Source organism: Equus caballus, chromosome 2, assembly GCF_041296265.1.
Source record: "Equus caballus isolate H_3958 breed thoroughbred chromosome 2, TB-T2T, whole genome shotgun sequence".
In the NCBI taxonomy this organism is placed as follows: Eukaryota; Metazoa; Chordata; class Mammalia; order Perissodactyla; family Equidae; genus Equus; species Equus caballus.
Window position 1 is genome coordinate 17,300,637 of NC_091685.1, and position 221,241 is coordinate 17,521,877.

A 221,241-nucleotide genomic window follows, 5' to 3' on the forward strand; every position below is an offset into this window, starting at 1 on the left:
CCCATTTTGTGAGCATGCGTCCTGTGAAGAGGCACCGAGTCTGACTACGCTTGCGCACATCATCAGTTACCTCACCTCCAATCACCTGTCTCCACATTTCAGACTGCCTTGCCCCTCATCCCATAAATTTCCCTGAGTCCCTGTGTTCGGGGAAGTGGATTTGAGACTCACGCTCTTGCTTCCTCCCATGGCTGGGTTGTGATTAAACTCTCTCTCTGCTGCAATCTCATCATCTCAGTGTTTGACTTTCCGGGCGGCGGGCAAAAACGAACCTGGAACGGTAACACATCTAACATGAAATTAACCATTTTAAAGTGAACCTTTCAGTGGCATTTAATACGTTCAATGTTGTGCAACCACCAACTATCTAGTTTCAAAACGTTATCACCCCAAAAGGAACCCCCGTACCCATTGATCACTTGCTCCCCATTCTCCCCTCCCCCCAGCCCCTGGCAACAATCAATCTTCGTTTTGTCTCTGTGGATTTATCTATTCTGCATAATTCCATCCATTTAAAGTGCTTTCTGGGAAGCCCCACTGAACCTCTTCTGCTCACTTCTCATTGGCCAGGAAAGTGTCTGATTTTTGGCTGGGCGCCTTGCTGCCCCCCACAAAATCAGCATTCTGCCATTCTAGATTCTAACTTATTGAGCACCTAACCATATTTTATTGATTCTCAGACCCATGAATCCTTTTTTACATTTTAACTTTTCTGAAATAAGAATCGTCTTATAACTGATACTATCTCATTTTTAATGAAATACAGCATGTGTCAAGCACGGTTCTAGGTACTGGGGATAAATCAAAAAACGAAACAGACAAAGTTCCCTGCCCTCATGAAGCTGACATTCTAGTAGTGGGGAGATCAACAATTAAACATAATAAATAAGTGATTTATTTAATGTGTTAGAAAATAATAAATGCTGAGAAAAAATTAAAAGTAGAGCAAAGTAAGGTCCTTTTGGGGGATGGACTAAGGACTGGTTGCTGTATGAATGTATCAGTTAGCTATTGCTGTGTAACAAATTACCCCAAAACTTGGCAGCTTAAAAGAATGAACATTTATTATCTCAGTTTCTGTGGGTCAGGAATCCAAGGGTGGCTTGGCTAGGTCATTCTGGCTCAAGGTTTCTCACAATGTTGCAAACAAGATGTCAGGGGGGCTGTGCTTATCCGGAAGCTGAGCTAGGGCTGGAGGATCCACTTGGGAGATGGCTCACACGTATGGCTGTTGGCAAAAGCCCGGCTGTTGGCAGGAAGCCTCAGTCCCTTGTCATGTGGGCCTCACCATACGGCTGCTTGAGCATCTTCCCCATGTGTCAACTAACTTCCCCAGAGCAGGTGACTCAAGAGAGAGAGCAAGGAGAAACCCACAGGGTCTTTTATGAGCTATTCTTGGAAATCACTTCTGCTACATTCTATTCGTTAGAAGTGAGTCACTGTGTCCAGCCCACGTTCAAGGAGAGGGGAATTTAAGGAGGAGCATCAAAGAATTTGTGGACGTTTCTGGAAACCGCTACAACTACATAGGGTAGTCAAAATTAAAGAAAGGTAATATTTGAGCAAAGACGTGGAGGAGGTGAGGGACTCAGCCACGCCGCTCTGGGGGCAAGAGAGGGGAGTGTTCTGGGCAGAGGAAGCAGCCGTGCTGTTGGGGCAGAAGCTTGCCGCATGCTGGGAAAGAAGAAGGAACACTGGGAGGCAACTAAGGGGACTGCCACACTCCTTTCCTCCATTACTAGCTGAGTGACCTTGAGCAAGTCACTTCTCTCTCTGAGCCCCGTTTTCCTCCTCTGTGAAATGAGAATGATGGAAGTAACTACACACAGGTTTATTACGAGGATTAAATAAAATAATACAGATCTTCCCTGATTTATGATGGGGTTACATCCCCATAAACCCATTGTAAGTTGAAAATGCATTTAATACATGTAACCTACTGGCCATGTTAGCCTAGCTCAGCCCACCTTAAACACGCTCCGAACACTTCCATTAGTCTGCAGTTGGGCAAAATCATCTAATACAAAAAGTCTATTCATAATAAATTGTTGAATATCTCCTGTAATTTATTGAATACTGCACTGAAAGTGACAACAGAACTGTTGGATGCAGACAGAGTGATTATAAGCTGTCACTTGTTTACCCTTGTGATCATGGGTCCCACTGGGAGCCACGGCTCGCTGCCACTGCCCATCCTCAAGGGAGAGTGTCATACTTCATATCACTTCCCTGGGGAAAGACCAAAACTCAAAACCAGAAGTACTGTTTCTACTGAATGGTTATCGCTTTCACATGGTAAAGCTGAAAAGTCAAAAGTCGAACCACCACGAGCAGGAACCATCTGAAAGAGCAGAGCATCCAGCCCATGTCTGGTACATAGTAAATACTCAGTAAACATCCCTTAGTGTTATTCTTGTTACAATCAGGTGCAGTAGCCTCTTTTTTAACGTCTGAGCATCGGGTACAGTGGTGCAAATCATCAGCTGGGGGCTCTTGGAGGACATGGCCCCCAGGGCACCTGGTAGAAACGTCTTCCCTCCTCTGCGACCTGGAGGAAAAGCTGAAGAAGAGAGGAACTTTGTCTGCCAGTCAGAGCCTGGACCCCAGGTCTCAGAGCAGTCTCCAGGTTTGAGTGCCCAGCCTGCCAAGCTGCTGGCGTGGGGATGGGGGCTGCTCAGCCAGGGACTGAGGAGTCAGCTCAGAGGTTCTAGAGTGCGGTCTCCCCCAGGTACCTCTCTTGAGCCCTCCAGCCTCAGTCAATCCAAGGACAAGTATTTGCTGAGCCCTGCCTCAGCCTTGCTTTGCCTTGGCTAGTGGAAATGGGGCAGTCAGCAAGAGCAAAACCCCAGGGATTCTGCCAACCAGGACCTGGGGTCTTTGGAAAGGGCAGAAGCCACTTGGGGTCAATCCTTCTGTGTGTCCTCAAGAAGAGGAACTGGACACAATGAAGGAGAGGGAAGAACTGGGTCCTCACTTGGTGGCAAGATGGTTGCTAGGACCCACCAGTTCTTTCCATTGGTGAGCGCCCACCTGGGTCAAGGACCACTGTGGCCTCGTTAATTCATGCCAGGTGGACTCAAGGGCTCCTCCTGACCGCCCCCACCCCCCGATGGGCTCCTAAAGATGTGGTTCAGGGTGAAAGAAGCTTGGATCAGTGGGGAGGGCTCTGCTCTAAGGACTACAAACATCGCTTCCGACCCTGGCTCCACCACGCACACTGTGTGACCTTGGCCAGCTTCCTGAGTTATTTTCTGGGCCTCAGTTTCCTTCATTGTCAAAAAGGATAATAATTTCTGCTCTGCCTAACTTATTCAGTCAACAGATACTTAAGTCCTTAGTATGTGCCCAGAACTGTTCTGATGCCTTAGAAATACTGTGCAGAACAAACAAGACATTGAAGACCTCTGCTCTCAGGGAGCTGACCTGCTAGTGGGGAGACAGCCTGAAAAACTGCCAAGTGGTGGTAGACGCTAAGAAGAAAAGCAGAATAAGGTGAGTGGATAGAGAAGGATGGTCAGGGTAGTTCTCGATGAGGGGTGACTTTTTTAAATGGAGATCAGAACCAGTGAAGGAGTGGATCTTGCAGATGTCCAAGGGAAGAACATTCCAGGCCGAGGGAACAGCAGGCGCCCCAAGAAATGAAGGTGCCTGGGTGGTTCAAGGCAGAGCAAGGAAGCAGTTCATGGGAATGCTAGGAACAAGCAAGGTCCAACCAGAGCAATGCTTTCACAGCATGTGTCTGATCACATGTCGCTCCTCTGCCAAAGTCCTTATGGGGCCCTCCAAGGCCCCACGTGATCTTCTTCCCTCTTCCCTCTGTGACCTCCTTGCTCCCCACCCCCAAGCTCCCTCTGTGCCAGTCCCACTCCTCCTGGCTGTTGCTCACACCTGCCTTGAGGCTTGACCCTAACTCAGGGGCTCAGAATCATCTGCACGGCTTATTAAAATGCAGATGGCTGAGCCCCAGCCTAGTTACTGGTTCAGAAACTGGTTGAGTCTGGGTGACATAAGATGGTTGCTAGGACCCACCAGTTCTTTCCATTGGTGAGTGCCCACCAGGGTCAAGGACTACTGTGGTCCTGTTAATTCATGCCAGGGACCCCAGAATGTTGCATTTCTAACAAGGTGGCTGATACTACAGTTTTAGAAGCACACTCCAGTTGTTCCCTCTGCTGGGAGCCACTCTGGCCCAGGCACCACATGGCTAGCGCCTTCTCCTCCTTCAAGTCTCTGCTCAAACCTCATGGTCCTAATGAGGCCTACTCTGACCATCCTGTGCAGTACTGCGGTCTGCTCCCCTGGACCCCCAATCTCCTCCCTACTCCCTACTCTATTTTTCCTTTCCTCCGTAGTACCTACCACTTTCTAACATGTGAGTAATTTTACTTAGTTTATTGTTAACTATATGTCCCCAAGTACCTAAGAAGGTTTCTTAACCCAGATTCCATGAACCCCTGAGGACCCCATGGATCTCCCAGAAATCTGCTAACCCACCGAATTTATATCCAATCATTCGTGACCATGATGTCTGTAGCTTCTATTAGATTCTCAAAGAATTACTCAAGCCTGAAAGCTTAAAATCCACTAGTAGAGTGCTCAATAAATATTTGTTGGCTAAACTAGAGAACTTTTTAAGCACTATTCACACACACACACACTTCTCTCATTTTTTTTTTGAAGGAAAACTGTTTAGTGGCACAATGGCTCCCAAATGTTGGTGTCCATAGACTGACTATGTCAGAATGACAGTGGTGCTTGTTTTTTTTTGAGGAAGATTAGCCCTGAGCTAACATCTGCTGCCAATCCTCCACTTTTTGCTGAGAAAGACTGGCCCTGAGCTAACATCCGTGCCCATCTGCCTCTACTTTATATGTGGGATGCCTACCACAGCATGGCTTGCCAAGCGGTGCCATGTCCGCACCCGGGATTGGAACCCCCGACCCGCGGGCCAACGAAGCGGAACGTGTGCACTTAACTACTGCGTCACCGGGCCAGCCCCTCAGTGTTGCTTTTTAAAAATACAAATTCTTATGCTTCAAAATACCCTCAGAGCGTCTGAGTCAGGAGGTTTGGGTGGGGCCAGAGAGTCCATATTTTTCAGCTCCCCCCCCAACACACACACCTCCAGGTGAGTCTGAGGGGCAGCCAGGTTGAGGAATTTCTGGGTGAAGCCTTCACTGGAGAGGGATTCAGGGGAATCAATTCCAGTGTGCTGCTTTTACACTTTGAAAAAAATGTGATCACATCCATGGTCGCTGTGACCTTCCCCCTAGTTCTCAGGGTGACCAGGCAGGGATTACAATCTCCTTTTCACTGAGCAGAAAGCTGAGGCCCTGCGGAACCAGGTGACACCTCCCTCCCCACACTCGTCGGTCATACTGCCTGTGAGCGGTGGAGACGCGATTAGAACTCTCGCTCTAGGGTGCCCCCTCTGCACCAACTGGATAAACCCAAGTTCCAGGAAATCCCAAGGACACTACGGGGAAGGGGAGCCAGGGAAGGGAAGGGCAAGTGACAAACACGTGGAGGGCAAAGTTCAGGGAGGCTGTCTCCTGACCACCGGGAGAGACTCCAGCTGCTCTAAGGACACAGGCATTCACATGCTAACTTTGGCTGTGTGTCCTGCCAGGTCTGCCACTTTCCCTTTGTGTGCCTCAGTCTCCTTATCTGCATAGTAGGGCTGGTAATCCATACCCTGCCCCCAATAAGATGCTCGTAGAACGTAAGGCACTCTACACATCCAAGTTATTATAATTGTTATCAAGGGGAGGTGCAACATCCCCAACTCGCAAGATCTTTAGGGACAGAATTAAATCGAGCCTTTCATTCATTTCAGGTGCATTTTTGAGCACCTACCATGTGCCAGGCATTTAACCTTCACAACAACCCAGTGGGGTTGGTACTGCTGTTGTCCCCATTTCACAGATGAAGAAACTGAAGCTCAGGGGAATGAGTTGCAATTCGTTGGATCATCTGTTCATTCACTCAACTTTTTCTAAAAGCCTGTTCTGGGCCAGGCTCTGGGCCAAGCGCACCAAGATGAACAAGTCCTTCAGGAGACATGCCCACAAATTACTCTAGTAACAATTCAGTACATGCTTCCACAGACAAGTGAGTGGGAGCCGGAGCAACTGGCTCCCCTGGGGTTGTGGGAACGGGTAGCTGATATTCTGAGCGACCTTGCACCGCTAAGGTGCCTGGGTCCTCCGCAGAGGTGGCAATCACAAGGCCTGGCTGGGTTCGAGTCTCGCTTGTCAAGGATTTGCTGCGTATTCCCAGGAAACCCATTCTGCCACGGAGCCTCAGTCTCCATCTGGAAAAGTAAGAGATGGGGTTTGTGATGCTGCAGCTCTGGGGACCTAAACCTCTGGCCCTCCCACCCCACCTTCTGGTGAGTTCAAGCTTGGTCCCAGCCAGACCAAGCCCCTTGGAAAGCGCCAAACACCCCGCCCCAAAGCAGCATTCTAAAGCCCGCCTAACGGCTCGGGGTCCAGAGGGCGAAGCTCCGACAGAGGCGGGGCCTCCCGGGGGCGCGGCCCTGCCAGCCCCTCCTCATTCAGCCAATGAGCGCCCGGGGGCGGGGCAGCCCCGCCTCTGGATATAAGAAGCCGCGGCGTCTCAGGCGCGGCACGGAGATTGCCGAGTCCAGCCGGGCGTGTGCGCGGTGTCCTCGTTGCCCCAAGCCGGCGCCACGGGGCGCACAGGAGCCCTGAGTTCGGTGCCTCCTGGGCTGGGCAGGAGTACGGGTCCGGTTCGGTTTTCCTTTGCCTGCCTGGACTGCAGGGAGGGCACGGGACCCGGATCCCTCGCCGCAGAGGAACAGCCGGCCGCGACCAGGGGACGCCCGCGCTGACCCTCCGCTCGCCGCCTCCGCAGGCAGGCGGCCCGCGGTCATGGCAGACCACCTGATGCTCGCCGAGGGCTACCACCTGGTGCAGAGGCCGCCGCCCGCCGCGCCCGCCCATGGCCCTCACGCGCTCCGGACGCTGCAGCCGTACGCGGGCCCGGGCCCTGACAGCGGGTTGCGGCTGCGGGGGACTCCGCTGGGCCCGCCGCCGCCCCCACCCAGCGCCCTGGCGTACGGGGCTTTCGGGCCGCCGGCCGCCTTCCAGCCCTTTCCGGCTGTGCCTCCGCCGGCCGCCGGCAGCGCGCACCTGCAGCCCGTGGCGATGCTGTACCCGGGCCGCGCACCTGCGCCCCCCGGCGCCCCGGGAGGGCCCCCGGGCCTGCAGCCGCTGCCCGGCGCCCCGGCCCCGCCGCCGCCGACCCCCGCGCACGCCCTGGGCGGCATGGACGCCGAGCTCATCGACGAGGAGGCGCTGACGTCGCTGGAGCTGGAGCTCGGGCTGCACCGCGTGCGCGAGCTGCCCGAGCTCTTCCTGGGCCAGAGCGAGTTCGACTGCTTCTCGGACTTGGGGTCGGCGCCGCCCGCCGGCTCGGTGAGCTGCTGAGCGCGGCCGGGCCCCTGCCTGGCGTGCCCGAGAGGAAACGGGGGTCTGACTGCGCGCCAAGCGTCTGGACCCCGCGCGCACCCTCCGTGAGGGTGGAGGCAGCGGGTTAGTGCACCGAGCCCACCCCGGGCTGAGACGCCTGGCCTCACTCCAGGCTCCGCCTCCTGCAGGGTGACAGTTTGGCTTCACCTCTCTGACCCCGAGCCTCGGCGGTAAAGGGAAGGGGACTAGACCCCCTTCCGGACTCCCCGTTCTTGGATTGTGTCCTTTCCTCTCGGACTCTTCCCCACCCCACCCCCCAATCTGAGCCATTCCAGGCCTCTGCCTGATTCCCCTCTCTCCTTGTGCAACCCACTGCGGTCACTGGGTCCCTGGAGCCGCTAGACCTGGCCTCACTCCCGCTGCCTGGCCCTGAGGTCGCTGGGCCTCCCGCCTGAGGAGGGGAGGACTGCACAGCCGGAACCCCCCCCCCCCTGGCGTGGAGCAGCGGCCCATCTGGCCTCCAAAACCAAAATAAAACTGGGTCACTTTACTGGCTTGTGTTTTCATTTCCTTCTCACTCCAACCCTCCACTCTATGTGGCTTCTGGAGTCCTGAAGTTGTTGGGGACTCTGGGTGGGATGGAGGCCACAGCACATGGCAGTGCCCAGGAGAGGAAATTGACAGTTTCTTTCGAAAATATCTGTGGGTTGTGCAATTGTTATGTCATAATCTGTAAGGCAGAGGCTGCCACCGCCGGATGGCAGGGTAAGCCAAGGGCACCAACGTGGGGCTCCCCAGCTCCTGGGAGGGCTGGGGGCTGGGTGGGCTGCCCTCACCTGTTTGCTCAGGGCAGCATGGAGGCCGGAGGAGAGCTGGGTGGTACCTGCGTCAGACGGCCCTGGCTTTCAACTGTGGTTCTCCTTGTCCAGGACACCATCCACCTGGATTTCTGAGGCTATTTCCTCAGAGACAGATGGTCCCAGGCTCAGGTGGTTGTGGGGGTCAAATGCAATGGGAGGCCTTTAGCACAAGGGCCAGACACCTGGTGGCCCTCGATAAATGATAACGATGGTGATTCTATGAACTGGGGCTAGCTTTCTTCCAGCCGCTGTGCCAACCTGGTGCATGCCCTCAAGGAGTCACAGTCCAGTGGGAGTAGGGGGTGACAGACCTGGAAATCAACTCATTCTGGTACAAAGAAGAGTGAGATAAAGACTAGAAAACAGGTAGGGCTGCCCAGTGGGCAAATCCAGAGGAGGGTACGCTTTCAGCTGGTTGGGGGTCAGGTCAGTTCAGACTTCAGGGAGGCGGTGACATTTGATGTGGTGAGCAGAGCCTTGAATGATGAGGACATCTTTAGGACTTGGAGAAGGTGGCAAGACCCCTTCGAAGGCAAGGAGGCATATAAGTCCAGGGACAGGAAGGCACGGTGTCCAGAAGGGGCAACAATGGTCTAATGGCTTTACGGCAACTTTGTGAGGTGGGCACAGTCCCCATTCTGCAGATGAGGAACGTGGAGCTTGTCCAGGCCTGGAAGGATTTGGCCCGAGTCCTGATGAGCAGAGTGAGCTCCTGGCCACCCTCTGCTGTTGACTCTGGCAAGCTCCCTAGGTCTTCAGGGGTGTGGGAGAAAGGCAGGAAGAGAGAGACTGAAGGCAGGCAGGAGACGCTGAGGACGGGGTGAGGACAGGGCAGTGGAGCTGGAGAAGAGAGAATGAATTCCAGAGACTCCAGGAGAGGAGCACGGAGCTGCGACCTTCTGTCCCCAGTGGCTGGGCTTCACTCTCCTGCCAAGCTCATTTGTGGACGTGACTCCCCTCCGCCCTGAGTTCACCCAGGGCACACTGTGTCAGCACCAGCTCCAGAGCCACCAGGACAGGCATGGAGTGGGCAACAGGAGGTGTTTGGCAAACGAATAAAGGTCCCCTAAGATAATGGGGCCTCCTGGGACAGGATGGGGAGCAAGGGCACAGAAGCTTCTGGGAAGGGACTGGCCTGAATTCTGGGCTCAAAAAGGCCAGTGTTTGCCCTGGCTTTGCCCAAGCTCCAGACCAGAGATAGAAACCAAAGGACTGGCCTAGGATGGGGAGGGGGAGGGTCTGGCCCTGGCCTGGAGACTGCCCTGATGCCCTTCTCTCTGGGCCTCAGTTTCTCTACCAGTAAAATGGGGCTAATAATGCTGCCCTGCTATTTCACAAGGGAATAAGCCCGTGATGAGTGAGAGGAAATGCAGCAATGGGTGATAAGCATTTGGTAAACTCCACAAGTTCTCCATATGGAAGGCGTTACAATGGAAACCCAACACCTGTCTCTTTCTAGAGTTACGGGGGAGGGAGCACAGAAGAGGGAGTCCAGCTGCTGAGCTCTTTCCAGGCTCCCATCCCTCCCAGAGGGGCTACTGACAAGTTGGACACTAGACAAGGGGACAGAGGAGAAGGTAAGGCTGGGGCAGCCCACCACCTGGATCCCCAAATCCCTGACACTCTGTGGAGGATTCTGACCCTCCTGGCTGGAGGGGAGGATGGAGTATCCTTGCTGCCAGTACACAGAGGCTTGTAGTCTGACAGCCTCGGGGTGCATCTCCAGAAGTGGCTCCTACAGGCTGCCTTACCTCAAGATAGTCATCCTACCTTCTGAGTCTCCATTCTCCTAGGGTAGTCAAACCAGCTTCCTGTCCATCCACTAGGCATCTCTCACCTCTTCCTGGGGCCGCCTCCTGAGGCAACTTGTTGCCCCTCAGGCCTGTGGATATCCCTCTCATACCTGGGCTGGGTCTTTGGGGTTGGGAGTTGGGCTTCCTCAGGGTTGGGAACTGAGTCATGGCACAAACAAGATGTTTTTCCATCTTTTTTTTTTTTTTTTTTTGAGGAAGATTAGCTCTTAGCTAACGTCAGCTGCCAATCCTCCTCTTTTTGCTGAGGAAGACTGGCCCTGAGATAAAATCCTGCCCATCTTCCTCTACTTTATATGTGGAACACCTACCACAGCATGGCTTGCCAAGTGGTGCCATGTTCGCACCCGGGATCCGAACCAGCGAACCCCAGGCCACCGAAGCGGAACGTGCGAACTTAACCTCTGCGCCACCAGGCCAGCCCCTTCCATCTTTTTTTTCCCTTTTCATATGAAAGTCCTCCCCAGGCTGAAGTTCTTTATTTTGAAACATCTTTTGGTTGACCGGATTTCATCACCAAGCAGTTTTTTCCAAGAAAAGTATGACTTCTCTTGAACTCCGCTATAACATAAGGATGCCAGTATTACCTCTCTCATACAGCTGCCATGAAGAATGAATGTGTTAATCCACATCAGGCGTTTAGAACAATGTAGATGGTGGTTCATCATCCTTGAGTCCTGGCTCTTCAGGGAGACCTTTATATTACGTTAGAGTCTTTCGAAAGTCTGTGTGTTAACCATCTGGGAAGGGGTTACTCCACAGTCACACTGTTGCAGGCTGGAGTCCTCAGGAAGGAGACTCTGAGACAGTGTTTAGCTTGCAAGAGATTTCTTAGGGAGCGCCCTAGGGATCAGCACTTGTGGGAGGGAGGTTCGGAGCAGAAGCAAGCAGAGGAAGCTGCAAGGCTGACCCGACAAGAGCTCGGCAGCGAGGAGGCCCTCAGAGTCACCCCATTACACTCCTTTTTGCTCTTGCCCCGTCAGTCATCAGATGTGGCTGCCCAGGGAAGTGGCGTGTCTGTGGGCGAGGCAGCTCCCCGCTGCTGAGCAATCCCTGGGGAGCTGCCAGGGGAGGGCTGTCCGCCAGCAGCACCCCAATGGCTGGGGCAACAAGCTCATGGGAGGGGGTCTCAGCGGCACATCACAGGGCTCCCCACAAGCACTGGGGTGGGGACCAGCGTGAGGTGAGTGTCGTAAGAGTCCTAATGGCAAGTGCCTCCTTAAATTTGTGCTCTAGGTGTCTCATTGGCCTCTCGCTAGTTCCAGGCCTGACTAGAACCTTCTCTGTTAGAGGGAAAAAATTCTGTTTAAGGAATATCAACTTTCTAGGGTTGACGTGATGAGACTGTATATAAAGTAATTCTCAGTAACCGCCACTGCCGTCATCATCATCATCATCATTGTCGTCGTCATCATCATCATCATTCCAGCTAAGCTAAGTGTTCAACAGTCAGTTGAATAAATTAAATGAACAGTCTGATGCTAGTCCTTTCCCAGGCAGCTTAGGTCGTTTATCTGATTACCAAGTAATCCTCTTGAGTTCCTTAATCCATCCTTGCCTAGCTCTTTATGCCACCCACTGTTAGAAGTGCTGGATCAGGATTACTGACGACTGTAGGACTAAGTCAGAACTCGTGGAGGGCCTACTATGTGTAGGCATGATGGGAACTTATGGCACCCAGTAGGTGCTCTTTCTGTTCCAGCCTCTCCTTTAACTACCACCCGACCCTGTAAATAACTCTGCTAGGTAGTTTTATCCCCTTTCCAGGCATCAGGAAACTAGGGCTCAGAGAGTGAATTACTCCTCCACCCCAGTAAGTGGTGGGGCGAGCGTGCCCACTCCGGTCTGTCCGGGGCCCTTCCCCTCCCCAGGCTGGGGCTGGCCAGGGACCTGAGGCTGAGCGAAACAAGAGCAGAGTCCCAGACCTGGTTCTGCCACTTTGTGACCATGAGATACAGACGTCACTGAGCCTCTTTCGGCCTCAGTTTCTTCTTCTGTACAATGGGGAGAATAAGCTCAACCTCAGAGGTGTGTGTGCAAGCATTCAGATGAGACTGGGTTTCTGAGAGTACACCGCGAACAGTGTCGTGCTGCTTGGTGGGGGTGAGTAGGGGATGAACAGCCATGACCTCTGCCCTGAGCTGATCTGGAGAGAGACCTGCACACACTTTAGGACTTGAGATCTGGGTCAGCCTGGAGCGGGCAATGTAGAGACATATGTCAGGGGTTCTGGGCAGGTGCTGCCGAGCTCAGGGGCTGGGAAACCCTGAGAGCGGGTGGTGATGAAAGGGTAGAGTGTGGGTCAACTTGGGAGGATATCAGATAAAGGGCCAAGGTCCAAAGGGCACCCTGACTGACAGAGGAAGTAAAGGAAGGCACTCCGAGCTCAGTCTCCTCGTCTGTCACATGGTGACACCACAGGCTTCTCGTGAGGATGAACTGAGGTGATGCTAAGTGCCTGCCCCTGTGAGCTGCGCAGATGGGAGCTGTTGCTGGGAAATATGACCACGGGGATGAGGAGGAGGGAGCCTTGTCCCAGCCAGCCTCTGGTACCCTCCCACCCTCCATGCCAGCCACCCCAGGCTCCTGATACACACTTTCTCCTTCAGTTCTCACAACAACTCTATTGGTGTAGTTATTGCCCTCATTCTATTCTCCTGGCCTCATTCTAGGCAGCCAAGGCTCAGAGAGGTTAAGCAACTTACTCAACAACACACAGCCAGCGCAACGAACAGACAGACGCATGGTAAAGCAGGAAGGGCTCTTGGAAAGGGGTGGTTCTTATTTGTAGGAAGGGAGGAGGTTGGACATCAATGAGCACGAAGTCCAGTTATCCCCCAGGGATCAGAGCTGTGGCCAGGATGGGGCAGGGAGTCTTACACAGCTCATTAGAGGGCAGTCTCCAGAGGGACTCACTCCTTCGCCTCCTCCTAGTGAGCAGCTCAGACTGGGGGCTCTGCCATAAAACTGGCACATCCAAGCAGCAGGACCCTCCCCTTGGGCTCCCCCATCTATCCTGGCTGGGTAATCTGAGAATCTGAGCCAGTCGTTGTTAGTTTGTTTTTAAAACAAACACATATATGCCTGGAAGCAAAATACTTTCAAACAGCTTAAAAAGCTTAAGTGAAAAGTCCAAGATGCCCCCAAGTTTTTCCACACACATATATGTAATGTGTCTATTATGTTACATTGTTGTTAGTGCCATCAATGGATGACTGCCAGTGGAACCCTGCCTGGTCTTTTTGCGCCATCCTCTCACCTTCTCACACTATATCAGACAATGCTCTGCTGCTATTCACAGGGTTTTTACAGCCAATTATTTCGGAGGTGGGTGGCCAGCTCCTTCTTCCTAGTCTGTGTAGTCTGGAAGCTCCAGTGAAACCTGTGCACCACGGGTGACCCTGCTGGTGTTTGAAATACCGATGGTGTAGCTTTCAGCATTGTAGCAACACGCAGCTGCCACAGTGTGAAAACCCACAGACAGGTGGTGTGGTTCCCTGACCCGGAAACAAACCGGGGCAGCTGGGGGTGAGAGCGCTGAGTCTTAACCACTAGACCACCAGGGCTGGCCACGTGTTACATACATATATATAATATACATCTCTTTTTTACATAAATGGGATTATACTATTTTATATAATTGGATTTTTTCAGTTGATATATTTTGGAGATCTTCCCATGGCAGTCAATACGACTCTACCTCATTCTTTGTGGGACTGCATTGTGCATAATCTACTTACCCAGTCCCCTTTTGATGGAGATTCAGCTTGTTTACTAAATTTCACTATTCTAGATAATGCTACAAGGAGCATCCTTATATACTTACCCATGAACACTTGTGAGAACATCTCTGTAGAAGGGACTCCTAGAAGGGGAATTACTGGATCAGAAGACATGAGCAAATAAAATTGTGACAGCCACTGCCAAATTGTTCTCTGTCTGATCCCATTCACCTTCCTACCAGTGCCATGCGAGTGCCCGTTGGCTCACACCCTTCGCTACCGTGGACATCAGCAAGGTCTTTAATTTTTACCTCTCTAAATAGAAAAAAAGGTTATTTAATTTCTATTTCTTTGATTATCAATAAACATAATGTCTATTTGTATTTCTTCTCCTAAGAATGACCTGTTCATATCCTTGCCCATGTTTCCACTGGGTTGTTTGTCTTTTTGTTATTGATTTATAAGAGTTCATTATATATTATGAAAAGTAAACCTTGTCTTTTGTAAATGTTGCAAATATTCTCTCCCAATCAGTTGCTGGTCACTCGACTTTGTTTCCGGGATCTTTTGCCTTGCACAAGTTATTCATTTCTATGTCATCAAATCTCTCCTTTTTTTCCCTCCATCACTTCCGGGTTTCAATGAAGACAGGAATGGTCTGGCTCTCCTCAGAGACACCCGCGGAGCTGAGCTGCTGCCTGGGCTCTGTCCTCAGAGCAACATCAACAGCCTAGCAGCAGGGGCTGAGGGACGAGCCCAGGTCCTGGGGCCATACACACCTGGGTCTAAATTCTGGCCCTGAACCACATAAAAGACATTCGCAAAGCCACTTTACCCCTGTGAGTCTCTGTCTTTGTTTTTCTTTTTAATCTGAAATACGCACCAATACACACACACCGAAGTGGGCCGACTAAACGAGCTCAAGCTGGCGTGTGCTCTGCACAGTGCCCGCATAGGGTAACTTCCCCATAAGTGAGAGCTGTTCCCAATGTCAGGACAAGAAGTGCTGAGGAAGGAGTAGCTGTTAGCAGTGTCCAGAAAAGGAAGCCGGAGCGGGCAGGGTGACTTCAAGCCCTGAACCACACAAATGGCGGAAAGATGGGGCTCCTCAGCCTGCAGAGAGCGACCCAGAGGCGGAAGTGGACAAAAGCTGTTGATGCCTTGCGGGATCCAGCCACGCTTCTCCTCGTCAAAGGTTTCCCCACATTTCTTTTGGGGACCCACCTCTCCCTCATTTAGTTTGGGTAAGTTGGCCTGTTCCCCCTACATGTGATTCAAAATGAAATAATACTAAACTGTAAAGTTAATGTAAGGAATCTCCAAAAGTTGTCCAGTTTCCCCGGACTATTTTGAAATAGCAATGCTTTATCTCCTCCTCTTCTTTACATCAAAGTCTTTCAAATGTGCGGCTAGCGCCCTGCACACATGAGCTGTCTGCTTGTTGGGTCCTCCAGTAATGACTCATGATAGCTCACCTAGCTCTCTCAATACTTAATGTATTATTATTGCAGGTTACTCAGAGGCGAGGAAACCGAGGCTCACAGAGGTGAAGTGACTTGCCTACAACCACACAGCTAGTAATTTATTGAGCTAAAATATTTAATGTATTTAAGATAGTACACATGGCAAGAGATACTTAACAAAGAGAAGAGCTCTATAAAAAAGAGAAGATTTTTAAAGATTTCTTTCTAGTTCCACCCAGTCATTCAGATCCACATTGCTTCCTTCTTGTTGTTCCGCCATTCATGGGCCAAGATGGCTGCTCAAATTCCAAGTTGGCTTTTTTTTTTTGGTCTTTGTCTGTGAAGTGACAGCTGGGTCATGGACACCTCCAGGTCCAGCTCTCATGAAGAAGACAGTGAGGAGGTGAGCACAACCAATGTTTTAAGGCTCATATATACCATCACTTCCACTCAGATTCTCTTGACAAGAATTTACTCACATGACCACACTTAGCTGCAAAGGAAGCTGGGAAATATGGTTTCTAGCTGGCAGCCGTGTCTTCATCAACAACTCAGTTACTATGGAAGATGGGAAGGATGGATTTTGGTGGACAACCAGCAGGCTCTACCACAGTGAGTGGTAGTAATAAGCGGCTCAGTTGAGATTAGAACTCAAGTGTCCTTTGCCCCAGGGTATTTGGTGGGAGTGGGGAAGATGTCAGAGGCCTGAGTTCTATATAAAGGGAACTGTTGGAACTTAGAAGAGTTGGTATCAGTCAGTCATCATGTGAATGCACACCTTGGGTAATTCACTGCCCTTCTTTGAGTCTCAGTTTCCTTATCTGTAAAATGGGGACAATAATGGGACTTCCTCGTGGGTTGCTGCTGTGAAAGCACTTACTGAAGTTTGTGACACACACTAGGCACTCACATGGCAGAACGGATGGGGTAGAATTTGGACATGAGCACATGAAAGAAGGAAATTCCAGGGGAGGAGGCATGACTGAATAAGGCTTGACTGGAAAGGCGACACGTCCAGGGTGGTTAGCACATAGGGTGGATACTCAGAGGGGAAACGGATATACTTGAAGGAGAGAAGGGTCAAAGAAGGATGAGAGTTGAGTGGCGGGTTGAGGAGCATGAACTTGATCCTGTTGGTAATGGGGAGCCATGGAGTATATGAACAGGATGGAAAACAAGCTAGATTTCTGTTTTGGAAAGATCACTCTGGCTGCTGGATTTGTGAGGGGCACATTGGAGAAAAGGAGAACACTGAGAAGGTTGTCACACTGATTCAGGTAGAGATGAGGGACCTAAGACAAGGTGGGGTAGATGGGAGAGATGGTAAAGACGGAAGTAACAAGGTTTAAGAGAGATTTGTTTTGAAAAAGCATGGAACATGACATAGCATGGATGTCAACATCCAGCCTCCTCTGTCTTATTGCTTCGTGACTTGTGGGTTAGACCTCATGGTCCAAAAAGGCTGCTCCAGCCATGTATCAACATTCCAGCCAGAAAGCAGGATAAAAGAGAAGGAGAATGGCACTTTCTGGAAGTTGCCCACGCAACCACAAAAGAGGCTCAGAAATGTAGTCTTTGTTCTGGGTGACGTGTGTCTAAGCAGAACTTGGAGGTTCTGCTACCGAGGAAAAAGTGGGAATGGGTAGTAAGGACAACCTGCAGTCTTAAAAATGGCCTCTTGAAGTGGAGGCTACAGGAAAGGGAGGAGCCAAAAATGATTCCCAAGAGCGTGGCCTGGAGGACAGGGTGACTCTTCCTTGAGGGGGGACCTGGGAGGAGAAGCAGGTTGAGAAGAGCAGGATAAGATCAGAATGGACATATTGGGTCATCTCAGGTTGATGTCCAGGTGGAGGCAGGCCGGGGAAATGGGCCAAGCGCTCAGCAGTAAGGTCTGGACTGAGGATAAGCATGTTTTGGAGTTATTAGCATATCCCCGGTTACCATAGAAATGATGACGCAGATAATAGAAGAAAGTGGCCAAGGACAGAACCTTGGGAACACAGACATTTAAGAGAGAGGAGGGACGGAGGCTGAGAAGGAGCAGCTGGGGAGGTAGGAGGAGAACAAGCAGAGAAGATGCCGTGAAAGTCGAGGGCGGTGTCTCCCAAAGCAGGTGTGGTCAGCAGCGTCTAATGCTGCTGAGAAGCCAAGTAAAATGAGGGCTGGAAAGACGCTGTTCCATTTGGCAACCAGGAAGTGAAAACTGACTTTGCCAGAGCAGTTTCAGGGGAACGGGGGCGGGATTGAGGCTGCAGTGGGCCAGCAGGAGGTGGGAAAGACGAAGAGGGGTCTGCAAAGGCAGATGGCTTCTTGAAGTCATCTTTTGGGCCTCAGTGTTTTCATCGGGGGAGTGACCCATGTCTAGGGCTTCTTCCCCTGGGTTTGGCCCAGATAGTGTCAGCAGGAGATGGGAGTGCAACACCCCCCTTTGCTCAGGAGGTGGCAGCACTACACCAAGTGACAGCACCTGGACCGACACATTGCACATCAATATATTTTCAGGGAAATGAAACGTCATTCCTTGAACACCAACGCTTTGGGGCTTTTCAACATCTTGGATGACAGCCTTGAGCAGAGGAAACTGAATGGAACTTTGGGTTCAAATCCTGGCTCTGTCGTTTACTGGCTGTGTGACCTTGAGCAAGTCCTGCTTCCTGGTTGGCAAACTGGGAATGATAACAAGCCCAAACCTACCTCTCGGGTCACCGGAGTCTCTAAACGAGTGTGGTTGTGTCTGAGGGTCTTGTGGGTGGATTCAGGGCAGGGGTGGGCAGCCAGGACGGGCTCAGAAGCAGGGAGAGGCGATCCAGACCAGACGCGCTCTGGGGGCCGGGGAGGGTGCCTGTGGCCTTACAAGGACTGGACGGAGCAGTGGTTTTGGAGTCAGGAAAGCTGGCTTCAGCTTTTGCAGATGAGGTAGCCAAGGCTCACAGAGAGGGGAAAAGACTTTCCCAGGGTCACACTCCTCAAACAGGCAAAGGCATCAAAAACAAAATTTGGAAAAGAATTTGATGTTTAATATATATATTTTAAAAACATTGAAGTTGTATCACCGGAAAAACCTGTAGGATTTCTTTGCCACTACGGTGTGGTTTTGTGTTTTCTGCACTTAGGCCTTCTGAAGATGACCGTCCCCTCTAGTCCCTGTTTGACCCACATGTTCTGAGAGCGCCCTCCCACCTGCTCCTTCCCCTCCTTCCCCATGACATGGAGCAGGTTAAGGACCCGAGAGGAGGAAGGCCACCCAAGGACAAGCCAGGGGGTCAAGATCCCTCCACTCAGCTCTGGCTTACTGGGCCTCAGTTTCCCTATCTGCAAAGTGCGGCTGCTGGACCAGCCAGCTGCTGGGAGCCTTGGCAGCTCTGCCTTTTTATGAAGGTTTTTGCTTCCCCTTGAGCTTCCCTGACCCCACCCCCCACTAAAATTGCTCCCCCCCCATGCTGTCATTATCCCATTTCTGTTTTATTTTCTTCACAGCATTTATCACTCTCTGAAATTATCTTGTTTTTTGTTTACTTTCTGTCTAGACAGTAATCTACTGTCTACTCCATGTGAACAGAGACTTTGGGAGTTTGGGAGAACCATGACCTTGGCACCTAAAACAGAGCTCGGCACGTAGTAGAGATGTACAAAGAGTTGTAGGATAAATAAATGAAGGGCAAAGAACTCAGCCCCTTACTCTGCAAGCAGGGCCCAGAGTCCCTGTTTCTCAGCCCGTGAACCGCGCAGCTGGGCCACTTCCCGCTCTCCCTCTCTTCCAGACACACTGGCCTGAACCAATGGGCCTTCATGGTGAGGGCGCCTTCCTGGCTCCAGCCTGGCGCTGCGAGGTCTTTAGTGACGCCTTGTGGCCATGTGGACACATAACAGGGACCAGGAGGATTCCCAGGTGGGAGATGAGCAATCCCAGCTGGGCCTGCTTCCCTCCCTTCCTGCTGACCAGCATGTGTCAATCCCCTATGTGCCCAGCCTTGTGTGGCGGATGGCGATGACCGCAGACAAGAGGCACATGAGCTCCTTGTCTCCAGGAGCTGAAGCAACACTTGCGGAAGGGGACACGGGGGATGGGGAGGGTCATGAGGTCCAGGAGGAGAGCTGAGGGGAGTCTGGCGAGACTGAAAGCAAGAGGTAAGGACAGACCCCACCCCAGTTCTGAGCAGGCAGGGCAGCCTGGGTCTCAGGTCCCAGGATCCTCCACCCGGGGTATCTGCTTCCTGGCAGCTTTGCCTCCTCTTCCAGGAAATCCTCCATGTCTCCCACCCATTATGGAGGCTGCGTAGGAAAAAGAGGAAGTGTCTGGTGACCAGAGAAGCCATTTGGGACAAAAACAAAGATGTTTAAGGAAGGTTTTAAGAATGTTCTGCTTTGTGACGTGCGATTTAAACCTTTGATCTCACTGCTTCCAGTGAAATCTGCCTTACTAGCTGTATTAGTCAGGTCTTGCTGTGATAATGCTGTGAAACAAACCAACCCCTAATCTCAGTGGCTTGCAAAATCAAATATCATTTCACACTCCTAAGTCTCTAGGTCAACTGTAGTTCAGCTGATGCTGGTTGGCCCAGGCTGGACTCCTGACTTTGAGTCTGGCTCAGGTCTGCTCCAAGTGTCCTCATTCTGGACCCAGGATGAAGGAACGACAGCTATCTGAGTCTTTTCATGGTGGAGGCAGGAAGCACCAAGAGGTCTGGCAGAACATGTCAAGCCTCCTATGGCCTTACCTTAGAATAAGCACACTGACCTTTCCCCCAACATTCCACTGGCCAGAGCAAATTCCCTGGCCAAGCCCAAAGTCAGTGGGGTGGTGGAGTGGATGCTGTCGTGCCCAGATTCCCCCTTCAGTGTCTATGCACCCATTCCCCAGCTGCTGGGAATCTCAGCTGCTGACTCACAACTGTCACTCACTGGGAATTTCCCTTGGCCATAGGGAACTGCCTCACCCAAAGTCATGCCCCTCCCTGGGGGTGGCTCATGGCCAGTGATTGGCTGAGGCACAGAAACAAAGGCCTTCCTCCTTCTCAGAAGGGCTCTGTAAGCTCCAGAGCGCCTGAAGATCAGCAGATGCCTCAGCTGGAATCTCATCGCAGACCAACTTCTCCCTCTGCCCAGGCCTGCCTTCCTGACATCCTTACAGACGGGTCTCCTGAGAGCACTCCCCAATAAACCTGCACATCCCTCTCTGTCTCAGAACCTGTTTGTAGGAAATCCACTGTAAGACAGGTAGAGAAACAGACGCCACCCCAAGGTCACCATGGTAACGACGAGGAGAGAAGACTTTCCGACAAATGATACAATCTGCTACACTCACTAAAGAATGTCTCACGGAGTGTTCCCTTGTAGGGAGGCACAGTAAAACAGAAGAACGTGGTCCCCAGACCCAGACTGCCTGGGTTCAAGCCCGGGTTCTGCAATTTACACACATGCTCGTCACACGTGCAGGGTGAGAACTGAGGCCACCTTTGAGAGGTCCCCGTTTTTTAGCTGCATTGATTTTATCGTTTATAGTGGGATGCCAAAGAGGCTATGTTGTGGCAAAGGTTCTGGGGCTAAAAAAAAAAAGGTTTCCAAACCACTTGGTTCCATGATGTCTAGACACGTGTCTGCATCTGTCCAGCTGAGATGGGGCAAGCCCCAGAATGGATTCTCAGCCCTGTGCACTTACAGCTGAAAGGGGACTAGGTTGGAGGGTCAAACCCTGACTCCAGCTTTTATGGGCTGAATTATGAGCCCCCCACAAATTCCTATGTTGAAGCTCTAACCCCTAGTACCTCAAAATGTGACTGTACTTGGAGGTAGGGCCTTTAAAGAGGTGATTAGGTTAAAATGGGGTTGTTAGGGCGGGCCCTATCCAATGTGACTGGTGACCTTACGAGAAGAGGCGATTAGGACAGAGAGAGAGGCAGAGACAGAGAGAGGCCAGACATATGCATGAACAGCGAGACAATCATGGGAAGACACTAGAAGAAAACGGCCATCCACAAGCCGAGGAGAGAGGCCTCAGAATGAAACCAACCCTGCTCACTCCTAGATCTTGGCCTTCCAGCCTCCAGAACGGTGAGGCAATACATTTCTGTTGTTCAAGGCACCCAGTCAGTAGCATTTGTTATGGCAGCCCCAGCAAAGTAATATCCCAGGGGAGCAGCTGTCACAATCCTGTTGCACACGAGAGGCGGGTAGAAGGGGGAAATGTGCTGCTCGACCTCTCAGAGGAAAAACCAAGAAGTTGTTTTAACAACTAGAACTCTCCAAAGGTGAAATACATGAAGTACATAAAATAAGTTATCTAAATTGAGAAATAAGAGAATGGTCTTCTTTGATCTGCAAGAGCATAAAAATTGCAACAGATCCAGAGCATCCAAGTGAGATGAGCGCCTGCAGCATTGCATCCCAGGCTGCTTGGAGCAGCTCCTGAGCCTGGACCTCAAGAGGCCGTGTGTCTCCTGCTTTTGCCCTCTTGTCATGTGAAAAAGCCCCATCTAATCTCTTGGAGCATGGAAAGCCACATGGAGCAGAGGCAAGCTATCCCACCCGTGGACCAACCAGGGTGCTGACAGCCAGCACCAAACACCAGACATATGAGTGAGGCCATCTTAGACCATCCAGCCCCAGTCAAGATGCCAGAAGACTACAACCACCTGGCGATGCCAGGTGAGACCAGCAGAACTGCTCAGCTGCCCAGCCCCAATTGCTGACCCACAGAATCAAGAGTAAATAAAACGGTTGTTGTTTTAAGCTATTAAGTTTTAGAGTGAGTATTTACATAGCCATAGATAAATGACACACTAAGCTAAAATTATATCTGCTCTCAAGACCACATCTGATGGCAGTTTGGGGACTCCCATAGCCACCTGCAAACTCTCCTTGCTGAGCCAGACAAATTTAGAAGATACAGAGTGGCATGTGCATTGGGTAATTGTGCATCTGTTTCCTCCAGGGGCTGGATGACCTCAGGGCCGTAACCGGGTCTCCTGTGTCTGTTCAGCCTGTGTATTGTGCTGAGCCAGGTCTGACAGACAGCAGGTGCTCTGTAGACATTTACTCAATTAGTGAACTGCTGGGGCACTTGTCCAGGTTACCAACATCTCCGGCTCTCCCAACTTGTCTCCCTGTACCCAAACTTGCTCCCTCAAATCCATCTTCCATCCTAGGAAGAAAACTTTCTAAAATGCAAATCTATCCTGGTTTGATCCCTCATCAAAATCTTTAATTGGCCCCCCCACGGCCCTCACGGTTAAGTCCTCTGTCTTTGGAACGATTTATGAAATCCCGCAAACTTTGATCCCTGTCTGATTCTAAAGTCCCATCTTGTTCCACTCTCTCCCTTGCTCTCTGGGCCCAGTCACAGAGACTTCTTTCAGTTCCATTCATGTACCACACTCTTTGGTGCCTCTGGACCTTTACACATGCTATGCCCTCTAGCCGGAACATTCACCACCACCCAGTTCCCATGCCTGGCTAAATCCTACTCCCCTTCAATACATTTGGTTGTCCACTTTGCCTGGATTGAGAGGTGACAAGGAGTATGGATCTGTGATGGTTTCTGAGCAGCGGCCAATGGTTTGGCTGGATGTTCAGGAACTCAGAAAGCACCGAATTGGAGGATTGGTGATAAGGAAGACTTGGGAAGAGGTTTTCAGATGGACTTTCAGAAATAGGCACAGAGTGTGAAGGTACTTCCATCCCAAGTGAAATCTCATCAAAGGGCATCCACGGCGGAAGAGGCTCTCGATAATCCGATGGCTAAGACGGCACATCCCATGGATGTCCATCCGCCTCCTTCTGCAGTCCCTCCAGTGCTTGCTCAACATGCCCTTCTACGGCATGGTGATGGTGGCAAGAACGGCGACTATTTATGGGTTCAACAATATGGGTTTACCTCACCAAGGCTGATCTGGCTAATGCCACCACTGTACGTCCAACCTACCATCAGTAGACACAAATGTTGACCACCCAATATATTGCCATTCTGTAGGGATTCATCCAGCCACTGGTGCCAGGTTCATTCCACTGGATCCTTTCCATCCTGGAGGGGGCAGCCATTTATCCTCATTAACACAGCCAGAATATAGGGTTCAGGAACCAAAGGGAAGTCGTGAGAGCAGCTTCTCTCGCTATTACACCAAATAACCCACAGGATTAATTTCCTGTGGCTGCCGTAACAAATTACTATCAACTTGGCGACTTAAAACATCAGACTTTATTCTCTCACAGTTCTGGAGGACAGAAGTTCAACATCAGCTTCGCTGGGCCAAAATCAAGGTGTCAGCAGGGCCACACACCCTCCAGAGCTCCGGGAGAGAATCCGGTCCTTGCCTCTCTCGGCTTCTGCTGGCTGCCATCATTCCTTTGCGGTGGCCACGTTACTCCAGCCTCTGCTCCTGATTCATATTGTCTCCTCCTCTTTCGTGTGTGAGATCTTCACCTCTCTCTTAAAAGGCCACTTGCAATTGGATTTAGGGCCCACTGATAATCCAGGATGATCTCCCCATGTCAAGATCATTAACTTAATCATATCTACAAAGATCTCTTTTCCTTATAAGGAAACATTTGACTAATTCAAAGATTAGGACCTGGTATCTTTGGGTGGCTGTTATTCAGGCCACGACACCCACTGACAAAACTTTTGCTTCTTGTCCCCACAACGTTGGGCTCTGTTAGTTTGGAGGTCTTAGTTCTCAAGGGAAGGGAAGCAAGGTTTCACTGAATTAGAAGTTGAAATTCCTAACTGCTATTTTGGGCTCCTCATGCCACTAAACCAACAGGAAAAGAAAGAGTTAAGGTACTGGCTGCCTGACTGGTCTTCATTCCCAAGGGGAAATTGGGATGCTGCCACACAACAAGGGTGAGGAGGACCACGTCTAGAACCTGGGGGATTCTCTAGGGTCCCTCTTAGCACTTCCATGTACCATGGTAAAAGTCAATGAAAACCTATGGCACCCGAAACCGGGCAGGACCACTGAGGATTCAGATCTGTCAGGAATGATTCTTTGGGTCACTCCACCACGTAAAGAAGCCTAACCAGCTGAGGCCCTGGCTGAGGGTAAAGGGAACACAGAAGGGCAGTGGGAGAAAGAGAGAGACAGATATAGATATACAGAGATCAACAATGGAACTCTGACCAGTTACCAGAAGGTCCATTGCAGCTATGCATATTTTCTTCCTTGCCTGTTGTGTGTGTCTTATTACATAATTTTTTCTTCCTTCCTCCTTTCCCCCTATCATTTTATTATATAAAGATTGCAAGTGATCGCTAACTTTACAGTTTGGTATTTCGTTGCAGGCGGGATTATGACTGAATTAGAGAAGTAATTAACATCACCCAAATATGGATTCCACGACTAACTGCTGGAGATGGAGACATCTATTGGATGGCAGGACTTCGTGTTTTTCCCACTTTAGGGAAGAGGATTAGAGTGTCTTCATTTGTTTGCAAGATAGTTTCATCTTATTAAGTGGGAGCTACTGTTGCTATATGGAGGTTCAAATATGTGTGGATTGATGTGTGTGGATACTGAGCATCCAGAGGGGCAGATTGTGCTAGTTATTAAGCTATTATTGTCTTTCAGTTCCAAAGGCAGCCTTCTGTGCTCTGCTCTGTGATGCTGGGGCTGGGACTCTGGAAACCACATTACTCCCCTGTCAGCCGGCTTTCACAATAAGGGGCACTAGGGCAAGACTGAAGGGCAGCAGGAGAGGAGACCACCTTCTTCCTTTGCTTCCTAACCTTATCAGCAACAGTGTGGTAGCAACAGTGGATCCAAGCCATCAGCTTTCTTGCTGCACTCCCAGACAAGCTTCATAGTATCCCCTAGCCAGTGCTGGCACAGGCCAGACAGCACCCCTCTCCAGACCTCTGAGCCCCCGACTACAGGGCTCCCCCAATCAAGCTTGTAGGTTCTGCTAACCCCACCTCTTCCCTACATTCCTGCAGCTCTAGGAGTGGAAGCTGCTTCCCGCTGTGATGTTCTCTAGCTTCTCTCAAGGTTCTCTTTTGTTCTTTCAGCCCACGTACATCAGTATGACCCATCCCCTACAGCAAATTCTCCTTGCTGAAAAACCCAGTGTAGTTTCTGTTTTCCTGACTGAACTCTGAGTGATACAAACTATCAGGAAAGTGGCACTCACTTTCCACTGGGGCGCTACACCAAAAGGAAATGTATTTGCAAGTGCTGGGGGTCACCATGAGAGGTCAGCCTGCCTGAGAGGAAGGCTGAGATAGAAGACAGATCCCCAACACAGTTAAGCACCCAGATGTAGCAGTGCACGGAGCCAAATCTTTCCCCTGGACTTTTTAGTCATCTGGGCCAATAAGTTTCATTTTCTTGCTTAAGCCGTAAGGAGTTGAGTTTTTGTTGTGACAACCAAGAGTCCTGTCTAATTCAAATCTTCTCACCCCCAGACCAGCCCCAACACACAGCCCCTGAACAGCCAAGACCAACCACCTCCTACTGAAAACTTTAATGAAACCAATAAGTTAATAAGTTAACAAAGTGAGGTACTTGCATATCCGAGAACCGGGTTGGTAGGGAACCTTGATCGTGGAAGGAGGGCAGGCTTCTTGCCAAGTCTCCTTTGGTCATAGGGTAATCCCATTCTCCTGCCCCTCTCCACAGCTCTGTCTCTGAGTGGGCAGAGGGGTGGCTCTCTGAGGACAGCGTAGTGCGGGTGAAGTGAGCCAGGACAGGCTCTGTCCAGGGCATGATGGTCACATGCAGAGGGCTTGTTGGGGCAGAGGCTGGGCACCATGGGGCTGAGTAAGACCCAACCCCAGCCCTGGCGCTGGTGCATGCAGGTCCCCAGTCACAAGATGCAGGCAGCTGGGCCTGAGCCCCTGTTCGCTGGCACCCCAGAGATGGTCCCCCTTGGTCCACTACCCATCACCCCCCTGCCACCTGCATTGGCTTTGCAGAAGAGGGACAAAGGGGTAGGGATACCAAAGAGGTGCTGGGAGTCTGGAGTGGATGGGGGCTTATGCCAGTATGGGGGCTGCCAACTGACGTGAAGAGCGGGGCATGGCAGGAGGGGAGACAGTGCATATGAGCGCCAGACGCACAGCTGGTGCCTGAAAAATGGGAGTTGCTAGGTGCATTATTAGTTTCTCTGGGAGTTAGAGTGACTAGAAAGGGGACAAGCCTAGATAGAAGCAGGCTTGATAACTACCCTGGGGAAGGGCCCGGGATCTTTCCAGTGCTGTCGGGGCCCAAAGGCCTAGGCGTGAGTTGTGCTGTGGGGACGCCAAAGAGGGCTCTCGGGGGCAGGCAAAGGCAGCAGTTAGGGCTCCTGGACCACGGAGGAGTAGATCCTCTTGAGGAAGGGGAGCGGGTAAAGCTCTGGGGTGGGGCCTAGAGAGACCTGGGGTCACTTCAGAGCTCCCTCTCCCACCTGGATGAAGTGGGGGCCTCCTTGTAGTGGACATCACCTTGCAAGGCCAGTTTACTGGCATCAGCTGCAGAGGCCCGGGAGAGGCTGAATGGCTCTGTGCTCACGTCTCTAAGTGTGTGTGATTGTGTCAGTGTGAGTGTGAGAGACCTTCTGCATGTCTGGGGAAACTAAAGGGATATGTTTGTGTGATTGCAGCAGCATCGTCTGGGGGAGGTTTAGGGGAGAATACAGAAACTTGTGCTGTTAAAGGTGTCTGCAGGGCCAAAGAGGGGAGTGGACATCCAGCAGGCAGAGGGAGCCGCTGGGGCGGGACACCTGCAGATGGGAAGGAAGGCCCAGGCACTGCCCTTGGGGGAGGCAAGGGAGAAAGAGGCCCTAAGCTGGGTGGGGAGGGGGTGATATGCCAAAGAATGGGGTTGGGGGTCATGGCCAAGCAGCCTGAGACCAGCTACTGCTGGAGGCCCATCTCCCATGGGGGAGGGGCAGAGGGACCCCATGGGGGTCCCCAAAGTTGCATATTTAACATAGTTTGCATATATGGTGCCCACCTGCCTTGTGGCAGGGTCCTGTGCTTGTGGGTACCTGTGGGGCACCTTGGGCCCACCCTCAAGTGGGGCGGGGACTTGGCGGGACGGCTTTCGTGCTCTGTCCGAAGGCCGGCCGGACACCTCACCTTGCATAGCTGGAAGCTGGGTCAGGGCCAGGGCCCTGGCCTCAGCGCCCCGCTCCCACTTTCCGGTCAGTGCCCCTGCCAGGCGGGCCGCGCGGGGCTCTGGCGGGCCCAGAGGTCGCGGTCAGCCGCTGCTGCCCTCCCTGCGGCCTGGCATCTCGCACTCCTGAGGTGGGGCGAGTCGCTGGCACCCACAGCGGTAGCTCGCCCGCCCAGGCAGTTCAATACTGCGTGTGGCCTCTCTCCCCGCGCGGGAGCAGTTCAAGTAAGAGAGGAGCCGGAGGCCTCAGCGGGCGGGGCCGAGCGCCGGGCTGAGGGGCTGGCCGAGCGCTGCCCGGCCCCTGAGAAGCCCCTCAGTCCATGTTGGTGCTGACCGAGCGGGAGATGCTGAGCGTCTGGGCGGAGGCGGAGATGTCCTCGTGGTCCACAGGGCTGTGGTAGTCAGAGGTGATGTCGGGGTCGAAGAGCGGCACTTGCACGGCGCCCAGGCTGGCCGAGGTGCCGGAGCGCAGGCAGCGCGAATAGAAGCCCAACAGCAGGTCCAGCTTGTGCTCGATGGACTGCACCTGCGGGCAGGGCGCGGCTGGAGGCGGGGCTTGGCCAGGACGTAGGGGCGGGGCGAGCCTGGAGGCGGGGCTTGGGAGGGGAGAGGATGTGGGCGCGGCTTGAGCGGGGCTGGGGGCGGGGCGAGCCTGGAGGCGGGGTTTAGGAGTGGAGAGGGTGTGGGCGGGGCTTGACCAGGACTGGAGGCGGGATTCGAGGGCGGAGGGAGCCTGGAGGCGGGGTTTGAGAAGGGAGCTGATGTGGGCGGAGCTTGAGCGAGATCAGGCGGTGCTATAGACGGGACCTGGGGACGAGACGCGGCTGGGCAGCCGGGCTTCTCCCGGGAAGGGGGGTGTCTGGGAGACGCGGCTCGTCCGCGAGGAAGGGCGGAGCTTGACTGGAGGGCGTGACGAAGCTGGGAAACTAGGTCTTATTCCTGCGCCCCCCCGAAATTTAGTTGTGATTGTTTGGGATAGTCCGGGCGACCGAAAGAGAAAACAGAGGCGGGGTTAAATGAAATAGGCGCGACTTGGACTTAGCTAGACTACAGCAACCTAGGGCGGGGCTTGGCAGGAGAGGGTGGGTCTATCGGGTGGTTCAGTAGGAGTGGGCGGGCTTCCTGGGAGGCGGGGCTTACCTGTGGGGCGGGGTTCTGCCGGGCTCGGTTGCTCGGGCCCTGCTTGGGCTTCCCCCGGTGCTCGGGCCAGCGGCTCTGAAGGGCGCACCCTCCCCCGGTGCTTGTCCCCGCGGCCTTCCAAAGCTTCTCGGTCGACAGCTAGCGCTGCTACACCAGCGAAACTCCCTCCCACACTCACCTGCTTCTCCACCTTGACCACGCGTCCCATCATACTGATTTCATCCACCGCCTCCGAGTCGGAGGGCTTGTCGCCCTTCTCCCGGGTCTTCCGGTCCCCGGGGCCGCGGCCCACAATCTGGTCCACCCTGTGGGGAAAGGGAATCGTTAAAGGGCCCAGACACACGCCACTCGTCCCTCCCATAAGAACTCGAGGTTGCCTGCTGAGAGGGGAGACAGCCTGCCCTGGTGGGAGGGGGCCGTTCTGCCCTGCCAGTGGAGACCGAGGTGGCTGGAGGGAATGGGCTGCGGCGTTGCGCGTTTTCCAGCTGGCCGAGCAAAGGCACCACACACAAGCATGACAAAACCACCGCCTGATGGGAGGACCGGTGGGAGATGGTGGACTGGGAAAAGAGGGAGAGACACAAGTGGGAAGGTGACTTATGAGGGGGACAAGCTGGAGCTGGTCCTAACCTTGTTTTTCTGCTCTCCTTTACGGCAAACTTCTTGAAAGTGTTATCTCTACTCTCTATCTACAATTTCTCTCCTTCCTTTCTCTCTAAAACCTACCCCAATCAGGCTTTCATTCCCACCATTTCACCAAAACTATTGTCGTCAAGATCCCAAATGACCTCCATGTTGCTAAATTCGATGATCAATTCTCAGTCTTCATTACACTTGACTATTAGCAGCGCTCCGCACATCAGATCACCCTTCTTCCTGCACCTTCTTCTTGGCTTGCCAAACACCACCGTCTCCCATCCTTCCTCACTGACCGCTCCTTCCCAGTCTCCTTTGCCGGTTCCTTCTTTATCTCCACAACCTCTAAACATTGCAGGACCCAAGGTTCACTCCTGGGACTTCTTTTCTCTATTTATTTTCACTCGCTAAGTGATGTCTTCAGTTTCAGATTTTCAATTCCTCTATACGCTCTTGACACAAATCTGTATCTCCAGCCTATACCTCTCCCCCGAACTCCACATTCCTCTAACTGCCAGATCCACACTCTATTTAGATGTCTGATAGGCGTCACAAACCCAACACCTCCCAACTTTCTGGATCGAAACTTGCTCTACTCATTGCCTCCTCTGTGTCAATAAACGACAACTCTTTCCTCTTGCTCAAATCAAAAACCTTGGCCTCATCCTTGACTCTCCCATCAGATGACCCTGTCAACTCTACCTTCAAAATATATCTAGAATCTGATCATTTCTCCCCACCTCCACTGCTGGCACCCTGGTCCAAGTCCCCATCATCTCTTGCCTGGACGTCTGAAGTAGCCTGCTCACTGGTCCTCGTGTCCCCCCAGCTCCCTCATAGACCGTTCTCAACACAGCACCTAGGTTGATCCTTTTATAGCATAACTCGGAGCTTCTTGGTCCTTTGCTCAAAACCCCCCAGTGCTTGCATCTCCCCCTGGATGAAGGCCAGCATCTTCACAGTGGCCTTCGATGCTTTTTACAGTCTAAGAGCCATTAGCCTTCTCAGCTCTGCTCCTACTTCTCTCACGCCAGAACAGACACATGAGGCTCCCTGCTGCTCCTAAAACCACACCCCAGCCCCTGCCAATCTCCAAGCCTTTGCACCTGCTGTTCCCTCTGGAAACTATTTAAACAGCCACAGAGCTGGCTGCCTCACCTTTAATTTTTTCTCAAATGTCACCTTTTCACCTATTTAAAATTGCAAACCCCGACACCCTAGGCCTTATTTTTCTCCTTAGCATTTATCATCTGACTTATTCTGGTTCATTTATTTATCATCTGTTCTCCTTCCACAGAAAGGGAAGCTCCCTGAGGGCAGGGACTCTGCTTTGCTTTCCACCATATCCCTGCTGTCTGGTGGGTAACAAATGCCCGATGACTCTTTCTTGAGAGAATGAATGAATGGGCAGTGAGAATGCAGCCACAGAGGAGAGGGGTACAGTGTAGGTGACTGAGGTCTTGGTATGAGAATTCTTCCTATATGTTGGGCCGAGAGAGAGGTGCTGGAGGATTCCAGAGGCAAGAGGTGGGCAGCATTCAGGACAATTTGCCTACCCCCTTGGGAGGTGGGAGGTCACTTTTTTTTTTTTTGGTGAAGAAGATTGTTGCTGAGCTAGCACCTGTTGCCAATCTTCCTCTTTTTGCTTAAGGAAGATTGTTGCTGAGCTTACATCTGTGCCAGTCTTCCTCTATTTTGTATGTGGGGCGCCGCCACAGCGTGGCTTGATGAGCAGCACATAGGACCCGGAATCCCAGCCTGCGGAGCCGGGGCACGAAAGAAGAGGCAGCAAACTTAACCACTCGCTACCAGGCCAACCCTGGAGGTCACTGATTATCTTAAACCTATTATATTAGGAGCAGGAAACAGTCATCTAAAGATGTCCCCTAAGACGCGCAGGTCCAGAGGATTCGCACAGGGGACCTGCGGCTAGGCTATTCTTCAGGGTGAAGACAAGTGCAGCGTCTGGCCTCAGGCGTGGGGCAAGCCAGGGCCCTTGCCAGAAATGCCAGGGGCCGCAGCAGCCCCTAGGGGGCGCTCGGGGCTCCGTTCGGCGCCGCGGAGGGTCTCCCGCCCGCAGACCTCGTGCGGGGGTTAGGGTCCCCACCTCCCTGCCGCCCCCCACCCCATGCGGGGCGGGCCACCCACCGAGCCTGCAGGCTCTTGATCCGGCCTAGCATGTCCAGGTGCCCTGCCGAGTACTGCTCGATGACGTCCTTCACGTCGTACGGTCGCAGCGTCTCCTTGAATTTCCTTTTGGCCACCAGGAACTTCAGGATCCTGTTGGGAGAGGGGGTCTCAGAGGGAAGGGATTCATTTCCAACCCCCTCTCTGTCCCTTTGCTACCCGCTTGTCACCAGGGCACCTCCTGCTTGGGCCACTGCACACAGCCTCTGCTGGGTCTCCCAGCCTCCCTCCCCGCTACCCGGCTCCCACCCCTGCGCCCTCTGTAGGTGTGCTGGGTATTTTCTCATGTGCCTGTGTCTGCGGGCGCATTAGCCTCGGCGGGCAGGGACTGGCCTGGTCTCCCTCTGCTAGGTGGGACACAGGGCAGACATCTGTGCACACTGTTGATGGTGACAGCTTGGGGGAAGACATTTCTGCATTCACTCCACAGTTGCTTGTTAGCACCACTATGCTGGACCCTGGGCCCTCAAAGGGGCATCAGATCCGGACCCAGGCCTGGGGTGGGAGATGGAGAGGATGTAGATAATTATGGGGTAACAAGGGCCATGTCAAGGAATGGAGAAGAGGGCTGGGGACCATAGAAGGGAGGTCAGGGGACAAGTCTTGGGAGTGATACTTCCCAGTGCCCTGGCAAGAGGACAGGGATGAAGGGTGGCTTTCTGCACACAGACAGGCATGGAGGTGTGGGAGTCAGTCAGTTCAAAGTAGTCAGAACAGGATGTGAAGGCAAGGGATTAATCCACCGGGGCGGGGAGGGGGCAGTATAAGAAGACAGGGAAAGAGACTGGCCTTGGGAAGGGGCCTGGGAAGGGGTACTCTGAAGAGCCCTGAATTCCTGGCGGAGATTGGGCCATGGGAAGGTAGGGTGGTGGGGAAGGGGGCATGTGGTTTACTCTGCTTTAGCATGAGTGTTCTGCCAGCCTGTGTGGGGAAGCCTGGAGGGGCGGAGTCTTGGGCAGGAAGATCAGCTCCCGGGGATGGGCCTGAGCTGGGAGGGGGCCGTGGGGCAGAGACAAAAAACAGCTTTGAGCAATTCAGGACGTGGGACTGAGAGGCTCTGAGTAGAGTCCAGGATGACTCCCATGGCTTGAGTGACAGAGTGGATGGTCCCGCCACTGCACCACACAGGAGGAGGAGCAGGTTTGGGGCATGATGGGTGTGAGGGGTCTGTGGGATGGCTAAGGAGAGCTGACCTGAGCCAGGTGGCAGCTCAGGCAGTGTGTTCCAGAAGCTGGTCACTTGGAGGGGAGAGACAGGATGTGTAAAAAGAGGATGGGGAGAGGCCTCAGACTCTCAGGGGAGGGGTGTCCAGTTGACTCTAATTTTGAAAGGAACACAAAAGGAAGAGGCTTGTGGGCAGGTGCATCAGCCAGGGAAGAGAGGAGGTGGTCTGCAAGGCCGGGGAGTAAGGGGGCGTCTGGAGCTGGAGCTGCAGGCTGGGTACAGAGACCAGGCCAGAACTCCATTCCAAGGGGCTTGGGGGCAGATCCGTGCCGGGGCCATGGCTAAAGGGCTCAGGAGACTGGTCCCCTCTTAATTGTCAAGGCAGCGACAGCCAGTAGGGCAGGGGCTTTCGAACCTTTTGACCAAACCCACCATAAGAAATACATTTTATATCAGAGACCGGTACACACATATACATAACCGAAACATAAGTTTCATAAACATTATTTATCCTTACTCCAAGGGATGGACTCCAATATTTTCTATTCTGTTCTCTTCTTTTTAATGCATAGCCTGCTAAATTGATTTCACTAAGTTGATTTCAAACTGTTGTGACCTGTGGTTTGAAAAGCACTGCTCTAGAAGAAATCCTGGGGGAGACAGACAGGCTGAGGGCAAGCCACCCAAGGAGAGACAGAAAGTCTAAGACACAGGGGCAGAAGGAGGATGAGAGTGAGACACGGAGATGGAGGGAGACAGCGCATGAGACGGAGACACAGGGAGAGGCAGGCAGATGCTGGACACATCCAGAGAGAGAGAGAAATAAAGAGAAGAGAGACAGATATAAAGTGAGAGACAGAAGAAAGGAGAGAGAAGCAGAGAGGACACTGCGGGTCTGAGAGAGGGACCGTGATGGCGACCTATGCCCACCTCCCCACCCAGCCAGCCCTCCAGACCTGAGCAGCCATATGCCACCTCCCATCCCACCCACACTCCAGAGGCTTCGCCACCCCAGCACAGCCAAGGGTGCCAGGCGAGCAGCAGCGGCGTGCCGGGGAGCTAGGCCAGGCCTGGCCCTGAGGGCAGGCTCTGGAGGGGGAGCATCCATGGGGGGCAGACACATGAGGAGGCCACCCTCAGTCTCACCTGACGGAGCGGATAACTGTCTTCACAGCAGGCATGACGTCGTCCACTGTGAGCTCACACTGGTAGCTCTTCTCCTCTGCCACTTCCTCCGAGGGGCCCTCTGGAAAGTCAGGGGGCCCAGGTGGTGGCAGCAGAAGAGGCTGCTCTCAGCCTCCACCACCACATGCTGAACCATTCTTAGAGATCTCGGGGAGACAGAGGACCAGAAAGGGCCCAGAACCTTCCTGGGGGCACAAGGCAGACCAGGCCCTACCCAGAGCGGAAAACCCCACTTTGTTGCATGTCCATCTGCCCTGTGGCCAGTCAGGGTAAACATCTGCCTGGTGGCCAGGTGGGTGGGAGCTGCTTTAGGGCACATCTGCTCTGGCCTGGGGCAAATTGCACCCAGCCCTGGAGGAAGCCCCACTGGTCCCACCACGCAGGACAAGGAGCCCCAGAGAAAAAGGGGCTTGTACCCTCTGCACGTCATCACGCACACAGTCATCCTTCAGCCAAGAGGGAAGGAAGCTCAAGGGGCTGGCTCCTGTGCCCAGCTCTGCTACTGGGGAAGGCCCCTAAAGCAAGTCATCCTCCCCGATGAGAGAAACGGCTTCTCCGAGGCTAGTGCCCTGCACGGCAGAGAGGCGATGCCATCCTGGCCTCACAGGGGCAGGAGGTGGCGGAGGCCAGGCAGCTGCTTAGGCAGGGAAGAGGAGGCTCAGGGCACCAGCCACACCCAGGCTACCATGGGTCAGCACCTCCAAGACTGGTTTGTAGCGTCCTGTAACTTTCTAGGAAAGGGCTGTCCGAGTTGTCAGCTGGCAGCATCTTGGGGGCTGATAAGCACAGACAGAGGCAGTGTAGCTGGGTCCCCTCCCTCCAAGGCCAAAGGGGCTCCCTGTCCCCTTCCTCCAGCCTTGTCCACCCACCCCCTTCTTCTCCCACCAGCGGCCTGAAACATGTCAAAGCTGGGAGAAGTCTTCCAGGGCACTGGGTCCAGCCTTCTCCTTTTCCAGAAGAGCACACTGAGGCACAGAAACGTGCCTTACCTAAGTCACTGTACAAGTGCGGAGCCAGAACTCAAAAAAGTGACCTAACTGGTTAAACAGCGAGCCCCACAACGTTCACAGCCTCATGCCCGCAGGCTGGGCTGGGTGAAGAGGGCAGGGAGGGGAGCGTGGGCTGTGGAGCTGGACAGACCTGGTTGAGGAGAGCAGCACTGCCACTGACTAGCTGAGAGACCTCAGTCCCCACGTCCGTGAAATGGGCATAAAAACAGAACCTACTTCCCAGGGTCGTTGGGAGAAGTCAACCACATCATCCAGTGTGGGGCTGTGGCAGTCAGGGCTCAGCAAGGATGACTCCTGCTCCTTCCAAAGCACACTTGCAATGCAGCTGGCTTCTGTTGAGGACTTACTATATTCCAGAAACTTCTGGTCACCTTCCGGGGATAATCTCATTTAATCCTCACAGCAATCTTATGAAGTAGATACTATTACCATCCCCGTTTTACAGATGAGGGGAATGAGGCCCAGAGAGATTAGGTTACTTGCCCAAGAGAAACAGCAAAGCCTGGATTCAAAGCCTGTGCTCCTCACCACTACCAAGTGCCACCCTCCGCCTTCTTGCTGGATTGGCAGACAGTCCAGAGCCCAGCCAAGCAGGTATTGCGAGGCCCATTTCACAGACCGGAAGACCAATGCTCAAAGACGGTCAATCAGTTGCAGAGCTAGGACTAGAACCAAGTCTTCCCACCCCCAGCCCAGACTCTGTCCCCACCCTGCCACCCCCAGCGGGTCCGGGGCCCAGACCCCCAGGGCTCACCCTCCGCAGAGGTGCGGGGTTTGAGTCTCAGCGACGCCCGGAAGCGGGTGCGGTCGTTGAAGCTCCAGCTTTTCTGCACCTTGGTGGGGCTGGTGCCCTCACCCACCTGCTCGCTGCTCGGGGAGGCGGGCATTGGCGGGGGTGCCAGGTGCTGCTTGGAGGGGCCCGTCCGCCGCTGGGAGCTGCCCATCCGGATGCGGTCTTTGATGCCCATCCGGCTGCTGGCAGGGCCGGTCAGCCGGGAAGAGAGCCAAGTTAGCGGGAGCCGGGGTGGGCGGGAGTGGGGACACGGCTGACTTAGGACTCAGGGGTGGCTACTGGGTCCTGCTTCTCCACCAAGTGGAGACTTCCTGGATGGGACGAGGGTGTGGCGAGGGCAGCCCTGACCCCTACTAAGGGCAGTCTGAGCAGATCCTCTCCCCACCCCCACCTCCCACCCCTCATTGCCCGGACAGATAAGGGGTGCACAGGAGACAGATGTCAGAGTGGAAGGAGTGAGAGAAACCCAAGAAGGGAGTCAGAGACAGACAGGAGGACAGGGGAGCTGGCCTGGCCCACATGGGTGGGTGGAGGCGGAGGCGGTGACCACTCTGGGCACAGGCAGGCTGCTGAGAGATGGAGAAGCTCACCCTGCCACTGAGGTGGGCCTCCAGCTCCTCACCGTACACAGGGACAGGCTGTGTGGAGTTGGGGGGTGGTATGTGTGTTTGCACAGTGTGGATACACAGGTACCAGTGTGTGTACATGGATCAATTTATATTCTTCTCCTTTCCCCACTGCTGGAGCTATCTGATCCCACACTGGTCAGGTCAGGGCTTTAGGACCTGGTACAGCTGTAAAGGCAGTGCACTGCAAAATTCCCAAGTTCTCCATCACACAGACTTCAGTGTAAATGGTGCCCCTGGAGGAATGCAGTGTACTGGCTGCTGAGGGTCCTTGGCCTTGTGGGTCTTGCTGCTGAGCCCACATGTATGCCCAGGACATACCTGGTGCCCAGCCTCCTAGTGAAGGCCTATAACCTGTTCTGTGGTCTCCCCTGCCTGAGCTCTGCCTGCCTGGACTGACATCCTGCCCACATGGCCGTGGATCCCCCCTCCCGGCCCTACACCCCCACTGCCTACTGAGCCCCTAGTTCGAGAGCACCTACACATGTCTCTGTGCATGTAAACATATACGTGCATGTCTGTGCACGCACTCAGAGTTCCCTTCCCACACCCCAGCTCCCCACCACATCCCCCAAACCTTGGAGGAAGACAGGTGGGGGCAGGCCTCAGGGTCCCCAGGCCAGGCCCTGGTTAACCAATACCTGGCAGAGGAACTCTGCGTCCAAGAGGTCCAAGGACCACGTTTTCGCTGTTCGAGTAGGACCTATGCAAACATTCCAACCCATGCCCTATGGTGTCACCGCTGCCTTCCTGCTGTGGCTGTGGCTTGCCTCTCGGAGGGCCCTCTGCAGACAGGTTTGGGGCCCTTCCGCCCCAAATGTCTAGGGTCCTGGCTCAGGAGAGCACAAGCCAGTCTCAGAGGAGGCCTGAGGTGGGGCAGGAACTGGGGGAGGAGACTGTCACCTACCCTCAGGGACTTTCAGATCAAGGGTTGAGCAGAGGACAGATTCTGGTTTCAGGGTTGGGTGGGAGCCGGAGTCCCCCATGCCCAGGGCATGGGGTACAGGGTATAGAGCCAAGGTGCTGGGGTGAGGGAGATCTCGAAACCAGGGGCACTTTGGGAAGGCAGCCAGGATGTAGGGCCATCCTTAGGGGTAGGGGCCTCTGCCCAGAGGGGAGAGGTTATAGGTTAAGGACTGGGGCCCTGAGGATATCTGAAGGGAAGGTCAGGGGTGGCCCCCACAATCCAGCATGCTGTTTGCTGGCCCAGTATCCCCTCAACACATCCCAAAGATTCCAACCGAAGTTTGAGGTTGGCTCTCCCAAACTTTCCTCTGCAGAGCCATTCTTTCGGGCTCTCCTCATGCTGGCAGGCACCCCCCGCCCCACACTCGCGTGGCCCGTGCAACCCCTCCTTCTGTCCTCCGCTCCTCCAAGAGGGAGAGGCAGAGAGGGGGGTAGAGAAGGCCCTGACACTCAGCCAAGGGCCTGGAACTCCAGATCTCTGCACCCAGCACATCAGTCCAATGGCGTTCTGGGAAAGGGAGTGACCTCCCCATCACGAGAAGTGTGCAAGCAAGACTAAGCTTGCATTCAGCAGCACTTACGGAGGAGGGGTCTGGGGGCTTGCACTAGAGGCCTTGAAAGGTCCCTTTCCAGCTCTGATTCTGTGATGGTTGAAGGAGCTTCCAGCCAGGTTTGTGGGTTCTGTAACTTTCCAGCCAGCCACAGGCCCTGGGCTCCTCATCAATCTAAGAAGGCACCATTTTCCCATGGGTGGCCCTGGCTTCCAGCTCTTTGGGCAGGGCCCAGAGAATGGCTCACGTCAGCCTCTCTGGAGCCTAAAAGCTCAAAGAAAATGGAAAGAAACCTGGCACACAGTGGACATCGAAAGAGCTCCTCCCCTCCCCAGGCTCCTTAGAACACACAAGGTCCTGTCTGACGCCTTATCCCTTTCAGTTCCCCGGCCACTGCACGTGGTGGATTCTGTATTTACCACCCCTATTTTACAGCTGTGGAAGGAGGGGAAATGACATGCGCAGGGTCACAGAGCTCCCATGGATGGAGTTAGCACTGGAACCCAGCTTTCTCTGACTTCAGAGATGGTGTTCTTTCTCCGGGACAAGCAATCAGGATCGGGTCTAGGGCAGTGGTTCTCAACTGAGGGTGATTTTGCTCACCAGGGGACATTTGCCAATACTGGAAACATTTTTGGTTGCCACATTGGGGGATGCTCCTGGCACCTAGTGGGTAGAGGCCAGGGATGCTGGTAAACATCCTACAAGGCATAGGACAGCTCCCAACACCAAAGAATTATCCCACCCAAACGTCAACGGTGTGAGGTCAACAAACTCTGATCTAAGGGGTCTGTCAGTGCCTGGGAGGCAGATGGGGTGGGCTTGACTGGGTCTGTCCTATGGGACAGGCTGCCTTCTGACTGTCCTGCTGGACCCAACCCCTGCACTCACTTCCACAAGGAATTTCTTTAAGGACCCATCATCTGCCTGCCGAAGGCCAAGGTCGCGGCGGGAGGAGAGGCAGCCTCCCCCTTCAGGTGCTGGGTACAGCCACTCCCTTCAGGACTGTGGAAACGGCCTCAGCACTGGCCTCTCCCCCCTGGCCTTGCCCTTCCTGCCCACCACGCCCACTGAACCAAAGTCACCTTGCAGAGGGGCAGATCTGAGCCGGCTTAGCCCTTCAGTGTATTCCCATTTCCTACATCCACGGTTTCCAAGCTGTTTTTTAAAGTAGGCAAGATCTTAACTGCTCAACATACTAAATCAAACGAGGCCAATATTTCCACAGCGCCTCCTCTGAGCCAGGTGCAGTCGAAGCGAAAGCAGATCCTATTACCATCCACATTTTACATCTGAGGAAACTGAGGCAAGAGGGCTTATGCCCAAGGTCCCCTAGCTAGGGAGGGGTGGCCAAGTTCAGACCCAGAACCCACATTTCTAAGGGACACTGCCTCTTGGTAGAGCAGCCAGGAGCTCTGTCACTCATCCCCGCCTCATGGGCCCCAATCCACAAGGCTCCAGAGGCACTTTTGGGAAACCCAGGACTCCAGGAGCCCAGGCTGCCAGGCAGGCCAACAGGACGAAGCTCACGCAGGGCTTTTGGGTTCTTCATGAGCCAGCGCTGCCCCCAAACTCAGCTCCTGGCCTCCCGCTCTCAGATCTGGCCATGCTGGGCTGCCTGCTCCTCTGCCATGCTGTGCTCTCTCCCCTCCTCACCCTGGTGCCCGCCACTTCCTTGGCATGCCCTCACTCACGCTCACTCCTTTTTGGGCCTCTGGTGAAGTGCCTGACCCAGGCCCCACAGCTCCTCTGCCTCCTCCTTTTGTTGCGCTCATCACACCGAACAGCAATGACTCCTTGCAACTCTCCAGGCACCATGTTTTATTCATCACTGTGTCCCTAGTGCCAGGCCTGGCGCAGGGCAGGTACCGAGGAATGGGGCGGTGATGCAGCTAAAAGAGCTGAGTTCTGGAGTTAGCGAAAGAGGTGCCAATGCCAGCTCCTTCAGGCATCTGCTGGGTCCCTAGGTGGGCAGTGGGGAGCCAGGAAGCTAAACCCAAGGCCTGGCTAAAGTCAGAGTGGGAAGGACCCTCAGAGAGCCTCTAGTTCAATCTGCCCATTCCACAGACGGGAAACTGAGGTCCAGAGAAGGGAAGCAATTTGGCCAAGATTGTACAAGGGGTCAGCGGCAGAGCCAGAACTCATCCCAAGCCTCATGTAAGTGTCCCTCCTGGCAGACTGGGTGCCAGTCTCATGCCCCTAGACCTGGCAGAGGCATCCCCAGGAAGGCGAGGGGCTCACCAGGGCCCCAAGGCAGACGGCAGGCGGCAGGCACATGCACCTTGTCCTAGGCCCATCCTGTCCCCCTCTCCAGCCCCTGAACTTGGGGGGCGAGGAGGAGTGGGGACAGGAGGAGCAGGCGAGGGGGTACCTCGGTCTCCAGCTGGCGTGGATCCGAAAGAAACTCCGTTTATTACTAAACATCTGGCTGGAAAGTTAGAACAAGACACAAACAGAGGTTAGTGGGAAGAAGGCAGGTGGGCAGAGCGTGGGGAGCTGCCAGGATGGGGCCGGCCTCCTGTGGCTGGTGGGAGAGAAGGAGCCCCACCCAAACCTCCAGGCCACATCCCCAGAATGCACAGGTTCTCAAGTTTTGCATGAGGGTCCCCTGGGGAGCATGTTGAATGTGCAGGATTCTGTGCTTCCTCTCTGGAGTCTCCTGTGGGCTTGGGGAGAGGTCCAGGTATCTGCATTTTGAACAACATGCCAGGGGATGCTGATGCAAGAGGTCAGTGGACCCTGCTTTGAGAAACACTGCTTAGAGCCTTGTCGCAAAACCCCAAAGAGAGGAGGTGCTGGCCCTAACAATGCCGTTCCCCAGGAAATCCTGCTCCTGTAGTCCTGGGAAGGTGCTCAGCCCGGGTCCCTCCACAAGCACCACTAAGGGTATGACCAACCAGGTATGTATGTGTATGTATGTGGGGGGGTCCTGTCTGGGCCCCAGGCAGCCAAGATTAAGGATATGGCCATTTGGCCTGAGCCTGGTGACCGATCTCCTAGAAGTCACCCCTGGGGTCAGCCCCCTGGGGTCCCTGGGAAGAAGGGACACTCTACCACCATCACCACAAGCCCCAGCCATGCAGACAATCCAGGGCAGACGGACCCAAGGCTGGAAGTTAGTGGTGGCCAAGCTCTGAGCAGTAATCTGTTCCTAGGCCTCGGAGGGCCCAGAGACCCAGAGCAGCTGTGGGAGATGGTAGGTGCTGGGCTCCGGTAATCTCCATTCCCAGAGCCTCCCTATTCAGGCCTGGGGAGACAGGCCCTGGGCAGGGTAGCTAAAATGCCAGAACTCTGAGTTTCTGCCTGGAAGCCATGGTTGGAGGGGGCTGGGGGTGACAATGAAGGGCCTTCAGGCAGGGGCAGAGAATCTGAGTGGGGCCGCACCATGGACTCTTCCAGGGAGCTCCCAGCTGGGCCTGGTCATCCACACTTCCCCTCCCTCCAGTCCCAGACCTGGAGGGGCTCTCCTCCTCCACACTTCCTGTCCAGCCCTTGGCCAGAAGTGCCCCACCTGAGAACAGGGAAGGAATGCTGTCCCCAGCATCCTCTGCACCAAAACCCCATTGTCCAGGTTCCCCAGGCCTTTTCAGCCCAGAAACCCAGAGAAGCCAGAGCCCCTCATCAGCCTAAACATCACTAATTTTCTGCCCAGGACCCAGAGGCTCAGAGTGACTTGATGAGTTTCTCAAGGACACACAGCATCAGGTGGCAGAGGCAAGCTTTCACTGCACCTCCTCCTCTGATCACTGAGTGGCTCACCTCTTCTCCCCTCCCTTGTTCTGGGCCTGGGGCTCAGCATCACACCTGAGGCTCGAGGCCCAAATGTCCACCTGGCTGATTCAGGGATGATATGTGAAGATGAGACCAAAAAAAGAGATGGGTAGGGGACAGGGGAGGAGTGAGGGGGCATTGAGTCCTTGACCTCAAAGCTAAACCTCCACAGGCACAGCCACTTTCTCATATGTGGTTAGTGGGCTTCCCTTATCCAAATACACCTGAAATTCCACTATTTATGAACATTTATGTGGAGGTAAGCATTGTTCTTCCTTTGTTCTTCTTTCAAGATGCAAAAGCTCCAGGAGAGACAGGTCAAGGGGAAAGAAACTGTTGGGAGCAGCAAAATGTCCCTCAGTAAGGAAGAAAGGCATTGTGGGAGAATCCCGGGAGCACCCTCTGGGATTAGCAAAGCTGTGGACGGGGTTGCACAAGACAAGAGCATTAGTCATTGGATGAGTTTACGCAGGTCCTACAGCGGTTCTTAGTCACAGAGCTCTCTTTCCAGCTGGAATGTGGTTCCCGAGAGGCAAGCTCAGTGTCAAGCCCCTTCTAGAGGAACATGCCGGGGGAGGGGGTTCCCTGCCCTTGTACCCCAGAATGCCCACGATTACCTGAGCCGTAAGCACCTGTGGCCAGCGGCCTCCTCCTCTCTCCAGCTTCCCGGGAGGGATGGGGGTGCAGGGGTGGAAGAGTGAGGGGGACGTGGAAACAGAGAAAGAAAGAGGACAATGGGATGAATGGAGGAGGTGATGGGGAAGGGTGGTGTGGACATCTCCCCGACTCGCCCAGGTGACAAAAAGGTGAGTCCAGCCTGGCCTCTCCAGAGAGGCTCTCAGTCTGTACCTGTCAGGCCATTCGACGACAACTGCCCAGGCCTCATGACAAGGCCTGGGGGTCCCCAGAACAGGCCCAGACACCCACGTAGTGGCTGGAGGCAGGTCTGAGAGAGGATGAGACAGAGAATGGAAGAGGAGGAAGAGAAGCAAGAGGAGGTGGCGGCCCTGGGGGCCCCTACCTTTCCCCAGGGCAGAAGGAGGCGCTGCCCGGCCGGTGGCAGGTAGCAACGGGCGGGTAACGGGAGGGCGCTCCGTCGGGTACCGGCGCCCGCCGCACCTCCAGGGGCCGTAGGCCCCCATTGCGGGCCCGTTGCACGTGCTCAAACAAGAGGGCCAGCTCTCTGCAGGAGAGGGCGCCATCAGCAGCAGGCAGGGACTTGGCACACTCCCCTCACCCAGTAGGCACTGAGCTCCTGAGCTTGGATCCTGCCAGGCACTGCCTCTCTAGAGGTGCTCAGCAAACACCTCAGGCAGGAACAGGCAAGGGTGGGAGTGGGAGAGACTAGCATTCCTCCTTCCCTTTCTGATTTCTGAGGACTTCCTGGGAAATCCTCAGGGACGCCAAGTATCGCTGTGCAGTCTGGGCTTCACTCGAGGGCACCCCACAAGGTGGCAAGTGGCAACTCCAACCCAGCTTCCTCTGCTCCTCACGCTGAGTGCCTGGGTGCGGAGCTGTGCCCACCTGGAGGCCAGCAGCAGCCCTGGAGTCCTCACCCCCCTGGATCTTAGGGGGGAAACTGAGGCTGAGGAGGGAGCCTTGATAGGGTGGCTAGCCCAGCTTTCTGCCCTGCAGCACTGGGTTCTTGCCAACTAGATCTGGGGCTCAGCTTCTTCGAAACTCTCCAGGCCACTTCCTGTTTCCAGAACCCAAGGAGGATACCTCCTCTCTCTGCCTTCTCAGCACACAGATGAGGAAACGGAGGTCCAGGGAGCAGGAAGCCCAGCAGACCCAGCATCTCCACACCAGGCTCTGTCCCTCTTACCAGAGGACCCAAGACCACCCACCCCCAAGTCTTCCCTCACCTCCCACACATCATATTTCTAACAAACCAGCCCCTGCCCCACTCCCCAAGGCCTGGCCTTGAGTCCTTAGGGCTGCTCCTGCAAAGGGCGCCTTGTTCTGATCTAACCAGTTTCTCTGTCTGTGAGGGGGGTGCCTGCTTCTGCCAGGTGGAGAGATGGGGGGAACGGTGCTCTTCTGGGAGCCCTTCTTCCCAGCCCCTTCTCTCCCACTCCTCCCCTGGGGAGCCCCTGGGGCTGGGAGGGGGCAGGGAGGGGGGCAGCCAGGTGCAGGGGAGAGTGGGCTCACCCAACAGCTGCTCTCGGAGAACAAATGAGGCAAAAACAGGCTCCCGCAGAAGCGCTGAGCACAGCAGCCTGGCCCGGCCGTGCACTCGGCGCCCGCCTGCCCGCAGACTGAGCCGAGCTCCATGGTCTTCATTCCTGCCCCAGGGCCTGGCCCCAAGAACCTTGGTGATGCTATTAATAATCCCCTACGTGGAGCCACCCCCTGTGTGGTCTTACCCTGGCCTGGGCTAGGGGGGGGCGAACCCACTTCTGGGCGCTAAGGCTGCTGCCTGGCACAGTAAAAGCAGGTCCATATTCATGCACAGGGGTGCTCTGAGGGCCCTCGAACCCAACTCTGGCACAGCCATTCTGGCCCATCCCACACTTTCTCTAGCCAGCTGCAACATGCCAGGCTGGCAGACTAACACTGCCCCCAACTTACACGGAGGGGAGAAGAGCTGGCTGGGCCACTGCCCAGAGTGGCATCAACTTTAGGTGAGCATGTGACTGCCAGCACTCCGGGACCCAGGGCTCACCCCGCACCCTGTGTCCAGTGTGCACCGCCTTCCCTGGGCAGAGCAAAGCGGGAGAGAGCACACTCCAGCCTCTGGGTTACACAGGATCTGCAGAGCCAGCCTCACATGCTCCCCTGGGAGCCCTCACCCCTTTCCCATCCTCCAGGGTGGAGTCCCAGCCACTTGTCCTCAAGAGCATTGCTGTCAGCCCCCTGCCCTTCCCCCTGCAGTGGGGCCTACCTGAAGGATGGGAGGATGCTGTCATAGTAGTACCAGGTGGCCGTCAGGTAGGCCCGGCTCGTGTCGGTGGAGTAGAGGCGCCACGCAGCCTGGCGGTATGGGGGAAGGAAGCGGGGTACAAAGCATCAGTGAGGCCTCTCAGCCCCCCACCAGCCCTCCGCCCCTGAACGGACCCAGGCCTTGGGCGAGCCGAAGGGAACCCGGAGGCAGAGGCCAGTTCCAATTCCACGGCCACTGGCAGGGTCAGCCAAAGAAACGGAGGCCTAGAGAGAAATGACTTTCCCAAGGTGACAAACAGATCCGCTTTGGAGCCAGGGGCCTAAGAGTGCGGGAGTTAAGAGCTGGGGTGTTGTCTTGGGGCAGACGTGGGTTTCCAGTGCCACCTTTGCCCCTTATTTATGTGGACAAAGTGAGGCTGCGGAGGCTCAGTTTCCTCATCTGTAAAATGGACATAATCCTACTTACATAAGAGGGTGTGGTGAGGATTAAATGGGCGAATGTCTATTAAATGCCAAGGGCAGTGCCTGGCACATAGTAGGTATTCATGCTGAGGTCTCCTGTTAAGCACCCCTGTTATCTCCCCTACCATGGCTGAGAAATAGCAACTCATGTGCATTTGGCTAATGTCTTTCTCTCCTCCTAGACTATAAGCTGTGTCTTGGTCACTGCTGTATCCTCTGGCACATGGTAGGTGTTCTGCAAATGTACGGGGAATGAATACTGACTGAGTGAATTATTATTACTAATAATAACTCACCCCATCTTTCCTAGCTGCCTGTCACTGCCCATGGCGTTGAGGAGGAGAAGAGAAGAACATCACCTACCAACCCCTCAGCATCCAGGGACTTGCACGGTTTCCTCTGCAGCAAGAGGGATGCGGGTCAGACAAGAGGAAGGACTGTCCCACCCCCTCTAGATAAGGAGAAGAGCCAGGGAGGGACTGTGAGTGGGGCAATCGGTGAGGGCAGGGAGGCAGGGAAGCTGCAAGGCAGGACAAAGCAGAACTGGGCTCTGGATGCCCTCCTTCTTTGGGTGCTTCCTGTCTTTTAGGGACTGCCCAGCGCTGACCTCACCGGCCAGGCACCCTCCCAGGACAGGCATATTTTTACTTCCTGCTTGCCTAGGCCCCTGGCTTGGGCTGGAGAGCAGCTGCCAGAGCTGTCTCATTAATTATGGGCACCACAATACCAGCTGTCTCTCGGCACGGACTGTGCCAGCCGCCTGCCCCTACAATGCCCCTTGGAAGGCCAGCTCCCAGGGGACAGTGGCCATTGTGCCCCAGGGGATACTGAGAGGGAAAGGCTGGGCTGGTGGCTGGAGATAGCAGGAATGGGGAGGGGGGTCCCACCCTGGGGAGGAGAGATAAGGGCAGCCAGTCAAACTTGGGCTCGGGGGCTGTGCCAGTATTGCCTGAACTCTTTCCTGCAGGGGTTTCTCTTGCATACGCCCTGACTGGAGAGACACCAAGGAGGAGTCTCAAAACCTCAGAGCCCTTGCCTCAGGCCACGCCCAGTCAGACGCCTCAGCAGGGACGGGAAACTGAGACCACACGCTCCTGGTTTTCCCCACCCCTCTGGCCGTTCCTTCTCTGTCTCCTCGGCCCGCTTAACTCTGCCCGCCCAGCCACGGAATGTTGAGGCTTCCTGAAGACCCAGCTCTGGACCGTCCTCCCTTCTCCTTCTTTCCTCTCCCCACCCGGCAAGCTCAGCCTTGCCCCGGGCTCCATTACAGTCTCCAGGCAATGGCCCCGGACCAGCTCCGCCCAGCACATTCCCCTTTTCAGCTGCAGACCTGCACAGCCAGCTGCCTCCTCAACATGGCCACTCGGGGTCTCAGACTCACATGCTCCACAAACTCAGATTCTTAATGCTCCAAATCTGGTCTCCCTCCAGTGAGCAGGGCCATCAACCATCCGGTTGGGTAAGCCAGAAACCTGGAAATCACCCCACCGCCTCCCTCTCCCTCACTCCTCACGTCATCAATCTCACCTCCTAAATATGCAGAATCTGCCCGTCTCTTTTCATCTCATCTGTTGCTACCCTAGTCCAAGTCACCCAGCACCCCGCCTCTCCCAGACTGTTGCCAGAGCCTCTTATCTGGTCTCCCTGACACATCTGGGTTACCCTCCAGTCTATTCCCCACTTTTCAAAACACAAACCTGATCATGTCACCCATTCCCCTTGCTTCAGACCTGTCAGTGGTTCCTCATTGCTCTTAGGAAAATGTTAAACTCCTCTCTGTGACCCCAGGTCTGGGCCTGGCCCACCTATCTACTATACATTCCCCCTTGAGATTTCTGCCAGCCTCGCTAGCCTCCTTCCAGTTCATCAAACACACCACAGGGCCTTTGCACATGCTGTTCCCTTACCTTGAATTCTCCCCACTTCACCTCTTCACCTAGTTAACTCTACCCATCCTCCAGCTCTCAGCTCAAGTGTCACTTTCCCAGAGTAGTCATCCCTGAGTTCCCCTTCAAGGTCAGATCAAGCCAGGTCCCCTGTTAAATGCTCTTGAGAGAACCATTTCTTTCTTTCAAGGCGTTTATCTCCGTCTGTAGTTACGACATTCATTTGGGTGAGTGTTTGTGGAATGAATTAAGGTGTTGGGAGTGTGGCAGGCTTCCTGATAACTGCACAACTGACAGACGGCAGGACTGGGTCTCCACCCAGCAGGGGCCTATGGCTTCTTGTCCAGGCTCCACTCCATTTCAGGCCCTGTAGAGCTGGGGCCAGAGTTGGACACCGGGGCCGCTCTGGCCAGCCCTAAACTGGGCCTTTGGTGCAGGACAAAGTTTCTGACCATCTGAGTCAGCATCCCAGCTCTGTCCCTGACTTGGCACGTGACCCCAAAAAAGTCACATCTCTCTGAGCTTCAAATGGAGTCATAGCTGTGAAGCTGGGACACATGGGTCAGCATACAGAGCTGACACACCCGTTCAGTTCAGGGACTTCCGGGGCGCCTTGTACCTGGATGAGGTTGGCCGCTGGCATCCTCCGCTTCTCGAAGTGCTTCTGCCGGTGCTGCTCTTGCACCTTCAGGGCAAAGCCGGAGCCAAGGATGCCCTAGGGGGACAGGCCTGGTTGGGGAAATGTAGTGGTGGGGACAACAAAAGGCAGCGAAGGAGCCCCCATCCCTGCACATCTGAGGTGCCCCCCCCCCCCCCCGCCACCTCCGCAAATGCAGGATGGGAGCTTAAGACAGCTCTGCCCCCAGCCCCCCTCTCCCCCAGGCCGGACGATCCTAAGTGGAGCGGGACTCACGGCAGGCAAGGCAAAGAAGGAGATGCCTAGTAAGGCGAAGCCGGCAGCCAAGACCCTGCCCAGCCATGTGTGGGGCGTCTTGTCACCATAGCCGATGGTCGTCAGTGTAATCTGGGGACACAAACCGGTTACCCGCAGAGCCAGTTACGGGGGCCACCCACAGGGGCTTGCTGGGGGCACAGGCAGGTGGGAGCCTGATCATGAGGGCAGGGGCCTCAGTGGTTGCCCACAGGGACTGGTCACAAGGACTTGTCACAGGAGACAAGTTAGGGGCATAGATGGATTCCCCTCTTCCCCGTGCCGGTCAGGAGGAAGGGGTACAGGCCACAAAGGCTTGAGGTGGGGAACTAGACGAGGACTCAAGCGGATCCACTGGGGCAGGGGGTGCCAGCCCTAGCGGAGAAGACAGGGACAGACCCGCTCAATCCTGAGTCGGGGTCACGATGGTCAGGCCCGGGAGGATCCCAGGGAGAAGGGCGGCTCTGCACAGACCCTCACGCACCGTCCCCCACCAGAGCGAGTCGGCGTAGGAGGAGAAGTCGGAGTTGGCGTCCTTCTCGGCCAGATAGACCAGGAAGGAGGCGAAGATGAGCACCAGGAACCCGATGTACCAGGCGGTGATCAGCTCCTGCGGGCAGCAACGGGGGAGACCACGGGGAGGGCTGAGGCGGAGGGGCGTGAGGAAGCCGGGATGCTGCGCCCACCCGGGAGAGGCGGCGAGGTGGGGGCCTCCCAGAATAGCCTGTGGGGCGTGTTCTCGGAGGGGATAAAAGTACCCCATCGCTCGGAGTTCCCCGGCGGCGGCGCGGCCCGCCTTTCTGTCTCAGCGCCTCCCTTCAAGGAGACCCTGCCCGCCTTCCCGAAGCGGCGAGGCCCTCCTACAACCGCAGGGTCCGCCCCAGCCCCGCCCTTGGCCTTCCAGGTCCGCGCTGAGGGTCCGCCCCAGCCCACCTTGCCCCGCCCCCTAAGCCCCACTTGCAGGCCTCGATCCCGCCCTACATCTAGTCCCCCAGCGCCCCCTCACTCTGCTGTGAGCGTGGATACCCGAACCCGGGACTTGCCAAGGAAGACTCTCAAGGTTTACCCCTGAGACCCTGCCTCCTGGCTTGTCCTGATTCCCAGGCCTCGCCCCGGCCCAGCTTCGGCCCCGACCTGGCCCCGCCCCTTAAGCCCCGCCTCCTGCCCTGGTCTTGAGTCCCCCGCAGGTCCCGCCCCTGCCCCAGAGACAGCCCCCTCTGGCCTCGCCCCCGCTGAGTCCCTAGTCTTCCCCACCCCTGGCTGCGCCCGGCCGCACCTTGCTGTGCGCGTAGACCACCGAGCCGAGCAGCTTCCAGGTGCCGCCGCGCCGGTCCATGCGCACCATGCGCAGGATCTGCAGGAAGCGCATGCTGCGCAACGCGGATGTGGCAAAGATGTTGCCCTGCGTGCCCGCGGCGATGACGGCCACCGAGGCCACGAACACGATGAAGTCTGCAGGGGCGGGGGTGGCGAGGTCACGGCCGGCGCCGGGGAGTCAGCCCACCCCGCGTCGGGACCCGAGGTCGGGGATTCCTAGGACCGTGGGGGGACGGACCCCAGGAGGGTCCGTTGAGTCTTCGAAGGCAGCCGAGGGCTGGGTCAGGGGTGGGTACAGGTGTCAACCCTGGGGCTTGGGGTCAAGAGTCAGGTGCGGGCAGGGCATGCCTTCTTACCGATGACACAGAAGGGTTTTCTGGCAAAGCGGAGGCGGCCCTGCCATCCTCGGTAGCGGCAGCAGCATCCAGCGGACCAGACCCGGATGATGTACTCCAGGCCAAACACCACGATCATCACGAACTCCTGTGGGGCAGCGGCCTGAGTGCTGGTCCTCCTCTCCAGGACCAGGGCCCAGGGCCCACAGCACCGGCCCAGCCCTGAGTCCCGGGCTTAGGGTTGCTCGGATTTCCTCAGAGCTCCTCTCCTGGAGGTTCTTACACCTCCATGGATCTAAGGAGGATTCCAGAAGGAAGGTGGCCCCTTCCGTGTCTTCCAAAGAGACTGAACACTCAAGTCTGTCGTCCCCTTCCTGTCCCCATGAGCTGTCTGGGTTTTTCTCCTCACCCCGCCCTCCCCATTCCAGCCACCCCAGACTCTGGAAGCCAGACTGAGTCACATCAAGGGTGGCTGTCCGTCAGCTGTCCCCCTCCGAGGTGTGTCTGTTTAAGGAATAAAACCAACCCATCACACTAGGGCTGGAGTTAGCGGGTTTTGTCCTGAGAAGGAGTGGGGCCTACTCGCCTCTTCTCTGGGCCCACCATAAGCCCTGACATAGAGGCAGGAGGTCCCCCCAATGCCTGCCAAAAAGCAGGGGATGAAGCCCAGAGAGGGACAGCCACCAGCTCAAGGAACACAGCACAGCAAGTGGCTCTCTGAGCCATGGTTTGAGAAGCCTCTCTGCACACTACATAGCCTCCCTCAGCCGGGGACTCCGGCACTCACCAAGATGAGGAGACACTCGTTGGCAAGTTCCTGGTGCTCCTGAATAGTGGACAGCACGGACAGCACCAGGCAGCTGAAGACCAGCAAAAATCTGCAACAGCAGCACAAAGGAGAGGGTTAGACTGCTGGATGGACAGGACAGCCGAGGAGCCTTTGACAGGAGGCTACAGAGTCAGAGGAGGAGGGAAGCATTATTTGGGAAGAATTATCTGGAAAGCAGAATCAGAATGAGAGTTGACTGGAGTTGTGGCTCTGTGCTGTACACCAAAGAGAGAGGCCCCCAAGCTCTGGGCTGCTGAGCCCACAGACACCTTTCAACCCTCTCCGTTGCCCTTGATGGAGGCTGCAGCTCAGAGAGGGGGTCACACAGCTGTGAGAGGCAGGGCTGTCTGGGCTGGCAGCGGGGACAAGCCAGCTCAGGTTCCTTCAGGCAGGAAATGCCTCCAGGCTCAGCCACTCATAAGTGGTGGCCCTAGCCCCTGGCTGGGTGTTGAGGTTGTCTTGAGAGAAGTGCCCCAGAGGTCAGGCAGGGGGCAGGGGAGGTCAGAGGCTGAGGGAGGGAGCCCCCTTCTCTATGAACTCCCAGGTGGCAGGCGTGTGGCTTCTTCTGCAGAATGGGGGTAACAGCCTCTGCCTTTGTGAGCTCCTATGGAATTAAATAATGAGCAGCTATGGAAGGAAGGGGGGGTAGGTCGGGGACACGGAGGGAAGGATGCAGAGGGAGAGAGGGTGGAGGGAGGGGGATGAGGCAGCGTGAAGCCATGCCATCGAGGCCTGGGACTCCCCTGAGGACAGTGGGAAGCCACTGAGTGGCCCAGCACCAGATGTTTAGAAATGGAAGGAACTTTAGAACCCAACTCATGCAACACTTCCCTCACCCTCAACTGCGCTCACCGGGAAACTGAGACCCAGAAAGAGAGAGGCATTGGCCCAAGGTCATCCAGTCTGTCCAAGACAGAGATGAAATTAGAGCCGGGGTTTCTGAAGTTCTCAGGGGATGGGAAGAAAGGAAAGGGCGTGAGTTGAGAAGCTGGTGGCCTCGGGAGTATGTGAATACGTGAGGGAGGACAGAACAAGAGGCGCAGGCTGCAGATGCAGCAAAGGGAAAGAGGCTGGACTCCCGGAAGTGCTCCTCTTTGGGACGGGGGGTGTGCTGGACATGTACGTGTCCTGGAAGAGACTCCTCGGGAAACGGGCTTCTCTGGAAATGCATCCCTTGTGCGCTGACCCACGGCCTTCCGCAGATGTTCCCCGTCTCCCCACCCGGGACCAGTGATACTGCCTTCTGCCTAAAACACCTCGCTGGCCCCTGAGACTGCGCACCCTTCCCTCTCACAGACGCTCCCAGCTCTGGAGAGCCTGCTGGGATGCCCCCCATCCCCCTGCTCCCCCTTCAGAGCTCCCCTCCCAAGGCTTGCCTCCCTGTATGTGTCCCAAGTCACTTTCTACATGGCTTTTTTTTTTTTTTTTTGCAATGCTCTCCACGAGCGGTGTATTTGTTACAACAATGAACATAGATTGACACATCATTATTCCCCAGAGGCCACAGTTTCTATTAGGGTTCACTCTTGATATTGTACATTCTATGGGTTTGGACAAATGTATCAGGTCATGTATCCACCATTATGGTATCATACAGAGTAGTTTCATCTACATGGCTTTTTTCTGTTCATGTTGGCAGGGGCATGGGCTTGGAGTCAGAGACACCTGGGTTTGAATCCTGGTCCTGCTGTGTGTGCGTGGCCCTGGGAAAGTCACCTACCTTCTCTGAGCCAGCCTCCTCATCTGTAAAATGGGGGCTGACGGGAGGGAAGACACGGAAAGGGCAGGTTCCACCCTGGCCTGCTTACACCGCCTTGGCCAGGGGCTCCCAGCCTTCCTGGAGGGCAGGTTTAGGGCTGCATCCCAGCACAGGCCCCCCGGTGGAGGAGGTAGGTGGCAGACGTGGGTATAGAGTTTTGAATGAATGCGTGAGGAGGAGGCCTCCTTGGCCAGGTCCAGCAAGAGCTGAATCAGCAAAGACCTAAGGCAGGGGAGAGGAGGGGAGAGCACCAGCTCCTTGTGTTCAATAATTAACCACAGAAAACGCAGCAGCCATGTCCACGGAGAGGGACTGCGGCTGACACACTGCTCAGGGGCAGAAGTGTCCTCCCCGAGGCCATCCCATCCAGCCCCGTCCTCTGAGAAGGGCTGCAGGCCAATCTTGATTGGCTCTACCTTCAGAATATATCCGTGGACACACCACGGCTCACCACCCTGACTAAGCCGCCACCGTCTCGCCCCGATGGGTCTCCCTGCTGTAAGCCCCTCTCTTCAGAGCCGCTGGGCCGATCTTCCTACAATGCAGAGCTGGAAACCATCACTCTGTTCACAACTCCCCATGACTCTTAGAGAGCGAAAGTCAAATGTCTCAGCGTGTCGTGTCCAGCACAGCCCTGCGAGATCTGGGTCCCACCCTCACCTCTTGAACTTGATGATCTCCCCTCTCACACCTCCCCTCCATCACCGTGCTCTAGCCATTCTGACCTCCTTGCCCTTCCTGGAGCACACCAAACGTATGTCCCAGCTTGCACTTGCTTTGCTGTTTCCTCTGCTTGTTTATTGCTCCCTTGCTCATCCAGGTCTCTGTTCAAACATCACTTCCTTGGAGAGGACTTCCCCAACCACCCCCTCTCCAAAATAATGGCCTATCTCCCCTCTCTCTCTCCTTATCTTGCTTATTTATTTATTTTTTCATAGCATCTTTGAAAGACTGAGGAAATGAATAGCAGGAATTCACATTAAACAGACATCAAAACACCACGTCGCAGAAGCCCACAGTTTGTACCCACTGAGGAGGATCTCACAGCTCTAAGCACATCCATCCGTGACTCGTCAGGCTCCCCAGCATCCTCCCTGAGAAGGGAGAAGGCAGGTCTCTGATCTCGACAGCTCCATTTGGTGGACGCTGTTGAAAAAGCCCCTCCCACTGCCTTCCTGCACTGGCCGGGAGTCTCCTCACCTAGACGCTCAACACAGTCGAACAGATACACTTGGTCTGATGGAGAACATCTGGTGTCCCAGGCACCTGCATAATTATCTTTATCTTCCAGGTGAGGAATGGGGCCCAGGGAGGGACAGACCTGTCAAGATCACACAGTGAATCAGTGGCAGAGCTGGGGCTAGAACCACAGCTCCGGTAGACCCCCAAGCTGCCTTGGCCTTCCTGAGGGGTCCTCACACCCACTCTTGGGGCAGCAGGAAGGAGACCAATGTCTGGGCTTAGAGATGGAGAAGACAGGGCGAAGGAGCCCTGAGCTGGGGTCTGGTTGTGTCTGCCAGAACCAGAGTGTGACTTCATCCACGTAACAAGGAAGGACTGTCTGAGGATCATCTCTGGTCCCCTCTGGGGCCTCAGTTTCTCCAACTGTATAAGTATAGATGGTACACAGGAGCTGGCTGGCTTGGGCCCTCTAGAACCGCCCCAGCAGAGGGGCCAGACTGGCAGCTACCTTCTGGAGCATCTTTGCCCATCATGTCTGGCTGCAGGGTGGGGCCCATGTTCTCTTTTGCCCAGCCAAGGAGGCAGAGCGGGAGAAGGGGGTGCTGCCTGGTGGGCTCTGCTTGGCTGGGGCTTATTACGAGACTTATCACAACCCTCCCCATCCCCAGCCATTCTATGCTGTCCCCCTCATTCAGGAGGGTAGCAAGGAACATGTGAATGGTTTGCTTAGGACCGTGGTTCTCAAACTACAGTGGGTGCCAGAATCACCTGGAGGGCTTGTTAAAATACTGGTTTCTGGACCCCACTCCTAGGGCGTCTCATTCAGTAAGTATAAAGTAGAGCCTGAGAATCTGCATCTCTACAAAGTTCTCCGATGACACCAATCCTGCTCCTCCGGGGACCACACTTCAAGAATCACTGGCTTAGCTAGTAAGAATGGTTGTGGCTGACTCAATTATTAGCCAACTCAAGGCTTTTTAAACAAGTGCAATCACTGCCTTCTCCCCCCAACCCCACCTGCCCCACAGCCTTCCTCAAATCACTGCCCAGAAGCCGCCACGGGCAGGGGAGGTGAGGAAAGGCCTGCTGGGGAGCTGGGTCTCATGCCAACATCAGCTTCACCCCTGATTCGCTGGGTGACCCCATAACTGCTCTGCTGGCCAAGGGCTTTCTATTGGCCAGGCACTGTGCCCAGCCCTCTGCGTGCAGACAGTATTCTTAACCACTTCTCACAACAACCCAAGGCTGACCAATAAGGAAACGGAGACTCAGAAGGGTACACTGTGATGGCTGCACAACTCTGTGAATATCCTAAAAACCACTGAATTGTATACTTTAAAAGGAAGGATTTGATGGTATGTGAATCATATCTCAACAAAGCTGTTATTTAAAAGAAAAAAAAAAGATAGAAAGAAAAGTATACTAGGTTGTCCAAAGCTATAATGCCAGGACCTGAACCCAAGTCCACCTGGACCACCAAGCCTCACTACCTCTCTGGGCGTTAGTTTCCCTGTCTGCACCATGAGGTGGGGGATGTCAGCCTTATGACTCTCCAGCAGTGACGTAGAAGGGACAGGGTCAACCATGAGCTCAGGTCCAGGTTCTCTGGGGATGTCCCTGGAGAGACAGACACTGGGAGGCTGGAGAGATGGGGATATGGGAGGGAGGGGCCGCACAGCAGAAAAGAGGTTCTTGCCTAACCCCTCCGAGCCACATTCACTTAAGAAATGTTAATTACCATCTACATTCAGCCAGACTTATTATAAAGCCAGAAATGAATAATCCAGGCCCCCAAGAAATTAACAAGTGTAACAGCTGGTGACATAATGGATGAGGTGATGACAGTGTGCCTAGGGCGTTGGGGGGAGCCCCACGATGGCTTTAGCAGAGCTAAAGTGGAGGGATCCATGAAGACTTGTTGGAGGTGACGAGGACAGGGGTGGGGGTGCCCCAAGCAGAGGAGGCAAGATTTACAAAGCAACAGGGATGTGGGAGCCTGAAGTTCCCACTGTGGAGCCCACAGCGGCCAGTAGTTCTGGGTGGTGTGGGCCTAAAGTGACGAGGCAGTGGAGAAATCCGAGAGGGCCAGATCCAGGGACCTTGAGTGGCACCCTCAGGCATTATGAAGGTTTGTGAGTCCTAAAGGAGATGGGGAGCCAGTGAGAAGTTTTAATAGAAGGAATGACATGATCTGATTTGTATTTCAGGACCACCACTCAGGGGCAGTGTGGAGCGTGGAGAAGAGGAGGTAAGACTGACCAGGAAAGCCACAGAAAGCTCCCCAATAATTCAGATGAGAGATGCTGGTGGCAGCACTAAAGAGAAGTGGATAGCCTAGAGAAAGTTTTAGGAGTTGGTGATTAATTGGAAATGGGGACAATGAAGGAGAATGACTCATATTTCTGGTCTGGACACTGGATGGATGGAAGTGCCATGAGTGAACTGAGATGGGAGACCCCAGTGGAGGAGCAGGTGTGGGGTGATGAGTTCCATTTGGGACATGTTGAGAGAGCTGTGGGATCCTGTGCACAGAGTGGGTATGAAGACAGACCTGAGCCAGAAATGTGGATTTGGGGCACTGGGGGTAGAGGTGGTGACTGGAGGCCATGGGAGTGGCTGAGAAAGTCCAGAGAGCATGTGGCGAATTCAGAGCAGGACCTGATGGAACCCCAAATGCACAGCGGAAGGAGAGACCCTCCACCCAGAGGGGGAAGGGGCAGCCAGGGAGATGGGAGGGAACCCAGAAGAGAGAGGCGGCAGAGATGCCAAGCGAAGGAAGTGTTTCAGGAAGGAGGGAGCGGATGACAGTGTCAATTGCTGCCAAGAGGGCAAGCGAGATAAGGCCTGAAAAATGTCCACTGGATTTGGTGACAGCTTGGTCACTGGGCACCTTGGCAAGAGCAGCCACAGAGGGAGGGGAGGACCGGAGCAGGCCCAGATCCCAGACGGGGTGAGAAGGCAGAGGGGTGGAGAGGAAGTGGAGACAGTAAGAGTAGGTTTAACTATTTACAGAAGTTTGACTGGAAAGAGCAGAGGCCAAGCCTGGTAGCTGGAGAAGACTGGAGAGCACAGGGTATGGTCTGTTTGTTTTTTTAAGATGAGAGAGCCAGAGTGGAACGAGCCAGGAGAGAGAGAGAAGTTGGAGCTGCAGGAGAGAGAGAGGGAGTGATCAATGGAATGAAGTCCCCAGGGCAGCTGGGAGGCTGGGATCCAGAGCAGGGGGGGGCTGGTGCTGAGCAGGAAGGACTCTGCCAGCTGCCATGGTGACAGGCAGGGACGGGGCGAGACCAAGTGGGAGGGGAGGTTGGGGCACAGGCGAGGCCAGAGAGCTCCCACTGGGGGCTGCAACTTCCTCTGTGAAGAGGAGGCCAGGTCCACTTCTCAGGGGTAGGGAGCAGAGTGGGTGGGGGTCTGAGAGATGGAGAAGGTTTGAAACAGCCCGTGTGGAGGATGGCCCTGGGAGGGGTCCCAGGAGAACACAGGACCATTACGCCCAATGGTGAGGATGGGAGGAAACATTCAGAACACCACAGGTGCTTCACATGTGCATCCTTGGTTTTGTTTGTTTTTAAGCCTTGATGATCCTGAGGGAGGAAGCAGCCCATGTGGGATCAGGGGACCCCGCTCCCACCACCCGCCAAAGACGCCAAAATAAATTCAGATCCAGGCTTGCCCTTCCTTCCACCTGGGCCTTCATCCTTCCCTCCTTCTCTCCAGTGTCCCTCCTCCCAGACGGAGCCCTGCCAGTGTCTGCCGCCTGCCTGGCCACCGGCTGGCTCCCTCATTTCTGCATCCAGCCTGAGGAGTGTGTGACCCTTCCTCGCCCCCGCCCAGACCAGAACCTTGAAGGCAAGGTTCTGTCTTCCCTCAGCTGGGGGACCCTGGGGCCAGTCTGTCCCCATTCGGCCAAGGTTCCTGTAGGGCAGAGGCCATGACCCCTCCCCCTTCCAGCAGAAAAGGGCTGCTTAAACCCCAAACCAGAGCTGACACCAAAGAAGGGACTTCAGCTAGACCTGAGAGGCACTTCCTGACAGGGGGGTGCTCTGTGCTCCTCAGGGAGAGGGGCTCTTATTTTCTCTTGCAGGGGGATAAAGGGGAGGGCCAGTCAGCCAGGCCTCAGAGTGAGGCTCTTTCCAAGAATCCTCAGGGGCTGGGACAAGAAGTTTCCCCTGATCCAGCGATTCTAAATATGGCAAAGGGAGCAAAAGCACGTGACCCAGGGCCCCACACCAGGGCTGCTGCTGCCACGGCCGCTGCTTCCCTGGGCTAGAGGCCTGCACTGGGGCTCGGGGCTAGGGCTGAGGTCTCCACGGAGCCTCAGTTTCCCTCTGCACAACATGAAGGTGGGGGACAATGCAGTGATGGCTAAAGTCCCCTCAGCCTTATGACTCTCTACAGCGGGGTGGAAGGGAGAGGGCTGGCCCTCGGTTCAGCTCCAGATTCTTTGAGAATGTCCCTGGAGGGACAGCAGCTGCCAGAACATAGTACAAACTATGAAAAAAATGCCCCCTCTTGGAGGACCAATTAGAAAAGGCATTCCCTTTAGCCTGAAGAATTATAAAAAGTTGACCTGTCTGGATGGCCCCCTTAGAAACAGGCGCCCCTGGCTCCGGGCTAACCCACCCTGAGCACAGGCTGGATTTCATTTCCATCCTTTGCATTGCCCAGGGTGCACAAGGATGCAGGGCAGTCCTGGGGATGGCCCCGACAGCCACCGCAGCCCTGGAAGGGCCAACTCTATATGGTACCACATGGCTCCAGGCCCCTCTCCTGGCCGCCACTGATTCATCTAGAGCTGGACATTGACCCAAGAAAGCTTCCTCCATAGGTTGGGCTGAGCCAATCAGATTGTCTTTCTCAGGAATAGAACCAAGAACCGTAGAGGAAAGTGGGCAGAGGTGCAGACAGAAGTGGAGATGAGACTGCCGCTCCAGAATCTCATCTCCCTTTCTCTCCTCCACGAAGCCCACATGTGCTCCCTGCCATGAAGCCTCTACGAAATGCCCTTTCCTTGCAGTAGGGGTCCTCCACCTCCACATGCCAATTCTTCCCGAGCTAGTATGAAGAGTCTTGGGCCCCCTAGGACATGGAAGGCAGCATCTTCTGGACAGGGTGTTTAATGAGTCATAGCCTCATCCTCTCGCACTTGGACTGGCTCCACACCCTCCCACTCATTCTCGCTGCTTCCCTCTGCCATGCCAGCCAGACTACCTGGTGCACCAGGTAAGTAGGCTGAGCAACATGGCAACACGAGCCAAGGGTGGGAATGAGGAGAGAGCAGGGGCCATCCATCCACTCGGGTCCGGCCAGGCAGCGCTGACTCCTCAAATGAACGGTGCCTGGGTTCCCAAGCAGGAGGCCAGCGAAGTGAAAGCAAACTAAGAGTGGAATATAGGCAGCCCGGATTTTGGAAACTTAAGACGGCCAATGGAACCTTCCCTGGGTTCCACCTGAGCAGCTAGCTCCATGTGGATTCAGGCGACTCAGTTTTACATGCTAGGCTTGGCATAAGATTTATTTGAACAAAGAGTTTTGCTGCTTTTTTTTTTTACCTTCTTCTTCTCCCCAAAGCCCCCCAGTACATAGTTGTATATTCTAGTTATAGGTCCTTTTAGTTGTGGCATGTGGGACGCCACCTCAACGTGGCCTGATGAGTGCTGGGTCCCTGCCCAGGATCCAAACTGACAAAAGCCCAGGTCGCTGAAGCAGAGAGGGCGAACTTAACCACTCGGCCATGGGGCTGCCCCCTTGCCGCTTTTTCAAAAAGGGTGAACTCCACTGACTTGAGCGCTCAGGCTCAAGCCACTTAGCATGGTTGCAAGGAAGGCCCTTACCCACCCTGCCAGCTCACTCTCCAGCACTCAGTGCCCAGCCTGGCACTTGACACCCCCTTGTCATAGCTCTCTTCCCCCATAACAGCAAGCAGGGATTTTTTTTCCCTCCCCACCTTCGTTCTTGCTGTGTCTGCCCCTCCTCCAGCCTAGCTGAGTCAGGAGGGAGCCCCCACCTTGTGCCTCCTTAATCCCCCATCCCCATCTCTATGCCTCCCCCTACAGACCAAGAGCTGGCTGAGAGTCCTGTCCTGTTCACCTTGAATGCCCTGTGCCCAACTCAGAATGGGTGCTGAGGAAAAACTTCTGAGACAGGGGACGACCAAGTACGGACCTCTGACTGACGCCACCCATCTCCCCAGGGTGCCAACACCGTACTGGCTCCTCCTGGCTCCACACTTCCATCCACACAGGGCACTCACTCGCACCCTCATCCATCCACTCATTCATTCAGTAAGTATTTCCTGAGTGGTCACCATGGGCCAGGCACAAAGACTGACAACGTCCCTGCCTTCACGGAGCTTACATCTTACGGGGAGAGATGGATACTAAATAAACAAGTAAAGGTTCAAAATGCCAGGTGATGAGGGAGAAATATCAAGTTGGGAAGAGGGACAAGGAGTACTGGTATGGGAGTCGGGGGGCTACCTTACAGAGGGTGGGCAGGGAAAGCAGCTCTGAGAAGGTGACATGAGAGCAGAGATGTGAGGGAGGGAGCCATGCGGGTATCTGGGAGCAGAGGGAAAAGCAAGTGCAAAAGACCTGAGCCAGAGGGTGCCTGGTGTGTTCCAGAACCATTGAGAAAGGGGTGCTCCCAGTGTGGAGTGAGCAAGGGGGAGAGTGGGAGGTGGCGAGGGCAGAGAGGCAGTGGAGGTGGAAAGCAGACCATCTACTGGCTATTGGGAGGATTTTGGCTTTTACTCTAAGTGAGTTGGGGCCTTCTGAGCAGGGAGTAACGTGATCTGACTTATGTTTGCGAAAGATCACGTGAGCTGCTGAGTGTGGTGAGCGGCTGGGGGAGGGGGCGACAGCATTTGCCCCAGCCTGAGCTGGGGAGCTAATGGTATACGATCCAAGCAAGATTGGATGGTGACTTGTACAAGAGCAAGAGGTGATTGGATACTGACTATATTTTGGCTCTGGAAGATCCCTTAGAGTCAGTGAGTCCTCGCATTTATAGATGGGAAACTGAGTCCCAGAGAGGCGCATGACCTACCCATGATCACACAGCAGATCAGAGGCAGAGCTGGGCCCGGCACCCAGATTTCCCAATTCCTAAGGTAATGTTCTTCTGATTTCTCCTCTCTCTCTGGAAGGACCCAGGTACCTGCCCCATCACCCTCATCTCAAATGTTCTCTGCATCAGGCTGGCCCCTGCCTCTGCCCTTCCTGCTGTATGTGACCAGGTGGCACTGGGTTCGAGGATTGCCCAGGCCTCCAGCTACTTGAGCCTGGCAGGGGTCAGGGTCACCTCTAAGGAGACTTCTGTCCTCTGAATCAGCAGAACCTGTGCAAAGGGGGAAGAGGGAGGGAGAGAAGAGTCCAAAACAGGGGAAAGAGCTTAGTCCCCGCCACTTGGTTCTCAGCATTCCGGGTGCAGAGAAGTCACCAAGAGCTGACAGGGTGGAACAGGAGCTCTGAGAGGGCCAGGTCCCCTGGGGAGCACAGGCTCCAAGACTGAGCCCAGCCTGGGAGTCCTGCAGACTCAGCCATTGAGGATCCCACCCAGTGGAAGGTTAGGGGGCCTGATCAGGAGGAGTGCTTCAGGGCCTTTGCTACCAATAAGCAAAGTGGCATGCAAATTCACAGGCCACACCTGGGGCACTTGGCTGCAGCTGCCCTGAGAGCCTTGCTCCCTGTGGGGACACCAAATCCAGGACCAGCCAGACTGAATCTGGCAGGACTGACTCTAATGGGCTCTGACAGCTAGGAAAGGTTTGCTGTGTGACCTTGGGCCAGAAGCGCAACTTCTCTGGGCCTGTTCCACGGCCAAAGTGGAAGAGTGGTTAGGAGGGTCTTAGGCTGGAAGCCGGAAGCCCATCCACAGACATCCTCTCGGTTTCCTTGGCCTTTAGGGGAGAGGCTGCCCAGCATGTGGTTCCGACTGATTCAGAGTCCTCTAAAAGGCAGCAGTCTGCTTGGTGGCTCTGAGAGACGTGTCAGGGTTGGGGGCAGCAGCTGGGGAGGCACAGGGGTGTGGACAGAGCTAGGACTCTGGGTCCACAGGCTCCCTATCCTGATTCTGCCATCCCCCAGCTGCGGAGTTGGGAAGCTGTCTCTGAGTCTGTTTACTCCTCAGCGAGAGGAAGGGGCTGAGGAAGGGTCTCGAGGGCCCCATTTTTCCTGCTCCTCTGAGATTTCAGCTTCCCGAAGGGGGACTGAGTCTCAGGTCCTGAAGCACTTGAGACTCTCCCGCAGAGTCCTTTACATTTTATTTGCATGGTGCTCCTGCGCGTGGAAAGTCTGGAGGGACCTCCTTCCACCCCCCAAACTCCTCCGTGAATGAATAACGATGGCAAGGAGGAGTTAGGGTAGACAAAAGCAGAACTTCCAAGAGCCCACTAACCACAGAGATGGTGCTGGAGGTCGGGGGAAGAGGACAAAGTGTCTCTCTGGTCCTGACGCCCCCTCCTCCTCTGAGGAAGACAACCCCACACGAATCAGAACCAAAACAACAGGAGGCTTGAATTCAGTTCTAACCCTGACCCCCACCAGGCTCAAGAATCCGGCCCGGGATGCGTGAGAACCGTCCCTCTCCGGGCCTCAGTTTCTTCATCTGTCTAATGCGGCCATGATCCCCGGCGCGGTAGTCTGAACGCAGGGGTCTGGCCCTGATGAGCCCGACGTCCCGGGGTTGCAGAAAGGCCTGGGTTCACTTCGGGACACAGAGGAGGCTGCCACCAGGCGGGGCTCCTCGAGAGAGGGAGGGGCTCCCGGGGAGGAGGGCTCCTGGGGACTCCTCCCCCGGCACGGCCCTCCGCCCCCTTCCCCCGCAGGGACCCCCGCCGCTCGCGCAGAGGCGCCCCGGTTCCGGTTCCGCGCTGCAGGGTCCCGGGGCCCAGGGCGGGCCCGCCGCCTCGGCGCGGGGCGGGGCGTCCTGGAAGGGCGGGGCGTGCTGGGGGCGGGGCGCGGCGGGGGCGGGGCCCGGGCAGGCCCGGGGGCGGGGCTTCGCCGACACCCGGCACCGCGCGCGGGAGGGGCGGGGGCGGCGCTGCGGCTCCGGTTACTTCCCCCGCCCAGCCGGCTTCTTTTTCCGTTTCCAAATTAACAATTGAAAACGCTGCGGCCTGAAAGGCGAGCAGCGGGCCAAGCGGAAAGTGTGAAGGTGCCGCCGCGTCCCCGAGGACGGGGGCGGAGAGAGGGGCGCGACGCCACCGACGCCGGGTGCGGGGACTGAGCGCCCCGGGACCCAGAGGTGCCATGACCCCCAAGTCGGGTCCTGGCCTGATCCGGCCCCTGGTACTGCCCTGGCCAGTGTCGCGGGACCCAGTGCCCAGGCTCGGGGTGGTGCCAGCCCCCAAGGGGGCTGAGGGGGGAGGCCCCAGGGCTGGGTTACTACTCTGGAGGCTGAGTGCCAGGAGGGGCAGGTGCCAGGCAGCACCCTCACAGCATCGTCCTTAAGGGCTCCCAGAGCCAGGCAGGTTCGCGTGTGACCTCGAGGAAGTCATTTCACCTTACTGAGACTCAATTACCTCATCTGGAAAATGGGGAGGGAAGACCATCCCCCAGAGAGAGCTGGTTGTGAGGAACAAATTAAATGAGAAGATGCAGAAGGCTGGCCCAAGTGAGCAGAACAGACAGCGGCTATTATTATCTTTTGTTGATAATGATGACGATATGGAGTCCTTGGCACCCCTCCACCTCCACCCACAGCCAAAGGAGCGGTCCACTAATGAGGAATACTGGAGTTGGCTGCTCTTTCCCTTCCCTCACTCCCCAAAGCCCCATTTGACAGATGAAGAAACTGAGGCCAGGAAGGTCCTTGTAAGGGGCTCAAAGTCACAAGTGAGTAAAAAGAACTAGGGCCTGAGCCCAGGTCCTGACCCCCAAGCATGGGCTTGTCTTATGGAGACAGGTGGTCCTCAGGGTCGGGGCCCTGGGCACTGGTCCGCCCTCTTCAGTGTTCTGAGAGATGCGTGCCCATATGAGGGCAGCTGGAACTAATGAGTGGGTAACGGAGAGAGTCCTCGCTCCCAGGCATCCAGGTGCATGGACCAGAAAGCCTGAGAGTGGAGACCAGGGAAAGATACAGTTTCTGGTGCCCCGGCCCCCGGAATGTAACCTCCATAATGCAGCAACTTCTCTATCTTGTTCACTTCTCTCTCTCCCACGCCTATAACAGGGCTTGGTGCATCGCAGATTCTCAATGAATATTTGTTGAGTGAATGAATGAATGAGTGGTCCCCTCTTATACAGCTGCGCCCTCCCACCCTGCCATCTATGTCAAGTGATCTCCTTTGGGGAAGGGGGCTGGAGGGGGGTGCCCCTCTCCTGAGCATGGAGACCCAGGGCAATGGAATGGTAGGAGAAGGAGACAAGAACCGCGACAGAGGAAAGGAAGAGACAGGAGAAAAGGTTCCAGAAGGCAGAGTTGGGATCACCTCTTTCTTCCTAGCCCCTCACTTCCCACTCCTGTCCAGCCCGGGACTCTACCATTCCCTCTCCCTCCAGCTGCCTCTTCATGGACTCCACTGTGATTCCAACTCTACCCGCATGCCCACCCGCAGTCCACTGACCTAGCAGTACGAGTGCCCCGCCCCCATTTACAGTCCTACAATGGCTCCTTACTGTTTACAACGTAAAACCCCGAGCTCCTCAGCCCAGAGCTGGAAGCTGCACACACGCTCAGCAGCAGCCACACTCCACCCCTCCGAACCCCGTGGTGACCTCGCTGCTCTCTCCTCTCCTTGGGACGTCTCTCCTACCTCCCCAAGAATCTCTGATTTGCTTTGGGGAGAAATGCTCCCATAGCCCCTGGTTGAGATTCCTGGCCCCCTCTGGGCACCCCAGGGCCACTTGTGCTGAGGCTGTTCCTCCCTCTGTGCACCTGCCCCCCCACCCATTAGGATCCACCCACAAGGGCAAGGCCAGTTCTAACTTCCCCAGACCCCCCAGGCCGGCCAAGTAGATGCTCAGACAGTATCTAGGAGGGAACGGGAAGACGCGGGTGGCCAGGGCCTTGAGCATCAGTGAGTCGCGATTTTCTCACTGTCCTGTGAAGCCCGAGAGTTCTGGGTTAGGGCATCTTGGGGTTTCTGCAGAGGTGGGTGGGGGGAGGGCGGGCCCATCCTGAACACTGGTGGGGCTGGAAAAGAGTACAAGTGGAGACCCACATACTACAAGTCTAAATATTTTAAAGTTTAAATCAAGCTAACAAGCTGTTAAATAAAATATGTTCCATCCTTCCTGACACATATGCCTTCATAACGATCTGGAAGGCCAGGTTTGAATTTAAAAACGTGGACCCCTTGGAGTCCCATCCTGGAATCTGGGAGGGAGAGGACAGCCAGCCCCTGCTGACTTCTGGGCCCTAGCCCATGGTGTGCCCTCTTCTCTTCCCACACTGGGCTCATCTCTCACCAGGGGGGGCCTTGGGTATGCTGCTGTGACTGCCACAGGAGCCATCTCCATTGGCTGCACAGAGCTGCCCTTGGGTCTAGGGGTGCTCACACAATGGTGGCCCTTGGGATGGTGACCTGGGAAAGAGGCCTGTGCAAGTCCTGGAAGCAGACACGGGGATCTGACCAGGGAATGCCAGGGTTACCTGGGATGTGTTCTAGAATAAGGAGGGCCATGTGCAGGCCCTGGGCTGGTGGTATGCGGGGCCATACAGGCTGAGTGGGCAGAATTCTGGGCCCCCACCCTCGACTCCACCCAGAGTGGCCCTGCTTTGATGGGTTTTATATTCTACACTCGTTTGTCACATTTCACTTAAAGAACCAGATCTACTGCTTAAAACAGTTTGCAAAGCACTAAGCTACACCCTTCCCTCCTTGTAGACGCAAGGGAGGCTGAGGTTTCTGGGTACCAGGGACCACAGTCATGCAGCAGGTTACAGCAAATTCAGCGCTCAGTCCCAGGGCTCCTGCCTCCTGCCCAGGCCTTGGCCTCCATGAGCACATTTCTCATCCGTGAGGCCCGGTGCCTCCAACGGACGGGCCATTGGGAGGTGGTGAGTGCCCAGTCCTTGGTGGGGTTCCGACAGGCCTGCTGCTGGGCCTCCCACCTGGACAGGGGGCTGGACCCTCCACTCAGGTCCCCCAGCTCAGGAGTGGATGAGAGGCCGGACCAGGCCGGAGAAGGAGAGGGAGTCCTGGTATAAATAACCGTGGGGGGCCGGGATGTTTGGGCCCGTCTCCTGGGCGACGGCTGTGTTTACCGCCCAGCAAGGGGGGGCATGGCCCACACATTTGCCTCCCTGACTTGTAGCCAAATTTCTCCAGGAAGGGGTGGCCCAAGATTAGCCCCAAACATTCCAGCTCTGCACCCCTAACAGATCCTTCCCCCTACTCTGCCCCAACGCGGGCCCTATCCTTCCTGCCATCGCCCCCATCCTTCAGCCCCACATGTGCACAGCACTGCGTCTCCATCATCCCCAAATGCCCAGCATTTACCCCCATCAGTCCCAACTCTGCTCAAGCAGTGCGAGGGTAGGGAGCATGAGCAGGGCAGGGGAAGGCCCCAAGCAGAGGAGCTGGGCGTGTGCCAGGGATCTGAGCTGGGGCCTCTGGGCACGGGGACAGGGACAAGCCTCTCCCACGGCCCCGGCCAAGACGGAGGGAGGGCTGCAGCCCCCGGATTAGGAGAGTGCAAATCCCTCTCCCAGCCTGGGGCCCACCCCATGCCTGTCATGTGCAGGGCATTAGATGGCCAGACCCAATTGTGGGAAGGGCTGGCAGGTGCCCTCTTGGTCACGCCATGGCCAGTTCCTCTCCCCAGCCAGCCAGGCCAAGAGAAAGCCCCTCGATGCAGGAGGGCGAGTGGAAAGGCCCCCTCCTCCATGGGGCAGCAGCTGCATCCTGGCCCGAGCTCGGAGGCACTGGGGTTGGTGTGAGCTGAGTTAGAACCTGCAGGCCAGGCTGTGCACAAGCATGTGTGCGTGTGCATGCACAGACACACACACACACACACACGCTCTCTCTCTCTGCCCAGCCAACTGCTGGGCCTTGCTTGGGACATCAGCCAACTTTCACTGAGAGCAAAGGCTCAAAATTGGGGCTGTGTCCACCTGTGGTCCTAGACAGGTGACTGGGCGCCAGCCCCATCTCAGCCACTTCTCAGCTGAATGACCTTGGGCAAGTCATTTCTCTTTTCTGAGCCTCAGTGTAAAACAGTGTAATAAAATCTTCCTCCAGGGTTGTTAGTAGAATTCAGTGGGATTCACCGAGCAAACGTTAATGAAGCCCCATGATGGGCCAGGCGTGCCTGAAAGTGCTCTGTGGACCATCAGTTGGGAGAGGGGACCCCCTTCACAGCACAAGGTAGCATTTGGGCCCCAGAGGCTGAGGCTCTGGGATGTGAAGACTTGAGCCCAGGCCAGCTCTGCCGAAAGGTTTTCACTGTTATTTGTTGCTGTTGGGGATCGTTGAGACTCGGGCTGAGCCTGGGCTCCAGTCTGGGCTCCATCACGGACCTAAGTTTAGTCCTTGCCTCAGTTTCCCCTTCAGTAGAATGAGGGGGCTGGGTAAGACTAGTGATTTCCACACCCTCTTGAGCTGCGAGAAATGGAGAGAACAAGTTGCTGGGGCAGCCTGAGTCACCTGGCTCTGCCCCTTTCTCCAGGGCACCTCAGCGTTAGCTGGGCCAAATCCCTGGGGTGCTCTCACGGGGCTGTTCTCAGGCCACCGCTCTGGGGACCTCCAGAGACCCCAAGCCCATATCCCCAGGCGCCCTGTGCAGACAGCCTCAGGGCCGGCACCCACGGGTCCGTTCCAAAGCCTCCCTCAGCTCAGCCACACACACCTTCCCCCAGGCCAGGCTTTGCATACACAGCGGAAGTTTCCCTATAGGCAAAGTCCTAGGGCTCCAGGCCAGGTCCGGCGGGCCCTGGCAGGGTCAGGGGCAGCTCCAGAGGAGTCGCTCAGGGGGCTGGGCTGGGAGGGGAAGGCAGAGGGAAAAGAGGCCGAGAGGATGGCATCCCCGGGCTCCCTGCCGGAGTCTTGCACCTGCCATCCTCCCCACCAGGCCCGGAGAGGTGTTTCTCAAGTACAGATCTGCCCATGGCACTCCCGTCTTCAGGTCCTTCCTGAACTCAGTCTCAGCCTGGCCTTGCTCATATCCCATCGTCGCTCACGTCCCAGCCTCTTCTCTGCACACCTCCTGCCCTCTCCAGGCTCCCACTCTCCTGACCTCTTGCGGTCTTTGCAAACGCCCTGTTCAGCCTCACGTCTGGGCTCTGCCTAGGCTAGTCCCTCCGTCTGGAATGCTCATCCCTGCTCCTCTTTGCCTGGTTGACTCCTACTCCTACTCATGTTTCAGGATTCAACTTAAACCTCTTCCTCTGGGAAGCCTTCCCAGCCATGCCCAGTTTGGGGCTGGGTTTGGCACCTCTATGCTGGGCTCCCCCAGAACTCTGCCAGCCTCCTGGCCCATCTCCCCCAGGGAGATGCTGCTCTGTCCCCAACATCTGGGACAGGGCCTGGCCCTGAGCAACTGCCAGTGAAGGCTTCCCAAATGAGAGAACGGGCAGGAAGGAACAAGTCCCCAGTGTAGAATTGGGGTGGGGGAGAGGACCTTGAACTTTAAGCTCAACTCGTCCTCATAGCAGCCTCCCAGCAGGCAGGCCCATCAGGGCCAGTTAGGCGTAATATGGCAGGTAAGATCCCAGCCTCTAGAGCTGGACTTCTGGGGTTTGAATCCAGGCAAGTTACTCAACCTCTCTGTGCCTCAGCCTCCTCATCTGAAAAATGGGCACAATCATAGTACTGCCCTCACGGTGGTTGAGAGGAGAATGTGAGAGAAGGCCTGGCAAGTTCTGGGAGAGTGTCTGGCCCACGGTGAGCGCTCCGTAAGCATTTGCTATTATTATCTTTATTACTGCTGAGAGCCACAGCAGGAGGGGGAGGCTGAGACCCAGAGAGGGCGGTGACTGCGGAAAGCTGCCCAGCAGGCAGGCGTACCCTGCTCCCCGAATGTACACTGAGTGCCCCTCACACCCACCACGGCCCGGCACGCCTGGTCCCACCCTCTTGCACCACAGACTCCTTGCACACTCGGGCTTCCATGCCTGATGGCATGGATAGATGGACCAAAGCTGGAGCCTCAGAGAGGTTGAGTCACCTGCCTGGAGTCGCAAAGCCTTTAGAAAGCAGAGGCGGGAGCCGAATCCCAGCCTGCTGACTCTTGGTCCAGTGCTCCTTTAACTGAGGGGTGAGGCCTGATTCTGGCTGACCCTACTCCCCCAGCACACTCTTGGCAAGAGCCCTGGGCTGGTCCTCACTGCCCTCCAGGGCGAGCAGGCCCTGAGGCCCAGGAGGAACAGCCGGAGGAGACTGTCAGCTCCTCTGCCCCTCTAACCTTCCATCTCCACCCAGACTCCACCCACTTCTGGCCCCAGAGCTCAGGAGGGAGGAGACAGGCTGCTGCCCAGACTCAGGCATTTCACGCACCACCGGTAAAATTTTCAAAAACACTTTGAGGACTGCATGAGGTTGTCAACTTTTTATTTTGCCAAGTAAGAACATTTTTAAAAAATTCCCAGCCCCATCATTTCATAAAAGAAAGGACATAATCTCAGGCTAAAAGACAGTCCTTTAAATGGAATAAATTTAGCTTTATGAAAAAGTCACCATGTTGTCCTTATTTCCCTCCGTTTTGCCTCAGGCCACTGAAAACCCCGAGTCTGCTGACGTGTCTGGGAACCATCTGGAGCTTGTGCTTGGGAGTCATACACACATGGGTTCGAATCCTGGCTCCCCCACAGACAAGCTATGTTGTTTGGTGCACGTAATCTCCCCTCTCTGAGCCTCAGTTTCCTATCTGCAAAATGGGAACAATACTAGTGCCTGCCACACGGCGGTGCTGGAGAACTGAATGGCCCAGCGTTTGCAAAGCACTAGCTCCTGGGAAGAGATCCGTCAAGCCCTGGGGCCCAGACAGTGGCACCTCCTTGTCCTACCACTGCCTATGGCTCCCCATGTCCACAGGTAAAGCCCGCCTCCGTAGCCGGACAGTCAAGGCCCCACCCTCAGGGCCCTGCGCCACCAGGCTCTGCAGGTCCTGGGACAGCGGGCAGAGGACGAGAGCCCACCTCAAAGCCTTCACTTTCGCTGTTTCTTCTACCTAGAGCACACTCGGGACAGAAATCACGAGTGCTTCCAGCTCAGTGCCTGCACAGAGGACCTCGGGGACCTTTCTCGGCTTCTCTCTAACCTGTAAAACCCTCCTCATCCTTATAATCCGGCCTCAGTGCCACCTTCATTCCCTGGCTCAGCAAACTTGCACTATCTCCCAACCATGCACAGTGCTCAACCCCCACCATCCAGAAGAGCACAGACACAGAGGGGTGGGTGAGCAGAGCTCTGGCGGGTCCAGAGGGCCCCCAGTTGATCCTGGGGTGGGGTGGGCAGGGAGTGATTCCAAGAAGAGGTGGTGTTCAAACTGGGATTTGAAGGATGAATAGGAGTTTGCTAGATGATGGGGTGGGTGGGAGAGGGGAGAGAGTTTGAGGCAGAAGGAAAAGCACCTGGAGCATTAAAGAGCACATTTGGGGACAAGTTGTTTCTTAGGCGAGGAGCAAAGGATGCTTGGGGGAGGAGGTTCCTGACTTGGGAGTGGGGATGGGGGAGTCACTGTTGCCGGGAGGAGGGTCGGTCTGGAGAGTGATGCTGAGTTTGGGGTGCCCACGGGGTGCAGAGGTGAGGGCTCCACAAGCAGCTACACAGGAAGCTCCAGGACAAAACTGCAGAGGGCGAGGCTGTCGTCACAGAGGTGACCCCTGACATTGCAGGAGTGCACGAGACCCCTGCTCATGGAAACTGTGTTCAGAGAGGAGGACCCAGGACAGAGCCCTGCGGAGCCCCAACCTTCAGGGGGCAGAAAGAGGAGGCAGAGCTGCTGACAGAACCGAGAGGGAAGAGCCAGACAGGCAGGTGGAGGAGAGTGGAGGGCAGGGCTCGTTCAAGAAGGGAGGGCCCAAAGGCTCAGACCCTCCGGAGGCAGCATCCCAGCATCCCAGGGAGCCACATCCTGGGTCCCAAGCCTCTCTCCACAGCTGATTAGCTATGCTGGCCTTGGACCTCAATTCCTCTAGCTGTAAAACAGGGCTAATTTATTTTTTAACAAAAAGGAGGCTAAAGGGCAGGGGGGAGCGGGCTGACACCCTCACACGGCCTTCACCACACCTCCAGGTGGAGCCTCCCTCCCTCTGCTGGGCCACGGGTCACACTCTCCTCCCCTATGCTCTGTCTCTCCCAGACAGCCACCAGTCCCCAGAGGTCAGAAAATTAGATGGGTGGCTGAAATCAGGGCTGCTCCCTCCTCTCGGAGCACAGAACTGGGAGGCAGCGTTCCTCCAGCGCTACTCCCACCTAGTGAGGAGGGGTGGCGGGGAAGGCCACATGTGCCATGTCCTTGGGCAACAGGTCCTTCTCCGGGCCTCCGTCTCCCCATCTGTGAAATGAAGCTGTGATCTGCTTGAGCTCTGAGGCCCGTCTGGCTCTGATGCTCTGCAGCAGGACGAATGGCAGAAAGGGTGATGGCAGGGAGGCCTATTCTGGACCTGCTGGTCCTGCCCCAGGGGAGGAGGTCCCACCAGGGTCTGGGTCCCCATGGTCCCCAAGACCGGTCCCTCCAGAAAAGGGTGGCAGCCGGGCCAAGAAGGGCAGGAGCAGAGCCGCCGGGATTGTGCTGACAAAGCTGTTCCTTCTCCCCTCATTCTCTCCCCACTCTCTCCCCTCCCCGGGGAAAGCCGAGCCCAGCAAAAAATAAAGCCAAAGACGGTGACCTGGAGGGGCGTGAGCTCCCAGGCGGGAGCGGCAGAGAAGGAAGGCGGAAGAGAGGGTCTCTGACCACTGTCCCTCAAAAGCCGAAGGGTACCTGATGAGGTCCTTCACCATCGCCCCAGAGCTGGGCTCCAAGGAAACATGCTCTATCTCCTCCCCTCCTTCATACTGTGACGGAGGGGTGCCACTTGCTTGATAGAGACAACTAGGAGAGTAAATCTTGTCCAGCCCAGCTAGACATGAGTTCCCAAGCTTTGGAAAGAGAACTCCAGGGAATCTCACTCTGCCTCCTGGTTATTGGGCAGTCAGTCCTTCCTGCTGTCTGACTTCCATCCCTCCTGCTTCAGTGGGTCCATTTATCTCCAGCAAGCTGTCCCCCTGTCCCACCTTCCTGACTTAGATGTCCGAGGAGTCCAGGAGAAAGTGCCCTCCAGATTTCCCTGCAGAGACGGCAGACGGCCCCTAGGCCGGAGTCCCCACTCCGTGCTCTGTTCACCCCCAATCTCAGAGAGGGAAGAATCGCTGAGCTCCCTGCTCTCTTTGCCTCCCTCAGGCGCTGCCCATGGATTCCCAGCCCAATTAGTCTGATGCCTGGGGCTGCCCCTCCCAATCCTCACCCCACCAGGTGCCAACCCCCAGGCCAGGCAGATCCTGTCCCAGGGACAGAGGTGCCCAGAAAGCCTGGAGCCCTTGGGGGGGCTTTCTGGAGCCCCAGAGGTCTGACCAGCACCCTCTCCCCAGCCCGTCAGAGCCCCAGCAGGGGGCAGGCAGTCTCCTGGGTGCCCTTCTAGGTGCTGCCCAGTCTGAGGGGCCCAGGGAGAACTCCCCACCCCCCACCCTACAAAACTCGAGGGCTGAGACAACTGCGCCTCCCATTCATCCACTCTGTGCCAGGCAGCCCTGAGCCGTCCACTTCCTGTTTAGCCCCATTTCACAGAAGGGAATAGTGAGGCTCAGGGGTTGGGTGGAGTGGGGGTGGGCGCCTTCCCAGTAAGAGTTGAGACCTCTAAATCTCCTTTGGGATTCCCCATCCCCATTCCCCAGGATGCTGTGCTCAGGCGAGAGTCCGGGATTGCCCTCCTCTCCCAGGGGTCCCTGGTCACCCGCCCCGAGCATCATGGCTCCACCTCCACCTCCCTGGGGCCGGGCTAGCCGCAGGGTTTGCCAATGAGGCCCACACCTCGGCTGGACACTGCCACTCTCACACACCCTCCTCCCCGTACACACATAGACACGCTCACACCTACGCCCAGACCTCTCTGCAAGGCCCGCGGGGAGGAGGCGGGGGGTGGGGGGTGCGGCTGGTCCAGGCAGGCTCTGCATGCGCATCTGTCTCCCTCCACCTCCCAGGCCTGGGGCAGAGACCACGCTCTTTAACCATACTTGTCAGGTGAAGGAAGGAACAAATCCGTGAGGGCCTAGGGACCCAGGCTGGAGTCCAGGTGCACCATTCACCAGCTGCGTGACCTTGGGCAAGTGGGTGCCGTCCCCTCACCAGCCTTGCTTTTCCTCAAGTGTGATTGAGGGTAACACCGTGCCTGTCTGACTGAACAGCTGGGAGGGTTCAAGGAGAGAAGGCAAGGAAGAGGCTGAGCGCGGGCGGGCCAGCAGCGGGCGAGGCACAGCCCAGATGCTCTTTGGAAGTCCACCAGACGCGTCCTCAGGCTCCTCATGCAGAGCCGCTCACCCGTAATCCAGGCGATCACAGCTCCTACCCTCTCCTGGCACACCCGACACATTCACCATGCACAGCCAAGGACACCCGCCAAAGCTCTCCCCAGGGAGGAGAATGAGGCTAATAACGACATCTAACAGTAACAGTGATGATGACAGTGGCTAACATTTGTGCCCAGCACAGCATCAGAGACCTTCACTCATTTAGCCCTGACAATCCTGGAGGCAGGGATTATTATTCCCATTTTTCAGACGAGAAAACTGAAGCTCAGAGAGGTTAAGTAACTTGCCCAAGGACACAGAGCTGCTAAGGGCAGAACCAGAAATGAACGCACATCTGTCAGACTTGGATCCTGTGCTCTCAGCCCCCTGTGGGGCAGCCTCTGGAGAAACACAAAGTCCCCCCTCTTCCCTGACTCCAGTCCCACAACTCCCACACTGGGGGCGTTCATGAGAGCTGCCCCCAGGCAGACACTCAGAATTCCCTGCTGGGCCCCCTAGCGTACAAGAGGGTCAGGTGGGCCCTGGCCAAAGAGCCACGTGGGTGCAGGGGAGGAAGGGGTGGGAAACCTGGGCCCTCTGCTCCGAGTCTGGAGAGGTCCCCTGCAGCCTCCTTTGGGGGCAGGGTCCAGTGTGCAGAGCCCTCCTCTCTCCCTGCTCCCCAGGCAGTTGCAGGCCCCTTGAGTGGCTCAGAGAACCTTAAATTAATCACCCACTCAAAGGGCCGCCATCTGCCCAAGAATAATCACCTCTCGAAAGACTAAGAGCTCCGACATTCTGAGAGTATAGGCTCCTGCAGCAATAGGGACTGAAGGCAGACGCCCAGCAGGGCTGCCTCCACGGCAGGAACCAGGGTACTCTGGAGTAGGGGGAGGGGTAGCAGAGAAGGAGAGATCTGAGCTGCTCCAGAGACCCCAAAGGAGAACTCTGGAAGGAGAGAGCAAAGGGGCGTAAGGGGCAGGGGGCGGGGACAGAAGGCTGGCAGGATGGTCTATCCACTCTCGCCCCCTTCTTACAAAGACCAAACCAAAGGACAGGGACCAAAAAGCAGCAGCACGACAAATTTGGGTCACACTTCGCGACCTTCCCCATCACAAGGGCCAGTTCTTGGACACCAGTCTCCTCTACGGGCTGGGGCAAGGAGAAGCGTTATCCAAGCCCTGGGAGGCAGAAGGCCTGGGTTCCTGGCACATTCTACCACTGACTTTCCAGACGTGACCCTAGATGAGTATCTGCCCCTTTCTGTACCTCGGTGTGCCCAGCAGGACACCACAGGATGGACAGGAGGATCTCAGAGGGCCCTTCACAAGCAGCAAAGGCCAGCAACGTTCTACGAAGCCAGCCACATCGCTCCCAGGTGGCTCTGAGGCTGCCCGCCAAGGCGGATGCACAAATACACACGGGGGCAGCCTGCAGTGTGGACGAGTGAAGGTAAAAACTCCAGGAACGGGGCCACCTCTGTTCTGTCCTAGGGGTCTGGGCTGGGGCCGCAGGCCCAGGTGTGTGTCTGTGACGTCAGTGAAAGGGTGGCAGGAGTTGTGCATGAGATTTCTTTTCGTGGGATGTCCGCTGCATGTCCCTTTGTGACGTCCCCAGGCACGCATGTCCAAGCTGCAGCAAGTGTGTGCATGAGACAGACAGACGGGCGTGTAGTAGGGATATGTGTTTTGTGCAAAGCCTTGTGCAACACACGTTTGATTGCACTGGGTGAGGCTGGGCAGTTTCCGTTCAATTCCACAAAATCCTGCCACTGCCCACCCCCTGCTGCCTGGGTCTGGGTGCTGGGGACAGAGAGACCCATGACGCAGGGGTGCTGCTCCTGAGCAGCCTGGGGCCGGGCTGCATGCTGAAGCTGAGGTTCAGGAGAAACACAGCTCCGAGCCAGACCACAATTCTGGGCTGGGGCTCCTCCATGCTAACTGGGTGATCTCTCCTGAGCCTCAGTTTCCCCATTTGCCAAACGAGGAGGATAACAGCCCACTCCTCACCGGGCTGTTGATGGACACAAGGAGCGTGGTTTACAGAGAGTGCTGAGCAGGGAGTCCAGCATCGAGCTGATGCTCCACGCGTGATCAGAAGTTTCAGTTCAAACTCCAGGAGCCACAGCAGGGGGCCGCGGGGAGCAGGGGGAGGTCCCGGACAGGGAGTTGGGAGCCTTCTAGTCTGTTCCCACATCTGCCACTCATTTACCGTGTGACTTGGGTCTCCAGAGTCTCAGTTTTCTCATAAGCAAAATGGGGCCATCAAAATGTGAGGACCCACCTCCGGGGACGCCTGAGGGCTCTGGGTGTACTTTGCTGGGGTTATTTCCAACCAAGGCGACATTCTTTCTCAGACGGTCCGGGTGGGAGCTGGGGGGCTCCAGGGTTAGGAGTCTGAGGGCCCCAGAAGCTGCTGCCACCTCCTCCCCTCCGCATTCCCACAGCTCTGACCCCAGGGACAAGGCTGCCGGGGGATGTTTACAGAGCGTAAACCTTCACATAGAGAAAGTCTGCTGGGCAGCCGGGGGCTGGGAGCCGCGAGAGTGTCACAGTGGTGCAGGGAAGATGGGGGACATGGGGCTTTGCTCTGGACCAGGCCCTTCCGGGATTCTGACTTCCAAAGGGAGGCTGGGGTGGCTTGTAAGAGGGTGCAGGGAGAGGTGAGTATTCCCCCCAGAGGCTCAAGAAGCGGGATGGGCAGTAACGTGCTGTTTCTCAAAACTCAGAGAGCAGGACCTGTGACGGGTTGAGGGCTTACATCAGGGACTGGGGCGCAGGGAGGGGGCTGGGGCTTGGTGACAGGACCAAGGGCCTAAGGAGGAGGGAGAGCTCCCTCCCAGCAGTCCCTCATTCTGGATCTCACTACGGAGAAGACAGAAGTCAGCGGTTCCCATGTCCCAGAGGCCGCAGCTGCCGGCAGGAGACGGGGACCAGGGTTTGTCCTCCGGGCAATCTCCCACACCTTGGTGCCAGAAAAGGTGCGGGTTCTGCATGGGGCCCAGAGGGACCTGGCTGGCAGGTGCGAGGGAGGTGTCCCATGGGTGAACGGACTCAGCTCACCCCAATTCCCTCCTTCCTGAGCCCTTCTCTTCCAGGCTGTTTGGCTGGGGCCCCTCCTACCAGGTCCAGAGTCTCTGGAAAGGGGGTCCTAGCTAACTGTGCACATGGGACTCCCCTCACTCAGGCTGCCTCTGAGGGTCATTTGGGAGGGGGAAAGGATTTGGCTAAAAGTGCAGCGGCAGGACCAAAAGTCCGATAGCAGGAAGCACTTCCCGGCTTACGCAGGACCCCGCAGTGACTGAGTGAAAAACCTCACATCTGGAGCTCTAAGGGAGGTCCACGAGGTTGAGATTTCTCCCCACTTTCACGGCCTAGAGCTAAAGGTCAGAGAGGCCCAGCGATCAACCCAAGATCACACAGCACACCCGAAGTGGCCCGCTCTGACCTCTAAGGTGGATGGCAATTCCCTGAAATCCCTAAACATCTGGAGGTTTTCGTGCTGCATTTCCTTCCCCAGAGCTCCCGAGAGATGCCCTGCCCCGGCTCCTGGGGACAAGTGGTCAGAACAAGCTTGCCCCTGGCCAGGGCATTCCTGGCATGCAGAAAGGACAGGATGTGGGGCAAAGGTACCAGCAGATTTAGCTCCTGGAGAAGAAGGGAGGCCTTCCAGAGGAGGCGAAGACAGCGGCTGGCCAAAGGACACGAGGCGGGCCCTTCACCTCCAGTGACCCTTGCAGGGGCTGAGAGGCCAGACCTGGGGACTGAGGACCGCCACCTCACAGCCCTCTTGGCTTCCCCAGGCCTAGCCTTGTCTTGGAAAAGTCATCTCCCAAGAAGAGGCCATGGAAGATGCAGCGACTCTACGCGGAGCATCTCACTCCTGCGCACCCCGGGCTGCGGTGTGGGCAAGGCCACCGCAACGCAGCCACTCTGAATCGGCAGTCCCCTGCCCCTCACCCCAACTTCACCGTCCCTGTACCCCAGCACAGACACTGCATCGCTCCAACAGCCCTCTCTGCTGCGAAAAATATTCACCCCAGGCCTGCCCAGTGGGCACTGGGGGGTTGGGCTCCTCCTAACCGTCGACCATTGACCCCGACCCTAAGCCTGACCTCATGTCCAGAGCACTCTCAACTCTCTGCCCGCCCCCCAGCCGAGCCAGAGTCTCTGCACAAAGTCGAGGCTGCACCCCCAGGAGCTTAATGGCCGAGAAAGTTCTCTTCCTCTGCGCTCCCTATGGCCAGGGGGCTCCTGTGCCCTCATTTTCCTCCCCTTCACCTCTGAAATTCTGTGGGCCCACTTAGGACGGGGCAGAGGCAGGCAAGCGGGCACCAGAGGGTCAGGCAGGAAGACAGACCAAAAGACAGGCAGAAACAAACAAGCAGAAGCAGCATGAGACAGTCAGGCAGACAGGCAGAGGGACAGGTGGACAGACAGGCACAGAGATGACTGGACAGGCCGACAGAGGGATGGAACAGAGACGCAGAAGGACTGTCAGACATTCAGGCTGAGAGAGGACGAGACAGGACGACTCACACACAGGCGGAAACTCAGTCGGGCAGAGGGATAGCGAGACAGGCAGAAGGACTGCCGGACAGTCAGGTGGACAGGCAAGGGGACCACCCAGGAGACCCCAAGACCAGAGGGCCCTCTCTGGAGGCGGCAAGAAGAGATTAACAGTGGCACATTTTCCAGGGACCGGCAGTCTCTCTCGGGCATTTCCGAACATCCCAGCGCCAGGCCCAGCCCTTCGGCTGATAGTGGGCCTCTCATGTTCCCGCCTGGGCCGGGCCGTCCCCAAGACTGAGCTCTGAGCTGCCAAAATTCACTCTTTGCATCCAAGAGGGGTCAGTGTTTTTGAAAGTAGTAGGAGGCTGCCCACGGAGAGGAGGGGGCCCCCCAGCAGCCTCAGTGTTTCCAAACCTACTCCTCTCCTCTTTCTTTTTCCCTCCGGGTGTCCAGAGCCAGGCTGGGTGCAGCGGCCAGCCAGCTGGGAAGGCCAACCGGCCCACCCAGCAGGACAGGCAGGGCAGACACTGCCTGCTAGGAAGTCGAGGGTGGAGGGGGACACCGGAGTGAAGACTCAGATAAGCTGGACAGCATGTACGTGTCAGGGCCCAGGTGGCTCCCTGGGACCCCCAAACACCTGCACTGGGCTGGGGTGCAGGCGGGCCCTGGAGAGGTGCATCTCCAAGGGGAGGCCAGGTGGGAGCCCACGGTAGCTACAGAGCTGGGGCGAAGGGGACAGACAGCGTTTGGGGGCCAAAGGGTCCTCTTTGTTTGTGGGACACAGGGAGACAGAGGTGAGAAAGAGGAAAGGGGAGCCCCACTTAGCGGCTCCAGATTACAGAGAGGATGGGGACAAGAAGCTGGATGTGAAGGGTACCTGGGACCGAGGAGCAGGGGTTGGAGACCAGACAGATATAAGGGTCTGAGGTGGGGAGGTGGGAAGCGAGGTCAAGCAGGCGTCAGGATTTGGAGATGGGGTTAGGGTTAGGCTGGGGGATCAGAAATCCGGCTCAGGCCTGGGAGGAGAGAGCCGAGGGTCGGCGTGGGAATGGGGGGCGGGAGGCGGAGCCGGGGCGGGGCGCCGTCCCCGGGGAGCCCAGGCTCGGGCCGGGGCCGCGCGGGGCGGGAGCGCGGGGGCGCGGCCCGGGACGCGGGGTCGCCAACTCACATGAAGACGTGGTAGACGAAGGCCCAGCCGCGGGGTCGCTCCAGCACGTTGTAGACCCAGTTCTGCAGGCGGCGGTAGCGCTTGTACGCGGCCGACGAGCGCTGGCCGCAGGCGGAGCCCGAGCCCGAGCCCGGCCCCGGGAGGGGCGCGCCCGGCGGCAGGGGGCTGCCCAGGAGGCCCAGGCGGCGCGGGGAGCCGCCCCCGCCCGCCTCGCCCCGCTCGCTCTGCACGGCCGTGAGCGCCACCAGCTCGGCGCGGGGGGCGTCCCCGGGCGGGGGGGCCAGGCCGAGGCGGCGCGGGGGGGCCTCGGCCATGGGCGGCGCCGGGCGGGGGGGCCGGGGCCCGGCTTCGCTCCGGGGCGGGGGCGCTCAGCGGCGCATGGCTCGGACCCGGGGCCGGCGGGGCGGCCCGGGGCGGGCGCGGGCGGCGGGGGCTAGGGGCCGGGCCGGGGCCGCGCCGGGGCCGGGGGCGGACGCTCGGAGCCTGGGGGCCGCCGGAGCCCGCGCTGACCGACCGCTTCCCCGGCGACTGGGGCGGCTCTTTCCGACTCCAACTCTCTTATTACGCGCTCCATGCCGCTCGCCTTTCCACCTGCCGCCGGCGCGCTGCTCACATGTCACCCTCCCCCGCCCCGCCCCGCCCCTCCCCCGGCCGCCCCCGCCCGCCCCGCGGCCGCCTTCCCAAATCGGGAGGGAGCTAGCGAGGGAGCGCGGCCGGGAGAGAGGGAGGGAGGGGCGCGCGGGGCAGGCGGCGGGCAGGGCGCCCCGGCGACGCGGGCCGCCGAGCGGGTGCCGGGACCGGAGGGCAGCGCGCGGGGCGGGAGACTGGCCGGTGCAAGGGGCGTGCACGGCTGCCTGGGGCCGGGCTGGGGCTGGGACGCCTCGTGTGTGGTTGTGGAAAGTGGGGCGTGGAGTGTGGAGTTGTGGCCACGGTCGTGGATGGGACTCGGCGCCCTGTGGAGTTGAGGTGCGCGTGGATGCGGAAGTGTCTGCGCGTGTGTGCAGAGGAGGTGGCTGGGGGTCTGCGAGGGGGTGGCATCGAGTCCTTGGAGGTGTGGGTCGTGGGTACGGTGTGGATGGGGGTGAAGGTGTGTGTGCAGAGTCGGGGCCCCGCTGGAGGGCGGCGGTGTAAGCGATGAGGGGTGCCCCGTCGAGTTGCGCCCTTTGCACGTTGCGCGGGGTGTGTAAAGTGTGCCGGTGCTGTGTGCGTCTGAGCGAGCAGCTCCTACCAGAAGGGCCTGGTGCCCAAGCGCTGCGAGCTGTGTCAGAGTGTGTGGAGCACAGGGGGGCCTCAGGTGTGTCCGGTTTTCCCCCCACCCACCCCCACCTCTGAGCTTCCCTTCTTCATGAGGCCCCCAGTGAGGCCAGCCTGCCTCAAAGAGGAGCCTCCTCTGATCCAGGGGCCTGCTCCCTGCCCACCCAGTCTGAAGGGCCCCTTTACCTCGCTCCCAGGTCAGGGGACCGGGTTCACAGTATTGGGAGGTGAGCTCTTAGCCAGCCTCTGGGCTAGACATCCCCTTGCCCAGAGGCCACAGAATCCCACGCAAAAAAGGAGGAGACTTTCTCCAATGGCACTGGCTCTCCAGCTGGGAAGTTCTTGGTGCCTGACCTCCCTCAAGCTGTAGGTGTAGGGGGCGGCCCCTTCGTTTCCTTAAGCCCTGTCGCCCTGCGCGCAACGGTAATGTGGGTTTCACCATCCTCCTTCCCTCTTCTCCTGCCCAAAGCTTTGGCCACACCAGCTGCTCCCTCCGCAAGCCCTGCCCCAGGGTGAGGCGCTTCTGCAGCAAACTCTTCCCGGTTCCTCCGGGAGGATCTCGGGGGACAGAGTTGAGCGGGAGGGGCTAGGGAGGGGGCGGGAAGGCGAGCTCGATTCTCAGCTGTCAGCAAAGGCAGCATTGATCTGCTGAGCGCCAGTGGGGGAGGGAGGGAGGCAGCGCTGCGGGAGGGCAGGGAGTGGTTTGCAGGAATGGGGGGGGGGGGGTGTCCCCAAGTGGGCTTGGCAGCCGGCCTACGCTCCTACCCCGATAGTGACTGTTTTGCCTCTGCAAAGCAGCGGGGCCTTCTGGGGTCTGACCTGAATCGCTCCCCCTGCTCCGGGCTCTGGGTGCTCCGGGACAGAGCCTGGTGCCCCTGGGCAGGTGATGCCCGGTCCTCACCAGCAGCTGGGAAAGGTCTCTGGACCCCAGAGCCCAGCTATGGATGCAGCGCTGGGGCTAGGTTAGCCCATCCTCTCCCTAGAGATGTGGCACTGCCCTCCCAGACTCTGGGGGCCTGCCTGTCTGGGCTTGGTCAATCAGGGGTCCTGGGAGATGAGACTGGGTCTAGGGACTTGCATGGTGGGAAGGACAGCAGTTGTAAGGGATCTGGGGTGTTCCTTGGGTCTTTTCGAGGCTCTTCTGCGGCAGAAATGGCACTTGAACCCACGTCGCCCTTATCAACACCCAGAATATCTGAAATTGGGTCTGTTCTGGGAAATCTCATCCTGAAGCTCAGCATCACCCCTGGACCCCATGCCTCTCTTCCCATTTAGAGGACTGCAACAGTCCCTTCCTCTCCCTGTGAGGAGCCCCCACTGTGGGGGGAGGGTCTCTCATCATCTTTCCCAACTCCAGCTCCAGGTTACCCCTCAACAGCAGCAGCAGGAGGAAAGAGACTGTGGTTGCAGCTAGAGGGATGGAAGTTAGAGCTCAGGAAGGACTTTCCTAGAGCACAGAGGTCTGTTTCTCCCACAGGTGCCTATGTGGTGGAGGGACAGGCCCACTACTTTTTAAAGTGGAGAGACATGGAATGCTTTCTAAGGGGTGAGGGGGAAGATGATTCTAGGAGGCCATAAGCAAAGTTTAGTTGGGGTGAGTGTGTGTGTGTGTGTGTGTGTGTGTGTGTGTGTATGCGTGCGTGTGTGCAAGCTCATAGGGGAGTGGAGGAGGCAGAGGAAAGAGTTTGGTTCAGAGAGGACAGGTGGCCACTCTGCGGGTCACCGGGCACCCTTCCTGCCCCCATCCGGATTCCCAGGACATGACCGGGAGGATGGACTTTCCCCACCATGGCCTTTAGTGACTAAGACACTTTTCTGAGCAAACAGCTGTCTCAGGCTCTCTCAGCCAGCCCCGCTCCTGGAGGAGGGGGGAGTGCTGTGGTTTTCCACCCTCCTCCCTCACTCTCTCCCACCTGTTCCCTTCACCCTACCCTCAGCAGCTTCCTTCCCACCCCCCAGCTCCCACCTCTCTCCCTGGTAACACTGCCAAATCGTCCCCACTCTGCCCAGACTCACTCACTGTCCCACCTGGGCAAGTCCCTTCCCCGCTCTGGGCTTCAGTTTCCCATCTGTACAACTAGAAGGGAGCAGGGCTCCAAGATCTCCTGTACTTCATCACTGTCACCGTCATCCATCAATGGAGCGAGTATTGATTGAGAGCACGGGTGGGGAGGGAGAGAGCTCCCATTTGCCGAGCACCAACGATGTGCCAGGCCCTGCCCCTTCTGGGACTGAGAGCAGCCCTTTGCACATTGAAAAAGCTGAAACTCAGAGAGGTACAGGGACTTACCTAAGGATACACAGCTAGTGGGTGACCCCAGAACTGTCTGTGACTTGTCCTCTCCCTGGGCTGGCACCTACCTACTGTACACTGGGACCTATGATCAGGTGGGGAGCTGAGGGGAACAACAGATGGCCCAATCCTTGTTAAAGGACTCTCTCCTGTAGGGGTAGAGACTCCAGGATCTGAAAGAGTTGAGGTCTGGAAGTGGCTCAGACTAGGGGCTGGTCATTGATTCCCAGTGTGACCACAGGTCAACCAAGGGTGCAGGTTCCTTTCTCGGAGCAGCAAGGGGGTGGTTTAAGTCAGTGGTTTTCAGACTTTATTAGCAATGGAATCCTTTTCCCAGACAGAATCGTAAGGTAACACCCCAACGTGTAAAAGTCATTCAAGCAGAGGGGTTCTGGTGGAATGGAGGTGAGGGGGTCAGGTTCCACCCAGCAGACCTCCTCCTCCTTCCTCTCCACACCCCCAGAAGCGCCCTGGGTTTTCTTACAGCTGTAAGGGCTGGTAGCAGTGAGAGGAGGTAGAAATCTCCACAGGCAATGGCCGAGGGGGCCTCCTTGGGGATGGGGTGGGGAGGACTTTGAGAGGTGCAGAGAAGTGCAACCAATAATGCTTGCAGCTACCATCAGTGCGGCCCATGCTAAATGCTGAGCCTCTGGGCAGGATGCTTTCCCTGCCTTGTCTATCGGCATCCCAGCAGCCCTGTGAGGTAAGACTGTTCCCATCTCATTATACAGACAAGAAGACTAAGGGTCTGTGGAGAGACTTGCCGAGTGTAGCTGTTCAGCCCTGTGCTGTGCTGCATGTGTGTGTGTGCAGGTGGGGCGTCGGGGTGGGGAGGGTGTTATAGAGCATGGGGGAGGAAGAGCAAGCTTGGCAAGGGGGACACAGGAGGCCTGGAATGCTAGGCTGAAGGGTCCAGTTTGACCTGAGAGGAAGCAGGAAGCCTGGCGAGTCCTGAGCCTGGGCATGCTGAAGAGGCTGGGGCTCTGCAGGAGAGAGCTGAGGAGGGGAGGAGTGGGAGGTTGGCAGTGCAGGGCCAAAAAACACTGAACTACAAGTCATGGCTGGGCTTCCTGGCTCTACCTCTGGAGTAGCTGGTGACCTTGGGCAAGTCACTCCACCTCGCCCCACCTTCCCCAGCTCTTGCCAGGACTGAGTGCAATAATGCGTGACAAAGTCATGATCATACAGACATGAACCATGGATTCACTGTTCTTCAGGTGTGGGTTCGGGTGGAAAGGCGAGATGCTGTGAGAATTCTCTAGTCCTACCAGCTCTTCTCAATCTTGGAGGGCTTCCTAGGAGGAGGGGATGGGAGTGGAGAGTGCTCATGGGGTAACAGCATCACATCCATTATTCACCTCTAGGGATCCACGTCCACTGAGAGCAGGAGGAAGTCTGAGAGAAAGACCAAACTTGCTTCCTTTCACAAGGTGACCCAGAGAGGACAAGAGACGTAGGCCACACAGCAGGTGAGAGTTGCTGGAGGGGCTCGGGGAATTTCTCTCCCCCCAGATCTGGGTGTGCCATCGAGCTCTCCCCAGCCCAGACCAGTTGGCCTGCTGGGCCAGTCAGCTCCCAGCCAGAGGAAGTGGGGAAGGAGGAGTGCGCTGAGCTCAGTGAAAGTGAACCCCCATTGATCCTCAGGGTTGGGGGGGGCCCACAAAGAGGAGACACTGAGGGAGAAGAGTGTGGAAGTGAAGGTCAAAGCCATCCCTTCTCATACAGCTCCTCCTTTGCCTTCAGGATTCTTCCTCCTTGACCCCAACTCCTAGGAGACCATGCAGAAGACAACACTATTGTGGTCCTTCTGGGAGGCTCCACGATCTTTGAGAGCCACTGGGACAGTGGAGTCGGTTGGAAAATGAGGAGGAAGGACTTTTCGGAGTTGCCAAGAGTGCAATGGAGGAAAGCTACCCTGCTCCCCACCCCCTGGTGGGAGAAACTTGGATGTAGGCTCAGGGAGGGAGAGGATGTGAGTAAGAGGGACTGCAGATGGAGCAGCGGGGAAGGGGGTTCAGAAAAGGGGTGAGGCTTGGTAAGGGACATAGGGGTTCAGGGAGGAGAATGGGAGCTCAGAAAGGAGGCTAGGGGCTCAGGGACAGGGCTGGGAGGCCCACAGAGTGGGACTTCTAGGTCAAACACTTACTGAAGTCCTTCCTCCTTAAAATATTAGACATACAAGATAAATGCTGGATAATTTTTAAAAAATACATATCCAAACTCAAAAGCAAGAATGAGAAATCTCTAAGGGCCAGAAATGAGAGGGAATTCCAGTGGTGAGCAGGTGAGCAGGAGTTGAAGCTGTACCTCTGAGAAGGGGTTCAGTTTTCCAGAGGGATGGGAAGTGTAGTTCTAAACCCCACCAGTGGCAGGGGCTACAGTAGGCTCCCTGCTTAGAGCTGGGTCTGGAAATGTGCTGTCTGCCATAAGCAGGACTAAGATATCTCTGCCTGCTAGCTACCTGGCCCTGGCTTTGGATAAAAAGCGTACCCATCTGAGTATGACACCTCAAGCCTGTCCACATGGGGTGTGGGTTCAGGATTTGATATCCACACCATGCCAAAATCCCAAGGCAAGACACTAATGTAAGAGCCAGTTTGGGGCTGGTGCACTTCCACATGGCTTGGGCAGATACAACTGAGAAATCATCCCTTAGGGTGGCCTCTTTATCCCAGGGCACAATCAGGAAAATGTGCCAAAAACAACTATCTCAAGGATAAACTTCACAACACATAAGAAGAAGACGTCTTTCTCAAGGGAGAATGCATACTTAAAGACCTAGAGATAATGGAGCAATCTGAAGGAAGTTTAATATAGTAAAAATCTTCAAGAAGGTAAAGGAAGGAACAGCATCTGTAAAACAAGAACAGAAAGATATCAAACAGGAACATGTAGCAAATATGACAAGAGCTATCTAGAAATTTTAGAAATGAAGACTAAAGTCACCGACGTTAAAACAAAATCAGATGTGTTAGTAAATACAGCTGAAGAGAGAATTAGTGAATTAGAAGCTAAGATTGAAGAAATCCTCCTCAGGACAACAAAGAGATTAAACATATGAAAGAAAAGAGACATAGCAGATAGAATGAGAAACTCTAGCACATATATTATTAGCTCCAGAAAAAGATACTGGAAAGAGTGACTAGGCTCTTTCCAGAAATAAGATGTGAATTTCTAGATTTAAAAGGCCCATAGACTGCCTACTAAGATATTTTTAAAAACAAAACAAAACTACATCTAGACACCTTGTAGCCAAAGTGTAGAATATCAAGAATAAAAAGGAAATTCTAAAAGCCACCAGAGAGAAAAGATAGCTTATCTACACAGGTCCAATAATTGAATTGACAGTAAGCATCTCATCAGCAACAACAGATGCCAAAAGACAATGGAATAGTATCTTCAGAGTGCTGAGTGCAAATAATTGTGAACCTAGAATTCCATACATTGCCAAACCATCATTTAAATAAAGGGCAAAATATAGACATTTTGACACATACAAGATCTTAGAAAGCTCTGTCCCATACACCTTCGCTGAAGGAGATGTGCACAGGAGGATAGGGGAGGGGTCAGGAGCTGGAGGGGTGATGGAGCTCAGGGCTGCAGAGAGGCTGGGCTGTTTTGGACCTCTCCTCAGCACCAGCTGGCCAGAGGAGCCCAGCCCAGCCTGGCCCAGCTGGGTGCCAGCCTTGCTGTCCTCCTATGCCCCCTTCCTGGGCCATGGTAGTGGCCCAGCACCTAAGCAGGGAGGTAACACTGCCAGCCCGGCTCAGGGGACCTTGAGGAGGCCACGACCAAGTTGCTCATGTGACCAGACACTTGACCTCCACCCTAGGGTCCTCTCCTCCTGAGAGGTCAGATGCCACCTTACAGAGGCTTATGGATGGCTAGAGTGGTGAGACAAAGGGTAGGTCCCTACCCAGGAGTTGGGGGTGGTTTGTGTTCTCATTCTCTGTAGGCAAAGAATCACAGACAGAGAGGACGAGACCGATGGGGCTAAGCCGGCTGGGACAGGCGGCTTCTTGGAGCATCTGGCTCCACTCAGCCAGTTGGTGCTCTTGGGCAATTTCTCAGCCTTTTTGAGCCTCAGTTTCTCACTTATAAAATGAAGAGAATAATACCCACCTAATGAGGATGTGCAGAAGAAATGAGATAATCCATTTGGGTACGAAGCTTTAGATCTATTTTCCCACACAGAAATTTCTTAAAAGAATAATCTCCACCTATTACCCCTGCCTGGCATATTATCAGGGCTCAAGAGAAAATTAACAAGAAAAATGCAGTGGTGACAGCAAACCAGCAGAGGTGGGATGGTGTGGGTGTGCAGTGTTGGAGGCTGGTCGGCAGGGAAGGGCTCACGTTTGTTCGCTCCCTCCTCGGTTACTGTTATTCTCTTGCTGCCAAGCCCTGTGCTGGGCTCTGGAGGCGCAAAGATGACCCTGAATTGGAGGAGGACTGTCTGTAAGGAAAACAACCAAAACTAGAAAATTCTAACCAAGTGATAAGGGGTTTCTTCAGGTCTGTGTTTGTAGTCTCTCTCCCATTCCCACCTCTCCCTGTGCCCCCAACCCAATGTAAGCTCCATGATAGCACAAACCTCCTCTGACTTGTTTTCAGCTGTCTTCACAATGTTCAAAACAATGTCTGACACACACAAAGTGCCAAAGAAATATTTGCTGAATGACTGTGTATATCAGCACAAATAATAGAGGCTGTAGAAGTTGCTTCGGGAGCATTGAAGAGGTCTTCGATAACTCTGCCTCAGGAGTTAGAAGTTTCTCAGCAAGGGGCATTTAAATGGGGACTTGATGGATGTATAGGAGATCAATAAGTGGAAAAGGAAGTAAAAGGATGTTCCAGGCATTGGAGCCAGTACATTCTGAAAACATGGAGGTGAGTTCAGGGGCCAGTGAGTAATTGTGACAGAAGCATAGAGTGTGGGAGAGAGGAGAGTGGAAAGACACAAAGTTGGTGAGATGGGAAGGGCAGTGAATTAACTTGGGCTGTCAGAAAGTCCTTATTAAAATCTAACCACCTACCCTGATGTAATACTCTGGAAATGGTAGTGTTTCCAGTCCTGTTGCCCTAGGGAGGCCCCTCTCTTTAAAAGTTAAGGGTCTTGTCTGGAAGAGGGTTAAGGATCTAGTACCTATTGAGAAAGGGGACAGTCCTACCCCCATAGCTCCTAGAATTGTCTCAAGTTGGCCAAGGGTAGGACAGGGCACCTCCCAGTCTTGGGTGAGTTCTGCACGCTGCCCCCTTGTGGCTCCGGCAGAACTGAGCAGCAAAGAGGCCGGCGAGGTGGTCTGTTCACAGTAGGGGCCCCCAGTCTCCTACATTAGCCTCCTGGAAAGTTAACCCAACCACCCGCTGTCCACAGACGAGACCCAACTGCTTTATTTATTCCACATCAGCTAGTGGGTTTGGGGAGGCAGAGTAAAGGGAGGCAGGTCACATTTTGTAAAGCCTTGTTCTTACAGCCTCACCCCCCACCCCCTTTGGCCAGCTGAGTGTGCACAGGGAGTCATGAGACCAATGTTTTGGTTTCAGCTCCGCCCCTCTTCATGGAGTGACCTTGGGCAAGTCACTGTGCTTCGCTGGGCCTCCCATGTCTCCATCTGTAACACAGGATCACAATCCCTCTTCCTGTCTCCCCTGCAGGGTCATTGTGAAGATCATTGGGAGGACGGATGCTGCGAGTGCTAGGAAAAGTGTCTACAGAATGCTCCGGATGTAAGGGGATCGTGCTGGGTATTAGATAGGGGCTCTCTTGGGCTGCACCAAAGTGTTTGTTTACACCCTGATGGGCCTTGCTGGCGGGGAAATTTAAAGGGAACGTGCTCAGCAAGGAAGCTGCTTGCCAATCACAACTGATCGAAACATCTCCAAAATAAGAATGGACGTCTATGGGAAAATGAGGACCCATTGACTAGCCTGATACTCCACTACATTTGGGTTTTCAAGGATGAGTCGAAGAGCAGTAAAGTGGGACAGTGCTGTGGCCTTGATAATGGGGGGTTAGCTAGGAAATGAAATACCTGAGCTTCAAACTATTCTCTGAGGCCAGCAGCCCTTGCGTGCACTCGCACTTGCTCTCTCTCCACGTGGGGCTGGGCATGCGGCTAATCAGTGAATAGATACTTGGCTGTCTCACTGAGATGTATTTGGGTCCAGGCAGTGGGAAAGGCCAGATGATCCCCTGCAGAGAAAAGTCCAGAGCTAGAATAAAGATAACGGGATACAGGACAAGGGGCATTCAACTTGGGAGTCAGAAGCCTGTAGGGCTGCCCCAAACTCAGTCACAGGGGCAGACCTACTGACTTCTCATGGTGACAGTCCCACCTGCCTCACCCACCCTGATGATACTGGAGGGGTACCATGTAGTCAAAACCTTAAAACCAGGAAAACCTTTGCTTTTGCAAAAGAATGTTATTTTTCTTCCTTTTATAGTGTGAATCTCTTACCTGGTCCGGTCTCTTTGTTTTGGCGGCCAGGAAGCCCAGGATCAAAGGTGAAACCTAATTCTAACAACTATGTAGGTTTTTATGGCCAGAGTATTTGTGTTCTTGTTTTCTAAGATCCTGATTTCCTACTCAATTATATTCTTCCTTCCTAGACAAGTAATTCTAATTTGTCATATTTTATTTCATTGTGTACTGTTTTCAAGGTAAGCCATCTTAATTGTTCTGGTGGAATAAGGCAACGTACATTTAGGTAAATGGTTGAAAATGGAATAGATGACAAAGATATCCAAGTACTTGCCATGGTTGACAGTGGTGGATATTTGGGGAATTATAAGGGCATCAGGGTCAGAGTTGAAACCATCTAATATTAAAGCCTCTTCCCCATCAACGCCCCCTCTCCCCCCAGTGCCTTAAAACAGTCCCAAAAAGAAGGGAATTGCCCAAGGTTTTATGGCATATTACTGTCAGAGAAGAAATTAACACCTACTTTTCTTGGCACCTAGTTCTCTGCTCTTCCTATGACAATAGGCCTCGTTCTAGCTGAAAGGATGGCATTCTGAAGGTAAGAAAGATGGCTCACCACTGGCCTCTACAGCCAATGAGGAAGTGAAATGCTCTCTTGAGTCTTCCTGCTTCAATTAATAGGAAGCAGGCCCTGGCTGTAGAACCCTTCTGATATGCTGGCTGACAAGGGGCTTGGGCTGCCCTCCATGGCAGATGCCCCTGGCCATGGCCACAGCAGGCATCTCAGAGTGCCAGCCTACGCCAAGGCAGGAGTGGAGGGATTTGCTTGGGTCCTTGTTTGAAAGACAGTGACAGCTTTTCCCATGAGATGCTCTCTGGACTCTCAACCAAGGAGCCACAGCTCAGTCTGGCCCACATGTGGTCGTCCAGGAAGTTAAGGCAAGCAGGCACCTCGGAGCAGCAACTAGATTCTGATGAAGTTCATTTTATTTTTAAAATAAAGCTGGAGACCTCAGTTTGAATCAGATATGCAGTGTAAATTCCCTTAGCTTTGGACATCCCCTCCTCCCTCCTTCAGAGACACCCAACCTGAGGGCAAACAAACCTTTCCAAGCCTTTCCCAAGGAAAGTGGCCCCATAAATGCCCCCTGACACAGAAACCCAGACTCTAAATTATCTAAAATGAGATTTATTGCATTTCATGCAGTTTGAAGTCCATGCAGCAATGGAGACTAGCACAATTTTTAATGCATTTTAAAAATAAAATAAAAAATGGGTGGGTCGGGGGAGGCAAATGCACAAAGTTCTAGTCTCCTTGGGTCCCCGGGAGATAAGGGTTTGGGAATGAAACCATCCACTCTCTGTGGTGAATGAGTTCATCTCTTAAATGCAAGGAATGTTTCCACGGCCTCTGGATTCAGATGTTGCTAGGGCAACAGCAGTGCATGAGGAGAGGACTACTAGTGAAAAAGAAGCTACACGCGGTCACCTAATTTAATCTGAGGGCAGAACCGGGTGGCAAATCCTGGGGGCAGCAGCTGTTCCAAGAGTCAAGAGATAACATACACCCCCGAAGAGATTTGCTTCTATAAAGAAGTGGCGGTAAGAACCAAAAAAAGGAAAACAAAAGAAATATTTCTTCAACCACACTCTTCAAGAAAATGCCATAAATATGTTATTTAATATTTTCATTTCATAGCATTGGACACACAGCTCAACATATTGAAATATTGATTCCTTGGAGAAAAAAAGGAAAAAAAGAAAAGGAAATAAAAAATATTGCATCTTTCTGTTGGAGAATCTCGGCCCCCAGGCGTGGGGCGTAGTGCACCAGTGTCCTAGCCTGCAGGAGGCGCTGAGGTCGGCTGCGTCCTCTGGGGAGGGACTCTGTGCCCATCGCCCGGGGCTGTATGGCAAAAATTGTGTTGGGTGTCCTTGGCCTTGCCAGCTCAGGCCCTCAGTCGCCGGTCACCTGGGGGGTCTGCCCGTCGGAGGGCTGGTTGGCTGACTGGATGAACATGGGTTGGGCGAGGTCCTGGCCGGCAGGCATGGTGACTTGCTGGATCTGGTAGAGCTGCTGCGAGGGGTGGAGAGGAGAGAGTGAGGTCACCCCTGGGAGAGGGGCATGCAGCTCCCTATGGGCCTCGAGTTGGTTGGGGGCCCCAGATACCTCAACCACCACCCACTGCAAGGCGTCAGAGGGAGGAGGGGATGTGGAGCTCTGCTGGGGTTGGGAGCAGCAGACACAGGAGGCACCACCCCGGTGTGAGGGGCTGTGTGTGGTGGGCGGGGAAGAGGTGCAGGGAGTTGCATTTCCTGTGGCTTTCACTTCTCTGGGCTCTGCCTCTCCCGTTAGCTCAGAGCCTCGAGCTTGCTGCACGCTGTTCCTCTGTGACAAACACAAGCAATTCGAACCACTGTACCAGCAGCTTGGAAGTCAGCATTTCCCCAACTCTCAGTAATCCTCACTGGCAGAGGCAGCAGGATTACCCCCTCTCCTCCTGTCCTCAGAACATCTGGCTTAGGTGGAGGCTACACTGAACCTGCATTTCCTACACGGGCCCAGCTGACGAGGTCACCTGGGATTAAGCACTTACTACAGCCAAGACCAGTGAGGGACGGAGAAGATGCTCACATAGCCACTATGGAAGGTTAGGGCCAACTGGACACTTGATTCCTCAGGTGTCCCTAAAGAAACCAAAAGCCAAGACCCCCTGCCACAGGAGTGCTGGCATGTGAGCTGAGCACCTGGTGCTGGCAGAAGCCAGAGATGGGTCCTGCTGCCAGCTCCTCTCCCTTCTGGGCAGCAGAGAACACAAGCTTGGGCATGTCTCTGGGACTGAGTGTGAGGGGAAAGGCAGAGGGAAAAGGGAAGATTCTTTCCTCGCGCGAGTTTACAACTACTGAATTCCAGGCACCGAGAGAGCTTGAGAGGGCGAATGTTCTCTGCATTTCAACTAGTCCGTGTTACTAAAAAGCAGCATGGCTTAGAGAAAAACTAGTCCTACAGAGGATGCATTCTAGTCCTGGTTCTGCAATGAACAGCTGAGTGAGCAGACAAGGCACTTCCCATCTCTAGGGCTCAGTCTACTATCTGTACAATCGGGATTGGGGCTATGTAATGTCTAAGATTATTTTCAGCTCCCACAAATCTATAAATCTAAAGGATAGGTACCCTGATTTAAAGACTGTTCTTATTTTAACAATTTCTGTCCACTCGTTAACAGAAGATGGGACAGTTTGCCCTAACCATCCAAACTCACAGATATCACCCACTACTCCCCACAACTCCTCACCCTCTGCCCCTCCCCAGGCTGGGTGTCCTACCTGTCCATCTGTGAACTGGCTGAACTGCTGCTGTCCTTGCTGGACCTCTGTCTGTGTGATCTGTAGGAATCAAGATGACAGAGCAGGCATGTCAGCTGCAGGGTCTCGTCCACCAGCCCACCACCAAGGAGAGAGTTGTGAAGATCAAATGAGACAATGCATATAAAAGTGCCCAGCAGGAGAACTGGCATTGAACACATGCTTGATGAGTAGGAGGAGAGCAGGGGTCCCTCTTCGCCCCCCAGCACTGATGGCTACTCAGAGCCGGCACCACGTAGAGGACCGTGGAGCATGTAATACACTACTTCTACAAGCATCTCTTGTAATGTCCATCTACTCTCCCGCCTTCACTGCAAGGTCTTTCTGGGGCTGAGGCTCAAGCCAAACAAAACACCTTGCTCCTAGGCGCCAACATGACAGAGCATAACATTTATGGTTTAGGCAGAAACCCTAAGAGTGTCTTTCAGCCAGTGAAGGCAGGTTGCAAAACATTAAGCAAGGAGCCAAGTGGTCTCTTTCATTCTTAGAAGGTGGGCTCCAAACCAAACCCCTATCACCCAGATTATCTGACTGGAATATGAAACACCCTGGCGAGCAGGTGGCCTTGGCCCTGGAAGCCCTTGTGCCAAACCCATGAAGTACTTTTTCCGAGAGAGGCCACGTGCAGCCCTCTAGGCAAGGGGAAGGAGGGGCAGCAGGGGTGGAGGGGGCGGTAGCAAGGAAAACATTTATCACATGTACTTAAAATCTTATGTGGGGATTTTCAAAGAAATTTACTGACATGTAGCACTGCATCATAGAATGCCAGCTGCTGGAGACAACCTGGGAGACTAGAAAGAAGACTGACATGTGCCTGTGTGCCTATGTGTATCTGTGGAACATTTGGCTAGTAACGTCCTCTGTGTACCATCTCCTGCAATCATCACAGCCAACCTGCAAGGTAAGGACTGTCCTCTCGAGTGTCCTCACAATGGCCAAAAATCACCGATCAGGCCTGCATGTGAGGCTGTGAGGAGCAAGAAGGGGACGATGGGAAAGCGCCTCTGACTCTCTCAGGTGTGAGGGTTTCTTGCAACTCTTCCTGTTTTGGGTCTATCTCCTCCCACCACTCTATAAGCTGCTTGAGGGCAGGGGCTAAGTTTTGTCTTTACGCTTCTCAGTGCAAAGGAAGTATTCAAGAAATGTCTGCAGAATAAATGAATGACCATGAGACAAATGGAGAAGATTCCTCATAGATGAGGTTAACTGTGCCCTGTGGCCAGCAGGAGTGCCCGTCACATAAGCTGAGAAGAAAGTTTCATTTACCTTTAAATTCCATTTACATTATTACTTATTCAGCATTCATTCAACAAACATTTATGAGCACCTACTAAGTACTAGGTTGTCACAATTACAATCTGTTGTTATGCAGACTCTGACAGCCCCCAGGTGTATCTTCTTGCTTCTCTCCCACCTCTCTGTACATCCAACTCTCCCTGGCTTTAGTTTCTGGTCCCAAAACTGACCTCCGGGAAACCAAGAACTCTTTTCATTTCCTCCCACCCCCATGCCATAAAAGGTTTTTGGACCCCAGGTTAGAATCTTACAAGTTTTTCTTTTTAAAAAAAGAGAGACTCAGAGAGGGGAGTACCAAAGGGGTGGTAACCAGTCTTGAGATGTGATTCCGTGTCACTGAGCCTCAAGGAAATTAATGAAAAGCCCAAGTCCTTCTGCAAGCCAAGGAATGGATTTAGAGTGGACCCTTTAATGATCCCAGAGACTATACGGAGCTCAGAAGCCTTGCTTTTGGCTCATTCCTGCTATTTTTCCAAATGAGATCTTTAGAGGCCTGCTCTACAAACTCAGCTCTGTCACCACTGTCAGTAGACACATCACCAAGAACGCAACAGGGCCAGACAGGTCCAGCTCTTAAACGATCGCTGCTTTTTTTGGGTCTGAGGCAAAGGAATCCGATAGCAATGCCTCCCCGTGACCAGCATCCCCCATCCCCTACAAATGATGCCCACATCCCTCAACCCCCAAGCTCAGGGAAGCAGCCCCCTGAGCACCTGTGGCCCATGGCCTTCAGCGTCTCGGGGCATGAGAGCAGATGAGGGGTCCACGAGGAGGTAAAATCTGAGCAAGCTGTCCAAAGGCAAGGGGGGGTGCCAGAACACAACAGCTCTTCGGGTTTCAAGATGGAAACTCAGCCTGACTAGGAGGCAGTCTGTCAAAACGCTTCCTCTGGTCAGACATGCACACAGAGACATCAGGCTTTCTTCAAGTATCCTTGAGACTTCCTTTGCCTTGCATTTGTGTCCCTTGAGAAGATGATGCTAAGAGAGACATTTTGAATCCAATCCTCCAATAAACCCCATCTGCTCCTTGGGGTGCAGAATAGATGTGCAGGGTGTGGAGGGAAGATGAAAGATGAGCTGGTGGGAGGGCTGCGTGCTGAGCACTCCTTTCCAGTTAGAAGCCAGCTCCTGCTGGTCCCCAACTCAAGCCCTGCACCTCTGTGGCACATACCTGTTGAGCATTGGTGGCAAGCGTCTGGATCTGTCCCTGCACGACTTGGGTGCCTGATACAGGCTGGGCTAAGCGAATATACTGCAGCTGGCCGGCATTCAGCTGCACCTAGGGCAGGGCAGAGACAACAGACCACAGACTGAGTGCAACCTCAAACGGGCAAACTTTCCATGACCAGAGATGGTGACTGTCCCCTACCACCCCCTGAAAAGTTCCTCTTTAAGAGAGGTCAAAACAAGAAAAACCATAACATCTCCACCTCACAAGTCACACAACACAAAAGAAGATATGTTCCCTGAAGGGACTTGGGAAACAGTTCCCAGGGGATCTGGGCACATATGTGAGAACACCATGGCTCCACCCTCAACATTCACTGGCTCTTAGCTGTCTGCCCACAGTTTATCTTAGGATTTTATCCCAAAGACTGCCTGACATGATTGGAATGCTTGTACCCTAAGTGTGGGCCTTTCTCCCCTCCATCCCCACACTTCCCCACCCCAGTTCCCAGGACGGCTGCTCTAATATTGAGAAGAGCTCCAGTGTCCTCCAGGAGACCAAAGCAGACAGCCATCACTCTGCGTCACAGCCCCAGTACTGCCCAACCCCATGCTGTACATGTTGGAAGAAAATGCTGGCCTGCCTTGCCATCTCTGTCCCCAAGAGCCAGGACCAATGGGGGTCTGTGGGACTTTTAGGATCCTTGGTGTTCAGCACTAGCTTCTGGCCAAACACCTCCCAAGGGGAAGCTGAATCAACAAACCTTTCACAGAAAACCCCATCATGGGAAACCAAAGCTACAAAAATGCCCTTCGAGTCCCTCATGCCTAAGATTAAATCTCAGATAATACAATAATATCACATGCTGCATTTAATTGTGTGCTAAAGCATTAACTCGGGCTCTTAACGCTCCAGTGTACCATGCAAGTATTAGTGCTTCGAGCGTGAGGATGAAGAGACGACCAAGGCGGTTACAACGTGAGAGAACTGTGGCTCAGCAGAGAACACAGTCAGCAGAAGAGGACTGCACTCACACTCGGGATTTGGGGGTGAAAGAGGGTCCAGGAGGACTGGCAGATTGGGTCTCTTTCTCTATCTGGCTGCCCAGCCTGTCTCTGTTGCAAAGGTGAGCTTCTTGAGGCTAAGAGGCAAGTCATGCGTCTTTGTCCTGGAGCAAATTTTCCCCTTGCCTTTAAGAGCTAACTTCATTGCAGGGAATTTTACTCCCATGAGGAAAATGCTGATAGGATGAAGCTGCACTCCTGTATGCAGTGTTAAATCAAACGGCTTCTCTGAAACTTCCAGTCTCAAAGAGGATTTGAACTAATAAGAAAAGAGTGACACTGAAGATCTTGGTAGACCAGCATTGTCCGCTTACGATGGAGGGACACAAAATCTAAACCCATTAAGAATCTGGTTCAAAGCAGATAGGGCAAGGCAAGATACCGTGACTTGCAGTCATTTCTTCCCTGAGACTACGCCAAGAGGAGCTCCTGGGAAGTTGTGATGCCAAGCCTAAACTCCCCACCTAAATTCCATAATGCAGCTTCCAGGCGCCAATGTTGAGTTGTTTGTGGGGATGAAGACAGCCGGGTGGAGGCTTGGGAAACCTCATCTGCTGAGACTGACGGTGGCTGGTCCCAGGAGTCAGCAGAACTCCGGCCACGGAGCAGGAGCCGAAAGGCTAAAGCCTGGTCCTAGGAGTGGGGGAAGGTGCACTGACAGCCATGGGGATTTGACATTTCCCAGGTGGGAAGAGCTCTTTGCAAATACTCAGATGTGACTGAAAAGCCGTAAGCCAAATCGTTCCAAGCAGTTCTTAGAAGCAAGCAGCTCTTCTTTTAGGCTTGGGTTAAATGCCTAATTAGATGTCTAATCTGGGGATGCTCTGCCCTTCAGTTCGTCTACCACAAGGATAGGTCTGAGGATCCTCACAGCAAATAAGCCTACTCACTGGGCTTTCAAAAGGGAAGCAAGGTTTTCTTCCTGAAGGTCATCACTATTGTGAGCACTCTGAGTAGAGAAATGCTAAGTCCTGCAGAAGGTATCTGAGAACAGTGAAGACGAGGTTCTGAATTCCGCAAAACATCTTCTGTGCTACAGCTCTGTGTCCCAGAGGGTTAAAACACTCGAGTAAAAGTTACTGCAAAGTGGAAGCTCTTCTCTGGCTTAAATGAACTTGTTCTGGTGCTTTCACATGCAGAAATGAGAACCATTCAAGAGAGAGGTCTCGGGTTGGCTGAAACAGTGGAGCAAGGCACCTGGAAGTGATGCATATCATGCATGTGTGGGGGAGAGAGAGGGAGAAAGGGGGGAGAGAGGGAGAGAGAGGGGGAGAGAGGGGGAGAGAGGGGGAGAGAGAGGGAGAGAGAGGGAGAGAGAGGGGGAGAGAGGGGGAGAGAGGGGGAGAGAGAGGGGCAGGGAGGGAGAGGGAGGGAGGCGGAGGGAGGGGGAGGGAGAGGCGGTGGGGGGGGAGAGGGAGTGTGTGTGTGAGAGACAGACGGACAGAAGAGACACAGAAGAGACATACATTCTCCACTTTCCTAAGCTTTCTCTTGGCCTATTACTCTGTAAATAAAAAGAACAGTTCCAAAAACAGAGTTGAAGGCACTTTTTGAGCTTTTTTCAAAGAGGAAGTGGTTAACCAAGTTCAAGTGAGTTTCTGTATCTGCCTACATTTCATTTACAATAGGAAGGGCAGGGGCAGGAAATAGAAGGACTGTTCCATGTCACTCACTTTCCATATTTTTTGGTGGCAAAATGACCAATGTATAGATGGCAAGTGTTAAGACAAGGACACTTTTTACAAAAGAACAAGTACAAGTAAAAAAGTCAACAAATCTAAGAAATGAAATCCCTCAAGGCACACAGGAAGCAGCAGTCCACAGTGAAGGAATGGATAAGTTAAACGAAAGCCAAAAATACACTTTGCTGCAGGCTCCACTGGGAACTGACTCATGAATATGCAACAAGTGTATTTATGGCCTTCCCTAAACACCTCCCTCCCATTCTCTGCTAATCAAAAGGCAGGACTGCCTCACAGGGCCTTTGGGCTTGGCATGGAACAGTGGTTACAACGATCTCTCTGCGTAGGTGGAGCGAGGGGAAATTGAGAGGAGTGCCCCATAGTGGTGAACTCAAACCTGGATTAAAGGAAAGCAGTGAGTAAACAGTGGAGCAAGTTGTGTTCTGGGGTGATGGGAATATAGGTTAAAAACAGTGTGTGTGTGTAGACGTACATAGACACAATAGTCTGTGTGTGTGTGTGTGTGTAAAATCTTTAACAGCTCCCACTGTAGCACAGAGCATGGCGCCACGCAGAGCTGGGGGCAGGGCGGAGCTTACCGGAATCTGCTGGATCTCTCCTGTGTTCGTGATGATCTGTTGCATCACCTGCATGGTCTGTCCACTGCCGCTCTGGGCCTGCTGGGCCTGACCCTGGGGCTGGGCCTGGACAATCTGCACCTGCTGACCTTCTCCGACCTGCATGGTCACGGGTGTGGTCTGGAAAGAGGGGTCATGAGAAAGCTGACTGAGCTCTTACTCAGAGCCAGCAGGCTTACCAAGGGCTTAACAGGGAGCACTTAACTAGGAGCAAACCCCCTCCATGAATGCCCGAACTCATCTCAACTCTAACAAAAATACTCAACCCACAGAGTCCTCTGGGCTTAGAGCACTGTTAAAAAGTCCCTCTCCAAAATAAAAGATGGGAAAGCCAAACAGATTTTTAGGCTCGTAGTACAGAACATTTGCCTAGGCCCCAAACATCTCTATGCTCCAAATGTTGCGCCTTTTCACACCCCTTCAATGATAGAAAGGCACAAACGGTACAAAAGAATCAAAAGCAACCATGATAGTTCACTTGAGAAATGGCCAAATTCAAATGTGGAGCAGGAGAATTTGAAGGGCAAACTAAATGGAAGGTGGGGTCAGTATGAATTTACTAAGTTCCGGATCCTGGCTCCTCCTTAGGCTGCAAGACACTGGCAGGAAAATTAAGTGCACACTGGCTTTCACCCTCATTCAAGCAGCAGAGCAACTCCAGCCCACACTGGCCAGCTCACTGCCCTGGATCACAACACAGCTTCGCACAGGAGAGGCAAACACTGTTAACAACTTGACGGTCTTAAGACCTGGATCTTAACTGAGGCCACCCCTAAGTAACAGAATTTAAGAACGTAAGAACTTCAACTTTCTAGAAACAGGAAGCTCAGATTTAAGAAATTTCTGTCACTGACTTGGCAGGTTCTGCGTCTCTCGCACACAATTAGTGGACTGTAGTCCTAGGAAACTTGCTCCTTTGAGAGACGCTAAAGACTTGAACTGTCAAAAAAGTCGGTCAGTCATTTCTTCAAATCTCAAAATTTTAGCCCTAGACATGACCTTCACAGATGACCTGGAGCACTGAGCCCAGCATATCTTGCTCACCTGGTGGTGGTCGTGGGTGGTGGTGATGGGGGCGGTAGTGGGAAGAGGGTGAAGACTTTAAACTACACCTGAACCCCCAGCCCCCCGATTTGGACATGATCTCTCCCCACTCTGAATTAAGAATCAGCTTAATAAGAAGACTCTGGGAGTCTCAATGAATCATGGACTTCAATCGATGTTGCTATTCTGATGCTCTTACATTCTGACTGCATAGGTCTACTGTGCATCTAAAGCTACAAGGGAAGGGGCCGTGTTCTGGGAACTACAGATGAGATTCAAGGGATTACGAGGGAAGGAGAAAGTACTATAAACTGCAGGAGGGTAGGGAAGAAAGATGACAGAGGAATCTATATAAAAATATATGCAGTGAGCTAGGACAATGGCAAACATCTCCCGTTCTCACACCACAATTTGCAACTCAGTCTATTCCTCAAACCTTCAGGAGTAAAAGTTGCCAATTTTATGATATAAAACACAGGATTCACTTAACCAAAATATGCTTTCCTTTTAACTTTAATATGCATTCTGGATATTTGCACTTAAAACAGCCACTACTATGGGTCTAGGGAGGTGTGACACAGCACAAGGCCAACCTGAACCAGCAGGACAGTGAAACAACAGCTGGGAGATGCTGAGAGGGACCAACTTCACCATCCTCATAAGCCTTATCAGCTCCAAACTGAGCAAGTCTGGGGTGGCAGAGGAGAGATGCAATTCTCACTGACTGAAAAAAATGCACATTGCCAACTCATCACTGTACTGTATTAACCAAAATTTCCCAAGAGGATTGCCAAGGTATTTCTAAATCATTTCAGGAAAATGAGGACTTGTGTTAGCATGGCAACTATCAAATCACGTATGGTGTGCCCTGCTGTCGGAGCACAACAGCCATGAGCTCCTTAGGATGATCAGGCAATCAGAGCCCGTCCTTGGCAGCCTCCCTTGAAGTTCGCTCTCTAAAGGAATCAAGCCTTTGGCAGGTAAAGCTCTCGCCACTGCAAAGGCACAAGCATTAGCCAAAGAAGACCCCTTAGACATCATGGTGCAGTGAACACCTTGAGGCAGGGACTGGGCTGCGACCGCCTTTCAGCCCCTCCTGCCTAGCATGGTGTCTAGCAAATAGTAAGCGCTCAATAAATGTCTGTTATTTGGATAAAAAAATGAACAAGGACTAAATCCTAAAGTCGTAATTATTTAAATCTACCTCTGCCTCAATTTTTTTCTTCTAGGCAAACTCAGTTCCTTACTAGAATACACAAGGCTGTCTAGGACGTGTCCTCTATCTTTTCAACTTGCCTAGATGTTCCCGAAGCTGACCTGACCTTCCCTTCACTCCCTGTGCTGTTTCTCACCTCTAAGCCTTTGCTTGTGCTGTGCCCTCACTGGGAAAGCCCTCCTTCCCCTCTTTGATTCATTTCCATTATTTCCTCTAAGACTCACCTTATTCCCTTCAGGGAACCTTCTCTGACATCCTCTTCTACCACCTCCCTCACATCTTTGTTAGGTACCCCTTTTGAATGTGCTCCCATAACACCCTCTACACAATCCTAAGAATATCTTACACTTCCCACGTGGTAGTATAATCTTTAAGTATTTGTAGCCCCAAGTAGATGTGAATTCTTAAAAATAGGGACTGTTTTATTCATGCTTATATCCCCAAGACATAGCATAGGACTTTATCTACAGAGGATGCTCAATAGTTGATGAATAAATTAATTAATGATTGACAGGAATTTGGACTTAAGAGTTCTCTGTAGCCTCTCATGATCCCAGCAAATGTGGATGTTACTGCCCTCACAACAATACTGCTGGGGAGAGAGTGAGTCTTCTGATTACTATTGCAAAAAGAGAAGGTCACTTGACACAAATATGGTAGGACAGAGGAATGACGGGGAGACGGGAAGGAAAGGTATGCAAGCTGGTAATGATGTCTGACCTCCTTCTTAAGGGTACAAATGCCAATTCTGGTGCAGGCACACAGACAGCAGGCACGGAGTCCACTTAAAATTCTTTCTACAAAGATGCCACTACTCTTCATAAGGGCATTATACTTTTTTCCTTCTAAAATTTCTTAGCTCATAGGGATCCTGAAGAACATCTTGTCCACCTCACTTTCCTCATCTGACCCATGAGGAAACCAGGACCCAGAGAGATTAGGATGACATGTCATCTCAGTAGCTGAATCTGGGGAAAAGTCCAGGTTTCCAGACTTCAAATCCAGTGTTCTATGATGATTTGACTCCCTCTTTGCTCTAGTCAAGCTCTTCCCATCCCAAACCTAAGAGAGGCTATCTTGCTGTGCAGGAGCCCTCCAGAGCGCACAGACCTGGCCCTGCTGAGGCTGCGCGATGATGATCTGCCCAGGCTGGATGGTGGTTGTGGAGCTGGTGGTCTGCTGGCCTTGCTGCTGCCCCTGGACTTGGACGGCAGTGGGCTGCTGAGCCAGCGTGAAGTAGTACTGGACGGGCTCTGCAGGAGTCACAGACTGGCGCACCTCCTCCTGTGGGGTAGAAGGAGAGGCAGGTAAGAGGAAAAGAACTGACTCAGCAGCCGCCACAGTGAATTTCCATTCTTCCCCCAAACAGGCTGTGCGCAGTTGCCTGCTGAATGCTGAGCTCTCCACATTTGAAGCCAAGGGAAAGTGGAATTCGAAGAGACCGGTTGTGCTAAATCAAACTAAAAATAACAGATTCCATAGGCTTCACAAAACATACAGCCAATTTTCTGAAGTACAGAGTAATCACCCATTGCGTGATGAGTTGCAAATGAGCAAATAATTACCGTAACTAAAACCACGCACCAGCAGTGCTTGTCAGTAAATGCTGTCAAGGCCTGTGATCTGACAACAGTGCTAATTGCGAGCACTGGGAAGATGCTACCCAAACATCATGCTCTCAGGCCGGCTCCAATCTCCCAAAGAGGCAGTACTCTCTTAATTTTGTTCTTACTACCTCTGAAGGGGCAGAACAAGGGAAAGGGAAATTGGGCTTTTGCTGGGTTGCAATTTCAGAATCAAAGGTCAGGATCAAGAGCACTGGTAGGCAAGTGCCCAGCTTTTCACAGCACACGAGAGCTCTGTAGTCACTGAGGGCCACATCTCTCCAGCGTCACATCGGGTTCTGGTTGTACTTAGCCGCAGAAGCGCAACCCAGGGGGCCTGAGGGACAGCTCTCCGCTGGGGTGCTGCCTTGGCTGACTAGGGAGGTCGCATTCTGTCCAGTCTGCTGAGTGAAGAGACTGTTCCTTCTTCAGTGGACGCTTTCCATGGCAGAAGGAGTAAACAACCCTCTCCCAGCCACCTTGAGCTCACAGCTGAGAGTGTAGGATGTTTACACACACTACAGCATGGTTACAGCCTCAGGGTCCGGGGTTGGTCAGCCCCTGACCACCGACACAGAGATCGGCGTCCGCTCCGGAGGGCCCTGTGACACACGGTGCCCCTGCCTGGGACAACAAAAACAACAGAAACATACAACAACTTGGCTGGCTGAGCAGAAATATTAGCTAAATTTACTCACTTCCTCATTCTGGGCTAAGTTTGCCAAGTTCAAGAAAAGAGGAAAAGACGCTTCTTTAAGGTATAGAAACCCTGTGGACTGCCTCAAAGCTCCCCAAAGTGACATTTACAAAGTTGGTGTTGACTCCATCCCCTCACTAGGTTAGGTGCCCCAATCTGTGCTTTCACAGTCCTTTCCTCATTACACTTCTGTACTTCCTTGTCAAATTCACTGCCTTCCCTGCTAGAATGGAAGCCCTAGGAAGGCAAAGCCTAATTTTCTCTTGCTCCCCACTCTCCCTGCCATTCATTCCCTTGTAGGCACTCACTAGGCACAAGGTGAACGATGAATGGATTTGTAGGAACAGGCAGACAGCTGGAGGTAGGAAAGTACTTTTTTAACCCAACTATGTAGAATGACAAAGTCTCTTGAACCCAACAGCTGTTACCAATAGAAAGAGTCCCTACACAATCTTTGCCTACCTCTAGAATTCTGTGGCCGTACTGTGGGGAGAAGTGCATGTCCCCTATAGAAGGGGACCTATTCTTTTGCTTGCTTGGTGACTGGTGGCCCAGGATACTAAAACTAGGACTGCTGTTATCTAGCGTCTGAGAAACTTGGGTTTCTGCATGATGAGGTTCCCTGATGGTCATCCACCCAGCCTAGGCAGACACTTGCAACATTCTGGGTTTCTAAGCTGGTTTTCAAACATGAACCAACTTTCTAGGTTAATGTATTCTGTGCTTCAGACCCAAACAGTGTGAACCCTGAACATGATCATGCTGAGGCAGAAGAAAACGGAGGCCCCCTTTTATTTTCATCTAGGTCTCAGTTTCCAAAACAACTTAACTGTGACAACATCACCTCCATTTCAATTCCAACTTCTCAGCATTATAAATAAAGGTCAGCCTGTCAACTAGATCTTGGCTGAGGCAAGGATAAAATACTGATACCCTGCTTAGCCAAGAAACAGAGGCCAACTGCTCTTTTCAAAGCTCTTAAATAGGTTCAATGTATTTATTTGCCACTGAGATCTCCCTTCCCATTTTATAAAACACATCAATCACTAGAGCCCAGACCTAACTTGAAAAAGCCGTTGGGTGATGAGAGGGTACAGAGGACTGAGACTCCAGAACTTGTAGGAAGTCAGGGCCTAGGGAGGAACTCCCTGCTCTGCCCTGTGATTGTTCTGTCTCCAATTATTCCTGACTGCAGCTGATCTGCAAGTGAATATGGCCTTTTTGCCAGATAAAAAGCAAACTTTAAATACCCCTTTCAGAAGCCAAAATACCCCACGCCAAAAGCTGTGAGAGCACATAAAAAGCTTTCCCATGCTGCCTACTATACCCTCTTAACTGTCTATGAACTAGGCAGTGACTAGGACACTGTGTGAGTATCAAGCAGAGGCACCCAGGTTTGTGTTGTGAGAACAGGCATGACTTTCTCAAATCCCTCCAACGGAAGGAGGCACATCTAAGGTTCTTCTGCATTATGAAGACTCATTCTGCCAATGACCTAGCAAGGGAATGATTATGCTTGGTTTAAAGAAATGGGTGAAGAGAAAATGACACTTCAATGGGCAGGTACTTTCAACTCATAGCTTTAGTGGGATAGAAGTCAGGCCTCAACTACCTTCTGCTTTCGAATGCTCTTTACTTGCTTCCCCAAAGGACAAGAGAAATTCCCAAGCAACTCTGAGAAGTCAAGAGCCTTAGATCCGCAACTCAATATTTCCAGCGAGTTCCTTTCCCCAGCAGTGGGACATCACCCAAGCACTAAAACAATCTCTGAATGATTGGATTAATCTAGAATGGGGCAGTTGCCCAGCTTTAGCAGTGGCCTCCCCAACCAGAGGGCTTGCTCTTGGAATCTTTTCAGAAATGGAGACTGACAAATAATGCCAGAGAATGAGCAGCATTACACCCTAGGGCCATCACTACAGTGTTGTGCAGCCAGCCCCAGACTAGAAAACAGTATATTCGCTTTAGTAGCAAGAGTGAACTGCTGCCTCCTTCAGAAACGGTGAGTTTTGGAGAGTAGGCGCTTTTAAAGGACTAAGGAGGTGCCAGCCAATTTGGAGCTTGGGAAAACTTCGTGTCTACAGAGGATTAAAAGTGCTATCTTAGAATTTCAGACCAGCTTTCAGCAATCTCAACCTTTCAAAGGCCAGGCAGCAGCTGTCCCGAATAGGATGCCAATCAATGACTTAAACACCTACAAAGAAGCGAATCCAGGCAGCAAGGAGCTGTTTCAGCTAGACACACTTTAAAGGGAGATGGATCACAGCATCTTGAGTCAGGCTCGGATGGAACAAGGAGCTCTCTGTCACCCTGAGAGAGCCAAGCACTGAGGACTCTGGAGGAAGGGACAGGACACGACCCTTCCCTCCAGCCAGTTGGTTCAGCAGGCAGCCCACAGAGAACAAGCAGGAGTTAGCACAATGAGCGTGAGCAAGACCTGACTTTGTCACAGAACCTACCACCTTGTTTTTAAAGGGGGCCTCTGAAACAAATTTCAACAAGGAGAGCAGGTGTATGGTATCACTTGTTTTGGAACGAAGAGAAGTGGTCTGAGTTCTCGTCGTACGGACTTCTCAGAGAGGAGGGAAGCACCCCAAGAGGAGGAATTGAGCCCATGGGCACAAACCTACAATGTCTCAAGGGTGATGCACAGCCGGGGACGACCGTGGCAGCCTGCCGCTGTAAACATCCGACTGAAAGCTCCTCTGAACACCTTACAGCTTCCAGTCAAGGATGTTTACAGTAGCAAAGACTGCCCAGAAAGAACGGAGACGCGGTGAGGCACCCTGCTCTACTACGGAGGCGACAGAGGGCTTGCTAATCCAAAGGCCTCCAGGCAGGGTCAGGATTACAAATGTCCTTTAGGATGCCCACTTCTCCTACACTTTCTGACTGGTTATTAACATGAGACAGCATGGGAGAACGGTTGTCACTGTATCACTCTGTTTCTAAGGTAATATACTCTGAAACAATTAATTAAAAATACATAAAATTTTATTAACAAAACAAGCAGAGGACAAGGCACAAGCTTTGCTCTTGCCAGACTCTGCCACTATTCCCCAAGTGTCTCTACTACACTAATGAGTCATGCAATCTGCATGCCTAAAACAATGAGCTATATACAGGATAAAGGTCTATTACAATCGCAATTAAGAGCTTTATGCACCCAAGGTGCTGAAAAACAATCGATGTGACCTTTGGAGAGGAGCAGGCAGAAGAGAGAGAAAGGCAGACATTCACATACTTTCTCATGATTGCTTAGAAAGCGGTTTAAGTGGTGGTTCTCAAATTTGGTTGCACATTAAAAGCATCTGGAGAGCTTTACAAAGTACCGATGCCTGGGCCTCCCCCTCAGATTCTGATTCAGCTGGAGAGGGGTGGAGCCTGGGCACTGGTCTTTTTTAAACCCTAACAGGTGATTCTAATGTGTAGCCAGAGCACTACATAGAGAACCTCAATCCAGAGAAAGAGAAAATCAAAGTCCACTCAGTCCAAACACCACTGTGCACAGAGAGAAGCTGTTTCTGAAAAATCTAAAATCTGTAACTCACTGGGAATATCCTCCCAGCCCAGATTAAGAACTCTAATAAGACTTTCTAGGATACCCTGAAATGAACTTTACTGTTTGTACTAAATTCTTTAATTTTCATTTAGTTCCTTTTCACTGAAATACCTCAGAGGCACTGAGTTAAAAGTATCCATAAATGAGTAACAGAAGGAGATGTCAAGGATGGATCTGGTCTAGAGAAAGAGAAGCAAACGGAGTAGCAGCAAATGACTTGTGCTGAGAAAGGAGGAGCGTATTTGACACCAGTGTGCACGGTGCTCTTCAGTCAGCAGCAGCAGCAACGCCTTCTCAGCTCACCTGACGCTTTGGAGGTTTCAGTTCATCTCTTGGAACAATATCGATGAGAAAGTCAAACTGATCAAATTTTGTAATTGCCATGGCGATATCATTCCTCTGCAACAAAGAAAAGCATATAAAATTAGCCTGGGGAGAAACAAGTTCACCTGGCTTTATACCCTCCAAGTTACAAGCAAACTAAGATGAAGACTCCTAAGCCTAACTGAATACCCATGGTCAAGTCTGTAACTGAAATAAGCACAGCCAAACTCTCACAAACTTTAAATGATCAGACCTGACAGACATAGACAAAAAAGAGACACATTTGTAGAGCTCAAGCTCTACAAACTGGATATTTGAGCCTCCAACTACTACTACCTCTGCCGGATCCTGTCCCAAGCTCCTATGATTGTTACATCATCTTTCCCCAGCTCAATGTGTACAAGTCTAGCAACCTTAACTGGCAGGTTTCTGGCCAGCCTGTGGTGAGCAAGCTTAGGCTATCCTTCAATTTTATAAGCTTTTTACGGCCCTAAATAATATTTTGCCTCTTTGGCTCACAAGTAGTTATAATGTTTTGAATTGCTTAGCTGAAATCCTAACAATAACTTTTTGCAATATTTTCTAGTCACTGGATTTACATATGGCAGTTCCCACATGCTATGATATTTATTTTGGAATTCAAAATCACAATATTAAATCCCTGGTTTAAATCTTGCTTAATGTGATATGAATATTGGAAGTCTGAAGTTACTAGAATAGCCAGGAGTTGGTAGAGAAGACAGGAGTCAGGTGACTAATGATACTGAAACCCAGACCTGCTCCGATGGGGTTCTTTCTAAGAGTGACACTTTCTTTAAATAATAAAACTAAGAGATTTTTAAGTTAAAAACCAACACACTATGTATACTCAAGATTTGTGTACTTCACTGTATGAAAATTTTTAAGCAAAAGAAAAACCAGGAAAAACTAGTGAACTCTATCTAGCAAAGGATATGCATGTTGAAGTGTTTAGGGGAAAATAAACTGAAACGCATTTAAAAATAGAGGACTTGATGGACAGAGGGATAGACAGATATGAGGATAAAACGAGTAAAATGTTAACGGTAAGATTTGGATGCTGAGTATACAGGTTTTCACAGTAAACTTTGCTTATGTTTGAATTTTTTCACAATAAAATGTTAGGGGGAAAAGTCAACATGCTAACAGAAATCCTTAGCAACCTCTATATATCACATCTTAAGAGAGGGTGACTCATCAGACAAAATAGAAGGGGATGGAAATTTTCTGTTTTTTCCTTCCCTTGTCTCTGTGATGGCCCCAAGCCACTGAAATGCAAAACTCCGATCCACCCTTCTTGCCAGGGACCAGCTTGATAATAAACCCTCCCAACCGGAGCAGGGCGCATCTTCAGGCTGCCAGGTCACTAAGATTAGTACACCATAGTATCACATTCTTGGTGATGTCACTTACTCAAGCTATCTAAATAGCTCATCTATGGACAGAATGAGGGGGAAAAAAGAAAAAGAAATATCATTACCTCCAAACATACACCAAAGCGTTCTACAGGGTTTTGTTAACATAGATAAATTGGTCTTAACATTTTTGTTTTGCCTTTTTTAATGCTAATATTTTACTGAATTATTATTCATATTCAGTAAAATACAGAAATCTTAAGTACACAGCTTGACGAATTTTAATAAATATATGCACCCAGGTAGCTATCATCCAGATAAGAATATAAAGTTTCCCTCTATCCCTTTCCAGTCAATGACCCTTTCCCCCAATCTGAGGAAACTACAACTCTGATCTCTGTCATCATAGAGGGAGATGGTGTATGGTATCATGTGCTATGTAATTTTTTTCTCTAGTTTCTTTTGCTTAATATATTATTGAGATTCATCTACATTGTTATATGGATCCATAGTTTGTTTCTTTTTATTGTCGAGCAGTAACCTGTTTACGGAATACATCAATTTGTTTACATATACATTTTGATGGATACTTGAGTTGTTCCCAGTTTTTGACTATTATAAATAAGGCTGTTATGAACATTCTTCTACAAGAATGTCTACACTTTGGGGGTACACCCAGGAGTAGAATGGCTGGGTCATAGAGTTGGGATATGTTTAACTTTACTAGAAAGTGCCAAATAGTTCTCCAAAGTGCTTAATGTCTACCACTTTACATTCTGATCAGCAATACAGTATATGAGTTTCAGTTACTCCACTTCCTCGCCAACACTTGGTATTGTCAGTCTTTTTTAGTCTAGCCATTCTAGTGGGTGTCAACCAGTATCTCACTGTGGTTTTAATTTGTGTTTCCCAGATGACAAGTGATGTTGCACACCTTTTCATATGCTTATTGGTCATTTGGATATCTTCGTTTTTGAAGGGCCCTTTCGAGTGTTCTGCCCATTTTATGGTTTAACCTGAATTGATCGTGAAGGTAGCTTTAATCAGATCTCTCTAGATCCATAGACTTCCTTCAAAGCAGCATTCAGTGTCTAGCTGCAATAGAACGTAGGATTCCCAAGAGTGGAGATTTTTGTCTGTTTTGTGTATTAATCCCCAGAGCCTAGAACAGTGCCTTGGCACATTGTTAAACGTTCAATAAATATTTGTAGAATAAATGAATAAATGTATGCAAGGAAACAACAGAAGAAAATACAATTTACTTTCTTGGCTTTGTTGTTAAAATACTGTCACTGTCTTATATCTGTCATACTCTTCCTCTTATGTGTGGGAAATCTTTCCTCCAAGAACTACGGCCTGGCTATTGAGGGCAGGGCCTCTAGAACCAATGACCAAGGGGTCTGTCATACAATACAAATGTTGATTTGCTGGATGAAAATAAAAAGAAAACAAAAAAGGAGGAAAAGATTCCCAGAAAAGCAAACAAGAAACAAAAAGCTAACGAGGTTAGTGAGACTGATTCTTCCTGGGATTGTCCTTTCCTGGAGTTTTTCAAGGCTTCCAACCAGATACTATTTACATTTAGAAATATAAAGACTTCAGACTGTGTTTATAGTGAGAGCTCACCAAGTGAAGAGTTCAGTCACTGAGCTGTTAAAATCATGAGAGAGTCGGAAATTAAGATTCTTGGTGGGGAAATACTATCATGGCTATAAAGTATGCCTGCTTCCCAACAGTCGAGGAAGACGTCAATTACACCTATCGCTTGACGGAGCCCTAAGGAAGAACAATCTTTGGTCCAAAGCCATGCAAGAGAAGCAGACAAAGGCAGCAGCTTGCCCAGTTTTCCCGATGTAAGTTAACAACATTACCTGTAGAGTCCGGCGCTTGTTATCCTCAGTGTGGATCCAGGCTCGAAGAGTCAACTCTGTGATAAAAATCTGGGCTGCCTTGGCAAAGAGCACAGGGGCTTCTGCACTGATCATCTGCAACAGATGTAGGCCCTCCTTGTCAATCACCAGCAAGTCACTCAAACCAGTCACTTTGTCGCTTACCTCATGTCCTGCCACTGGACTATGGGGCAAGGGTTGGAAAATGAGAAGGTGGCAGCCTCAAGACATTCCAAGTAAAATAAATCCACAAGTAGGGACAAAGCAGGTAGAAGAAGGGAAGAGGGAGGAAGAATATTTACTTATCTAGCACCTACCATGCACTTTCTTACTCTCAGAATAGCCTTTCAGGGAAACCAGGGTTTAGGAGAGGTGAAGGGACTGCCCACGGCCATGGAGCCAGGAAGTGGGAGGGTTTAGGTTCTAATCCAAGGAGAGACAATGTGGGGAAAGATAATGACTTTGAGAACCAACAGATTTAGGTAAAATCTCAGGCCTCCCATCCTTTTGGGCTTTATTTTTCACATACTGAAAAAGAGGATAAGCTTCCAATGTTGTTGTGGGAGTCAATGAGGTAATACATGTAAAAGTACCCAGCACAGAGCCTGGCACATAGCAAGTGGTCCAGGAATGTAAGCTGCCTCACCATGCCTCACTTAAGCTCTTGGTCAAGCAAGCCTCTGAACGCTTGGTGAGGTGGAAAGAGCCACGGGAAGAGCTCTGGAGTTAACGAAAAAGGAGATGAGAACTGGGATCTTGGTTCTCCTACTCTGAGTGAGTCACTTTTAACCTCTTTGTGCCTATTTCCATATCTATAAAATGAAACTAATAATTCTTATCCTATCCAATCTAACAGGGTTACTTATGATGAGAAGGAAGTGAACTAATGAAAGGGAAAATAGCTGTGAACTGTTAGCTTTCTACACAAATATAAGAGATTATTAATTTTGAGTGGTAAGGAGAGAGTGTTGCTCTTTTCCTGAGAGAGCTATAATAGGAAGGGACTCCAAGGAATGCAGAAATGGCCACCCCTAAGTGAACCCTCTCATAAGAATAATTCGTGTAAAACAACTCACAGATTGAAAACTCAGCACAGGTGCAATATCATTATCAAACAATTCTTGGAGCTCAGATCAACAAACTAGAGAGTGCAATAAGATGCTAGGAAGATGGTACTTCCTGTTGATTTGATGATACATGTTTATACTACACAGTGAAAAGAACTGGGTGATTCAAAAAGCAAACATTCAGAATCTTTTCAACATCTAGAAAACAGGATGTCTCTAATTTTCAGAGAAGCATCATTAAAACTGTTCAATTTCAGCTCACTTAATTTTAGCTAGGAACCAAATGCAAAAGCAAGAGACAATAATATTTTCATTTCTATTTAATTAAACTTTGAGCTCTAGAGAAATGAGCAATAACCCATCCATTGTTTTAGCTTCAAAATGAATAATAAAAATGAATTGAATTCACCTTCACATCTTCATCCAGTTTCATAATCTTCTTAATACGTGCCAGTGGGAGTTCTTGTACTCGGAAATCTTTCTGAAACGAGTAATGAGAAGTGTATAAATGGCAGGGACAATCAACAGAGCATGACAGGCAGTATGAAACACTCTGATTGGCTTAGTCCTTCCTTTCAGAAAATATGGCAGGAAAGGAGATACTTATGAAATGAAGAAAATACAAGCTCCAGAACAAAATTCTTCTTAACCAATGCAGAGCATCAAACAATTAAAGGGCTTCAGGATAAACTTATGATGGCTTCTAACAGTGCCCTCAGGAAAAGTAGCCCCGAACAGTATCAGATTCTTTGCTAGCACAATATAGAGATGCATTGTGAGTGTCTTTTTCCCCCCCAGAAAGTTTACCAGTCTGCAATATGCAGATTAGAATGAGATTCTGCCTCAGGGGCATTCCTCTAAGTTGCCAGTTCTTTCTTCTATTCAGGCACAAGGGCAAGTGAGCAGCACCAGACCACAGTGACCCACAGTTCTCCAGCCAGCGTGCTATGGCTATTTCTGACCTTTGCACTAACCTAACACCAGAAATTGGGGAGGAGCTCCTTTTCCATCACAGCAGCAAAGGCCTTGTCTCCAAAATATGCTTGGGAGTGGAGGTAGACGAATATGGAAAAAAGCGTGAGGGTGAATGTATCAGCTGCCTTTAGAAACAGCCCGTGCACTTTTTTCCTAACAAGACTGGGCTGGAGGAAACAACATACCTTTACTGTGGATGGGATTTAGGAAAGGTCTTTTTGACCAACACTATTCAATTATTTCCAATTTAAGCTCTTTTCTGTTTTATTCTGATACAACTGGTATTTAAACACATGCCCAGTGATGGATGCAATTCTAGGAATAAAAATCAATTTTGGGTTTCAGAGCCGCAATGAAGAGAAAGGTGCAAAAGCAGAGATTAGATAAAGTCAGCAAAATTCCTACTGGGACTAGGTCTCAAATGATTGATTCTATACGTGGTCTGAAAAGTGACTCACCAAACCCAATATGCTCACCTAGGAATTTGTATCGTCACATTCTGAAAGGAGCAGCATTTATTTGAGATTGGGTATAATTAACATACATAAGTGAACTTTCTTTTCCAAAATCAACAGAAAACCTCAATTCTATGTCAAAAAAGGCAGCGGGGCATTTTGGAAAAACATCACCAGCCTTCCCAGAATCCATTTTATGACTACAGAAGGAAGAGCAACTATTAGGAGAAAATGTACACCAAGACATCTAATTTCTCCACTCAAACCCAACAAGCTGCTTGGCTACCACTCACCTCTCCAAACTTCCAAACACCAATTTTTCATCTTTCCTTTTCCAAATTAGGTGTCAACATTTTCCATGAAGCCACTACTAAAACACTGGAGTGGCAGAGGCTTACAAGTCCAGTTTATTAAAATTTCACCAAAAGGAGACGGCAGGACACATTCTTTCTATTCTTATTTTTTCTCCTCCTTTTTCATTTATTCACTCATGCAACTCAACTAACAGCAAACATATGACACCTACTGCTATGTGAAGGATGCAAATCTATTCTTACCTTTGAACAGCTTATAGTTTAAGTGTTAGAGACTGTCACGTACAAACATTATAATCCCCTATCTTGTACTAGAATGGGAGTGTAAAATCCCACAGGGACAAAGGAGGAAATAACCAGCTGGCAATGGGGGATTGGAGTGGGTGAGGGGAGTTAGCAAATGTTCCACAGAGGAGCTGACATCTGAATTATGTTGAAGGGATGCTACAAATCCGCTTGTTGGAAAAGTAAGAGAATGTTATTCAGACAGCGAGAATAGCATGCGCAGAAGCAGAGAGACACAAAAAACATGGCCTATTTAAGTTTTAGATGTATGACCTTAGTACAGAGTGGAGCAGCAGGAAAGGGAATGCTGGACTGAGACCAAACTCTACAGAGATTAAAAAAAAAGCACTTGACTGCAGAAATCAATCACTGGTCTTCCTTCTTAAGTGGCGTATCACACAAATGACAATGCTAAACAGAAATGCCCAACAGAATGCAAGGGATGATAATGCCTTTGGAAGGCCTCCCAGGATGATACACACAGCACAAGATTCTGACCACAAGATTTAGCTCTCTTGCAAGTGTGCTCTCATTTGGCTTGATTATTTAATATAATTTCCACAAGACCGTTCCAAGATAACTAGAGCTCAAAACTGATAAAAAGGCCTCCTTCCACAACTTGAAAGAGTAAAACATTAATTTTAGAATTTCTATGAGACTATTCTTTGTGTGTGTGTGTGTGTTTCTTTATTGAGTTGATAGGTTACAATCTTGTGAAATTTCCGTTGTACATTACTGTCTGTCAATCGTGTTGTCAGTCGTGTTGATAAACTAACTGGAGAGGGGAGCCCCTTCACTGTCAGTAGGTTGAGGTCTACTAAACTGGCTTTCAATTCAATGTTCCCCTTGTCATTGGCAAACATGCAACTGATGTGAATAACATTTCACTTCTGATGCTGATCCAAGTGAAGGGACAACTGACACATACTTTTTCTTTCTACTCCTGGGAGTGAAAGGTGGAACCAGAGCAGATTCTCTCTCAGAACATTCCCATGCTCCTGACCACAACCAAAGAACAACACTGAAAATGCTGCCATCTGAAACTGCCAAATTTCAAGAAGTCTGAATTCACTCAATGAGAGTTTGGAGCCAAAGAAAAGTCAATGGGTCTCAGCTACACTAAAGAACATCTAGAGTTTCAAATAATGATGAGAAATCTTTTCCAGGCCTAACCAGTCAGGCACTCTAGCAAAGTCAAGATCCTAATCTTCTCTAAAGTAGGTGATTCTGAACCTTGGCTGCATGTTAGAATCATCTGGAGAGATTCTGAAAAACAAGATGCCTGGGCTCTACCCTGGACTAACTGAATCAGGAACTCTAGAGGGTGGAGTCCTGGCATGGTGTTTTCTGAAAAGTCCCCTGGTGACTATGATCCACAATGAGGGTTAAAGGACCACTGCTTTAAAGCCTTGCTACTCAAAGTGAGGACCTTAGACCAGTAATGGCATCACCTGGGAATGCAGAAGAAATGCATAATCTCAGGCTCCACTCTAAATCTCCTAAATCAAAATCTGTATTTTTAACAGGATCCTCATGTGGTTCATAGAGACAGTTTGAGAAGCACTGCTCTACAGGAAGGGTTCAAACAGCCCAACAACCGTCGCCTCCAAATTCTTATTTATCCATTTAAGGTTATCTGATTTGACTGTAATATCAGAAACGTCATTATCCAATCCGGAGGGACTGAAGAATGAAAAGATGTAGCTGGCAATTAAAGGAAGTGACCGAGGCATTAAATTACAGCTAACTGAAGGCTGAATGGGACACAGGGAATAAATTAGGGGAGGATTACATTTTTCTTTTCAAGATTCAGCATTGTTGCCTCCCCACGAGCTCCCCAAAAAGACACAGTCAGCTTTTTCTTCCTCACTTTCAAAGAGATCTTGAGGTGTAAAATTCAATGCCAAGAAATCTGTTAACCATTGTTCCCAGAGCTCTGCTGAGCAGGAATACGGTATTTTACATGATCATCCTTGTGTACAATCACTTTGGTGTGATTTTTAACCAAATTCAATCTCAGCTGAACACCACCTGGATTTATGCACAATCAGAGCTTTTAAGAGTGAGAAGGGGGCCGGCCTCGTGGCCAAGTGGTTAAGTTCAGCGCTCTGCTGCGGCAGCCCAGGGATTCGCCGGTTCGGCTCCTGGGTGTGGACATGGCACCGCTCATCAGGCCATGCTGAGGCGGCGTCCCACATGCCACAACTAGAAGGACCCACAACTAAAATATACAACTATGTACCAGAGGGCTTGGGGGAGAAAAAGGAAAAAATAAAATCTTTAAAAAAAAAATAAAAGGGGCCAGCCTGGTGGCACAGCGGTTAAGTTTGCACGTTCCGCTTCGGCGGCCCGGAGTTTGTTGGTTCAGATCTTGGGTATGGACATGACACCACTTGGCAAGCCATGCTGTGGTAAGCGTCCCACGTATAAAGTAGAGGAAGATGGGCATGGATGTTAGCTCATGGCCAGTCTTCCTCAGCAAAAACAGGAGGATCGGCAGTAGATGTTAGCTCAGGGCTAATCTTCCTCAAAAAAAAAAAAAAAAAAAAAAAGAGCAAGGAAAGCATGAAACCATGATGGCCAAGCTGAGATGAAAGATAAATTGCTTTTGCAGAACTCAGACCAAAATGACGGGGACCAATGTTTTCAATACATCATGAAATCTATCATCTAGCAAACTTCAATTACTTGTTTATGGGATAATCTTTGTCCCAGTCTTAGAGAGACCGCAACATCTTATGAATATTCTCCTAAGTTTTATTTACGTTTGGACAGTTTGAACATATAGAATTGTAAAAGTCTGTTAGACATTTTGAGATGTCAACCTAAAGAGACTCTGACATCTGAGGAAGGCTGGTTCTAAGTGCTGCTGAGTTCTGGAAAGCACAGATTAAATGCTAAAATATCTGGTCACGTAACACAGGCAGACGTGCAGTCAGAGAAGCAGCTGCCCGCACGTGCCACAGGCAGTCTTACAAAGACAAAGATCACCCTGACTTTACTGGATGGCATTCTCACCCCAACTTGGCACTGACGCTACTTCACATTAAATCTGAAATGGAGTCGTCTAATTCATTTAAACATTTATTGTGCACCTATCATATGCCAAACATTGTCCTAAGCATCCATCTGATGTAAGAGATACCATAGTAGCAGTTGAGGAGTCTTTTTTAAGGGTACATGGGAGGAAAACTTTAGTTAGCCATCAACAGAAGAATGATTAAAGACAACTTTCTTCCTTGCTCGTCTTTCTCTTCATTCACAAAACCTGAACTAAAACTGAATCCCTCAAAGTAATCCACGTTTAACTTCTGATGGACTAGCTGTCTAGGTACTAAACATTGGTCAACACCACAATCTGGCTTTGTTGGTAATCAAACTTAAATTAAACCTGGTAGGATAAAAATCAAAGCCCACACCATGTTCACTGCAGCATTATTCACTACAGCCAAGAAATGGAAGCAACCCAAATGGCCACTAACAGATGAATGGATAAACACATGATAAATACACATATACGTGGAATATTACTCTGCCTTTAAAAAGGAAGGAAATTCTGCCACATGCTACAACATGGATGAACCTCAAAGATATTATGCTAAGTGAAATAAGCCAGTCACAAAAAGACAAACACAGTATGATTCCACTTATATGAGGTACTTGGAGTAGTCAAATTCATAGAAACAGAAAGTAGAATGTTGGTTACCAGGGCCTGGGGAGACAGGGAAAAGGGGAGCTATTGTTTAATGGGGATGCAAAATGAAAATGAAAAAGCCCTGCAGATCTGTTTCACAACAATGTGAATATACTTAACACTACTGAACTGTTCATTTTTAAATGGTTAAGATGGTAAATTTCATTTTTTTTTTTACCATAATTTTTTTAAAAAAAACAAAACTCAACAGAACACAGAAAAGTTAAGTGCAGGGGCCGCTCCGTGGCCGAGTGGTTAAGTTCGTGCACTCCGCTGCGGCGGCCCAGGGTTCGGATCCTGGGCGTGGACATGGCACCGCTCGTCAGGCCACGTTGAGGCGGCGTCCCACATTCCACAACTAGAAGGACCTGCAACTAAGATATACAACTATGTACAGGGGGGATTTGGGGAGATAAAGCAGGAAAAAAAAAAAAAAGGTAGATTGGCAACAGTTGTTAGCCCAGGTGCCAATCTTTAAAAAAAAAAAAAAGAAAGAAAGAAAGAAAAGTTAAGGGTTGAGCTTGAACACCCAGAGTTTATCCCGCCACTTGCTGATCCTGGATTTCTGTTTCTGCACTCAAGCTGGAGCACACACTTGCTGTACTGGCCTAGTTCCACCACACCCCAGGACGGCACTAGCTTTATACCAGGCTGACTCCAGCACTAAAACCTGAGAAGCTTAACCATGAGATTATCCCTGCAAAATATAAACAAAAATACTCCACTCTGACTTTGTAATTTTATTTTTTCCTCCTTTCTCTTTTATATCTGAGACAGTATAGAACTACCACCATTAGACTGCAGAAGAGAAACAATGACTTTTCAGTGGAAATCTACCTGTGAACACAGGCTACTCTGAGAAAGGCCAAATTAAGTTAAACTGCTGAAAATCCCCCATATAAACAAACATGACATCCCACAGGTACATCTAGAATATGATTTAGTTTTTTCACCCCTGAAGTCAGTGGGCATGTATCACAATGAGAAGTTATTTTGTTCAATTTATTCATTCATTACTTGTTTACAGTCTGTCTCTGCCACCTGTGAGTACAATGATCTGGTCTGTCTAGTTCACTACCAGATCCACAGGATCCAGCATAGCCACCGGAGGTGCATAGTAAGTATTTGCTGAGTGGAAGAATAAAGTGACCTTGTACGTCAGAGGTTAAAGGCCACACTAACTCTAAGAAATTGCAACTTTAGTTCTACATTAAGAAGGAATCCAGCGCCTGCTCTGCCAGGATGCTAATACCTTGAGGGCAGGAATGACACATCTAACACAAAGAGTTCCTTCAATATTTGCTGAAATGACACCAAATGGAACATTCCTCATTAAGGACATGACACTATGCTCTGAAAATATTCCAGTTCTAACCCGTCTCACTTCCTGCTACCACTGTTACACCACTTTACTCCTATCCCACCCACACTACCCACATATTAACCTCTAGCCCACTCTGAACTTCTTGCTGTTTCTCTAAACATAAGGCCATCCCCTCTGGGCTTCCATGATTTACAAATGCCCTTCTCTTTGCCTAAGAGATATTCTCCTATCTTTTCCATCTAGTGAATGCTTACTCATATTTCAAGACTCAACAGAAATGTCTCCTTAAAACTTCCTTAAGTCAACCAGTGAGACATAAGCACTATGTCCTCTGTGCTCCCACAGCACTTGGACTTTTACTGCTTCAGACTCAGCACTGTGCCTGACTCAGTCAACACTTAATACTTATTGACTAAATGGCTCTGATTGTAATTACTAGACTGTAAACTCCTCAAGGGCAAGGGTTATATTTGATTCTTCTAAGTCAGTGGTTGTCAACAGGGGATGATTTTAGCCTCCAGGAGACATTTGCCAATGCCTGGAGACATTTTTGGTTGTCACCACTAGAGGAGGAGTACTACTGGCATCTAGTCAGTAGAGGCCAGGGATGCTGCCGAACATCCTACAGTGCACAGGACAGCCCCTCACAACAAAGAATTACCTGGTCCAAAATGTCAATAATGCTGCAGTGGAGAAACCCTAATTTAAGCGTATCTTCTAACACCTGAAAAGAGTACCTGCTTACAACAGATCTGTTGTTGAATAAATTGCCCAGTAGTTTTCATCAGGCTCTAGAAATTTGGAAGAGCCATTAAAGCAGGCCTGAGAAATGAGCCACAGCTACTGAAGGAAAGTGAGAGCTCTGCTTTTCTGTATCCTCTAAAAGATATGCCTCACGTCAAACTACCTCCAAGTCAAAGCATCCACAACACACTCATACACCTAAGGAAAGCCACTACGATACAAGACGATCCTTGTAGTTACCTCACCTAAGGTAAATTATATTTTCATTTTCCCACCCACAGGTCAGGAATGAACTACACCTTTGTAAATGTGCTTGAGATTAAAAATGTTTTAGTCTGGGGCCGACCCAGTGGTGCAGCGGTTAAGTGCACATGTTCTGCTTTGGCAGCCCGGGGTTCGCTGGTTCGGATCCGGGTGTGGACATGGCACTGCTTGGCAAGCGATGCTGTGGTAGGCGTCGCACATATAAAGTAGAGGAAGACGGGCATGGATGTTAGCTCACGGCCAGGCTTCCTCAGCGAAAAGAGGAGGACTGGCGGCAGATGTTAGCTCAGGGCTAATCTTCCTCAAAAAAAAGTTTCAGTCTAAGTTTTGGTCATTCATCTCATGGCTCTTTACACTCTTTAAAAGCTTCTCATTCTTTCTTACCACTGTTAAATTCCGGATTTCTTCCATGACTCGAGGCCAGAAGGACTGTAGGCTCTGCTGGGCATCACTGCTGCTAGTACCACCAAATCCTCCTTCTGTGGACATTCTGACAACTGAAAACACATGCACGAGAAAATCAGAGATAATAAAGCCAGACTTTCTGTCCAGGTTATTTATATCTTTCCTTGTGGATATTTTCACTAATTCATTAAATTTTTCAGTCCGAGAAGGTATAGAATTGTGCTGAAGAGGTTTTTAACACCGACTTAAATCTTACCAAAAACATATGGAGGAAAGTTTTCCCTTCTATCCAGCTTATACCACAGGGATTATCAAGGAGCTCCAACTAGAAAATCTAAAATTGCTAGAAAACCAAACTGAAATCCTAATGTGAATCAAGAGGTTTTAATGTCTTATCTTGGGGGGTAGGGGAGGAAGGAAGCACTTGGGGTTGCCCTAGTCTGGTCCATAATTTTCAATGCCACCGAAATCGAAAATGCCAACACCATTCCCTTCAATGTTTGTTCAAGTTCAACGTGGCTTCTCACACTCCATGCCATGGCCTGCAGCAGATATATTAAGCATCCCCAGTGATTAATACTATACAGAAATGTAAACCCAAGGTCTTGAAAAATAAGAGCCAAATTTATTCTTTTGTTTTAGGCACCGTGGCCCCATTTATCTGGGACTGGTGATGATTATTATTCCTTCTCATCTCAAGCTAATCTGCCTCAAAAGAGACAAAAGCACTAAGGCCTAGGCCAATAACTGAGTGGGTGGCACAAAGTCTCTGAACTGAAACTACTTCCCAGCTCATTCCTTACCTGAACCTTGCTGTTAGGCACAAAGCCAAACAAAGTATGCCATCAAGTGGAAGCTTTAAAGATGGTTGAAAAACAATAAGGAATTAAATTTAGGATAGAGAGAAGAGGGTCAGAACCCGCATTTGGTCAACTGCTTTGTGAGGGGGGAGGTAAGATGAATAAGGATCCCCACTTCAACTGTAGATAGTATTATAATGTCTTAAAAGATTTACATGGGCAAAGTGGAAAACTCCAGATGCTTAAATGCTTATCTGGCAAATAGTTAAATGCAAGAAACAGTTAAATTAAACATAAAGAATGAGAAACTTAGTGAAGTCCTAAGAATTTCTATTCTGAGAAATTATAAGAAAAGGTTTCAATGGATGCTGGCGGAGAGCTATGTAAGTCATTAAGAACTAATTCTGAAGGGCTGAAAGAAAAGCACCAAAGCCAAGTGTCACACGACCAAATGTGTTATTTTCCAGGCTCCATGTGGCTGCTGTGGGCAGAGCACTCCATCAGCAGAGTGGAATGACGCTTGATAAATCTAGGTTTAGACTGTGAGGATGTTTGATTCACTCTTAAATGTTTGCCTGGGATTGTCCGAGAGGTCTCTGATTTTTTTTCTCTTTTTCTTTCTAAAGGAAATGATGAGAAGAAAGAAATAGAAGGAAAACAAGAGTACAATCTTCAAAGCAGAGTTCACTCTGGTGTAATGACATTAGTGGGTGATGATGTAATGGGAAAAGGTTTTGAGCCAATTTCTGGTGCTGGAGGCCTACGAGCAGCTCTATACATCAAGAGGAACTCTAAGTACTAGGAAGCAATATGATCTCGGAGTTTCTGGAGGGAATTAAAGTGAAGAGTGTTGAATCTCAGTTGGAAATGACTGGATAAAATCTTGAGTCCTAAATAACCAAGATAGTGCCTCTCAACTCAGCTCCCATGACATTTTCACTTATTACCATTTACACATGGCCTACACATTATTCTCCTAGATGTAGTGAGAAAAAGAAACCAAAGTAATCTAAAGAAGTTTAATTATTTTTATTAATAGATTCTTATGAGGTACTCAAGACAATGAGAGTTAAATTTTTTAAAAAATCTTTCTAGAAATGAAAATAATTATCAAAAACTTTAAAAAGAATCTAACCTTTTATTGGATGGATCCACAGACAGGCCTGATCTTAGCAAAATCTGCCATACAAACTGCTACGGTCAAAGGAGGAAGATGCATAAGTGCCAGTGTGATATCTTCAGATACTTGCTAATAATGGGTAGGTTTAGTCTGTGAGATTCAAAAAGCTGGTAACAAGTTTTGGTCGTCCTCTGATCTCTTCCCACAAACATTAAAAGGCACATGATTTAAGAAGCACTTTTCAAACAGCCTGTGAACAGTCTGCTCTTAAATTTTGAATTGCCCCAACTAAGGATGTGCTGGCACAATCAGTTCCCAAACATCTGTGCTGTCAATAGATCATGAATGAATCTCTGGCTGGCTCAGACCCACACACTGTTGGAGTGGAGGTTGAGTACAAAACAGAAGTTAACAAATCTTTCTGGAACTGAAAAATGTATTAAAGGTTAAGTTTTTACTTGAGAGGCCCATATGAATTAGAAAATCACAAATGGATAACAGCAAAAAACACAAGTCAATAATAATGTCCTTTATATTTTACTGCATCATAGAAGTCTAGGACTAAAAAAGACATTAAAAGCCACCTAGGCCCACCTCTCTAAAAGATACAACTCTACTTCAACCTCTGCCCAACTGCCTCAACCCTACCCCAAGTGGTCATATTTAGGCTAAGTATGGAGCCTGCCTCTCCAGTTCTGGGACACTGGCTTACCGGTAAGGCATTCTTTCCCATCTTTGGATAGCTCTGATTGTTCTTCTTTATGTTAAGTTTAATGTACAAACAAAGGTCGCTTTGAGCTTTGGATTTGGAGTTATGGTTTTTATGATTTTTCCATCCAGAAAGCTTTTCACAATTTCCTGACTTCAAAAAACAAAGGTACTCTCCTCATCAGGGACAGAAGATCCTCTCATGAGGAAAAAGAGAAAAAGGTTTGGAGCACGTTTTGTAGCATCTTTGCACAGAGATGATTAGTAGCTAATTTTTTTAATATCTCTTGGAAGAAAATAGTTACTGTAAACTCCTAGAAAAGATGGCTATTTTTATTCAAAAAGCTTCCCTTAAAGTAGATCCAGTCTTTATATGAAGTTTTAAAAATGAGACCAAATTGCAAGCAACAAATTTTATGTTCTCAATATTTTCTAAGGCACAAGATTAAAATAATAAAATCTAATCATAAACACAAACAAATTTTGCCCACCAAACACCCCAATATGTTAAAAATATAAATTAACCTTAGTTAATCTTATCACTTCTTATTTTAATAATTAATACATTGATTGCAACAGATTTGATTTTGCTACAGAAGTGGCCTATTTATAACATCTACAGCCCATGGAAAATATGCCAGGTTCATCTTCCAGGGTGATGAGAGAAGGGACACATTTAAAAGTAAAAAAGAGATTTATAATTCCAGGATCCTTTTTATTCCATGTTAACTTGCTACCTCTACCGCAGGATGAAGCTATTTATAGACAGTTGACAAGGACAAAACTGCCTTAAGTCCAAGCCACATTAGCTTAGATCATTCTTATGAAAAATGCAACACAGAATTTCCCAGATTTAATTCATTATTAATATTAGATTTATCATTCATGTTCATTAATTATTTTATAAATACTCGAATAAGACTGCCTGTTTAACTATTTAGTAAAGACTTAAGGATCAGATAAAGCATTCAATGGTTGTTGCTAGAAGTAATCTCAATTCCCAATATCTATTAATTTATTTGGTTTTAAAAACAGTTTGTGGGGCCGGCCCAGTGGTGCAGCGGTTAAGTTCGCATGTTCCGCTTCTCAGCGGCCCGGGGTTCACCTGTTCAGATCCCAGGTGCGGACATGGCACCGCTTGGCAAGCCATGCTGTGGCAGGCATCCCACATATAAAGGAGAGGAAGATGGGCACGGATGTTAGCTCAGGCCCAGGCTTCCTCAGCAAAAAAAAGAAGGACTGGCAGTAGTTAGCTCAGGGCTAATCTTCCTCAAAAAAAAAAAAACGGTTTGCTTTCCCAAGTTAGAAAGAGAAGAATCCAAGTCCATCACAAAAAGGCTGTTTCTCTAATGCTCAACTCAATTGCCATCTCTCCACAAGTCATCTCTAAATATCCCCATCTGCAAGTGATCATTCTTTCCTGTGAACTTTCAGAGCCCTTGATCTGCACCTCTTTCTGCCCTCACTACATTACCTTGTATGACCATAATTTATGTATATGTCTTACCGTATTTCCCCTTGTGGTGGGTAGGACCTGAGTATGATCCATCTCTGGATCCCTGACAGCATCTAGCACACAGTCTGACAAGTAATTACTCCTGAATGAAGGGTCAAGCAAGTTGCTAGGTAGGCCTTTCCAAGAAAAAGAGGCCTCCTGGAAAGCCTGGCCCTGAAACAGACTTACTGGGATTGTTTGAACCACCAAAAAAAGGGGTTATATAGACTATTCTGGGAAGCTTGGAATAAATGAGGTTCTCTCTGGGCCTTTAAAGTAGGAAGAACTACAATCAGAAACCTACCTGACTTACTGAAGTGAATTTAAGATAACAGGGCATGACAGAAGACACAGACGCACAGACACAGACATATGCGTGTATAAGCACGTGCAGGTGCTGAAAGTTGCAAGGCAGACTAGAAGGCTGGAAACATGGGTGCATACCATTCATTCCCAAGTGTAAATCTTTCTTTCTTTCTTTTTTTTTTTAAAGAGTGGCACCTGAGCTAACAACTGTTGCCAAGCTTTTCTTTTTTTTTTCCCCCTGCTTTTTCTCCCCAAATCCCCTCAGTACATAGTTGTATATTCTAGCTGCAGATCCTTCTAGTTGTGGCATGTGGGACGCTGCCTCAGCATGGCCTAATGAGTGGTGCCATGTCCGCAACCAGGATCCAAACCAGTGAAACCCTGGGCCACCGAAGCAGAGCTCGCGAACTTAACAGCTCGGCCAGAGGCCGGGCCCTGTAAGTGTAAATCTTTTGAAAGTCAGAATCTTCTTAGAAAGGTGAGCAGGATGGATTAGCAAAGTTTAAAAAATTAATATCAATAGGTAAGTAGGAGGAGAAGGAGGGCAAATACCTCTGTTTTGCCATCCTTTCACAGGAAGATGAGAAAATCATGGAGGAAATGAGATGATTCAATCAGATCACTTAAAAGGTGGACAATCTAGCTGCCACTCTAATACACACTCTTTATCATTCTTGAAGAAAGAAAAAGAGACCTAAGCAGGTTTCAAAATATCCCAGGAGCAGAATGCTCTTCTTTTAAGATTCTCTCAGCAATCTTTCAAGCTCTTGCTTTTGATCAGGTACCATGCTCGCCAAATCCTCCCTTAACAATATGCCTGGACATGAAACAAGATGTATCAAAACGATCAACCTCATAAAATACAAAGAAATATAAGGCTTTATTGCAATATTCCTCAGTTTTCTAAAACTGTACTTTTAGGCTTCAGCTCCCTATTTCTTGGTATATACCTCATTCTCTCTACGAAAGTCCTTTATAACATGCCTAAACCTACGTTATAGCTCTGTGAAGCAATTAAAATCAAATAGATGTTGTTAGGAGATAATACCTAAAACCCTGACATCACAACAACTGTTCAAAGACAAAAGACCACAGGAAGCTCCCCTAAAATGAAGCCCAATCGTTGACCAATGCTGCTTCCTATTAAAGTACTAGAGCTGACCCACCCCAGGCACTCAAGTTTTACCTAAAAATAATGCTCTCATTGTCAAATGCAAGCAAATATCTCTTAGCCCAGTTGTGACTGAAAAACAAATCTAAACATTGGTATCAACCATCTTTCCCCTTAATGCCCCCCAATCCAACCTGCAGCCTTTAGGCCTTTCACGCTGTGAGTGTCCCCAGTCACTCCTGTCAATCTCCAACTCTACATGTATCAACAAGAGTCTCTCCACATTCACAGTGTGTACCTTCTTCACTCCTTTTGGCTTGCATTTTGATCATGTCTTCCTCTGTCACTAGATGACATGTTTTTTATTTTGCCCAACTGGCAGTCCCGTCACATGCATTTTATGTTCCAGTACTGCTGAGGTATTTACTGAAGTTAGTTACAGGTTTCTTTATCTGAATTAGCTAAAACTGTTGGGATGTTATATTTCAAACAGTGAGAGAGAAAGAGAAAGAAAGAATATTACTATGAATAAATAGATGGATAAGAAGAAAGGGGGTAGAATTTAAGCTAATTTGTGCTTGCTATTTTAGATATTCTTCCAAACTACAAAAAAAGTGAAAACTAAATTTGAGAACTGAGATTTTCGAAACAAAACAATTCCACCAACAGATAATTTGGTTCTTATGTTTGTGCAGCTGGACCTAAGGACATAAGCCATTATCAATCACGATGGCTAAAAAGCATTTTAAGCCTTAAGGGGGCATATGTTGTCCACAATAAAACCAATCTCAAATTGACAATTTCAGAAGGCGAAAAATAACACTGCTATGGAAATTAAAAGACCTATGTTTGTGAACTGGCCTGCTGCCTAGTGGTGGCCTTGGGCCCGTCACTTCACTAGGTCACTCCAGGAGGGATACACACTGAACACATAGGCCAAACAAGTGGTTTGGTATGGAAGGCCTACACTTCACTACTCAAGGAAGCAATAAATGAATGGATACAAGGGAAGGCAAGGTGACCAGAGAGAAAGAGAGGGTTCAAAAGTCTTTGTTTAAGCTCATCTAAGGTTTCTACTTAAGCAAGAAAGCACTAAGCTTAGTGCCAGAAACCTTACTAGTTAAGTTCTAAACTCTTACATAACTGGATACCTGATGATCATACTTACTGGCAGGTTATTACACAGTACCCACTACAATAAGAATGAATAACGTACCCTTACTGGAGATCCCTTTCCCCAGCCCTGATTAATGCCAAGCTCAATGTGTGAGGATTTGTCTGTCTCTAGCTCCAAGTATGAGTATGAAGCAGTTTTTCAAACTGCCTACTGAAAAACCATGCTTCCTAAAAGACTAAGGGTTGGAACTGGCCGCACACTCCTCTCCCTTAAAGATCCGCTCACAAGGACACATTTTCAAATTGGCAGCAGAGACACTTTTCCTTCAAAACAAAAACATTTTTCTCTTTGCTATCTACTACAATATAATCTTTTAAACAGGTGCTAAATCATAATACACCTATAGTATAAGTAGAAAAAAATGAAGACGTAGTAACTAGTATAAGCAATGAAACTGATAAGAAACCATAAATAGAACATTTAAAAACCTGTTCCTGTAGAATACAAATGGTATGTAAACATGTTACTTCACACTTTCTTCCTCATTCCTTCATTCATGCTCAACTTCAACCATCCCTGCATTTATGGCAGCAATAAAACACTATCAGCATTTTGTATGATAGAGAAAAAAGACCAAATGTTTTAGTGAAGTATTCTAAAGCAAGGGTCCACAAACTACAGCGCACAGCCTACAAATGTGACCTGCAGTCTGTTTTTGTAAATTACATTTTACCGGAAGACTGCAACTCTCATTCACTCTACAGCTTATTTCGTGCTGCAACAGTAGAGTTGAAGTATTACAACAGAAACCATATGACAGGCAAATCAAAAATATTATCTGGCCTTTTACAAAAAAAGGATCACATAATATTTAGAACCTGGTTCTAAAGCATGTTAAGTGCTTTATTTCATTGAATCCTTCCATGACAGAGGTAGTGTCATCCCTCATTTACTGATGGGGAAACCGAGTGCCAGAGATTGAGAAGCTGGACCTAGATCACACAGCTATTATACGGCTCCCTCACCTGTTCAGTCTCTGTTAGGAGTGAGCTAGGCCAGCCCTCTCTGCTGCACAGAAATATTTGTTAAACTCTTTGACCCTCCAACCTAATGAGAGTAAATAAACTCTTGCAGGAAGAATGGTGAGTAACTGGTTTTTCAGGCCCTGAGCCTGAAAGAGAATTTGGACATGAGCAAGAGATAGAAATAGTGCCTGTGGCCTGAGTTAAATTGCATCCTAAAACAAAGAGCCATTTTGCTTACTGAGATTTGTTTCTGAGATTCAGAAACCCTGAGAACAACCTCTTGCCCAGCTTCTGGCGGATCCTGTGTTTGTGTATGCCCAGGAGAGGTAAGAAGTGTGACTCTGAAGAATGTTTCAAGGATACCAACTTAAAAGCTTTAGAATTTACAAACTACTTGTCACATACCTTACCCTCAATTGATTTTCACTCAGCTCAGTGATAAAAATATCAATATTATTCCAATTTTATAGTTAAGAAAGCTGTGGATTGGGTATCTTAAGTTACTAGCTCAAGGTCACAATATAACAAATAGTGGAGTCAGAAACACAAAAGTTCTAAAGTTCTGTTCTTGATTTAGTATAGCTTGTTCACTCTCACTTTCTGCACTGTTTTAAGGTATGTGTATATTCAAACTGTTCAGAGAGACAAACAGTCTCAGCTTGGATTATTGACTCAAATCCTTAACCCAAAAGACCATTTTCATCCACTTGTTCCCAGCATCACTGTGGCAATCAAAAAAGAGCAGATGCTAATGGCATTGCTACCTCCTATCATACGAGCCTTTCTCTTATTTCTTTCTTGTCTCTCTTTCCATGCTGTGTCACTCTTTTTTCTTTTCTATTTATCTTTCCTCTTTGCATATCTCTAGGTCAGTCTCTAGCACCTAAGAACATGCAGCTGCGAACAGTGGGGGGCAGTAAAGTACAGAGTAAGAACATAAAGAAAACATATTGGACCTGGGGGTTCTTGCTCTCTGGCTACTAACTTGCTATCTTTATGATCTTGGGCAAATCACTTAACTTCTTGGGGCCTCTGTTCACATACAGCAGCACCTCACAGGGCAACTGCAACACACAAATGGGAAAACACATCTTAGAACGCCTTAAAAAATACCAAGCATCATACAAATGCCAGATGGCATACCATCATCATTGCTCAGAGCTAGACAAGATACCTACTCCTGGCCTGAACAGCCTCAGACACAATACCAAGTCCAAAAACCAATCTCCTTTAGGTAGTGTAGCAAGTAACCCAACTTGCTTCTTTCTCTCCCTAATTTAGACTACTTACTTAGTTTTTAACATGTTTCCTAAGAATCCAGTTTCAGATGCATGGAAAGAAATGTACAGAGAGAAATCTTCTCCCATCTCTGTTATAAACATGGAATAATTTTTAAAGCCCTTTAACTATTAAATTTAGAATGAATGTCCTAGTTCCAAATAAGCAAAGAATTCAAGATGGAAATGACTAGGAATGCTCCAAATTTAAACCCCCTGAAATGTCAATGATCAAGAGCTTTGCAGGTTTTCCCTCCAGACTAATTCAAAATCATTTAAATTCTTAGAACATGTCTCCTTACACACCTCAGACTTCTGTAACCTAGGAGTGTGTGGCTGTTTTCTTGCAGAAGGAATTTTGTTTGCTATGTTAGAGGACGAAGGAGATCTGGAGTCTAGGCAGCCATCTCACCCCACCTGGCCCCACCACCCAAGAAAAAGATTCTGTTCTGAGCTCTGAAGAGAGCTCTAGCTGCTTCCATCTCCATCCAAGATCCTGGAGTGAAGGGAACATGTTCTGAGAGCAGAAATTTTTGAGACTACCTCATGGATCTAAACCAACTTTTTAAGGTTTTTTGGGAACAGCACTTTTAAGAAGCTTGCTTTTACAGTACAACTATAAGAAATTTAAATATACACATCCACTAAACAGTGACCACTAAATTTTCTTCTCCCCAAGAAACCACTCTGGGCGCCCAATAAAATCCATTTCTACAATTAGCATATTCACTTTCTTCTGACTTGTCTGTGTGACATATTATTATTACTATTATCTTGGACGTTATTTCTTAAGTCTACAATTTCCATGCCCTTATTTCTCCCCAGTTCTTATGTAATTGTCTGTTTCTGGCACATCCTCAAGGGAAACATGCTTTGCACACAGTGGGGATTCAACACACATCTACTGAATGAACAAACACAAGCTCCTCAAGAACTATTTTAAGGCCCCAAGAATCTTTGGCCTCACTCTGGGTTCTTTTCTTTGAGATGTGCGTATGGGGAAATCCCTTCTTAAGTACCTGTGCTCAGCAGTGCAAAACCTTTGTGTGGTAATCTGATGGAAAAGTCAAAAAAGAGTGGGGATGGAGAGAAACTTGTTCTACTTCAGAAAATGTAGCACAAACGCAGATAATTAATCATAGACTCCACTGGAAAATGGGAGATCGTGCTGGTGAGTTAATCCACCTAAAAACTGGGGGGGTGGGGGGGAGGGGAGTTTGGGCAGAGAACTCTTAATTAAAAACCTGGAGGGTGTTATAAGAAAGTCAGTATGAGCTTGGCTGTATTGATTTGGCTGTATGGCTTCTGCTGATTCACAGATACACTGAATTCTGCCCTCTGCTTAGTGCCTTTTATCACTGATGAAAGAGAGAGAGACAGAGAATGAGAAGAAAAGTCCTCCAAGCTAACCAAACCCTAAATCTCCCTCTTCCATGTATACAGCTGTCAGGAACTGAGAATGTAAAGACCACTTCAAAGAATGCCAAGTAACTGAGATGGGTATGCTAATCCTTTACATTTGTACACGCTTTACACCTTGTAAAGTAGCCTTTTCTACATTATCTCATTTGTTTTTCACTACAAACACAGCACAGGTACTAATACTCCCATCTGACAGATAAAGACACTTTATCCAGACAGACTGAGGGACTTGCTGTGAGTCACAAGGCAAGCATATGCCAGATCTGGAACTAAAACCCATATGCCCTGATTCTCAGTTCTGCGCCCTGTCACCGCATGCTCTCCTTCCTCTTTAGAACTGATAACTCAACAGAGGACCAAAAATTTAAGAACCTGTGGGTCTTCTGAGCCTGGAACATAAATCTGTCAAGCCTTTTACCTTTAGTTTTCCTGATCATTCTCCTGGAAAAAGTACCTCAAAATTGCCAAGATGCCAGATTCTTACACATTCCAAAGTGGAAAGCCTAATCAGGTTTTCAAGTTTGTTAAAGCTGTAGCTGTAGACAAGGATTTGGACTTGGGGCTATCTGGTCACCAACCAAGAGTGGAGATGAAAGATGTGACAGATCAGGTTCACTCTCTAAGGGCCTGGTGATGGGAAGTCACTCTCTCTTTCCACTATAGTTTAGAGGGAATAGCCTTAGTCTAGCCCTCTTGCTGGAGATGTTCCCATAGCTGCACATTTATAGGAGGAATCATCTGGCTAAATTCTATGGAGTGTTTCAAAATTATCGCTATTGCTCCATTGTGAACACGGTGACAGTGTTATTTTAATTATGCAGCCATCACTCCAAGAAATCAGAATTCTTTTGTTCTAACTACCTCATTAGGGGTAAAGCAAGGACTATAAATCACAGCTAGGAAATATAAAGCAACTGATTATTTAAGAACACTGTGACATCTAAAAATAACTATCTCTGTGGTTCAAGATACGGACCCAAATCTAGGAGGTGCTCACTACATACCACAAAGTGTGCACTTGCACAGCTAAGGCACACCACAGAACACCTTACATAACTCTGACCTCATATCTATTTTGAAAAAGTTCAACTACTATCTGACCTTAATGAATTTAGGATTCACAAAAGCCAATTTCCCAACACATGGGTAGTATTCATATAATATCTGTTTACACTACGCTTTGTTCTGAAAAGAAAGGTAGCTGTGTTCACCTATCTTGTTTGACAAAAGCTTTAAAAATAATTCAATTTGACTCTATACTTGCTCTTTTTATGATCAACTTCTTTAGTCATATAACGTAAGAGCATGTGAGAACTCTGGGAAAATTCCCATTTTTTTTTTTTAAGTGTGCCTTTTAGGGGAAGAGCAAACACAGGAAAAAGGGAGATGGGAGGAGGAATTAGTCCCATAAGATGGAGACAGCTATGGCTTGTTTTTCATATACAGTAACAAGGTACACAAAATGGGGATAATAATCCTCACTATTATCCTCAAAATGGGGATAATAGTCCTACCTACCTTAGGTAAATACCAAGTGAGAGACTAAATATAAAATTACTCCATTAGCTATAAAGTACTTTTTTTTTTTTTGAGGACTAGCCCTGAGCTAACATCTGCAGCCAATCCTCCTCATTTTGCTGAGGAAGACCGGCCCTGAGCTAACATCCATGCCCATCATCCTCTACTTTATATGTGGGACACCTGTCACAGCATGGCTTGCCAGGTGGTGCCATGTCCGCACTCAGGATCTGAACTGGCGAACCCCAGTTCACGAAACGGAAAGTGAGCACTTAACTGCTGCACCACAGGGCCGGCCCCACAAAGTACTATGTTTTATAGAAACATTATATACTATTCCATTGCTTAACTACCTCCAAGGGTAGCTTCATAGACATTTGGCCAGTTAATTACCAGAAGACAAATAATCATGGAGTTCAGGATATAAATAACCAGGTAAGATGGCTGGAAATTTACCACCATTTCTCTAGTGAGAAGTTTCTTATTGCTTTTATTTTAGATTGAGGATAATTACAACATACCTAGCCTAGAAACTAAATATAGGTGCCTTATATTAAAAATTCTGCTAAATCCTACAGATGAAGCCATGCTATTCCTGGTAATTTATTGTGTGCTACTCATCAGTGTTATCACAATCATGTGGCTATAAATTACTTGCTAAGCAAATGTTGCCAAATTCCTACATCTATATATGTTTGGCTTCATGCAGAATGCTGCCATTTGAGACTTTACAAAGCCAACACTAGTAAGATTAAGCCCAACGCAACTCAGAAAAAAATCTCTAGTCTTTGCACCAGACGGAGATGTGTGTGTGCATACGTAAACCTTAAACAAGAAAGCTTAAGGTTATACATACACAACATACATACATATACATATATATCTAATCTCAAGGAACTACTGAATAACATTTCAAGGAAATATTTGTACATTTTGAGAACAAGCGACAGATTCTACGGCAGTATTTCTAATCTCTTACATGTCAAGGTACACACAGAAAATGTTAATATTAGCTTTCTGAAAATTTAACCTATGGGCTGGTACTGATGCCCTCCCTCAGTTTAACTTGTCACAAGACTGTCTATCACACATGGTGCTCTAAGTATCCGAGAAAAATGTGGGCTGGCAGTGACACCTTTACTTTGTTACATATACCTAGATAAGAGAAGTTATAGATACTTTCTAGTTTTAACAAAACACTTAAAAAATGAACAAGTGACTTTTTAGAGTAAACAATACTAATTCATATATGAGAGGTGCACGCTCAGATAATACAGGTGCACAATCAAAACAGCTTAGAGAACATGGACCCAGCGGACTCTGCCATGCTTATTTCTAGATGTCTCAACTTCAGGGTCCCACCTTTTCTGTGTTTCTATCTTTAACAAGAAGCTCTATTCTTCTGGTCCTTCTGTCCATTCTCTCCCTTGATTCTCTCCCATCCATTCCCCAGGTTCAGCTATGATCTCTCTGAGCTTAAATTCCAAATATACATTACCAGTTCTGATATTTTCCCAAAGTTTCGGTCAGGCATGTGTAGCTGCCTGCTGGACATCTCCAACTAGAAAGCCACCCAGAACTCAAAGTCCATCTATCCACCAAAATCATCTCTCTCTTCTTCTTTCCCCAAACCTGATCCTTCTAACTTTTCTGTTTCTATCCTCCAGTCACCCAGGCTTGAAATCTCAGAGTCATCCTGGACACTTTGTTCTTCAATTCTAATCAACTGCTAAATTCTGTAATAACAGTGTCCATCTCCTGACTTTCTTCATACCGCCTCGACCTCTGTTCAGGCCCTCAGCACTGGCATGTAATAATAGAAATAATGATGATGATCTTAGCTAACACTCATTTAGTGCAATGTGCCAGGGATGGTTCTAGGCCCTTTACATTGCTCTCTTTCAACCCTCATCACAATCCCGTAAGTGCTGTGAACCTAGTGTATAAACTCACCGCACTGTTCACTGTTTCCAGCGTCTTCTCAAATTCTACTCATTTCCACATGATGCTTAATAAATCTTCTATAAAAGCACAGCTCAGATAATGCCACATCAACCTATTACCCCAAATCTTCAACGGTTCACCAATGTCACGCAGAGACAGTTCAAATTTCTTAGCCTGGCAGTCAAGGCCCTCCAACATCTGACCTCAACTTACTTCTCCAGACTTCTTTCTTTTGTCACTCGCTCCTGTTCCTAACTCATCTCCTTATGCTCTAAGCAGACTGGACCATTTACTGCTTTCTTCAGCCCAGGCTGCACTATTTGAATCATGACCTTGTTCCTCCTGTTCCTCATGACTGAAATGCCCTTGTCCCTACCTCCCTGAGTCCAATGCCCAGTTAAACTGCCTTCCTTCATTCCCAAGCCAGAAGTACAGATCTGCCCTCCTCTGAATTCTGTGTCCTTTGCTTGTACTTTCCTAACAGTTTCATATACTTGATACATATCATTTGTCTCCTCTACAGATTTTTAGATCCAGGAGTAAAATTTTATTTGTACATATTTTTTAAGTCTCCAAAGACATGCCTGCATGATGAATTAGTGAAAGGAAGTGTAAAGCATCCAACTTTAGTATTTTCTCAAAGGTAAGAACTACATAGCTTAAGTGGATAAAGGAAAAATTCATTTTATCTGGATATTTCCAGCCAAGCAGGTCCTCTCTTTAGTTTTCTATGTAATTGAAACTATGGAGACAGACCAAAACGATAGTACTTCCAAGAAAAAAGGATAACCAAGTGAAGCAGCACTGCTGTTTGCTGTGGTTATTTTAGTCTCCTTTCTTCCTTTGAACTAAGGCACACAAGGTCACAAGCTATGTTATGCCACTTCAAAGTTAAACATTTACTAGGTGTTTTTTTTTCTTTAGTTCTGCCTTTACACTGGAATTTACCTTCATTTCTTATCCTTCAACTGTCCTTTTTCACTGCAGGGTGCAGAACTGTAATTTAATTTACAGTAAATACCCTAAATAGAGAAAAACTTTTGGTCAATCATTCACCAGTGAGGTCTGGCTTTGGAATGCCAAGGGGAGAACCAGGAAGATAAGGGTGATAATAGAAATAGAATCTGCCAAGTTCTAAAGAGCTGGGCCCAACACTGAGGTAGCAGAAAGAAGAGATTAAAAAGAAAATTAAGGGGCCGGCCCGGTGGTGCAGCGGTTAAGTGCGCACGTTCCGCTTCAGCGGCCCAGGGTTCACTGGTTCGGATCCCAGGTGCAGACATGGCGCCGCTTGGCAAGCCATGCTGTGGCAGGTGTCCCACATATAAAGTAGAGGAAGATGGGCACGGATGTTAACTCAGGGCCAGGCTCCCTCAAAAAAAAAAGAAAGAAAGAAAATTAAGTTTCTGGGAAATGAAGACATGACGTAGATACCATCCAGCTGTGTCGATTTTAATTTTCAGTCACAGTATACCACCTTAGGACTTAAATATTACATAAGTTTCATCATTCAAGCTCTCATTCTTTCAATAAACTATAACTTTTGTTCATATATAAGAAGGTGGGAAAAAGAAATCCAAGTAGAAAAGAGAAAAATTCTCAAGTAGATTACAGCCTATCAGAGAATATGCAAAATAAGAACAAAAACCAAATCCACAAGTAGCCAAACACACACATGCAGATATACAATACCACTTTGCTGGTAGTAAAGAGTAAAGTTGGCACAGTTAAAATATTATTTTGGGAGTATATAGACAACAATTTCTATTTCAGTCTTATCCAATGCTTAAAATGATCCTGGGATCTTGGTTTATTAAATACAGGTTGGCTTAAGGACTCACATGAAGAACCAGCTCCAAACTTGTTTGGAAATTAGCTTGTTCTTGAGGTGCGTTAACAACACAAAACAAAACAAAATGAAAAAAGAAACAACTAACTGGCACACAGGTTGTGTTTGCATACCTTAGTTTACTTCCTTGTATGCATAAAAGTAACCTAGTTCTCTGGGACACCTCAGCCAGGTGGGCACCATTAGCTTCCTAGCTGATTCTCAGCTTTCTGAATAAGCAACTGGCTGAGACAAGAGATCTTCAGATCCCAAAGGGATGGTAAGTCTGCTGCCACAGCAGACTTTCTACCCAACAGACTCCACATGGAGACTTCTGAACCTCTTCCATGGCCCATTTTCTCTCTGTTCCTTCTGTGTTCAAATAGCAAACCTGTACACATGTACCAAAAGGAAGAGAAATACAGAAAATAATAAGTAAAAACAACGTAGAGGAATAAAAGAAACATGGAATGAGCTGAGTGGGAGTCGAATCTCTGAACTCGCAGAAGCCAGACATTAAAAAGCTGAAAGGGGGCCTGTCCCGTGGCCAAGTGGTTAAGTTTGCGTGCTCTGCTTCGGCGGCCCAGGGTGTCACCGGTTCAAATCCTGGGCGCGGACATGGCACCACTCATCAAGCCATGCTGAGGCAGCATCCCACATGCCACAACTAGAAGGACCCACAACTAAGAATATACAACTATGCACCGGGGAGCTTTGGGGAGAAAAAAGAAAAAAAAATAAAATCTTAAAAAAAAAAAGCTGAAAGATTGGGGCTGCTAACCCATCTGGGCCTCAACTTCCCCACTTTATAAGAAGGGAATTAGACAAGATCCCTAAATAATTTTGATCAGCCTAACTTAAGAGTATACAAACTCTGTGTGCATGTATCATTGGGGATAGGGATATGCAAAAATAACTTCATTCATGAAGAAGATCATGTATAAATCATTAGCTTTAAGAATGCTTTTTGGGTTACTGAAGCCTCCACAAAAGTATATAGCTTCTTTAAAAGGAGATCTCATCTTGCTTTAGGAACACAAAGTCCACAGGGACCATGACTGCTGTTTTCAAACATACACATCCTTGGAACTGGAATTTTATTTGGAGAGGCCAATGCCAATTTTGCCAAACTTTATTCTGTCTGGATATGATTCTTTCAACGCACAGAAAGGAGGCAGACATCAATACTGACTGACCACGCCTGAAAGGATGGACGTCATAGGACAAGAAATCAAATAGATCACAAAATATCCACCCCACCTCAGGGAAGGGGAAAAAAAGCAGTTCTGAAAAGAGATGAAACCAGGCATGTAAAACGGGTGAGAAAGAAATCCTCACAGGTTTCCACTATTTATCTTGGAAATACATCTCACGGTAGGTGTCAACTGCACGAAATTTATGCTAGTGTTTATGCTTTAAAGAGAGACCAATTATTTTTTTAAAAGTCCTCATCCTAACATTTACTTGCTTGCTACTACTTTGCAAGCTGTAACTACCTCCCAAGCTTAAAACTGACAGAAAGGAGATCATATGACCACCAAGCAAACAAAAAAATGGCTCCGGTTTACTTTATAAATATTTGGTGCACAAACTAAAAATGTAACCTCTGCTTGGTAAACATCTGCAACTATTACAACTTACTTGCATTATAATGCAAATCTCAGTGTCCAATCAGAAGAGGTTTCCCGATTTTATTCTAAGAGGTTCCTAAATCTAATGAGGGTTTTAAAAAAATCAGCATTCCCATTTCATCTTATTCTGAGACGCCCTTAATTTTTGACAAAGGGGTTAAAATTCTTTCATAGGAATCTTGGTAAGGGAAAGTTTGATGGTCTCAATGTGTGCACTGTATAGGGTCATGTCAGCATAAACAGGAATATGCAGGTGAAGGCATGTGGAACCAGTTTAAAAAGAGATGTGTCAGGTTTAAACAAACTCCTGTGTAAACATACTAAAATACTGGCATTTTTTCCTCTGATGCCACATCGATCTTCATAAGTGGTTAACCCCCAACAGTCTGCATTAGTAACATCTAATATTTATGCAGCACTTCGCAATTTGCAAAGCACTTTGACATACATGATCTCATTTGAAACTCACCACTAAATAGGAAGGCGCTATTTTTAGGTCCCATTTTTACATGTGAGGAAGCTGACACTAAATGGCTGACTTGCCCAAGCTCACAAAGCTGGTGATAGCTGAGTGGGACCTGAACACAGCTCTCCTGGCTTTAAATGGCTTGCTTTTGCTACTGCACCATGCTGCCTCAAAAACTGCAATCAGAGTAAATAAATGCCCAACTCTCAATCCCCATTTAAGCCTCCCCGACCCACACACACCCACCCCCAGTCTAAGTTATAGGTAGCTCTAGAAGGTCTTTGCTCCCTACGGAAATAAGAGTTTTCTTCGTTTCTCTGGGAAACATTTATCTGGCTAAAGTGTTAAATGAGATCATTAAACACCATTCGACATACACTGGAAAATATCTTAGTCACCAGCGGTTCTGCATAGGCATGCCTATGTGCATTTTTCTAGGTAGTGGGTCAGATTCTCAGAGTCCATGACCCGAAAAAGGTTAAGAACCCAGGCTAGAGGCAGTGGCTAGATATCTCTCCAAGAAGCTAAATCCACAAAGTTCTTAATATAAAGAGTTTTATCTAGGCCTCATACTGTGCCCCACTTACCTTCTGCCTCCCCTGCTCCATGTCTTCTCTCAGGGCCAAGAGGGTCATTCAGTATCTACAACTATTTTTTAAGTCATATGTAAAACCCAGAGTAACCAATAACATATAAATCAATGACTTGTAAAAAATAAATTTAAATTAAAATAATTATCCATTAAAATGTAATCCTTAACACATACTCTTTTCTTTTAGGACTTAACTACCCAGAATGACCATTTTCTTACCATAAGCACTCCAATTCTCCAAAAGAAGTTTCACAAACATAACTATTTTGAACTCCTGAAATACCATTCTTCACTAAGAACCCTTTAGATTACACAGAAGACAAGGTAGCGTGCAAGGAATTCTGAATCTGTTAGGGAGTTCACTCAACTATCATACCAAAAGGATTTAGAATTTTTTTGCTGGGGGGAGGGAACGGAGAAGAGTGGGAGAGAGAATGAATGCAGCCCTATTGTCTTATTGCTTGAAAACTCCTAATTTGAATCTATAAGATATTCCTACTAACCAGTCAACTTGAACATCAGAAGTACAGTCTCTTTTCATCTTAAAGAGAGCTTTTCAGTCCAAATCTGTATAAACAAACTTTGTCCTTCAATCTTTCAACTCCTCGGCAGTTTTTCAAGGTCACTTTTGCGAGCAACGACAGAGGCCTGCCTCTAGCGACTTTGCTATACCACTCCAATTCGAAGAGTCCAAAATCTAAACCCCTAACGATCCTCTTAGGTAAATCCTTTACTTGAGGGGAAGCGAGGGAAAGGCAAAGCAGCACCCTCCAAACTTTTCCTCTAACAGGGCCTGCTCCTTTTCCCTACCCAGAGACTGAGGGCTGCTGGCTCACTGTTCCACACCGAGTCTGCTGCAGAAATGTTCCAATGACCTTCATTCCATCTTTGCAAATAAAAAGAAAAGAAATAATTGCTTTTTAAAATCAAGTGTATTACAGATCATAGTACATGAAACAGAAGACTTCACTATTCACAAGAACTGGCTGGTTACAGATTAGCAACCTGCATTAGCTTCATATCCCTAAAGAGGAAAAAATATATATATCAAGGGCAAAAGACAAGGTGCCTGTACTCTTAACTTTCCTATTCACAAAATGCAGGTAAATTAAGATTTCAAATATTTCATACAGAAAATGAAAAGCATGTTGTTCACGTCATTTTAAAGAATCAAATCAACGCCTGACAAAATGTGTGAAACTGGTGGGAAAAGATTTGCTCTTGTCACGGCCAATATAAAGGAGAAGTATGTTTCTAATCAGCATTCTAACCGAAAATGTACATTTTAAAACAAAGATTGTTAATTAATTAACTGGTACTTAGAATCTAGAAGCAGACAGGTAAATCAAGAAAGTTATGGGAGAATCTCACACTGGCATGTGGGCCTTCACCATTACAACCTTCATCAGTGCAAATCATATTTTCATACAAATTTAGAACGGCAATAGTGTTCCTTCCACCTCTGAAAACACAGATGTCAACAAAGTGCATGGAAATAGAAAAAGTCTTACAACAACTCAGCTTATTCTGTAGGAAAGCTTCAGTGCACTTGAACAAAGGAAAATTATTTGGAAAACAGTTAAGTTTACCCAATGCAAAGAGAAAGTGCTTTGCTTCTGTGTGCCCCTGAAAAATGACTAGCCTTTCTTCATGTACCTGATCTTGTCGAAACTCAACTAGGAAAAGAAATCCCAGTTGAAGGGCATGCAAAATCTAAACAGAGCAAGGTATTCTAGGTGCACCAAAAGGTATGCATGGAATGTAAAGTGGCCATTTTCTGAAACAGTGCAACTTGTCTACACTCTCTGAAGCTAAACAGTTTCTACCATTTTAACACAAAACAAAGAATTAAACTTACCGAGAACTGCATTAATTTTACATGTAGTTATTTATATCTCCATGGACAGGGAGAATTTAAGTCACTCCTATCCCTCCCCCCCAAAGAACGGAGGAAACAAAAGGCAGCAGGAGATGCAGAAACCTGAATCTGGAATGTCCACTCCAGTGAAAACCCGAACAGCTGTCCCCCCACCCCCCAGCAAACTATTCGCCATTTTTCTTTGTCTTTCAGCTGACCCCTGCCTCAGTGAAAAACTCCGAGGCTCCAATGAAACCCTGCAGCCTCCTTCCACTTTAACAGTCAAAGGCATTCAATCTAGCATGCTATTTGACACCAAACCTTGCCTCCAGAGTGGTCCCATTGGCTGAGCTGCTTTATCGGCTAAGAACACAAAGCCATGATTGGCTGTTCACGTCATCAGTTATCTCCTTTGTACACTTCCTGTTTTAAAGTTACCTTGAGAAGCAGAACAGGGGTCAGATCCAGACTTCAAACTACGAGGAACTTAAGGTTTGGAAATGCCTGGCAAATGCACACAGCAGATGCACTAGGGCCACATGTGCTTCCCAAACAGGATACTGCAAATTTAGAACTGTTCTTAAAATCATGTGAAAAGGCTGTTACAGTTCCCACCCAAAGGATTTCTTATTGGCTGTCAGAGTTCCATTTAAAAAATTTAAGGTAATTTAACTGCTTCTGATTGGCCATCAAAGATGTCGGCAAGATAGTGCTACAGTATCCTATAGCAGTAAACTAGAGAAGCAATGTGCACAAGGTCGGAAAGTTGTATGACTTAACTATCTTCAGTTTTCTGTTGAGCATTAACAGAAGAAGAAAAAGAAAACTGGGTGGGTTAATCCAATGGCTCAAAAGAAAATGAAGCTTCTTTATCAGTAACAAAGAGTGATACCAACGGCCATACAGCAGTTTGCCAGATTATTAAAAAGGCATCTGTCATTACCGTCCGTGGCAATTTTAAAAGCCCATATTAGTACCAGGGTAAATCACTTTATTTTGAAACACAAACTAATCTAAATAGGAAAATTCGGCAGTAACGTATGATGTTAGTGACAGGGACAGCGGCATTTCCAAACAGTCTACCAGGAACCCAAGAAGGAAATATAATGATAAAGGGGGAAAAAACTAGCAAAGATAGAACAGTAGTGAATATATTATTGTTTAAAGCATGTATAGTCTGATGGTTTAATTTATTTAGGGTGATCATAAAATGTTACTGATTATCTTTTAATATCACAAAGGATAAACCTTTCTATTATCTTTTCAATAATAAGCAGCAGGGCTGATCTCAGGAGAGACATTGTAAGTATTATCGTTACTGAAGACATTCTGGGGTGCTAAAGTTTACCAGTGCTGGTTGAAGTTTTGCTTATAGATTTTGGGCCCAAATATTTATGTTTTAAGGGAGCCTCCTAATATGGTGAAAATCAGTTAACACGTGCTTTCTCTTTCTTTCACTTAATTATTATTTTTTTTTTTTACAAAATATTCAAATAGAAACAGCTCACTATTATCTGAGGCCTTTAACAATCTCCTTAGATCTGCTTCCTCTCATCAAAGCTAAGTATCCCAGGACTAAACAACACACAACTGTTTTGCCAGGTAGATGAAATCTTTTCTAGAAATGCCTCAGTTGGTCTTACATGAGAGGTCATCGTGGGCATATGCAGAGATTCGGCAGAGCCCTGAAACAGAAGCAAAGTGGTCTGTCTGATCACTTTGCCATATTAACTTCTCTACATGCATTCCACTCATTTCCCACACTGAAATGAAATAATTTCTGAACACCAATTAGTGCCAGGTTCTGTACTAGGTACATTACAGACTGTACCTCTCTAATCCTCACCATCCCCTTTTACATGTGAAAAGGAGTGAGGTTCAGAGACGTTAACAACTGGCCCCTAGCCAGCCATACATCTAGGATGCAAACTCAGGTCCCATCTAGGGTGGTACTCTTCCCATTGCACCACATTGCTTACCAAGACATGGAGAACCTAAGGACACATCCAAGGAAATTCTTAGGTGTCACATTTATGTACAGATAGCACAACCATAACACCCAACTTCATAAATTTAAAATTTAGAAATATGACCAATGTTGAATTTGATCTGTTGGTTAGAGACCTAGCTAACTAAGTATCTGACAAAATAGCACCCTATAAGTTGATACAAATTTTATTACTAAACTATTAGGAACATTTACACAGCAGCAAATCACATTATAATTTATAAGAACTTGAAACTAACAACTAAATCATTAAAAACAGTATACATTAAAATATTAAGGGATTGCATGGTAATTTCACTATGGCATCTAAATAAGAGTTTAGTTATGCTAACAGAGTGCTGCAGGGTGCATTGTGGGGCAATCCCTCAAGCTACAGAGCTGCAGGTACTACAGTTCTTTTCTCAAAAGTTTAGATTACAGATTCTGAACAGCTACCAACCTGGGAAGGGAAGGCAGCAGGCCAACAGTTGTGTGCCTTATCCACGCTAGAGCTTCTCTTAACCCCACAACACTGGCGGTCAAGTCAGCTGCAAAGGCGCTCATTTGAGGGTTGGGAGGCAGAGGAATAGGGAGAACATGTTCACATCAATTAACTAGTGTCACTATGACAAAACAACTAAGTACTTGGGAGTCAGGCAGAGCTAGTTTCAAATTCTGGCTCCCCTATTTATTAACTGTATGACACTGGACTAATCCTGAGCCTCAGTTTCCTCATCTGTAATATATGGATATCACCATCTATCTCACAGAGCCGCTTGAAGGATTAAATGAGCTAACGTATGTAAAGCATACTGTTCTGTGCCTGAGTAAGAACTGAAAAATGGAAAGTGCTACAAGTCATCCAATGCAAATTCCTTGTTTTACACAGGGGTTAAGGTTCAGAGAGGCCTATCTCCTTAAGGTCCTGAAGCTACTATGAGGGAATGTCTCTCTTCCATCTCCAGCATACCCTGCAACCCTGCGGAAAGCAACTCCTGAGCCATAAAGGACAGTGTGGGAGGACCACCAGCTGCTACTAAAAATCTTCCCCGGTTTTTATGCCAGAAATCCATGCCTTTCACCACCAATCCTGGCGGCGGTCTGGTTATTATTCCAAAAGCCTACCCTTCGACTCAGCTTTTGATGTACCAGATTAAACCAAACATGTCCCTTGATACTCTGTGAAGGTCTCTGGCATAGTTTTTATTAGTTCTTAGCATTTTCAAGAAAAACACTTCAACCCCTATTTCTCATCAACAGTCACCTTAGTAGAATTCAAGCCATCAGTGGGAAGAGAATTCAAATTATCCTAGAATTTCCATTTGGCAGCCTGACCCATTCACTTACTATAGCTTTCTCTTCACTAGCCTGTCATTGCTGTAAACTAAGAGCCTCATGAGATCTCTTAGATTCCAACTCACATTCTTCCCTGGTCCTGAATCTCAGCAGTCCTCTACACCAGACAACTGCATCTTCTTGCCCTAAAAAAACGCCTAGATCACTATGAGACAAGACCAATGCCTCTAGTTACATGGTTCAAGCTTTAAAGCTCTCAAAGAAGGCAAGGTGGGAAGATGCTCTTGGTCAGAAAATTGATTTTGAATCACAGCTACCTATGTACTAGCTAGCTGTTACTTAATCATCTCTAAGCTCAATTCTTTATGTATAAAATGGAAAACATAACACCAACTCAGAGGAGTGCTGAGGCTTAAATGAGATAAGTTAAAGCACTCAGCATTAATACCTATCATGTGGTAGGTGCTCAATTAATATCTAAATATACACTTGACTACAGGACGTGTCTCATGTTTTTTGTTTTGTTTTGTTTTAAAGATTTTTCCTTTTTCTCCCAAAGCCCCCTCGTACATAGTTGTGTATTTTTAGTTGTGGGTCCTTCTAGTTGTGGCATGTGGGATGCCGCCTCAGCATGGCTTGATGAGTGGTGCCATGCCCTCGCCCAGGATTCGAACTGGTGAAACCCTGGGCCACCGAAGCGGAGCACGAGAACTTAACCACTTGGCCATGGGGCCAGCCCTTGTCACATGTTATAATTACCTTTTACCATATCTCTATTACCAGAGAAGAACTTCTTGAACGCAGCGGTTGTGTCTTATTTATATCCACATACATCCCCAGTGTTAGTACAGAAATATAAATCAAACCCAACCTTAGCCATAGTGTCAATGAAATAACAGAGAGCAGTGAGGATTGAGGAAAAGTGGAGAGTGAATGTCCCATCTAAAGGGGCATTTACTATAGTACTCAGCTCCAACTGACAAGGGCCATGGAGCAATGCTGGTTTACCCCACTAAGAGCTTCAGATTCAATAAAAGAAGCAAAAGCCAGATCCCAGACACAAAAAGTTGATGCTAGAATAGTTCTTGATCTGGCATCTTAAGGAATGACTTAAGGACCAGAGTTATGGCATAAGTTGGGCTCAACCACCATGACAATTCCTGCCAAGCACAGGGTCTTGCTCAGTACCCTAGATTACCTGATCTTGGAGGTTACACTCTATCCCAGCGGAAACAAAATAGCAGAAAAGAAACTGGGTTCTTCAGAGGCCTAAACAAACATTTTATTGATGGTATCCTTAACTAAATGGCCCCTTTGGACTTAGTAAGCAAATCTAGGGGTCCCAAGAATTTTCAGAGAAGAGAACCTCTAGAAAAAAATGAACTTTTCATATGTTGAAATGGGGACACAGTCATATTTACCTGAATATTAAATACGCTGTGAGCCTTATTATATACTAAACTGATGAGAAGGATGTATATAGCAGTTTGTTTTGTATTGATGTTGTTATAGGTTAGGGAGACGAAGTATTTTTTTAAAAACACCTTTAATCCAACTACCCAGAATCAAGCACTGTTAGTATTTTGGGTTATACACTTTCAGAAATTTTTCTTAATGTAAATGAGACATGAGGCTGAGTTAGTCCCTCCAGTATTAGACAATACTATACAAACTGTTTTGTAATTTTTTTCACTTAAACAAATGTGAATAATTTTCCATATCAAATATATACCTATATCATTTATAATAATTGAATTATATTCCATTCAATGGATGTACCATAATTTTTTAATCAGTTCTATATTAATGAATAATTTCAATGTCTTCAATTTTAAAATATAAATAGCATCACAGAGAACATCCATTAAACCCATTCCTCGTACTACTACCCTCATTATCTCTTCCAGAACCATTGCAACAGCTTCATAAATAGTATCATTTTGTCTGATTTAAAAAAAAAAAAAATGAAAGCCAGATTGTTTTAATGTTAAATCTTTCCATTTTCAATTTTGGTTCAAACTCTTAAAAAATTATAAGCAGATCAAAGAAAATTGAGGGCTGCCAGATTTTAACTTCTGACCCATATCCTTCATCTAACTTGGTCCTGAACAACTATTAGTTATTTCCCTAATTAAACCCACCTTCAAGGTTTACAAAAAACTGTGTTGACATATTTTCCAAAGAATCTGACAGAAGTTCTGAAGATAATTCCCAAAGAAGTCCCAGAAACATTCTGAGCAATGATAACATCATTAGAATAGCGCTGGTGCTCAGTAATGGTTGCTCAATAAATGAATAAAGTAAACTAATAAATGAGACCTTAAGTAGATTATAAATTCTGAATTATTTGTTTTTAAAAAATAAATTATATTCTCCGAAGTATAAATTAAGACCAATGGATGGAAAACTATTCTAGAGGGACTTATTTCAGCTCTCAGAGCTATCCAAAGATGGCACAAGCTGCTACGGATAGGATTTTAGCACAGGCTGTTTGAACACTTGACAGGAATATGTAAAGACAAAATGAAAAAGAGCAGCCACGTGGAGAAGCAGGGAAAAAGAGCCCAGTCTTTGCAGCTAGACAGATTTAGATTCTATTCCCTCCTCACCTCTTTTTAGCTGAGTAACCTCTGGCTAGTTACTTAACCCCACTGAGGCCAATTTCCTAAACTGTAAAACATCTTGCAGGGCTGTAAGGATTAAGAATACTTTCATTCATTCAATAAATATTTACATGTGCAAGCATTGTGCTAACTAAGATCTGGGGATCCTAAACAAGACACAGTCCCTGTCCTCAAGGAGACTAAAGTCTATTATAACAAAGAGTTACAAGTAGAGACAAGTTACAAGTAGGAAGTTATTGTAAGAATTACGATAGGGACAAGCGCATAGTTTAGGACATAAGCAGAGCACCTGACCCAGGGCCTAACTCAATTGCAAGCTGGTCAGAGAAGGCTTCTTTGAAGATTTAAAATCCTAAGAAGAATAGGAACCTACTAAGACAAATAAGCAAACTGCATGTGCCAAAGCCTGGAGTGGAGAGAAAGCATTCCGTTCCTGGAAGGGCGGTAGTTTGGAATGGCAGCAGCCCAGAGGCAGGAGGCTAGAATTAAAGTTAGAAAAGTAAACAGGGCTGGACAAGGTTAAGAATCTAGAACATTATTCTGAGGACAATGGTGAACCACAGAAGACTTTTAAGTATAGGACTGGCACAATCAAAATTACCCTTTTAAAAGATCATTTTGGGCACAACATGGAGAAGGAGAGAGGGCAGAAGGATGGCAGCACTCTAGACAGATAACAGGGAAAACAGGGTACCGCAGTAATCTAGTTACTGGAAAATGTAGTAGTGGAGATGTTGAAAAGTAGATGAATGGGAAATATTAAGAAGACAAAAAATCATTAAGACCAGCGGTTAATAATGCATGTAGAATAACAACATTGTGCTTGATAAACAGGAAGTGCTCCAAGAAACAGTAGCTGCTACTATTATTATTGTTATTGGTAACGGGATTAGATGTCTTGAAATCACTAAGAGTCTACGTTAAGTTGGAGACATATGTTATATGTTCCCAGAAAAGTCTTTTCCCACTATTGGCCAAGCTGTCTTCTACAAAAGGATTCATTTTTTATTTATAGACTTTCTACACCAGAACTGTTCAACTGGGCTGTACTACACACCATCATAACACGAAATGCTTATTAGGTGTTCTCACAAACAAGGATCCATGGCCAAGTCAGTTCACGAAACACTGCATAATGTACACTTTCTCTTGAAGGGTCATAAGGCACAGGAGCACGAAGGCTCTGTATGCTAACTGCAGTAAAGCAATGCATTTCACTTTGGCCATTATTTTGTCAAAGATCCTTTTTTCATCCCCAGAGGACACTTATTAGCATTGTATAAGAACTAATGTCCAATGAAATAGCTCGGGAAATGGGGCTCTAAGCCATCTTACAAATTTTAGTGGAATGCAAAGACTACAGGTAACTCTATTCTTACCACCTTCCAAAATGGTTGGAGTTTTATACACATTATGGCGTTTCCCTTTTTAACTTAGTCCTATGGAAAATGACATTCAATATCGCCAAAACTAGCAATCCTCTGCCTCCCAAGTTATTGCCAACCAAGTATGCTTTGCTTCTTAAAAAGGCCCCAACTTGGGGCTGGCCCCGTGGCCGAGTGGTTAAGTTCCCAAGCTCCGCTGCAGGCGGCCCAGTGTTTCGTCAGTCTGAATCCTGGGCGCAGACATGGCACTGCTCATCAAACCACACTGAGGCGGCGTCCCACATGCCACAACGAGAAGGACCCACAACGAAGAATATACAACTATGTACTGGGGGGCTTTGGGGTGAAATAGGAAAAAAAAAAATCTTAAAAAAAAAAAAGGCCCCAACTTTGTTATTTGATAATGAGCAAATTCTAAGGTACCTACAGTACTAATCACTTACAGCAATAATTTTTAAGATAGTTAAAAATGACAAAGATGTTCAACAGGGGAAATAGCATATACTTTCTCTGTTCTCTTTTAAATGGACAGAACATGCCACTGGTGAGGGGATATGTTTTCTTAACACTGGGCAAAGAATCTCATTTCAAATAGATCACTGGACAATTTGCAACTCCTGAGGACAGGGTTAACAGTAATTAGAGACTAAAACCTTCAGTAACTCTAATCGATTTAAGGCAGTGACGTGATACAAAATATGCTATACTCCAATATCATTTCCTATTAGTCACTGAAGCTTTATTGAAGCACTGCTCATACCCATGAAAGCATTTAAGAATAATTCTTGAATATGACTTATAACAATATACTGTTGATTTTAAATGAAGGGTATTCATTTAAATAGGACACTTTACATACCTTGGACATGGAGAGTTGAATCTTTAATTTAAACCTATTCTACTAGAAACACTCAAACGCAAAGGTTAGACTAGTCCCTCTCTCTAAACTGCACCTGAAGTCTATCCATTAGAAAGCTCTCACTGTATAAAAGAAAGCACACTGGATTTAGAAGTATTCTGCCTGTAGACAAGCAAGAACTTAAACCAAAATGGAAAATACAAGTCCCATGCTGAAAACGAGTACAGGCGTTGCCTCACTACTATCAAGTACATCACTGCTAAAACATGGAGAAGTGTGGGAAGGGTGCAGCAAATTTTGCAACCTCGCAAAAATTTCTGGAAGGAAGAAAGATTTTTTCCCGGAACCATTCCACAATGTTGTCTTCCTGCTTACTTCAAAGAAAATGTTACCCAAGTGACTACAAACCAAACTGACAGTCCTACTCAAGTGACAATTTCTACAATTAGGAAAAATTTTAAATGATATAATGCAAACCTCTTTCTGGACAGAAGGATAAAACTAGTTGTCATGATATCAATAATCATTGCCGTTTGGCAAATATGAAGAAGTTTTCATCTCATCAGAATCATTACCACTAGGAACCTGGGGATTAACAGAGGCAATGAGGAGACAACCTAACCCGGAAACAAATGATCTACTACTTTGTGCATTTGTAAGTAATACTGACCTCACACTCGTCCCCTGTAGATCAGCCCCTAAACCACAACAGCACAACTAAATTAGGTTATTTCATGTCAAGTGGTTGCTCCCCACGTAGAAATCTTACTGTACCTCACAGAGTAGATAATTACAAAAGGCCTCCTCATCAGGGAAGCTCTAACTGGCTGTCAGGACAGATTTTTATGCTGCTCAAAAAAGAAAGTGATGTGCTCATTCTTATTAAGGCCCACTCAGTGACAGGCACCTACCACATGCTATTGTATTCATTTTTCACAATTACTCTATAGGATAGGTATTATTACCACTACTTTACAAAGGAAGAAACTAAGGCTGAGACAGGTTAAGAATCTGACCCACAGCTCACACAGAGGGTAAAAGCATTGCAGACAGAATTCTTTCCCAGGTCTGACTCCAACATCAGTGCCCCTTCCAAAGGTACTTTTTGCCCAAAGTATTTTAAATCCATTTCCTCCTACAATTAATCTACTTAAATTATGTTAGGTGCTTTGAGCCTCTGTGGGAAAATACTAAAATGACCTTGTAGTCTTCCTAACTAGTCACAGTGCATGCATGAAAAACTGAATAAACAAAATGAAAAGAGAGACCGTAAGACATCAGATAACTCTCAGTTTGCTTTGAGCACAAGAAATAGAATGGAAAAGAACAACTTGCTGGCTAAGGAATGTTATTCCTAGGTTGTATGCCTGAGGCTGGAATGAACTTCAAGAAGGTCATCTGTGACCCTAATAATACCCTCTGCCTTTCTCCCTCCTGTGAATGAGGCAAATTTGTCAAAACACAAAAGGTACCTTAGAGTCATCTCTGCTATCAAGTCAATGCTTCCACAGGAGAGACAATGTTGTCCCGTGGAATAAGCACTGGTCTAGGAATCCAGTGATCTGGCTAGACTTGCCTGTGCCCTTGCAAAGTTAAGTGACCTTGTCAAGGTCATCACACTCTCTACGGTCTCAGTACAAAGGACATGCCTAAAAGAATCAAAGGTCACTTCCTGAGCTAAGATGCAAGGATTTTTCTTTTTTCATAATATTCTATGGTGGCAAGAGAACCCAGTGTTTAAGAGTAAAGGCTCCACAGATAGTGTAAGAATTAAGAGTTACAGACCAATGTTTGATTCTGGGCTCTGCCACTTATTCACTGTGTGACCTTGAGCAAATTACTTAACTCCTCAGTTTCCTCACATGTGAAAATGAAGGTGGTAAGAGTATCTACCTCATACTGTGAGAGGATCATTTACATAATACACTTATACCCTAGTTGGTACAATATAAGCACTCAATAAAAGGCAGGAACTATGATATTATTCCTCAGTTACATTCATGGATCTTTAGTCACTCAGTACTTCTGAACTACAAGATAACAGAAGTGAACTTCAAAATTGCCTCAGAAAGACACCCAGCAAGGCCCCTCATTTCACTGCCTCCATTTCTCATACACCGGGATAAGAAACCTTGTATCTTCTAGTACAACTAAACAGTTCTGACCAAATTGAAAACGTGTAAGCATAAATGAGATAACAGACTTACTTGGTATAAAGATTAATAAAATGACATGGACACAATCTGTAAAGTATACAGCATTGGTATGACCTTTTTGCTAAAACGACAAAGCAAGTTCACAAGTTTTGTTGTTGTTTTTTTAAGATTGGCACCTGAGCTCACATCTGTTGCCAATTTTTTTTCTTCTCTCCAAAGCTCCCCCCAATAAATAGCTGTAAATTCTAGTTGCAGGTCCTTCTGGTTGTGTGCTATGTGGGACGCAGCCTCAGCACGGCCTGATGAGCAGTGCTAGGTCTGTGCCCAGGGTGCGCACCGGTAAAGCCCTGGGCTGCCAAAGTGGCGCGTACTGATTTAACTGACTTAACCACTTGGCCACAGGGCCAGCCCCCACAAGTTTTTAATACAAACTCAGACCTCCTGGGAGTTCAAGATTTCTAGGTTTGTCAATTCCAGATGATGACAAGATCCAGCAAGTGGCCATGGGTCTAAGGAGCTAATATGGAAAGAAGGCGGCCACTGGTGTTGAAGAGCAAGTAGTCAAGAAATGCTTGCTGAATAAGAAAGACACATGTATACACTTGTTTTTGTAACCTTGTCTAGACTTACTAAAAAAGAAACTCAGTTACAGATGCCATTACATTCTTCACATTTGGTTAACGTCATGACTGAGCCAAAGGAAACTGAGATGACCAATGTATAAAACGCATGGCAAGCCCTATTGCCCCTCATACTTTTGATTCTTAATCTTCCACACTGCAATGTGATTGCAAATAAAATGGAGGAGGAGACTCTCACCTAATCATTTCAAAACACAAAGCAATTATGACTTCCAATTTACTGGTCTCCCCTGGAAACCTGAATTATTTAAAGGTTTCCATGCAAAATGGGAATTGCAAATATTTTATTGTATCCAGTTTTAATTTTACCCATCACTCAGGAAAAGCATACCCTGGAATTATTATCCCACAGTTTGAAGAAGGCATTAGGCTTTGGATAGGTCCCAGTGTTTGGAGACAAACCTCCTAAAGAACTGGTGATGTTTGAAAAAGCTCTCTAGTGAGCTCTTTACACTATGCACTTGGTAGTTCCTCCCTGCTTAGCATTAATCACTTCCATATATAGAAAGACTATGTCAGCAATATTCTGAAGGCTGGTTTTAAAGAATGCAGATTCTTAAACTTTCTGTGTGTGTTCTTCCCCATTCTACCTGGGTTCAGGAAAACTCCAGCAGTTTATTTTGTAAATCTTTCCCTTCACAACAGACACCAAGGGATATAAATTAAATACCTAGTTGAAGAACCTACATTCCATATGGTTACCATTCTGTGGTCTGAATCTTTGAAACAGTATGACAGATTCTTATTATATTCTCCCACTCAATACACTCCTAACACCCAGAAATCAAAGAAAGATGATCCACTTTGAAATATAAAACTATCTTGGAGGGGCCGGCCCCGTGGCCGAGTGGTTGGGTTCGCGTGCTCCACTTCGGGGGCCCAGGGTTTCACCAGTTTGGATCCTGGGTGCGGAGACAGCACCGCTCATCAAGCCATGCTGAGGTGGCATCCCACATGCCCCAACTAGAAGGATCCACAACTAAAAATATGCAACTATGTACCAGGGGTCTTTGGGGAGAAAAAGGAAAAATAAAATCTTAAAAAAAAAAAAAACTATCTTGTAGTTTGACTAGTCATGCTTATGTTGATAGCATGATGTAGCACATACAACTACAGGCTTTGGCATCAGGCAACTTGGATTCGAATCCCGGCTCAACCACTAAGTGACACTGGACAAACTACTTAACCTCTCTCTGATCCTCAATCTTCTCATCCACAACATGGGGATGATGCCCACCTAACAGGAATGTGGTATTAAATGTGCCCCAAGATGTCAATTTCCTTCCTCTACTACTTTCCCCTTCTCTCTCAAAAATGTAGTTGCATTCACATAAAACTGACCAAACCTGGGGCCAGCCCAGTAGTGCAGCAGTTAAGTGCGCACCTTCTGCTTCGGCGGTCTGGGGTTCACCGGTTCGGGTCCGGATGCAGACATGGCACCACTTGACAAGCCATGATGTGGCAGGCATCCCACATATAAAGTAGAGGAAGATGGGCACAGATGTTAGCTCAGGGCCAGCCTTCCTCAGCAAAAGAGGAGGATTGGCGGCAGTTGGCTCAGGGCTAATCCTCCTCAAAAAACAAAACAAAACAAACAAACAAAAAAAACCTGAGCAAATCTGAAAACCACAGGAGTTTCTTGAAATTGGTATAAAACAGAAGTGTAACATCTATCTAAAGCTAGAAAATACCACCCAACACTAACAAGGAAATACAAATTAGGAAAACACAGAGGTTTAACATAAATGTGTTTCCATGATCTTCAAGTCTTGAGAGGAGCACATGTAGAACAATTCAAGTTATTACAATCCAACGGAAAAGGAATGTACCCCCCAGCACGCTGACTCCAACAACTCTTGATTAGAACAAAAGCTTTCTGAAACATGAACCAGAAAGTGTTGACAAGTCTTGTTACTTAAGACAAGATGCAAGAAACTATGCGCTGGATTATTTTTGTTCTGGGATGCTTATTAAAAAAAAAATTAAGTATACAGGAAGGTGGTGTATTTTTTTTGGCATGTATAAAAGGAAATAAATGAGTCAAGGTCCAGGATCTCTGTCAAGCTCTCTTCCACTACAGAGGAACCTAACAATATCCATTCACCAGATAATTGCAAAGTATAACATTTGCTAGAAAAGGTAGCTTTGGAAACTCAGCCCTGACCTGTATCCTTCCTAGAGCAGAAAAACTTCATAGAGAACATCTCAAAATTACATGCATGGTCCTGAGACCCAATAATCTGTACTTGCTCTCAATATAACTCCTAAATCTGAAAATGTTCCCCAAAATGCTTCGTACTTTCTCACTCGTGTAGATCCGTCACTAGTTAATGCTATGCCTCCCAGGCCTGGCATTCAGTTATTAAGACTGGACACACTTCTCCAATAGGATCCGTCTCAGCCTGGGTCTGTTTACTTCCTCCTGGCATCATTTCCCAGGTCTGGTAACTCTGGACTCCAAGGCTCCACCAAACCCTTAGTGTTTCAACACTGGCACACTCTAGCAAAATCCCTGCTGTGACTATCATCCGGATATGTTCCTGGGGCCGTGAAGCCTCTCCTCCTATGCCACGCCCTCAGACCTGCCATCCATGGACATCAGGGTCGCTCCCAAACTGTGTGATGCTCCAGGTCTAACATCCCTGGATCTCAAAGATCCTCTCAGCCTGTAACTCGGGTTTCACTGTTTCCAAGCCCGGAACCCTTGGGAGCTTGCACGCCCCTAGCCCGGACCACGTATGTTCCAGGGAGGGTAACTCTGGAATTAGAGTGCCTCCCACTTCGGGCCATGCACAGGCTACCTCCGAAGTACCTGCCAGACCATCACCCTCTCTTCCCCACTAAGGCGCCTAGGCTCGCCCTCAGCCTCCCCCCAACGCCTGAGCCGTAAGGGGTCATCACCCCGCAGCCCGACCCCAAGACACGCGCCTCCCCGCAGCCTCCGATTCCTTAATCACCCCCCAGGCCGGAGACAGCGCGACCAATAAGGTGCCAGGTCCGCGGCCTCCCCGCCACCGACCAATCACGAGCGAGCCCCCCCGCCGTCGTCTTCCGCCAATGGGAGAAAGCCCGCGGGCCGGGCCGACGAGGCGCACGGACCCCGCGAGCGCGGCTGCGGCGAGAGCGGCGGGCCCGGCGAGAACACAACATGGCGGCGGGCAGGCCGGACCGAACCACAGCAGCGGCCGCGCGAGGGAAGTGAGGTCTCCGCCGAAGGCGGGAAGCGCGGCCCCTCCCCCCGCCGCCGCCGCCGCTCGCCTTCCCTCCCACAGACGCTCCCGCACACTCACACGCCTCTGCTCAGGAGTCCAGGGAAGAGCAGGAGCCGCCCCCGCGCTCCTGCGGAGTCGGGCAATGCAGAGGCCTGGGCACGGCGCAGGGGAGGGGGAAGCGTGCGTCACGGAGAACGGAGCGCGCGCGAAGCGGGGGTACAAACAAGATGGCGGCCACGCCGTTTGCACCTTCTCCCCTTCCCCTCCCCCTCCCTTGGCGCCTCGACTCCCAGTGTCTCGTTATGCGCAGAAGCTCAGTTGCTTGAAGTCTCGCGAGAATTGGGAAGGGGGCGACGACACGTGAGGCGGAATGAGATCCGGGAGCCTTCTGGCCCCGCCCTTTTGTGGGGGGCGGCTCCTGAGGCGTTGCTCGGTGACCTCCGTAGGGCGTTCTATCCTTGTGGGTGTCTGCTTTGTCGCGCACACTTTTGAATTTTAAGGAATAAATAGTTTTTTGTTTTTTTTTTTAATTTGGGACGAAAGAGAGCTGGAGGACGAAGGACGACGTGGGGATGCCAGATTAAGTGCGCCAGTAAAGAAGATAGCTACCAGTACCGTAAAAGAGGGAATTTAACACCAAAAGTGCAAGACGATATCCTCCAGAATAAAGAACGGCACTTCCCTAGAATGTCAGCTTGTAACCGTACGTCGACCTGGACACAGTTTTCCTCATTTGAATGCAGAGTTGAGAGCTTCATCAAAGTCCATTAGAAACCACAGCTACAACGAGCATTCTATCTTTTCATACTTTCTTTAATCTCTACAACCATTTAGGCCGAAGGCATTAGTATTATTTCTGTTTTACAGATGGTAAAACTGAAGCTCAAAAGGGTTAAGTAACTTGATCAAGGTCCCACAGCTAGTAAGCGTCAAAACTCAATTTGAATAGCTCCGAAACCTGTAGATAAAGTTATCAAATATTTATTGAATGGAATTATCTACAGTGAAACAGTGCATTAAGTAGCAAACAGAAAAATGAGGCTGCTCCTGCTGGTGATCACCTTGAAGTTTATAAATGACCTTGGAGCCTTTCTGAGACTTGTTTTGTAGGGGTCCAATAAAATCAACACACATTATTTCCTTCCTTTGAGTGTGTGACTCTGGTGATAAAAGTCCTTGAGAATAGTGGAATAAACCCTTGACGTGAATTCAGGAAAATTGTTTTCAAATCCAACCTTAGTAAATCTTCAGGCACTCCGTAAATATTTGATAAACGACTGAACGAAACCTAACTAGCTATAAGTCACCTGACTTCACTGAGTCTCAGTGTCTTCCTTTGTAAAATGATCTAATTCCTGCCTCCTGGGAGTATTGGAGAGATTGAATGAAATAGTGCAAGGAAGAGTGCTTTGAAAATTGCAAAAGTGTCATAAAGAAGTTAGTGATGATGATGACATTTTTCTGACATAGAAATGGCAGAAAAAATTAAAAACAGGCAGACCTAAAATAAGAAACGCTGTGTTGAGATAGTAGAAACGTGAACTTAGCTAATGGGAAAAAGCTAGGTGAGTCTTTCTACAAATAGTTATTGAGCAATTATTTCTCTTTTTTTTTTTGTTTTTTCTCCCCAAATCCCGCCAGTACATAGTTATATATTTTAGTTGTGAGTCCTTCTAGTTGTGGCATGTGGGACGCCTCCTCAGCATGGCCTGATGAGCGGTGCCATGTCCGCACCCAGGGTTCAAATCTGCGAAACCCTGGGCCAGTGAAGTGGAGCACGTCAACTTAACCACTGGGCCACAGGGTCGGCCCCCAGCAATTGTTTCTTATACTATGTTTGCAAAAGAGGTGAAAAAATGCAGCACAAATCAGTGTTTTTAGTTATTATTGTAATAATTAAGTACTGAGAGCCGTGGAGGCTGCAGTTAGCCTCCCTCCAAGAGCCTGGAGGTGCCCTCAGAATTAAACTATTAAGAGTCTACATACTGAGGAAATTAGCTAAGGGTGACAGTAAACATATTTAACAGATGGTGCTCAAGCATTGATCTGGCAGATTTGAAGTCCAGGAAGGGTCCTGGAGATACCCTTCTGTGCTAGGTGTTAACCCTTCGGTTGCTAGGTTGTGAATAGTAGGTCTCAGGGGATGCCAAGGGAGGGGAGTTGTCAGGAGGCTGGAGACAGCAGCTATTTACCAGCTAGTATGAAGGTATTTCAGTATTTTAGTGGTCAGTATTATAACTGGTAACAGTCATACTGGTGCATACAGGATAAATATTAGTCCTTGCTGTAGACTATTAATATTCTCTGCCCCTCCTTTTCTAACCACGCCCCCCCCCCCCCCCCCCCGCCCCGGCCTTTCCCTAGGAAATTATACTTCTCACCCTAATGTCATCAAGCTTGGCCTTGTTTTGATCAACAAAATGTGAGTAGAAATGGCATGAGCCACTTCTGAGCAGGAAGGTATAGGCCATCTCATGATTCTGCCATATTATTTTTCTTCTGCCAGGAGAGTTGCATGTCCCAAATAGAGCTGCTTCTCAAGCTTTGGTCTCAGAATAAAGGTGTGCAGAGCCACAGCAGACACACATGACATGTAATGTAACGTGAGTAAGAAATAAACCTTTGTTGTTATAAGCCACTGAGATTGTTTTAGTTATTTGTTACTGCAGTGTAACCTGGCTGGCCTAAACTGACTAATACAGCCCAGAAATGAGCTCTCTCTGCGGGTAAGCCGAGAGCTTGTCTACAAACATAATCAAAATCAAACCAAGCTCTGATCCAGATCATATGGGAGGCATCTCAAGAAGGCAGATGTGATTGGAATTTAATAAACAGAAGCCTAATCAGTCTTATCAACCAGTCATTCTGTAATCTGTTGGGAAAGAGATTCTGTGAACCAAAGGACTTAATTACCCGTGATAGCCCGAAACAAGGCCGTCACAGGGGTAAGCCCCGGCATAGTCCCTCTCAGCACTGTCTCGGTCAGGCCGACCTGAGCATTAGGATTTTCTGGTCCATGTTAGCCCTGTAGCAGGTGAGAATATTTCAGGCTCCTCAGCTAGGAAATGCTTCAACATGCTTTCCTGGTGTGAGTCTATGCTCACCCAGCAAATATCTTGCCTATAGGGACAGAATTTAGTGATCTGCCATCTAGAGGATCCCAGTTCCTTTTTTAAAAAAAATTTAATTATTTTATTGAGGTCATATTGGCTTATAACATTGTATAATTTCAGTTGTACTTTATTCTATATCAGTTTCTGTGTAGACTGCATCGTGCTCACCACCAATAGTCTAGTTTTTGTCTGTCACCATATATATGTGCCCCTTTACTCCTTTCACCCTCCCCCTCGCCCCCTTCCCCTCTGGTAATGACTAATCTGTTCTCATCCATGTGTTTATCTACCACATATGAATGAAATCACAGGGTGTTTGTCCTCGTCTGGCTTATTTCGCTTAGCATGATACCAGCAAGGTCCATCTGTGTTGTTGCAAATGGCACCATTTTGTCTTTTTATGGCTGAGTAGTATTCCATTGCATAGTATGTACCACATCTTTATCCATTCATCAGTTGATGGGCACTTGGGTTGTTTCCACATTTTGGCTATTGTGAATAATGCTGCAATGAACATGGGGGTGCATAAATCTCTTAGAATTGTTGATTTCATGTTCTTTGGATAAATACCCAGTAGTGGGAAAGCTGGATCATATAGTATTTCTATTTTTAATTTTTTGAGACATCTCCATACTCTTTTCCATAGTGGCTGTGCCAGTTTGCATTCCCACCAGCAGTGTATGAGGGTGCCCTTTTCTCCACATCCTCTCCAACATTTGTTGTTTTTTGTCTTGTTAATTATAGCCATTCTGACAGGTGTAAGGTGATAGCTCATTGTAGTTTTGATTTGCATTTCCCTAATAATTAGTAATGTTGAACATCTTTTCATGTGCCTGTTGGCCATCTTTTTTATCTTCTTTGTAAAAATGTCTGTTCATATCTTCTGTCCATTTTTTGATTGGGTTGTTTGGTTTTTTTGTTGTTGAGTTGTATGAGTTTTTTACATATTTTTGAAATTAACCCCTTGTTAAATATATGATTTGCAAATATTTTCTCCCATTTGGTGGGTTGTGTTTTCGTTTTGTTCATGATTTCCTATCCCTTGCAGAAGCTTTTTAGCCTGATGTAGTCTCATCTGTTTATTTTTTTATTTTGTTTCTCTTGCCTGAGTAGACATGGTATTCAAAAAGATACTACTAAGACCGATGTCAAAGAGCATACTGCCTATATTTTCTTCTAGTTTCATGGTTTCAGGTCTTACATTCGTCTTTAATCCATTTTGAGTTAATTTTTGTATATGGTGTAAGATAATGGTCTACTTTCACTCTTTTGCATGTGGCTGTCCAATTTTCCCAACACTATTTATTAAAGAGACTTACCTTTCTCCAATGTATGTTCTTGGCTCCTTTGTCAAAGATTAACTGTCCAGAGATGTGTGGTTTTATTTCTGGGCTTTCAATTTTGTTCCATTGATCTGTGTGTCTGTTTTTCTGCCAGTACTGTGCTGTTTTGATTATTATAGCTTTGTAGTATATTTTAAAGTGAGGAATTTGATGGCTCCAGTTTTGCTCTTTTTTTCTTAGGATTTCTTTGGCTATTTGGGGTTGTTTTTTTTTTTTCTTTAGAGATTGACACCTAAGCTAACAACTGTTGCCAATCTTCTTCTTTTTTCTTTTTTTTCTTCTTCTCCCCAAAGCCCCCCAGTACATAGTTGTATATTCTAGTTGTGAGTGCCTCTGGTTGTGCCATGTGGGATGCCACCTCAGTATGGCCTGATGAGCGGTGCCATGTCCATGCCCAGGATCCAAACTGGTGAAACCCTGGGCAGCCAAAGCAGAGTGTACAAACTTAACCACTTGGCCTTGAGGCCAGTCCCTATTTGAGGTCTTTTGTTGTTCCATATAAATTTTAGGATTCTTTGTTCTATTTCCGTGAAGAATATCTTCAGGATTCTGATTGGGATTGCATTGAATCTGTAGATTGCTTTAGGTAATATGGACATTTTAACTATGTTTATTCTTCCCATCCATGAACATGGAATATCTTTAGAGGACCCTAGTTCTTTTGATAATTGTATTTTTCATTTACATCAATCTATTGGATTCTGGTTTATATAACTATCAGTTTCTGTGAATACAAGAGCCCCCCTGGGAGATGGTGCCACTCTATGCTTACTATTAAAATCAGGCTTCTGAATTTGCAAGACTGAAGACCAGTTCTGGGATGATGGTAAATTCCTTAAGGTTATAGCACTGTAGAGGTACCTGTCTAGATGGCCAGCTGGACTACCTTAAGCTACACCCATCTATCTCATTCTGTGCCTTCTTTGGTCTAAAAGAAAAGCAGTAAGTGCTGAAGAGAAATACAATTCACATGCTGTGGGGGTTCAAAAAGGAGAGAGAGGGGCTGGCCTGGTGGCACAGTGGTTAAGTTCACACACTCCACTGCAGTTCAATGAACTAGGGTTCATTGGTTTGGATCCCAGGCATGGACCTATCCACTGCTTATCAAGCCATGTTGTGGTGGCATCCCACATATAAAGTAGGGGAAAATGGGCACAGATGTTAGCTCAGGGCCAATCTTCCTCAGCAAAGAGAGGAGGGCTGGCAGCAGATGTTAGCTCAGGGCTAATCTTCCTTAAAAGAAGGAAAAAAAAGGGAAAGTTTACTTTCCCTTATTATGAAATAGGATAGGAGTTCAGGAAAGATTCATAAGGATGTGATATTTGAACTGGGTCTTGAAAAATGAGTAGAATTAGGAGAAGAGCATGCTATGTGTAGGTGGCCACTAGAGCAAATATAAGAAGCCAGGGACCAATCGGGGGAATATAGAGTAAGAGGAAAAGGAAGAATTGTGTGAAAAGATATATTAAGGTCAGATTAAGCCTCTTGGGTTTTATTTTCTACTACGGAGAGTTAATGGTGGAAGTTTTTTGGTTTTGTTTTACCATTTTTAAGTGTCCAGTTCAGTGCCATTAAGCACAGTCACATTGTTGTGCAACCATCACCACTATCCATCTCCAGAATTTTTTCGTCATCACATGCTGAAACTCTGTACCCATTAAACAGTAACTCCCCATCCTCCCCTCCCCTAGCTCTTGGTAACCACTGTTCTATTTTCTGTCTCTATCAATTTGACTATTCTAGATATCTCATATAAGTGGAGTCATACAACATTTGTTCTTTTGTGTCTGGCTTATTTCACTTAGCATAATGTGTGCAAGGTTCATTCATGTCATAGCATGTACCAAAATTTCATTTCTTTTCATGGCTGAATATAGTATTCCATTGTGTGTATATACCACATTTTGTTTATCTGTTCATCCGTTGATGGACATTTTGGTTGTTTCCATCTTTTAGCTATTGTGAATTATGCTGCTGTGAACATGGTGTACAAATATTTGTTTTGAGTCCCTGCTTTCAATTCTTTTGGGTATACACCCAGAAGTGAAATTGCTGGATCATACAGTAATTCTATGTTTCGTTTTTTGACCACACTGTTTTCCACAGCAACTACACCACTTTACATTCTCAATGATAGAAGTTTTGCAAAGGGGAGTGACATGGTCAAAACTGTGTTTAAAGACAATCTGGCAGAAAGCATAGGACAGAATAGGATTTCAGAATGACCAATTGAAGAATTCCACAATAGTTCAGGCAAGATGTAATGAGGGGCTGAGCACATCAGTAACAATGAGAACAGGGAAGAGGATGACTCCAGAGCATGGAGAAGTCATTAGTTCAGGTTTGGACTGTAGAGTTTGAATTACAAGTGGGACACTGTAACCTGGAAATTGTCTTGCCTGCTCAACACCCTTACCCTTTCAAATGGTAGTAGCACTCTACTTTTTTCCTTTTTAGATTGTAGAATCATCCTTCTTCTGTACATAGTGCTGAGCGGGGAAGGTGTGTGGCTGTGAGAATGCGCTTCTCAGATCTCCAGCTGGGGGAATGCACCAACAGCTCAGCTGCTGAGCTCTGAAGTCCATGCTCAGCTTTGAAATCCCTTGCCCTTCACTCCCAGGCCTCACTTCCCACAGGCTGCTCCTGGCCAGCGACTGAGCACAGAAGGGACTTTAGGACAGGCTTTTTCCTGGGATAAGTGGTACTCTTCTCATGGACAACTTTGGCTCAAAGACTCCTCAGTGGCCTTGCCAAATTCTCCTTAGAGCTGCACTGTGGTCTAAGACGCTTCCACCTAGAACTCCTTCCTTCTCGCTCCTTCACTTAGAGTCAGACCTGCATCACTATCCAGTGGTCCTCTCGGTCTCTCCCAGCTCCTGCCCCATTTTCTTCCACAGGTGTTTTCCATAATAAATTTCTTGCATTTAATCTGTCGTGGTCTCTGATTTTCTGAGGATCTGAACTGACAGGAGGGTAGGGAGTGTCAGATACTTCATGTTGTAGTATCTCTTCTATACCACATCAGCCATAGGGGTAGGCATACAACCCAATGTGACCAATCATATGATCCCCACATCTTGGCCCAGTGCCTCCTCAGAGTCTCTCAGCATCACTTGGCTCCCAGACCACTAGCCACTTGGTCCACCTCAACCACAGACAAGGTTGACCAACTCTGAATGAGGCCTCCCAGTTCTGCTGCCTGAGGCCAACTAGTTGTGAACATGGATTCTATGGCTTCTGCAGCTTCCAGACTCTGATGACACACCACCTCACGGAGCACGAGCTCTCACTTCCTGAGCAGCTGCTGAAGGGGCCAGTGAAGCACCCTAGAAGTCTAGGGGATTTAACTACCCATAGGGCAAACTGATCGATGGGAGACAAGACAGGAAACAGCAGATAGAACAATCCACTCTCCCTTCCTTCCTCTGATGGACTGTTTCAAAGTATAATTTTGCTATACAACCTCTCTAGAAACATTCTGCATGGCCAAGTGGGTGGACCCATAAAGAGACTACTCATTATGAAGAAGTAGCAGCAAACATTTCCTTGCATTACTTGCCATCTTTTCCTGCTTCCCCGTCCCCTCATTCTCACTGCTCTAGGATTGTGCCTCCCACGTAAGGCTTTAGCACTTAACCCCTTCTTCAAGTTTGTGTTCTAGAAACCCTTGCTAAGACAGGTCACAGTTTCTGAACAGATGGGCACATGACCCAAACTAAGCTAAGCAAAGCCTTCCTAAAGATATGAAATATAGATATGGGAGAGACAGGACTTTCCTTCTGAAGGTCTGAGCTATGAGAATCTGTGGGTGGCCATCATTTCTGCTTCATGGAGACAGCCTGCCTAAGCACGAAGGCATCACAGAGAAAGAGACGGACACAGAGCCCTGACAGCCTTTGAGCACCTAGATCCAACTCTCCCCAATATGTATTAGCTGTTTTGTCATTTCTTTATCTCTCTGAAGACCGGTTTTCCCAATCGAAATCAAGAAAACATGGTCACCCATAGATCCCAAGTCACCTCTGTTCAAGAGATCAGCCAGGTGACTTTTAGGCTCAATTTTTGAACTCCTGGGAGAAAGAGCTGCTGCTTGGGCTGGCTTTGGCCAGGTGTCTGCCCCGAACCAATCAACCTTAATGTGGAGGGGGGCATAGGGTCATCTGTAAATGTGGTGGTGTCCACTGTAACCCTGTGAATAACGGTATGATAGCAAGCTGCAGGATAGAGTAACACTTCCCAGAAAAGTGGGAGTAGAGAGTTGGGCAGATCAAACAATGGCTGCTCATTCCCAGAGAATAAATAAGTGGAGAGAGGGTAAACAGAAGAGGTCAGAGGACAGATGGTATCTGACCCAATACCACCTTACACTTTGTCTAAACCAATGCTATCCAAGAACTTTCTGCAATGATGGAAATTTTTTGTATCTGTGCTGTTCAGTATAGCGGCCACCAGCCACATGTGGCTATTGAGCACTTGCAGATGGTTAGTGCAACTGAGAAACTGAATTTTTAATTTCATTGTATTTTAATTTAAATTTAAATAGCTACATGTTGTGAATGCATATTGGACAGCACAGATCTAGACTATTGGTCTGCTTGGAAAGGCAGCATGGAGTATTGGCCATAGCATGGGCTTTGGAGTCAGCCTGATCTGGTTTCAAGTCCCTGCTCTACTACTTAGTGGTATAAATTGAACAGCTTATTTAACCACTCTGAGCTGTAGAGTGAAAGATGCAAAGAAGAGTAAATGATATGTGATACCAAAAAGAGAGAAAAGGGCAAAAGATCTTCAAAAGGACAAAGAGTCAGTTGGATTTGGCAATTAGGAGACTAAGAGTGAATTAAGACAGAGAAGTATTAAAAGTGTGATGGGGTAAAAGCCAGAGCATCAATTTACCTGTCTTTTGGACATCTGCTAAGTCTCTCTCTTCTGGAGGAGGATCCCAGGCAGGGAGAGATAGGGAACACAAGCATTTCTCTTAATCTTGATGGCCACACACAGAGCTGAGAACTCAAAGCATGTCCTGAAGGTAGGGCTCCAAGGCCAAGCCAGAAAAACAGAATCAGAAACACTGTCAGTTGTGAGGTCTAGAGCCAAAGACGGGGTTGCCTAGACCAAGGAAGACACAAGGAAAGAACACCTCATGGATATACTCTCATTATATTTCACTTACTGTGTGACTAGATTGTGAGTCCTTCAAGGTTGAAGGCCTTGTTCATCACAGTGTCCCCAGCACCTAGTAAGTTCCTAGCACCATAGTAGGTGCTTAATTAACATCTATAGAATGAATGAATGCAAGTCAGTCAGTCCACTCCTTGGTGCATGGTAGACCTCTAAAAATGTTAGTTAAGTTATCAGAGGGAGAAAACTGCAGTGAGAAGGTGCTAGGGAATCCTTCTTGGCTTGGAAACCATTTTAAGGTCCTTAGCATATTGCCTGGCACAGAGGACTTGCTCAACAAATGGTCACTATGATAATTATTATTGGTGAGGAGTAAGGTTTTGCCTTAGGTGTTGATCTCATTTGATTCCTCAGCCAACTCAATGAGATAGGTTTTATTAGACTAATGTCACAGATGAGAAAACTTAAGAGGTGTGATTTACCCAAAGTTAGCCAGCTCAGAAAAGGCAGAGCCAGTGTTGAACCTGAACTTACCAGACTCCAGAGTCCAGGCTCCAGCAACACAGGTTTGGGAGCCAGGGAGCAAGATTCTCAAAAGGAAAGTTTAAGGAAGGCAGTTCTGGGGTCAAAATTCACTTCTGATTTCTATCTATTCACACAAATCTAGATGCCTTCTTCTCCCTCCACGCCCACTGCTTGCTTTATTGCCAAGGTCCTCATCGCTTCTACTGAGTTCATGTCTAGGCCACTTTTCTGCTTCCTGTCCCAGTCAACCATATCTACTCTGGTTTGGTTCAAGGAAGTGGAAGTTGAAATGGGGCCAAAGGGAGCTTTTTATTTGTTGGTTTGTTTTGGATTTTAAGAAGAGAAACTCTGGAGCAATTTTGTAAATTAAATATTCCATTAGACAGGCAGAAATTGACAATGCAAAAGAGAGAGAATATCTGCAGAGGTAAGTTTTGGGGTCCTTGGCACAGATTGGGGAGAGGTTGGCCTCTGATAGGATCTGGGACACTGAGACTTTCCTTCAGAGCAAAGGAAGGCAGGGAATTCGTGTACAGAAGCAGGAAAGTTAGTAAAGTTAGGATGCTTAAAATCCAGAGTTAAGTTTTGCAGCAATCGATGATGGCATGGTATAGGGCAATGTTTTTCTAGGTGCAGGGCATAACCCGTTAGTAGATCATGAAAGCATTTAGAAGTTTGCAACCAGCTTTATTTTTTAAATGGAATAGAATAGAATTGGAAATTTGAATTATAGTTATGCATTGCTTAACAACTGGGACACATTCTGAGAAATGCGTCATTAGGCAATTTTGTCACTGTGAGAACATCATAGAGTGTACTTACACAAACCTAAATGATATAGTCTACTACACACCTAGGCTATATGGGACTAATCTTGTGGGACCACCATCGTGTATGCAGTCTCTCATTGCCCATAATGTTGTTATGCAGCGCATAACTGTAATTGCACATAGCAAGGGTAAATACTATGAAAATTATGGTGAAACTTTTGTTTCAGTTATGTATACAGCTACGTCACACTGTAGTGTCACACTATAAAATTTATTTTTTATTGAGGGCACACTAAAAAATATTTAAAAGCCATTGATCCAGGATGTGACTATGGGAAAAGTGGCTGATATCTAGAACTTTCTTTCTCTTCCAGAGTTTTCCTTGATGCTTGTAAATTGGTCTTGCTTTGTGATCAACAATAGGCATCGTAAGGGGCATGAACCTGATTCACCATGCCAGAGCTTCCTAAGCAGTGACTACAGCATATGGCTTCCATGTTGCCCCAAATTAACCTCCTAGTCCTCAGGGCTACTCTTTCTTCCTGGTTTCTGCTCCTCTTATTGTCCCAAGATGACTGCCAACAGCTCCCAGGGCCTGCATACTTCCTCATTCGTGGTTAGCAAGGAAGAGACAGGCTGTGTGCCAGCCTTCTCAGCAAAAATCCTGAGATCCTCTCTGATTGGACTGGTGAGTTCATATGACCCACCTGAACCAGTCATTCTAGTCAGTGGGATTGACTGGCTCAGCCCTCCTCTACCCTGATGGAGTCAGCTTCCTGAAAACACGTGGATCCTGGAAATGAAATCATGGGCTGTTGGAAAGGGAGAAATGGAGAAATGAGGTAATCAACTAATGTCCAATACACATGGCCTTTAAGGTGCCAACACTAGTTGTAAGTTTCAGTAGCATTTATGTTGGTCATTTGCCTGTTTGCTCTGAGCCCCACTCTAGCTTTTCCATGCTTTGCTTTGTGCTTAAGTGTGCTGGGCCCTGAAAACGACATTTTCAGACTCCTCTCACTAGCCAGCTTCCTGTCAGATTCAGCCACTGGGAAGTACTGGTAGGAAATTGTGTGGCGGGAGGAGAGGAAAAGCCATTTTCTCTCTGCATCTGCCAGTGGTTGTGGGCTCAGAGACCTTCACCATTTCAAGCAGTGGTGGCCTACTGCCACAGGCTCCAGCAGCATCATGGTACTGGAGGGGCAGCAGTGGGTAGCCAGAGGCTCCAGTGACCTCTGGCAGTTCTGCCAGCAGCATCATTTCAAAAACAGCTCTCCAGCAGTGTCGGCAGAAAGTACACATCTGGGTCTAATAACACCCTTCCATTTGATCCTCCCCGCCTAGGAGTGAGAGAAGCTTTCTGCAGCCACCCATCTCTAGTCTACCCCGCCTTACCCTCCTTCAAGACAACATATTTCTAACCAGTTCTCTGAAACAAATTCCCTCTGTTTGAAATTCCTAGCACATTTTCTGTTTTCTTGTCTTCACCCCGACTGACACAGTGTTGCCTTGGCCATTGGACAGGCTCACTGCCGTGACTAATTTCCCAGTCGTGCTGTTTGCTGCTATGGGGCTGGGTGATGCCAAAGAGAAGCACACTAAGCTCTCTGCTGGGGCATTGGGAAAGGAGCAAGGGCAGACCCTGGAGAAAGCACAGATAAAGGCTCTTCCTCCAGAGCTTCCTCACTTAACCCTATTAGAACTGCATGACAGAGAACTCACTGCTTGACTCCACATTGTGGCCGGGAAGGATGGGCTCAGGGATGGCCAGGTGGGAGTGCAGCAATGAGTGTAGCTGGCAAAGGGGCCCAAAACAGAGGGGCCAGGAAAGGGTGTCTTTGCTGCAGAATAGTTTAGGGAGGAGGCGGGGCAGGGACTATTACCTCTGCTTCCTCTCTTTCAGAGGTGCTGATGGAGGGATAGACCGATGGTTTTCAATATTTCCTGTCATACCTTCCACCAGGTGCTCTGTAATCACAACAAGAAAACCAACTCTTCCAATGGCCTTTATCCATGCCAACACCTAAGGAACTGTTACTAAATCCTTACATCAAACCTGGCTTATTTCTATGGGCCCCTGGTGCTACCCAAGCCACTGGGGAGTAGCCAAATCTCTGTAGAGACTAGAGGGGAAGATTGTGAATGACTCCTGGAGGCCTCAAAGGGGCAGCGGTGTCAAGAACACCACTTCTCTCAGAGGTCCCTTGCCATGGCCAGTAGTGTTTTTCAAGGTGGTGTCAGGCAAATCCTGCTTAAGTGTGATCCATGATTGGAAATCTGGATCCAACTCAGCCATTAACTTGCTCTGTGATCTTGGGCAAAACACTTAATCAAGGTCAGTCTCAATATGTCCATCTGGTTTAAAAAGAGCAGAAGGATAATTCTTCTAAATTCTTTTAAAGTAGTTCTTTTAAGGGGGTGTATGGGATGGGAGAAATGAGAGGTATTGCCCTCTGTCTCTCCTTCTTGCCCATCCTCCCTGGGATTCTGTGAATACCAAATAAGATAATAAGCATGAAAATGCTCTGAAAAGCACAAAGCACCATGCAAAAGCAACGAAGTATTATTATCAACATAGTTGTTAGCTTAGAAGGATGAAGGCAGGGCACAGGCCGAGAGCCAAACAGCTGGAAGGCAAGAGATCTTAACACCAAAGAAGGAAACTTTCTTTGTTCAAATTCTTCCTGGAGTGGCACTTTCTTTGGAACAGACCTGGCACTGGGATCCTCTGAAATGCTGAAGTGGGTCCAGGAAAGTGTTAAGGGGGTAGGTAGGGCATTCAGCAGCCAAAAGATACTGGAGAAACACCAGCCCTGGTTCCTCAGTCCCTTTGTGATCCAACAAAGGATGCAATGGACAGGGGAGGCAGACTCTATCAGCAGGGCTCAGGTTCAAAGCCAGGTGTGTGTTGGATCCTCCCACAGGCTCTTTAACCAGCCACCAAGTTATTTTGGGAGCCAGGATAACATGGACACTCTGTAACTAATACTGAACTCAGTTGCCAACAACCTAAAACCCATTCACTCTGCATGATGTTCAAAGAGAACATTGATCTGGAGAAGATCTTAGAGACGGTGGTGTAGTCAAACTGAGGCCCAGACAGGGGGCAGAGACTTGCCACGGTAACAAGTAGGGTCAGGCTCATTGGGCTGCAAGGAACAGAAACCTACCCAATCTAGTTCAAATATAAAGGAGTTTCTTTTTTTTTCTTTTAAGATTTTATTTTTCCTTTTTCTCTCCAAAGCCCCCTGGTATATAGTTGTATATTTTTAGTTGTGGGTCCTTCTAGTTGTGGCATGTGGGATGCTGCCTCAGCATGGCTTGATGAGTGGTGCCATGTCCACGCCCAGGATCCGAACCAGCGAAACCCTGGGCCACAGCAGCGGAGCGGAGCCCACAAACTTAACCACTCGGCCACGGGGCGGCCCCCTAAAGGAGTTTCTTGTAAGGCCTGGAATGGAAACACCAGCAGGAAGGAAGCAGCTCTGGGACTGTTGTCTTCATTCTTCCTCTCCTCCCACCCTCTCCATCTCTGCACAGAACTGCTCCTTTCTCCTCTACCTACCCACAGACTTCTGCTGCTTCTTGGTCTCTGCTCCCTCTTATCTTGGCTCACACATGGCTTTACTGGCCAAGGTCCACTTGTCTCTGACCTCCCTACTTCAACTCCCTCTGCCACCTGACAATTTCTTTCTGTTCCGTGGTTCAAGAGAGCCTCTAATTGGTCTTTCTTGGATTGTCGTGCTAGGCCATTAGTTAGAGGTCTCCAGCTAATATATGACGTGGTAACCCTTGGCTCTGGTGCTGGCCCCATCTGCTCAAGTCTAGAGGCTGGAGGGGCCAAGTGGTCTAAAGCGTAGCCCCAGCAGGGTTTGTGGCAGCTTTTCTTCAAAGTGGATGTGAGTCTGGCAGGCTCTGTGCCACCCCTGGGACCATATGACCGCTGCCCAAGGCTCCAGATTTCCTGCTCAGAACTTTTCCCATGGAATGTGTCATTTCTTTCCTTTATTTGTGCAGCAGACCTGTCTTAATGTCTGTTAAATGTCATTCATGAAGATCTTCTTCCTTCTTTTCCTCGTCCTCCTCCCCGCTGCCCCAAGGAACATAGGGTAGAGTGAAGATAAAGGCAGCAAAATAATTAGAATATGTATTTTAGAAGAACTATAAACAAAGTAATAACAGCCACCACTTACCGAGGACGAGGACACCATACCCATCACTGCTGATCACTTTACATACATTTTCTCATTTAATCTTTACAGCTCCCCTGTGAAGTCGGCACCACATTTTGCACATGTGGAAACACGCTCAGAGAGGGGTGCATAGATAATAATCAGGACAGCAGGGCTCTGATGCCAAAGCCTGCTGCATTAACCACTGCACTACGCAGTCTTCACCATGCTGTTGGAGTAAGGAGGACCCTCCCGGCCTAGAGAGGAGGCAGGGATGACTGCTGAGAGCAGTACACTTCCAGGAGGAGGTGCTATCTGAGCAGAGCCCTGGAGTTAGAGCAAGCTTTCACTGGGCAAATGGGGGTGGGGACTGAACAGCAAGATGTGAGCACTGAGGAGCACCAGAAAGGCTAGAGTAGGGGTGTGAGCAGGGGGCAGAGCCAGGAGCACATTGCACGCCCTAAGAGTGAGTGCCTCCCTAAATTTGTGCCCTAGGGCCTCCCTTTCCCCACCTTGTCCAAGCCTTGGCAGGGAGTGTGGAGTTAAGGCCATCAGGAGCACTGAGGAGAAGGATCTAGGAGAAGAAGGCAAATTCAACAGAGCTAAAGAAACGCAACTATTGCCTGGGCCTTTGTTCCCCAAATGGACTTTCAGGGCGCATGCATAGAGTTCAAAGTGAAAAATTCAAGAGGGAAGAGGATCTTTAAAACATCCATACGAACAAGCCTCCCCAGCCCAGACTCCCCACACAGCTTTCTTCCGCTTGACTTGCAGGTCTGGTCTTGGATGTCACTTCCTCTGTAGAAAGTATCTAAGCTGGCTTTAGGGCACTTGGGTTACTATTTTGTAGTTGCCTTTTGCCTTGTTTGTGTCCCCCCCCTCCCCTGCAGGCTATGAATTCCCTGAGGGCAGGGGCTGGGTCTTGTTTACCTTCCATCCCAGTAGAGCATGTGGCTCATAGTAGCTGCTAAGAAAAGATAGGTGAAAGAATAAGAAATCGCCCCCAAGGAGCCTCTGCCAAGTCTTTCACACCACATGGATTTTTTCTTCTCCATCTCTGGGGTCCTACCAACCACAACACTTGGAATCCTATATGTGTTCGAGCCAGAAGAAATCTTAACGATCATCTAGCTATCTCCTTCCTCCTACCCTTTCATAGACAGCATGATTGAGGTTCAGTTTTCACTTATTTGCCAACAATCTGGATTTTATGTCTCTAACCACAATTTTTCCTCTGAACTCCTGCCCTAATCATCTGCTTCTGCAGTCCCTCATCCGGGATGCCCCAGAGTACCTGTATCTGAATACATCCAGAACTGGACTCAGCACCTCCCCAGGCCTGCTCCAGGCTTCCCTGACTGGGTTAACAACATCACCCCAAACCTGTTGGCAGGGCCAAAATGTAAAGACCCCTCCTTGCCACCTCCTACAGCCTCCTACCACCAAACAAACACCAAGGCCAGTAGTTTCTATCACCTAAACCACAAAATCTCTTCAAATTCTCTCTGCCTCTTTATTTTAAATGCCCCACAGCTCTCAGTGAACCCCTGCAAAAGTCTCCTCATTGATTCCCCTAAATCTACTCTTTCTTTGTTCCAATCCTTGCTCCTCACTACAGCCAGAGTGATATTTTTTTTTTTTTTAAAGATTTTATTTTTTCCTTTTTCTCCCCAAAGCCCCCCGGTACATAGTTGTGCATTCTTCGTTGTGGGTTCTTCTAGTTGTGGCATGTGGGACGCTGCCTCAGCGTGGTCTGATGAGCAGTGCCATGTCCGCGCCCAGGATTCGAACTAACGAAACACTGGGCCGCCTGCAGCGGAGCGCGCGAACTTAACCACTCGGCCACGGGGCCAGCCCCCAGAGTGATATTTTTTAAATGGTACTTTCTCATTGAACTCTTTTGCTGATAGACCTCCAATGACTCTCCGCTTAAAAAAAAAAAAGTAGAGGCTGGCCCCATGGCCGAGTGGTTAAGTTTGCACGCTCTGCTTTGGTGGCCCAGGGTTTTGCCAGTTCGAATCCTGGGTGCAGACATGGCACCACTCGTCAGGCCATTCTGAGGTGGCGTCCCACATACCACAACTAGAAGGACCCACAACTAAAATTACACAACTATATACTGGGGGGCTTTGGGAGAAAAAGGAAAAATAAAATCATTTAAAAAAAAAGAACATTATTATAGCTAACACGGAAGATTTATTGTGTTCTAGGACTTGCACTAAGGACTTTACACATATTAACTCATTTAATCCTCACAATCTAAATATCCTCATTATGTAAATGAGGAAACCGAGACTCAGAGAAGCAACTTCAGGGCCTTCACATCAGCTCTTACCTCATCCTTGATGCTTTGATCTGGTTGACTGCTATTCAGACTTCAGATAGGGTACCTTGGGGAGATTCTAGGACCTCCCTTACCAGGGCAGGCCCTCCCATAGCATCCATCCCAGCTTGTAATTATGTATTATTTTGGTGGTGGTGGTGGAGGGGAGTCATTGATTGATATCTATCACCTCAATAGGCTTTAATTTCTAAGTTTTGCTCATCACGTGTCCTCAGTACTTGACGTGTAACAAATGCTTGCTCAATATCTGTTGAATGGGTCCATGAGAAGGGTTTTCAATAGGAAAGGGGATGTGGTCAGATTCATTTCAGAAGGATTTCTCTTGTGTGAAAATTTGGAGGTGGTGAGACTAAGTCACTGCCGGTAGCTGGATTCAGGAGTGACAGGAAGGCAGTCTGGACAAGGGGAGGGCCATAGGGATGGAGAGCAGTGGACAAACCTGGGGAGTTTTAGCAGGTAGACTTGGCAGGCCCTGATAACTAACTGGATGGAGGTGAGGAGGAGGGGGGAGTCAAGGGTGACTCCCAGGTTTCTGGCTTAGGCAACTGGTACGTTGATCCCGGGTGGGGAGCATCTGGGAGGAAAGAGGCAGGCTGGGTTGGCAGAGCAGGTGACCCTAGACTAAGTCAACTGAAACATGGAAAAGCTCTCACAGTCTTTGTGCCCAAACTCCTCTGAGCCCAAATTCTTTAGCTTGGTCCTGGTGTACTTGTCCAACCTCATCTCCAACCCACCCCAGACGTGGGCCACACAGACTACCACTCCTCCCCCAAACCCCACTCTTCCTCCTCCAGCCTTTGTGAGTGCTGCCCTGGTCCTTCACCCTTCTCTCACACTCCACAAGACTCAGCTTCAAGGACTCTCCTCTGGGACCCCTCCCTGTCCCTCTCACTCCTTCCTGGGGTCAACATGTCCTCTGCTCTTTCCAGGACTTAGTGTCAGAAACATTTCTCTGCCTGTCTCCCCTAATGACTGTTTTTCTCAATTCTGAATCCCCGGCACCAGCACAAGGCCTGGATCAAGGTAAACCTCAAAAAATTCTATTGAATTCCCCCAAGGACTTGCCTTCCTTACATTAAGAGTGGGGCCAGGAGTCGGACATTCAATCCTGATGCCACCGCTTCTCTCAAAGCCTCAGTTTCCTTGTCTGTCAAATGGAAGTGATAATACAGTGGACCTACCTAGAAGAGTTGTTTTGAGGATCAAATAAAATACTCTTTGTTATGTGTTGAGCACAATGCCTGGAACATGGTTAGCTCCCTCAAAAATTGAGCTATTTAAGAAAAAATTCCGCCTTCGCGTGGGGAAGCTGCAGGAACTGGAACAGAGGATTGCAGTTCCCAGGATGACCACCCGAGGGCAGTGCTGAGCAGCCTCCGGGCGGACTCTGGCTCGGCTGTGCTAAGGCACCTGCTGTGGGCCCAGATGGTCCGGCTGGGATTTCCGGGGCTTCCCAGCCCCTGAACAGGTGGGCACTGGCCAGGGCGCCGTAGGAGGAGCCTCCGCGAAGTGCTCGGCGTTGACTCTCACCGCCCCGGCCTCGTCCCCTTGCGGGCTTGGGGGAAGGGCTGGCGGGCCAGAGAGGACAAGAGTGGAGGGCAACTGGGATTTCTCTCCTCCAGTTTGTCGTCTTTCAAATTTGAGTATGATCACTTCTTCTCTATAGAAATTTTTATAGCCAAATGTATCTATCTCTTCCCTTTGGCTCCCCTTTCCTTTTGACATGTTTAGAAAGCCTTTTCCATCTCCAAGATTACTGAAACTTTCATGCATGTTTTCTTCTGGTACCTTATGGTGTTATTATTTAAATACACGCTCCACCTGGAATTTACTTTGGTGTCGAGTAAGGACACAGCTTTCTTTTATTTCCCCAAATGGCTTGCCAGTTATTCCATCCATTTGTCGAAAGACCTATATTTCTCTCCATTTACCTGAATCTTTATCGTCCACTGAATTCCCCTGTGTGGTTGGACCCATTTCTGTACTCCGTTTTGTTGCACCGATTCGTGTAGGCAGTCCTGATTCAATACCATACTGCTTTAAATACCTTGACTTTATAATTTGTTTTAATATCAGGTGCAGCAAATCCCTTTCCTTGTTTTTTCTAGATTTTTTATTCCTGCATGTTTATTCTTCTATACTACTCAAGACTCGACCCTCACCCCACATCCCACCTAATCCTCTGGAAGCCAATATGTAGCTTTGGAGTCCCTAAAATTATATGCAAAATGTACATTTGCACATTTCTCCAGGGGGAAAGTCCAAGTTTTCACTAGATGTGCAAAGAGAGCCTCTGGTTTACCTGTCTCTGTGATGGGGTGCACGGGAGGAGCACAGAGGACTCTTGACTCCTCTCTTCCCTCCCACATCCTCACAGGCTCTGCTGTCCCCATCCTGCACCTCCTCCATTGCTGCAGCTGCTTCTCCCGCCTCCCTCTTGTCTCCCCGAATCTAATTCCCTTTGCTGCTCCAGAGAAACTGTTCTACGACACAGGCCCTAGTTCTAGGCCTGATGCAGATTAGAGGACAACAAAAGTTTAATTAGGAAGTGAATAAAATTGTGAGTTACAACTCCACCGCTGGTCAGCTATGGGACCCTGCTTTGGGCTCTCCACATTGTTAGGTCTCAGTTTACCCTTTTCACAGACCAGGTGAGAAGGGATGAGATAGGCTGATGGGTAGATAGAAGATGCAAGCTACCCTAGAAGGGTCACTGAATTCCAAATCCTTGTCTCCCCCCCCCCCACCACCACACTCATATTTTAATCCGTGCCCTCAGCGGGGAGACTACTGGTTTTGCCTGCCTCCAGCAGTTAGGAAAGCAAATACTAATAATATCATCCCCTTTGTACATGAGTGGAATCAAGAACACTGGAGCCCCAAAGTGGAGCTGACCAGCTAAGCAAGGTTAAATAGAGCCAGATGGGGCAGGCGTGACCCTATGAGAGTCTTATACAGCATCCTCCTCAAGTTCCCACGGGCCGGCGAACCTGGGACTCAGAGAGCCCGCTTGGAAGTTCTTTAGGTGGATGCCATGGCCTAAAACAGGGCTTCTCAACCTTGGCACTGCTGATATTTAGGACCCGGTAATTTTTTGTGTGGGGGCTGTCCTGTGCATTGTAGGATATTGAGCAGCATCCCTGGTCTCTTCTCACTAGATGCCAGTAGCAACCCCCAGTGAAAACCAAAGAGGTTTCCAAATGTTGTCAAATGTCCCCTGGGGGGCAAAATCGCCCCAAGTTGAAAACGACTGCTCTAGGAGAAGTAGAGAGGGTCTCAGGGCAGAACACCCTCCACCTCTGTCTGAGAGGGATATTATAAAGTCTTTTTCTTCATAGCAGGCCCTTGGGCAAGTCTTTTCTCCGCCCTGGGCTTCAGTTTTTCCATCTGTAAATTGGATTTGATGTTGTAAGTCGTTTCCCCCTTCTCTTACCATCTGATGTTCCAGGATCTGGTCTAGGGTGGGGCGGGGTATCGCGGTGCCAGTGAGGTCTAGGAGGTGCCCCAAAGAGATGGAAAGATGAGAAAAGACAGAGGTGGTGGCGTAGGCGGGGGCCAACCAAGCACGAGGCAGCAGCGTTCTAAGTCGGTGGAGAGGCTTAAGGCGTCCTCTAGACCCCGCCCTCTAGGTCGACCCCAACCAGGCAAACCCAGACTCTCCGGATTCCGCAGGCCCCGCCCACCATCCACCGCCCTGCCCAATTAGCCCCGCCCTTCCCATGGCCCCGCCCCGGACGAGGCCCCGCCCCCATAAGGCCCCGCCTCTCTCTTCGCCTCCCGCCAGCCGGGGTTTGGGCTTTGCACCCGGCGGCTGCTGAGAACCGTGGCGGTTGCGGAGCCGGCAGCGCAGGCGGGCGGAGCGGAGCTGCCCTGCCCGGTGGCGGGCGATGCCCCCGTGAGCCTCTCTCGCGGCCCCTCCCCGCCCCGCGCCCCTACTCCCTCGGAGTCCGTCGCCCGCCTGGCACCGGGCCGCGCCTACCGCCGGGTCCGCGGGGCGGGGTCCCGGGGCAGCACCTGCCCCGCCTTGCGGAGCCGCCTCGGCCAGCGGAGACCCCTCCCTGTCTGGACCCCGGCCCCACCTCCGGGTAAGTCAATAGGCATTGCTCGCCTGGGAGTGGACGTGGGGAGGGGGCTGCGGAGGTCTGGGGGTCCACTGGCAGAGGGAGGGGGGCTCGGGCCGTGAGGCGCCACGTAGGGATCTGAGTGTGCAGGGTCTGGGGCGGGGGGGCGGGGGCCCGGGGGATGAGCACAGTGCGTGTGATGGCTCTGGGGTGGGGGCTGAGGTATGAGAGGGGAACATGGGGTGTTTGGGGAAGCCTGGAAAATGGGGTAGGGGAAGCGAGAGTCTTGAGTTCTTTGCTGGTGCTCGGAGCACCTGGGGCCCTGGGTTTCCGTAGCATTGCCTGGCATGGCATTTTTGGAAAGTGCTTCACATCCCTCCTGGAAAGGGAGCTGGAAGGCTGCCTGCCTTTCTCCCTCCTGCCCGGGCCCTGGTTGAGAAGCAGCCACTCTTTCCTCCCAATGTGACACCATTGTAGTGCCCAGAGGACCCTCCACCCCATGAAAGAAAAGGGGTGGTGCTCACTCCAGCCCTAGGGTAGGGAAAAGGGGCTTCTGGGAAGCTGGGAAAGGCAGGTGGTCAATCCACGGTGGGGAGTCCAGGGTTCAGGGAGAGTTGGCAAGACCCTTGGTGGGCAACCTGGGCACCTTCTCTTTCAGGGGGAGGGTATCTTCACTGGCTGGCCTCCAGGCTGCCTGGACCTATGCCCATCTCACCTTCTCTGGACAACCCAGCCCTGAGGAGTGGGTTTCTTCCCGGTACCCTGGGCCTGGAAACCCAGGGAGGGCCCATAGCTCCTGTGGTCCTGGATGGGGTGGGCAATGCCATACCCAAGGCCAGAAAGCAAGAGGTGCTGGCTGGCACTGCCACCTGGGGGTTGTTTGGATGTGGCCCTTCAGGGTTGGGGAGCCTGGGTGAATGTCAGCGTCCAACCTCAGCCCCAGGGGTGTTGTCTGGGTGTGGAGAGGAAGGCTGCTGCCCCTTTGGTCCTGTCCTCTGCCTATGATGACTTCTTAAGTCCAGGGTCCTTGGGTTTGGGCCTGAAGTGGTGGTGAGAGAGCCTTTCTGGGCCAGCCCTGGGTCACCAAGAGGTTAACTAGCCAGCCCCACAGTTGCTGCCAGCCACCAATTAGTCTGTAATCAGGCAGCTGCCAACTGTCCCTGGGGGCATGTGGGCAGCCTAATGGGGCATTCTGTGTTGAGGGTGGGGTCGGGGAAGGGGTCTGTGAAACCTGTGCTTAAACCAAGCACCATGCTCTTCAGAGCCTATTTAGGGCTCACGGACCCCTTCCCTGCCCTCTATGCCGGGCTGCCTGGCTTAGGGACCTCTAGCCCTGTGGTTCGACACCCACCCGACCCTCTGCAAGGTATGAAGCCCAGAGTCAGGCAAACTTAGCTTCAAACTCAGGCTCTGCCACTTTCAGGCTGTGTGCTATTGAGGAAATCACTTCCCCTCTCTGAGCCTCCTTCAGTAAAACAGACCCACTTTCTAGGTCTGCCAGGAGGAGTAAATGAAATGGTGGATTTGAGCTGCTTAGCACGGTGCCTGGTACTCAGGGGAGCTCAGTAGATAACTGCTGAACTCACAGTCAACCCTGTGCCAAGGACTTGATGGGACAGGCAGGCAGGAGCCAGGTGCTGAGGCTGCAGCAGGGACCATGGTCCCTTCCCTTGGGGCATGTGGTCTCTTGGGCCAGGCACTGTCTCTGTCTTAACTATTTTCCCTCCCTCCCTCCTTGCTCACAGACCCTTCTGGTCTCTGGACATTAATTGGATTTTACTCTGCAGAGCCCAGGGTCGAACTGCTACTTTCTGGGCTCCCCCTATCCCTAACCAGGTGCTAAGCTCCGTGGGGTCTGTCAGGGGTCTGGGTGATATCTGCAGCTGCAACAGCAGCTGGCCCTTTAAGGAGAGAAGAAAACAATTATCCAGCCTGGGCATTGCATCAGCTGGAGCCTGGAGGGTCCCTGGGGAATGGGGGGCAGGCTAGTGGTTGATTTCATTAGTGCCATGTGAGAACTCTCACCCGAGTCTGCCCCCTCCTCAGCCACAGCCTTCTCCCCCAGGCCACAGCAGCAGCCCCAGCCCCAGTGCCTCCCACAACCCCACCCCAGGAGCACCACCTTGCAGGACTCTGTGCACCCCCAGCCCAGTCATGGACCTAGGCAGGGGAGGATCTAGGGAAGTGTCTCTCACGAAGGCCTTTTGTGACTCGAGGTGCAGGATATGCCTCCTGTACCTGCATGTTACTGACAGTGGCGTTGTCTCCCCCATTAGTGTTTGGCTGACCTGGGAACTATCTCTCCCACACTGGCATTTTGTTGACCCCGGGGAGGGGTGACTGCCACACTGGCCTTTCGCTGATGGTGGAGCTGTCTCCTACACTGCTGTTTTGCTGACCCAACAGGGGAGCTGTGCCGCCTGAGGCGGGGTGTGTGTGAACTGAGGGCACAGGGTAGAAACAATTGCTCTCTGGTTGGAGGTGAGCTAGTTGGGAACGGTGAGTCACAGGGGCAGAGAGGACACCAGGTACTTGGGCATCAGACAGACCTGGGTTCAAACCCCGCTTCCAGGCTCTGTTACCACTTTAGCAGGTAGCCTCAACTCCTCTGGAAAATAGGAATAGTTGACACCCATACTGGCTACCTGCATCTGGAAGGCGCTTGGGGGGTTAAATGTAGGAACTGGATATTGGGCACCCAGCCCAGGACTGGCAGGTGGAGGGCACAGACTCTATGATGATTCTCTTCTCTTTGCAAGTTTGGGCTCTTCACACCTTGACCTCAAAATGTCTGGACAAGAAAAGGAGGGTTGGGGAGGAGTGAAGAGAAGGGGAGAGAGAGTGCAGGGCCCTCCTGCCTCTGTTGCAGGAAGATGCATTCAGACGCCTGATGTACCAAGATCTATGAGCCAGGCAGCGCTGCCCCCATGGAGCCTGCATTCTAGCCAGGAGACGGCCCGGAGCAGGTAATTACACGTGTGACGTGTGTTGTAAGGTGGGGTTCAGGGAGCCTAGGGTGACAAGGAGTTGAAGATGCAAAGAAGAAGGGATGAGGAAAAGGAAACTGTGCTAAGGCCTTGGTGATGGTGGGAAGAGGCCTGGTGTGGTGGGGGAGGCCAGCAGTGGTGGAGAGCGGGGAGAGAGTGGGCAGGTGTCAGCACAGCCAGGCCCGACTTCCCTGGTCTAGAAAGATACTGGACTTGGGAACTGTCCTGAAGCCAATGGCAGTCCCTAAGGGTTTTCAGCAAAGGAGGCGGGGTCCGATCTCCAGAGAGTGTGGGCTGGGGTCTATGGCCCTCAGCAGAGCCGTCTCAGGAGTCACCTTTTGCCCTCTCCTACTCCTTCCCTGTGCGCAGCCCTGGTGCCCAGGGAGCAGTTTGTTTGTGTGGCACGCCCCAGGAGGGAGGGGGCCAGTCGCAGTCCCTCCAGCTCCCTCTCTCTGGGCCGAGGTGCCTCTCAGCCTTGTTGACGAAGATCACCCCTTGGGGCCAGGTTCTCCTGACCTCCCCAAAGAGCCAGAGGGCAAGAGGCAGGGCTTTGGCACCAGGCTGCCCTATGTTCACATCCCAGCTCTGCAGTTCATGAGGTGGGTGACCTCTGGGAAGGCACACCCGTCTCTGAACCTCAATGTCCTTGTCTATAAAATGGGATTGATGTTATCTCTCTATGGGAAAGAGAAAATGCAATTCCAAATGGAAATTGCAAAGCCCTATCTCAACTTCAGTTGGCATTTTTATTCTATCACTGACACCTACTCTGGGCTAGGCCCACGGCTGGCTGGGGGTGGGGGCAGGGCTGGTTTCCTGAGTCTGTGGTTGCACAGGAGCCTGCACATAGAAGGCCCCACACTTGGTTTAACGTTCTGCTGTCACCATCTTGAAATTCTCAAAGATTTTGAACAAGGGGTCCTGCATTTTCATTTCGCAGAGGGCCCTGAATATTATATAGTCCTGCAAATTGGGCAGGGATGGCAAGAGCCAGGGAGGGACACAGACCTGCAAATAGTTCCCAGGTGGAGGAGGTGGAAGGTGGAGGGCATGACTAACTGTCCCAAGGTGGGTGGGATGTTAATAATAGTAACATTTATTTAGCGCTTACTGTGTGCTAGGTTCTCTGCTCAGCACTTTACAGACTAATCTTCAAACAGCCCTATGAGGTAGGTACTATTATTATTGCTGTTGTATAGATGAGGAAAGTGAGGTTAAGTTTTTTGGCCAAAGTCACACAGCTATCAAGTCGCAGAGCTGGGATTCAAACCCAGGTTGTTGGACCACAGAGCGCCTGGACCTGGACGAGGGAAGTTTTCATTCAGAGGAGGGGCCCCCTCAGCTGGTCTGAAGGATAACTCTGGAGTTTGCCAGGAGGAAGAAGCTGTTGTGGGGAAGGGATGGCTCTCAGCTGGGGAGTGCATGATGCTTGGCCAGGAGAGGGGGAGCCAAAGCTGGATCCCTCCCAGGGCCGAGAGAAGTAACCCTTGGCTTTCATGGCTCTGATTTTCCAAGCTCAGAGCTCCTGGTCACTCTGCCCTCAGGCCCTGTTGCTGCCCTGATTCCTCAGAGCTGCCTGGCCTCTCTCCTCCCTGCCTGGCCCCCTCCTCCCCAACTCGCAGGTCATCACACTCGCTCTCTCAACTTCAGTGATCTCTTCTGGGCTCAGGACCTGCAGGTCTGACTGCTTCCTGGACCACCTTTAGATCCATCACAATCAGCCTCAGGTCCCAAGCCAGGTTCGCAGCTCCGCCTGCCGGCACCTGCTCTGCCTCCAGTGTCCCCAGCTCATCTCTGTCACCACCACCCACCCACTTGCTCAAGCTGGAAAGTTGGAAGTTCTCCTGGACACCTCCCTCTCCCTCACCCCCACATGGCACAGCCGGTCCTCAGCAAGTCCCGTTGGTTCTGAATGCCTCTCTGAGTCCGTCGTCTCTCTCTCTGCCCACTCCCCCATTCCAGGCCACCACCAGCTGTCACCAGGACCCCTGCAACAGCCTCCTAAACTGGTCTCCTTACGTTTCTGTTCGTGCCCCACTTCATTTCACTTTTCACACTGCAGCCAGAGTGAACTTCTAGAGATAAATGTTTCATTGTATCATTTCCCTGCTTTAGACCCTTCCAAGACTTCTTGGAATAAAAGCCAGACTCTGACGTGTTCTACAAGGCCCTGTGGGATCTGGAACTTGCCTACCTTCTTGCATTGTCTTGGACCGTTCTCCCTCTGCCTCTGCTGCAGGACCTGCACACGTGTTCCCTCATCCTGGAATGCACTCCTCCTCCCGGAGCCCTGTTAACTCCTACTTATCCTTCAGATAGGTACCAGCTCGCACATCATTTCTGCAGCAAAGCCTAAAAACCAGAAAGTAAACACCGCCCCCCTCCATAGAGCCTTGTACTTGCTTGTGATGCTCATCGCACTTGAATTGCTTTTTCCTCGTCTCTCTTTCTTGCTAGCCTGTGACCTCTGTGGGGTCAGGAATCCTGTTTTTGCCCAGCCCCGGCACATAGTAGGTACACAGTGAGTTGTTCAGTGAATGAAAGGAACAGATGAATTGTTGCTGCAGCGTCCGAACTGGCCTCCCTGCCTCCAGGCCTGCCTTCTCTGGTCCTTTCTCTCTACAGCCCCAGAGCGATCTTTCTGAAACACAGAACTGACCCTGTCCCCCGCCCCGCTACTTAAAATACTTCAATAGCTCCCCATGGCTGCCAGGAAGCCTCAGCTTCTTAGCATGGTATTCAAAGCCCTTGGTGATCTGCACCCGCCCGCCTGTCCGGCCTCGTCTGCCCTGCTCCCCCACCACACTTTGAACTCCTGGCAGTCCCTCTAACGTGTCAGGCTGTTTTGTGCCTCTGTGCCGCTGCACTTACTGTTCCCTCTGCCTGGAATGCCTCCCCACGCCTGCTTTGTCCCTCTGGAGAATGTCCTTCATTCTTCAAAACCGGCTCAGCTGCCACCTTTGCTGTGAAGCTCTGAGGAACCCTCCCAGCCCTCCCCATACAGTTCGGCCCCCACTCCCTCCTTTGTGTGGATGGAGGCTGCGTCTCTTGCTGCTCATCTCCTGTTAAACTGAGCTCCTCCAGGGCAGGCAGAGTGATCCTTCTTCTTCAGGATTCTTCATCTTTGTGCCTCCAGCTCCCGGCTTCTCCCTTGTCTTAATTAGGTCTTTGCTTATATATAGAAACCCACTCAAGCTGGCTTCAGTCATAAAGAAGGGTTTATTATGAGGACACAAGGCGTTCCTGGGAACAGAGGGGCAGAAAAATCGTTAGGCTTGGAGGTGGACCTTTAGGCTGGGAGAAATTGAAGCAGCCATTCTCTGCACCTTCCTGGCTGCCTTCACCTTTCTATCTCCGTAGACTGGGTTTTCTTTGCTTTTTCAGACGCTGGGCCACCTATAATTTCTGTATTGTGTCCCTCGGTTCCAGCCACATTCATAGATAGAACCCAGGACTTAGCAGATCCAAGTCCAACTTCCAGGAGAGGATCTGATTGGCTCTGAGTGGGTCAGGTGCCCACCGTGGTCCGATCAACTGCAGCCTGCTGGGAAGGAGCACAAAGTCAGACGTGCGAACACGGCTCTTGACCCCCTCAGAGAAAGCGAGGGTCTTTGTTATCTGGGCAAGTACTTTAAAGGACATCTAGTAGAATCCTTAGAGTGCCAGGGTGGGCCTGGTCCCCAGCCCTCCATCTGGACATCACCTGGGGAAAATGGACCTGGTGTTGTGGCTTAAAGGGGAGCAGCAATGCCCAGGGCAGGCTCCGAAGAACCTTTCAAATATCCTTCAGAGGGCTGAGCAGAGAGAGAGGGAGAGGAGACCCTGAATTTTCTCCCCGCTCTTTGGAGTGGGGAGAGAGGGAAGAGGAGGGCATGAGGCAGGCAAGACAGTTCTCCCTCCCAAAATCCTATTCATCCTCAAAGACTTAACCCGTTTCCTTTCCTCAGTGAAGAACCATGCCGTGCCTACCACCCTTTCCCCCAATCAGCTGTTCTTTACCTGCGTTGCTTCTATTTTTTGTACTTCCCTAATAATAAACATTTTTGAGGACTTCCTCTGTGCTAGACGCTATGCACACGCATTGTTTCATTTAATCATCACACCCTATAAGATAGGTACTGTCGTTATCCCCATTTTGCAGACAAGGAAACTGAGGCTCAGAGAGATGACATTTATGGGCTAGGGACACGCAGCAGTGTGACTCCAGAGTAAAAGCTCTTAACCTCAGCTACTTATTCACTTGCCTGTTTGCCTTTTGGGATTGTGAGGGCCTTACAGGCGGATACTGTGAGGATGGAGGTTACCATCCTCCCTCTGCTCCCCACTGCCCAGCACGGGACCAGCCCAGAGCAAGGGCCCCTGACTATGGGATGGATGGATGCAGGTGGAGTAGAAAAGGCATCTCAGGGGGGAGTTGAGGGCTCCTACTCATGGACCTAACCTGTGTAGCTGTGTGACTCTGGACAAGTCTCTGAACCTTTCAGAGCCTCAGTTTTCTCGTTCCGACATGTGAATGATAATTCCTGCTGTGAGGCCTGTATTCAATGGTGGGTGTGAGGACAATTTGTAAATGGGAAAGAACTGAGCAATTTCTAAGAATTGTTATTACCACAATGGACTATGGCAACAGGGTGCCAGCTGGCCACTGTGCCCAAGCTCCTGCAGGAGACGGGCAAGCCCAGGGCTGCCCAATGTGGAGAGAGGCACCTTCAGTGAGACCTGAGATGACTTTCCGTGGCCCGTGGACCCACCCTGATATCACACTGGCCCACACAGTGGGAAAGTTGGTTCCCTTTCACCTCTGTCAAGTCCAAGGTTGTCCCAGGGAGAAGGTGTCTGTGAGGGCCTAATATGTCCTTAATAACTCTCCAACACTTGTTGCCTTCCCCTTTTTAGCAAAGAGATCTCGTCTGGCAGCTCCATGTAGCTAAAATTTAATAATATAGCTTTGTTTCTACTATATTTATTTTACTCACATTTTCTGTTTATTATAAGTGATTTTGGCTTTCCATTTATAGTAGTAACATAAAGTTTCTATTTAAAGTAAATGTATTCAAAAGTGTCAATTTTGAGAAAAGAAATAATGAGCAGTACAGGAATATGGAGACTTGGCAGAAATCGTTGAGAGGCACAGAGTGTCAGTGGATAATGCAAAACTGGGAAGTGGTATGGGGATGTCACACATGTGGACCATTGGCCTGGACAGTCTTGAAGATCCCTTCCATCTACCTGGGACATTTGAGGGTCTCTTCATGCTGTGCCAGCCTAATCCTCTCTCCTCACCTCGTGCCCTGGCTTGGGCTTCTTTCAGAGAATTTCGCTGTGATTGTCCTGCAGACAGAAGAATTTGTGCCACTGTCCCCTCAGCCTGCTTGAGAGGGGGCTTTGGAGTTGGGGAGTCTGGATGAGGACAGGATGCCCCCTTTCTTGCCTGTTTGCCTTGGGGCACTCCTGGGTGGAACAGGAGCTGCAGACTCCTCAGTTCTCCTGGTTCCCATGCACAACACAGGCCTCAGGGCCTCCCGGAGGGCTGGAGTCTCTGGGAGTGCTGACGCTGTGGGAACTGCAGGTGAGGGCGAGGCTGTCTCTGGAGTCTCATGCCCCAGAGCTTTGGGGTCTCAAAGCTCCCCTTTCCTCTGCTCCCCCTTTCCAACGTCTTTGTGCCACTGACTGCCTGCCCCTGGGGTTTGGGCAGCTACCCCAGGAGGCCTCAGAGGACACAGAGGATTTATCCACAGAGCCCGAGACCAGGGCCAGGCAGGAGGGAGGGAAGTCTGCCTGTCCTCTCCCCAGTCCCATGTCCACAATGGGAGGGCAGGCTGGGCTCCAGGGGGGCAGGGAGAGGGGTGGGAGCCTGGGTAGTGTGGGGCGTGTGCCTGTGTATCCATGGTGAATGTCTGAGGGTCTCTGTGAAGGCATATCGTGTGTGTGCGTGTGTGTGTGAGAGAGGTTAAGTTTGCATGTACATGTGTGTCCGTAGTGAATGTAGTTCTGAGTGGTATGTCTGAGGGTCTCTGTGAGAGCATACTGTGTGTTTGCACACGTGTGGGGTGTGTGATGTGTGTCTGTGATAAAGATATCTTTGCTGATATGTCTGAGGTTCTCTGTGAGTGCGTTTTTGTGCAGCATGTGAGTTTGTGCATGTGTGTCAGGGTGTCTTGTGTGTCTGTGTGTGATATGCATGTGGGTCTGTGGTGAACACCTCTCCATGTTATGTTTGTCTGTGAGGCATATTGTGTGTGTGTGTGTGTGCTGTGTGTCTCGGTGGCCTGCGCGCTGGGCGTGGTGTGTGCCTGTTGTTTTGTGTATGTCAGCATCATTGTACAGCGCTTGATGGCTATGTAGTGTGTCTGAGAGGCCGTGTGGTGTGCTCGCGGGTCTTTGTGCCCCAGAAAGGGTCCGGAGGGCGGAGGGGTATGCGGGGGATGCGTTGCGCGTCTGAGGGCGGTGTCTGTCTTGGTTGGGGCGGTGAATGTGCTAGGTTCCCCGGAGGGTCTCCAGGGCAGGCGTGGGGCGCAGGCGGCCCCTTCCGGCTTGGCGCGGGCCTGGTAACCGGAGCCCCTTCCCCCAAGAAATATTGATGCGGCCGGCGCCCTAGCGAGGGGAGGGCGGGGAGCGAACACCGCCGGCCGCTGTCCGTGGTGCTGCTGCGTCTCTCCCGGCAGGGGCGTTGGCGCTCAGGCTGAGGCGGGGCTCGGAGGAGAGACGTCCGCGTCCACCAACACGCTCAGCGTGGTCCCTGCCTCCGAGGATGAGCTAGCCTGTCCCTACTGCCTGTCTGTCAGTTCTGCCACCCCATCTAGGAAGGGGGCACAGGGACCAAATCAGTATTTGGGGGTCCAGAATCCCTCAGGACTAGGTTTACCTGGGACAGTCCTAATTTATACCTGCGATCCTGGTGTGATTGTTGGTAGTGTGCTCGCTCTTGAAAAGAGTCCCAGTTGGATGATAAATTCTGTACCCCCCAGCAATAAGGCTTGCCAAAGGCCTCTTCTCCCACCTTCTCGGCTCCTCCCTGGGGGTTCTGTAGCCACATGGGTGTGCAAGTGCTGTGTGTGTTTGCAGGTGGGAGGATTGTCCTTCTTGTACTAGCACTGAGTTTGGAGCCCTCAGTGCCTTGGGATCCTGCTGCAGCCCAGACCCTCCCCCAGGGATCAAGCCCCCTTCTCCTTTCCTTTCAAGCTGTGTTTTTTTTCAGACCTGGGCCTCCTTTGCCCTCCCACATGCTGGGCTGGGCAGGCCTCTCCTTGGTCTCTATGTCAGGGTGTGGTAGGGCTTCCAGGCTGGCTGTGTGTGTACTCATGGCATGTTCTCTGAGTTCTCCTACTTTTAACCCCTGGTGCTCCCTCCTTCAGTGGATTCCATCTTCCTCCCACCCCTAACTGTGGGTATTACCTCTCGCCCTTTCCTCACTCTGTCCTCTCCTCCGGGCATTCTTCCTTTCCATACCCCACTTTTCCCTCTGAGGAAAAGACCTAAATCCTACCCACTCACACTGCTCTCCTGAGCTCCAGTGAATCTGCTTACCTGCCTAACACCTGCAGGTGGGAGCTGCAGTATCATCTCAGACTCATCACATCTAAAATAGGGACTCATCTTCCCCTTAAGCCAGCTTTTTCCTCCTCAGGCTCTGCTGATGGTACCATTCACCCTTCCTGTGAATCATCTTGGATTCTCTTTTTTTCCTCTCCCCAACTTTGTCCCATTGCTAATTCGAGGCAAGCCCCCAAGCCCTCTCATGACTCCTGGCCGCCCCTTTCCCCTTTCCACCTGCTCTTTCTGAAGCCGTGTGGCCCTTCCCTCTGCCTCCTGACTGCTCTCAGGATTTCTTCTGATTCTGCACTTAGTGTCAGATTGACCTTCGTAAAACATTACATCCAAGCCATGTCAGATTTCACTCCCTTCAGGATTAAAGCCAAGCTTCTTAGCCCTATATTCAGAGCCCTTGTCTGGCTGTTCCCAGCCTACCTTTCAGCCCCCTCTTCCGCAATTGTACTCAACTCCTGTTCCAACTTCACTGCTCCATTCGCCATCCTCTGAATATAACATTTTCTCTCTGGACCTTCCCAGTACTTCCCATCTCTTTGCTGCCACCTCTGCCTCTCCAAATCTCACCTATCTTTTGAGATGCTCTGCAGTGCACTTCTCTTTAATGCCTTCTCTGTCTCCTTATCCTGAAATGTTCACTCCTGAAGAACAACCAGAGTATTTTATCTTTATCTCTCAGTGCCTTGGGTGGCCCGTGGACCAGCAGTGTGGGTATCACCTAGGAGCTTGTTGGAAATGCAGAATCTCAGGTTCCACCTGGGACCCGTGGAGCCAGAATCTGGATTTCAGCAAGATCCCCAGGTGATTCCTGTGCACATTTAAGTTTGAGAGCACTGGGCAGTGCACTCATTGAGGGCCTTGCTTCTGTTTGGGAGTGGCCTTTGGTCCAGGCTGGGGGTACTCTCAAGTGCCAAGTTTAGCAGCCCCTATCAGATGACAAATGCCACATCTAGCTAGATCCCACAAGGTATGGGAGGAGGTGGATGGTGGAGATGGCTGAGAAGCATGCATACGCTGCCTGGACCCTGCCCACCTGGAATCTATGCCCCACAAGGCCCCAGGGCTCAAGCTCTGTAAATCTAACTCCCAAAGACACTTCAGTGACACATGGAGGAATCAATTAATCAATAAAAAGAGAGTTATCAAGCATATAGCAGGACTTTTCCCTCTTCTCAAAACACAGTGGTGGAAATGTCTGTTATTTTAAAGTATGTTTTGAAAAGAAAGATATGTATGTTAGTTTTTTCTTCATGATAACATTAATACAGTTTCCAAAGTGGTAACTTTAGAAAACACAATATGTCACATGAAGAAAATAAAAGTGACTCACAATTCTACTACCCAGCTATAGATACTGTTGATTCAATGTTTATTTAAGATCATCATTCATTCAACAAATATTTAGAGCCCTACTATGTGCCAGGCACTGAAGATTCAGGGTGAAGACGATGACATCATTCCAGTTTTTAAGCCACTCACAACCAGGGGCTGGGGGATGGGAGATAAGCACTGAACACAGTTGTCCTAGGGCAACTGTGACAAAGTACCATAAACTGGGTGGCTTAAACCACAGAAATTTATTTGCTCACAGTTCTGGAGGCTGGAAGTCCCAAATCCAGGTGTTGGCAGGGTTGGTTCCTCCTGAGGGCTCTGAGGAAGACTGTTCCATGGCTTGAGGTGACAGCTGGCAATTCTTGGTTTCTTACTGTCACTCTGGTCTCTGCCTCCATCATCACATGTGTTCTCCCTATGTTCTTTGTCTTTACATGGCTGTCTTCTTGTAAGGACACCAGTCGTACTGGACTAGGGACCAACCCTTCTCAAGTATGGCCTCAACTAATCACATCTGCAGTGACCCTATTTCCAAACAAGATTATAGTCTAAGGTACTGGGGTTAGGACCTCAACATATCTTTTTTTTGGAGGGGACACAATTCAATCCATAACAGGCAGGGACAGTATTAAGTCTGGGGGAGCACAGCAGGGAAGACTCATCTGGGAAGACTCTCCTAGGAAATGACATTCAGACTGGGGCTGAGCAGTGAGCAGGGATTAGCCAGGCAAGGGTGGCTCAACAGACAAACACGGGTCCTTGGAACATGAAGGTGGGGATGGGCTGGGGAAGAGCGTTCCAGGCAGAGAGGGGACAAAGTGGCACTTTTGAGGAATGGAAAGAAGGCAAGTGGTGCTGGAAACCAGAGAAGGGGCAAGAGCACAGGAGGAGCTGGCTCATTGGCTTGTGGGCCTTGGTGAGGAGTTGTACTTTCTCCAGAAGGAAATGGGGAGCTACGGAAGGCTGTCACGCAGGAGTGATTCATTCGGCTTTGTGAACTGTCTCCTCACAAGATTGTCTGAAGGCTGTGTTGTTCCTCTATGTCCCCAGTTCCGAGGGAAAACGTATGGCCATATCCTCAGGAGCCCCCTGGCTGAGAGAAGACGCGTAGGAGTCCTGATCAAGGAAGGAAGACATGGCCATACCCCCAGCAGCCCTTAGTCCAGGGGGAGGATGAGCCTTGCCCTCAGGAACTTGTTCTGAACAGGACACAGAGCACGCCCAGCTCTGGGTCTGCCTCACCCTTGGGTGTCCTGAGTCCTTGGAATGTCGGGGACACAGGTTTGGTTCTGGCTGCTCCACTCCCTGCCCTGCTGTGAGGACTTCTCTGAGAGTGTGTCCAGGGCAAGTGCATGACCCAGGTGGGTCCCTGAGGTGAGAGGCCTCGATGCTGGGGGAGACCAAGGGCAAGGTCTTGCAGAGGCCATGTCCTCATCACCCTTTTCTCCTCAACGGATGTCTGGATATTGTCTTCCTTTGCAGGACCCAACCTCTCCGGTGCTCAACCCATCACTTACCACAACCTCAGAGGGCCATCCCTTTACTATGTGTGATGGGAGTGGGCCCCTCTCCCCAAAGCTGCCCGTCTCCCCTTGCCTGGGCTGGGTAGGCCAGGCTGGGTGGAGGAGAAGTGGGTCAGCTTGGTAGCCATGGTGACAGCAGCTGCTCCCTGCCAGCCTTCTCATCTCCTCACCACAGACCTCACTGATGAGCTCCTTTGTCCGGCCTGTAGAGATGGGGCCAGGAGGGTGAGAATGGGGGCTGGAGTATATATGAGTGTGTGTGTGTGTGTGTTCAAGCTCACACAAGTGCCTGCTTGGAGCTGATATGTGTGCCTCATCCAAGGGAAGCCACAGATCTGGGTAAGACACTCCCACTTCCCTGCACACTGAAGGGATGGGGCTTCCTGCCTCTCTGGGCTGGGCAGGGGCCAGGGGAGGGTGTGTGTGTGAGTGTGTGGGGCGTGTACACACATGTGAGTCAGTGAACGCCCCTGGCTGACAGTGTGGCTACTTCTGTATGCCTTTGTGTGGATGAATATCTTGTGGGGGGTGCATATCTGTGTATTAATGTGATTGTGTCTTTAAGTGTGTATCATCTGTGTGGGTCTGTATGGTGTGTAATCACATATTTGAAATTCTGTGCCCTGTGTCTCTCCCTGTGTGTGTGTAGTGTGCGTGTAAGCCTAGTTTGGGGGATACAAAGGTTGTACAACCAGGAGAGGAGCTGGCATAGTGCTCCCCGCTCAGGCCAGCCTATATCCCCCAGCACCTACCAGCCCTGTCACCCACTCATCTCCCCCGAGGGTGAAAAGGAAAGGAAACGAGGGAACCCCTCTCCCCTCATGTGGATGCAAGTACTGGCCTCTGACATGGGCATAGATTGGCTCAGGCCATGTGGTGGGCAGCCCTGGTGCTGGATTGTGGTCAGGGCTGGGGTCTCAAGTGCCAGACCCAGCATCCAGGGAAAGGCCAGGAGCTGAGATGCTGTCAGGGATGATCACAGCCTCATGCGCCAGTTCCCATCTCAACTGAGAGGTGCAGGGGCCCAGATCCCACACTTATCCTGGGCTCTGAGTGGAAGCCTCTAGAGCTGGAGTGGGAGGTGATCCTGTTAGTCTCTCCCGTGAAGTGGTTGCACCTGGTATGCAATCCAGACCAATAAGCACAAACACCTGTGCAGTCTTTTACCCTTGACAAAGGCGCTATTATGAGTAGTAATAATGAAATTGCCCAACTGAGCATTTAGCATGTACCAGTCCTTATTTCGTGATATTTCATCTAAGACTCCTCAGGCAGGCGTTATTATCCCCACTCTAGAGATGAGGAGCAGGAGGCTCAGGGAGTTTGTTAAAGAAATTGCCCTGCGTCATCCAGCTTGTGAGTGGCAGATCTAGGTTTTCAACTAAGTCTGTCTGCCTCCAAAGCCTGTGCTTTTAATCACTGTGCTTTCCTGATCCTCATTATCTCATCTGATCCCCAGTCCAGTCTGGAAAGTCGGGCTGGGTGCAGGTGGTGAGTAGACTCATTTTATAGAAGAGGAGATGGAGGTTCAGAGAAGCTGAGTGACTTGCTCAGGGTCACATGGCTGGGGGTGGAACCAGAAGTGCCCCCCACTGACTGCTGGGCAGGTCACAGAGTATCTGCAGAGGGACACAGACCCCATTAGTCACAGAGAGGACAGAGGAAGGAAGAATGGGGTCTAGAGCTCCTTAGCAATTGGACATGGATGAGTCCCTCATGTGTTAAGTCTTAAAGTTGTGGGTGGGGCTTCAACACCAGCAGTTTGACAGTAAAGTGCCTAAAGGCACATTATGGGACCCAGGCATTTGGACAGTTTTACAAAAGAGGAAGCAGAGAATCAGAGAGTTTAAGTGATTTACTCCAGGTCACACAGCTATCTCCAAAGTCAGTCTTTTCACTCCACAAGCTACTGGAAGCCTCTGAGGACAGATGTCTTCGCTAGCCCTTCTTCTAAGCTCCCCTCTTTCCTTCCAGACTCTTACCACATCACCTCCTCCTGGAAGCTACCCTGATTGCCTTCACCTCCTTTCTTGAAAACTGACGTCTCAGCAGAGGTTAACTGAAGCCTGTGTAAATGCCCTAGGGGGGTGCTGTTGGGAGGGGCACAGCCCCCTGTGATGTGGAACACCACGCTCAGATTCCCCAGCTTGGTGAGTTGGGGTTTTCTTCAAGGTGAGAGGTGGGGAGGAAGCACCTGGCAGGTGACGTGGGACCCGGGAGTTAGGAGGCTTGGGGTGGAACTCTGGTTTCATCAGCAACTTCTTGTGTGACCCTGGGTGTGTCTCTTTCCCATTCTTGATTTCCTTCTCTGCAAAATGAAAGGCTCAGGCTGGAATAGGGATGGCAGATCACTTTTAACTCATGAGCTGGTTCTTATCAGTTGGTGCTGGAGCAGTGTGGAGAGGGATTCTGAGGTTAAGTCTGGCTTGATGGGAAAGAGATGGATTAGTGATGTCTGCTGTGGGTGGAGGATGGGGAGAGATGGTAAGAGTCCCAGTTATTTGCCATCCCTTCCAGCCTAACAGCCCATCATCCTGTGACACATTCTTCAGTCTTTCCTGTGGACAGGGTGGATAGCCAGGTTCATCTTGGGCTTTTGGATGGCCTCACTGACTCTCAAAAAAGGCTCCTTGTCTGGTTAGACACACAGTCGAACAGACTGAGGGGCCCTGGGTGATCTGGCAGAGCCCTGAGACCCGCTGCAGTCAGGATTCAGGAGAGGGTTTGGGGAGCCTTTAGTGTCCTGAGACCCCAGGTAGCGGCCAAACATCGAGGGCTGGAAAGAAAACGCTGGGCTTATTCCTTGGGGAGCTGGGGAGGCATTTGCTGGCATGGAGCTTGGCAGGAGTGGGCATCATCCCTCCTCCCTGGAGGGTGAATCCGAGCCGTGGTAACAATGCTGCTGCAGCAGTGGATGGGAGGCAGCAGGGGGAACTTCACAGCAAGGGCCCCGTGACCCAGCGAGGTCATGGAGGCCTTACCTGCCTTGGGGTGCCGTGAGCTGGGCTGGGAAAGGGACCGTCCCGCTCAGAGGCAGGGGCTTGTTGAAGTGACTTTTCTGGAAAGGATGTGATTCATTTAGCAACCTTAGAACCAGCAGAATGTGAGATGCCGTTCTGTGTCCTGCGGGCCCCTCGCCGTTCTGCCCCCATCTCTGCCTGCTGCCCCTTTCCCATCCCTGTGGTCTGATGGCTCAGGGCTTGCTGTGCAGTAGGACTTCCCTCCTCATAGGAGCCAGGTGGCCGGCTCTGTCTGTCTCTCTGTCTTGCCCTCCTTGAGCTAGATTGGCTGCCAGAGAAGCGACTGGAGCCCCAGTTCTGAGCCTGCCGCTGCAGTCCGTGATCACAGACACTGGTCTCCCAGTCAAAGGACTTTTAGAAATCCTCTAATCCGACCCCTTCATTTTACACACAGGTGAGGAAACCAAGGCCCAGAGAAGGTGACACAAGGAATCTGTATACATTCTAATCCCACCTCCCTATTCTTAACTGTCCCAGGCTGCCCTCCCGAGGACTCCTGCAGCGGGGGTCAAGCCCTAAGACCTTGGGTCCAGGGCTTTGGGTCTGGCTCCTCCTATCTCCTTGGGGATGGCCTGCCTGCCTGGGCCCTCCCAGGCATTCATCAGCTCTCCAGGCCTCCTGGGTGACCCCTGGGTACTTAAAGATTAGAAAGTGGCTCTGGATGGTGCAGAGTCCTGGATGTCAAGCCATCTGCTTGTCAGTGTCATTCATTATTCACGAGGAAACATGAGCGCCTGGGTTGGCAGGGTCAGGAATTTTGTCCCTTGCCCTCTTCCCTCCCTTCCCACCCCCTGGGAGTGGTGCTCCACAGCTTCCTGTAGGGTGCACGGGACAAGCACTTGCTTTTCCAGCTGTGTCTGGGTGGGGCTTCACTGCCCCTTGGATGCTTGTGCCAGCTGTAGGCACCTGGGCCAGAGAGGTTTTTCTCCTCATAGATAATTTCCTTGCAGTTTTTCCAAAGAGCCCAGAGACCCAGGGCAAAGCCTGAGTGGGAGGGATGGGCCCACATCTTGGGTGAGCTCTGGGTTGAAGGGGCAGGGACTGCTGAGTGTGTCTATCTCTTTGTGGAAGCAGAAGACCTGGCTTCAAGTCCAGGCATTGCCACTTCTTAGCCGAGGAGGATGGCAAGGGCTTGACTTCTCTGAGACTCAGCTTTCTCATCTGTGACATAGAAATTAACTACATGCCTAACAGAAATACTTTAAAGAGTAAATTATGCTTGCACTGTAGCAGATTCAAAGTATCAGATGAGCGCTGGCCCACCATCCACCGAAAGACCAGAGACCCAAAAAACAAAACAACTGGCACTGGAACTGGAAACTACGGAGAAGAGATCATCATAGGCCCGGGTCCAGGGGGACTTTCCGTCAGCTGTCAGGGTGATGAGGGATGGAGGAGAAATACAATCTGGGGCTCTGCACACACCACGGGGTGGGTGAGTGAGAATAGTCCAGGCAGCCACAAAGACAGCAGAGCACAGCTTTGACTCGTCCCCACAGTCAGCCCTAACTCACCAGGCTGGCAGGAGCCTCGCGGGCCAGGAGACCAGGTGGCCATTCTCAGCCAAGTGGGGACTGTCTTCCTGGTCAGCTGGAGGAGTGCCTTCCCTTTCCCATCCCCATTTTCCCTCCTCTTTCCATGTCCTTTTGAAAAGCCGGATTCCCTCAGGGTGACAGGCCTGAGGTCAGAGGCTTGAGCAGAGAGACCTGAGTCCTGGGGTGGGGAGCTGCCCTGGGAGAAGCCCTGTGGGCCGGGACAGAGCCGGGAAGGGCTGGGCGCAGAGGCTGTTGGAGCGGCCACCTTTCTTGTACTCTGAGCAGAGGAGACCAACTTTCAGCCAAGTTGTAGAGGCTGACAGAGGACATCCCACCTCTGTGCAAAACAGGGCCCTGGATGCCCGCTGCCCCACTCTCCGAGAGTGGCTCCCGGCGCCCTCTGTCCTCTTCCCTGGCCCACATCAGCACCATCATTAAATATTTAATTGCGTAATTAGTTATTTACTGTCTGTCTCTCCTCCTGGACCGGAGACTGTGGGAGGGCAGGACCCAGTCGGCTTAGCTCACTGCTGTATCCTTGGCGCTCAGCATAGGCCTGGGAATTTCAGGGGCTTAAATATTTGTTGAAAGCAGCTAATGGGGAGAGTAAATTTATATACTCTGGAAAGGAATTTGGCAATATATTCCAAGAATCAAAAACATTGTTGATGCCTTCGGTATCAGGCAGAATGCTTTTGGATGTAAGAGAGGACCCCTGATTCAAACCTGCATAAGCACTGGAATATAGAACTGGAAGAGCAGAGAAGGCTCGGGGGGCCCTGAGGTCCTTTCTGTCTCTGTTGTGCTGCCCTCAGCAACACTGGTTTTGTCTTAGAGCTGGATCCTCTCTAGGGGGAAGGGTCTTGAGGGAAGGAGAGAGAGAGACACAGAGGGAGAGAGACCTCCCCTTTCTCTTGTAAGTGTGGAGTCCAAATCTCCCCCTTAAGTCACATTGGGCCAACTTAGTCATGTGCCCGCCCTTGGACCAGTAAGAGTTACCAAGGTGAATGCCACTTCCTGGCTTAGGCTAATCAGGATCGGCCACTAAAACAAGGGGGTGGGGTGCTACTTGGACAAAACCAGCAGTCTGTCAGGAAGCAGGAAGGGAGAATGGGTGTTGGGGAAGCTACCAGCAGTGTCCACATCCTCTAAACCAGGCACTCCATTTCTGGGAATCCATCCTAAGGAAATAAGCAGATAAAATGAGTGTAGAAAGATGTTTATTGCAGTGTTGTTTAAAAGAAAGGAGAGACAGAGGGAAGAGGGTGGATGGGAGGGAGGAGGGGGGAGGAGAAAGTCAGACGATCTAAGAGGTAACTGTACTGGAATATTCAAGTCAATTATGCTACCTCCATACAATGGAATATTATGATGGCGTTAACATTTATACAAAGTGTTAATGACATTGAGAAATGCTTGTGGTATAGTGTTAAATGAAAAATACCAGGATATAAAATTGTATTTGCAGTGTGAGTTCAGTTATTTTAAAAAATGCATTGAAAAGAGGCTGGGAAGAAATAGGTTAAAATGCTTACAGCAGCTGCCTCTCAGTAGTGCCCTTAAGGTTGACTTTTGCCTGCTTCTTTATCCTTTGCTGTACCATCCCCTTCAAGCAGGAGGACCCCTCCCATGGTCTGCACCGGCTGGAGCCAGTTTTGTTCTCCTTGTTCTTATGATTGACTCTGAAAATAACGATCACTAACACTTACTGAAGATTTACTCTGTGCCTGACACTGTTCCAGGCACTTTCACATGCACTAATTTAATTCTTACATCAGTCCCATGAGGTAAGTGCTTTTATTCCTCGTTTTGCTGAGGTGTTCACTGAAACCCCAAGATGTACAAGATGTCACACAGCTAGGTTTTGCTGCCAAACCAGGTCACTTGCCAGGGTAGCCATGTGCTAATGAGAATAGTCCCATTTATTGAGCCAGACTCTGTGCATGCTCTTTACATTTATTTGTTCATTTAATCCTCACAGCCTCAGAGAGGCTAGGTGACTTGCCCAAGGTCACACAGCTAGGAAGTGGTGCGGCCGTGATGGAGTAGCCTGGGGTCTGATGTGGGACCCCTTTGTCTCTCCCTCTCCCCACAGGGTTGCCTGAGGCCCTGCCGCCCCGTGGACCATGTTTAACGGGGAGCCGGGTCCAGCCTCGGCCGCGGCCTCCAGGAATGTGGTTCGGAGCTCCAGCATCAGTGGTGAAATATGCGGATCCCAGCAGGCTGGGGGCGGGGCCGGGACCACCACTACCAAGAAGCGTCGCAGCAGCCTTGGGGCCAAGATGGTGGCCATCGTGGGCCTGACCCAGTGGAGCAAGAGCACGCTCCAGCTCCCCCAGCCTGGTGAGGGGGCTTGGGACACCCAGGGGCCGGGGTGAAGCACCCTGCAATGGCTGGGCACCCAGGGACTGTCCTCATGGGTCATGGGTGTGCACTCCCACACCCGCAAACACTTATGTAGTGCTTGCCATATATCAGGCGCAGTTCTGGGTCTGGTATCTGTCCTGACTCATTGAATCCTCATATAACTCTATGAGGCCGGTACTGAGCACAGAGAAGAGAAGTATGATGCCCCAAACTACATAGCTAGTAGGTGGTGGAGCCTGGATTCAAACCTTAGCTGTTGGGTTTCCAAGGTCATGCTCCTAACCTTTACGCTCTGCTGCCTCCAAGCACAGACTTACATATTAATCAGCGATTATTTATTAAACTGCCATCGTGTTCCTGGCACCGTGCTAAGTGATACCACCGCTTCACAGACACATAGCCATAAGATACAGTCTTACCTGTATGTCTGAGTTTCTTAAGTACAAGTAGCCACACAAACGTAGTTACGTAGTCATAGATGTATGTTACAAAGTCACAAGAGACACACACGCAAAGACGCGTGCCTTGCTCAGTCACATAAATAGTGTGCTTACTTGCTCAGGTGAGCCACCCCTACTGCCAGGAAAGCACAATACACTCATTCACATTGTACATGGTCACAAATAAAACCAGTCATGCACATCACACATACACAGTCCTGTGGGTACCGATGCACAGACCCAGATCAGAGAAGCACAGTTACACACGTGCACACACAGTGGTCACAAAAACATGTCGCATATGTGTACACACATACCTCATGAAGCCACATTCACACACACCTTAACAGCTACATCCTGATAAATATACTTTCTCAGATGCTTAGTGACAGAATCCAAGTTGTCCTCGTTCTGGTGGGTGACCTACTTTGTCACGTACAGCGCACCCAGACCCCACATCACAGAGGAGCCAGCAAGACCTCTTCACTTCGTGGCATCAGTCCAGACACCAGCTGGTTTTGTTTTAAAATCTCTTCCTGCTTATTTTGCTCAGAGTAACAACTCTCCCAAGAAACCTTCAAATAGGCAGCTGGATGGGGGTGGTGAGGGGGCGGGGGCGCCAGAGGATCCAGGGAGAATGCTCATCAAGACTCCCAGTTGGGGCTGGGCATGGAGGACTTTTCCAAGCCTTAAAATAGATTTTTACAAAACCCTCCACAGGAGCATGTGGGATGGTCTTTTCCAGCAACCAAGCTGTGGTGTGGTCTCTGGCTCAGGGAAATGCTAGATGAGGAGAGGGCTTGAGGCTATCAGTACCCCGGGGTGGGCATGGCCTCTGTGAATACGTAGTGTAGGCATGGCACTAGGGAGTCAGGGAGATGGGGATCTGGGGATGCAGGAGTTGGGCTGGGACAGGACCAAGGGGTGGGATTAAGGATGGGGATTAAGATTAGGCTGTCAAGCAGGTGTTGGACCCCATGAGTGGCTTCAGGAGACCAAGCCCTGCTGATCTCTGGCTGATTCAGCTTCAGACCCAAAGGCTTCTTCAGGCCCCAAGTGATTTAGAGGGACAGTCTTCCAAGGCCAGGGCAGGGGTCTGAGTCACTGGGAGATATTTCAGTGATCTGCCTGGGACTGTCCACCTACCTAGACTTCATAGTCAGCAGGCGGGGATTGGAGCAGACACCAGAAGACCTCCAGCCTTGAGGGGAGATGAATGATGATGGGGCTTCTGGATCACTTGTCTCTGTGGTATGCAAGGGCATGGCTGAAGGCCTGGGGCCTGAGCCAGCAGAGTGGCCCAGATGCCCTTCCAACTTAAGGTCTCTCTGAATCATCCAATGGCTGAATGTCAGAGCAGGAAGGGCCCCTTGAGACCGTCTAGTCCAATCTGCTGATCTTATCGATGAGGTATACGAGTCTGGAGAGGAGAAGGCACTCTCCTGGAGAACAACTTCAAGTTGGCCTTCAGGGCCACACCCTGTCATTTACTAGCTGGGTGACTCAGGCAAGGTACTTCACCTCTCTGAACCTGCTTCCTCGTTTGCAGAGTAAGGACAATAATACGTTCCTTGCAGAGTTGTCCAGGGGATTAAATGAGACAGGATATGCAAAGGCACCCAGCCTTGTGCCTGGTGCACAGTAGACACTTGGTAAATTATTGGTGTCCTTAATATTACCCATGGTCGTATGGTAGGTCCAAAAAAGAAGTGAGTTCTCTGGCCTCCACAGCTCTGCCCCTTGCTCATAGCATACTCCTCTCCCATCTATAATTCCTTGTCCTCATTTTTTTTCTCCCAGGCCTTGAGGTTGCCAGTGTCCCAGCTTGGAGCCCCATCCTGGGTGGAAGGGTCTGGCCCCAGAGGGATATATAGGGCTGACTCACTGTGGGCACTGGTCCTGGGAACCCTGTTCTGGGAAAAGATCCTACCTAGCAGGGTGCCCCTGCTGCATCTGGGTGGGATGGCTCTGTTCCCTGCATGGCTAGAATGTGCAAAGTGGGGAGGAACTCCTCTCTCACACTAATCTTCTGGGATCTGGGTCTCTTCCCAGGGGCCTCCTTCCTCCCAGTTTATTTGTACCCTGCATTGGCTTGAGCCCTGCATATCTCCTCCTCTTGGTTTCAAAGCCTCTACCCTAGTTCAGGCCCCATGATACCTAGCCTGGACTATTGCACCAGCCTCCTCTCTAGTTCCCTTGCCTCCTGTCTGCCCCTTCCAGTTTAATCCTCACGTTGTCCTACAGAGGCCCTCCAAAAACTCACCCTGAAACTTTAGAGGACTAGTCCTGGCTCTGTAACTCCCCATGGGATCTTGGGACAGTCGCTTTCCCACTGGGCCTGTTTCGTCTTCTGTAAAATGGAGCTGAAGAGACTCTCTCCACGTTTCCTTCTAGATCTAACATTCTCTAAGTTGTGGGAGCATTTAGGAGGGTGGGTCAGAGCTTTGGGGTCCTAGGACACAGGTGCGTTCTGGCCCGGCCTTAGACTGAGTCCACACAGGGCCATCGTGGGCTATCCTGGCCCCTTCCTAAATGGGGCTTCTTTTTTCAGTACCAAGGACAGTGGCTCTTCGCGCCTTGGCTCTGGGTCAGGGTGGCGAGAGGGCTCAGGATTATTCCAGGAGGTGCCACGGGGAGTACTGCTGGAGGCTGCGACTCCCTCTCTCTTATATGTGCTGGGACAGATGGGATGGTTCCTGGAGTCCTTCGGTCTCCACAGAATTACTGCAAGCAGCTTGGTCCAGTTCTCTAGAGAGAGAAACCACATAGAGTTACTCCCCAAATCAACAGGGCTCAGAGACTGGACAGGTGTGAAGCCAGCAGAGGAATGTTCTCTGAGGTTGCAAGACATTTCTCCTAGAAGACATGGAACATAATCTCTGCTGAATCACATCTCAAACCAATGTGGAGTTGGTGGAGAGGAGTGAAAAGTCGCACGTCAGTCGACTGGGAGGCAGTAGGCGTGGGGTCTAGCCTCAGCTCTGTGGGCGCCTGGACCTCAGGCTCCCCATCTGTGAAATGGCAGGGGTGGGGAACTAACTGAGGTCTCTCTAACATTTCAGAATTCTGTGACTCCTCTACCCACAGGCTCACAGTGGGTTGGGCAGGTCAAAGAAGGTAAATTTTCTCCCAAATGGGTCAAATCTTCCCCAAGGTCTGGAAGAGGTGGGGCTGGAGTCATGAAGCAGTTAGCTGTGGCTTCAGCTTGTGTTGTATGTTGTAGGGGGAGATTCGAGGGGAGGGAGGCTGAAGGGCAGCCCCCACAGACCCATCTGTCTTCTAACTGGGTTAGAGGGGATGTGGCAGTTAGGAGCCAGGGACAGGGTGAGTCCCCCCACACCCACCATTATTGCTCAGGCCTCTGTGTGTGGTAGGTCACAAACCATTTGTGGGTTTGCACCAATGTGTGTGAGTAGACGGGTTCAACTCCAAGTGTTATGGTGTGAAGGTCACATGTATGTGGCAGAGTAAATCGTGTGTACGTATGACTAAGACCCGGTAGGACCATTTGTGACTATGTGACTGTTGTATGCACGTACACATGAACATGACCTTGTATGTGAAATCAGTGTATTCATATATGTGATTGTTGGCACTCGTGTATGTCTACTTATGCCTGTGTGAAAGAAATAGCAAACTAATGTGACTGTGTATGTGTGTGAGAGAGAGACAGACAGACAGACAGACAGATTGATGGTCTCATTGACTCCTGGATAGCTAGCTATTCTAATATCTCAGAAGCTGGGATGGTTTCAGAGAAGACATTCTTCCTCACCACCCGACCGGTCCCAGTCCCCATCCTGTCCACTAGTGATGCTAGTCTTCTCAGCCTTCCCCCACCCCCAGAGGGACTTCCTGAAAGATAAGTGGGACAAAGCAGGAGGAAGAAAGTCCCCCTTTTCCCAGGCTGGGGTCTTGAACATCCCCTCTCTGATCCACCATTGGATGTGGGTGGGAGATGGGGTTGCTGGGGTAACCAGCTCTCCCCTCCCCACTGCTTTCAGGGGCGATGCTGCCTGCCCTACCCCTGGCCTCTCCCCATCCCTGCAGGCACCACTCTTAATTTGTCTGGGCCTCTAACCAGTGATGGCAAATGGCTCCTTTGGTATAGTCCCTATCTGAGTGCCACTTCCCTCCCCATCAAGCTCCCCAGGCAGCCAAGCTTCAGCAACGGAGGTGCCTGCCAACCCTCAACCTGTCTTCTGCTGCCTCCCTGCCCCGCCCAGGAGGAGAGGGTGTCTAGAGGGACCACACTGCAATGCTGAGAAGGTTGCCATGGAAACCCAGGCAGGATGGTGCGCTGCTAGGAGAGGCAAAGTGCCCCATGTTCCCTGCAAGGCTGAGGAGGGTGGCTGGGGTGGGGGTAGAGGGCCTTCTGAAGAGGAGGTGTGGAGAGGCAGGGGTGAGCTCTCACCACACAGCTTCTGGGATTCTGCAGACCTCTCTCTCAAAGCCAGTCCGTTCAGGTTAACCCAGTAGTTCCTCTCAGTTGTGCTTCCCTAACAGCTCTCCACAGTCAGACCCACCGTGGGAATGTGTGTTAGTCTGAGAGATGCCAGGCTTCACAGGGGTTTTTTGTAGGGCCTGTGAAGGTATCGGAGAGGACGGTTATGAGGTCTGGGTGGGATAGGGCTCACAAGCATACTTGGAAGAGGGAAAGCAAATCTGGGGATCCTGGAGAAGGCAAACTTTCCAGAAAAGAGGCAGGAACACTTAACCTTTTGGGGCAAGGGCTGAAATTGAGTGGGAAGGTGGCTGTCAGGGCAGCCTGGCCAGGCTGAGGGCTGAGGGCTGCAGGGCTGGGGCTCCCCACCCCCAGCCCCGCCACCCCAGCTCTGCCTCCAGCCTTTCTAGTTCGCTTTGTCTGTGCCACTGCGCTGAGCAGAGGTAGAGGTCAGGCTGCAGACCGGCTCTAGAGGTCATCTCAGCATTGCCCCTGCTCCAATCAGACCCCTGCCCATTCTGCCCCCTCCCAAGAGGGTGTCTTTGGCAGCTCTCTCAGAGAAACATCTACCATAATCTGACCTTTTTGCCTTTCTATGCTTTGGTGGGGGGCGGTCACAGAAGGGGCCACCAAGAAGCTGCGCAGTAACATCCGGCGGAGCACAGAAACGGGCATCGCTGTGGAGATGCGGAGTCGTGTCACGCGCCAGGGCAGCCGGGAGTCCACTGATGGGAGCACCAACAGCAACAGCTCCGATGGCACGTGCGTGCAGCCCACCCGACCCTGTTCCCTGCCCTCCTCAGTCCCTCTAGTCACAGAGCCAGGGGCAGGGTGGGAAGATCTCCCGGGTTGGGTTCCATCCCAGGTGTCTGGGTTCCTCTGTGTCCCCGCTTCCCTCCGTCCTCCACTCTTGGGGCCTGGGCCCCAGTCTTCCTATTGCTCCAGGTTGCTGCATCCCATTGGAATAACCCCGGTGGCCCAGGAACTGTTCATCCTTTCTGTATGTTTCACGTCTCCCACCTCCCAGCACCTGCACACCTAAACCCTCCTCCAGCGGAGAGGGTTTCCAAAGAAAAATGTGATCTGAAATCTTTTTACATCTAAAACCATTGATACGGCTCAGATGAATGGAGGTCTCACAGGTGGCCTTGCTTGGCAAGGAGGTTGGACTAGATCAGTGGTTTTCAAACTGCGGGTGGTGACTCATAAGCAGGAAGTAAAATGAGTCCAGTGAGTCAAAACCAGCATTAGAAGAAGAAATAGAAAATTTAGATATATCCTATAGTAAGGATGAATTACCTTGTGAACTTTTGTTTCCATTTTTTTTTAATGTATAGATTCGCATAGGTCTGTTATGTTAAATGTATTTCTTAAATTTGCGTGTGGATTGCAGTAAAAAATTTGAAAATCACTGGGTCACATAGTCCCTCGGATCTCTTCTAAATCTATGAAACTGGTTCTATGACTAAGATTTTCTGATTCGGCTTCATCAAGGCCCAGCGATTTCAAGATTTTGTGGCTCGATTATTTAAGATTTTATGATCGTGTGTCTTGCTACTAAGCCTGTTTCCATGAATGTGGGTCCCACTAGCATTTATTGCATCTTACCGCATGCAGGGGATCCCTGGGTGTGTCAGACCAGTGTTTCTTGCTCTAGGATCTACCAGCCACTATCAGACCAAAAACAGTGTCTCATTGAACACTCACAACAACCCTGAGGGATGTTGGTTCTACCGTTATCTCCATTTTCAAGTGGAGAAACTGAGGTGCAAGAGGAGGGTGAGGTACCTTACCCAAGGTCACAGCTATTCAGTGGTAGTGGAGTCAGGATTTGAATTAAGCTATAACCTTTGTTCACAATCTCGACCCTCTCTATACCGAGCTCCTGACATTCTGTGACCTTGAGAGTCTAAGTTTCTTTATTTAACCTTCTCAGATCCTATTGTCCTAAGAATGTGATATTAGGCTATTGCTGACTGTGGCCAATAAGAGTGAGTGGGCCTTGAAGCCCCTTCCTGGGGAGTAGGGGAGAGACACGGGCCATCTCCAACAAGATATGCAGCCTATCGCCCCTCCCCGCTTGTCACCGGCCAACAGGGACTCAAAACCAAACGGTCCAACAGGGGATTTGTTCTGGAACAACGTTTGATCTCTTTAGCCAGGAGCCTGAGCTGTTCTAGAAGATCTTAGAACTTTGCTTGGTCCACGGCGGCTCATCAGCAGATGTGGGCCAGCCCTCCTCCATCCGTCCTTTTTCTGCTGGCCACATCCAGAACATCTAGGCTTGAGGACATGAAAAAGTAGCACATTTCCCTGGATGATGATAATAACAGCAACAATAACAATAACTGCCATTTATTGTTTCCAGTTTGGAACTTTTCACGAGCTGTCTGCCCTAGTCCTCGCCATAACCCTATGTGAGTTGGGCATCATCTGTGTTTTGCAGGTGAGGGAGGCCCCTTACCTCATAGAGCCTCTGTTTTCCCATCTGTAAAATTGGATCACAGCTCCTGCCACACAGAATGGTTGTAGGGATTAAATGAACAAATGCACGTGGAACATTTAGTGTGCTCTTGGCACTTGGCCAACTTTCCATCACGGTCAGGTTTTGTTACTCTTTCCAGGACCCCCCTTTCCCCCAGCCATGGACCACCCACCATCGCTTGTCATTAATCTCAACCCTGTCATTGTGTTATTTTGGTCTCAGTTGTTGCTTTGGGCACCACCTCACTGTTATTGACTTGCATTTCAAACTTATGGTCAACTAAACCTCCGTTCCTGGAACTTGCTCCAGGCATTGAAACTTCTGGCCTTTGTCTCTGGTTCTTGGCATTAACATCCCCTGGTGAGGACACAGGTGTCCAGCAAGCCCTGCCTTTTAAGAGTCACCTTAGAAATTCTAGTGCCTGAGGATTAAATACCATCATTATTATGTTTATTAGTCTCTTTTCTCAAGTGGCATGAAAATACTTTTCTTTAATGTGCAGAGATGAACAGTTCTGTTTGTCCCCAGCCAAAGTAGTGCACAGAGGCACAGAAGGGTGTACCCAGTGTCCCAGGGGCAAAGCCACTGCATCTCGCCATCCAGATACCCTCACATGCGCCTCTGCCTCCTTCTCCAGGTTCATCTTCCCCACCACCCGGCTCGGGGCCGAAAGCCAGTTCAGCGATTTCCTGGATGGGCTGGGACCCGCCCAGATTGTGGGGCGACAGACGCTGGCAACACCACCGATGGGTGAGTCTTTTTGAGGGCAGGGCGAGTGGGGTGATGGCAGCCACGCAGCAGAAAGTGTGCGCTCAGTAGGGGCCCTGCGTGATGCAGTGCACGCAGCAGAAAGGAGCCCTCACTCAGGCTTTTGTGCCAGTGAGGAGTCAGCATAGCACTCATCAATCCCTCCCTCATCAGAGGGGAAAGGGGGTCCAGCCCTTCTCTGCTACCGGTGCCCTGCAGCAGCTCTGCAGCTCACTCCCTCTCTCACTTCTCCACACTTTCCCCGACTGCTGTGCCCAGCAGTGCTAGTGCCGTGCATAATATGGTGAACAAATTGTCATAGCAATTGACTTTCATGGAGTCTGTTTTATCACCAATTCACTGCATGACCTTGGGCAAGTCACTGCCCTCCTTTGAGCCTCAGTTTCCTCATTGTAAAATGGAAATAATAACACCCAGCTTAGTTCTGCAATCTGACAATTTATTGAGTTCCTCATTGATGCTTTCCATGGCACCTTTTAGTAATTTCCTCTTCCCCTCCCTAGAGCTGGGAAGCGCTTCCTGGAGTCTGTACTTGGTCCTCTTAGCTGCAGTTCTGGCTCATTTCCTGAGCTCTCAGATGGACCCCTCCCTCCCTCTCTGTCCCTTACATATTGACTGTGTTGGCTTCAAGTAGCTCCTTCCCAGGCCCAGCTTCCCCAGAGACGCAGCCTCACCTCCACCCGCTTCCCCGTCAGTCTGCCCTGAGCAGTGTCTGACCCAGACGTCTGCACTCAGCCCTCATTTGGACATTGTTCAACCTTTGACCTCATAGCAGACAAGGGAGCTGAGCGCAGACAGTGCCCTGCTGCAGGCTATGCAGCGGAGCTGGGATTCTGTTCCAGCCAGGACTCTCCCATCCCACTGCCCTGTCTTCCTCCAATGTGCTCCTACTGGAAGAGGGGTCCACGGGGACCCTGGGGGTGAGCGTCAGCTCTCATCTGGCTCTTGGATCAGATTTGGCTAATTCCCAGCCCTTGCTTTCAGACTGTTAAGGGCTTGGGGAGTCTGCTTTTCCCAGCCCTAGCCAAGGGCTGGAAGGTAGTGAGAGGAGCCAGCCACTTCTGCCAGGCTAATGCGCCATCATAGCCTGGAACATTTGTGTGTGGTGCCCCCTGGTGTCCCAAACTGGGAAGGACGGGTTCGCCTTTGCTTATCTTGTTAGGGATGTTACAGTGAGACAGAGGAGGAGATTAATTCCTGAGGCCTCCCCTCCCCCTTCCCCATGGGGAGGTCAGGAATAGCTGGAAGGAGGGGGATGAATTCCAGGATGTCTCCTGAAAGTAGCAAATCCCCATCTTCTCAAATTGGCAAATGCAAACAATTGCATGATGGCTCAGAGAACCTAAAATGGGTGACTGAATCCAAAGTCTGGCCCATTTTCATTTTTCTCCACCAGGCTTGTGATCCTGCATCCCTTTGAAGGCTCTTCCAAGTGTCTAGCGCATAATTTCAAATTCTGCTAACCCGTGTTGAGCAAAGCTAAGAGTTCTAGAGATCAGATAGCTGACATGCCTGCACACACAAAACTTGCCCCAAATGGGTAATCCATTTTGTGGGAGCACAGTGAGGAGTTCTCAGTTCTCTGCTCCCAGGGAATCTGCCGGCTTTCCCTCCATCCTTTGGAAAGGGTCCGACCAGGCCCTCCTTCCCAGGGCGGGCCTCACATCCTGGGCAGGCTCATATGGCAGCGTCTCTTCAAACTGATAGCTTTAAATACTTGATGTATATTTAGGGCAGTGGCTGAGGGCTGCTGTGTAGGGGAAAGTGAAGAGGGGCCACTGAGCCCACAGCCTCCCCTCTGTCCTGACACAGGAAGCTCTGTCCCCAAACTTGCCTATTTCACTCAGTAAAACACATGCCCACTCAGTTAACCAGACTTAATGGGAGGTTGGCAGCCATTTGCTGTTACCCAAGCATGCCCCTTGAGGGTCATGCCCCCACCCACCCCAAGGGATTTATCAAAGCATTTCTCAGCTGCTTTAAAGTGGTCTCTGAAGGGCAGTTCTGGCGCGTGCAGTTTCTCCATCTCGTGCCCATTCCCGTATTGTAGCATCCTCTGCAGATGGGCATTCTGCACAGCGGCTGGCCAGCCTGCCCCTTGGTCTGGCTCTGCCTGGACTCTCCCTCTTCTCCCTTGCAGGGGACGTGCACATTGCCATCATGGACCGGAGTGGCCAGTTGGAGGTGGAAGTGATTGAGGCTCGGGGCCTGACCCCCAAACCTGGCTCTAAATCCCTCCCAGGTGAGGCAGAGCAGCCCGGAGCGCGATTTGGGAAATGGGGTCTTGCCAGGGAGGGGTATACAGCTGAACCCTGGGTCTAGCAAATCTTCAGCTCCCCATTGGCCTAAATCGGCACTCTTGACACTGGAGTCACAGCTTGCCTGGAAGGCCGGTGAGCAGGGGTGGGAGCAGGGGAGGATGGAGGAGTCAGCGTTTGAGTCAGTCTCTTCCACCTGCTGTCCGCTGGTTGGCTCATCCTGATCGCCTTGCCCTCCTCCAGGATCGCTTGGAGGATAGGGGGTGGGGCAGGCCATAGCAGTCTCCTGGACCCCTCCCATCATGCTCTCTCTCATTCCTCAGCCACCTATATCAAGGTTTACCTGCTCGAGAATGGGGCCTGCTTGGCCAAGAAGAAGACAAAAGTGGCCAAGAAGACCTGTGACCCCGTGTACCAGCAGGCTCTGCTCTTTGACGAGGGGCCTCAGGGCAAGGTGCTGCAGGTGAGTGTTATGGGGCCAGTGGGGCAGGGCAGACTCTTGAAGACTGCAAGTTGTAATTTAAGGTTATTTAAGATTTTTTTCATTTATGATTTATGCTGTGCCAGGCACTGTACCAGGTGATTAATATGCATTATGCATTTATTTTCACAACCCATCGTGGTGTTATTGCCCCTAGTTGCTTCATAAGGAAACCACGGTTCAGGGGGATAACTCAGTTGCGCCCCAGGCTGCACAGCTGGTAGGTGGGAGCAGAGTTTGCCGGCCGCCTCTTTCTTCCACCCGGTGCTAATGTTCATTGCACTTCGGCTCCACGCCAGGCTCCATGTCAGCTGCTTTCCAGTTGTGATCTCGTTTTATCCTGGAGATGATGCCGTGAAGTAGGTATGGTTCGCTCCATTTTACAAATGAGGAAGCAGTCTCAGAAGATGAGTGACCTGCTTGAGGTTTCAGCTAGTGACTTGCAGAGCCAAGTTGAGCCCAGAGGCTCACCCCAACGACAAAGAGTGGCAGTGCCCTTCGCCGCAGTCCTGGGAGGGAGGGATCCTCATGTCCGTTTCATAGATGAGGCGCCTGAGGCAAAGAGGTTAAGTGGGGATAGAGCCAGTGGAGGTGGGTCTCTGTGTTCCGTCCTGGGTTCCCGTCCCAGCTTGATCACTTACCAGCTGTGGCGGTCTGTTGTGAAGATGAGACGAGAGAGGCATGTAGAGGCCTCGCATAGTGCCTGGCACACAGGCAGCTACTCGCTAAGCATCAGCAGTGATGGTGGGGGCTGCCTGCCTTGCCTGAGACCACGTGGGTAGCAGAGGTCCTAGACTCTGGGTCTGCTCCCTCCTGGGCAAGGCTGTCATCTGGGATGCCGGGAGGCTCTGGAAGTCAGACGCGGGTTCCAACCTCAGCTCTGCCACCAATTACTGTGTGTCTTTGGGTTAGTTAGTTAACTTCTCAGAGCTGCAGTTTCCTCTTTGTGGAAATAATAATACACAGCAGCTCTCCCTAGATGGTTGTGACAATCAGGATAATGTCTATAAAGTCTGTAGGATCAAGCGCAGCACATTGTAAGTGCTCAGTAAGTTGTTGCCTGAAATCAGTCTGAGTTCTGGCTCTTTCTGTCCCATCTGTGCCCAGGCGAAACTTGTAGATACCTGGGCCCCTCCCAGCCTAGGAGTGGAGGAGATGACTCAGCTCCTCTCTCTTTCTCCCCCTGCCAGGTGATTGTCTGGGGAGACTACGGCCGCATGGACCACAAGTGCTTCATGGGCATGGCCCAGATCATGCTGGACGAGCTGGACCTGAGTGCAGCGGTCGCCGGCTGGTACAAACTCTTCCCCACGTCCTCAGTGGCAGACTCCACGCTCGGATCCCTCACCAGGCGCCTGTCCCAGTCCTCCCTGGAGAGTGCCACCAGCCCCTCGTGCTCCTAAGGACCTCAGGAGGAGACTGGGCTGCAGTGTGGGAAGGAGTACCTGCTGGCCCCCACCTCCTCCCCTGTACATAGTCTTCATGTCTTTCTGGATCTCTTGCCCTGCTGCATGCCTGTTGGCTACTGGGCCCATCCCAGCTGGCAGTGGAAACTGTAATGTGTGTGCGTGTGTGTTTGTGTGTGTGTCTGTGTGACCATGTTATATCTGTTCATATGTGTGGGTATAGTCAGTCTTGGTGACTACATGGGCTAAATCCATGTTTCTCTGTGTCTTGTTGAAAAGAAACCCAAAGGAGTGTTGTGTGGACACAACTCCCCCTGAGTCCAGGGGTGGAAGTGGGGGACGCGGCCATCGGTCCATTCTGCATGGTCCCGTGTCCGGGGCAGAGCCCGTGTGCCCTGCCTGTGCCTCCTCTTGGTGGTCCCTAGTTAGTTTTCTGTCCTGTCCTTTGTCCCACTTTGCCTCTCCCAGCACTGCTGCTCTTTTTTGAGGAATGTAGCGTCCCCTGTCGCTGGCCACTCTGAGGCCCCTCTGGGAACCCTGACACCCCTTCTCCCCACCCCAGCATTCTGGCAGCTCTTCCCACTGGATGCTTCTGCAGTGTGTAGCATGCTCACCTAGTGCCCTGGCCAGGGCCCCAGGGAGCAAAGATGCCCGGGAGCCCAGGGCTTGGGGACTGCTTTCTCCCTCGGGCCTCCTCCCTCCTGCAAGGTTGCTGGCCGCCTACCTTAGAGGGAGCTGCCTGTGCCTCCCTTAGCGTTGCTCTTCACCTCCCGTCTCCCTGCAAGCTGCCTCACCTCCCATATGCCAAAGGAGCTCTCCCAGTGGCCCCCAGGAGGTGTGATGGGAGGGTCACGACCTCCAGGAAGCCGGCCTCAGAGGGGATGTTATCTGCCAAAGCAGATAATCCCTGGAGGCCCCTGTGTCCTCCCTTGGCCCTGAGGGTGGCCCTGTGCCCCTCCAGGCTCTTCCTGTTGAGGCCTGCTTGTGAGGAGGTGCCGAGGGCAGGGCTGTTTGCTGGAATTGGGAGGGTGGGGGCTGACTTGCTCTGAGCCACTGTCAAGAATTGAGAATTCCGTCTGACCTTTGCAGATTAGCTGCGTGAAGCTGATCATTTGGGCTTCTGTTCTTTTGCTCATGTCCAGACCAGGGTTTCTGTCTAGGAGCTCAGACCTGCCTGAGCTCCAGCCTCCTGGCTCCGCAGACAGCCTGGTTCTGGACTCTAGACTGCCACAGTCACCAGCTCTGTACAAGCAATACTCCCCTGCAGCCCCCCGCCTCCCTGGGCGCCGCCGCCGCCCGCTGGAGCATGGCCTGGCCTGTTTTAAGCCCCTCACCTGCCTCTGCTTTCTCCCGCTCTTGTCTAGTCAGAGCTTCCCAAAGCCACTCAAACCCTGACTTGATTTCATGGCTGGGCCCTGTTGGTGGGGACCAGTGCCTGGACTGGACCTTGTGAGACGCCTGCTGGGAATCCTGCAGTCTGGCTCAGGAATGCCCAGATCTGCCCCTCTCCCTCCTCAGGTCTAGGGCAGAAGGTGAGGGGTCGCCCAGGAGACAGACACTGCAGCCTGTGGGTCCATGTCTGGTGGGGAGGAAAGAGGTGGCAGGAGAGGTCCAGGTAGAGGGCAGGCTCTCTCCGCCTCTTCCCCAGACATCAGCGCCTAGGGCTGCCATGACTGTAAGGCACGTCCTGACGTGAGGCGGGGGAGCTGCCCAGGGGGCGGTGGAGAGGTCTCGGGGCCTGAGTGCTGGGCTTCCACTGGGAACCAAAGCCGATGGGCGTGGAGGTGGATCTGGAGGGAGGGATGGAGGAGCAGGCTCTCTGGAGATAAAGCCATCTCCACCCAAAGGGCCTTCTTCTGGCAGGGATCCGCATTAGGCCGAAGCCAGAGCCCTGTCACCTCCCTCCCAAGGAAACGAGGGAAAGAAGCCAGGACCCCATCGGTCCTGCCGCTGACAGACGAGTAGGTAAAGGAGTAAGGAAGCGGACGCAGTGAGCGCCTGTCTTCCGCTGGGGCCTCCCTTCCTGTATTATCACCGACGAAACCGTGTGTGTGCAGGAGGGGCAGGCGGCGGCTGGGTCGAATCTTCTCCTTCTGCAGAAATTCTCTCCCATTGTTGGGACTGGGTAATGCATGCATTTCTCGGGTTTCTAAAATGAGGCAAAGGGCTCTGGACCCTGAGCCTAGGGTGAGGAGAGGGAGGAAACTCACTTGCAAAAGGGCATCTTTATGTCCTGGCTGTGATGTCTTCACCTCTAGAGCTGCCACCCTCGGGATGCTGTGAAAATGCTCTATGCCTGCAGAATGGTGGGATTCTCAGGGATCCCCAGGACAGTGTAGACATTGGCTGATGACTGGTGATACCTAGACCATGCAGTCACCCCCAGAGGGTGGGGGGATTTCAATGAGGGCTGTCACCCTCATTCCTCCAGGGGCCCAGGGAGACAGTGAGAGGAGGCGGGGAGCTGCCAGCAGAGAGGCTGCCGCTGGGGAGCTGTAGGCCATGTGCCCCTGCCTCTAGGGGAGGGCCAGTTAGCACAGGGGAAGTTCTAGCCAGTGGGGGCGCCTAACATGTTGGTAATTTGTCTGACCTGCCTGCAATGCCCCGCTACCAAAACTGCCCAGGAGTTGGGCCTCTCCATGTTCACCTCTCTAATGGGAAGTAATCCCCGCAAGCTGACCTTGGGAATTAATTCTTTTTAATCTTTTGCACCAAATAAGTTACTAATCCCCACCGGGACCTTCCCCCAAGAGGGCGAAGTCGAGTGAGGCTGACACGTATGTGTGATGGTAAGCGGCTGGTTCTAGGGCCTGTTTCTCGGGATCCTGGATACAGAGCCTTGTCTGAGAAGCCGCTCTGGAGCTAGCCTGTCCCAGGAGAGGGGGGAGCCCATGTGTGACTCCTGGCCTTCCCTGGGGTGGGGAGCCTCTGTCCCTTGAAGAGGGGATGGTGGGAAAGGAGGGAACATGATCCCCCCGAGTTCTGCCTAACCTGGGGCCAGCTCACTGCCAGGTACAGTGTCCCAGCTCCAAATGCTCCCTCACCCCAGATGAAGCCTGGAGCTGGTTACAGCCTGGGGCTTTGGCATTGCGTCTTCCTCTGCTCGGCCAGGATGCGTGGAAGATGTGGCAAAGATAGGAGTGGCCCTGTGGCCAGGAACCACGATGGATGATTCAGAGCATCTGGCTTCACGTTTCTGCTCTGTTCCATCTGTCCCACCTCCTTCATAGACTCCTTCCCTACAGGGAAGTAGTGATGGGTCTTTAGTATGAACCGGGCTCCAGCAAATGGGGCCAAGTCTTGGTTTGACAAGGGGGATTTGATCCTTCAGGGAAGAACTCTCTTCAAAACTACTCCCCATCCAGTCTCTCCCACCACCCAGCTCTCCTAGGAAAGGAGCACGGAGGCGGCCCTTGGGATGCAGCGAGTCCTAGGCATTGCCAGCATTTCATGGAGCTGAGGCAGAACCTGGGAGCTCCAGAGAGAGGGCACCATGTAGCTCGTCACTCATGGGACCAGCGGTTAGAGCATTGGTCAGGCCATTTCTCCCAGGGGCATGACACCCCCAGGGCAAGCATGCCTGAGCTCGTCTTTACTGCCAGCCTTGAGGAGAGCAGACACCCCCCCCCCCCTTTTAAAGACAATAGAGCCCTCCAAGGGTACTTCTTTGGAAGTGAAATGTAGCACAATCTTAGACTGCATTACCAGGAGCCCCGACATGCTCCTGGGGTTCTTGCTGCACGCCCTGCTGCCCAGGAGACGCTCCTCCTCCCTGGGGCTCCAGAGCTCCTAGTACCTCCGATTCCCTATCTTCCTTGGCCCGGAAAGCAGCAGGGCTTCTGGTTCTCTGATTGCTTCCTGCACTGTGCAAACTCTGTACGAGACATTGCTGCCTTTGCATGATGTTGTAGACGAGTGGTCCTTCCCTGGGGGAGAGGGAGGGCACATCATTCAGGGCCGGGAGGTTGTCCAGCAGTGTTGGCAGTGGCCTGAGGAGACGGAAGAGAGGCCTGCTCCCCGCTGACTGCCTCCCACCCCCCCCCAACCCCCCATCTCTTCCTCTCCTTGTGCTTTCGTCTACAACATCCTGACCCGTAAAGAGATTCTTTAAAATGCTGCTTCCTCTACTGGGTGATCGTTCACTGAATGGTCAGGAGGCGATGGGAATGTAGACCATCCCCTGCCTACTCCCTCAAGTCTGCTTTTCACTCAGATCAGAAGAGACTGGGGCAAAACTGAACAATCATGATCGAAGGGCAGGGGAGCCCTGCCTCGTCCCGTGAGGGCTGCTGGGGGCTGGATCGGCCTGGTCTGGCTGGGAAAGGGTTCTTTTGAAAGAGTGCCTGAGCATCTCAGAGCAATGTCAGTGATGCCAAAGAGAGCGACTTGGCCTCCTTGGGCACCAACCCTGCTGGCTGAGCTGCACAACCGCGGCTCAGGTGTTGGCCTGCCTGATGGTGGGACCTTGTTCTCTGACAAAGGGCTTAATCTTTCCATGTAGCAAAGCAACTCCCCCTCCCCCTAATCTTGAGCTCGGGCTTTTATGGGCCCAGCAAGGCTGTGCCTGTGAGGGAAACCACAGCAGTGAGAGACACTTGCATTCCCTCAGGGGCCTGGACTGGCTGGGGCAAGTGCTGGTTGAGAGGCGGGAATGTTAAGTGCTTTGGGAAACTCGTCCAGGGCTCTGGCTGGAAACTTGGCCAGTAAGGACAGGGACCTTGGGCCTCCCAAGGAGTTCACACTGATGCCAGGAAGAGTCCTTGGGACTGAGTTCCAGAGAGTTTGGCTAACAGAAATGGGCTCTGGGAATTTCCAGGGCAACAGAGCACCCGTCCCACTGGTCAGTGGCCTGGACAGCTGGCTACAGGGAATCAAAGGCTGTTATATACGGTTTGGCCAGAAACTGTGACCCCGTGCAAGACTCCTCACTTTTCTGGGCCTCAGCTTCCTCATCTGCAAAATCAGAGCATTTGCTAGTTGCTCCATGGTTCCCTCCAGGTTTCAAAAGTCTGATCTGGAGCTGATGAGGTTTGCGAGCCTGATACACCCGGCACCTGGTTCCACGGGCTGGTTTCTTCCCGCCCTGAGTGCCCAAGCTGGGTGCAGACCCTCCTCCATCCACGCCCGGATGCTGCCTCTGACAAGAACTCTGGGACTCCTAACAAACTCTGCTTCCACCTCTGCGGTTTGCTTTCTCTCTTTTCTTCTTGTGTAATGGGGAGAAATACTTGAGGGTGGTCTACAATGGACAGTTTTCAAGGTGCTGATGTGACGTCACCACCTCAGCTGCATCCTGCGTGGGTCAGTATCCCCACCAGCGCATGAGGCTGGGTCGGTCCTCATTTCTGCTTCTAGAATGACATCAGTGGGGGAACTGAACATCTGAGAATATTAAAGGAAATGCTCTCTGATGGGAGGGAACTTACTTCCCTTCAAAGTGTTTGACTTCTTAAAGCCACTTCTCTCTCCAGAATGTCTTTTACCAGACATCTCAGCAGGCAGAGTGGCTGCCTCCTTTGGGAAAGTTGGCCTGATTGTTCTAGCCACTCCTTTAGAATATAAATTCACAGGAGGCAGGATCCCCTTTTTTAGAATTTCCAAATGCATCCTGCAAAGAAAGAGAGAGCTGATAGGGACTGACAAGCACACTGTTTAGATAAGAAGCAATTAGCCTTTTATATCTGTGCTCTATACATTTTCTATGTGCAGCATATTTCCAAACTTCTCGTGGCTCCTGGGTGGCAGGTGGACAGCTGAGAAGGACTGCCGGCTGTTTCGTACAACGTTCTTGCCAATTCCCTTGAGGAGAAAATTCTTCACGTGGCTTCTGCATGTACAGTATTTGAGCAGCAAAAAATGATTAAAGTCAGTTTGAAAATGATCTCGTGTGTTGCTTTCTGTGGACGGTTCTTGATTCTAGGAGAGAGAAAACAGTGTTCCAGGTGACTAAAACAGGAGGAGGAGGCTGCCATGGCTGAGAGGCAGGAGAGGCTGGGACCTCTTAGAGAAAGCCCTGGAAGATCTGACCTGGGCCTCTGACTCCTGTTGGGAATTCTTGCCACAGTGATGTCCTTGGGCCATGGTCTCTGACTGGTCCAGGCGGCATCCCAGCTCTGTCTCCCAGGGTCCCTGCTTACAGGTCCCCAAAGCCTTCTATTCCCACAGATGAGACAAGGGATGCCCAGAGCCAAAGAGAGGGGAAGGTGAGATGGAGCTAAGGCCACTGCTTTCGACCCACTGTTCGTTCCTTTCTGAGCTCTTGGGTGCAGCAGCTCCGCTCAGGCATGGGCTGGGGCAACCATTCTTGTTCAGCCACACCTGATACTGGCAGTAAACGTAGCAGTTGACCTCCAGCGCTGTGAATGACAGCAGTCATTGACCCCTGGAGCACCCTTTCACCTCCCTGCCTCAGGGAGGGACTGAAAGGTATGTCAACAATATGTCACTTCTGAGCAGAGCCATTGTCCCGTAGGGTTGGGTCTAGGGATGCAGAATATTGACAAAGGAAGAGTAGCAATGTCGTAGCACTTGCTTGCTAGGGGAAAGGCTGGCATCCTGCATCCCAAGAGCCCTCCAGGGTGCCCTCCACTGCTTTGCCCCTTGCTGTAGGCCTTGTAGTTCCAGTGGGCACCATCTCTTGAGGGAAGGCTCAGGAGAGCAGTATATGAGCTCTGGGGCTCCCTTGGGTTCTATCTTTTACTTCCTTTCCACTTCTGCTCTCTCCCTCAGACATCCTATATACTCTTAGGAGTATATAGTTCTGGCCAACAAAATTCTTTCCAAAAAAAAGACAAAAGGGACAGACAACAAAAACTGAGATCCAGAGAAAGAAATTCTGAAGGATGTTCTTCAGATGAAAGGAATATAGCACATACCTCATAGGGTTATTGGGGATTAAAATGAGGTAATATGTTTAAAGCACCCAGAACAGTGCCTGGCACACAGTAACGCTATGTTTGCTATTTTTAAGGAAAATGATCCTAGATGGAAGGGCTGAGATGCAGGAAGGAAAAGTGAGCAAAGAAATAGGTTTTTAAATTAGTAAATATTAACATACACAGATTGTAAAACTATAACAATGTTTAGTTTGTAAAATTAAAGAAATATAATCATGAACTAAAATATTGGACTATGATAGCACACAAATTGGTCCTTGGAACATTCTTGAGGAGGCTAAAGACATTGAATAACCTCAATCTTCCTTAAGTATCCATTCTAAAACCTAGAGTAAATACTAAGAAAATAGAAATGGAATCGAGTAGATGCAAAAACCTTAAATATAAGCTATGAACTCCAATAGTTTATTAAAAAATGATACATCACAATCAAGTGGCGTTTACCCCAGGAGTGCAAAGGTGGTTCATTACTATCAGGAAAATTCATCACATTAATAGACTAAAGAAGAAAAATCATGTAATTATCTTAATGAAGAAAGAGCATTTTATAAGGTCTAATTATATTCATTATAAAAACTTTTAGCAAATAGAAGGTAATTTTCTTAATTTGATAAAAGTCATATACCAAAAAACTAACAGCAAATATTATGTTAATGGAAACACTTTTGACACAGTCGCCTTAAGATGAATACGAGGGGGCTCACTATCATTGCTACCTTTTAATGTAGTTCTAGGAATCCTGTGCAACACCATAAAAAAAAGAGTTGAAAAATTGAAAAAGAAGAGATAAAACTGTCATTTATAGATAATTTGACCACAACCTAATTTTTAAAAAACAGAATCACTAGAACTAATAAGAGCATTCAGCAAGGTTGCTAGATGTAAGATCACCCTACAAAAATCAATTGCATTTTTCTATAACAGCTATAACCAACAAATAATAAACATGAGATATTAGACACAATAGCAATTAAAATTATAAGGTAGGGATTATTTAAGAATATACAGACGTCTATGGAGAGAATTTTCTAACTCTGATAGAAGAGTTGACGATCTGAATAAATAAAGAGACATTCCCTGTTCTTGGATGAGAAGGTTTAATATATAGATATTAAGTCTCCCCAAACGAATCTATAAATTCTATGTAATCTAAATAAAATTTTCAGTTGGTAAGTTAAGAACTAAGCTAACTCTCCAACTTATACGCAATAGTACAAGGCCATGAATGGTTAAATCAACTTCTGTTTAAAGAAGAGAAAACTCAAAGATTGACATGTATATCTGGAAATTAATATGTGGCAAAGGGGGCACCTTCAAACAATGGGAAAAGATGGGATGTTTGAAATATGTGTTAGAAAAGCTGATTCACTATCTGGACAAAACAATCCCTAACTAAACAAAGATGCAGAGATAAGCCCTCGATGGCTGAATAGACCCAAAATCAAAAGGTAAAATGCAAAGTCAATAAAAGTTGTGAACTAAGTTGTGAACTGAGGGCAAGGAAGAACTTTTAATATTTCAAAAGCACAAATCACGCATTAAAAATTGTAATGTGATTACATTAAAAGTAAGGATTTCTATTTAATGAATGACATCATGAACAAAAGTTAATACACAGATTACAGAATGGTAATTTGCAATGTCAAAAAATGGCAAGGGATTAATGGCTAGAATCTACAAGGAAGTCCTGCAAATTGACAATAAAAAGATAACTTCAGTGGGAAAATGGGCAAAGGAAATGAACAGGCAAACTCCAAAAGTTAATAAGCATATGAAAACAGCCTCAGAATCATTAAATCAGAGAAATGCAAATTAAAACAATAATAGGATATTACTTTCTACCTATAATAGACTGGCAAAAATTAGAAAACTGGATAATGTCAAATGATGATAGGCACATGCGGATACAGTTGTGCAGCCATTTTAGAAAGCAATCTGACACTACCTGGGCCAATTATTTGCAGACTCTATGACCAGTAAATTTCTATATAGATCTGTTGAAGGGACATGTACAAGGATATTCACTGAAGCATTATTTGTGGTGGCATGTGGTAGGCAGAATAATGGCCCCCTGAAGATGCCCACAACCTAATGCCCAGAACCTGTGAATATGTTAATTTACATGGCAAAAGGGACTTTGCAGATATGATTAAAGACTCTGAGATAAGGATATTATAAGGAGATTATCTGGATGGGCCCAATCTAATCATCTGGCTCTTGAAAAGTGGAAAGCTTTTCCCACCTGTGATTAAAGGGAGATGTGGTTGCAGAAGAATGGCCAGAGAGCTGCAGTGTGAAATTAAAGACCTAACTGTATAGAGAGTTAGTCATACCATGTTCATGGATTGAAAAACACAATAGTGTTAAGATGTCTGTTCTCTCCTAATTTATCTCTGGATTTAATGCACTTTCAGGAAACATCCTAGCAGGCTTTTTCAATAAATTGACATGCTGATATTAAAATTTATTTGGAAATGCAAAGGACATTGAATAGCTAAAACAATTTTGAAAAAGAACCAAGTTGGAAGACTTATGTTACCAGATTACAAGACTTACTACGAAGTAACAATGGTATTGGTATGAGGATAGACATAAAGATCAACGGAACAAAGCGGTGTGCAGAAACAGACTTAACACATAGCCAATTGATTTTTGACAAAGTTGCCAAAGTAATTTAATAATCTTTTCAACAAATGATGCTGCAACACTGGATACTTGAATGGAAAAATATGAACCTCAACCCTTCACATTATACACAAAAATTAACTAAAAATGGATCATAGACCTATAAGCTAAAATGATAAAACTTTTGGGAAAAAATACAGGAAAAAAACCTTCACAAATTTATGGTAGGCAGTGATGTCTTAGAACATAAAAAGCACTAACTCTAAAACAAAAATAAAAGGATAAGTTGGATTTCATCGAAATTAAAATTTCTTCTCTTTGAAAGACACTATTAAGGCTCATAATAAGATGACAACTTAATAAGACAACTGAAGTAAAAATAGGCAAAAGATTTGAACAGGAGTGTCACAAAAGAAGATATAAAGTACATGAAAAGGTACTCATTACCATTATTCATCAAGCAGCTGCATACCCACTAGCATAGCTAAAATTAAAGACTGACAGTATCTAGTGTTGGTGGGGACATGGAGCGGCATTTTTGATAGAAATATAAAATAGTACAACCACTTTGGAAAATAGTTTGGCAATTTCTTATAAATTTCTCATTTGCTTACCACACAGCCCAGCAACTCCACTCCTAGGTATTTATCAGGAAAAATGAAAATATACGTCCACCCAAGGGCAAAAATGCTCATGGCAGCTTTATTCATAATAGCCCAAAATTGGAAACAATACAAATGTCCAATGTATCTGTCAGGGTTCAATCAGAATACAGAAACCACACAGTAATCTGAACAAGGAAATTTTAACGTTAAAAATTATTAACCGTAGCTGGGGAGTAACTGTGACGGCGTACAGAGAACTCTACAGAATATCATCTGTAAATCAGATCCAGATGGTTGTGTAGGATCTAGACTATGGTCACCTTCCAAACCCCACTACCTTGTAAATGCCAGGGTAAGGCCATTTGAGAGGATCACAGCTTTAGCAGGAATGTTGGAAACCTTCCGTCTCCCCACAGGAGGTAGATTCTCAGAGTGGGAAAGCCTTGACAGTCATAGAGGATTATCCTGGATTATTCCTGGGATACGGATGAGATGGTGCAACTGGAAGAAAGTTACCCAGGAAATGCCAGTCCTGGTCTGTCTGAGGAGAGGCCCCTGCATTCTTCTCTAGCCCAGCCATCACTGGTCCTGCATCTTCCATGGTTTGGCCATAGGCCCAAGTGGTGTGAGGGGCCAGTTACAGAGGGAGTTGCCCTTCAAGACTGGCCAACCAGGCAGGGATAAGGGACACAGGAGGAGCAAACTGCCTAAGGAAAAGGGACTTGCTAAAGATCACCACAGCTTCCGAAAGTGGGAGGCGTTGTGGACCTATAACAGTAACAGCTGTAATTAATAATAATAATCATTATAAGAACAAGTTGTGAAGAAGTCACAGAAGAAACCCGGCAAGCAGCTCCTTCATGAGTAACGCCTAACCATGGGTGTTGACCCATTGGCCAACGTTCGCTGGTGCTGGTGGTCAAATAGTAAGTCTCTAGTCTTGACTCGTGTGTGTGTGTGTGTGTGTGTGTGTGTGTACTTGCTTTAGAACTCCAGAGACTGATAAAGAACATCTACTGACATTCAGGAAAATCTGTAAAATATGGGCTGGTTATAAAAGTCTTCACTTCAACAAAGCCAAAAGTTATCTTGCAGGTTTGATAAAATTATTTCACCTCCTAGGTTCTGGGCATATCATTGGCTCAGGGGAAGTGTGCTGAACTTGCCTTGTGAATACATATAACGAACGATTGGTCATCCCAACAAGAATGTTTGTACCTGAATGATGGAAGATCAGACTGGAGCACCCTTTAACTCAGCAGTCCCGGTGCTGGGCACCTGGCCCAGAGAACTCTCACATGGTATCAAAGGGGGCATGTAGAAGGACGGTCGGTGCGGAATTGTCCGCTATGGTGGAGAGTTTGAGGTAAGCTCGGTGTCTGTCTATCAGTGGGGAATGGATGACTTTAATATGGAGGAGAAACTCGGCGGGATGCAGTGTATAAGTCAGAAGCACAGATGACATACACACACATAAATCTTAAAACTAGAGTTCTGGGTGAAAAGGTAGTAAACAGAACGAAGTCTAGAGCCTAATATCGCATATGAAAATTAAAAATACAGCTCACAAAATAGCACCCTACATTTTGTGAGAAGACATGCACATACAGGTCAAAATATTTCTAGAAGTTTTTTTATGGGAGGAGTAGAAGCGAGAAATGGGCATGAAAGTGAATAAACAACACGAGAGGGGCCTTGCGCAGGCCAATGATGAACGCATGTTATGAACTGAGGAGAATGATGAACTCAGTCCTCTGCTTTTGGGGCTAAACAAAAAGTGTTCCTCATCCCAGGATAAATGTATTCTACGGCCAAATGGACCTCAACTGATCAGGATGATAGAGAAGCAAACCGAGAGATCCAAACCGAGTTTTTTGGAGTGTATAAAAATTCTGGGAAAACAGAACGTCTCAGGAGCACCCCACTCACACCGTTGGCAGGCCAAAGCTGCCTCGCACGTCCGTGCGGTGCGATCTCTATCCAGCGTTGTGGTGACGGGAAGTGTAGATACAGGATGGCGTGTGGCTGTGTGTCTATCAGAGTCCAGGACTTAGTGTTGAGCTGAACAGGGACAATAGGAATTCAGGGTCTACTTGCAATTTGCCCTAAGCTCTACCTCCTACGGAGTCTCTTACATAAAAATTATCCGAGCTCCATTTATAGTTGACGTAAGGAATGGGAATGGAGGCACATAGGGCAGCAAGATAACCAAGACACAGGGGTGGCTGAGAACCCCATCTTGGGAAAGAGACTTTTACCTGAGGGAGGTGCCCCTCCAGGTTGTATGCCTGCTGGTCATCATTCAGTGTCCTCCACGTGCACAGGTCACCAGGATGCTGGGCACCGCCTTCCCAGGAGTTCTGCAATGGGCTCACAACGCCCCCATGGCAGAATGTGGAGCTTATCTGGCCTGATGAGGGCTGGTTGGGGCAGACGTCCTAGCAGGAACCGGGGAGGCCGATCTGGGCCCAAGGCCCATGCAGGTAGGGGAAGAGGCAGGGAGAGGAGGAGGGGCGGGGGAAAAGGGAGGAGTGTGGGAGAAGAGGGGAGCAAGTCGGAAGGGGCGGCGAATGGAAGGAAGAGGGAGAGGAGGAGGGCAGGTAGTCGGAGGAGCAGGAGGACAGGCGAGGGTGGAGGGGACCCAGGCAGGGAGGTGGGAAGGGGGGAAGTTGGTAAGAGGAGGGAGACGGTCTGGGCAGGAGGCAGGAAGAGGACAAGGTTGGTCTGAGTAGCTGATGACCGAAGCAGGCACAGGGCGAAGAGACAGAGAAGACATAGGGACAAGGGGCAGGACAGGGGGGAGGGAGGGAGCTGGAAGCTGAGCCGGAGCAGGGGAAGGAGGATGATGAAGAGGAGGTTGAGCAGGAATGAGACAGGGCAGCTTCTTCTGCATGGCTCTCCTTGAGAAATGAGGGCCTGTGTGATGCGGTCATTGTTCTACATTCTTTCTTTGCTTGATTCCGTTATCACTTAGATTCCATTAAAAGAGAGTCCAAGATTCTGACATTTTGACTTGGAAGCTACCTTGAGATCCTTGAATATAGCTTTCTCCATCTTACATTTTAAGAAAGAGAAGCCCAGAGGGTTGTCCAAAGTCACCCAACAGTTAGGGGCACAGTTTGGACCGAATTCAATCCAGAGCTCATCAAAACAATGCCAGGCTGACCAGGCAGTGGATGAAAGCGCAGGGCTCTCCAGGGAGTCCAGGGGCCCTCTGGCCATTAGGGCTCACTCTAGACAGAGGCAATGGAGGCAGCCACTCTCTATCATCCTGTAAGGAGCCTTGAAAGGCACCATCTATTCCTGTCTAGCCATTGCCAGAACCTGCAATAAGGCCCTGATCTCCGCACCACAGGAAAGCCTACTGCATATGCCCAGGAGAGGGACTGAACATGAAGGAAACATCAATACTGACCCACTCCCCAAGAAAGAATTGAGCTCAGATCCTAGCCTGGGCTGTGGGGATCTGGGGAGGAAGATCCCAGAGCAGGAGAAGGGGGCCAGGAGTTTAGAGCCTCCTTCTAGTCCTTGCATTAGATACTCCCACACTTTTCTCACCTTTTGTCTCATTAGAAGTTCACCAGGCAGGGATGTTACCTCTATTTCAAGGAAGAAGAAACTACGTCCATATGGGGGTAGACACTTGCCCAGGGCCACACAGCCTTGGACCAGAATTCCTGTCATCTGGTTCTGTGCTTTTTCCATTAAATGGCTACATTGGGAAATGGGATGGGAACATAAGGGGACAAGGACGTACTGACAGCAGCCACAATCACCTTCAGCCTAGAGTTTCTTTGAGCCTATGAGAATCTCATTCTCAATGTCCCACTTTCCTGGCCATATCCTGGGTCTGGTCTCTTTGCCACCCACCTCCAACACCTGCCCTGAGGGCCTCCAACAGCAGGGCCTGTAGGTAAAGAGGCATACTCATCAGATTGGGCAGGTCATGCTGCTATGGCAAACCCTGAAATCTCAGCGGATTAGCACAATAAAGGCTTATTTATCATTCATGTCATAATCTAATGAGGGTTGGGCCACAATTGGGCATTTGTCCTCCAAGCAGTGATGCAGGGACATCTTGTACCTATTCCCTAGGGGACACACGGCTTCCAAGGTCACTGAGAAGGGGAAAGAGCTGGGGGATATCATCTGGGATTTTAGTTCCATATTATTCTTC

The 221,241-nt window shown here is 50.0% G+C and overlaps 5 protein-coding genes, 3 long non-coding RNA genes and 2 other non-coding genes across 65 annotated transcripts; 5 read left to right on the top strand and 5 right to left on the bottom strand.

Annotated features, from left to right (window-relative positions):
- Positions 1 to 6,632: 6,632 nt before the first annotated feature.
- On the top strand, positions 6,633 to 7,983 carry CITED4 (Cbp/p300 interacting transactivator with Glu/Asp rich carboxy-terminal domain 4). The gene has a single exon (XM_023632410.2). The coding sequence runs from the start codon at positions 6,894 to 6,896 to the stop codon at positions 7,449 to 7,451; it is 558 nt and encodes a 185-aa protein (XP_023488178.1). The 5' UTR covers positions 6,633 to 6,893; the 3' UTR covers positions 7,452 to 7,983.
- Positions 7,984 to 25,729: 17,746 nt separating this feature from the next.
- KCNQ4 (potassium voltage-gated channel subfamily Q member 4) lies at positions 25,730 to 78,490 on the bottom strand. 10 transcript variants are annotated; one of them, XR_011436428.1, is made up of 16 exons: positions 78,097 to 78,484; positions 50,009 to 50,099; positions 49,243 to 49,369; positions 48,846 to 49,021; positions 48,054 to 48,179; positions 47,552 to 47,662; positions 47,258 to 47,353; positions 45,116 to 45,151; positions 44,292 to 44,380; positions 42,429 to 42,590; positions 35,455 to 35,675; positions 34,917 to 35,071; positions 33,652 to 33,751; positions 31,303 to 31,434; positions 28,697 to 28,823; positions 25,730 to 27,904 (listed from the first exon to the last, which is right to left on the bottom strand). XR_011436428.1 is itself a non-coding variant. In XM_070260239.1 (15 exons), the coding sequence occupies exons 1-15, from the start codon at positions 78,408 to 78,410 to the stop codon at positions 27,692 to 27,694; spliced, it is 2,121 nt and encodes a 706-aa protein (XP_070116340.1). In that variant the 5' UTR covers positions 78,411 to 78,445; the 3' UTR covers positions 25,730 to 27,691. The 10 variants fall into 10 exon arrangements, 8 of the variants coding, with proteins under 8 accessions (XP_070116340.1, XP_070116343.1, XP_023488198.1 ...); XM_070260239.1 differs by lacking the exon at positions 34,917 to 35,071 and having other exon boundaries at positions 78,097 to 78,445; XM_070260244.1 differs by lacking the exons at positions 25,730 to 27,904; positions 34,917 to 35,071 and adding an exon at positions 28,186 to 28,317 and having other exon boundaries at positions 78,097 to 78,462.
- Positions 77,383 to 83,615, top strand: LOC111771286 (uncharacterized). Of its 2 annotated transcripts, none has more exons than XR_002805028.2 (3): positions 77,383 to 77,522; positions 83,008 to 83,112; positions 83,387 to 83,615. It is a non-coding gene; the product is annotated as an uncharacterized lncRNA (long non-coding RNA). The 2 variants fall into 2 exon arrangements; XR_011436436.1 differs by lacking the exon at positions 77,383 to 77,522 and adding an exon at positions 78,936 to 79,062.
- Positions 83,616 to 89,241: 5,626 nt separating this feature from the next.
- NFYC (nuclear transcription factor Y subunit gamma) lies at positions 89,242 to 153,199 on the bottom strand. 35 transcript variants are annotated; one of them, XM_070260310.1, is made up of 12 exons: positions 138,736 to 139,065; positions 137,688 to 137,763; positions 134,323 to 134,579; positions 118,500 to 118,612; positions 110,470 to 110,541; positions 108,976 to 109,089; positions 105,711 to 105,806; positions 100,655 to 100,828; positions 97,246 to 97,404; positions 93,904 to 94,011; positions 91,396 to 91,455; positions 89,242 to 90,145 (listed from the first exon to the last, which is right to left on the bottom strand). In XM_070260310.1, the coding sequence occupies exons 4-12, from the start codon at positions 118,602 to 118,604 to the stop codon at positions 90,026 to 90,028; spliced, it is 1,008 nt and encodes a 335-aa protein (XP_070116411.1). In that variant the 5' UTR covers positions 118,605 to 118,612; positions 134,323 to 134,579; positions 137,688 to 137,763; positions 138,736 to 139,065; the 3' UTR covers positions 89,242 to 90,025. The 35 variants fall into 35 exon arrangements, with proteins under 35 accessions (XP_070116411.1, XP_070116393.1, XP_070116409.1 ...); XM_070260292.1 differs by having other exon boundaries at positions 89,242 to 90,457; XM_070260308.1 differs by having other exon boundaries at positions 133,312 to 134,579.
- On the top strand, positions 96,907 to 120,180 carry LOC138923182 (uncharacterized). The gene is made up of 3 exons (XR_011436435.1): positions 96,907 to 97,061; positions 100,633 to 100,851; positions 119,947 to 120,180. It is a non-coding gene; the product is annotated as an uncharacterized lncRNA (long non-coding RNA).
- Positions 101,590 to 101,678, bottom strand: MIR30C (microRNA mir-30c). Its single transcript, NR_032801.1, has one exon. It is a non-coding gene; the product is annotated as a microRNA mir-30c (primary transcript).
- On the bottom strand, positions 104,512 to 104,603 carry MIR30E (microRNA mir-30e). The gene has a single exon (NR_032802.1). It is a non-coding gene; the product is annotated as a microRNA mir-30e (primary transcript).
- Positions 152,472 to 160,279, top strand: LOC111771283 (serine/arginine repetitive matrix protein 3-like). Its single transcript, XM_070247417.1, has 6 exons — positions 152,472 to 152,569; positions 152,679 to 153,111; positions 153,439 to 153,598; positions 155,260 to 155,317; positions 155,402 to 155,498; positions 159,809 to 160,279. The coding sequence occupies exons 1-5, from the start codon at positions 152,472 to 152,474 to the stop codon at positions 155,421 to 155,423; spliced, it is 771 nt and encodes a 256-aa protein (XP_070103518.1). The 3' UTR covers positions 155,424 to 155,498; positions 159,809 to 160,279.
- A 4,215-nt stretch (positions 160,280 to 164,494) lies between these two features.
- RIMS3 (regulating synaptic membrane exocytosis 3) lies at positions 164,495 to 212,819 on the top strand. 12 transcript variants are annotated; one of them, XM_070260350.1, is made up of 10 exons: positions 174,030 to 174,368; positions 177,214 to 177,310; positions 189,709 to 189,884; positions 193,903 to 194,076; positions 194,385 to 194,632; positions 200,161 to 200,302; positions 202,663 to 202,775; positions 204,934 to 205,035; positions 205,375 to 205,514; positions 206,723 to 212,819. In XM_070260350.1, exons 5-10 carry the CDS (start codon positions 194,416 to 194,418, stop codon positions 206,933 to 206,935), a joined length of 927 nt encoding a protein of 308 aa, XP_070116451.1. In that variant the 5' UTR covers positions 174,030 to 174,368; positions 177,214 to 177,310; positions 189,709 to 189,884; positions 193,903 to 194,076; positions 194,385 to 194,415; the 3' UTR covers positions 206,936 to 212,819. The 12 variants fall into 12 exon arrangements, with proteins under 12 accessions (XP_070116448.1, XP_070116447.1, XP_070116453.1 ...); XM_070260351.1 differs by having other exon boundaries at positions 174,066 to 174,368; positions 193,906 to 194,076; XM_023632490.2 differs by lacking the exon at positions 193,903 to 194,076 and having other exon boundaries at positions 173,980 to 174,368.
- Positions 212,590 to 219,981, bottom strand: LOC111771295 (uncharacterized). Its single transcript, XR_002805038.2, has 2 exons — positions 219,323 to 219,981; positions 212,590 to 212,854 (listed from the first exon to the last, which is right to left on the bottom strand). It is a non-coding gene; the product is annotated as an uncharacterized lncRNA (long non-coding RNA).
- Positions 219,982 to 221,241: the final 1,260 nt, after the last annotated feature.

Excerpts from the sequence above, each read along its gene's own strand:
- CITED4 (XM_023632410.2), top strand. The coding sequence starts at position 6,894 with ATGGCAGACCACCTGATGCTCGCCGAGGGCTACCACCTGGTGCAGAGG.
- KCNQ4 (XM_070260239.1), bottom strand. The coding sequence starts at position 78,410 with ATGGCCGAGGCCCCCCCGCGCCGCCTCGGCCTGGCCCCCCCGCCCGGG. Across the intron at positions 49,370-50,008 it reads ACGAGTGTCTCCTCATCTTG|GAGTTCGTGATGATCGTGGT; the intron begins GTGAGTGCCGGA and ends GCTGCCCCACAG. Across the intron at positions 28,824-31,302 it reads ATCAAGAGCCTGCAGGCTCG|GGTGGACCAGATTGTGGGCC; the intron begins GTGGGTGGCCCG and ends CTTTCCCCACAG.
- NFYC (XM_070260286.1), bottom strand. The coding sequence starts at position 151,353 with ATGTTACACTTCTGTTTTATACCAATTTCAAGAAACTCCTGTGGTTTT. Across the intron at positions 91,456-93,903 it reads TTGCCACCAATGCTCAACAG|ATCACACAGACAGAGGTCCA; the intron begins GTATGTGCCACA and ends TGATTCCTACAG. Across the intron at positions 90,458-91,395 it reads GCCAGTTCACAGATGGACAG|AGGAACAGCGTGCAGCAAGC; the intron begins GTAGGACACCCA and ends TGTTTGTCACAG.
- LOC111771283 (XM_070247417.1), top strand. The coding sequence starts at position 152,472 with ATGCACAGGCTACCTCCGAAGTACCTGCCAGACCATCACCCTCTCTTC. Across the intron at positions 152,570-152,678 it reads CTCCCCCCAACGCCTGAGCC|GTCCGCGGCCTCCCCGCCAC; the intron begins GTAAGGGGTCAT and ends ATAAGGTGCCAG. Across the intron at positions 155,318-155,401 it reads CTTGTTTTGATCAACAAAAT|GAGAGTTGCATGTCCCAAAT; the intron begins GTGAGTAGAAAT and ends TTCTTCTGCCAG.
- RIMS3 (XM_070260347.1), top strand. The coding sequence starts at position 194,416 with ATGTTTAACGGGGAGCCGGGTCCAGCCTCGGCCGCGGCCTCCAGGAAT. Across the intron at positions 200,303-202,662 it reads AGCAACAGCTCCGATGGCAC|GTTCATCTTCCCCACCACCC; the intron begins GTGCGTGCAGCC and ends CTCCTTCTCCAG. Across the intron at positions 202,776-204,933 it reads GCTGGCAACACCACCGATGG|GGGACGTGCACATTGCCATC; the intron begins GTGAGTCTTTTT and ends TCTCCCTTGCAG.